Source organism: Stenella coeruleoalba (assembly GCF_951394435.1).
Source record: "Stenella coeruleoalba genome assembly, chromosome: 12".
Taxonomy (NCBI): Eukaryota; Metazoa; Chordata; class Mammalia; order Artiodactyla; family Delphinidae; genus Stenella; species Stenella coeruleoalba.
Window position 1 is genome coordinate 67,910,121 of NC_137158.1, and position 272,530 is coordinate 68,182,650.

The 272,530-nt window shown below is 35.6% G+C and overlaps 1 protein-coding gene and 2 long non-coding RNA genes across 3 annotated transcripts; all 3 read right to left on the reverse strand.

The window, feature by feature from the left end:
- Window positions 1–54,631: 54,631 nt before the first annotated feature.
- LOC307195206 lies at window positions 54,632–65,946 on the reverse strand. Its single transcript, XR_013830754.1, has 3 exons — window positions 65,371–65,946; window positions 57,042–57,109; window positions 54,632–55,457 (listed from the first exon to the last, which is right to left on the reverse strand). It is a non-coding gene; the product is annotated as an uncharacterized lncRNA (long non-coding RNA).
- Window positions 65,947–93,325: 27,379 nt separating this feature from the next.
- LOC307195325 lies at window positions 93,326–242,893 on the reverse strand. Its single transcript, XR_013830803.1, has 4 exons — window positions 242,585–242,893; window positions 156,281–156,350; window positions 150,948–151,058; window positions 93,326–93,405 (listed from the first exon to the last, which is right to left on the reverse strand). It is a non-coding gene; the product is annotated as an uncharacterized lncRNA (long non-coding RNA).
- Window positions 242,894–255,069: 12,176 nt separating this feature from the next.
- On the reverse strand, window positions 255,070–260,866 carry NMBR (neuromedin B receptor; the record flags this gene model as incomplete). The annotated part of the gene is given in 7 exon segments (XM_079939747.1): window positions 255,070–255,456; window positions 257,891–257,902; window positions 257,904–257,947; window positions 257,950–258,239; window positions 259,673–259,800; window positions 260,233–260,299; window positions 260,301–260,866. Coding segments are annotated over 7 exon segments (1,185 nt in total). The 5' UTR covers window positions 260,558–260,866.
- Window positions 260,867–272,530: the final 11,664 nt, after the last annotated feature.

Genomic DNA, 272,530 nt, shown 5'->3' on the forward strand with positions numbered 1-272,530 from the left:
TTTCTAGTTTAGGTAAATCAACACAATATACAGGCATTACATTTACTTTTTATTAGAGGCACTATGGTCAGTTTTTTACATGCAAAACATTGATACATCTCAAATTAATTTTTGTGTATGGTGTGAATCATGAGTTATGATGCTAGGCTAAGATTCATTTTCTTTGCCTGGACAACCATTTCCAGTCCCGTTTCATCACTGGGATTACATTGGTGTTTTTCTCTAGGATCACTTGACCATATATGTGTATCTATTTCTAGATGTTTTATTCTGTTTCATTAATCAGTATGTCTATCCTTGGGCCAATGACATATTGTCATGATTTACTTTTTAGCACTGTGATAAGTCCTGCACTCAAAGTAAGATCTCTAACTTGCGTTTCCTTTTGCAAAACTGTTATAGCTGTTCTAGGTCTTCTATTTTCCATATATATTTTAGAATAAGTGTGTCGACTTTTATTTTAAAAACACTGCTTTAATTTTAATATAGATGGCATTAGATCTAAAGATCAACTTGGGAAGAATTTCCACCATGATATTTAATCATTAAAACCATGAATAAAATGTATCTTTTCACTCATTTAGTCTTAAATTTCTCTCAAAAATGAGTTGTCAGTATAGAATTCTTACATGTGTTATATATTTAACCACAGTTTGTTTATTTATTTATTTATTTATTTATTTATTTATTTATTTATTTATATTTGGCTGTGTTGGGTTTTCATTGCTGTGCGGGGCTTTCTCTAGTTGCAGCGAGCAGGGGATACTCTTCCTTGCGGTGCGCAGGCTTCTCATTGCAGTGGCTTCTCTTGTTGTGAAGCACGGGCTCTAGGCATGCGGGCTTCAGTAGTTGTGGCACACGGGCTTAGTTGCTCTGCAGCATGTGGATCTTCCTGGACCAGGGCTGGAACCCGTGTCCCCTGCATTGGCAGGCAGATTCTTAACCACTGCACCACCAGGGAAGCCCCTACAGTTATTTTTATGGTCCTTATTTCCCAACTTCAATAACTGATTTGTCTGTGTGTCTGCTATAACTGGTTTTTTTTCACCCTTATCAATGTCAGTTTTCTGCCTTTTTATGTCTAGCAAATTTATACTGTGCCCTAGGCACTGTGTATGAAAGAAATGAGTGAGTGTCCACCAGTGAGTGTCCCCTTTTCCATCCAAATGTTAGAAAGATCTCATACCTAAATAAAATCATGTTTTGAGCAGGGGAAGAACTTGCTCTCCACTAGTTTGTCTTATTCCTCAAGCATGATTTTCCTTGGGTTTTTGATTGCGAGCTTAGAGAGTCTATATCCTCAGCACTGAAAATTCTGTCACATGGATATTTTGAGATTGGCTCTTCAGCCTCTCTCTCTCTCACATAGGTTAAAATTTCCCTCTGTTTTTTACAGGTCTTCTCCCTCTAGCAGGACTTTGTCCACTAAGTACCTAGTGATGGAGGAGACCCTCTCTGCCTTACCAACTCTGTATCACTCATTGTCCTTTAAAACCTAGAATTCACCAAATAGCCTATGGGGAAAACTGACCTTATATTTGGTATTCCTATGGTTACTCAGTTGTATCAGCCAAACATGGCTGTCAGCACCTGTTTCATTTTACTTAGCAGTGGAAGTCTACCTGTTTACACTTAATATAAATTATTTCAGATTAAATCTGCCATATTATTATTTATTTTCTATCTGTCCAATATTTCTATATACCCTTCCCTTAGCTGTACTGTTTTTTTTAGTTCAAAGGTACTTAAATGGGGGTGATTTTGCCCCCCAGTGAACATATGGCAATATCTAGAGACTTTTTATCTTACCTTGTGGGGGAAGATGGTACTGGCAACTATTAAGTAGAGGTCAGGGATGCTATTAAACATCTTACAATGCACAGAACAATTAAGAATTATCTGGCTCAAAATGTCAATACAGTGGGCTTCCCTGGTGGCGCAGTGGTTGGGAGTCTGCCTGCCGATGCAGGGGACACGGGTTCGTGCCCCGGCCTGGGAGGATCCCAAATGCCGTGGAGCGGCTGGGCTTGTGAGCCATGGCCGCTGAGCCTGCGCATCCGGAGCCTGTGCTCTGCAATGGGAGAGGCCACAACAGTGAGAGGCCTGCGTACTGGGGGGAAAAAAAAAAATGTCAATACAGTGAAGACTGAAGAACTCTGTTTCAGTTTAATTACTTCTACTATTTTGTTTTCCCTTGTAAATTCCCTTGAATTTTTACTATTCTTTTATAGATAATTCTAAGCATAACTATATGCATTATTCACTGATCAAATTCTAATATACATTTACACCTTTATCTCATTCTAGACAATAAAAGGACTTTGAAATAATTTAGTTTCATTTACCCCTTATCACATTGGGGTAATTACTGTGTTTAATCTTAATCCTCATTACTGAACTCCATGAGGTATTAATATTTTTCATTTATATTGTAAGTATTGTCTTTTTTACAATGTATTTACCCTTTTTATTGTTCTTCATCACCTTCTACACCTCTATCTTTCCATCTGGATCATCTCTCTTCTGAGTGAAGAATCCCTTTTAGTATTTCCTTTATCAATATGCCTTGCTGAAGACTGCTTAAAGTTTTTTCTTTGAAAACTTCTTAACCTGCCTTAATTACTGAACATTTTTGTTTGGTAAAAAAATATATATATCTTAGCATTTTGTTTTTTTAATTAATTTAAAGATATAATTCCATACTTTTCTAGCTTCCATTTTTCTTTTGACAGTTCCATTGCATCGTATCAGTATTAGAGCTGCTCATGTAAAGACAACATTTTTCTCTATCTCTGGTTTTACATAGTTTTACTATGTTGTTCTTAGGCATGGTTTTTTTTTTTATTTAACCTTATGAGCTTTCTTAGAGTATCTTCAATCTGTGGTTTTTCTCTCTTTCATCAATTTTGGAAAACTGTCACTTGTTATCTCTTCAAATATATGTTTCAGTCACTCTCTCCTCTCTTTCTGAAACTAGTTAAAAATACGTTCAAACTCTGTGTATTGTATGTCTCTTACACCTTTTCTTTTTATACTTTTATATTTGTTCTTAACCTGGACATTATTATACTATGATCTCAGTTCTAGTTCTCTGATTCTCTCATCACCAGTAGAATCTTCTGCAGAACCCAGCTATTGACTTCAGTTTCAGCTACTGTATTTTTATGTGTACAGTGATAAAATTGTCACTTAATTGTACTTTTTAAAAAATTACATGTCATTTAATCTCTTGAACATCTTAATCACAGTTATTTTTAAAGCCATGTTTAAAAACTCCTGCATCAGCTTCATCCACCAGAACACAGGCACTAGTCCCCTCCACCAGGAAGCATATACAACCCACTGAAACAACGGGAACTACGAACCTGCAGCCGGAAAAAGGAGACCCTAAACACAGTAAGAGAAGCAAAATGAGAAGACAGAAAAACACACAGCAGATGAAGGAGCAAGGAAAAAACCCACCAGACCTAAAAAATGAAGAGGAAATAGGCAGTCTACCTGAAAAACAATTGAGAATAATGATAGTAAAGATGATCCAAAATCTTGGAAATAGAATGGAGAAAATACAAGAAATGTTTAACAAGGACCTAGAAGATCTAAACAGCAAACAAACAGTGATGAACAACACAATAAATGAAATTACAAATTCTCTAGAAGGGATCAATAGCAGAATAACTGAGGCAGAAGAACGGATAAGGGACCTGGAAGATAAAATAGTGGAAATAACTGCTGCAGAGCAGAATAAAGGAAAAAGAATGAAAAGAATTGAGAACAGTCTCAGAGACCTCTGGGACAACATTAAATGCACCAACATTCGAATTATAGGGGTCCCAGAATAAGAAGATAAAAAGAAAGGGACTGAGAAAATATTTGAAGAGATTATAATTGAAAAGTTTCCTAATATGGGAAAGGAAATAGTTAATCAAGTCCAGGAAGCACAGAGAGTCCCATACAGGATAAATCCAAGGAGAAACATGCTAAGACACATATTAATCAAATTATCAAAACTTAAATACAAGGGAAAAATGTTAACAGCAGCAAGGGAAAAACAACAAACAACAGACAAGGGAATCCCCATAAGGTTAACAACTGATCTTTCAGCAGAAACTCTGCAAGCCAGAAGGGAGTGGCAGGACATATTTAAAGTGATGAAGGAGAAAAACCTAAAATCAAGATTACTCTATCCAGCAAGTATCACATTCAGATTTGATGGAGAAATTAAAACCTTTACAGACAAGCAAAAGCTAAGAGAATTCAGCACCACCAAACCAGCTTTACAACAAATACTAAAGGAACTTCTCTAGGCAGGGAACACAAGAGAAGGAAAAGACCTACAATAACAAACCCCCCAAAATTAAGAAAATGGTAATAGGAACATACATATTGATAATTACCTTAAATGTAAATGGATTAAATGCTCCAACCAAAAGACATAGACTGGCTGAAGGGATACAAAAACAAGACCTGTATATATGCTGTCTACAAGAGACCCACTTCAGACCTAGGGACACATGCAGACTGGAAGTGAGGGGATGGAAAAAGATATTCCATGCAAATGGAAACCAAAAGAAAGCTGGAGTAGCAATTCTCATATCAGACAATATGGACTTTAAAACAAAGACTATTACAAGAGACAAAGAAGGACACTACATAATGATCAAGGGATCAAGAAGAAGATACAACAATTGTAAATATTTATACACCCAACATAGGAGCACCTCAATACATAAGCCAAATACTAGCAGCCATAAAACAGGAAATCAATAGTAACACAATCATAGGAGGGGACTTTAACACCCCACTTTCACCAATGGACAGATCATCAAAATGAAAATAAATAAGGAAACACAAGCTTTAAATGATACATTAAACAAGATGGACTTAATTGATATTTATAGGACATTCCATCCAAAAACAACAGAATACACTTTCTTCTGAAGTGCTCATGGAACATTCTCCATAATAGATCATATCTTCTGTCACAAATCAAGCCTTGGTAAATTTAAGAAAACTGAAATTGCATCAAGTATCTTTTCCGACCACAACGCTATGAGACTAGATATCAACTGCAGGAAAAAATCTGTAAAAAATACAAACACATGGAAGATAAACAGTACACTACTTAACAACAGGAGATCACTGAAGAAATCAAAGAGGAAATCAAAAAATACCTAGAAACAAATGACAATGAAAACACGACGACCCAAAACCTATGGGATACAGCAAAAGCAGTTCTAAGAGGGAAGATTATAGCAATAAAATCCTACCTTAAGAAACAAGAAAAATCTCAAATAAACAACCTAACCTCACACCTAAAGCAATGAGAGAAAGAAGAACAAAACCCCAAGGTTAGCAGAAGGAAAGAAATCATAAAGATCAGATCAGAAATAAATGAAAAAGAAATGAAGGAGACGATAGTAAAGATCAATAAAACTCAAAGCTGGTTCCTTGAGAAGATAAAAAAACTTGATCAACCATTAGCCAGACTCATCAAGAAAAAAAGGGAGAAGACTCAAATCAATAGAATTAGAAATGAAAACGGAGAAGTAACAACTGACACTGCAGAAACAAAGGATCATGAGAGATTAATACAAGCAACTATAGGCCAATAAAATGGACAACCTGGAAGAAATGGACAAATTCTTAGAAATGCACAACTTCTGATATGGAACCAGGAAGAAACAGAAAAGATGAGCAGACCAATCACAAGCATTGAAATTGAAACTGTGATTAAAAATCTTCCAACAAACAAAAGCCCAGGACCAGAGGGCTTCACAGGCGAATTCTATCAAACATTTAGAGAAGAGCTAAATCCTTCTCAAACTCTTCCAAAATATAGCAGAGGAAGGAACACTCACAAACTCATTCTATGAGGCCACCATCACCCTGATACTGAAACCAGACAAAGATGTTGCAAAGAAAGAAAACTAGAGTCCATATTACTGATGAACATACACGCAGAAATCCTCAACAAAATACTAGCAAACAGAATCCAACAGTACATTAAAAGGATCATACACCATGATCAAGTGGGGTTTATCCCTGGAATGCAAGGATTCTTCAATATATGCAAATCAATCAATGTGATACACCATATTAACAAACTGAAGGAGAAAAACCATATGGTCATCTCAGTAGATGCAGAGAAAGCTTTCAACAAAATTCAACACCCATTTATGATAAAAACCCTGCAGAAAGTAGGCATAGAGGGAACTTTCCTCAACATAATAAAGGCCATATATAACAAACCCACAGCCAACATCATTCTCAATGGTGAAAAACTAAAAACCATTTCCACAAAGATCAGGAAAAAGACAAGGTTGCCCACTCTCACCACTATTATTCAACACAGTTTTGGAAGTTTTAGCCACAGCAATCAGAGAAGAAAAAGAAATAAAAGGAATCCAAATAGGAAAAGAAGATGCAAAGCTGTCACTGTTGGCAGATGACATGATACTATACATAGAGAATCCTAAAGATGCTACCAGAAAACTACTAGAGCTTATCAATGAATTTGGTAAAGTAGCAGGATACAAAATTAATGCACAGAAATCTCCGGCATTCCTATACACTAATGATGAAAAATCTGAAAGTCAAATTAAGAAAACACTCCCATTTACAATTGCAAGAAAAAGAATAAAATACCTAGGAATAAATCTACCTAAGGAGACAAAAAACCTGTATGCAGAACATTATAAGACATTGATGAAAGAAATTAAAGATGATACAAATAGATGGAGAGATATACCATCTTCTTGGATTGGAAGAAGCAACATTGTGAAAATGACTATACTACCCAAAGCAATCTACTGATTCAATGCAATCCCTATCAAACTACCACTGGCATTTTTTGCAGAACTAGAACAAAAAAAATTCACAATTTGGAAACACAAAAGACCCCAAATAGCCAAAGTCATCTTGAGAAAGGAAAACAGAGCTGGAGGAATCAGGCTCCCTGACTTCAGACTATACTATAAAGCTACAGTAATCAAGACAGTATGATACTGGCACAAAAACAGAAATATAGATCAATGGAACAGGATAGAAAGCCCAGAGATAACCCCATGCACATATGGTCACCTTATCTTTGATAAAGGAGGCAAGAATATACAGTGGAGAAAAGACAGCCTCTTCAATAAGTGGTGCTGGGAAAACTGGACAGCTACATGTAAAAGAATGAAATTAGAACACTCCCTAACACCATACACAAAAATAAACTCAAAATGGATTAAATATCTAAATGTAAGGCTAGACACTATCAAACTCTTAGAGGAAAACATAGGCAGAACACACTATGACATAAATCACAGCAAGATCCTTTTTGACCCACCTCCTAGAGAAATGGAAATAAAAACAAAAATAAACAAATGGGATCCAATGAAACTTAAAAGCTTTTGCACAGCAAAGGAAACCATAAACAAGACGAAAAGACAATTCTCAGAATGGGAGAAAATATTTGCAAATGAAGCAACTGACAAAGGATTAATCTCCAAAATTTACAAGCAGCTCATGCAGCTCAATATCAAAAAAAAAAAAAAAAAAAACAAACGACCCAATCCAAAAATGGGCAGAAGACCTAAATAGACATTTCTCCAAAGAAGATATACAGGTTGTCAACAAACACATGAAAGAATGCTCAACATCATTAATCATTAGAGAAATCCAAATCAAAACTACAATGAGATATCATCTCACACCGGTCAGAATGGCCATCATCAAAAAATCTACAAAAAATAAATGCTGGAGAGGGTGTGGAGAAAAGGGAACCCTCTTTCACTGTAGGTGGGAATGTAAATTGGTACAGCCACTATGGAGAACAGTATGTAGGTGCCTTAAAAAACTAAAAGTAGAACTACCATACGACCCAGCAATCCCACTACTGGGCATATACCCTGAGAAAACCATAATTCAAAAAGAGTTATGTACCAAAATGTTCATTGCAGCTCTATTTACAATAGCCAGGACACAGAAGCAACCTAAGTGTCCATCGACAGATGAATGGTTAAAGAAGATGTGGCACCTATATAAAATAGAATATTACTCAGCCATAGAAAGAAATGAAATTGAGTTATTTGTAGTGAGGTGGATGGGCCTACAGTCTGTCCTACAGAGTGAAGTAAGTCAGAAAGAGAAAAATAAATACCGTATGCTAACACATATATATGGAATCTAAAAAAAAGAGGAAAAAAAAAGGTCATGAAGAACGTAAGGGCAAGACGGGAATAAAGACACAGACCTACTAGAGAATGGACTTGAGGATACCAGGAGGGGGAAGGGTAACCTGGGACAAAGTGAGAGAGTGGCATGGACATATATACACTACGAAACGTAAAATAGATAGCTAGTGGAAAGTAGCCGCATAGCACAGGGAGATCAGGTCGGAACTTTGTGACCACCTAGAGGGGTGGGATAGGGAGGGTGGGAGGGAGGGAGACGCAAGAGGGAAGAGATATGGGGACATATGTATATATACATAACTGATTCACTCTGTTATAAAGCAGAAACTAACACACCATTGTAAAGCAATTATACTCCCATAAAAGATGTTAAAAAAAAAAACTACTGCATCACGTCCATGTTTCACGTGAGTCAGTTTCTAACATCATTTTCCTTGTGTCAATGTTTTTTGTCTCTTTGCATGCCCAGTAATTTTTTAATGATTATAAATAGCTCTGTATAAAAACTCTGTAGAGATAACTTAAGGTTCTTATTGATTTTACTCTCTTCTAGAAACTTATTTTTTTCAATTTCAGCAGAAACTATGGTAGGAAAAGATAACTCTAATCTAATAGGAATTAAACTGATTTGAAACTGGCCTTCCGTCTCTGTGGGAGATGGCATAATTTGAATCAACATTGTTCCTTGCATTTATCTCTATGCGTGTTCCAACTGAAACCTTGGGATGTATGTATAGAAACCTCTTACTTGGTAGGCCACACACTCCATTTAATCTCTGAATTCCATGAGATAGTCAGCAGCTCAGTCTCACAGACTGAGTTTTAAATTAAGTAAATGCTTTAAGTGATAAGTCAAAAGAAAATGCTTGGGTCATAATCTTGGATTCCTCTTTTTTTGCAGGATCATGGACCTTAATTCATCATTGTCTTGCTATTTGAAAAGAGATTTCCAAAAAAGAAACAAACAAAAACTGTCTTAATCTTACATTGCTGGAACCATAAATATCTAATTTCAACATTTTCAAATCTAGACATACAGCATTGCTACTCTCCTAGTTTTTGATAATTCTCTCATTCAATTATCATTTTTTCTGCCAGCCTAAAATCAGCTTTCTCTTTCTCACTCTCTTTTTCTCTCATCACAGATTATTGTCTATCTCATTTTGCACTTCTTTCACAAACAAAATTTTCTCATTTTTTTCTGAAAATATAAAATAGTTAACTTCAAATGTACTTATCTTTACCATTGCAACAATTATTTCAGAATATGCATCTTGCATGCTATTATCTGTACTCTATTTTAAGTATGCTTTTATAGGTCCTAGTTTTTTTTTCTTCTTCAGCCCTTTTATCCTTTCAGAATGAACTTTATTATAAGGGTATTTTATTTAAAGCACTGTGTGAAAGCTCTGAATTATCAGTAGATCCCCTTTTCATCTTAATTCATCTATTCACATTGTTAATATCTGGATAAAATGCTTCAATATTTTTGAATAGGTAACACCATTTCCTCTTTTATGCACTAAATAAAACTTTTATACACTAAATAAAAGCCCAATTTGTATGACTGTTCAGTTTATTCAAGGCCTGACATAAAAGAGGAGTTCAAAATCTGTGTTCAATGCAAAATAATCTCATACAGAGGAATGCATGAGATTTCCAAGGGTAAAAGCAGGAGTAATCCCAGAAAATCCTATTTGATGTCTGGCCTGTTCTTTCATGAAGATCTTTTGTTGATTTTTATAAGTTAATTTTCATTGCGTGTGGCTCAACACATTCATTCTGGGCACCATCTTGAAAAGAGATTTTAGAAATCTACACCCCGTTGTAGGAAAATGAGCTGACAGCAATATTTTGTTTTTTCTCCTGGACACCTCTATTTCTTATATCTTTTCTTACAAACATTTCACATTATATGTGTTTTCAGATTTGGTTGGTAGAGTTATAAACATCCTTATGATGGCTAACTTTATGTGTTACCTTGGCTAGGCCACAGTGCCCGGTTGTTTGATGAAACACCTGTGTAGATGATGCTATGAAGGTATTTTTCTTATGTGATTAACATTTAAATCAGCACACTTCAAGTAAAGCAGATTACCCTCTATAGTGTAGGTAGAGTTCATCCAATCAGTTGAAGAGCTTAAGAGTAAAGACAGGTTTTCTGAAGAAGGAATTATCCTCAAAACTGTAACACAGATATCTTACCTGAGTTTCCAGCTTGTTTTCATGTGGAATTCAGAGTCAAGACTGAAATGTCAACTTTTATAGAATTTCCAGTTTGCTAGCCTGGTCTACAAATACCCCAACTCTCACAACCTCATGAGCCAAGCCAATTCCTTAAAAAGAAATATTTATCTCTATCTCTAGCTCTATCTATAATTGGTTCTGTTTCTCTGAAGAACCGTGACTAATATAGTCCTGGAATAAAAGAAGAAGTAAATATAGTTTAGTTCCTTTTTCAGAAAAGAGAAATAGTTACATCTCTAAGGTTTAGTGCAGATTACATGGTGAAAAGAAAACAGGCTTCTTAGACAAAGGAAAGACTTTTGAAGACCCTCCTGGTTCCAATTCTAGGAAAACAACCAGGTCGTGCCTTAGAGAAAAGAAGTTATAGACCTTAACAGGTAAATTCTGGCTGCTAAGACAGCAAGGGCATTCTAGACCTTAGCCGATGGATTCCTTGGAAAGAAATATTTGTTCTAAGAACTCAAATATATCAGAATTAATTGAAACAGCCCAATTTTATTGACAGTTCATAGTCTGAGAGATTGTCAGAAGACTCTGAGACTTACTCAAGGATTCCCCAGATTCCCTGATAAGAAGGCCAGGCTAAAGTGGAGCTGGATTGAGCCAAGACAAGCAAAAACTGCTTTTCCGCTATTCAGAGAACTCAAGTATTTTAGACCAAGGTAGCCTAAAACATCCCGGTAAGGTGTTGTCAAACATAATTGTTACTACTCATGGCTAAAGCTTTAAAATTGAAGTGCATTTAAAAGAACATTCACACGTGGTGGCAGAGTGAATTATTTATTTCTGCGCCTAAGCTAAGACTATTAGAAATACTAAATAAAACAAAATAGAAGGGATACAAACACTTCCTTAAGTTGAGGACACTGAAATATCGACATTATATATGTATATGTTTTAAAGTGGTACTCTCACAACATGTCCAGTAAAAGATACTTGTTTGAAAATCACCAAAATCTTCCTCCAACATGCCTCTCTTCTCTTCAAGTTTTAAAATACTATTAATCAGTAGCATTCCTTAAAAGAAAAAAAATCTGCAGTCTGCAGATTAAGGAGGTACTGCAGTTAAAATCTCTAAGACATAGAAAAAAGCTGTCTTCGCAGTAGTAAACTCAAGCTGAATGTTAAATATATATATGAAGGACTCCCTAGGGAAGATGAGCTTTTTAATCACAGTGTTTGACTTTCCATGTCTGATTTGTTGCCCCTTCTGTGGCAGGAGGATGGACTTGGTAACACATTTTTCTCTAATTTCTTGATAAGCACTACTATCGACCTGAGAGCCTGGACTGATTAAATATCCCTATTCACATGAAGATATAACCACTGCCTTTAAGAACCTCTAGGCTAAAATTAAATGTAAATTAACAAGGGCCTTCTTCAGCTTCTTTCCTCTCAGGCAATTATTAAATACTATTCTGTGGGAAAAGAATGTACTTACAAATCGACTTATTTGTTTTTATTTTATCAATCCAGTAGAGGTCGGATGAGATCCAGCCAAGGGAAAAATAGTAAAATAGCATAGTTAAAGCACGATAAAATCAAATTTAGAAAAAGGAATGTATTAAATAGAGAATCCAATAGATATGTAAGTTGAAACAGGAAGTTCAGAGTTTAAGGAAATATGAAAAAAGCAAGCATGTCTCCTATGACTAGTTTAGCAAATACTAAATGATTACAGAAGGTGGAATACAAAACAGAATATCCAGGTTACAGCCCTGGGCACAAAAATATCAAGCAGCTATTATGGACAATGTGGGGCTAAATAAAGACAAACAGTTGACACAATAAAAATATGCGTTATTTTGACGGCGAGTTTTGATCATCAAAGGAGAAAATGGAGCTTTACAGGTTTGTGAGCAATTTGAAGGTTCTGTGAGCTAGGGCTCTCGGGAACCATCAGTTTAGAGTCAAAGTTATTCTGAGGCCCCAGGAGACCTGAAATCAGAGGGAGAGGAAAACTGGTACAGCTGTGTCAAATTGGTTATTCAGAAAGAAGAATGGAGTGTAGAATCAGGCCATTGACAAGATCTTTTCCTACAGTCTTTCTTCTGCTATTATGTTACTGATATAATCTTGAGTTTTCACGCATGTAGATGACACTGACTATGATTCCATATTAACACTGTCTGACAATCTTAGTGCATTTTGGTAATCAATTTGCTCCCCCAAGCACTGGAAAGTATACTTCTCTTTCCATTCTTCTCAAACTTCCAGACTTATCTCCTCACTTTTCCACATCTAATTTTCAGAGTAATAGAAATTATCCCACCTACATCTTCCCAACAAAACAAATTACAAACTTCTCTTTTCTTTCCCTCCCATAAAAGGTGGTGTGTTTCACCATTCTCTGGAGTCATTCATGGTATTGAAAGCAGGAAAGGTCACACGGCCTTAAACCAACTCCACAAGGAAGTCCAGAGTTTAATTACATTTCAGAGTTGGTCCCACTTTGGTTATGTACTTTCACTCTGGACAGCCATCGGCTATGATATGCCTAGATCTCTCCACCAGGAAGTGGAACAGTCCTCTAAAAAGTCTCAGAGGTGAGCCCATAGAAGCCAAACATGCATAAGCCCAGGGCTGGGCACACAAACTGGTAAATGAAACTGAGGTATCTAGGCATAGCAAAAGAGGTGTCTGCTCTAATGTGAGGAATATCTAATTAGAAAACTGAAGGCAGGTATAAGTGGCATTTACAATAGCCTACCAGTTACAAATTATCAGTAGATAACCTAACGGAAATGCAAAATACCTTTTTAGAAACTCAGAGTAAGCAAAGAAAACCTTGGAGAGGTAAATGATGTTAATGGATTAGAAATGCTAGCAATGTTACACTGGAAACATGTCATTTTCCCAAAACTGATTTATAAATTCAATAAAAATTCTGATTAAATTACAGTTGGATTGGGGGCATAAAAACTCACAAAATTAGTCTAAACTTTACACAAAAGAATATAATAATATAAATAAATAATACAATTCTGGGCCTCCCTAGTGGCGTAGTGGTTAAGAATCCGCCTGCCAGGGCTGCCCTGGTGGCACAGTGGTTGAGAGTCCACCTACCGATGCAGGGGACACGGGTTCGTGCCCCGGTCCGGGAAGATCCCACATGCCGCGGAGTGGCTAGTCCCGTGAGCCATGGCCGCTGAGCCTGTGCGTCCGGAGCCTGTGCTCCGCAACGGGAGAGGCCACAACAGTGAGAGGCACGCGTACCACAAAAAAAAAAAAAAAAAGAAAAGAATCCGCCTGCCAATGCAGGGGACACGGGTTTGAGCCCTGGTCAGGGAAGATCCCACATGCTGCGGAGCAACTAAGCCCGTGCACCACAACTACTGAGCCTGCACTCTAGAGCCCATGAGCCACAACTATGGAGCCTGCGTGCTGCAACTACTGAAGCCTGCGTGCCTAAAGCCTGTGCTCCACAACAAGAGAAGACACCACAATGGGAAGCCCGCACACCACAATGAAGAGTAGCCCCCACTTGCCCCAACTATAGAAAGCCTGTGTGCAGCAACACAGACCCAAAAAATATTTATTTTTGCAGCCAAAAATAAATAAATAAAAATAAATAAAATAAAATTTTAAAAGTAAATAAATAATACATTTCTGAGAAGGAAGACATAAAAGGAAGAGCTTCCTACCAAATTCAAACACATTTTACACAATAATAATTAAATCAGTGTGATACTGGTCTAGAAAGACAAAAGGATCAAATCTTGACCAGGGATAGTCTTTAGCATGATTTATCTATGGAGTGTGTGAGATATTAGAGAAAGTCCTGGACGTATAATATTGAGGACAAGAATCAGAAAAAGGGTGGAATGAAAAGGTATAAGATAAACTAGGTAGAACAATAATGTTACCAGTTATTCATAAAATGGGATCTTATTTGCCCATAAAAAGAAATGAAGTATTGATTTAATCTACAACATGAGTGAACTTTGAAAATATTGTGCTGAATGAAAGAATCCAGATACAAAAGGCCTCATATTGTACGATTCCATTTAATATAAAATGTCCATAGTAGGCAAATCTATAGAGGCAGAAAGTAGATTAATAGTTGCTAGGGCTGGGAGGAGGAAGAAATGGGGAGTGACTGCAAATAAGTATAGGGCTTTTGGGGGTGGATGATGAAATGTTCTGAAATTAGATTGTGGTGACTGATGCATAACCTTGTGAATCTACTAAAAACCACTGAATTGTATACTGTAAAAGGGTGAACTTTATGGTATACGAATTATATCTCGATAAAACTGTCAGTACAAATATTTATATTTTGAACTCTTCCTATAATATCTCCTAGAGTAAAAAACTAAGTTTTTAAATAATAGGGAATCAGAGGAATTTATCATGGATTTCAAAGGGACACAACATGTTTCCTATGGAGAAAAGAACGGGTAAAAATTAAGAACTGTGGATTATGATACAGAGAGTACTTTCCCTCACTTTTCTTCGTTTTCCAAACACACTTCAATACTGTAGTACCAATAAAAAGTATATATATTTTTCTACATATTTTTCTAACACTGATGAATTTTAACTGAAATAAACAGACTTTGATTTTTTTCTTAAATTGTTGGACATCAATTTCATCTATTGATGTATTTCTATTATGAAATACAGATTCTTATACCAATTGTCTTTCAAAATTTTTTTTATTGTTTATAATGTATAATTAATTCATTCTCATTTTATATATCCTGGAGGAGGAAATGGGAGCATGTTATTTTCAGAGAGTGATTACAAACTGATCCTTAGAACACTCTTCAATTTAACTAGTTTGATTTAAACAATTATCTGAAAATCCCCCAAAGCAGCCTTTTCCCAGGTACCTTTTTTGTGGCTCTAAACTCAGGCCATTGACCTGACTCCCAGTTGCTGTTTTTCATAACATAGTTAGAGTGAATTCACCAGATGCTTTTGGGTATAATTTGAAGACTATGACTGACATTTTAATAACTATTGTACTTACATCAATAAATGTTATTTAGTAAATTTTCTAGGGCAATATTAAAGTTAAAAATGCATTTAGTTGGCTTGGTTATTAAATCTGAAAATGCCTTCAAAATGAGAGAAGCCAGAATATTTATTGTAACATATTCAATGTCCTATAATTTTTTAAATGCTGAGTAATGAAATTTAGAGTCTAGAAAATTGTACTCATAGTGAAAATCACATACATACAAGCATAACCTATATTTTACACAGGTACATGCACATACATTCCATCTTTTACACTATTACTTATAACAAGCAATTCTTCATTTCATTGGATTTCAAAAAGAGAACATAAATAGCTGCTCTCAGAAAATATATCATAAAATAACCCACTTTTATATATGATTTTATTATTTGGAATAACTTATAAAAGGGAAATACAGCAATTGTTGCTATGTAATTTGGGTCAAGTGTCTTAGTTGCTCACAGCCGGTACATAGTTATAGTCATTATCTCTGAAACTCTTTCAATCTACAGTAGTCAGAATTTTTGAAATTACATGTATGGAAACAAGAAGGGATATGGATGCTTCTCAGGCAAGTGGTGGCATAGTGTGGACATCTGTTGGAGTTTGCCAAGAATCTCTTCACCCTTTGTTCACACATACATTGGCGCAAGAGAGTAACCTACTCTAGCCATATTAATCAGAAAGGAATTTAGATGCTTACAAGTTATTGAATTTACTAAAGTGGATCCTAGGCTGGGCCTCCCAGAGTGACTCGCAGAAAAATACAGAATTAAGAACTAAACCAGATACTCTCTCCGAGGCCACTACTGGATCTATGTTAGAAGAAAGATGGCAGGACAACTGCTTCTGAGGAAGCTGCAGAGTGGATAGTGGAAAGATGCTTCAGAGTAAAAAAAAAAAGTCTCACATTTTCATGACATTGACAGCAGAAACATCCCTAAACTGCAGGAAGTTGCCTTCCTTCTTATTTAATCCTTACTTTGGTGAATCTCATGTGAGAATCTAATTTATACCCAATACTCTCACTGTAGTGGACTCTTGGAGGTGTAATTTTAGTTTTTCAACTTCGACAAATAGGAAACTGGAGTGAAGTTTGAGGGAACCAATCCAGAGTATCAATTTTACTCTCCTTTGGGAACAAGAACCTCTCTTCCTGAGCCATCTAGTCCATTACATTTTAGTGTGTTTAGCTCTCCACCATCACCCTGGTAGGTATATACCAAGCATGTCCAATCAATGGATCTAATCACTCTGTCATGCTTGTCACAGCTGCAGACAGTTTTCTAACAAAGCAATGGAGGGAAGGCTATCAATCCACTCTAATTCCTAAATTACTGGTATATAAATAACAGGCTGCTAGTGGTCATTATGTGTCCATATATGGACTTAATCTCTCACAGAAACAGAAAAATGGAGACCAGATTACCTCATTTGAGTCTCTTAATTCATCTCTACTCTGCTCCAATGACATACGGCTAGTTCTCTGCATATCATACAATTTTTATTATATTTCAATACCTGAAATGACAAATGCTCACTATTTTCCCTTTGTATGAATTACTTGCTAAGTCTTAGATTTTTATGTTTCCATATGAAAACTGATTCCAAATCAAAAAGTGCTGGAATTTTAATTAGAATTACAGAAAATGAATATATTATTTCTTGGAAAATTGGCTTTTTATCCAGAATTCCTCTTCAGGAATATTACAAGCCTTTCCATTGTTCAGCAATTGCTTTAAGTCTTTCAACAAAATTTTCTTCATTTACGTCTTAAATATTATTGTTAAACTTATTCTTAAGAATGATAAATTTATATCTAATCTGAATGGAACATTAATAATTAATTTTTGCAGAGTTGGTCTGTAAATATTTTTAGTCTTTTGAAAACTAACTTTTCTGTTACTGCTGACCATCTCTACTGTTAATTTGTTTTCTAGATCTTTTCATTTTAATTTTCTTTTTATTACTTCCTTCCTCTTTAGTTTACTCTGTGCTTACTTAGTTTTTTGACTATCTAGCTCATTAATTTTACATTCTTTTAAAACTATGTTTAAAATATACATGTCTCTGTAATCACTTTAGTCATTTTCCAAAAATTTTTGTTTTGATTTTCAATATATAAACTCCAATTATTTTAAAATTTCCATTATTGTTTCCTCTTAATCATGAATTTAGAACTGAATTTATATAATTCTAAATGATTAATTCATCTACTATATTGTAATTGATTTCTGATTTTATGAACTAATGGGGAAGAGTATGTGACCTGTAAGATAGAAATTCTTTTGAATTTGTTGAGACTTCCTTTTCTGGCCTGGGACATGTTCAGCTACAAATGAATATACCTCTGTTTTGAGTACAGGATTTTATACGTGTCAATTATATCATATTCTGCTGTTTAAATATTCCATTTCATACCATTTCTTGATTTATCTGTTTCTGACAGAGATCTAATAAAATACAAAGCATATGACTTTTTCTAATTCTCTTTGTACCTGTCATTTCCTTTGCTCTATATATGTTGATGCTCTATCGTTAGGTGAATATAGTTTCATGAATACAGACTCATGATTTGCATGCCTTCTTGGTTGATTTTATGTTTTTTCTTTACAAACTTACAAATAATACCTATTGTTTTCATTTCTCTCTTCTCTATAGATATCCAGTGTAATGTAGTTAATATTTTTAATTGGACATGTATACATCATTTAAAAATATATAATGATTTGTACGGGTGTATGTGTGCGTGTGTGAACTTCAGTGTGTATATTTAATTACATAATTGCAATGTCCTATATAACTTATTTTGTATTCTCTTATCATTTAGTGCAGTGTTTGAAAATCAATCCATTTATGTGCATGTATCTCTAGTTTATCACTCTAAAAAGGCATAGTAATACATGGTATGCTTCCATCACATTTATCCATTCCCTAATGATGGACATTTAAATTGATTCCATCTCCCTGTTACCATAAACAATAGAGGGATAAGCATTCTCATACATTTTGCCATTCATTCTCAGTGTTTCACAGACTCCCCTTGCTCTAGCCATATTTAAAATTCTGATTATTATCATGAAGGCATTCATTCTTCTAGTTAATCTACTATTCTCACTTTGAAGACTATCACCAGTCATTCTAATATCCTCCAATAGTTTTCACTAGTAGTAGTAGTTCCAGTGTGCTAAGAGATGACAAATCTCTGTACCCAAAAGACATATTCCCAGATCCTCACTTAGATATGCCCACACTGTCCAAAGCTGAACTTCTGATTTGCCTCCTAAAAAGTAATTGCCCTATTTTTTATTTTTCCTATGTTGTTAGTGGCAGCAGGATCTGTTACCCAAGCCAGAATCTAGGAAATCTTCCTTACTCCTCCCCCTTCCTCATCTCCAACATCCAATAAAAAGTTGAATCCAATAGATTCCACTCCTGAACACCTGTACAACTGCCTTCATTTCCACTGCAGCTACTCTGGTTTAAAACACTATCACCTCTCATCTGGATCACTGTACTACTGGGTAGCTTTCCATATTGCCTACTTATCTTCTCTCTTGCTTGCTTTTAATCCATTCTTTGCACTGCATTCAGATATACAAAATGTAAATCCAATCAGTCAGTTAACTGTTTAAGACTTTGCTTCCCACTGTCTTAAAAGAAAATCCAAACATCTTAACATGAACCACAAGGTCCTTTCCAACAGAATTCCCGGTTGCCTTCATAGACTCCCTTCCACAGCTTTTCCCTTCTACCTAGAGTTTCCAGTTATATTGGAATTTCAGTCCATCGACTCTATTACAGTCTCATTGGTTAGACTTAACAATCTGGTTCCCCAATCTCTAGTAAAATTCTTCCCAATTTATCTTGATAAGTTCTACCAGTCCTTCAGGTCTTGAGTAGACCTCAAGGATTTTTTTTTTAATCAGATGTTTTTAGCTAATGCAGTCAAAATTATGTATGTCTCATGTTAAACCCTGTCAGAGTACTTTGTGTTTTTCTACACAGTTTTTGTCAGTTTTTGAAACCTAGACACTTATTTCTGAGATGATTCATTTAATATCTATTTCATCTCCTCTCCTGACCTGAGAAAAGCTGTAACTTTTTGCTGATCTACTACATTATCTGGCACATGATAGGAGATCAAATATTAACTGAGTACCTGTTGGGTTCCAGACACCATTCTTGGCACCAGAGATGTAGTAGTGAACTAAACAGATAAGAATGTATGCTCTCCAAGGAGAGATAAACAGTAAGTACAATAAATTTTAAAAGGAGCATTGGGCTTTTAGAGCATGGCCTCTGGAGGCATACTGCATAGATTCAAATCATAGTTCAATCACTAGCTCTGTGATTTCTGATTTAGTTAACTCTCTGTACTTATTTCCTTATTTATTAAACAGCAACAATAATACCTACTTTGATATGTTTGATATGAAAATTAAATGAGCTAATATTTATAAGGAACTGAAAACAGTACCCAGCATGTAGTAAAGCATAAGTGTTAAATATGTACTTTATATGTTATGCTGAAAAGAAGTATATTTTATGATTTAAAAATCAGGGTAAAGGGGACTTGGAATAGAAAATGAGGAAGGCAAGTAGCAATTTCCAAATGGTGCTCAGATATGCCTAGTGAAAAGGCAACATTTGAGCAATAAATTAAATAAGGTTCAAAATACATATTTTTAAATAAATTAAAGAGTGATTTATAGCATTTTAAGAGTTTGGGTAGGTTGATGAAAACAGTGAGCTAGTAGCAAAAATTAATAAATGTATGGGTCTTGGTAGTTGGTAAATGAAAACAACAGGTAATCTTAATGGAAAAAGAGTAAGATTCTGCATAAATATAAAGTATAATGCTTCCTTCCTCCCCACTCTGCCAACTGACCCAATGGAACACAGTGCATGAGAAGAAGAAAAACACCCCAGGATGAGGGGGTTGTAATCCATCCAGTACTCTCACAAAGGGAGAAACTAGCTTTAGTTAAGATATTCTGAGAGAAAAGGTGACCTGGTCAGGAGAGCTGCTAAAACAAAATTCCCTTTTTTCCTAATGCTACATGTTTATTATTATTATTATTTGTGGAAAATAAAAGCATTTGCCTTCCTTGATATTCCTGCTATAAAATTGCTATTTAAGTTTATATTTAATTTAGATTACATAAATTATTAATCACTATTTTACATTTTTCCTATGTGGGTTGGTACCTTAAAAGAAGTATAATGATGATGATGATTATGGTAATGATGGAAATGATAAAAGGGAAAATACAAAGGAAGATATAGACTTTAAAGAGCAGAAGAAAGAGGAGGAGAGGGAGGAGAAATCAGCTTGAGAATCCCAGGTGCCATTGAATTCCTTGCCAGTATGTTGCTGTTTTTCTTTGTCAAATGTTACACTAGTGAATCCTCAGAAATCGTCTCTGTAAATCACTGTATACTATACAACTTGATGTGGAAGAATAGGCAATTTCTGTTCTCCAGTGGTTGTTTGAAAGATGCTACAGGTATTAAAACTTATATTACCTTTCATCTCTTTGGGCAAAAACCATGTCTTTTCTATTGTCTACTCAGTACTGAGTGATAAAAAATAGTCTTACAATATGTGAAGAATAGATTCTTCTCAGTTCAAATCCTTTGCTCATTAAACAAGCCTCTCTGGCACAATTCTTTTCAATAAACATTTAATAAAATATATCTAGTTTTATAAAAATTATTGACACCTTTTATTGTCTATAAAAATTATTAGACAATAGAATCAAAGTCTTTCTCAAACATTTTATTTACTACATGTAGAAGACTTACAGGTAGAAAGTATAGGCTAGACAATTTATTTTTATAATCCATGTGAAACAATAAATAAATTCAGAAAGCAAAAATTAAAATTTGAAATCTCACCAGTCATTGCGAAAATAACAAACCTCCATTTAACCCCCTGTACTTTTTTGAAATCATATTTTAAATGCAACTCACCAGTCCAGGCTGAAGGGAAAAGTGATTTTTAAATGCTATTTTTAACTCCTCAGAGATTACTTTTCAGGAAGAATATTAATGTTTTGTCAAGAATAAGTGAAAGAAATATTTCATTCCCTTGGAATGGCATTACTTTGAAAATCTGCAAAAATAAAGTCTAATTCCATAAAGAAAGAAGCATGCAGGTTTGTTGAGACAGCAAATAATGAGAAATCTTCTGAGGCCTATGAAGATAATGTACTAAGGATAGAGAGGAAATACTTCTCTTTCTCCTTTTTCTCCCTCCAGCAGTTTTTCCGACTACTTCAAATGGCATCTTGAGGTTGAGAGATATAAATTTTGTAAAACATGTCTTTTCATATAATTAATTTTTAATATAGTAAACATTGTTTTTACTTTTCTCTTGCTTTGGATAAGCTAAAAGATACATGAGGGAATTCCCTGGTGGTCCAGTGGTTAGGACTTGGCGCTTTCACTGTCATGGGCCTGGGTTCAATCCGTGGTCGGGGAACTAAGATCCCACAAGCCGTGCAGTGCAGCCCCCCCCAAAAAAAAAAAAAAGATACATGAACTTAACTTCCTATATGGCATACACTTCAAAAAGAACTCCTTTTTTACCTGGAAATATCTTGATATTATAATTATCAGAGGGAAAAATCCTATTATAGGCATTATGTAGGAAACAAATAAATTTCCCCCTTTAATGCAAGACTTGGATATCTGATGACTATATTGTCAAGATGTTAAAGTCTACCAAGACTAATTAGTTTGAAACTTAGGAGATGGTTAGGACCATGATTCATCCTCAAATGATAAGACTATTTGCACAGAAGTCACTACCAGCAAATCTGTCCTTCAGACATGCTCCTTAGTACCATATTTCTCTGAAGTCTCCCACATTTATGAAGTGGACTGGCCACACGGACCCCTAAGGACAGCATTTGGCCCTTTTAGCTTTAGGCCTGAATTAGAGTCAAGCCAATCAATCTTCGTGAAATGGGAAAATGACACTTGTCAAAGTATATGAATTTATTAATTAAAGGATTTCATAGATGAAAGAAATGTTGAGTTTATAGCTGTTAGAATAGAAATATTAACAAAAACAATATGGTGATCTCCATATTTTCAAATGCTTTCCTTCTGAAAAAAGACACAAGATCTACAAAATTTATGACTTTTCATACATTGTTGAGCCCACATAAAAAGTAGGAGAGGGCTTCCCTGGTGGCACAGTGGTTGGGAGTCCGCCCGCCAAGGCAGGGGACACGGGTTCGGCCCCTGGTCGGGGAGGATCTCACATGCTGCGGACCAGCTGGGCCCGTGCACCACAGCTACTGAAGCCCGCACGCCTGGAGCCCGTGCTCCGCAGCGAGAGGAGCCACAGCAATGAGAAGCCCGTGCACTGCAGCGGGGAGTGGCCCCCGCTCGCCGAAGCTGGAGAGAGCCCATGCGCAGCAGGGAAGACCCAACGCAGCCAAAAATAAATAATAAATAAATTTATTAAAAAAAAAAAAGTAGGAGGATTCCATGAAGGCCAAAGTACAAATAGCTATCTGAATATAAGGGGCAAGTGAACATGAAGTCATAGTTGTTCTGGGAAAAATGCCAATAATAGGACCCCAGGGCTTAGCTGGTTAACAATCAAAAATAGGGGAATAAGAGAATAAGATGAGAGCTATGCAAAATGGAAAGCTAAATATGTGACTCTATCATAAAACCAGAAATCTCTGTGTGAAGACTGCATTGTTATTGAAAAGGCAGGCTGGGAAAAGTCAATCAGTTAGAAAAGGAACTCATAAGGGAAGCCGATTTTTTGCGGTCAGCTGAAGGTGGAAAAAAGATAATGATAGTAGGAATACTTTCCACAGAGAATGTGTAGCCAGAGAACTACTCTCATGAGAGCCTGGGCTTGAATTTACATGGACAATTACCATGAGAAACCATGAAAAAATTATACAAAATTACCATAGAATTAAAATAGAACAAAAAAATTTCCAGACAAATGAGAGACAGGGTTGACAAGATTTCATGAAAACATAAGAAATGGGAAAGATTTTTTTAATTATTTAAAAATAGGAACAAATGAAATATACAAAAAAAGATGGGAGGGGAAAGTCCTAACATATCAGTAATCATAATAGATAAAGAGGAATAAACTTATCAGCTAAAAGGTCAAAATTATTGTCAGATCTGAGATTTGATTTTATCCCACTTATAAGCTGTTAAGTTAGCCTGTTACTCTTTTGTGGGTGCTGGCAGAAGACCTGGCACTACTGAGTCAGAAACAGAGGACTTATCAAACACTGCACATCCAAAAGTATGTGTCACTATGTTTGTGTCAATTTCCCTTGCTCCCAAAGGAGCAACATGATATGATCCAGATGAATGCTGTGCAAGACTACTCTTTGTACCAAGGGAGATATTACCGCATTTCAAGGTTGCTTCCCACAAACCCTGAGAAATGGCCCAGATACAGAGCAATCAGGGCCTTGCATTCTTGGCACTTGGACAAGAATATGCAGGGATGCTCAGGCTCCCTGGTGGGTTGCATCTCCCAACAGTCCATCCCTTGTTCCTAAACGTTCTTGACTGTACTCAAATTTCCACATGAGTAAGACACTCTGATTAATCTTACTGGCAAAGGACAGGACCAAATTGAGTCAATTTTTATCAAATATTAATTTAAGGCTGCCAGAATCCAGGGGTCAGGAGGAGGCCAATCCACCTTAGTGGCTTAAAGTAGACCTCCTATAGTCACACACTGAACCAACTGTGAACAAGCCCTAGAAGGGACCAGTATAGGTCTTATCTCAAACAGCTAAGATGTAGTCGAAGTCCAGCCCTTTATCTATTTCACTTCACAGTGAAAAGGAACGTTCTGATCTCTGGTGTTATTGCCAATAATTATAGGGAACCATATATGGGCCAAAAAGCAACCCCACCTCTAATGAAAAGATATTTCCATAGCTCAATCCCTTCTACCTACAAACATATCCTGAAGGAGCACAGGTCATTCCAGTTCAGGGTTTATTGTTAAACTTGACTTGGGTCACAATTACATTGATTTGGTTAAGCTACATGGGCCATGGCACTGAATGGTTGCAGCCTTTCTTGCCATCGTGACACAACCCAAAGCCACTCAGGTATCAGAAAAAAGCATATATTTGTATCCACTGAACTGAAACAAAATTATGCCAGCTGTGTGTTTGCACATGTACAGTGTGGCAGGGGTGGTGAGGACTCTATATTCAGAAACTACCACTGATAGCATCTGATATATCAGAATATTCCAGGAGTGGTCATGTCTACATGACTTTTTTCTGTTTTTATAGCACATGAATGGAGATGACAAACCCAGCAGCAGGTCAGTTACAGCTGCTGTTAAATGATTGCTTTATCATGCTGTGTTTTGGGATCTAGAAGACAAAGAACATTAATTGTTTCCCACTTCCTGAACCTCAGTACCTAAGGTGTTTCCTTCTCAGGCACTGGGATTGTTCCTCTCACTTCATGGCTGTGAAATAATAAGTGCCTCATCCTAGTAGCTTTATCTCCAAATTTTCTCAAATCATCTCCTACTGACACCTAGACCTCTCATCTGGAGGGAGGCAGGTGTTCAAGTACAAGAGGCACAAGGGCATTTTTATAAAATTTACAGAGATGCATTATGTAACCTACCTTGGCCCACTTGAGTCATTATGCGGCACTGGGTTAGCAGTGTACTGAACCAATTTGCAATTATCTTTATAATCTAGAATTATGTCAATCCAACAAGAGAATACAGGTGGCTAAACCAGAAATAGGTCTGTATCCACCATTAGCCTCCCTTTTAACTGGGCTGCCACCAAGAGGGTATACAAACCAAGTTGACCTGGACTTGCTGTCAGGAGAGAGATGTACCATGCCTAGGAATGGTCAAGGTGCCAGGCAAAATTTTCCAAATAAGTCTACATAATTCCCCACCCCTTTCACCTTGATCATTAACCAGGAGGTGATGAATCATAAAAGATGAACCTTGTCTAAGGATGGCTGCATTCAGTGATCAAACTGCCTTATTAAGGCTACGGACCATAAACAGGGTGAGCCAGAAATCCTTTTGAATTGAATTCTAGGGCTAACTTTGATAGTTAATTCTAGGGCTCAAAAATGCCACATGTCTGCAGCTGATAGAGAATATGAATGTCCCTCAAATACACTGACTATCAGCCCATTGTAGAGTGGCCTTTTCAACAAAAGGGATAGAAATATCAGACTATAAGTGGTCCAGAAAGCTGAAAACATGGCACATTTTAGTTTGATGAGCCATAATGGTGTGACCAGAGAAGGCTCATAAGATACAAATAACAACATCATAACCTACCTATGTGTCAACAGCAGTGAGTCACCACTGGTAGTCTCAGCAAGGGTCAAAGGTCCAATGCAGTCAATTTTCCAGGATTATGTAGAGTCAATGTCTCATGCAATTCGGCCCTCTTCACTGCAAGACAAAGGGGCCAACTTCTAGCAGATGTTACAACTCTAATATGCAGTGTAGCTTCTTAATCAGAAGTACATAGTCCTTTATTGCATGGCCAGTCTATGATGATAGATGTGTTGCCATGCCTGCTGCAATAATAAATCCAAGTGGCAATGGTGATTCTGGACAGTGTAGGCGTGATTACCAGCTTATTCCAGTAAGACTTAGAGAACAGGCTCTTACTATGGGCATGGACATGAGTGACTCAGACTGTTTGACAGCAGTTAGAATGTGTTTCTACAGTTCACAAGTTCCAAAGGGGATCTTCAGTCTGGTGGTCTGTAATCTCTCAAGGCAGTGGCAGACCAGATGACTGGGCCATTGAGTACAAGGTAACCCACTTCAAAAAATGGAGGTGTCAGCCCAGAGAGTCACAAAGCCTCCATGGATTAGGCTTTCAGTTTAAAAAAGCACTTAGTAGCAAATTATTAGCTGCATTAAAAGAAAAAGAGGTATAACTGGTGGCTCTGTTAGAAGGTATTTCTATTGTCTTTCGTCTCACAGCCAATACAGCACTTCCCTGGCTTGATTATGGTAAGACTTAAACTTCGTTATTGGCCTCAGGGCCATGAGAATTGGTGGGGATAGATCCTGAGGAAGTCAGTGTTGCCTTGCCAGGAGTCCTCAGCAAGAATAAAGGAGAGAGAAATGCTTTCCTTATCACAGAGAAGAGAGCTAGCTACAGTTTTAGAAGGAAGGGTCTGTCTAATGTACCTAAAACAAACATTCAGAGAAACCGTGCTTCTACTAGTAATCCTCCCAGCTGGTTTTACTCCACTCCCTATAATGTTACTCAATTTTATTCGTCTTTGGTTTATCATTCCAGTGTTTTTTTTTTTTAATTAAGCAAGCATGTGCATAGTCTTATTAGATATTTTTGTTTTCTCTACTGTTCTCCACTTAAAACAATATTCTGGAGAGCTTTCTCATTTTTTAAACCTCTATAATCATAGTTACTTTTTCACAATGCGTGAGACTTCATTATTATTCACACATATCCCCTCCAGGTGACAGTATTTTTCAAATTTTTAGCTGTTACAAATAATGCATGGTGAATATTCTTGCACATATGTTGTTCTGCATTTATAGAGTCGTATCTTCAGGGTAGGTTCCTGAGGTTGGGGTGCTGGCTAAAAATTAAATGTATAGGTAGCTTTGTTATTGCTAATTCCATCCACAGGGATGGTAATATTTTACATTCCCACTAGCATTGTGTGAAATTCTTACTTCTCCATAGCTTTCACCCATAGAGCCTGCTGTCCAACTTCTGTATTATTGCCAATCTGACACTTGAATTTTAGTTTTAATTTGTATTTTGCTATTATAAGTTAGAGCAAATTTTCATGTTTCAGGGCTACTTGTATTTCTTTTCTGTGAACTGTTTATATCTATTGGCCAATATTTATTGAGCTTTGTATCTTTTTCCACTCAATTTTTAAATTATCTTTATATATAAGAAAGTTTAATTTTTTGTAATAAATATGCCAATACATATGCAAATATATATGCATATATACCTAATTCTTACTTTTTTTGCCTTTGTTTATGGTAAATTTGTAATGCAAATATATTTTATTTTATATTGTCAAATCTATCAATATTTTCCTTTACTACTTCTAGATTCTGAATCACAATAAGAAAGGTTTTTATCCATCCCAAGGTTATACAGAAATTCACCCATTTTTTTCTAGTATTTATATGCTTTCTTTTTTCAGAGTTATATATCAGATTTATTTGATGCTTATCCTGCTATATGTTGAGGAATACAGCTTCAATGTTATGATTTTGAAATGGCTATCAAGAATTCCCAACATGATATATGACAATGTCCATCACTTCCCCAGTGATTTAAGATGATTTCTTTATTATACAGTATAGTTTTATACCTACTTTGTCTTTGGGGGGATTTTTACTCTATTTTATTGGTTTGTCCATTCACATGCTAATACTATCCTCTTTTAATTATAGATGCTGATTTAATTAATTATAATTGCTGATTTGATTAACCCCTCTTCCAACACTGCTGTCTAAAGAAATTTCATTACTAGTGATAATTAATTTTTCCATATGAACTTTAGAATCAACTTACCTCTATACCAAAAAAAGCTGATATTTTTATTGAGATTGCATTAAATCTTACTGACCTAAGGCAAACTAACGTCTCTGTGATGTTATATCATCTTGTCCTTTCTTTTTGTTTAAGTCTACTTCTGTGTCCTTCAGGAGTGTTTTAGTTTTTCCTCATTCATGTTTTGTACCTTTCTTGATAAGTATATTCATAGGACTGATAGGGACAGAGTAAAGGGACAAAGTAGGTGATTAAATAGTTAATCCCACTAGAGGATTTTAAGTAAAGAAAAAGTATGGGAGACCCCTGCAAATTAATGATCACTCAGGAAAGTAGGTTTCCTTAGCCACAAAACCAAGCAGGCTTGCTTAGCAACAAAACCATGCAACAGAAGTACAAGACATGCCTCAAAACAATAAAACAAGGGTGTCATGCGACCCACATCCTGCCCAGTGAGCTCAGTAAGTTAATGATTCCTAGGACATGCTCTTCTGCACACACTAAACACAAAAATATAAGGAAAAGGTGACATTAAACTAAAACCTGAGATGATTTACTGTATTTTAGTATACGTTACTGCCTTTATGCTCATTTCCATTGTGCCATGACAGTCCCAGTTTGACCATGTAGGGACAGGAAAACTCACCCGCCGGACAGAGGAGGAACTGATAGTGAAAGTTTGATGTCTACTAAAGAATGAGGAAGAAGGTGGTCTTCTTTCCCTCCCCACCTTTCCTTTGATTATAAAACTGTAGTCCACTAATTCTCGCAGTGCAGCACACCCTGGCTTGCCCACTTGTAAACCTCACAAGTGTCCTATTCTAATAAATCACTTCTTATCTATCACTTTGCCTCTCGCTGAATTCTTTCTATCCTGAGACATAAAGAACTGGAGCTCCTCGGAGCCCCCCCAAGACACATTTCTGCAGTTTCACTACTACCTAGGGATATTACCTTTTGATCATAATGGGTGCTTCCATAAATTATACCTTCTAATTGGGTATTATTTTTATATATGAGGACTATGTTAGTCAGGGTTCTCCAGAGAAAGAGAACGAACAGGATACGTGTACAGAGAGAGAGATTTTAAGGAACTGACATCCATGATTATGGAAGCTGACAAATCCAAAACATGCCAGATATACTGGAAGACTGAAGACCCCAGGAAGAGTTAATGTTGCAGCTTGAATGAGAAGACAGTCTGCTGGCAGAATTCCCTCCTCCTCAGGGGAGGTCAGACTTTTTTCTATTGAGCCTTCAAACAATGGGGTGAGACCCATCTACATTACCTTACTCAAAATCTACTGATTTGAATATTATCCTCATCTAAAAAATACCTTCACAAAAACATCTAGAATGATGTTAGACCAAATATCTGGGTAGCATGGCCTATCCAAGTTAACACATACAATTAACCACCACAAGGACCTTTGACTTTAAAATATTAGTTTTATATTGGTACTTACTCAATTTCATCTCTCTCTCTCTCTCTCTCTCTACCACTCTCCTTTAATTCTCTGTAGTAGTTTTCCAGATAAACTATCACATCATCTAAAAATAGAGATAGTTTTACCTTTTTTTTTCTAACTCTTATGCCTCTAATCGTTTCCTTTTATCGGATTTTATTTTTTAATATCTTCAATACAAAATAAAAACTGCAGCAATAATGAGCCTCATTTCCCTTTTCTCTGAAGTTAACAGAAATTGGTCCAACATTTCTCATTATTTAAGTTACGGCTTATTCACATTTGGAGAGCACTGAATCAATTACTCTTCTTTGAGTGCTTTTATTAGAAAAAGGTATTTAATTTTGTGTAGAAATTTTCATGGAAGTGATATAATTTTTTCTCCTTATATCTACTTAAAACATTAATTATATTAATGGATTTTATAATTTTGTTCCATCATTGGATTACTAAAATTAATCTTAGTCATTATTTATTAATTTTAATGTATTTTTTCTCTAATAGCTAATATTATTTCAAGCATCAGTATTTGCATAAATAAGGATGGGCTGTAGCTATCCTTTCTATGAAAGCATATTGGGATTTAAGTATTAATGTTTTACCAGCACATCTGTTATAATCTATTTGAAATCAGAAACCATTTTATATATTTCAAACAGAGGAATTTGATGCATAATTAGATATACAATTTGGAAGGATTAGTGGAGCAAAGTTAACATTTTTGAACATTAGTCACTGCTGCAAACCAGTAAATAATAATAAGCCCAGGACCTTTGTGTCACAATCCTAACAGCTTTGTTGAAGTCAAATTGCCTGATACGGAATCCATGAGCATGCATGTCTAGGCCACTGCTGCTTTTGCTGGGAACTATACAGCCTGAGCAGGAAATAAAGAGCCAGCATTTCCAGGCTCCTGTTACTGTTTGCAGCTGTATAAGCCACTCGAACCATCATGAACACTGTTGTTGTTGCTACTGTTCTTGAAGCCAGAAACACCATGAAAAAAGAAGAGGGATGACAGAATCACTTCTCCACTTCCCACTCCAACAAAATTTCCACTAGTGCACCCCATTTGTAGAACGTAATTGGAGATCATTTGGCTTGGGCATTTGGGAACTGTGGTTTGTGAGGCCCCAGACCTTGCACTACAGAATATATCAGGAAGAGCAGAAACAGAGCTGAAAATATGCAGAGAAAGAGCTGGGAAAGTTGACTGCAAGAAAGGAACTTGGAAGATTTCTTCTCCCCCACCCCACCCCCTTGTTCACTAGGGAGGTTTAAGTAACACTGTTATCTGATCCTTGAAGCATCACCTAGGTCAAGTGCTTATTTGGGGGTGGCTCTTTGATAATATTCTCTATTTCTTGTATAAAAACTGAGTTGTTTAAAACTCCTTCCTGGAGGTTAGTTTTGGGAAATTATAGTTTTCCTAGAAAATTATACATTTCAAAATTTTTGGTATGAAATTTGGAAAGTGGCCTCATGATTTTTTAAAAATTTTCACTGTTTTGAGAGTTATTTTCTTCTTGCCATGTCTTATTTTAGGTATTTATTTTTTCACAGTTTTTCTTTCCCTTCATTTGTTAGTTATTAGATTGTCTATTTTGTTCATTTTTTAAAAACAACTTTGATTTGCTTTACTATTTTTTTCTGTTTCTAGTTCATTGATTTTCAGGTTTTTTGTTTTTTTTACTATTTCCTTCATTTTACTGTCCTTTGGTTTCTTTGTTGATCTTTTCTTAATTTTATGAGTTGCATATTTAGTGCATTTACTTTCTTTCTTCTAGATTTTTCATAAAGATGCTGATGTAAAGAGTTTCTATAAAAGTTTTATTTTAGAAATTCTGTAATTTTGGTTTGTTATTTTTCCATGGACTCAAGAATTATTTTAAAAATAATTCTTATTTCCAATCAGGTATTCTTTTGTCATTTGTTTCTAGTTGTACTGCATTTTCACATTGGCAAATGTTATTTGCAAAATTTCTAATTTGTGGAATTTAATAATGATTTTCAGAGCAATCAGAAGAATACCACTTTACATCCTCTTACCTTGGCTTTGGGAAGACACATAAGCAGAAACTGCTCATTTGCAAATCCTAAAGCCATAGGTATTAGTTTGCCAGGACTGTCATAATAAAATATCACAGACCAGTTGCTTAAACAGCAAATTAATTTTCTCACAATTCTGGTGGATAAAAGTCTGAGATCAAAGTGTCAGCAGGGTCGGTTTCTTCTCAGGTCTGTCTCCTTGGTTTGTAGATGGCCCTTCATCTCTGTGTCATATTGTCTTCCCACCGTACATGGCTATGTCCAAATGTCCTTTTCTCATGTTGGACAACACTCATATTGGATTGGGGCTCAAAGTAATTGCTTTATTTTAACTTAACTCTTTAAAGATTGTATGTCTAAATACAGTCACTTTCCAAGGTACTAGGAGTTAGGACTTAGGAATCTGTCATATGAATTTGGAGAGGACACAAGTTAGCCCATAGCACGCATTCTTTACATCATGGTGCTGCAGAGCATTCATGTATCATTCTTACTTCTAGGAGGTGTTGATCAGGAAAAACAAATTTAGAAATGTGAATTATCCAAATCAATTCTTTATTGCTAATACAGATGAGCAATGAGGTCATCAGAAAAAGATAAGAAAAATTACCATATGAAAGAAGCTAAAATAAAAGAACATGAAACCTGACTGCAGGAGATAAAAGAATGATTCAACAAACTAGTGAGGATTAAAAAACACACAGTTAGCAGATTTGGTGTGACTTATATTTATATTGCAACCAGAAAACAAATAGCATGACACTGGCTAATTAATCTGGATGATAAATTCATAGAAATTATCAATATGCTGTTTAAAAAGTCACAAGAAGAAAATGTGAGAAACAACGAAAGCAAAAATACATAAAATAAAGCAGTCTAATATCCACAAAGTGTATATTTTTAAATGGAAAAAAGGAAACCATTAGAAATGTTCAAGAAATATAATTCTTCATATTGAAAAATGTTCTCTGAGTATTGAGAAGAATATATATATACACATATATGCATATATATATATAATATTAAAAGAGACAGCCACATCATGAATTTTAAACAGCAAATAAAAATGAATAAATAAGTCTTGATCCTTAAAAATAAGAACCAGATAATCATCATATTTCTTATAAGTAATCAAGAAATTACTTATTTAAAAGCAAATGTTAAAAGCAAATAGAGCAAATTCTTCATATTTTCAAGAAAAATGAAATTTAGAATTCTATATAAAACCAAACTACCAATCTAGTGTGAGGCAAAAATTTATATAGTTTTCAACAAGGAAAGATTCAGAAAATGTATTTGCCGAGCACTAAGTTAAAATATTGGTAACTTAATTTAAAACACACAAGCATAGGCAGTGGGACATATATATTATATTCTATAAAAGATATACAATTTAGGAAGCCAGTTTTTATTTATCAAGAGTTTATACCTAACCAAGATGTCCTTAACATTCCCTCAACTTGACTAAACTTTAGGCAGGTTTCTTCCTCACTAGAAGTCCCTGATGTCCCTTTTCTTAAAGTACTTGTTTTACAAAACTTACAATTATAAATTCTTTTTCTGCCCGTTTGAAATGTAAATCTTTGCCCAGCCTCTTGTCAGTTTTACTACCCAGGAATTCTTTCTCAAGGACCCGGGATCCATCCCTTTGAAATGTAATCATCAAGCAAGATAGTGCCCCAAAGTCCAAGTCTTCTGGGGAGGATAGGAGCCTGACTTCAGTAAAACTCCCATTAGCAAACACAGATGGCTTAATCACATTGACCAACCTCCCCACTAACTCCTCTAGCACTTTTCCACTAGATAGATCACACCAGGCATTAAAAACTCTCCCAACTTTTGTTGCAATGGAGTTGAGTTCAATTTCTCTCTTCTATGGCAATAGTCCTGACCTCTATTGCAATAGTCTTCAATAAAATCTTCCTTGACTGTTTAACTCTGTCCAGTACAATTTTTCTTTGACAACCCCAGGCTTGGTTGTGTGGCATTTAATGAGAAATGCCACAACCAAGTCTGATTACTTCCAGTATTTTAGTTCTCCATATCTCAGTCAATATTAGAGGATTCTCTAATTATTATAGTAAAAGTCAGAAACAGATTTTCTGGTGTGAATTTAGTTGTATTTCATTTATATAAAGTATGTTAACAAGGAATTTTCACAAGAGAACTAAACTAGAAATCAATAACAGAAAGAGAACTGGGAAATCCTTAAATACTTAGAGATTTAAAAAACACACTTTTAAATAACATATGAATCGAAGAAATCTCAAGATAAATTTTAAAACATTTTAAATTGAATTGAAATAATAATACAATTTACCAACATTTATGGGATACAGCAAAATCAGTGTTTAGATGTAAATTTATACCTTTAAATGCATCTATTAAAAATAAATAAAGATCTAAAAACAATATTCTAAGCTTCCACCTTAGAAAACTAGAAAAAAAAGAGCAAATTAAATCCGAAGTAAGCAGAAGAAAAGAAATAATAAAAATTAGAGCAGAAATTGATGATATTGAACACAGAAAATAGAGAAAAGCAATAAAACTAAAAAACAGTGCTTTGAAGAGACCATAAAATGATAAGCCTCTAGCCAGGCTAACTGAAGAAACAAAAAAGAGAGAGGAAACAAATCACCAATATCAGAAATGAAAGAGGGTACATCACTACAGGTCTCAAAGATATAAAAATGATAAAGAATACTATGAACAACTCTATGGCTACAAATTTGATAACCCAGATGAAATGCACAAATTCTTTGAAAGATACAATGTACCAAAACGCACATAAGAAGAAACAGACAATCTGAGTAAGTCTGTATCTGTTGAAGAAATTGAATCAACAATTTTCTAATTCAGAAAGCACCAGGTCCAGATGGGTTCACTGAATTCTACCAAACATTTAAGGAAGAAATTACACCAATTCTCTACACTCTCTTACAGAAGATTAAAGCAGAGGGAATACTTCCTAACTAAGTCTCTGAGGCCAGTATTATACTAATACCAAAACCAGACAAAGACATTACAAGAAAAGTTCAGACATGTATCTTCAATGAATATAAAAACAAAATCATCAACAAAAAATTAGCAAATCAAATCCAACAACGTATAAAAAGAGTCATACACTGTGATCAACTGGTATTTATCCCACTTCGGATAAGTGAAGCAAGGCTGTTGATCAAGGCTAGCTCAACATTCAATAAGTAATTAATATAATCATTCGTATCAACAGACTAAAGAAGAAAAATCACATGATCATATCAATGATCCAGAAAAAGCATTTGACAAAATTCAACACTCACTCATGATAACAATTCTCAGTAATTTAGGAATAGAGGGAAATTTCCTCAACTTGATAAAGGGTATCTAAGAAAAACATAGAGCTAACATCTTACTTAAGGCTGAGAAACTTGAAGCTTTTCCACTAAGATCAGATACAAAGCAAGGATGTCCCTGTTCACCACTCCTTTTCAACACTGTATTGGAAGTTCTAGCTAATGCAGTTAAGACCAGAAAAGAAAGAAAGAAAAGGTATATGTATGTATAGGTATATACATACATACATATATACATAGGTATATGTACATATACATAGATATATACATGTATATATCTATGTATATGTATAGATACATATACATGTATACATACATATACATGTATATATACATGTACATACATGTATATACATAGGTATATAAAGGTATAGGTATATGTATGGGGAAGTAAAAAATAAACCTGTTTTGTTTGCAGATGACATGATACTCTTTGTAGAAATTCCAAATAATAGACAAAAAAATTCCTGAACTTACAAGTGATTATAATACCAAGGTTGCAGGGTACAACGTTAACATATAAAAGTCAATCACTTTCCTATATACCAGCAATGAGCAGGCAAAATTTCAAATTAAAAACACAATACTATTCACATTAACACTCTCAAATACGAAGTACTTAGATATAAATCTAGAAAAAATGTACAAGAACAATATAAAAAACCTACAAAAACTCTGATGAAAGAAATCGAACAAAATAAATGAAGAGATAGTCCATGTTTATGCATTAAAGAGTAAATATTGTCAATCTGTCAGTTCATCCTTAATCTATAGATTCAATGTAATCCCAAACAAAATCCTAGCAAGTCATTTTTTTGGATGTTGACAAACCGATTTTAAAATTTGTATGTAGAAGCAAAGTACCCAGACTAGCCAACAAAACTGAAGGAGAAGGACAAAATCAGACTACAAACACAACCTGACTTCAAGACTGACTATAGGACTACAGTAATCAAGACAGTGTGGCATTGGCAAAAGACAAGATATATCAATGGAAATGAATAGACAGCCCAGAAATAGACCAAAATAAATACAATTGATTTTCGGCAAATGAGAAAAAGTCTTTTCAACAAATGATGTTGAAGCAGCTGGACATTCCCATGCAAAAAAATGAACCTGGACACAGGCCTTACAACACTTCACAAAATTAACTCAAAATGGATCATAGAGATAACCTGTTATGCAACATAAACAAAGAACTTTTTAAATTCAACAATAAGATACAAGCAACCCAAATAATAAATGAGCAAAGGTTTTAACAGACACCTCACCAAAGAAGATATTCAGATGGCAAACAAGCATGAAAAGATGCTTCACATCATACATTATCAGGGAATTGCAAACTGGAACTGAAATATCACTACACACCTGTTATGCTGGCCAAAATCCAAAACACTAATAATACTAAATGCTGATGAAGATGTAGAGCAACAAGAATTCTCATTTATTGCTGGTGGAAATGCAAACTGATACAACTACTTTGGAAGACAGTTTGGAGATTTCTTACAAAACTAAATATTCTCTAACTGTACAATACAGGAATTGTACTCATTGGTAGTTACCCCAAGGAATTGAAAACACATGTCTACACAAAAAAACAGATGTTTACAGAAGCTTTATTCATAATTGCCAAAACTTGGGAGCAACCAAGATGACCTTCGCTAGGTGAATGGATAAACTTTGGTATGTCCAGACAATGGAATATTATTCAGCACTAAAAGAAATGTGCTACCAAGCCATGAAAAGACATGAAGGAACCTTAAATGCACATTACGAAGTGAAAGAAGCCATTGTGATAAGGCTAGCTGCTGTATGATTCCAACTATAGGACATTTTGGAAAAGACAAAACTATGGAGACAGTAAAAATATCAGTGGTTGCCAGGGATTAGGAGGCAGGGAAGGATAAACAGGCAGAGTGTGGAAGATATTTCTGGCAGTGAAATTATTATTTATGATACTATAAATGTAGATACGTGTCATATTACATTTGTCAAAACCTACAGAAAGGACAACACCAGAATTTAATCCTAATGTAAACTATGAACTTTAGGTGATAATGATGTGTCAATGTAGGTTAATCTACTTAAACAAATGTACTACCCTACGCAGGAAGTTATAATGGGAGAGGCTGTGCTTTTGTGGAGACAAGGGGTATGTGGAACGTCTCTGCACTTTTTGCTTAACTTTGCTGTGAATCTAAAACTGCTCTAAAAAATGAAATTGTATTTAAAAATGGGTTTTCATTGATGAAAGTAGTATATTCACAATATGTGCCTTGGGTAGTTACATCAGAGACTGTGACACCTGTAGTCTCTAATCTTAAAAATAGTGACCCAAGTTTGATTTCTGAATAAATCTCACTCTGAAGGATTTCTGGTTACCTAATGTCAATTATAAGGACAGGAGCATATTGCCTCTGGAGTGTTGTCAGATATCCCTTGACTTCAAGTTAGTGGTCATTGCACTTAAAAGAAGAGAGAACAGAGACTTATACCAAACTTAAAAGAGGTTTTACAAACTGTTCTGTGCCATCTTGTTAATAAGTACTTCTTTAATAAATGATTTTATTTTCAATATAATCTGATATAATATTGTGAGAGAATCACTAAAGAGCAATTGGCTTAAGTTAGTTTCCAACACAACTATTTAGGGAAGTATGTTTAATTATGTTAGTGATAACATACTTAAAAGGGGGATGGTATTAATAAAGAGGAACATTTAAATTTCCCAGAAATCCCATTACAAAAATGGGCAACTGGTCTAAAATTCAACAGGTTTGAATTAAACCAGAAATTCACTGACAGTTTCAAGATGAATGCCTTCAAGGGGAATGATACACATTTTATTGAATAGATAAAATGACGAAGCTGCAATATATGAGTAGTAATGTTTCTTCTTTCTGCAAAACTAATGAGATCAATTCATCACCACAGGAAAAACAAACAAACCAAACAGTGTTAATGACAATGCTTCAAATAGAAAGCAAACTCAACTGTGTCATGCAAATGATAGAATATAAAAAGTAAAGTGAGAAATTGTTAAATTCTGAATTAATAAACACATTACTTTGAGTGGTGTAGAGATCAAGACACTGAATCCATAAATGAAGAAATATTATCTCAGCATAATATCTGGAGTTGATACAAGTTGGGAAGGGGATAGGGAAAGCAGAGGGAAAGGAAAATCTCAATACTATTAAAAAATTAAAAATCAGGAGAAATATTCAGTCGATAAAATAATAAGGGGAAAGTAGCCCTCCCTATATTTAAATACAATATATAATATAACGCTATAATTATTCAGGCAGTGTACGTATACAGAGAAATGAGACAGAATAGAGAACTGGTAATAATTTCAAATATATTGGAATTTAATTCATTATAAAGACCATATCAGGGCTTCCCTGGTGGCCCAGTGGTTGAGAGTCGGCCTGCTGATGCAGAAGACACGGGTTCGTGCCCCGGTCCAGGAAGATCCCACATGCCGCGGAGCGGCTAGGCCCGTGAGCCATGGCCGCTGAGCCTGCGCGTCCGGAGCCTGTGCTCCGCAACGGGATAGGCCACAGCAGTGAAAGGCCCACATACCGCAAAACAAACAAACAAACAAAAAGAACAAATAAAAAAAGACCATATCAAATTTCAATTATAAAAACAGATTATTCAATTAACAGTGTTCAGTGAAGTGGAAAGACGTATGGAAAAAAATTGGATAGATCCCACTTTTTTTTTTTTTGGCCTCACTTGCCTGGAATTTATTTATTTATTTTTAACATCTTTATTGGAGTATAATTGCTTTACAATGGTGTGTTTGTTTCTGCTTTACAACAAAGTGAATCAGCTATACATATACAACGTCCCCGTATCTCCTCCCTCTTGCACCTCCCTCCCACCCTCCCTATCCCACCCCTCTAGGTGGTCACAAAGCACTGAGCTGATCTCCCTGTGCTATGCGGCTGCTTCCCACTAGCTATCTATTTTACATCTGGTAGTATATATATGTCCATGTCACCTTCTCACTTCGTCCTAGCTTACCCTTCCCCCTCCCTGGGTCCTCACGTCCATTCTCTATGACTGTGTCTTTATTTCTGTCCTACCCCTAGGTTCTTCAGAACCATTTTTTTTTTTTAGATTCCATATATATGTGTTAGCATACAGTATTTGTTTTTCTCTTTCTGACTTAACTTCACTCTGTATGACAGACTCTAGGTCCATCCACCTCACTACAAATAACTCAATTTTGTTTCTTTTTATGGCTGAGTAATATTCCATTGTATATATGTGCCACATCTTCTTTATCTATTCATCTGTCGATGGACACTTAGGTTGCTTCCATGTCCTGGCTATTTTAAATAGAGCTGCAATGAACATTGTGGTACATGACTCTTCTTGAATGATGGTTTTCTCAGGGTATATGCTCAGTAGTGGGATTGCTGGGTCATATGGTAGTTCTATTTTTAGTTTTTTAAGGAACCTCCATACTGTTCTCCATAGTGGCTGTATCAATTTACATTCCCACCAACAGTGCAAGAGGGTTCCCTTTTCTCCACACCGTCTCCAGCATTTATTGTTTGTACATTTTTTGATGATGGCCATTCTGACTGGTATGAGGTGATATCTCATTGTAGTTTTGATTTGCATTTCTCTAATGATTAATGATGTTGAGCATCCTTTCATGTGTTTGTTGGCAATCTGTATATCTTCTTTGGAGAAATGTCTATTTAGGTCTTCTGCCCATTTTTGGATTGTGTTGTTTGTTTTTTTGATATTGAGCTGCATGAGCTGCTTGTAAAATTTGGAGATTAATCCTTTGACAGTTGCTTCATTTGTGATCCCACATTCTTTAATCAAAAAATAAATTCCAGGGCTTCCCTGGTGGCGCAGTGGTTGATAGACCACCTGCCGATGCAGGGGACATGGGTTTGTTCCCCGGTCCGGGAGGTTCCCACATGCCGTGGAGCGGCTGGGCCCGTGAGCCATGGCCGCTGAGCCTGCACGTCTGGAGCCTATGCTCCGCAACGGGAGAGGCCACAACAGTGAGAGGCCCGCATACTACAAAAAATAAATAAATAAAAATAAAAAATAAAATAAAAAATAAATTCCAAGAGGATCAACAATTTAAATTTTTTAATTGTATATAAACGTTAGACAAATATGAGAACTTTTAACATATAAATTCAGAATGTGAAATATGACATGAAACTCTGAAATATAAAAGATTCATAAATTTTGTTATATTAAAATATTATATATTTCAAAACACCCATAAACAAAGATAAACACAAAATAAATGGTACAAGTTTATAATTAATATCACAAAGGAATAATTCCCTAAATTTATAAGAAGCTAAGGTAAAGCACCATTAAAAGACCAATAAGGAGCCAAATAAAAAATGGGCAAGACAAAAACATACAATTTATAAAAAAGAGACAAATAAAATTCCACTGGCTCCTAAAAATACTGAAAAGATACTAAATAATATCCAAAATGAGAGAAATGGAAACAGGTATCACTGTATCTATCAGAATTTTAAAGTTTGATAATATGCTTGCCAAGCATACTCAGATGTCAGTGAAAAATTACATTTGTATAGCCTCTACAGAGTGCAAATCATCAGTAATCTACCAAAATTAAAAATAGCATATAACTGTGATCTGACAATTCCATTTCTACTCCACTTCGACCCTAAAGATACATCTGAAATAACAAATGTCATTGTTTATTATCACTAAATCTTAGCAACTACCTAAATTACTATAAAAGGGAAATGGTTAAAAAGTTAACACAAATTTGGGCTCATCCTTCAGAGTACTATTAAACCAAATTGTCTAAGCACACCTGGAGTTAACCTAGATGTCCCTACATCATGTTCTTGCATGCAAAAGTTACTTAAGCAATTTATTCTACCCACTGCCCTCAGATATCTGGAGAAGCAGTGTGATGATATCTGGGGGATATATGGATTTTCCCTATTTAAGTTTTCAAATAAATAATAACTTTATACACAGAAAAACAAAAATGAAGCCAATTTCATTTTGAGGGAAAGAACGAGTAGCAAAGAAAAGCAACAATTAACAATGATTTTGTGGTGATTAGCTAGTAATTTGCTCATGGGAGGAGTAGGAGGGAGAAAAATCTAGTTAAGACTGCACCTTGTACCTCAGCCAAATAAATTTTAGATGAATATAAAGGTAATATGTAAAAAGAGACAGAAAAAGAGAGAAAGAGCAAGAGAATGTATGTGTTTTGTCCCACTGAGCAAAATGTATGCAAATATCTTCAACCCATTTAATTAGAGAGAATTAAATTACTCTATATTTAAAAATATGCAGGTTTTCCTTTTACAATGTAAGAGGGGAAAAGCATCTTTGAAGACAGAAATAAGAGGGGTTGTTTGCTGCAAAGTGTTCTGAGAGCTGGTTAAGTAGGGGAAAAGAGAAATAGCACCATGTTATAAGGAGAATTAAATACTTTTGCACAAAGAGAATTGAGAACTGCAGGACTTTATCTACTGGGTCTTAGTTTGTGTTTTTGGAAAGCATAACCTGTCAAAGATGCCTGTAATATCGCTAGGCTGTCCTTGTGATGGAAACTTCTATGCTTCCAGGCTTGATTAAAAAGTTTAAATTATATAAGGAGGTGAGGGAACTTAGAAATTATTCTCTTGCAATTATATTTTTAAGATTTACTTGTTTACTGAGTAAACAAATTGTTGATTTTTACTCAGTAAACCAAAATATTGCAAACTTTACAATAGTAATTTTGAAACATAACAAACCATAGAAAATTTCCATACTATTTACTCTAGTAATCTAATTTTTAGAATGTATTCTAAGAGAATAATTCAAATGGTAAAATAATGCATGCATCGTAATTGGCTTAGAGTAGATAGCTTGCAAAAAGGCATAAAATAAAAATAAAAATTAAATAGAAGCACTCATAAGAAGGGATATACTTGATAAGTTATATAAGTACCACATCTTTTTTTTTTTTTTTTTTTTTTTTTTTTGCGGTACGCGGGCCTCTCACTTTTGTGGCCTCTCCCATTGCAGAGCACAGGCTCCGGATGCGCAGGCTCAGCGGCCATGGCTCACAGGCCCAGCCACTCTGCGGCATGTGGGATCTTCCCGGACCGGGGCACAAACCCATGTCCTCTGCATCGGCAGGCGGACTCTCAACCACTGCACCACCAGGGAAGCCCAGTACCACATATTTTAGTACTTATGTTGGTAAAATAATATTTAAAAGAATATAAAATTTCAAAGATAAATAAAACCAATGAAGTATAAATGAAATATAGCTGACAAATATGAATTTTAAATGAATATGTCGTATTTAATTAAGGTTATTTGCTCTTAGGCCAGCTGGCATTTAGATTAACTTAATTGCTTCCTATTTATTAAAAAATTCCCATTTTATAATAAGATATATTATTCTGTGATGAATATGCTGATTTTTTTCCAGAAAACATTTTACATTAGGTGGTATTCCATTGTCAGATCCTTCTTTTCTCTACCAGTTTCCAGAACAAAACCTGGAATGAGAGGTCACTTCTCTTGAGGCAGGTTTTTCTTTGTCAGACTCCAATTGTTGATCTTTGCACAATGTCCAGGTTTTTTCCCTTTACTAAATTATAAAAGTGTAAAATGGAAAAAAAAAGTAGACCAGAAGAAAAATAAGGGATATAAGGGACAAAAGGGTCTAGGAAGGGCATCAGGCAGCCAACCACAAGTCTTACCAACTTTTTAGTTTTGACATGGATGGTCCTAATCCTTCTGAAAAATTGTTAAATATCAAGTATTTTATCCACATCAGAGGCACTGTTATCCCATGAATTTGCAACTGGAAGCATCAGAGATGAGAAAAGATTTAAAAATAGATATTGCCTATTTAAATATATTTTTAATTCAAATGAAGCTTTCTACACTCATCACAATGTGAGAACGTGATACTTTTTCTTCAGATACATATCATGATTTACCTTGAAAAAGCTGTGCCCTCAAGTCTGGCAGAGGAAAGACACACTTGTAGAGAATATGACAGCCACAGATGGGACTGGTGATGCAGAGAAATGGAATAAATGATTTTACTCGTTATTTTTATTCTATGATTCTTTTCTTAGAATATTGGGCCTATTTTCATAAAAAGAAATTAAATGTGTGAAGAGCTTATAGCTTAGTTCAACCTATTTTACCATTATGGTTCAATTACAATCTCTTCAACATTTTTCCTCTAAATTTAAATTTCAAGAATCCAGATTCCATTGTTTCATTAAACACCTTTTTTTCCACTGGCAATTTCAAAAATACTACCCAGATAAACATTCATGGGAGTGTTTCCGTAAATATAAGCTGGACAGATGTTCACAGAACATATAAAAGTATTCCCCAGCTGTGTAAGATTTTAGTCAGTTTAGGTATTATAAAGTGAATCACTGAAACATTGAGTTGGCCAAAAAGTTCATTTGGGTTTTTCCGTAAGATCTTACAGTAAAACCCAAATGAACTTTTTGGCCAACCTAATAGTATATAAAGGGACTAGTAACAGAGGAACCTAAAAATATTCTTAGATTTCTAATGCTACAGTATTTTTCTAGAATATAATTTGTATGTGGAGACATTAAAACTAAATGCAAATAAAATACCAGTGACTTGATGCTTTGTATATTAATTTGTATGTATTCAATAAAGTTTATCATAAGGAATCACACTGTTTTTATTTTACACAAGTGGCTTTTATGAAAACCCGAGATTTAAAAACTCATTTGTGTGTGTTCGACTAGTGGTTTTTGATCTCCAATGTATGGCAAGCACTGTTAGTGGTGTTGGAAATGCATCATGAATGAGTCACTTCCTCCTTGTTGGGTGATGAAAATACAAGAATGCTAGTGTTTCTATCAACAAAATCACTGCTGTCAACACAGCTCTGCTCTTCTTTTGCATAGTGGAATTTTGCAGAATGTTTTATGTGGAAAAGAGATTCCACCTTTTCACAGAGTTTGAAAAACATCCACCTAAGACTTCCAAGGGGAACCTCAAAAAGGTTTTCAAAGTAGAAACAGTTGGTAGTGTGAAAACAAACATTTAAACATCTATACCTACCACAGTTACTGCCAAATTTTAAGCGTGGGGGCTCATGGAGGGAAGTTGAAATCATGTTTTATTGGGGAATCAAACTTTCTATCAATCTCATCACCTCACAAATACTCATGGGGTATGTGAAAAGGTGGGACATGGAGAAGAAAGCCGATGGTTTGGCAAACGTAATAGCAAGGTTGGAAGGGAGGTTGCAGGTGAGTTTGGGGTTAGTCACTAGAATCGCACTGCATGATTAAGAGAGGGAATGTTTTTGCAATTGCTAGCAAGTAGCAGGAGCAAGTCAAAGTGCCAAGCAACAAATCAACAGACTGAAGCTCTGCTGCATAAGAGATGAAAAGATTTTTTGAAGGACAGAAGTCTTAATGTGTATAAAAGTGTGTGTGTGCGTGTGTGAAAAAGAAACTGGACACTCACTGTCTCTTGCTATTAGTATACTCATATACTGCCCGACTTTGATACTCCACTTACCAAGTAAATGAGTAGATTTAATCACCCAATCAAATGTTATTTAGTTTACAGGAACCTGGACATATGCATTAATTTAAGTTTCACAAATTTTTCATTTGGGAACTGTATAAATAATCCACTGTTGTAGAGTGCACTGAAAATTATTTTACCATACTTTAAGTAATGCAGGTTTTAGAAGAGTACAACCTCTCGGCAGTCGACCGAAGTTTTTTTGTTGTTTGTTTGCTTTTTCTTGCTGTTTAATCCAATCTGTGCCATTTTTAAGTGAAAATCCTGGAATCTGCCCAGTGAAGATTTTCTAGGGCATTCTAGTATTCATTTCTCAATTATGCTGTTGTTGCACAAGTTCTTTAACTTCCTGATGATAATTAAACCACAGATGCATAATTAAATGTATTCAAGATGGCACAAATTAAGTCAAATAAAATCCTACTGTTCTCATTTGAAAAAATATAAATAAACAGGCTTATATAGAAATTTGAATCCTTGCTTGGTAAAGAATTGTATTTTATCATGCAGTTATGCTTTCAAATAGACAAAAGTAATAATTTATTATTTGTCACAGAGTCCATCCTATCAATGCTTTCATTTTAAAACGTTCTCAATGTTCAGTTAAAACAGTAGGGGATAAGTGTGCATAAAAACACTATGACCAGAAAGACCTCTTAGAAGGTGACAATGAGCTGTCATATGCCCCATATGAATAAGTAAGCGAAAAAGAAGAAAATATTGAGAAAGAAAATAAATTATCAAAAAAATCTACCAATAGATAATTCAATTAAACATACATTTGTTGAGAGTAGGATTCATTCACTGGGGACACGTACCAACAAGATATAATCCTCATCAAGTTTATAATATAATGAGGGAAAGAGAAGTTGAGAATTTACATCAAAATGCTAATCATATTAATAAAGGTATGCACAAGATATACTGGGAGCATCAAAGAAAAGCCTCTAGCCTCTTTGTAGGAAAGAAAAGATTTCACATGAATAGGGAAGAGCCTGGTAAAGTAATGGGGGAAGGAAATTTTAGGGCGTCAGAACACTGTTTCAGAAAACATTCATAAGGCATTTTACTATTTGATACTAAAGATAAAGTACATCTCTTGTTTGTCCAAATATGATAAAACCCTGTTTTTATGTAGTTGATATTTTTATTATTATTTATCTCAAGGTACAAGTTTTCTTTTTTTTTTTTTTTTTACTTTTGACAGGGGGATGTTATAGCCATGCTTACCAATTATGGTGACAAGGCATGGTGTCAATTTGCTGTATACCTCCTTGAAAGTTAAGTTCTGCCTCTAAAGCATGATTTGATCACCTAACTGTATTTAGCAATTTTCTGTTTCAATGTCATTCATTTTATGCTTTGTGTTTCTGGCTCTTTTTTTTTTCCCAAGGATGCCATGAGATACAATGATTAATACATAAAAACCCTGTGTCTTGGTTAACAAAAGTAGAAGAGCATGACACTTGACAATACTAGGGCTTGACAGTTAACATCTGTCTCGGGATACCCTAAAGCTATGTTGATTGAATCACATCTCAATCACATTTATATGCCAGAAATCATTTTTATAGCCTTCATAAACTTGTATTAACTACTTCAAGGTTACAGACAGAATGAGATGATTTATTTATACTGAGTTTGCCTACAGGAACTAACCATCTATGATAGGATATCCTTTTATTTACTTACTTTTTAAATCAACACGTTTTTGAGTGTACTTGACCTGTGAGGAGGAAATATTCATTATGACCTGCAAGCATAGGTTTTCATTAGCTATAGAACATATACTATGCTAGTTTTCTGAAAGGACATTTAGGCACCAAAGACACAAATAAAGTACAGCTCTTTTCTGAAACATGGATTCTTAATGAATTTAGTAAATAACCACATGGTCATGAATAATAAGGGTACCAGTAAAAGTACTTTGTTTCACTTTTAACTATAGATCCCAGTAATTTTGTAGGTAAGGCAAATTTAACTATATATTTCCACTCTTCAGAGTCACTATTCTTAAGTTTTCCTATTGATTCATTAATTCAGACTTAAGTATTTCTATATGTTGTATTTTCTGAATTGTACAGGGTCAATTTGAACAAGAAACTATTTAGACAGTATTTCATTACAGTTTATACAAATATAGTCTGTGAAATTGATGTTTAGATATAGCTAAAGAAGAAAAGAAAGGGGTGTTAGTTATCAGCTACTAGACTGAGTCTTGGAAATCCTGACTTGGTTCCATAGAATGAAAAGGATCCCTTTATAGAGACAATATCAGCTCAAACTTGAGAAACCTGCCCATGCATCTATTCCCTGAAATATGACTAGTCAAAAGTAGCTGGTAATGCTCTTTACTGAGACTATTATTCTTTCGAAACTTCTCCCAAAATAATTATTCAGGGCCCTGTAGACAAGTGTAAGGGAAAAGCAGAAATCAACTGTCAATAATGAGACTGAAAGTTTCTGGTTAACTTATTATAATATATGGAAATTTCAGAAAGGAGAAGACTGGAATCTTCTATAGAGGTAACAATCCATTTTTAATAATGAAGTCAATGATAATCCTGAGAGTAAGAAAGTATTGTGAACAATGAGATATTGACAAATCTCTAGGGACTTCTAATTCATCTCATAAAGTATTTGTTGAGCTTGTCATGAATTGACAAGATTACAAAATAAATTTATAAATCAATTTGATGACAACTACTGACAGTCATTATACATGAACATGATTGTGCTTTTATCCATCCTGAAAGGGGCATAACTGCTGAAATATTTTTAAAGTACCACTGGTAATCTACTTATCCTAGGGACCCTGTTTTGAGTTCCTCCTTTTGATTCACCAATAGTCTACAGAGTGAAGGCTTCGTAAGTAGCACAGCTCTCTGTATATTTTAAACGAATTAAAAATACAGAGACCACCAAGCATACATAAATTTTTTATCTCTTCTTTTATAAAGAGAAAAAAATATTTGGTGTCAACCAGCTGTCTGGAAAATCTCAAAGGCAGTATGAGTGTGAAAAAATCTAACAGTTTTATTATTCTGAATTTGAGTTCTTAAATTTGCACTTAAGAAAGCCAGTATCAAAAAGACTTATTAGAGGATATAAGACAGGGTCATACCCTTAAGTATCTAGAAGAAGAAATGGTTTCAGTTTTGGATTAAATTGACAATATTTTAAGTGAAGAGAACAGATAATAATTATTAGGAATTCTAGCTTTTACAAAAGGGAAGAAATTTTGTTAGTGATTGACAAGAATGAAAACAAAGGCACATATAGTAATAGGCTTTCCAGTGAGAACATTTTGGTGGTATAAGGAACTTCATCTACCTGACTATGGTATATCTATTTTTTCTGCATTTTCATGTAATGAACAGGATATATTATTAAAGACATATCTGTCATTTTAACAGAAAGAAAACAATTCTTATTTCACTCTGCATATAACCCATGTAGCAGTTTGCATTAAAGGAGTAACAAACTTTTTCCCATAGTATAGATTAACCTGTAAAACGTGACCCAACCACCTAACTTTGTCAACACCCAATACATTTCTTTTTTTAAAATATATTACAAACTTGTTACTAGCAAATGAATTTCCTTCAGGCTTTCACAACAAACTGTATACCCTCTCATATTTTTTAAATGATTATACTTAATATCATTAACCAAAGTAACCAACTTTTGTTCCCGTAAAGACAGTGAAGAACTAAAACTGCAGAAGTAAACAGAGAAGTATCATCCACTAGCACCCTAGCAAATCAGCATATCTCCAGTAAGGCAATCCTTCCATAGCCATATATGTTCTTTTTTTTAAGATTTTAAAAAATAGACTTTAATTTTATAATTAAAAATCATAATTAAATTATAAAAATTTATAATTAAAAACTCAGATCCCCTGACTTTCTAAGTGATGTAAAAACATACATACATTAAGGTTCACTCTGTGCTATAAAGCTCTGAGGTTTAACAAATGTGTAATGCCATATATCCACCATTACAGCATCATACAAAATAGTTTTACTGCCTAAAAAATCCTCTGTTCTCTACCTATCTATCCTTCCCAACTCTCCCCAAGACGCTGGTAACCACTATTTTATTGTCTCAATAGTTTTGCCTTTTCATAACTTCATATAATTGTAAGCATAGAGGATGTAGTCTTTTCAGACTGCTGTCTTCAACTCAGCAATATTCATTTAAGACTCCTCCATGTCTTTCTGTGGCTTGGCAACTCATTTATTTCTATTACTGAATAAAATTCAACTGTATAGATGTACCACAATCCTTATTAAAGGACACATGATGGTTTCCAGTTTTTGGTGGTTATAAATAAGACTGCTATAAACATTCACATGCAGGATTTTGTGTGGATTTTTCAATTAGAAAAACTGAAACTCAATTACCTTATAAATGGCTCTACTACTTTGTATTCCTATCAACAATGAATGAGAGGTCCTGTCCCTCCACATTCTTGCTAGCATTTCACATTGTCATTTGGGATGGGGGTGGGGGGTGGGGGTGGGGGTGAGTAGCCATTCTAAAATGTTTGCAATAAGTAGTATCTCATTTTTTTCATCTGCAATTCCCTAATGACAAATGGTGAACATCTTTCATATGCTTATGTGCCATCTGTGTATCTTTAGTGGGGTGTATGTTCTCATCTTTGCCCACTCTCAACTTTTTAATTTAACTGTTTCATTTTAAGAGTTATTTTTATGTTTTGGAAACATGTCCTTTATCTGATATGATTTGCAAATATTTTCTTCCAGTCTTTTGCCTCTCAGAAGTATCTTTAGCAGAGCACAAATTGTAATTTTAATAAAGTCTATTTAAACATATTTTATCATTTTTCTCTTTCTGGATCATGCTTCCAGTGTTGTAGTTAAAAACACATTGCCAAACTCAAGACCACCTAGATTTTCTCCTAAGTATTTTTCTAGAAATTTAATCTAAGTTAATCTGGTTCCTATCACCAAAAAAAAATGTTACTAATATTATGAGTTTGTCAGAAATAATCTGATTAGATTGATTAGCTATTTTAAGTGGAAAAACTAACTTTACATAATGTTCAGCAATACCTGAAGCCCATAAAAGCATACTGTTTCAGAATACATCAGTTAATGTCATTTAATTGCACACATACTTTTTACATTTCCCTGCCTTTAAACCACATGTGAAAACATACACTACCATCAACAAAACTTGACTAAAAAGTCAACTTGGGAAATTTAGAAAATTTAAGTTAACTAGATTTTCCATAAGAAAATAAATGACTCTTTTGTAAATTATACCATTATGCTAACAATATTTTTCACACTTTTACCCAATCAGAACACATATAACTGATTTTAAAAGAAAACAATTAGATGCATTAAACTTTTTCAAGGAATCACATAGATCTATATATAAACACATATATATATATATAGAGAGAGAGAGAGAGAGAGAGAGAAAGATGTATATACACATAGACACATGTAGTTCACCAAGTCTTAAATAACTGTCATTATTGCATTGGATTGACAATCATCATTTGCATTTCCACCTACCATTTATTAGCCTAATATTACTTCACATTCTCTTTATCTTATAGCTTAATGACCACGGTCATTAAGCTAATTCACAGCTAAATTGGTTTTTGTTATTTGAGTTACTACGTCAGCAAGTATCTGAAGCTTTCATAAAAGTCCAGACTACGTAAAGCAAAAGGTTTTTTTCTTTCCTTGAAATTACTGAATTCTTATTTTAAATTTATACGTGCACTTTATTTTCTAGAAGCTAATCAAAACATTTTTGTTTTACATATGAAAGACTTCGTTATCTAATTATTAGGTTTTTTTGTAAAAGTATAGATTAAAATGGTCAAGAATCCTGTTACTCAATTTTCTCTTACCTTGAATCTGGCCAAAAGGTTTCAATGACAGCACTGATGCATGAAATCTGAGAAAAAGTCACGGAATGTTCTTCAGCTTCCATCTGAACCTCTTAAATATCCATCCCTTCCTTGTGCCACTTCTCACAGTTAGGTTTCGGGGTTTTTCGGTGGGGAGGGTGAAGCGGTGTTGGTGTTTTTGTTTTTAACCTCGACAGCTTCATGGAGATGATTCATGGGGCCAGTGGGCACTGAAGTTGGCAGACAAGCCAACCAACACTGGAGCCAAGCAGCCAGGTGGCATCCAGCGAGTTCCCCTTGATTCCCGTGCAAAGTCCTTCCGAAAGAACGGAACTCCAAGTCCCCGGTGTCCACCAGCCACCGCCTGGAGCTGAAGGCCTCATCCTTTAGGACACCAGGCAGGCCAAACGCGGGCGGAAAATGCCTTCTCCGGCTAATCTCTGAGGCACCGCCTGGTGGCGCAGTGGTGGGGAGTCCGCCTGCCAATGCAGGGCGCACGGGTTCCAACTGCTCCCCCGAGCCCCGCATTGTTAGGTGAAGCAAGGGAAGAAATTCAGAAATCCAGTCGATAATAAAACACACAAGCGGGCTTCCCTGGTGGCGCAGTGGTTGAGAGTCCGCCTGTCGATGCAGGGGACTCGGGTTTGTGCCCCGGTCCGGGAGGATCCCACGTGCCGCGGAGCAGCTGGGCCCGTGAGCCGTGGCCGCTGAGCCTGTGCGTCCGAAGCCTGTGCTCCGCGACAGGAGAAGCCACAACAGTGAGAGGCCCGCGTACCGCAAAAAAACAAAACAAACAAACAAAAAACACCCAAGCGGCTCTTGCATAGAGTTTCACCTTCCCGCGTACCTGATGGGAGGGCCACAAAGCTCACAAACGCCCATGGCAGCTGCGGGTTTGGAGCGTTGCCTCCTGGGTGTCCTGAGGCCTGTACTGCGCGCGCAGCTCCTTTGTCGGGGGTGCCGGCCTGACAGTTTGTTCCTGAGGAAGGGGAGCCTCGTGGAGCCACGCCACCTCCCCAGGGCCTGTGAGAAAGCCCCAGGGCCCCGCCGGGCTTCCAGGAAGGGGACGAGGTGCCCAGCCATCCTGACGAAGGCCTTTATCTGTCTGGTCCCCTTCAGCATATATGCCGTGCATTTCCATCTCTTTGGCCTTAAGGAGTGAGATGTTTTCCTCCAAGATCTGCAAAGAATCGCTCCTGGTCATGTCAGTCAGGATGAAAAACCCTTCCAGCCTAGGGAGCAATCCACCCACGGTCTCTTCCACCTCCTCCACCTCACCTCAGGACTCGAGGTCAGGAAGAAGGAGAGTTTGCGCGCTCGGCGTCTGAACAGCATTAGGCGCACGGTGGGCCCAGCGCCTGAGGCTGCGGGAGCCAATCATCAAAGCCGCAGCCTCGAAGCCCCGCCCTTGGCCAGCTGCGTGCCTCGCGGCCTCGTAATAAATGAGACTACCCTTAGCCAACAAAGTTGTGAGAAGTTTTTTACAGGGAAAATATCAAACATAAGGGGCTACCAGTAAAATGTTTAGTATGAATTCCTGACCCGAGGTGTGGCTATTAACACCTTTTCTTAAGACCTAAGAAAGGTTTACGGCAGAGCCTCTTACACTATGGAAATAAGATGGAAAGGTTTCTAAGCATCTTGTGTGCCCCCAGATCCCCTTATCCAGATGAAAGGTCTCCTAAAGATATTAACTGTGTGCCTCCTTAACTTTTTGCATAGACAGAGTTTCTCTAAAACACTTAAGGATATTTTTCTATAGCACCCTAGCTCCCAAGACAGAAATATGTCTGAGACTTAGGGCAGGGGCTTTTAACTAGGAGAATGAATCCCAGTAATATCCCTGGGAAACTCAAAACCGTTTTAAGAGTCTTGTATTGGCAGAAGCACTATCTAGCAGCTTAAACTAAAAAGATCAGAGGTAGCTCAAAATGAATAGAAGCTTCTGGTCCCTCAACTTTCTATAAACAGGAAGCATGCTGAAAAGCTACTCAACTACAAAAACAAGACATTTCTCATAAAAAGAAAGGATGACTCAGGGATAATCTGGCTCAGGGATCTACACCTGAGGAACTCCACTTGTACAGTGCATCTACCTCAGTGTTTGAGAGGATGAGCTCCTCCAGAAGTTCAAGCCTGTTCGTGATGCTGAAACGCATGGAGTGTTTAAGGGCCCTGAGGGGAGATGAGTATCTGTTCCATGTGTGAGGAATATAAAGAGTTTGCGCAGTGTGGTTAATTAAATATGACCACAGTTGATTGCAACACCCCCATTGGGAGGTGGAGTCTTTTTCACCTCATCCTGAATCTGGGCTGGGCCTGTGAATTGCTCTGACCAGCAGAATACTGTGGGAGAGACCCTGTGTAACTTCCAAGTCTGAGGCATAAGAAGTCTGGGTCTCTCGGAACGCTTGCTCTTGGGACGTTTCCTCGCAGAACTCAACTGAAAAATCATGAAGAACCCAAGCCACGTGGATAAGCCAAGTGTGTTTGATCCTGCTAACACCCCAGCTGAACCTGCAGATGACGGGAAGCATCAGCTGCCAGCCATGAGAATGAACAATCCAGTGGAGCCTTCAGTCGTCTACAGATCCAGCCACTAACTGAGGTAGGTGCCTCAAATGCAAATGACCCACCAAGTCTAGTGGACACAGATCCAACAGAAATAATAAATTGATGTTTTCAGCCACAAAGTTATGGAGTGGTTTGCTAAGTAGCAGTAGGTAAGCAAAGTAACAGGCGAAGTTATAGTAATCCGTTCAGAAAATATATTCATACATGGGAAGGATCTTAAAATCAAGAGCAACCTGTGGAAATCTGGAGATTATGACTGAGTTCTATATTATATATTGTTCTCTTTAGTAACTGTAAGGTTGTAGGTTAAGATAAAAGTTCAAATTTAAAGTTTATTAACATCTTGTTTTCAGCACATACAGCATCTTCTCACATATTGACTTGGTTTATTTATGTATTTCTATAGGGATTTTCTATTTTCTTTTGAGATGATAGGGAGGAAATATTGTGCATTATGAGCCCTTCAGATGTCTCAAGAGGAGATGAAGCTCTCCTCAGGCCAGAAGCAATCAATCCTGTATCATTTATATTCCCATTTCAGAACACCCTCAGGCTGAGCCATAAAAATTGTTATTTTAACCAGGCAAAGTTCTTAGCAAGAGTCAAAGCTCTGCATTTTCTAAGCTGCCTTTTTTATGTGTATTTTTTCAAGTAACAATAGATGTCTTTGAATTAGACATGCTTGAAGGTAGACAACATATTAAAAATTTTGACCAAGTAAGAAATACAAGTTTCAAAAAACGGGAAGAGGTAAAAAGGAGTTAAAGGATTAAGCAAGCTACAAGACACAGAAAGAGCTATAAACAGATCATTGTAAGAGGCAAATTACCTTCTTTTTTCGAGAACAAAATCTTTATTTCTTTTCCCCATTTAAGCAAACACACACACATGCGCACACACACACACACACACACACAGAGAGATTGGTAGTCTCAGTGTTACAATTTCAGACATGGGTCAAATATATTTGGAATACAAATTGTTGTATCTCCATAAAATTGACTGGTTGGTTGCATCAGTTCCAGAACAGAAGGTCAGAGTGACACAGACAGTCTCAAAGGCATACTTATCCTAATGTTTCCTGATCTAGTGGCTGCTTTTTATTCTAGTGAACATAAATTGCTTTTTCTTTTTTTTCTTGCTCTGACTTATTTGAGCTTACAGTGGAACATAAGAAAATGAATAACAGGATTTTATCGACAATTGGCAGCCAACTAGGCAGCACTTTAGGCAGTGACAGAAACTTTACTTTCATCATTACTAAACCACCATTTTGGGACATGATGAAACAGCAGTAGGTGTCTCAGAGGCCAGGAGAAATAAGAATTCTCAAAACAAGTAGAAAAGACAAACAAAAAAACCCCTCAAACATTACAAAGGTAAAGATGGTTGGACCAGGTAATCAGAACCACTGAAACCAAAAGTAGGAGAAAAGTGGTAGCCAAATAAAAGTCAAACCAGATTTGGAACCAGATACAGTCTTGGGAAAGAACTGATGCTAATCCAGAAAGAGAGTAAATGAGTGACACAGCACCTGATTCAGAAAATGGAACTGAATCAGGAATAGAGTGAAAGTTCTCTAGAAGAATAATGAAATCCACCCTGCGAGCTAAAGAATGTGCACCTGGCTGCAAGAGGCCCAGGGGTGTTGCCTTCAGAAGAAGCTCAGTATCATCAGGGCTGGTGACTAGATCCACTGAGGCATCTCAGTGAAAATGGTATTTGTGAAATAAACACTAGAAAAAATGATTAAGGAAAAAAAATACTTTTAAATGTTTTTGCAAGAAGTGCAGACTTTAGAAGAATCTTTTTAATCACAATTTTTTTTTTTAAAAAAGCATGTACTTTAAATAAATGAGGTTACTAAGGTTACAAATAGTCTGTTCATAGTGGATAAGTAGCCATTTTCTACAATTATATCTGGCAATGATGGTCACAGTTTTACAAAAATCAAGAATAAAGTTGTTTCCTTTAGTGAACATACAGAAAATGACTCAACATTCCATCTGTTTGGTTATCATGATTTGGATATCTCAGGATGAAATGAAAACAGCTTTTTTTTTTCTTTTAACTCTCTGATTGTAGTACCTATAAACAAATCAAGTGGTATCAGGGCATGTGTCAATTTGCTTTCTCGACATTCTTGACCCTTGTTTCTAAATCATGTCACTTTGTCAGAGTCGCTAGAGTTCCAGCTTTAACATAAGGTGTGCCCAGATCAGCAAGTTCAAGCCAATCCTTGTTTTTGTGTTGAGGTCAGTATACCTGTTCATACCTTTCTTCCATATGGTTGTGTTCTTGTTGGGATCATTGATGTTCATTTTCCCCCTTTTATTCCAATTAACCTTATCCAGGGCCACCTTTAACTTTCCACCATGAGGCATTGAGTGCCCGGTTTTGATCATTTCTTTCACAGTAAGTCCCTTGTCTTCTTATGCAACATGTTCTATCCTCTTCCCTTGGGGTATGACAGCAGAAAGTTGTCACTGAACGTCAGAACAGGTCCTAATATAACACTTCTGCAAGGCAAGAATGTTGTATTTGCCTTGCATTTGCATGACGAGGTTCATTAAAGTTGTTCCCTTCTCTGTCAAGAAGATATGTTCTGGTATAACTTTATTCCATGGAATTTGGAGAATTGAATAAATAGTGACAAATGAAGTTACAAAGTTAGGCAGAAGCAGTGTCATAAAAATTATGCAGTGGTAACAACAATAACAATTATAAGAGTAGGCAATCAAATAATTATAATAAATCTATATTAATGGTTACTAACATTAGCTACATACAATATGCCAAAATTTTACATGCATAATCACATTTTTCCTTACCATGATCTCATTAATTAGAAATTATTTTTATGGTTTTAAGTTATCATTTATTGCTAATATAAAAGCCTCCAATATTTGATTCAACAAGTGACCAAGTTACTGAAGATCCAATTATCTAATGATCAATTTGCAGATTCTCAATTTTCCAAATTTGCCAAATTAAAACATTTATCAGTATATCAAAAATGGTTTCAATCGAATTAACAGGAGATATAATAGCATTAGCAAGAATGTGAAATGTGATTATAATTGAGGTATTTTTGAATACTGAAATATTAAATTTAAGAATATTATTTATAATAAATATCACATTTCATCATTTCAAAATAAATAATTATTTCTTATGGGAATTCTTAGTCAATAGTGATTTTTAATCCTCTGTATTATTTAGTCTTGCCAAAATTTTTCATCTTATCATTTTTAGGAATTTAATTCATTTTTAAATTCTTTATTTTTTCCTTATAATTAAATTATATCAAAATTTAAGTATGAAACATACAGATCATTACATTCATATTATCATTCTTTCCTTTTCCTACATTCAGCAGTTTCTATTTTACCTGCAAACTGCTTCTAGTTGTCATATCCAAACTACTCCTAGAGGCATGAAATTTTAATATCTGATTTAGCCCAGATATTTTAAAATTCAAATTTAATTGTAATGTATGTTTTATTTCTGATAAAAATTGAGAATGATACTAAATGCTTTAAATTTGAAAATTATAAAGTGACATCAATCCCTTAAAATTAATGAGAAATAGATAATCCTATTGCACTTGTTAAATTATCTATTCTTTGAATTGTGTTTTTGCAAATTGACTTTTCCTAAATTGATTTTAGCAATTTGATTCTTCAGAAAATTGCATTTTCAAAAATTGGCTTTTAGCAAATTCCTTTCATGAATGATTTTGCTTGCTGTGTTATACCCACTCTATAGAAGTGAAAGCTGAATTTTAAAGAGTTTTGGTAGCTTGCCCAAGGTAAGTCAGGTAGTAAGAGGCAAATCTGGTTTTCAAGTTCTTAGAATCTGTACCTTTACTCTGTGCTGCTTCTCAGATTATTAAAATTCTGATTTTTTAAAATTAATTCATTTCAGTTTTCATTGTTTAAAATTCTACTTTACATGGCGTCATGAAGTTAAAGAGTGTGTGGCTTCCTAATGAGAAATTATTCTAAGCCACGCTAAGGGCCTTCACTAAGTAGGCAGTCAGGATATGTACTGTCAACTTGGGGAGAATTGCTTAATTGACTAGGAATAACTTAAATGACTAATGGTATTAGCTTTTATTCTAAAAGTGAAAAAGAAGCGTTGAAATATGTATATAAACATAACAGCATAAATACATATATACTTTAGAAATACTCACCTGGCAGCATTGTAGAGAAGAGAAGTAAGGCTGGAGACAGGAAGATCAGATAGGAGACGTTGATATACCTTACAGTTAATGACAAGGGCCAACATGAAGATATTAGAAACAGTGACGGAAACTAGAAATAAACAGGATTTGGTAATTTATTGTAGCTAGATTGCAGGAAGAGGGGAGAAGTTTAGGTAAATAGCCCTAGTTTCTATCAAGATAGTAAATTGAGATGGAACGACTTTTTTGGTAGAGGAGATGATGAGATAGATTTCATATCTGTTAAATTTGAATGATTGTGACTCATTAAATGGAAAAGTGCACTAGGTAATACCAGTAGGTATGTGTGTGTGTGTGTGTGTGCGTGTGTGTGAGCGAGCTCAGACAGAGACTGGTGCAGTCTCTATAAATAAATGTTTTTGAATTGTCAGCACATATGTGGTCATTGAAACCATGGATATGGATGAGACTGCAAAACGAGAATGTCAGAAAGAGGAGCAGGCCAAAATAGAACTTTGGGAAACTCAAATCCTTAAAGCATGGAAGGAATAAAAAGATCCTGGAACACTGAAAATGAGCAATCAGAGGAACAGAAAGAAGTCTATGATAAAATGGTGACTTAAATGCCAGGCAATAAGAGTTATTTCTTAGGACTTAACTGACGAAATAAGCACATGCCCAATAGGTACTGAATAATTCTATCGAATGCTTGGGGAAAGTCAAGTAAGAGAGATATGGGCAAATGTTCAATGTGTTCCTAAATAGATCATTGGTAATATTGTTGAGAGTAATCACCATGGTATGGTGGGACTAGCTGTGGACTTCCAAGGAAATCTTAAGATTTTTCTTGTATCCCCTGCCTATAAAGAAACAGATTTCCAATGCATTTCTTTGAGAGAAATTATGATTTTTAAAAAATTACTTATGAACAGGATGATACAAAGTGGACCAGATAAATACTGGATAATTCAAAGTTACTACATAGTCCTTCTTTATCCAAGACTCTGAAGTTTCAATGCCATATATTCCTAAGAAATATAATAGTGAACCAAGAAAAATGCCAACTAAAACTCAGGAAATTTTAAATATGTAACAAGGAATTGTTGCACTTTAGTAAATATATCTGATGGAGATTAAAACAGATATATTTACTATCAATTGATTCTTCATAATAATAAGTATTTATATAGCTCTTGTCATTAAAACACTTGATTATTAATTTTGAATTATCACTTACAGAAGATAAAAATTCACGTGTATATTTTCAACTTAAGGAATCTATCTTTTTTAAAAAAAGCATTGGGAAATATGTATTCAACAAAGAACTGCAATTGTCTCATGTAATATTTTAAACTTTGTAGCAGAACAAGTATGTATTTAAAATACACTGCAAAAAAACTATCAATTTCACAATAACAAAAGTTTCTTGTGTTGAAAGTTTAAATCTTGAGACAAAACAAGTATCCTTCCATTTAGACAGTAAGATACCTTATTTTGTAATAGGCATCGTACCAGTGGTTAACAATATAAAAAGACGCTGTGTCTCTCTTCTTTGTAAAACTCACTACTAAGTTAAGGAGAAGGTAGAGAGACATACAAATAAATAAGTACAGTTGAGTGTGACCAGTGCTATATTAATTTGCAGTCATAAATTAGATATTTACTTCACATTTGATTATCAAAATAAATCTATGGTAGACAAATATTATATCTATTTTACTAATGAGGAAACTGAAGCTCAAGAGGGGTTAATTTTATGCTGCTAAAAAGTCGTCATTTTCTGTATCTTATGCAAGATTATCTGACGCCAAAACCAATGCTCCCAACCACTAACCTATGTTGCAAACTGGGGAGAAGAGTATTCGTGGCAGGTTGGTTTATAACTTACAAGCCCAAAGGAGGCCTAGATGAATAAATAAATGACCTGAACCCATTCCTCTCTGCCAAAAAAGGAACTGTAAACATGCTAATGCTATAGATAACAGAGAATTCCTACATATAGAAGGGTTTGAGCAGGATATACCAAGTTTGGACAGATCACTTATTGTAAATCAGTCTGAAATATGAATAAATGGGGTAGAGCAGTCTGAATAAAGAAGTTAGTCATATAAACAATCTTCTGTCTATGTAGTTGACAGTAAAAACACTGAAACAGCAGAATAATAATTCCATTACACAAATTCTCAACTTGTCTGTTATTCAAAAACCAAAATGTGGGCTTCCCTGGTTGCGCAGTGGTTGAGAGTCTGCCTGCCGATGCAGGGGAGGTGGGTTCGTGCCCCGGTCCAGGAAGATCCCACATGCCGCGGAGTGGCTGGGCCCGTGAGCCATGGCCGCTGAGCCTACGCGTCCGGAGCCTGTGCTCCGCAACGGGAGAGGCCACAACAGTGAAAGGCCCGCATACCGCAAAAAAAAACCCCAAAAAAACAAAAAAAACAAAATGTGCCTAATGCATAACAGAAAGGATATTTCTAGAGAGCTGTGTATGACCGCTTTACACTCTTCAAAGGAAAGAATGCTTCATTCGTGACTAATGTTAACCTATATCCTTTCAATCATTAGCAGTTTTGTTATTGGCAAGATCTAGGATTTCTGTGGTCTCATTTGATTAATCAGGTAGTCTTGGGAGCACAGAGAACAGAACATCAACTTTGCCTGAAGCAGAGTTACAAATAAGTTCACAGAGGAGGTGACTACCAGGATAGTTCAGTGAAGCATGAGTACAGTTTGCCAATTAAGGGAGTGGGTATGGAGCACAGATGGCTGAGGGAAATCATGGCAAACAATCCTTTATTATTTGCAATGAAATAATATAACACAACCTCTAATAACAACAAGTTTAAAAGTGTTTTTCCTTCAAAATAAAAAAGATGTTTGTAATTGACAAAGGTGGGCTATTTCCTCAGATTGAGATATTCATCCATGAAAACATCCTGTGCAAATGATCAAAGGCTAAATTTAAAAAAAATCAAATTAATGGATGATCTCAAGAGCAATTATCATTCACCACCATTGCAATTACTACAATTATTATAACTAATATTAATTACTAGGCATTATCCTAAGTACTTAACATTGATCACCTTACGTAATCATGGGAATACCTCTGTACATTTGTGCTACTTTTATATTTCATTTCATAGATGAAATAAAAAGTCATTTAATAGAATCAAATATCCATCAAAGATAAAAACTCTAATCAAACTAACAACAGAAAACAATTTTTTCAAACAGATAAACTCTAGCTACAAAACAAAGCCTATAGCTAACATCTCAATAGTGAACCATAAAAGCAATTTCCTTTAAAATTACAAATAGGAAAAATATACTGCTCTCACTAATCCTATTTAGCTTTTCCAAGATGTTCTAGGCAGCTACATTAAGTAAACATATATTTTATAAATCATAAATAAAACAAAATTGCAAATATAAGAAATAAAGCTCTCATTGTTTATAGATAATATGATTGACCACATAAAAACCTGTAAGTATTCCAAAGAAAAATTATTAAAAACAAGTATTTAGCAATGTTGCAAGATTTAAGATCAATTTACTAGACAGTTGCCAGATATAAGATCAACTGCATTTCTATATATGAACATACAGTTAGATATTATAACTTTAGAAAAAGATGATTCAAATAGGATCACAAATTATATAGGTACCTAGGAATAAAAGCAAAAATATTATATATAATTAAGACCTGTATATAGATAATGAGAAATGTCACTGATAGCACATTAAAGGCCATGAAAGTAAATGGAACAATATATAATTTGTACAGACAGTCTCAAAATTAAAAGATTCCTGCAGTAGGTCATTAAAAAATAGTTTCCAGTAGATTAAGGCAAGGTTTCTTAATAGCAGCACTGTTGACCTTTTCGGTCAAATATTTCTTTGTTGTGGAGGGCTGCTTTGTGCATTTTAGAATGTTTAGCAACATCCCTGGCCTCCATCCAATAGATGCCAGTAGAACTATTATAACCAAACTGTCCCCAGACATTTGCAAGTGTCTCCTGGGGGGAGAAATGACCCCCCAGTTGAGAACCACTGGGTTAAGGATATAAATATGAATGATATAAATATAAAGGATATAAATATGAATGACAATTTTTTAAAAATATTAATACAGAAGATTACTTCTAATATCTTGAGATAGGAAAAGATTTCTTGGAAAAAAATAAAAGCATGTAACATAAAAAATAGTTGATAAATTAAGAAAGTAACTTTGTTAACATACCATAAAGAAATTGTACAAGCTAAAAACCAGGTGAAGATTATATATTTGCAACATATCTGAAAAAAAATATTATTATCTTGAATGCATAAAAGAGTTAATAAAAAAGTCAATAAAGAAAAAAACTAATAAGCTAATAGGAAAATACAATTTAAAACCATGATTAGATCAAAATTTATACCCTTCGCATCCTCACTCTGATCTGCAAAAGTGGAAAAAGCCTGCCAATACTAACAATTGGTAGAAAAGTTCAACACTCAACTTTGCTAATGATGGTGTAAATTGGGGCAACTTTTATAGTAATATTTTGTAGTAATATTGAATACTTGAAAACTCTATAACCTAAAATTTCATTTCCAGCTCTATACTACTGAGAAATACTTTCATCCCAGGATGGACATATGAGCAGTTTATAATATATAAAATTACAAATAACACAAATATTACCACTCAACAGAAATTGAATTAAAAATCTGTAGCAGATTCAGGCCCCCCAAAAAAAAATATTCTACGTGAGAGTGAAAATTAATGAATTAAAGCTACACATAACAATCTGAACATATTTCATAAACAGAATAGAAAAAAGTAAATCACAAAAGATTAGCATGTATAGATCAATAGATCGCGAGACATAGAGATAAGATGGTTCTTTTCATGTGAAGTCCAAAATGCATAATTAAATCATATGATTAAACTATATAATAAAAGTGCAGGGGCTTCCCTGGTGGCACAGTGGTTAAGAATCCTCCTGCCAAGGCAGGGCACACGGGTTCAAGCCCTGGTCCAGGAAGGTCCCACGTGCCGCGGAGCAACTAAGCCTGTGAGCCACAACTACTGAGCCTGCGCTCTACAGCCCGCAAGCTACAACTGCCGAAGCCCACGTGCCTACAGCCCATGCTCTGCAACAAGAGTAGCCCCTGCTCGCTGCAGCTAAAGAAAGCCCACGTGCAGCAACAAAGACCCAACACAGCCAAAAATAAATAAATTTATAAAAAGAAAAAAGAGCATACATAAGTGGTAATACTACAAAGGAAGGATAAGCACAAAATTTAGGCTTCCATTTACCTCAGGGAAGAGAATATTTATATTGGGATTATTCTATTTCTTAAACCAGAATTTAGTAAATATGTGTTTGCTTTGTAGTAATTTTTTAGCCCATACATGTAAGTTATAGATAACTTTTTATAATATGACTATTCCATCATAAAAAAATAACACTAAAAAAATCCTAAACCTTAAAGTGGTTAAATATATTTTTCAAAACAGATGTGCAGCAAGTAATATATCGTATCTGTCACACTCCATAAATTGTGTTTTCACCCACTAGGCAAAGATAAATATTTATTACAGTTCTCCTTCTGTGTTACCTTGATGCATACATTCAATATAAAGTACTGAGAACATCATTAAATTACTCATAGTTCTCAAGTGCCAGCCAAATTAGATATAAATTCTTTAGTTAAGCATTTAAGCCAGCTCTTTTATTTGACAATCCCAATCTGTTGCTAATGACAGCAAGGGTTGAGTGTCTATACTAACAACAAAGCAGATTTCAAATGAAGAATATTATTAGGGGCGACAAGAGATATGTAATAAAGACAAAAGGAACAATTCACCAAGGACATAAAAATTCCAAGTGTTTTACGCTTAATAACAAAGCTTCATTTTACTCAAAGCAAAACATGACAGAACTAAAAGGAGAAAAAGACAAATCCACAATCATAACTGGTGATGTCAACATTCCTTTCTGATAGAAAGATGGAACTGCATGATATTAGTAGACAAAAAATCTAAGAATATGGGAGAATTGAACAATAATATGAACTAACTTGACCTAACTGATATTTATAGAACACTCCAACAAACAATAGAAAAATCCACATTTTTTTCCAAGTATAAAAGGGAATGTTCACCAAGAAAGACTATATATGGGGCAATGAAACAAGTTTTGATAAGAATAAAATGACTAAAATGATATGGAATATGTTTAATCTTCACAATAGTTAAACAAGTGAAAGATATCAGAGAAATCTCCAAATATTTAGAAAATAAGCTATACAAACTTCTAAATTGCTTTTCAATCAAAACTGAGACCACAAGAGACATTAGAATATCTTTTCCTCAAATGGCAATAAAAATACTTTATGTAAAAATTTGTGGATTGCAGCTAAAGCATAGTGTAGAAGAAAACCTATAGTGTTAAATGTATATGCCAGAAAATAAGAAATATCTAAAAGTAAGCCTGAAGCTATCACTTTAAGAAACTATAAAAAAAGAACCGCTAAACCCAAAGTAAGTAGAGAAGGGAAGTAAAAAGATGCAGCATAAGTAAATGAAGTAGAAAATGGAACTGTATACTTAAAACTGGTCCATATATGCATGTAATCTTTACCTCAAAGAATTTGATTTACTAAAAAAAGCTATGAACAGGTAAGGTACGTAATTTATTGGAAAATAATTCTGGCTATCCTAGGCATGGAGTGTTTGGCCCTAAGGGAAAAAGTTGCATATACAGAAGTAATTTTATTACTTTTTTAGCATATCAATCATTGTTTAACAGAAAAGAAATGAACACTAGGACGACAACAGGATCTCTCTTAACAATTCCCATTTTATATGTGTTGCCATCAGCTGACCTTGATCTAGCTCTCTGCTTTTACCTTGGCTTTTATGGTGGAACATTTAAGAGGTCTCCAGATAAAAATGCCATACTGATACATGGATATATCTATATATGATTACAAGGTTTAATTCTCGTGGTACAATTTCTACCTAAAGTTTAATGTAGGTTAGGAAAAAATAAAAATTTCAAAATCCTACAACATACCAAACAACTTTAATACATACTTTGGTTCAATCCTCATAGCATCCTTCTTTAGTTTGACTCTACTTTTCAAGATAAGGAGAGAAATATAATCAAACAAGACATTTACCCAAGTCATATAGCAGACTCTGTATGTTCTCAAACACAGCAATTTGTCTGCTATATCACATTGCCTTTTTCTTAACCTATGTATTCCATTTACTCTGTCTTATAAAACAGAGAAACATATGGTAATTAAACCATAGTAACAATCTTATATATACATCTAGTCCAATAGATTTCTTTAAAACATCATTATCAGAGGAAGATTTAGGAAAAATTAATTATGTAATTTATTTTTGCACTCAAAGCAGCTTTAAATCCAAGTTGAGGTTCTTTTTTCTAAACTTGTTTCAATTGGGAGAAATTTTAAACCTCTTAGTTGATTGAGAGAAAATAGTTTTACATATAATCTCACATTGATAGGTATAACATGTACTTTTTAATTCAGCTAATCCTGAAAGAGCTGAGTGCCAGATACTGGAATTTTTAAACTAATGAATCAGTTATGGGAAACAAAATTGGGGATATCATTTTTCTTTGACACATGATTTTGGTCATTTATTTGAAGACATTTGACTTTCCAATTATGGGCCTATGTAGTAAGGATACAAAAATGATCAAAATAGACTCAAGAGCTTACAGCATATTAAGGGAGAAAAACATAGAAACAGTCAATTTGGAATATGATAGGAATTACACTAAAATATCAACAATGCATAATGTTGATGCCAAAGAGGAAGGGATTGATTGTATATTTGAGCTTTAGGGAAAAAGGGTCTGAAAACTTTATAGTCAATCTGGTTAAATAGATAGACATTTTAATCCAAAAACATAAAACCCACTTGTTCAATATAACCTAGCTTCCAAATCAAGAAGTTAATTTGTATTTTAAAATTTAGGTATTAGTGTTCAAATATGTTTCATATTATTAGTAAATTCATCAATGAGATTGATTTTAAAGGTATCTCTCTTCTTTAAATATTTTCTCCTATTAAAACTGCCCTGAAACTGACATTGACCATAGCAAATTTGCTTTCAGCCCTGTCATTCCACTTACTTTGACCCTTTTGTAGGATTCCCTGCTGATTATTTAAAGACTACACACTGGCCTTGAAAGTCTCACATCTGAATAATGCTAAAAATTTTCTGACATCGAACACCCAGATACAGAGCATATATCATTAAATATTGTCTATTTGATATCATTATTTCATCCCTTTTATTTTTATTTGCACCTTTAAGAAGAAGGTATAGGGCTTCGCTGGTGGCGCAGTGGTTGGGAGTCCGCCTGCCGATTCAGGGGACGTGGGTTCGTGCCCCGGTCTGGGAAGATCCCACATGCTGTGGAGCGGCTGGGCCCGTAAGCCATGGCCGCTGAGCCTGCGCGTCCAGAGCACGGGAGAGGCCACAACAGTGAGAGGCCCCCGTACCGCAAAAAAAAAAAAAACAACAAAGGTATAAACATTCATTCAAGGAGTACACACCACATTCCAGGTCCTATGCAAGGTACATTTTGTGCCTTCAGAACAACTTTACAGGATAAATTTTATTATAACTATGGCACATATATTTACCCTTAAGGGTTTCATGATTGTCTTCTGTTCAGTATCTCATTTTGCAATACTGGTCACAGTCTCCAGAGTATACCTCAAGACCTGGATAATGTAGACTTTAAAAATTCTAAGAACTGATGTTTTAGAGAACTGGCTCATGTCTGCCTTATCCCTTGACACCCCACTTTCTTCACACTCTCCTTTATTTCTCTGTCAGCTTACTATGGAAGCATCTCTCACCCTAACACTGATATTTTTTATGTGTATGGAATTAATTCTTTTTAAGATATATTTTTATTTTAAAAAAGCTTTTAACATCTCATTTCTAATTTTGTTAAAAGGAAGACCATTCTTCAGCAGCAAAACACACATACACCGAGCCAGCTGCCCTGTTTCAAAAACAGAAAATATGATGCACAATCTGTAACTTCTGGAAAAATGCGATTCCGATTTTTGAAATGACTCTTTATTTTGAAATGATTGTTAAATGGTCTTGAAGGTGACAATCCTCTGAGAATAATTCTGAAAAAAATAACCAAAGATGAAGACACTGTCACTTGACATAGGGAAGAAATTAGTAATCATATATATGAGCTGTTTTTTCTCACAGGAGTGATAATACTTTATTGTAGTCTAAAGAGGGAAATGTGTGAAAAAGTATAATTGGCCACTTTATTATGAAACAAGTATAAATGGACAAATCATAACAAAACACTCACAGTTAACCATTATAATTCTGATTCACTCTATGGCATTTCAGTTTACCAATAGCCTTGGGAGACTATAAACAGATATTAGATAGAATAAAAAAAAGATGATTTAGGTTTAATTTTAGGCAAGAAGACTTATTCCAGCAAGAATATATCTAAACTATATTCTTACAGGAACTTTTCTTTGTGCCACATTTGCTTGAGAGAGCCCTGTTCTGTTTAGCTGAGCAGCAGTCAGAGATGGTCCTAGTATATTTCAGTGACCTCCTATGTAGTACATTTCCTTCACTGTTAGTGGTTGCTTGAAACTTGGAGATTGTTTCATCAACTATATTTTTTTGTCATATCTGGAATGGAAACAAGACACTGAAGATAATTCTAAAGGCAAAGTTTTGTGATCTTCTGGATTCTGGTTAGGTGGTTATTCCCATCTACATGATTTTATGCTTTAAAAACCCCACTTACTCTAGCTTACAAGGGGATTTGAGATGGAACTTAAATACACGTAAGTGTTCAATCCTCTATATACACCCAAATATACGTTAATCTTTGTCAAATTGCTCTAAAAAAATTTTCATTTGGGGGCTTCACTGGTGGCACAGTGGTTGAGAGTCCATCTGCCGATGCAGGGGACACGGGTTCGTGCCCCAGTCCGGGAAGATCCCACGTGCCGCAGAGCGGCTGGGCCCGTGAGCCATGGCCACTGAGCCTGCGTGTCCGGAGCCTGTGCTCCGCAACGGGAGAGGCCACAACAGTGAGAAGCCCGCGTACTGCAAAAAAAAAAAAAAAAAAATCATTTGGACAAAATGCATCTTCTGGTTGTTTGTTCTCTTGGCTTTCTCAGCTTTGGATATCTGCTAATGGCTATTTATGTACTGGGATTTCATTTGCAGATTCATTTTTAGGAAGCTTTTGCTTTGTTTTGTTTTATTATATATTTTCTCTCTCCTCACTTTGTACCTTCTTGTGCTTCCCCTGTGTGTGTGTGTGTGTGTGTGTGTGTGTGTGTGTGTGTGTGTATGTTTATTTTATTTTCTATTTTTGGTTGTCTCCAGGTGGCAGTCTGTGCCCCAGTTTCCTCACTGAAAACCAGATCTTAAAATATTTCTTTGGAGTTATGGCCCTGTGGTTTTATTGGTAGATGGCAGATTCAGTTACAGAATTGGTGGACAACTTGGCCCATCCCTGATAGAAAGGCTGTGCCTATTTCTTTTCACCTCTCTAGGCCTACAGGTTGATGCAAACTCCAAGCGGTATTTGGTAGGAGTTTATGTGTGTGTGTGTTTCCTTGTTTTGTTTAGCTGCACTCCAGAATGAAATTAGGGATGGATCACTCATTTTGAGAGAACTCAGCTGCCAAATGGTTAGGGACACCTAAAGAGTCAGATTAAGAGTTCCATGCGGTGAGGAAATTAGGCCTCTCATCAATAGCCAGCATGAACTTGACCAAATCTGAGAGAAACACATCTTGGATGTGGAAACTCCACCCAGTCAAAGACTTCAGATGACTGCAGGCCTGGCCAATATCTTCAGTACAACCTCATGAGAGATACTTAGACAGAACCACCAGCCAAGCTGCTTCAAATTTCCTGACCTATAGAAACTGTGAGACAACACTTGTTTTAAGCTACTAAGTTTTGGGGTTATTCGTCACACAGCAATAGATAACTAATATTCATCTATGTTCATGTATTTGTCTATGTCTCCATCTCCATCTCCATTATTGTCTATGTCTATGTGTATATATTTCTTTGGAAAATTGCACTAAAGAAACATTATTAATTGTGTTAAAATATAAAAATCGGTAGAAAATCATTTTCTATTTAAATATTACTTAATGCCTTATTCTTTGACAAGATTACTTGAAAATAGCTCTGAAATTTGTATAAACTAAAAATTACAATCACATAATGCTGATTTCTTAGATAATATCACTAAGTTTTAGCTGCCTATTTGCATAAGATATTAATGGGATATAAATTATAAAAAGTAACACTGAAATCCAGAGCTGTGACAAGGTGCTATCACCAGATATCTGAATTATATTCCATCTTTTATAAATGGTTTACCAAAGAAATTATATTTATTTACTAATTAAATATCATTTAAAGCTCTGCTACTATTAACAGGCTCTCAGAGACACCACTCATGGACTTCATAGTCTAAGTGGCCTCCAAAACATTGAGAGACAATTTAAAATATACCCTTATTGAGAAAGGACGAGATTTGAGACATTCCGACTGCAAATACAGATCTGGAGCTATTGGAAATGTTTCAACAAAATCCAGTCCTCTTCTTGGTTTATGGATATGCAGTCTCTTACGCCTCATAGCTGAAGCTACATGATGAGAGTGTTCTGGTCTCCCTGGGCTCAGAGTCAATGCCTATTCCTGGCAAAGTGAGGGGAAAAAAGAGCGAGCCTCACCCACTTCAAAAGCACATTGACTGAGAACACTCACTAAGGAATGGGAGACTTTCTGTCTCTCCAGGGGAAGGAGGCTGAATAGACAAAACCTTATGCACTGCATTTGCTATCTGAATTACTGGCTAGTTTTTAGTGCCAAAGTTGATATTTTAATTATCTGCCTAAGACAAGAGTGTTTTTCAAAATTTGTTGTCAGTCTGTACTAGCATTATCTTAGGTGTTTATTCATTTATTCAATAAATACATATTATAAAGTTACTGTATGCCAGGAACGGCTCTAGGTCTTGAGGATATAACACTGAGGAAAAAACGTGCACACCGTTTTTTTGTTGTTGTTCTCATAGAGATTACATTCTATGGGTCTAACATTCTAGTGTTAAAAGTGTGCAGATCTCTAGATACCACCATGGACCTAATAAATTAGAAAATCTGTTAAAGAAGAAGATAGCAGAGGAGGAAGATGTGAAGATCACCTTCCTCCCCACAAATACATCAAAAACACATCTACACGTGGAACAACTCCTACAGAACACCTACTGAATGCTGGCAGAAAACCTCAGACCTCCCAAAAGGCAACAAACTCCACACATACCTGGGCAGGGCAAAAGAAAAAAGAAAAGACAGAGGCAAAAGAATAGGGACGGGACCTGCACCTCTGGGAGGGAGCTGTGAAGGAGGAAAGGTTTCCACACTAGGAAGCCCCTTCACGGGCGGAGAGTGGGGGTGGGCAGGGGAAAACTTCAGAGCCACAGAGGAGAGCACAGCAACAGGGGTGCAGAGGGCAAAGCAGAGAGATTCCTGCGCAGAGGATTGGTGCTGACCAGCACTCACCAGCCCGAGAGGCTTGTCTGCTCACCCGCTGGGGCGGGTGAGGGCTGGGAGCTGAGACTCTGGCTTCGGAGTTCAGATCCCAGGGAGAGGACTGGGGTTGGCGGCGTGAGCACAGCCTGAAGGGGGCTAGTGCACTACAGCTAGCTGGGAGGGAGTCTGGGAAAAAGTCTGGAACTGCCTAAGAGGCAAGAAACCATTGTTTCAGGGTGTGCGAGGAGAGGGGATTCAGAGCACCGCCTAAACGAGCTCCAGAGATGGGCGCGAGCTGCGGCTATCAGCATGGACCCCAGAGACGGGCATGAGATGCTAAGGCTGCTGCTGCAGACACCAAGAAGCCTGTGTGCAAACACAGGTCACTATCCACACCGCCCCTCCTGGGAGCCTGTGCAGCCCGCCACTGCCAGGGTCCCGTGATCCAGGGACAACTTCCCTGGGAGAACACATGCTGCGCCTCATGCTGTTGCAACGTTACGTCGGCCTCTGCTGCCTCAGATTCACCCCACATCCCAATTATAACTACCGTACCTCTTCCTGTCCTCTGCCTGAGCGAGCCAGAGCCCCCTAATTAGCTACTGCTTTAACCCAATCCTATCTAGGTGGGAACAAAAGCCTGAGGGCGACCTACATAGAGCGCAGGGGCCAAAATTAAAGCTGAAAACCAGGAGCTGTGCAAAAAAGAAGAGAAACGGAAATTTCTCCCAGCAGCCTCAGGAGCAGAAGATTAAATCCCAACAATCAACTGAGGTATCCTGCATCTGTAGAACACCTGAATAGGCAATGAATCAACCAAAAATTGAGGCGGTGGACTTTGGGAGCAACTGTAGACGTGGTATTTGCTGTCTGTGACTGACTTATTTCTGATTTTTATGTTTATCTTAGTTTAGTGTTTAACGCTTGTTATCATTAGTGTTTTTTTTATTGGTTTGGTTGCTATCTTCATTTTTTATTACTTTTTAATTTTTTACTTTAATAATTATTTTACTTTTTTTTTTTTCTCTCTCTCTCTTTTCTTCTCCCTTTTCTTCTGAGCCATGTGTCTGACAGGATCGTGGTGCTCCGGCCTGGTGTCAGACCTGAGCCTCTGAGGTGGGAGAGCTGAGTTCAGGACATTGGACCACCCGAGACTTCCTGGCCCCATGTAATATCAATCGGGGAAGGCTATCCCAGAGATCTCTGTCTCAGCACTAAGACCCAGCTCCACGCAATGGCCTGCAAGTCAGGTACTGGACGCCCCAAGCCAAACAACTAGCAAGATAGGAACACAACCGCACCCATCATCAGAGGGGCTACCTAAAATCATAATAAGTTCACAGACACCCCCAATACACACCATCGGACATGGCCGTGCCCAACAGAAAGAAAAGACCCAGCCCCACCCACTGGAACACAGGCACGAGTCCCCTCTACCAGGAAGCCTACACAAGCCACTGAATCAATCTTATCCACTGGGGGAAGACACCAAAAACAACAGGAACTATGAACCTGCAGGCTGCGAGAAAGAGACCCCAAACACAGTAAGTTGAGCAAAATGAGAAGACAGAGAAACAAACAGCAGATTAAGGAGCAAGGTAAAAACCCACCAGACCAAACAAATGAAGAGGAAATAGGCAGTCTACCTGAAAAATAATTAAGAGTAATGATAGTAAAGATGATCCAAAATCTTGAAAATAGAATGGAGAATATGCAAGAAATGTTTAACAAGGACCTAGAAGAACTAAAGAGAAACAAACAATGATGAACAACACAATTAATGAAATTAAAAATTCTCTAGAAGGAATCAACACCAGAATAACTGAGGCAGAAGAACAGATAAGTGACCTGGAAGATAAAATAGTGGAAATAACTACTGCAGGGCAGAATAAAGAAGAAAGAATGAAAAGAATTGAGCACAGTCTTAAAGACCTCTGGGACAAAATTAAACGCACCAACATACAAATTATAGGGGTCCCAGAAGAAGAAGAGAACAAGTAAGGGTCTGAGAAAATATTTGAAGAGATTATAGTTGAAAATTTCCCTAACATGGGAAAGGAAATAGTTAATCAAGTCCAGGAACCGCAGAGAGTCTCATACTGGACAAAGCCAAAGAAAAACATGCTCAGACACATATTAATCAACCTATCAAAAATTAAATACAAAGAAAAAATCTTAAAAGCAGCAAGGGAAAAGAAACAAATAACATACAAGGGAATCTCCATAAGGTTAACAGCTGATCTTTCAGCAGAAACTTTGCAAGCCAGAAGGTAGTGGCAGGACATATTTAAAGTGATGAAAGGGAAAAACCTACAACCAAGATTACTCTAACCACCAAGGATCTCATTCAGATTCTACAGAGAAATTAAAACCTTTACAAACAAGCAAAAGTTAAGAGAATTCAGCACCACCAAACCAGCTTTACAACAAATGCTAATGGAACTTCTCTAGGCAGGAAACACAAGAGAAGGAAAAGACTTACAGAAACAAACCAAAACAATTAAGAAAATGGTAATAGGAACATACATATCGATAATTACCTTAAAGGTAAATAGATTAAATGCTCCAGTCAAAAGACATCAACTAGATGAATGGATACAAAAACAAGACCCATATATATGCTGTCTACAAGAGACCCACTTTAGACCTAGGGACACATACAGACTGGAAGTGATGGGATGGAAAAAGATATTCCATGCAAATGGATATCAAAAGAAAGCTGGAGTAGCAATTCTCATATAAGACAAAATAGACTTTAAAATAAAGACTCTTACAAGAGACAAAGAAGGACACTACATAATGTCCAAGGGGTCAATCCAAGAAGAAGATATAACAATTGTAAATATTTATGCACCCAACATAGGAGCACCTAAGGTATATGCTAACAGCCATAAAAGGGGAAATCAACAGAAACACAATAATAGTAGGGGACTTTAACACCCCACTTTTACCAATGGACAGATCATCCAAAATGAAAATAAATAAAGAAACACAGCTTTAAATGATACATTAAACAAGATGGACTTAATTGACATTTATGGGACATTCCATCCAAAAACAACAGAATACACTTTATTTTCAAGTGCTCATGGAACATTCTCCAGGATAAATCATATCTTGGGTCACAAATCAAGCCTCAGTAAATTTAAGAAAACTGAAATCATATCAAGTATCATTTCTGACCACAAGCTATGAGAGTAGATATCAATTACAGGAAAAAAACTGTAATCGTAATAAATATATGGAGGCTAAACAATATGCTACTAAATAACCAAGAGATCACCAAAGAAATCAAAGAGGAAATCAAAAAATACCCAGACAAATGACACTGAAAACACAACAACCCAAAACCTATGGGATGCAGCAAAAGCATTTCTAAAAGGGTAGTTTATAGCACTATATTCCTACCTCAAGAAACAAGAAAAATCTCAAATAAACAACCTAACCTTACACCTAAAGCATTTAGAGAAAAAAGAACAAAAAACCCCGAAGTCAGCAGCTGGAAAGAAATCATAAATATCAGATCAGAAATAAGGTTAAAAGAAATGAAGGAAACAATAGCAAAGATCAATAAAACTAAAAGCTGGTTCTTTGAGAAGTTAAACAAAATTGATAAACCATTAGCCAGACTCATCAAGAAAAAAAGGAAGAAGACTCAATTCAATGGAATTAGAAATGAAAAAGGAGAAACAACAACTGACACCACAGAGATTGCTACAAGGAGCTCTATGCCAATAAAATGGACAACCTGGAAGAAATGGACAAATTCTTAGAAAAGCACACCCTTCCAAGACTGAACCAGAAAGAAATAGAAAATATAAACAGAGCAATCAGAAACACTGACATTGAAACTGTGATTAAAAATCTTGCAACAAACAAAAGCCCAGGACCTGGTGGCTTCACAGGCGAATTCTATCAAACAACTAGAGAAGAGCTAACACCTATCCTTCTCAAACTCTTGCAAAATACAGCAGAGGGAGGAACACTCCCAAACTCCTTCTACAAAGCCACCATCACACTGATACTCAAACCAGACAAAGATGCCACAAAAAAAGAAAACTACAGGCCAATATCACTAATGAACATAGATGCAAAAATCCTCAACAAAATACTAGCAAACAGAATCCAACAGCACATTAAAAGGATCATACAAATCATCAAATGTGGTTTTCCCAAGAATGTAAAGATTCTTCAATATATGCAAATCAATCAATGTGATAAACCATATTAACAAATTGAAGGCTAAAAACTATACGATAATCTCAACAGATGCAGAAAAAGCTTTCAACAAAATTCAACACCCATTTATGATAAAAATTCTCCAGACAGTAGGCATAGAGGGAACCTACCTCAGCATAATAAATGCCATATATGACAAACACATGCCAACATCATTCTCAACGCTGAAAAACAGAAACCATTTCCTCTAAGATCAGGAACAAGACAAAGTTGCCCACTCTCACTGCTATTATTCAACATAGTTTTGGAAGTTTAGCCACAGCAATCAGAAAAGAAAAAGAAATAAAAGGAATCCAAATCAGACAAGGGTGAAACTGTCACTGTTTAAAGATGACATGATACTATACATAGAGAATCCTAAAGATGCTACCAGAAAACTACTAGAGCTAATCAATGAATTCAGAAATGTTGCAGGATATAAAATTAATGCACAGAAATCTCTTGCATTCCTATACACTAATGATGAAAAATCTGAAATAGATATTAAGGAAACAATCCCACTTACCATTTCAACAAAAAGAATAAAATACCTAGGAATAAACCTACCTAAGGAGACAAAAAACTTGTATGCAGAAAACTGTAAGACACTGATGAAAGAAATTAAAGACCATACAAACACATGGGGAGATATTCCATGTTTCTGGATTGGAAGAATCAACATTGTGAAAATGACTATACTACCCAAAGCAATCTACAGATTCAATGCAAACCCTATGAAACTACCAATGTCATTTTTCACAGAACTAGAACAAAAAATTTCACAATTTGAATGGAAACACAAAAGACCCTGAATAGCCAAAGCAATCCTGAAAAAGAAAAACGGAGCTGGAGGAATCAGGCTCCCTGACTTCAGACTATACCACAAAGCTACAGTAATCAAGACAATATGGTACTGGCACAAAAACAGAAATATAGATCAATGGACCAGGATAGAAAGCCCAGAGATATACCCACTCACGTATGTTCACCTTATCTTTGATAAAGGAGGCAAGAATATACAGTGGAGAAAAGACAGCTTCAGTAAGTGGTGCTGGGAAAACTTGACAGCTACATGTAAAAGAATGAAATTAGAACAATTCCTAACACCATACACAAAAGTAAATGCAAAATGGATTAAAGACCTAAATGTAAGGCCAGAAACTATCAAACTCTTAGAGGAAAACATAGGCAGAACACTCTATGACATAAATCACAGCAAGATCCTTTTTGACCCACCTCCTAGAGAAATGGAAAGAAAAACAAAAATAAACAAGTGGGACCTAATGAAACTTAAAAGCTTTTGTACAGCAAAGGAATCCATAAATAAGATGAAAAGACAATCTTCAGAATGTCAGAAAATATTTGTAAACAAAGCAACTGACAAAGGATTAATCTCCAAAATATACAAGCAGCTCATGCAGCTCAATATCAAAAAAACAATCAACCCGATCAAAACATGGGCAGAAGACCTAAATAGACATTTCTCCAAAGAAGATATACAGTTTGCCCACAAACACATGAAAGGATGCTCAACATCACTAATCATTAGAGGAATGCAAATCAAATCTACAGTGAGGTATCACCTCACACCAGTCAGAATGGCCATCATCAAAAACTCTACAAACAGTAAATACTGGAGAGGGTGTGGAGAAAAGGGAACCCTCTTGCACTGTTGGTGGGAATGTAAATTGATACAGCCACTATGGAGAACAGTATGGAGGTTCTTTAAAAAACTAAAAATAGAACTACCATACGACCCAGCAATTCCACTACTGGGCATATACCCTGAGAAAACCATAATTCGAAAAGAGTCATGTACCATAATGTTCATTTCAGCACTATTTACAATAGCCAGGGCATGGAAACAACCTAAGTGTCCACTGACAGATGAATAGATAAAGAAGATGTGGCATATATATATACAATGGAATATTACTCATCCATAAAAAGAGACAAAATTGAGTCATTTGCAGTGAGGTGGGTGGACCTAGAGACTGTCATACAGAGTGAAGTAAGTCAGAAAGAGAAAAACAAATACCGTATGCTAACACATATATATCGAATCTTAAAAAAAAAAAATGTTTCTGATAAACCTAGGGGCAGGACAGGAATAATGATGCAGATGTAGAGAATGGACTTGAGGATATGGGGAGGGGGAAGGGTGGGCTGGGACCAAGTGAGAGAATAGCATTGACATAGGTGCACTACCAAATGTAAAATAGATAGCTAGTGGGAAGCAGCTGCATAGCACAGGGAGATCAGCTTAGTGTTTTGTGACCACCTAGAGGGGTGGGATAAGGAGGGTGGGAGGGAGACACAACAGGGTGGGGATATGGGGATATATGTATACATACAGCTGATTCACTTTGTTATACAGCAGAAACTCACAAAACATTGTAGAACAATTATACTCCAATACAGATGTTTAAAAAAAAAGAATATCTATCATAAAGAAGAAATATGCATATTTAATGAGTTGCTCATATATGCCCCCAGGCATACTAACATTTCAGATCTAGACTACCTTTCTTTTGCCATTTTCTTTTTTTGCTCTGGAATTCTAATATTTACTATGAGATTTTCCTAAAACCACCTGATGGGATGTCACTTAAACTTGGATTGCATAGTCTGATATTCAAAACATCTATTGGGTTATCCTACTGCCTTTGTGTTACACTTTTGATTTCACTTATAATATTATGTTAAAACATGTCTTTCAAAATACTCTGTAGTTACCATATTTTATCTTCCTTTCACCTCCCAACACAAGAACATGGTTCTTCAAAATCTCTACCTACAAGTTTGACATATAAAAAGCACCAAAATGGTTACTATCATCATTGTGGTGTGTATAGTATCCTGGACAGAAAAGTAATTATGTGCAATTAATAAAATAATATTATAATGAATCTAAAAAGATTGATTACTTTTGGTCTTTTTAGTTAAGATTATTGAAGTACCATATCAGTAGGATGTATAAATGTCCTGTATCTTATACTTTTCTTATAGTGAGGTAATTAGAAATTATAGGGAAAACCATAGCAAAATGTTATGTACTTTTTCCTTGCATATTATATAGGAAATATTATTACATTTGCATATATATAGGAAAATCTTCAGGCATGTTCTATGATAAATAATTAGAGTTAAAAAAAAGAAAAAAACAGGGCTTCCCTGGTGGCGCAGTGGTAGAGAGTCCGCCTGCCGATGCAGGGGACACGGGTTCGTGCCCCGGTCCGGGAGGATCCCGCATGCCGCGGAGCGGCTGGGCCCGTGAGCCATGGCCGCTGAGCCTGTGCGTCCGGAGCCTGTGCTCCGCAACGGGAGAGGCCACAGCAGTGAGAGGCCCGCGTACTGCAAAAAAAAAAAAAAAAAAAAAGAAAGAAAAAAACAAACAAAAATGGAAGCAAAAGTGAATACCAATGAAACCCAACAATTGAAGCATACTAGCAACTTGAAAAGACCAGCCATGTTTCATTTGTTTCTCCATTTATCTTCTCTTCTCTCTTGAGTACACTTTGAACAGTCTGTCTACCAAGTTCACAGATATTTCATATCTAAAGTAATAGTTACCATTTAACAGGATAATAGCCAACCCCATGTTAGAACTTTATCCAAATTCTTGATTAAAATTTCATATTCAATCAGGATATAGTGAAAGGATATGGCTTATTTTACTCTGAACTTATATAGTAGATACTCTCTTAAGTGGCATTCATTTATTGGTTTTATCAGAGAAACTTTCCCTATGTATTTTACAGTGAACACCAAACTAGGTTTCCCATGGGACACTGAACTCTGGGATCATGATGTCTACTCTCCCATAAATCCTTGTTCTTCTCCTTTGACTAGTTCCATCTCTTTATGTCAAGTTGTTATTGAGACTACATTATTTCATTAAATATGATGTAAATTGATTAAATATAAATAGAAAAAGGCTAGTAGTTTGCAGAAATCTAAATTGAATGTTTCAGACTTGATAATGCCCTATCCTGTCAGCATTGGAATATATAGTTTGAAATGCAATCAAATTAAGACAAACGTAAAGAAAATGAGGGTGATATTTTAAATTAGAGAACAATTCTACAAGTGACTGCTTTGCAACTCTCTTTGTAACTTCACTCTAAATAAAAATTACACCGGAAATGACATATAGGATATTATGGATATGGTTATTTAAGGAATATCCAGAGGACATCCAGATGGACTCATTAAAAGTAGGTTTTGCTTTACATCAATTTATTGGTCAAAGATGCACATGTATACGATTCCACTTATCTTTTAGGTCTGAATCCAGAGTTCAGTTACTGTTGGTTTACAAAGTAGTACTCAATGACTAGTATCCTGTGTCCCCATTTCTCCGGAGATGTGTTTCCTGTTTGTTTGTGGGGTTTTTTCCCCTACAAAATTAGATAGTTTCTAAAAATAACTGAATAAAAATGATAAGACAACACAGGAGGTGATGATTAACTTCGTAAAAGCTATGTAGTTAGTACTAATAGACATAATCCTGTTCTAAATTACTAGAAATCCATTGAGAATAACAATTCATCCAGTGGTCAAATTAATTGTTTTAGTGCCTCATAGAGTAAACTGAGAACTTCAGAGGTTATTTCCTAGATGGTGTCATGCAAAGCATTTTATTTTTTGTAGACTTTAATATCAAGCCACGTTTGGTCCCCCTTAATCACTGTAAATTGAACTGAATCTGTTATTCATGTGTCAATGTGAAAAGTAATGACTTAAGAAATTATGATATTTTTCAAGGAGAAGTAAACATATTTTGAAAAAGCTTGAATTCATGATAAGATACAATGGTTTATAACATGGCCTTTCTCTCCAGATTTTTGGGGTCCTCCTCTTCTTTTTTTTTTTTTCAATGTTGCAATGGAGAGTATTTGATTTTTTAAAAAGGTTTTTATTAATACATGTTTTTATCATGTTTGGAAGTTGAAAAGTGCCTAATATTATCATCATACTGACTTCACAGATTCTATTTGCCAGAGGTAGATGCAAATGACAACTCTTCTAAAAGCAAGCAGGTGTAGGCCAGGCTCCTGAACTGCTCAAAAGGAAGCTGACATTTCAACATTAAAGTTCAAGGCACTGGATCATTGTTCTAGTCATAACAAACTGTCTACACTACAAAACCCTAGCAACACATTCTAGGCATTATGCTGTATATCCCTCTATTTTCAGTCTGAAAAGCTTTTATTAATTCATAAAAGGATTTTCTCAGCCAAGAGAAATTGGAAGCTGGCAGAACAAACAACAAAAACAGAACCACTCATTTCCCAGCTGAAAGATCTGGTCAGATTCATTAGCATTTGAATTGCTTCTGAAAAATTCCACCCATCACTGATTACCATATATATTTTTAATGTATTACTGCAGACTTATATTTCTATGCCTTTTCATCCAATTATGTTTTATAGAATATTTTTCATTTATAATGTTCTAAGCATAGATTATTACACATTACTCCAGTGTTATCATTTTCTTCTCTTTTGGAAAGGCTACAAATAGAGTCATAGTATAAGTGTTACCCAGAACAACAAATTATATCCTTTAGACTTGAAGTTGTTCAGGGTTTGCCCACTAAGCCTTTTTTCTGCCACAGTCTCATCAAGGTCATGACAAGAAAAAGAAGACATTGTACCATTTGCAGTTAACAATTACTAATAAGTTCATAAGTGATAATTGATAAAGTAAAGAAAGTAATTCTACCATAACCACTGGAGTTTTCCAAAATATGAATTTTTTAATATAATTCCCTAGAAAGTTTCACAATATAACAAACAGTGCTTACTTTCTTTGTAAAGATTTAATACATGCAATCATTTGCATGAAATGCACTAATCCTTAGTGTGTCTCAGAGATATTTACTTATATATACACTTAAATAATCACAAACAGGTGAGATGCAGAATATTTCACTAAGATACACTAAAATGCCCCTTTTCCCCTATACCACCTTCCAGAATACATACATTTATCCTGACTTCTAACTGAATATTCTGACTTCTGATTCTGACTTCTGATGATTCTGTCATCAGCAATGTATGTTGCCTCTTCTTGAATTAATAAAAATGGAGTAAAACTGTGTACTCTTGTTTCTGGTTCCTTCAATTAGTAAAATATTTTTAAGATTCATCCATCTTGTGGTATTAGTAGTTCATTCTCTTTAATTGCATTGTTGTAATCCATCTTATTATTTTAACACAGTTTATTTTTTAATAGCTTTACTGAAGTAAAATTCAGGTACCATGAAATTTACTCTCTTAAGTCAGTAAATTCAGTGGTATTTAGCATATTTTCAGAGTTGGTCAGCTATCACCACTGTATAATTTTAGAACATCACTCCAAGAAGAAACCCCCTACACTTTAGTAGTCAGTCCCAATAACCTCTCGCCGTAGCCCCTGGAAACCATTCATTTAGTTTCTGTCTTGTAAGTTTGTCTATTCTGGACTTTCAAATAAATGGAATCGTACACTATATACCACTGTTTGTTTATCCATCGATCTGTTGATGGACATTCAGTTTTTTCCAGTTTGGGGCCATTATGAATAATGCTGCTATGAAAATTTTTGCTTAAGTTTTTTTATCATTTACATTAATTTCTGGGTTTTATAAATTATAAATTTAGATGACCAGAAACTGTTGAACATTTTTCTAAAGTGGTTGTGCAATTTTCTAATTCTAATTCTCCAGGAATGTACGAGAGTTCTGATTACACCAAACTTCTCCAACACTTAGTATTACTAGTGTTGTTTATAGTATCCATTAGAGAATTTATATAGTAGAATCCCATTGTAGTTTTCATATATATATCCATGATAATTACTGATGTTAAACTGTTGCCTAGATGTCCATCTTCTTTTGTGAAGAGTGGGTTTGAATATTTGATTATTTTTATTGGGTTCTTTGTTTTCGCATATTGAGTTGTCAGGGTTTTTTATACATTCTTGATGTAAGACTTTGGTACATAGATGTGTTAATTTTATTTGATCCCAATGTATTTAGCAGGACTTCATATTTTCTTAATGATATCTTTTGAAGACAAGACAATTTTAATTCTGAAGAAGTTTTTTCTATAGTTAGAGCTTTTAATGTGTTCTAGCTGATAAATCTTTGCTTATACCAAGTGTGTGTTTTTTCTCCTAAATTTTTACCATTTACTTTCTTCATTTAAGTTTATTTTTTAATTTGTTGTGCGGAAAAAGATGAGGTTCATTTTTTAATGGCTATCCAATTGTTTCAGCACTATTTGATGAAAATACTGTCCTTTCCAAGTTGATACCATTTTTGAAAATCTATTGACCATATATGTTATGGATGGTCTTGTAAATCCCCGATTCTGGAGAAGTTCATTGAGCTATGTGTGTTTGCGTATGCCACCACCACACTGTCTTGAATGCAATAGCTTTATAGTAAGACATGAAATCAGATAGTGAAATCCCCCAACTTTTTTTCTCTTTCAAAATTGTTTTTGGGTATGTATTTTTCTTCGCATCTCCAAATGTAAATGAGCAATTTCTAAGAAAAAAAAAGATGCCAGGAATTTGATTGGTATTGTTTTGAATTTTGAATCAATTCGAGGAGAATGATATATTTAGCAATATTGAGTCATCCAATTCATGATTAGGATAAATGTTTCCATTTACGTCTGTTTAGTTTCTGTAAATATGGTTTATGCTTTTCAGTATACAAGTGTTGTACATAATTTGTTAAGTATATTCTCTTCGTTTGAGGAGAAGCCACCAAGAGAAAATATTTTAAAATCACATATTAAACAGAGGACTGAATCTTGAGTATATAAAGAACTCTAAAATATATAAGGAAGCTTAGGAGAGAAATTGCTCTGTATCCTGTTTGTGGTCATGGTTACATGAATCTATCCAAATTTTAAAACCCATAGGACTACACACCAAAATAGTGTGTTATTAATCACTATTACTAAGTCTAACTTTTTTTAAAAAATTAAAATCTATAAGACAGTATTACTATTGTTCCTTAAATAATCATTGTCATTATTTATATAAACCTGCATGATTTCCACTCGGGGTTTTCTTTATTCCTTTCTTAAGTTTTCTGCTCCCACCTGAGATCACTACTTTTCAGCTCAAAGATCTTTAGTATTGATATTTATAGTATTGCAGTTTTGTTGGTGACACGTTCTCTCAATGTCTGTTATTTAAAACATCTATACGGCATTTTAGTTGTTCAAGGATATTTTTGCTGGTTATGGAATTCTAGGGAGAAAAATCTTTCTTTTATCACATCAAAGATATCATTTTATTGATTTCTGGCTTCCATGATTCTGTGGGAGAGTCTTTCATCAAGTTTAGTGTTGCCCTTTCAACAATAATTTGTCTTTTTTCTCCTCAACTATTTTTTAGATTTTCTCTTTATCTTCCATTTTCAGCAATTTGATTCTGATATGCCTAAATAATTAATTCTACTCCCCCAGTTAATTCAAAGTGCTTCTTGGAATTTAATGAAATTCCTTAATGTATTGTTGATCTCGTTCATCAGTTTTTGAAATTTTTTCACAACTTTTTCTTAAAACACAATTTCTTGCTATGTTCTTTCTCTCCTTTCCTTTCCTTCAGGAACTCCAAAGTTTATGTCAGAATCTGACAGTGTCCCTTCATGTATCTCATGTTTTGTTGTGTTTTATTTTGTTACTTTTTAAACTATTTTTCTCTGAGCTTCAGGTTTGGTAGTTTCCATTGATTTCCTCTTCAAGTTTCTGATCTTGTCTTCTGCTGTTTTCTTCTTATATAAACACATTCAATGAATTCTTAATTTCAGTTACTAATTTTTCAGTTTTAGTTTGCATATTTGATTCTTTTTAAATAAATATAATTTCTCTATTGAAATTATCAGTTTTTTTATCCAAAAGACTTAACCCGTTTCTCCATTTTTTCTTAACATGTTTATAGGAGTAATACTAAGACTTTTTCTGCTAATTTTAACATATGAATTATATAAATGCATGGTTGTATTGCCTCTATTTTCCTTGGACCGCATTTTCTTGCTTTGGATCACATATCTTGCTTCTAAATATACCTCTCAATTTTTACTAAATGTCAGACATTGTTTCTAAAATGACAAAGAGGCTGAACTTGAGGTGCATTTCCCCTGAGGCAACATACATTTATCTATTTTAGGTAGCCAATGATGGACTGATCACATTGATCCAATCAAGAATTAAGCATGACCAGGGATTGGTAGAAGCTTGCATTACTCTAATTTTCATGCTGGTTTCAAAGATCTTGAGAATATGACCTGTCATGTGTTTGCTGAACACCTGTCCCTCTGCCAGGACTTTGACTTTTAAGCACTGTTCAACTGTATGAATTTCATTCCACGTTTCCATCCTAACTCCAAGCTGCCTAGCACTTAGCTACAGTCCACTGGGAGAAAATTGGCAGCTCTGCATTTAGGCTCTCCAGATTTCAAACTGTCACATCAGCCAATGCAGCAATCAAAAGCTCCTCTGGCTTATCTTTACCCCAGCAGAGTCTTTCTGCTTAAGGCAAGCTTGATCCTCAGTCCATGCCCAGATCTGCAAATGCCCTTGGAGAAAAAATTGGGGTTAGGGGGTGCGGAGTGGACATCCACTTAACTGGAAAGGTCTCTTTTCTGTCTAATGTCTTCTAAATAATATGTTTTTGTAATAACTTTTTCCCTAGTTTAAATAGTGGAAATGATTTATTATGTAGAAGCTGCCATAGCTTCTACATAATACTTGGAAGCAGAAATACGCCTCATGAATGTTTAAGTGGGTTTTGGTAGATATTTTAGGGATATGCTGCATGATTGAAGACGACATATCACAGAACCTACCTTTAAAGTGAAACTTATTAATAGACTAAGATCAAGGAATACCACCCAGAAGGACGCAGAATTTTCTAAATGCAATTACGTATTCTGTAAAGGACATAAAGAATATCAATTCAGAAATAATTTAATCTGTCCACTATGAAATAAGTACTTACAAACTATTGAAATGACTGGATGCTGAGTGGTATTTATAAAAATGTGAAGTGTATAACTTCATATTTTCCCTTGATCACTAATTTAAATAACTTTTTCATTTATTTTTCATGGTCCTTTAATTGCTTGTCTTCCTCAAACATTTATTAATGATCTACATAAAAGAAAAATAACAGAATCAACACAGCCAGTGAGATCCCAAAGTTAAGAATAACTCAAGTAGACTCAGTAAAAAAACAAACAAACACAAAAAAATAAACAAACTGTTTAGCTCAGGTCACCCAGTTAATAGATTCAAAACTATCAACTATTAATAGTTTTTTAATGCTTCCCTAGTAAACTCACAATAATAAGCTCTGCCATGACTGCTTCCTTCTTCCTTCTCTTTCACTTTTAATCTTTTTTTTACTTTTAAAATTGACTTTTGAACTCCACTGTTTAAAACACAAGGAAGGAGCATAGTGAAGCAAGCGGCATCCTCACCTTGCTTAGCTCAGAGGTTTCACTTTATCATTCCCTCATCCTTAGGTCAAATCAAAGCAAGTCTAGTACATAGTACCTATTCAATAAATATTTCTTGAATAATTTATGAATCTCATTCAAGGAATACAGGAATAAATTATTGAATGAGTAAAAAAGAATATCACTTTAAGATTAGGAACCCCTGAGAAAATTATTTTATTTCAGATAACATAATATTCTCAAGTCAATTTATTCCTTTCTTTTTTTCATTTGAGAATGGAATATTTCTCACCCATGCTTACTTAATATTCCTTGTGTATCCTTGCTGTCTTTTTCTGTAAACTGAATATCAATTGTCCTTTAATAGTTGATCTTTGGTTGTCTAAGTTACATTTCACAGTAAGTAACATTTGTAATGCTGTTATAGTAGATGGATTTAATTTGCCATCTCAATGCTTTTGTACTTGAATAAGCACCTGTGCTATTTCTACTAGTCTTATGAAAAGATTCTCATCAAAAAAATATACTTTGCTGCCAGCATATTATTTTACTTACTATTTTACCTACTTTATATTAAATTATGAGATAATAGAAAAATAGATTAAATATAAAAGAAAAAATGGCAAATTAACTCCAGCAAAATTAAAACTTTTGTTCATCAAAAGGCACCATTAAGGGTTTTCCCTGGTGGTGCAGTGGTTGAGAGTCCGCCTGCCAATGCAGGGGACACGGGTTCGTGCCCCGGTCCGGGAAGATCCCACATGCCGCGGAGCGGCTGGGCCCGTGAGCCATGGCCGCTGAGCCTGCGCGGCGGAGCCTGTGCTCCGCAACGGGAGAAGCCACAGCTGTGAGAGGCCCGCGTACCGCAAAAAAAAAAAAAAAAAAAAAAGACACCATTAAGAAAGTAAGTCAGTAAGCCATAGGCTGAGGAAAAATATACACAATCAATACACCACGTAATGAGGACAGATAAGAATTTTAAAAGTCAATAATAAAAAAATAAATCAATAAAAATGGGAAAATTATTGAACAAATGTTTCACAAAATTAGACAAAGTACCTAATAAGCACATAAAATATGCTCAACATTATTAGATGTCAGGGAAATATAAAATCAAAATGAGTTTTCACTATATACTCCTGGAATGGCTGAAAGTTTAAAAGCTCAATAACACCAAAGGTTGGTATGGATATAGAGCAACTGGAACTCTATTAATTACTAGTGGGAGAGAAACATGGTGAAGTAACTTTGGAAAACTGGCAGTTTCTTTTAAGGATAAAAATTCACCTACCTTATAATCTAGTGATTCTGTTTCTATATATTTATACAAGATACATGAAAATATACCCATTATACTATATGTACAAGAATATTCATAATATCTTAATTCACTATAGCCAAACCCCAGAATGCTCAAGAACAGGAAATGAATAAAAAGCTAGTATGCCCATACTATGTAGTACTACTCAGTAATAATAGTATTTGTAGATGAATCTCAAAATTATTATGGCTACTGTAAGAAACCAGAGACAAACGAGTATATTACATGTGATTCCACTTACAGGAACTTCTATAGGTGAAAGTAAGCTATGGTGATGAGTTCAAACAATAGTTGCCTCAAGAGGTAGGGGTGGGGATTGACTGGGAGGAAGGGATGCAATGGCACTTTATGGGCTGATGGAAATGTTCCTATCATGATAGTGCTGTGAATTACCCAGGTGTATGCATTTGTCAGTTCATTAAACTATAAACATAAGATATACACATTTCCCTATATAATTTCTCTAAATATAAAATATGCCTCAGTTTATAATAAATAACTAAAATAAAAATATAAAACAAAAAGAAACCAATATTTTAAGTGTAGATTTTCAAGATCTGTCTGTCAGAATTTCATCCAATGCTATTTTACAATATGAAGTTGAACTCTTCTGAAGAATTATCAAGAACAACCTGAGAGCATCAATTATCTCCATTTTATACAGTGAAAAATTAAGACTCAGGAAGAATATGTAATTTAGTCAAAGCTACACAACTCTTAAAGCAATATATTCAGGATTTTAAATATGGTTACACTGTGATGACAGCCTGAACTCCTTCCCCATACTATGCTGCTTTTACATACGCTATTTTAACTCTGATCTCTCCTACATAATAAGCTTATTTTAGTGAAAAACAAAATTGGTATTATGACTTTTGGGTAGCAAAAAATTAGGAACAGCTTATGGTGTATATTAATAAAATAAGACTGTATGATTATGAATTGATTTAATACTGGAATGTAAAATTGACCTAAGAACTTTATGTTGATTGGGAAAAGACAGATAAACCAATGGATGCATGCATCCTAGTTTGGAAAAACATTGGGAATGAAAGAGAGATACATTGACCATGACAGATTATACTTCTCTATAAGGAGAGGTGAAAAATTATACACATGCCGGAGAATACACAATGATAGTACTAGGAATCACATAGAAGCTATATTATTTTTGTTCTAAGTTTTCAAAATAAATTGTCAGACTTATAAAGGTATAATTTACATACAGTAAAGTGAAAACTTTCTAGATGTCCCCTCGTTCTGTGAGTTTGTAAAAACTCATGCAATTGAATAACAACCACCACAACCGAGATATAAAATACTGTCATCACCTGAAAGTTCCCTAATTAGAGTCTGTTCCTGTCCATCACCCCCAGTCTATAGAAACTACTGATTGTATTTTTGCCCTCTAGTTTTGTAATTTTCCAGAATTCAGATAAATGAAGTAATATAGTATGCAGTGTTTTGACAACCACCTTCTTCTACTAGACATCATTATTTTGAGATTACTCATGTTGTAACATGTAACATTAGTTCATTCCTTTTTGTTGCTGAGTAGTATGCATTGCATAAATATTCCACAGTTTGCTAATCAATTCACCAGTTCATGGATATTTGTGTTGTTAACATCTTGAGGGATTATCAGTAGAGCAGCCCTAAATATTGGCAAACAAGTTCTGTGCAAACATGTGTCTTCCTTAATCTTGGTTAAGTACCTAGGAATGGGATTTCTGGATAGTATGGTAAATGTATGTTTAACATTATAAGACTCTGTCGGGCTTCCCTGGTGGTGCAGTGGTTGAGAGTCCACCTGCCGATGCAGGGAACACAGGTTCGTGCCCCGGTCCGGGAAGATCCCACATGCCGCAGAGCGGCTGGGCCCGTGAGCCATGGCCGCTGAGCCTGCGCGGCCGGAGCCTGTGCTCCGCAACGGGAGAAGCCACAGCAGTGAGAGGCCCGCGTACCGCAAAAAAAAAAAAAAAAAAAAAAAAAAAGACTCTGTCAAACTGTTTTGCAATGTGGATGTAACATTTTGTGTTCCCACCAGCAATTATGAGAGGCCAGTTGCTTACATCAGTTTTTATTTATTTGCTCCATGCTAATAAGTGTGTAGTATTATCTGTATGTAGTTTTAATTTGCATTTTCTTAATGATTTATGACATTCAGGTACTTATTTGCCAGTTGTATATCTTCTTCATATAAAGTGCTGTTCAAAACTTCTATGCATTTTAATTAGGTTGTTTCCTTTCTAATGAAATTTGAGTTCTTTATATATCTTGGTTATCAATACTTTATCACCAATATGCTTTACAAATTTTTTCTTTCTGAATATGACTTGTAATTTTATTTTCTTTTGAAGAAATAATGTTTTTTGAAGAACAAAATTTTTTAATGTTTATAACTTCCAGTTTATCAAAGTTTTCCTTAATGAACAGTGCTTTTTATGGCTCATCTTCCTAACAAAAGTTCACAAATACTTCTCCCATATTTTCTAGAAGTTTTATAGCTTTAGTTTTAAACTTAGGTTTATGATTCATTTCAAGTTAATTTTTTGTATAATGCAAGGTGTGAGTTGACTTTTTTTGCATGCAGATATCCAATTATTTCAGCACCATTTGTTGAAAACAGTACTTTTTTCTCCATTTAATTCCCTTGATAAATACGTCAAAATTGACCTTATGCCAGTGGTTATATTTCTGGCCTCTTCTCTTTTATTCTATATATCAATTGTTCCTCCTTTCACTAATATCACATTGCCTTGATTACAGTAGATTTATATTAATCTTGAAATCAAGTAGTTTAAAACATATATATGTATATATCATCTCCTTTTATTATGTAGTATCTAAAATTTCTGAATACACCTGAATTTTTTCCAGAAATTTTTTCTTCTCAATTATTTCATCTGCTCTATATTTAGTCTAAAATATGAAATATTACCAAATCATGTTTTTAAATCACAATTTAGCACTTTTATAATCCAACATATCCCCAAGATCATTACATCATCATCATTAACAAATAAGGCCTCTATCTTTCTCTAATTTGAAAATATTTCTCTGTATAATTCAATTTGCTTAATATGAATGGTAAGTTATATAACATACTTAGACTATTTTCAAGAAGACTTGAAATGGATTATGAGAAAGAAGATATGCATATAATAAGACTAATAAAATAGATATTACTAAGTTTTTCCCAGGTCTCTTTGCCTTTTAGGTAAAAATGTGTTCACGGTAGTAGTCATCACTCCTTCAAAGAAAAAAAAAATGGTCCCTAACCCTACTTACTCATATAAGAACTTCTAGTCACGTTCAAAGTCATTCCCTGTCATTTCTGAGAGTCCCCATGCAGTTGCTAACACTTAATTAAGAACTAGCATGTCAGCCAAAGTTATCCTTCAATACCTGTCATATTTTCCATTTTGCTCTGATCCTTAGTCTATGTCAATCTCAGTTTCCCTCAAAACCACTTGACAAAATCTTACCATTGTACCTTTGTCATATGTTCAATATAAGAGTCAAAAACCCAATAAGACTTTTATAGTTAAAAGAAAGGTCAATTATATGACTCAATGTTGTAAAGTCAAATGTATAACATTACAATAGTTTTCACTGAAAGCTCTCTTGTAGAGGGTTCCGTAACATGGTTCAAAGATGTATAATTCTGCCAGTCTAATTGAATCCAATTCAGTATATACAGAGAATCAAGGAACTGGAATAAATATCTACCTCTGAGACCATACATAAATTATTCTTATTCCTTTCCATCAATTTTGAACATACTCAGTGTGCAATTTTTTTAACTATATTATCCTGCTGATATAGTGTTGCCATTTCTACCTATTTGGGACATTGTCAGCCAAAACAAGTATAACTTGAAATTATTAAGTGAGTTATAGTTTGAGTAAACAGAGAATGCCATACTATACTGGGCCTCTAATATACTGCAGGAATCAAATTCAAAGGATTGAGTATTATCAAGTCAATCAATCACTACACTTTTTATACAGATAACCCATCAACTTTATGGAATCTGGCCACTCTCTGCCACACTAATGAAACTGCCTTTTTTAAAGATCATATGTGATCCCATGAATATCAAATCTAATCATCTATTCCTAGTCTTCAATATCTCTCTGCAGCACTTTATATAATTGACCAGATGATACTTCTTAAATACTTATTCTTCCTTGGCTTACAAAACACAATCTGCAACTAATTCTCTCAAAAATTTCCCCTCATTTCCTTAAACCAGATTTTTTATGATCTGTCATCTGGACAGGTGGCAAACTTCCTACCTTATTTCTGAATCACCTATCTGTTGACCTTCTAGCTTCTCCCACTGCCAAAAAAAAGTATATTTTCTAAAAAATAAATTTTTTTGTATCAATTAACTCATAAATTGTCAGATTTCCGATTAAACAAGGCATATTGAACAAATAAGCTTAATATAGCCCTCTCATGAATTATAAAAAAAATAACAAATAGATTTTAAAAATGGCTAAACTGGTCAGATAGGTTCACTGGTGAATCATACCAAACATTTAAGGAAAAAAGTATACCAAGTGTCTACAATCTCTTCCACAAGATTAAAGCAGAAGGAATATTTTCTAACTCATTTTGTGAGGCCAAATCCAGGCAAAGACTTTACAAGAAAGTATAGACTAATATCTCTCATGAATATAGATTTAAAAATTCTCAACAAAATATTAGCAACTCAAATCCAACAATGTATAAAAAGAATTATACACAATTATACACTACAACCAAGTAGGATTTATCCCAGATATGTAAGACTGGTTCAACATTCAAATATTAATTAATGCAATTTATCACATCAATAGGCTAAAAAAGAAAAATCACATGATCGTATCAATAAATGCAGAAAAAACATTTGACAAAAGCAAACACCCATTTATGATAAAAATAGTCTTATTTAAGAAATGGTGCTGGAACAACTAGACATTCACATGCAAAAAAATGAATCTAGACACATATCTTACACCCTTCAAAAAATTAACTCAAAATGGATCATAGACCTAAATGTAAAGCACAAAACTGTAAAATTCCTAGAAGATAACAAAGGAGAAAATCTAGTTGACTTTGGACATGGCAATGACATTTTAGATACAACACCAAAGGTACAATCCATGAAGGAGATAATTGATATATTAGATTTCTCAAGAGCAACATTAATTTAGAAGAAAATTATGTTTTTCCTTCAAATTTCTGAGGGAAAATAACTTTACACCTGGAATTTCTATATCCAGCAATATTTTCAATTAAGTAGAGGCTAAAATAAAAGCATTTCTGACAGGCAAGTTCTCAAAATTTTGATCTCCCATGCACTCTTTTGCAGGAAACTACTGGAGGATGTGCTCCACCAAAAAGAGAGAGTAAACCAAAACAGAATGTGGTAGATGCTCTGAGGAGCTGTCCAGATTCCTCCTTATTAAGGTCATATTTCTTCAGCTGTTGGCAGACAGCCTTCATCTTTTGATCACTTTAGGAACTGCCTCAGGTGCAGAGACCTGCCCTACCCAAGATAATAGCATTTACCTGGGTGGGTCATAGCAAAGACATGACCAAAGTGTAGTTATAAAGACTTGCACTTTTTTTTTTTTTTTTTTTTTTTTTTGCGGTGCGTGGGCCTCTCACTGTTGTGGCCTCTCCCATTGCAGAGCACAGGCTCCGGATGTGCAGCCTCAGCGGCCATGGCTCACGGGCCCAGCCGCTCCGCGGCACGTGGGATCTTCCCAGACCGGGGCACGAACCCGTGTCCCCCGCATCAGCAGGTGGACTCTCAACCACTGCGCCACCAGGGAAGCCCCAAGACTTGCACATTTTGACTTATGCTGGGACAACTCCTGAAGAGCCATTCTAACTCTAGGACTTCTTGTAGGATCAGCCAAGTTTCATTGAACCCATACTGCAAATCAACCTTCCCCTCTGACAAGGCTTGCTTCTTCCCCTCTCTTCCCATTGGTTGATCCCAAGGTACATCTTAATGAACATTCTACACCCAGATCAACCTCAGAGCCTAGAGAACCCAGCCTGTCTCACAAATAATGGAATGAGATTCAAAAACAAGGAGTTTAATGAAGAGCAAGATGAAGATAATCACTCAGATAATGGTGAAGGGAAATCCTAGGTCAACATCCATACAGTGGACTCAGAGAGCAAACAGTTCTGGCTAGAGCAGAAAGTCAAAGCATTCCAGGAAAAAAATATCCGATAAAAAGATGAAATTTATAGCATTCTGAATATTTTGATCATATTGTGAAGAGATTTATTTTTTTGTGATAAATGCTGAGGATGAAATAATTATGACCATAGAAAACAAAGCACGATCAGAGACAACTTGTAATATGTGGGGAAAATGAATGTTGTTCCAGAAAGTAAATGTAATCAATAATACCTTTCACAATTTAAATAAGAATAATATGCATGGTCATAATAATGCAAAATTGGATATTAAGCTCACCAAAGTTTATTACCTAACTGTTCTGTGGAGGAAGTATATTAGATATCAATTATTCACTTTTGGAATAATCAAGTATTTCATTTTGAGATATCAATAGATAATGCTGAAAACTGAAGAGCCATGTATACAAATTTTGCAAGATATTTAGTGATGTAGATAAAAGCCACAAGAAGTTCAAGATGAGAAATGGAGGGAAGGGATGAGAAGTTCATAGTTTTAAACTTAGAAACTATTAAAAATATACATTTATAATTTTGTTAAAATATTCTCAGGAACATTTTGTCTTATTAACTTCCAATAGTTTCCAGTATATTTGTCTCCAAAATGCTAATTCCCCTTTGTTGCGGTCTGAATATGTGTGTTTCCCAAAATTCATCCAATGTGATGGTATTTGAAGATGGGGCCTTTGGGAAGTAATCAAATTTGGATGAAGTTATGAGAGTGTGGCTTCCATGATGGGATCAGTGCCCTTATAAAAAGAGACACCCAAGATCTCTCTCTCTGAACGTGCACAATGAAAAGGTCATGTGAGCACACAGAGAGATGGTGGCTAGCTATAAGCCAGGAAGAGAGCTCTTGACAGAAACTGATAATGCTGGCACCCTGATCTCAGATTTCCAGCCTCCAGAACCGTGAAAAAGTCCATTTCTGTTGTTTAAGCCACCAGTCTATGGCATTTGGTTATGGCAGCCCAAGCTGATGAATACACCCATAATAGCATTTCAAATTTTTTCGTATGCATCTTATATTCCAGGCACACAGTTCTCCAACCATGCCATACCTTTCATTCCTCTATACCTTATTAGCTTTCAACTTGTTTTCCCTTTTGCTATAATGATTTTGCTCACTTAATACATTTGGCAAACTCCTCATTCTTTTCTTTTCAAGTCCCAAATCAATCAACTGTACCACTTCCAGGAAGATTTACCCAACTCATCTGAACAGAATTAAGCACTCTTCTTACTAGTACTTAATCGTACTCAACATATTTCTATTATAGAATTATCATGTAGTGTTATGTTTTAATTATGTTTGCTTGCATATTTTTCCAATTGACTACAGATTCTAAAAGTAGGAATATTATTTATTAATCTCTGAATGAATTGTTGTCTAACACAGTGATTGTTTTACATAGAAAATCTTGCTAACTTCAATCAACACACAAAAAAATAATGTTTTGATAACTTTGCTTCAACTTCACTCTATGTACCTGCAATTTGTCTTTTCCTCTTGGCTGTTTCCCTCTACACATCATTTGTTTATCTGTAGTATTTGGAAAATTTCTGCGACCTTGTAAAAAAATAATCCAAGAATTCAACTCATAGAACACACATAAAAATCTGTTTTAACATCCAAAGGTATATTTACTTTTGATTTTTAAATTGAAATAAGTGGACTTATATAAAATTGAAAGAACTTTTAAAATAAAATTATGTTTTCTTAAAGTGGAAGAATTATAAAATTCCTCACATGTTTTTGATAACAAAGACTAAATATCAATATTATTGGTGTACAAAACTTCTAAGACAATTCTCTTTAAAACAAATTTTGATGAAGTTTTACAATCTCATCTGGTTACTGTGGTGATGAGTTAATCTGCAATGTAATTTTGTGTATTAGCACTATTGCCTGTTTCTTACATTTGCTAATAGAACTATAATTGAAGTATCAGGAAGAATATAGAAATCTGATATTATACAATGATTTGTAAATGTGTTGTTGAAATACTAAGCAAGTTAAAACTTTATATACATTTATAATATATATATATATATATATATATATACACACAATGATGTATACACAATGATGTTTACCCAACAACTTCAAATATTTCTTTTCTAAAGGATTTCAAAAATATCAGTCTCAATCTCTTATCCTGCTCCACTGGGATCATTACAGGACATATTTCCAAGTACAAGAAACATGAAAATAAGAATATTCAGTCAGCATTTTCTATGAAAAAGCCAATTTAGCAATAGCCAACACTCTACTGACAGACTTAGGTTGGGTATGCCCTGTGAGGTAGAGGTACCTAAAGCAGTTGCTTCCAACTACCTAACACAATTGTTACTGAGACCACTGACATTACCCCTGCCTCCCACCTCTTTATTTAGGTATAATCTACATGTAATAAAATTCACCCATAGAAGTTCTGAGTTTGATAAACTTTGAGATCTGTATTCAGTCATGTAACCACTGCCTCAATCAAGATATAGAATATCACTATCACCCCAAAGGTTTCCTTTTGCCTTTTATATCTCCTGAAACCAGTTAAATATTTTTGTTTACCATTTCACCCATTCTTTCCTCTTTATGATATATTATATCCAGTTCATTTACAGCACGACTCTGGAACAAACTGCTATTTTCTTAGATGAATCAACTCTTTCTCAAGTCACCTTCTGGGTTCTGGCTTCCAGAGTTATTCTGGATGACACAACTCATATATGACCCATCACATTCTTTCATACTGAACTCAGGAAGGGTTTACATAACTAATCCATCTACTGCAGAGTTTATTTTTAAATGAAGACTCATATCGCATATGTAATTTTTAATTTTGGGTCCCATACAAATTATTAAGCTCAGAGTCATTTCAAAATTGCTGACAGCCACTGCCCTCAGTTCAAATCTTCAATTCACTTGCCAAGTGCCATACAAGTCATTAGAAATGAAAAGATAACTCAGAAAAAAGTATACATTAAAATACATGAACTTAAAATATATAAACAATTGAATTTATCACTTACAGAGACAATTTTAAATATTTATATAGAGAAAACAACACTAATTTCTACATTGATATATTAATCTTATTATTTAAAGTCTCCAAAAATAAAATTATCAAAATCTAAAATACTTTTGATAAAAATACTAGATTAAATGTCATAAGATTAGCAATAAAAATAAAATTAATGTAACATTTTTTGCAGATATAGAATTAAAATATTCCAGTGACAGGAAACAGGTGTCCAACAATTACTTCAGTTTTCAGTTCCGTAGTTAATAATGATCACAGACAATCTAAGAGCCTAAACAGGAGGGAAAGCAAGAAATTGAAAGGTATGGAGACATGTTCCCTTAAAAAAGTTAAAGAAATAAATTTATGTTTGGCCCTAAAAGGAGGCAAGACTAAGGGCATTCTTGATAGATATCTTGAAATGGTTCGTGGGTTCCCGTTAAAATGAATGAGAAGACAGGATGTATGTTTCTCTAGAAGGCTGAACTTGATTGACTAAATGATGATAGAAGCAGAATTTACAAAAAAGGAAAATTTGTCCATATAATAGGCAAGAATATCTGTCTAAATTAGTGGTCTCAGCCTGGCGTGATTTTATGCCAAATGGGACATTTGGTAAAGTCTGGAGACATTTTGTCACAAGTCTGAATGGGCGAGGGAGAGTGTCCCTGGCATTTAGTTTGCTGATGCTCAAGATGCTGACAAACATCCTACAGTGCATAGGTCAGCACCTACAACAGAGAATCACCCAGTCCAAAATGGCAACAGCACCAAGATTGAGAAACCCTGGTCTAAATTATGGAGATGTACAGGAGGGAGGTCAGCTGCCCAACAGATTCTGGGACGTCCCTTTACTGACATTACTCATGAAAAATCTCAGCAGTTTCTTTAAGTATTGTTATATGATCCTTCTCTGGGTCCTTATACTCAGGAAACTTGCATTCTACTTTGTAAAGTAAGACATACATGTACGAGAAGATAAGCACCAAATAAAACAGGGTACCTATTTAACTTACACATTCTAAGACTTCAAAGGAAAAGAGGGAATCTAAACATGAGGATTAAGTGTACAGATTCTGGATACTCTCTTTGAATTCCGACCCCAACTGTAATATTTTCTAATTAGCAGGCTTAGAGCAAAATATCTGTCTTCTGAGAGCTTCCACATTCTCATCTGTAAAATAAAGACCTAAAGGTTAGGGTATGTGTAGGAAAAAGTAACAATATCTGAAAAGTGCTTATAAGGATGTCTGGCATGTAATACTAGCTATGATGATGATGATGGTGGCACCAAGAGATTCAGAGAAATTTTATGGAGAAGATGAGATTTGAGTTGAAATTATAGAATAGATAGACTTTAGACGGTTTATAAAAGAAAAAAAAAACTGGTATTTTGTAGGAGGAGAGCATCAGGCCATAAAGAATGAAATACACTGCCCTCCTCACCCCATCTCTTTTCATTGCTTCCCTCAGGGCTACCTCCTTCTCTCCTCTCCAGAAGTTCTTATGTGGTCATTTCCAACCTGAACCAAGATGCTACATAGTGTAGCTTAAGTAGGGTAGGAGAGGGTAATGCAAAAATTAACATTTTTATGTCATAAAAATTTTTTTTCTGCATTTTATATGTCAATGTATTTCAGCTGCTAAAAATAAACTATTTTTGATGTTTATAAAGTATTGTTTAAATTGACAGGTATCAATTATGCCATATGAATTAAAGGATTAAGCTAGTATAAAAAGTATTTCATTTTCCAAGTGCATTATACTTTTATGCCAGAAGCAAACAAACAGAAAAGCTGCACAGTTCTCAGTGTCATGGTGAGTTGCTTATGTCCCTCTCTCCTGTGTGGGTTTGAGTATATATTTTAGAAGGGGGCTAATTCATCTGTTAAACTAAAATACAGAATAAATCTGCCTGTGTCTCATTCAAACATCACAGAAACATCATAATACATCTTTATCTGGAAAAGAGAAAGAATTCTATACATATCCTAAATTGAGGCAGTATAATAAATAACAAAATGAAATACCAAGTGCATTCATCTACATATACAGGCAATTTTTAAAATAATTTAGTCTCAATAACAAATATTGTTTTTCTAGAAAATAAGTAAGACTGGAGAACATAAGCAATTTCTTCCAAGGTCATCCAGCACAATGTTTTTAAGGGTAGAATCAGAAATGCAACCTCAATTTGCAACAAGATTTTCAAACTTGTCGGTTCTATAAATCTTATGGATTGCTTTCAGGGTCAGGGACCAAAATCCCTGGTATAAGGTGGTAACACAGATAAATCATTGCCTGTCATAGCCACACTTTATTTTTTAGAATTTTTGCTTTCAAAAGTCTACACTCCCAGAGCATATTACTTTTGTTCTTCTGTACAGTTTTCATTACCTATTACCCACATGAATGAAAAACTGAAAAATCTTTAAAATCTTGTTAATACCTGACAACTTTAAACATTTTCAAAAATTTTTTTGACAAAGAAAAACGTAGAATCTAAATAACAAAATCCCTGGAATGAACATAAAGCCAATAAATATCGTACAAATGGAAAGCTTTATGAGCCAAACAATTTTTTTTTTACATCTTTATTGGAGTATAATTGCTTTACAATGGTGTGTTAGTTTCTGCTTTATAACAAAGTGAATCAGTTATACATATACATATGTTCCCATATCTCCACCCTCTTGCGTCTCCCTCCCTCCCACCCTCCTGAGCCAAATAATTTTGAATAGCGATTTAAGAGAGCGCAGAAAGGAGAGCATTATACTATACATGTTTATATACCTATATGCATCTTTTATGTATTAACTTTGTGGGAATCTGCCGATATTTCCTCTTTTAGCTCTACAGAAGAGCTCAATCACAAGTGTCTTTCTACTTTAAATGGTCTCAGGATATTTTGAGAGAAAATTTTAAATTGCTTTTATGTTCTGCCAACATAGTTATAGTTGAGAAATAGAGTAGAAAATGCATATAAATTAGGTTATTTTGCAAATTGGTAACATCTTCAATATTATCTTCCTCTTTTTAACGGATTTAAATTAGAAACACTAATGACTATGTTAGCATATTTTGTGCTCAGTGGGAGACACCATGGAAGGGATCTTTGGGTATATTTGGGGAGTGATAAACAGTTGAATATCATTAGCACCAAAATCAAAATAATATTACACTGAAAATATAGAGTTTTAAAGAAATGTCAACTGCATCTTAGTGAATTTTAAACAAACGTATGGGGTAGTTGTAAACCATTCTAAAATGAAGAACTTATTGAAAAGTATGATTTTCCTCTACTAACTTAAAGTTAAAAAAAAATCTATTCCTCTCTGAATCATTCTCAAATGAGCTCTGTCCTGTGTTAGAAAAATATTATCCTAGACATATTTATTTGCCAGGTCAAGAAATCTTTTGCTTATATTCATTCCTTTGCTTTCTTTTAGATGATTCTTTTTATATTTGAAAACTGGAATATGAACTGCTGGAGTCAAAGCATGTATGGTTACTCAAACAGAATTATTCTCCACTGGGATTTCATGACATGCACAAACGGGAACTTCACAGAATGTAAATGAGGCAAACACAGCTAAGGGGACTAGAGCTGGGAATAAAAAATCAGAAACAAGCTTCTCCTTTCTCAAGCACCACATGATCTCCATTTCTGCTTCTCTTGGCAGGACTGTTGTATTTTTCTTTCTTTTTTTCCTACAGGTTAGTATTCTCTGTCTGAACATTATAGACTTTAGCCATTCAGGCATGTAACCGATGTGTTTTATAAATTCAGCTTAATGCTAACTGCCCAGCTGCCCTGAGTTCGGCTAGACCACAGGTTCTGACTACCTAGGATGGAAAACATTAATCCAGATCAGCTCTTTGTCCTCCTCTGGTTAGTATCCCTAAACCTGATGCATTCAACTAAAGTGACCACAAATATGGTCATGAAGCAAAATCATTGATTCATCCAAGAAATATTTATATTTACTAGGTGATGAACACTGTGCCTAATGAAGATAAAAAGGCAGTCTTTGATCCAATGAAATACAGTTTAGTGGAACAGAGTCTTTTTTTCAAATAATCACATTAATTAAAGCATAATTGCCTGAGAAAAACTCAAAAGGAAACTGAGTGTTCTGGGAGAAAAGTCTGCATTTCTGTGAAAGTCCATGAAAAAGGAAATTCATTGATTTGGAAGGTCAGGGAAAGTTTTTCTGAGGAAGTGAAGTTAGAAATGTGTTTAGAATAATGAACAGGAGTTCACCAAGTTAAGGAAGAAAGAGAAGGTGAGAAAAGCATTCCTGAAAAAGAAAAACATGTGCAAAGGCCCTGTGGTAGAAGACAGAAGAGTGCACCCAACATATTGTGAGAAGGGTTCAGTAGCTGTTGAAGAGAGAAGAATGTGACTGGATTCAGTAGAGCCTGAAGTGGTAAGCAGGGACCACTTCACTTGATCTTACTAATCTTTATTTGTCTTTATTCTTCATCCTTAGAACAATGAGAGCCTTAGAAGAATTTTAAACACGTCGGTAACTTACTGAGATTTTTGTTCGAAAGATGTCCCTAATTGCAGTGAAGAGACTGTATGGAGGAAAAAGTAGATGTAAGACAAATTGGTAGGCAAGTTAATAGTGCAAATAAGAGATGATAGAAGTTTGGCTTAAAGACATGGTAGTAGGAATAAAGGAGTGTTTAGAATTGAGAGATATTAAAGAACAAAATGGATATGACAAGCCTTATCTTCCACCCTAGGAATGGGAGACCATGATAGAAAAGGGGAAAGGGACAGAGCATGTAAACTTACTGATAGGTCTGTAGTACCCAAATAGCAAGGATTAAAGATGCCCATATTATAGGTTCAATTGTTTCCCCCCCATAAAGGATGTGTTGAAGTCTTAACCCCCAATGCTTCAGGATGTGGCCTTATTTGGAAGTAAGGTCTTTACAGGGTAACCAAGTTAAAATGAGGTCACTAAGGTAGGTACTAATCCTGTATGACTGGTGTCCTTACAAAAGGGGAAATTTGAACACAGAGGCAGAATGCACAGAGGGAAGGTAACGTGAAGACACACGGGGAAGAGATGGCCATGTTACTGGTGTGTTACATCTACAAGCCAAGCACTGCCAAAAATTGTCAGTAAACCACCAGAAGCTTTGAAGAGGCAAGAAACGACATTTTCCCTACAGGTTTCACAGGGAATGTGGCTGTGCTGAAATCCTGATTTTGGACTTCTATCCTCCAGAACTGTGAGATAATATATGTCTGTTGTTCTGAGCCACATAGTTTGTGGCACTTTGTAACAGCAACCCTAGGAAACTAATACAAGCTATAATCCTGGAAAGAATTTACCTGACCCCTATAAAGATTTACCTTATAAATTTGATATTATTGTTAGTGTTCTTAAAATGCCTGAAGCAATAATGACACATCAGAGTTTATACTGTAGAATGTATAAATTTCATACCTTCAATGAGTCACTGATTTTACATAACTACTTATGCCTTTATTTAAGATATCAGGTTATAGAAGGTCTAGTTTTCAGATATGTCACCATTTTTTTTATGTCATCATTTTTATTTAATGGTAAATGTGCTCATTTGAAATCAGCTTGAAAGACATGCAAAAGATGTTTAGGCCAAATAGAACTCACTAGACTTCTAGTTAAACATGGTCTGGTAGGCAGAATTCTACAATGGTTCCCAAAATCTCTACTCCCTGATATACATCCCTATATAATCCTCTCTTCTCAATGGGACTTGTGAATATAACAGAATTTTAGTCCTGTGACTAGGTTACATTATAGGGCAAATGTAAAAGGGATTTTGCAGATGTAATTAAGATCCCTATTTAGTGGATTTGAGTTCATGGAAAGAGAGACTGTCTTGAGTGGGCTCAGCTGATTTGGTGAGCATTAGAAAGGGGGTCCAGACCTTCCCTTGAAGGAGAGATCTGAAGTGTTTTTGCTTCTCCGAAAGTTCTTTTCACTCCTCCAACACATCCATGGGTAATGTCCATTAACGAAAATTCTAGATTATGAATTTATAACAATTTTCAGAAGTTATCGCCTGTTGCATACAGCTCACCTTGTACCCCGTATCATATCATGACAGACACCCAATATTTTAACTTCCCATTTACCAAGGGCCCCAGAAGAATGTAATGGGAATAGTATGGAGCTTATCAAATGAGACCATAGACCAATTCCACTCACTCTTATGTGTCACTTTATTTCTTTATACTATTGCTAGTTATTACCTGCACTTTTGTGACATGAACTGGCTTATCCAAAACCACTGGAACTTCAGTTTTCCTGTCCCGGAAAAAATGTATAGCAATGAAAAGATGCTCAACATTATATGTTATATAGCAACAATAAGAAAAATAAAACCTGATTAAAACATAGGCTGATGACCTTAATAGACACCTCACCAAAGGTATACAGATGGCAAATAAGCATATAGAAAGATGTTGTACCTCTTATGTAATCAAGGAAATGTAAGTTAAAACAAAATGGCACACCACTACACACCTATTATAATGGCTAAAATCCAGAACACTGACAGCGCCAAATTCTGACAAGGATATGGAGCAACAAGAACTCTCATATATTTCTGGTAAGAATGCAAAAGGGTTCAGCCACTTTGGAAGACAGTTCAACTGCTTCTTACAAAACCAAACATACTCTTACCACACCATCCTGCAATTGTGTCCCTTGGCATTTACTAAAATGCCAAAACTACAAATTCTTATAGGGACTAGAAAGGTAAAATAGTGTGAGCAGATTAGGTATGAAGTAATAGGAAATAGTGAAGCCTGTGCTGTCACACTGTGTCTGTTCACCTAAAAGCACTTATGAATAATTTTAAAGATAATCCCACTGTCCTGACCAAACAAAACTCATGTGCTGGCCTGAAATTAGGTCTCTAGTTTGTAACAACTACTTTATATGTTTATACGTTAATTAAATGTCATGAGATTTTTAAGGGAAACTGGCAAAAAGAGTAAGTTACTATCAGGTAGTAGAGGAGTGAAAGACGTTTCATTCAATTTATAGGTGAGATTAATCTGGAGTGAAAGTGGTATCCCCTAAACAGAATTGGATTTTTAAGTTAACTAAAGTATGTAGAAGAAATTATACAGATGAAACTGTTTTTAAAATGAAGTGAAAATCTTGTCCTGGAAATTAGGAACAACTGGAATCAGGGTGGTTGGTGGGCAAAGAGTTTGAAGAGGACAAAGAATTCAACTTCTATTGGCTAAAACACAAATATAAAACAACACTTTTAGCTGTTTTTCTGATATCCCAGTGGCTCTTACTCACAAACAAAAGAAAACAACTCTCTGCTCAAGGAAAGATATCACCTTCTATATTGCATTTTAAAAAACCACATAAACTAATACGCTTAATAATATAATCTAAAGTGTAATTATATAGTATGTGTTGCTCTATTATTCTTCTGCCATTACATCCTGCATCACTTGATAGGAAAACATGTCCTCACTGTCCTTACCTGATTCTGAAGGAACCACTTGAAATAATTTGGAGATAGATAAGAACGCTGAACCTTAAAGAAAAATAAACTTTAAGTCCAGACATGAAACAGAGAAAATTGGGAAATAGGTGCTAATATGAAGAAATGAAAAGTAGGGTCAGATAAGAAAAAATGTTTTATGGCTCAAACTCCAATTCAATTAGTTCCATGTGGAAACAAACTATTTTGTAATTTGCTCGAGTCTACTTTTTTGACCTTATTAATATTTTTAAATACCTTCTTCATTTCCTGAGAATCACATTGTGGTGATTGCAGGAATGATTTTTCCAAGAAGCATCAAGGAAAAACTAAGGACAAAAAAGCAATATTTCACCTTCCTTATCTATATCTACCATAATTACCTGGTTTTGCTGTAAAACATATTCATTCTCAAAATTCATAAACCCTTATTACTCCTTTAATTTTTGTATAACTGATATTCTGAGGAATTTCTCTAATTCACTCATTTCCTTTCACCAGTGCCTCTGAAATTTATAAAGAACAGAGAGATGGAGAAATGACTGGACAGGTTTTATGCACCAAGACCCTTCACCACAGATGTGGTAGTGAGTCATTCTGGGTCACTTACTCTTAGAAATAGAGGTTTTTGTTTCAGCACAGGTCAAGGGATATAACTGAACAGAGCCCTTCATGGTGAGGACTATCTCTGACTCCTCTTGACTATCTCTAGCTCCACGGACCTACGTGACAAAGCCTTGAAAACCATCATTCTTCCTCCCTACAGGACAGTATGCCAGTCTTAACTCTGTTGCCTAAAGCTGATATGGGCTTGAGTTAGAGAGCAGGGTAGTCACTACACCCTGCAGCTTCTTATTCTAGCTCCTTTGCCTCTGTCCATGTTGGAGCCTAGTGTCAGGCCTCTGATTCTTCCTTTCTCTCATATTTGCTGAGAAAGTGTAGGTATGGATATGAAGTCACTGATCTAAGATGACAAGAGAACATGTAGGAAGCTAGGGTGCAAATATCTCTATTCTGGCAGTGTGCTTGTTAGCTTTGTTATTGCTATGACTCTTGTCTTAAACTCTTGTGTCTATACTTGTCACTATAAAACCTACTTGATTTCATGGATACTATTCTTCACTACTGTCAGTTTAAAATATCTGAAAAACCTTCAGAAATAGTATGCTCACTCGTGACTCAGCTCTTTTCTAGGTTCTGATAACTGTAGCTTGCTTTTGAACAATGAAATTGGCAAAAGTCTTAGTTGTTATTCTAACTTCCTGGTCTTCATAACCTAGACTTTCCTACTCTTGGTCATCACTGGAGTTAAATTGTTAAGGGTAAATATTGGGTTAGCCAAAAAGTTCGTTCAGGTTTTTCTGTAACATCTTACGGAAAATCCAAGTGAACTTTTTGGCCAACCCATATAATAGAAATTGAGAACACTTCTGGAGTCTGCAAAAGCTTCAGGGCATAAAGCCAAAGCTTTGTATTTTTTTATTCTAAATAAACAGGTTTAAGGTAATTCTCTCTAATTCTTTATTTCATTATGAATGTAATAGAAAAACCCAGTAGCAAACTATTTTCCCCTGGAGGTATATTTAATTTATGTAATAATGCATGTATTCATTCACCCAGAGACTACACTATGTAATGGTGACAAAGAATGAACTAAAAGAAATGGTTCTTGACCATAAGAAGACTCTTTGAGCTTAAAGACTGTGCTGCCTCACTCTCTCCTCCTCTCCCTCCCTCTCCTTCCTTTCCTTCTCCTTTGCAGGCAATTGTGCATGTGCGCTCTCGCTCTCTCTCTCTCTCTCTCTCTCTCTCTCTCTCTCTTAATATCCTAATGTAGCTACTTTGTTTCTTTATATAGTGTCTGCTCAAGAGTGAATCAAAAGAACATGTCCCAATGTATACATGCTTATCAAGTGCCTGTTTGCATTATGCCTTCTAATGTTAAAATTGGATAAATCCTAAGTCAGTGTGGGAGAGAACTATATCAGGGCATGAATACCATCAGGCTTGAGGGAGTCACATCACCAAAAAAAAGAGTTTACCACAGCCTCTTTAAAAAGAAAAAAATTATCTATGTTTCTTGGAAGATCTTTATGCTGACACAACAGTTTCATTCAAATTAGTAAATGTTAGAAATTAATCTTTTCAATTAATAGACAAAACACTGTCAAATGGAATTCCATATTTCAGTTCAACTGGACATTACTCTTTATCTAGATACAGTCATTTCTATGCATTAAATCTTTCTTTTACCCCGCCTACATTATGAATATATATTTTTGGATAATGTTTTCTTCTTTCAGATAATTTACATTTTCTATATGTTGTTAGCTATTTTTATATTTTTATTTGCTAAATTGATAAATATTAGTGATGCAGCAAGCTAGCATATGTTGAAAAAGGTAAAGTATAGCTATGTTTGTGTCTGTTTCTTCTCAAAGAAAATATAACCAATATATTTGTGTCATGATTTTCCATACATTTCTACTACAACTTGTTGAGTTTTAATTTCTTATAAAGTTTCATAAAACTTTCCATGACACAATTTTATGCCTACAACATAGAAGCTCCTTTGAGCAGAGAAATGATCTACCTGAATGTCAAAATTGCTATTCACAAGCCGCACATCATTCTAAATTAATGCTATATCTAGCTGCAAGATAAAAATTTTAAAAAGACAAGTTTGAGACACATTTTAAGTGAGGCATGATAATGGTGTTGAGAAGCAATGCAATTTCATATCTGAGTAAAATAACATTTTTATAGCACACGGGTGTAAGGACAAATTCCAGCATAAGCTCACAAAGGAGTGAGAAAATTCCAAACGGTTTTAAAATATTACCTGACTTCTAATTATGATTGCAATAGGTTTATTTTTTGCCAGAAAATATATTCTTTGTTTCAAAGAAATCATTGGAAGTCTGTTTTTTTAATTAAAGCTTTATGTTACTAAAAACGTACTAACATTAATTAGCGATACCATAACATTTGTCAAACTGTAATGGATAATCAGTAAATCATCTATAAAATAAATTTGTCATTGAATTAATTGAATGGCTCTCTTCTCTATTATTTGCAGTGTCAAATTACCCTATGTGCTTTATTTTTCTCTCTTTTTTAAGGTAAACTGTTAAAACAAAAAGGATGGAAAAAGGTAAAATCTTAAGTGTACTTTGATGAATTTACACAAGGTAAACATACCCTTGTAAAAATCACCCACATCAAGAAACAGAATATTTGTAGAAACAAAAGGTTCACGCTCATTTCCCCACTCATTCTTTACTGTATATTGATAAAGTTAAGCACTTTCCTAATTTCTATCACAACAGATTTGGTTTTGTCTACTGCAGAAAATCATGTGAAGAGAGTACATACAAGTACATAGAGTACTCTATGAATACATAGAGCACACAATAGAAACTATGTTGTTTCTATTGTGACTGACTTCTTTTACTCTAAATTACGCTTGTGATATTCATTCATGTAGTTGTATGTACTAGTAGTACATCTGTTTTCATGTCTATGTAGTCTTACATTCTATAAAAATACTCTGAGAGAGAAAAATACTGTATGTTTTCACTTGTATGTGGAATCTAAAAGTTAAAACAAATGAACAACTATAACAAAACAGAAACAGACTCACAGATACAGAAAACAGATGTTTGGGTTTGTGACTACAAAATGTCATTAATTTTGCTGTTGCCACAAAATGGATTGCAATTTTTCTTCCCTTTAAACTTTTTACCTTTCATTGGAATCAACAAATTTTGTGTAATATAACTCTTTATATTAATATATAATATATTATATATAAATATAATTATATATTAATATAATTAATATATATTAATATAATGCATATTATACATTATTTAGTAAAATTTCAAAACAAGGATTTTAGTAATATTCAATATTAAGTTCAAATAATCTACAAATGCCAAATCATAGAACCAACCAAACTTCCCTTTTTTCTGAGCTTCTTCAAAACTTCATAACCTGAAAAAGCGATAAGAATCACAACAGAAGCTGGGGAACCTTAACTATCTACTAGAAATGAAAAATAAACATCCTGAGCAACACTCTTTCACAGGTTATTCCAAATAGAGTCTAGAAAAAGACAAGTCTCTTTGTTTTACATCATTAATAAAATTCTATTTTTCAAATAGATCTTTTTTTAGAGCAGTTTTAGATTCACAGGGAAATTGAGAAGGTACAGAGATTTTCCATTTTTCTCCCTGTCCCACAAATGCACAGCTTCACCCCACATCAACACCCCCCACCACAGAGGTACATTTGTTACAACTGATAAACCCATATTGATAAATCCTTATCACCCACCCAAAGCCCATTGTTTAAATTAGGGTCCACTTTGGTGTTGTATATTCCATGTCTTTGGACAAATGTATAATGATGTGTGCCCACATTTATAGTGTCATGCAGAATAGTTTTATGGCTCTAAAAAATCCTCTGTGCACCATTTATTCACTCCTCCTTCCCCTAACTCCTGGCAACTTTTTATTATCTCCACAGTTGTGTCTTTTCCAGAATGTCACAGAGTTAGAATCGTATAGTATGTGGCCCTTTTCAGTTTGGCTTCTGTCACTCAATAATATACATTTTAAGTTTACTCCATGTCTTTTCATGGGTTGATAACTCATTTTTTTTTTTTTAGCACTGGATAATACTCCTTGGTCTGAATGTATCATAGTTTGTGTATTCACCTTCTAAAGGACATCTTGGTTACTTTTAAGTTTTGTCAATCATGAATAAGCTACTATAAACCTCTGGGTGCTGGTTATTGTGTTGATATAACTTTTCAACTCCTTTAAGTAAATACCAAGGAGTGTGATCATTGGATTGTACGATAAGACAATGTTAACTTTTGTAAGAAATTCCTACCTGTCTTTGAAAGTGTCTGTGCCATTTTGCATTCCCGTTAACAAGGGAGAGGTCCTTTTACTCCACTTCTTCACCAGCATTTGCTGTTGTCAGGGTTCCAGATTTTCGCCATTCTAACAGCTGTGTAGTAGTATCTCATTGTTGTTTTAATTTGCATTTCCCTGATGACATATGAGGTGGAACGTTTTTTCATAGGCTTATTGGCCATCTGCATATCATCTTTGGTGAGATATCTGTTAAGGTCTTTGGACAATTTTTTAATCCAGTTATTCATTTTCATATGGTTGAGTTTCAAGAGTTCTTTGTATATTTTGGATAATAGTCCTTTATCAGATATGTCTTTTGCAAATACTTTCTCCAATTCTGTTGGGGTCTGTTTGTTTGCCATTACTACTAAATTTCTATGTTGTTTTGTAAGGATTTCCCAGTACAGTAAAGCAGGATTAAAAACATAAGACTTTTGGGGGCTTCCCTGGTGGCGCAGTGGTTGAGAGACCGCCTGCCAACGCAGGGGACACGGGTTCATGCCCCGGTCCGGGAAGATCCCACATGCCGCGGAGTGGCTGGGCCCGTGAGCCATGGCCACTAAGCCTGCGCGTCCAGAGCCTGGGCTCCGCAACGGGAGAGGCCACAACAGTGAGAGGCCCACGTATGGCAAAAAAAAAAAAAAAAAAAAAGGACTTTAAAATATTGGAAAAGAATAAATAATCATTATAGTTGGTAATTTATACAACAGTCTACAGAGAAACACAAGATACTAGTTGAAAAGATATTAGATATTGAAAAATTATTAGATAATACAAGATATTTCAATATATATAACCCACTAGTTTTTTTTATTCATCAGTACTGAAAGAAAAATGTAAAGAATAAGAGGACAGAAGGGAAGGAGGAGGAGGATGTTTACAAACACAATACAAGCCTATAAAAGATTTGGTAATAACCTGTTTTGAAATGTCCAAACCCAGGGTGAGGAACAATTCATAATGAAGAACATATTAGAAGGCCGAATAATAGAAATATATGCCAGATTAATGCATTGAAGCATTTAATGTAATAAATGTTTCTTTTCACATTTAAATTTTTTTCTCAAATATTTCAAACAAGGCCTTTGAAGTAAACTTCTAACTCTAAAAGAGTATCTGGAAGAGAAAATGTACAAGGAGAAATAAGGAAACATTTTTCAAAGACTAGTGAAGTTCTTAATTTACCAAGTCTCAAGGTTAAGGAAAGGCACAAGTCTTCAAAAGGAAAGACCCTGCAAAGTGCTAACCAAATAAAAAGAAAACACTCTCACTTAGATATCAAAATATGCTAACAGCAATGTTAAATAAAGCCATATGATATTGGTGCTAAAAGAAGATACCAAAAAATTTAAAAGAATGAAGTAACCATAGCAGAATTAAGATATACGTTTTATATACACATGCTTGCGCACACGCATACACACAAATATACACATACCTATACAGATAGAGAGGTTTAGTATAGGAGCAGTGTAGTATTTCAAATAACATACAAATGTTCAGAAACTGGCCTTGGGAAAATTACTATACATATGGAGAAGAACTGAGTTAAATATCGAATTCATACCACACACAAAAACACATTTCAGTTGGTTAAGAATCAAAATGTATAACACAAAATTGTAAAAGTACTAAATGGCATTAAAGAAAGAAAATGTAGGATAAAACTACAATAATCTGGAGTTAAATAAAATGTTCTAAAAATATATGAAACCAAAAATTACAAAGGAAAGTTTACTTAATCATATTAAAAAATCTCTGCAGCAAAAGACACAATAAAAGGGTTAAAAGATAAACAAGAAAAATATAAAATTATTCTAAAATCTCTAACAAAATTAAATATGAGACACTTTGGCAATGTAAATAAATAATCAAAAGAAGAAAAATACAAATGCCAAATTAACATGCATGAACACATTTGGCCTCACTAGTAACAAGGAAATGTAAATTAAAGCCACAATGAGATAACACCTCACTCCTGTTACACTGGCAATAATTATAAAACATTGTAATATTCCCTGATGGCAAGTATGTGACGAAATCATCATTCTGTACACATTAATGTTGAGAGACTAAATTATACAATTATTTGGAGAAGTTAGCAGTTTCCCTCAACAATTAAAAAATACACGCAGCCAGTTTTAGTTCACGATGGCGAATAGCCCTTATGCTTCCCTTCCTTTATTGCTAAAAAGTCACTGTTATCAAAAGAGGGAAATGTCTTAAAAAGTGATAAATTTACTAAGGCACTGAAATAATAAAAGATACTTCAACAAATCAAATATGAACTGTAGGTGGGAAAAATGTATTAAAAGTATTAGTGGGAACTTCCCTGGTGGCACAGTGGTTAAGAAACCACCTGCCAATGCAGGGGACAGGGGTTCGAGCCCTGGTCCGGGAGGATCCCACATGCCACGGAGCAACTAAGCCCGTGCACCACAACTACAGAGCCTGTGCTCTAGAGCCCGCGAGCCACAACTACTAAGCCCGCGTGCTGCAACTACTGAACCCCTGAGCCTTGGGCCTCTGCTCCACAACAAGAGAAGCCGCCGCAATGAGAAGCCTGCACACTGCAGCGAAAGTAGCCCCTGCTCACCGCAACTAGAGAAAGCCTGCAGCAACAATGAAAACCCAATGCAGCCAAAAATAAATTTAAAAAAAAAAAGTGTTAGTGGAACAAAACTGATCCTTAACTCAAAGCTTAAGAGGATGGAGCATGGTACATGCAAATGGAAAAGCAGAAGAAGCAGCAGTACCCCCTACATGGAGTATGAGGGGACTGGCCACTAAAGTAATTTGATTGGTGAACTGGCTATAGAATCAATGTGGAATTTACCCCTCACTGGCCTTCAACACACAGTTACTACTCAGAGTCCTGTACTTCCACTATTAGCATTCACCCTCTGGTTAAAGTCAGAGAAATAACTTCTAAAGAAATGAAGCCGCATGTCAAGAGTGGAAGTGGGGGTGGGTGGAGGCTGGCATCACAGAGTCAGGGTTGACATCCCATCCAAACTTGACATTTGGGGCTGAAAGCCCATCCTCTCTGATTTCCTGCAGTTTGCTCAAGTAACGTATAACCTGTCAAAAGATAAGCAGACACACACAGGGAAAGCTCCTCTTTCAAAAATGATGCAGGTGATTGTATAGAAAATCAATTCTTAATTGTTACTTAATTAAGTCTAACATTCATAAGTATGATCTGGCATCACCAAGCAATGGAGGAAAACCAACAGCAGAAGAGTAAATTATCAATGTAAACAATAGAAAAATTGTCCCAGGAATAAACATTAAAAATTTACTGAAAAGAAGGAAATAAGAACAACAACAAAAATCTAATTAGAATTCTCAGAAAGATTTTTAAATACCGCAGTCAAAGTAGAAATCAGGGTAATATGAAAAGGAGGCAATCAGAGGAAAAGAAAGAAGGCAAAGATGTGTGCCAGCCCTATTACAGGCTCAGAATAGGTCTGTAATTCTCGAATGAGCCTGTTGGGCACTCTTTCCGGTCTGTTTTCCACCCCACTAATGCCAGGCTTGGCCTTCTTTTGTGACTTGCTTTGGGCAATAAAATCCAAGCATACTGATAAATACCACATCTAAGAAGAAACTTTAAGAGATATTGCATGACTCCACCATTGTTCTTACACCACCAAGAAAATAGCAGGTACCAGATAACTGTATTTTCATCTAGGTCTCAAAGAGAAGAAGATACTTGGAGCAGGGCCACAGCCAAAACTTAACACTGGCCCAAAACAACTGTTAGAATAAGCCACTAATATTTTAGAGTTATTTGTTACTACAATATTATGTAGAGAAAGTTTGCCAACATAAACATCTAAATAAAGATTGAGAGAAAAGGCCAAGCAAATCACCCAAAAAGTAGGGCCAAAAGATGAAGAGAGAGAATGCATGAGAAAAAAAGCTGGCTGAAGATCAGTTCAGAAAGCCAACATCACCTAATGGGGCACCAGAGCAAGGCATCAAAGAAAGTAAAGGGGTGGGGAATGATGGCAGAAAGAACATTTGCTAAGGCTAGAGAAAGATACAAGTTTTCAGATAATAAAAATCACAAAGTAGCAAGTAGGATTTTTTTAAAGTACTCATTTTCATAAAATTTCAAAGAAAAATTGAGGAGCATAAAATCTTACAGATAAGAAAAACCAGAATAATTAGAGAGCAAAAATAAGACTGAAAAGAGCTTTTTAATATTAGATGCTGGAAATTAATGAGCTAAGTCTTTAAGTTTCTAGGAAAACTATTTTAACACAGAATTCCATGCCGAAGCACACAACAACAAAACTTGGGGAAATAATTCAGAAAAAAAAAATATAGTGACACATGGGATCCTTGATATAGTGGACCTAAATCTGAGAGTATAATAGAATTTGTAGTATGACAGTTGTAAAGTAGGCCTAGAAATAATTCTGTATATGCTAAATCATTTAACAAATAAGTTGACTAAATATCTGAAAGCTATTAATGGTATGAGGAAAATATTGTTTGTTTGTTTGTTTTTTACTTGCCATCTGTCAACAAGAAAGGGAAGATAATTGTGCAAGAAAAGCGTGGTCAAAATACAAGAGTTAAAATTGTATGGTTTGAAAAATGTATTGGAATATATGAAAAAATTCATTCATTGTGATACTTAAAACAGCTCTGGCATGAGATTAGTTACTACATTATGTTTTGTTCTCTATGAATCCATTGAAACTACCTTGTTCTAATGTGAATATTTATACAAATGTATTAAAACTGTCCCTTGCCTTTATGTATTTTCATTTTTAAAGTTATAATTCAGACAAAACAAAATTTTAAAATAATTATATAACACTTCTACACCCATTATTTACTAAGAAACATTTCTGATGTGATTTAGATCTCCTATGTACATGCTTTTTCAAGTTACTTCCTCTTTGATATATTCTCAGGAGGAATCAATACCATTATTTAGTGTTTATCATTTTTACATGCTTTTACAGCGTATCACAAGTGTATCATAAGGTTAAGCAAATATTAAACTTCATATAAGTTATTCTATGCCATAATATCAATGTATAAGCTATTTTTTATTCTGTATTGTTTTGAGAGTTATGTATTTGATACTTGTAACTTAGAATCATTCATTTTAATAGCTGCATAGTGTTTCTGGTATTGAGACCAAAAATCCTCTATTTTCCTGTGAAGAGATATGTATGATATTTCCAAATTTTAGTCTTATTACAATGAACATTCATGATTATTCCTTGTGTACATTGTAAAAATTCCTATATGACAGTGGTGTTCAATTCAGTCAAATTCATCACCCCACTTTTCATAGCAACTATTTTGTCACATGCCATTTACTCTCTCTTAAAAGTATTCATAGATAATATACCTATGTATTATCTATTAAAAAATAAATAGCTATATAAAACAAAAAATAAAGTAATTTAAAATAAACAATATGTATTTTTAATAGGTAAGTACTCAGGGACAGCTGCACTTGAAGTCATAATGAAGTAGGGAGATTTACTTGCCCCCATATATGGAATCATTCTGAAAGCAACATGATGTTGGAAATAGATATTGTTTTATGTTATAAATAGACATCGATACAGGAAGATTGTATCGGTGACTTAAATACTATGAGCTGTTCTATTGGGGGTAGTTTCCAAATGGTGAACAACACATGGTAAATTTCCAGACAAAAGAAAATTTACTCCCAGAAAGTTCAGTATATACTGCTTCATTTTTTAATATAAAATGATGTTATATGCTAAGCTCAGGTTATTTAAAACAGATATTTCACTTAGGCAAGTGCCCAGGAAGACATTTGAAAGAAAAAATAGCTGTGGACAAAACAATTCTTTGTTGTATGGGATTGTCCTGTGTATTCCCTAATATTTGGCTTTTGTGGACCTGCCCACTACCCACAAGCAGCATCCTCCAATAGTTGTGGTAATTATCAATACCCCATACATTTCCAAAACACTTACTAGCGTTGAGAACTACTCAGATACTGTCTTAGGAGAACTTCTAAGGATACACAGGAATTGCTATGTATTTAGAAATGAATTGCTACATCATAGGCATATACACCTTCAATTTACCAAGTAACCCTTACTATTTCTCCAGAAAAGTTATCCTAATTTACACATCAACAACCAGTATACATGAGTATCCATTGCTCCACATCTTCATGCACTTTTTTTTTTTTTTTTTTTTTGCGGTACGCGGGCCTCTCACTGTTGTGGCCTCTCCCGTTGCAGAGCACAGGCTCCGGACGCGCAGGCTCAGTGGCCATGGCTCATGGGCCCAGCCGCTCCGCGGCATGTGGGATCTTCCCGGACCGGGGCACAAACCCATGTCCCCTGCATCGGCAGGCGGACTGTCAACCACTGCGCCACCAGGGAAGCCCTTCATGCACATTTAATGTGGGTAAAATTTTTCATTTTTGTCATTGTGAAGTATGTGAAACAATATATTTTTAAATTTATTACTTCCATTATTGGTCATGTTGAGCATTTATCTTATATTTATCAGCCATGGAAGTTTTCCCTTCTTTGAACATTAAAACAATTTATAATAGTGAAAATTTGTTAACAACATAGAAGTTTACTAATAGAGAGAAAATTAAATAAATTATAACTATTATAAAATAGGATGCAATTGCTAAAAAGAATGAGATAGAACTATCTGTACTGGCATGAACAAATTGATTAGACATAATGATGCTAGGAAATAAAGACCTAGAATATTATGGAGCATATGAACTCATTTGGGTACACATACCTATACCTATACCTACACCTATACCTAAACCTATACATATAACTATACAAATGTTAGTAAAAGTCTCAGAGGGACATATTCCAAATGTAAGCAGTATGCAAGAGAAATACAATTGGATAGAGCAAAATGGCCTTTCAATCTTTTCTCTGTACCAGCAGTTCCCAACCTTTTTGGCATCAGGGACCGGTTTTGTGGAAGACAAGTTTCCTACGGCGGTGGGGGTGGGGTGTGGGGGATGAATGGCTCAGGCGGTAATGCGAGCGATGCGGAGCCCAGATGAAGCTTTGCTCGCTCGCTGCTCACCTCCTGCTGTGCGACCCGGTTCTTAACAGGCCGCCCACCGGTACCAGTCCACTGCCCGGGGGTTGGGGACACCAGCTGTATACCATTTTATTTGAAATTTTATATAGATGATATAATTATTACATTTAATATTTAAATAATAAGTAATTAGAATAAAAGGAGATAAACATTTTTTGTTAGGGTAGCAGCAGGGTAAGAGAAGGGAAAACTTCAGTTTTTCTTTTTAGTTGCTATATATTTCACATTCTTATATACATAAATGCTAGAAATTAATTCTAAGTTGACCATGTTGCTGAATGGTAGACAATAGGATAAGGAATAGATGTGAGGAAGCCCTCCCTAGTGGGTACTAGTTCAAGTCACATTTCTCAGTAACAGAGACTCAAATATAAAAACATGATGGTAAAACACAAACAAACACCCAGGTAAGCTTTCATAACATAATAAAAATGTTCTCAACATTTCCTGTTAGAATTTCTCTCATTTATCCAAGTAAAATTATTGATCTGCTCAATGTTCTTGGATACTGCTACTATATTTGTATATCTTGTCTTCCAAATTCCAGAGGATATGTTTACATACTAAATATGTATCTTCAATGATAGAAACATTAAAAAAAACAGGAATTAGCATAGTTTCATCATTTACTTCCATAATCGTTGCTATCATGTTGTTGGCATCCGTCTTAATTGAAACTGTCTCCAAGCCTTGCTTGAACAACCCAGTAGGAGGAGTGCTATTTTATGAGATATCCTGATCAGCTTAACTAAAATAGGCAATACGTAATTTGTATTTCTGAATAGGAGTTTGTGGATAAGACAATTTATGAAAATAAAATGTTGTAGCTCTTCTAACCACTCAAAAGGAAACTTGCTCCATTTCCCTCCCCCATTCCCTGCTCCCTAGAAAGTAAACATTATCTGAAAAGCTGACCTTTTTCTAACTTAAAACTTAGCTAAACACTCTAGCCAATTCTGTGTCAACATTCCCCTCATAACATTTTCAGGAAGAATTCCACTTCAATCCTTACCAGTGTTTTCGAATAATATGATGTAGGAGTCAGCTGATGGCTACAGCCCTATGCTTCAGCCAACATTCATATTGTACAAATATTATGATTTTAGAATTTATAATCTACCCGCTCCACTCATCATTTAAAGCAGAAAGATTTCTGTGGAAAGAAGAGAAATTGAGTACACATGGTAATCTTAGGTTTTTTAGCATTCACTAATATTGGCCAAAGTTATATTTGTACTTTATCAGAAAGTAATTGTATTTCATCACAGTGGGAAAGCTGAGAAAAAAATGTTTTTCTTCATGGCAAAGCCCATTATTATAAAGCAACAAAACTGTCCTATAGAGAATTATTAGAAAGCAGATGTGAATGCACACCCACATTTATTTCTTTGTCTATAAGATTATCATTTTCTGCTCGAACTGAGATGTCAAATAGAAAATATTTCCATTAAAACAGAGTGAGTCTTGTAGGCATTTCTCTCCTAATAGGATCTGCTACCTTTATTTTATAATTTTCTTAATGAACTCATCTTTCTTAACCAGGAATCTTAAACAAATAAGTTGATTTAAACTCAAGATACACAGACAATTGATTTGTTCCACAGGGAATGACTGTGCACTAATACATAGAGATTCAGATGGCTGTCAATGCCATGTACAAGCAATTTCCGTTAGTGTGGCCAGGGATGCAATATGATTATATAAAGACCCACTACCTTTTAAATTTAACTGAAAGAATGAGAGAATAAAGGGAATATTCTGTTGGGTTGTTTAGCAATAATAATTTCATTATTTTATGAGAGGTCCAGGGGGTTCATCACCTCTTGAAACAATCTGAGTTCAGCTGACACAGAGTAGGTATTGCCAGTGTCCAATATCCTGAAGAAGTTGTTTTAACTACTTAGGTTACTGAAATATTATTTAGGGCAATGTATCATTAATTTAGTTGGGAAACAAATAATAAACCCACATTCATCAATTCCTGCCATACCAGCAATCCACATGTAATGTAATATAACTCTGAAGTTAGAATGATGGAAAGAGGGTTAGAGAGTAACAATGGCTTTTGCAGTGATACAAGAAAATGTAACAAGATAACAGCATGGAAAATCAGAAAGGAATAGAGGATGGTTCAGAAGTAGAATAAGCAGGTTTGGGTAGCTTGATTTGGGAAATGCAAGAAGAATAATTTATTAATGATACCCTAATATAAGTTGTTACATCATAATCAGTCCAAAGTCATGTTGTACTATCTATGCAGCATGAGATTTGTCTTAAATAACGGGTGGAATTGCTGAGAAAGTCCCCAGGCCTTAAATCACACTGGAAACAGCCAAGGATTCAGAATATGATGACTGGTGTATTCTTCAAGTTATTCAGAATTCTTCACTAAAACAGACACATGATTTTTCTGTATTTGGAACAGTAGAAAGGCATTTCATTTTGACATCCTTGTAAGTCATCTTCTGAACTTTATCCTAATGACCTTTGAGTTTGTTTTATAAGATAAAGATCTCTATTTTTAAAGTTCATTTTGAAATGAAATACTAAAAACTTGACATCTTAAAAGTGACTTGCCAATATTAATTACAGAACCAGATCTGTATTTAGATTTTTGGAAGACAACTCATAATTTCACAATTCCTGGATAGTTATTTTCCAATAGATCTTCAAGTCTATGGTTTCTTTCCTTAATCTTTTTATATGGTCCTTTTATTTCCCCTTTCATCTGAATTTTCTGTTACCTCTCTTATACTACCCAATTCTCCCCAACATGAAGGCCAAGTTTATTAAGAACTTACGTATGAATTAAAAGGTACTGGTTTAAAACAACACTCTGTGGTCCCCCGTGCAAAAACAAAAGGTGCAATTGTGAGGCTATTACATATTAGGGCCAGGAAATCCAGAATTTTCTGAATATTGTTCTTCACACTGCAGTCATACCTCCCCATTTGGTCTTCAATCAAACACATATTATTTTTCAGAAGTTGCAACTGCTATCAAATGAGAGGCAAAAGGATCCCAGGCTGGAGTCATATAACTCAACCCACAGAATATTTGTGAACCGCACTGTACTATGCAACTTTGTCCTAAAATGTTTTAGGCCTAATAGTTTCAAGCTCAAAAAGGCCATGAAGATGGCTCAATCTTTTAAAGATGAACATTCACCCAGTATTGGCGGTATGGAACCAGAGCTATAGAGCAAAGGATGACAAGTTGGCACGTGGTGCCAATATTACCACCACTACCTAACTCCAAGTAGGACAACGGGGTGAGATTGTGAGAGCTTTCAACCTCTTTCCTGCAGAGACAATCCCTAGCCCTTATTACTCCATCCTGTAGAAGGCAGAAAAGGAAGAGAAGCCACACCCATGCACCCTGCCCTTTAATGCATAGTGATTCCACCCATTACAGATGTGGACCAAATGGTGTCCTATAATATAACCAAACAGAGCAGCACCCTTCCTACTCTGTGAGAAAACAGGATGCCCGTGGGAGGATGAGTAAAGGCACTTCAGATGCAGATCTTCTGACACTACATCCCTACTGTCTTTGTTGTTTCTCACCCAAACCAGCTCCTACATTTCATTTAATTATCTGTTGAAAACATTACCATTTTTACTAAACTCATTTAAATGAGTTGTGGGAATAAGAAGGAAATCTGCAAGAAGATACTGTGGAGTTGAATGTGTCAATTACGTTAATATTATAGCCCTGAGAGACTGAAAAGATTACTTTTTAAAATTTATTTATTTATTTTATTTTTTTGCGGTACGCGGGCCTCTCACTGCTGTGGCCTCTCCCGTTGCGAAGCACAGGCTCCGGACGCGCAGGCTCAGCGGCCATGGCTCACTGGCCCAGCCACTCCGCGGCATGTGGGATCCTCCCGGACCGGGGAACGCACCCGTGTCCCCCACGTCGGCAGGCGGACTCTCAACAACTGCGCCACCAGGGAAGCCCAGAGATTACTTTTTATTCTGTCCCTTCCTCAATTTTTACATTGTTTGAGTCAAGGTCCTCCTTTAGGGAGAAATAGTTTAAAACAAATGGCTTTATATTTACTTAATTATTTACTTAATATTTACTTAATAATTACCTAATTATTTTGCTTCCTTCCAAAAATTTGCTTCATTATGCATATGTTATGTCTAAATTTACTGTAGATCAATTTATCTTGCTTTTTGATAGAAATCTAATTGTCCCCTCTGATATATAAGATGGAAAGAATTAAGAACCTTTGAAACACCTATCAGAAACTGAATATTTCAGAAGTAGGACTTAATTGGTGGTGGTAAACCACAACTGTTAAAAAGGAAATTATATTGCCTATGAAGACAGCTCTGCTTGTTCTTTTTTTTCTGTTTATTATCAGTTGTGGATTATTCTGGTGACCAGATGGGGTAAATCTGAGAGAAGTCAGAGAAGATATTTTGCTATTGGAGTCTGCAAGTTATTTCTAAGGGTTTCCTTCTTTCACACCTATTTAAGTAAGACGAATCTTACATCAGTATTTACTTACAGTTCCATGATGTTGACAAAATCTCCTGATATCCGATGGCACAATAATAGTGACAAAATTTTCTTTCAAGAAACATCTGGGGAACAGATAAGACTTCTCTTTCAAAACACTTTTAATGGCAACACCACCACTAACAAAGCAAAGCAAAACCTAATATCTATTTTATGAAAGGAGTATGTGTTAACCCCACTAAAGTTTTCAATACAGTAGAATAAGGATCACACATTTAACATTGCACTTTATACACCTAGAATAAACCCAGTTTTTATGGGTATCATTTTGTTACTGGGGAATATTTTAGGTATATTGGGGCATTACATGGGCATGTTTTGTTAGTAAAAGAAAATACTAATGTATAAGACTCAATGAAGATAGATTACACATTTTATTCTTCTTCCCAAACCATTGCTCATGTATTTCTCTCTCCGTTTATTCTATTTACCAGCTGTAAAAACTAGAACTCTTGGGAAATATGTCTACCTATTTTATAAAATCCTTAGAACAATAAATGTTTTACTGAAGCACAGAAATGCTATTTATATCATAAAATATAGCAAATAAAACTACTCACTCTTATTCTTTTTTAGCTCATCAACACAATTATGTGATGCAAAAGTCCCAAATCTAAGAAAGTTGAAAACAGACTATAATTGGTTTTGTTGATTTGTGACCAATGTTCTCACTCAAGAGCTTCACAATCTCAATTTTGTCATGAAAAGTACAAGATAGCAATGTCTACTTGGTAAGTTAATACATCCCTGCCTTATAAAATCTAACAATTTTACTTCCACTTTATTTCAAATCCCTACAAAGAGGATGAAGTTAATTACCTTTGCTGATCCCGCATGATTTCAGCACTTTATTTTCTTTGAGGTATTGTTATAAAATCTCTGAAGAGAGACTATGTTGTGTATTTTTTAGTAATAAACACAATGAAAATTGTATTAGTTCTTAAGCCATACTCCCTTAATCCATTTCTCTGTTTTAAAAAATGAAAGAATAAACTCTTCTATCCACAAAAGGATAAGGTCTAATAAACTTATAGATTTACCTATTTTGACAGAACATTTTGAAAAAAGAAATATGGGTCTCATTGCAAAGTGATAAAATAACAAACATCTTCAGTTATTCTGCTATAGGTACTATTATCTACTCAGTGTTCCAGCTTTGAATTACCTGGGTTGATTTTTTTCTGTGTTCATTCTATAACCTTTTAAATTATGTATTTAAAAAACACCCTTAGCCAGATAAAAGTAGTTCAAATTAGTAGTTCCCAATTGAGTTATTTCTGGATAACATTTTATGTTTATTTTATTTATTTATTTACTTTTTAAATTGAAGTATAGTTGATTTTCCTAATTGAAATTAAGCCAGGAGATATTCTTTACAGAAAAAGAAAAGTTCTGTCTTAAGTCTTAGGACATATTCCTGACAGAAAAAAAAAAAAACAAAGCACAAAGGTATGATTCTTTTTTTCTTTATATACTGGAGTAAAGTTGATTTACAATGTTGTGTTAGTTTCAGGTGTACAGCAAAGTGATTCATTTATACATATACATATATCTATTCTTTTTCTGATTCTTTTCCCATATAGGTTATGATTCTTGGCATGATTCTTAGTGAAAAACTATCCACTAAGCAAAAATATACTATTGCTCTTTTCACACATTTCCACCAGACAAAACTCTTCTCATTTGATTGGGACAGCTGGAGATTTCGAGTACACCCTCTAAAATGGGTATGATAGATTACCTTTTCAATACCTGTTCCTACATTGGTGTACAGATGCTGGAAAGCTAAACAAATGAGGTGCACCTCTTGGAAACTTAAGCTGAATGATTTGGGTAGGAAAAGAAGGTATTGTATACACGACATTCATTCTGTTGACATAGAACTGGAATAAATATGCATGGCAGACTTCCGATCCAGAAATCAAAGTTAAGTTGGTACAATGCAGTGAGCAGCAGTTGGACAGCAGCTATTTTATTTCTCAATTTTGTGAATGTGGTAGAAGTCGCAGCTCCTTTGCTGAGTGATTCTGTAGTGTTTTCTGGGAATCGGTATTGGAGGCTAAACTTAGAGCCTCTACTCCAGCCATGCAAAAAAGTTTGTACCAGCATTCACTTGTACTAAATAACATTGTGCTTAATACTGAATAAATATTTTCGGTTATGAATTGAAATATGAGTTGAAATAGATTTAGAATAGATGAGAATGGGCAAGGAACTGGAGTTGGCAGAATTTGATGCCTCTATTAGGAGAGTATTTAAGAATCTATCCTGGAGAATAGTCTGAGAGTCTCCTGAGCCCAGAACTCATTGTTCCCTGTAGTATTATGTGGTTCTCTCCTCCGTTTGAGAAATCCAACTTCTGAAAATATTTGGGACATATATACATGGGATATATATTTGAAATATATATTTGGGACATATATATAGTGTATATGAAAATACTGGGGATATGTATAATGTATTGGTTTTATTTTATTATTATTGCTAAAATAACAGAGAAAGATCAAGTTATCTCAAAATTTTTGAAAAAAATTCAATACCCACTTATGTTGCAGACTGTGTGCAAACTAGAAATACGAGGGAAATTTTTAATAAAAGGCATTTGAGAAAATCCACATGTCTTATATTTAAGTTTTCATCATACATAATGGGAAAAACTTGAATATTTTCCATTTAAATTCAGGAAGAAGGTAGGGATGTCCCATTTCATCATGCCCTGTCAAGAGCATACTGACATTTGAAGTGCACTAAAAACAATTAAAAGAAATAAAAGGCATGGATATCAAAAGCAGAAGTAAAATTCTATTTGCAGATGACATAATTATTTACATAGAAAATTTTTAAAAATACCCAAGAAAAAGACTAAATCTGAAAATCAATTTATCAAGGACATAGGATAAAAAATCAACATACAAAGCCATATGTATCTCTATTTTCTAGCCCCAAAGAATTGGAAACAAAATGTCAACAATTACTGTAGAGTAATATTAGAAATAAAATACTTAATAAGAAGGTTAACAAAAGATGTAGAAAACTCTACCTTAAAACTAAAAAACATTGCTGAGAGAAGTTAAAGACCTAAATAAATAGAGAAATATGCCATGTTGATGGATTAGAAGCCTTAATATTATTAAGATGTCAAGCCAATCTATATGCTTAATGTAATCTCAAACAAAATTCCAATTCCTTTTTCTTTTCATTGACATATTGACAAAAGTTACATAGAAATGCCAAAAACATAAAATAATTTAGGAATGCAACTGAAACTGACTTCTCATAGACTTACAGTAATCAAGAGTGTAGTATCAAAATATGAAGAGACAAATAGATCGATAGTACAGAATAGAGTCCACAAATAGACTCACACACAAAAAGTCAATTGATTTTCAACAAAAGTCCTAAGACAACTTGATAAGGAAAAGAATGCTATTTCAACATATGATGCTACAATAATTGCATAGATGCATGAAAAATATGAACCTTGAACCCTAACGCTCAACGTAAAACAACTCTAAAGTTTTACAAGAAAATGTAGGAGAAAGTCTTCACGAGCTTGGGGATAAGAAAGATTTCTCAGAAAGGACACATGAAAATTAGCCATAAAAGAAAAAATTGATAAGTTGGACCTCATTAAAATTTAAAGCATCTGTTTACCATTAAGAAAAAAATCATTCATAATACATATAGACATAACAAAGCAATTGTTTCCAGAATATCTTTTAAAAAACTACAAAACAATAATAAAAAGGGGAATTCAATGATGTGAAAGGCTTGTTCCATAAAAGAAATAATTGATAAGCTGGACTTCATAAAAATTAAGAACTTCTTCTCTGTGAAAGACAATGTCAGGAGAATTAGAAGGCAAGCCACAGACAGGGAGAAAATATTTTCAAAAAACACGTATGATAAATAACTCTTATCCAAAAATATACAAAGAACTCTTAAAATTCAACCATAATAAAACAATCTTATTTTAAAATAGATCAAAGACCTTTACAGACATCTCACCAAAGAAAATATACAGATGGCAAATAAGCATATAAAAATAAGTTCTACATCATATCTCATCAGAGAAATGTAAATTAAAATAACAATGAGATACCACTACACACCCAATAGAATGGCCAAAATCCAAAACACTGAAAGCACCAAATGTTGAAAGGAATGTGGAGCAACAAGAACTCTCATACCTTGCTGGTGGCAATGCAAAATGATACAGCCACTTTGGAAGACAGTCTAGTGATTTTTACAAAACTAAATATACTCTTACCATACTATCCAACAATCACACTCCTTGGTATTTACCGAAAGAAGTTGAAAACTTATGTCCATCCACACAAAAACCTGCACGTGGATGTTTATAGCAGTGTCATTATAATTTCCAAAACTTTGAAGCAACCAACTATGGCACATCCAGAGAATGGAATGTTATTCAGCACTAAAAAGGTGTGTTACCAAGCCATGGAAGACATAGGAGAAACTTAAATTTACATTAATATGTGAAAGAAGCCAATCTGAAAAGGCTACATACTATATACTTCAACTATATGACATTTTAAAATAGCCAAAAACTATGGAGACAGAAAAAAAAAAAAAACAGTGGTTGTCAAGGGTTGGGGTTGGAGATGAACAGGTGGAGCACAGAGGACTTTCAGGACATTGAAAATAGTTCCTATGATATTATAAGGATGGCTACATGTCATTATACATTTGTCAAAACCCACAGACAGCACAACACCAAGAGTGAACCACAATGTAAACTATGGACTTCGGGTGAGTATGATATAAAAGTGTAAGCTCATCAGTCGTAACAAGAGTCCCCCTCTGGTGAGTGACGTAGATAATGGGGGAAGCTATGCATATGCCTGAGCAGGTGTTATACGGGAAATCTCTGTACTTTTCTCTCAATTTTGCCTTAAACCAAAAATTGATCTTAAAAAAATATGAATGTAAGTATGGATATTGACTAGAAAGAGTCCTGAAGACACCTTCTGAAAGACTGAAATTTTCTGTATCTTCATGCTACAACAAAACTCAGTGAACTGTACATTTAAGATCTATGCATTTCTCTATATATAATTTTATCCTCAGACAAATGTGGAAAACAGGAAAGTAAACTAGAAAGAGAAAAAAAAATTTCTAATCATAGTAAGTGACACTTAAAGGTCCCAAAAAGAATTGCAGATATAATCTTATACACAATCTCCTTATCATTTAGGTTTTTCTTTTTTTTAATATCAGTGGTGAAGTTCTTCTTTGGGGCAGAGCCTGTGGTATGTAGATTCAGTGAAATATTTGAACCTTATATTTCAAGAAGATAAGTAGGAAGGAGCCAAACAATAACCTCCAAAGATCTCTTTCATATTTTGACCATTAGTCTTTTGCATAAATGAGGAAACTTTTGGTTCAAACCCCAATCAGTCATGGGAAATTTGTGCCAATAGAGCGCTAGAATTTCTTCCATCATCGGAGACAGTGGTGAACTCAGCTGCCTTTGTGAAAAAATGCTGATTTTCACCTAAATCATGTAAACAGAATGTATGAGGGCACTCACTTTAGATGGATTTGTGGCAGTGCACATCAATCCTGAGTAAAGAGAAATGGTGCCAATAGATCATTTTGAGTAAGTGTATATGCAGAGACAAAGATTAAAGCAGAGGGGAAAATAAAGAACCACCACAGAAGAAGAACACTTTAGTTAAGACATTATGCCCAGAATTCTGGCTATCAGTGATGGAAAAGTAGCTCCTGTTGCACAAACCCTATTGCAGATTGCACCTGAAAAACTTAGCACTTCCAACAATCTAGGTCCCTGAAAGAGAATACAGAAGAGAACTTTCCACCAAGGTTTTCATGCTCCCAGTGCTATTATGTGGTCAAGAAATAAACTTATAATATGTTTGAGCCAGTATTCACTTTGGGGTTTCTTTTTTATAGTATTTATCCAACAAAGAAAGAGGAAGTGATGAGATACCAAAAAGAAGGTGGTGGGGAATGAATATAAAGCAATTACTAAAAGACCAGAAAGAGGTCTATGTCAATAAAGCAACTTGACTGGGATTCAATTATGAAGGTGGAAGGTCCTAGGAGAGTAACCTCCTATAACAAAATGTATTAAATATAATAAAAGATATGAGTAAGGAATGAAAAATATAAATGCATGATACATGCATTTTTTAAAATAAAAATAAAACTAAGAAACCATGACACCACAGTTTAATTGAAAGTAAGCTAAAAATGCTGATGGTTGGTCAAGGAAGTCTGCTCTAGGAGGATGATACATTACCTATGACCTGAATAACCATGGAGATTTCAGGAATGTGTATTTCAGGGGTGGGTTACAGCAAATTTATTAAACACTAGTACAATAACAAGCTTGCCATAACATGTGGAAGGAAGTAAACTTATAAAATGTATAAGACTAGTGAGGATGGAAGACAGTAAATACGGGCTGGAGTGGCATGAGATGATGTAAAAAAGGTAGGAAAGAATAGATTATGTAGATCTTGCAGAACATGGTAGAGAATTTCATTGTTATTCTATGTGCAATGAGCAACCATTTGAAAGCTTTAAACAGGGATATATATATATATATATATATATATATATATGAGATGAATTTTTAGTAACTATTGATCACAAGAGATACTCTCTTGATATCACTATAATTCTTACTGTCAATTAGGCTCCAAATATTAGTCATCTTTAATGCAATTCTGCCCCATATCTAGTGAGTCACCGTGTCTTCAAGTCGACTCTAAAATATTCCAGACTCTCCCTTTTCTCATCCTTATTATTATCTTATTGGATGAGGTCCCCATTCCCTTTTTCCTAGGTCATTATGCAAACCTTTTCTTGATACTCAGTATCTGCCCGGTCCAGTTTATTCTCTTAATGCAACATTCTCTCTTCAAAATCTCCTTATTCTCAAAAAAATTGGCTGTCCATGGTTTATAGAAAGCCCAGAGACTGTAAACCTGGGCCCTCTGCAGGTCATACCCTGCCATTAACAAGCCTTTACTTGTTAAATGCAATGCCTTAATTCTGCTTAAGTGTTGGCCTGGGATTTTGATCAGAAAGTGATGTGTTGTTTTATAGTAAAGAATGGGACCCAAAAGGTGAAACGTACATGTAGACAGATTTCAGCTCAATATTAAAAAGGTATTTTAGGGAAGTAGAAGTATTTAACACTGGTAGAGATTGTCTCCCAACATAAGGGAATTTAAGTACAACTGAGCGACACTGTATGGAATAAAGTAAAAGGTAATCTTGCTGTAGGAGAGAGGTTGAATTAGATTAATTGGATTCTTTTTCTAATTAAATGTCTCTGTAACTTTTGATTAAAGTTACGAATTCAAATATCCTATTTTAGAGCTTAAGAAAATAATGAACTAAGCTCTTCATAATGCTTCCAATATGAAGTGTTTTCGTTTTCAACACCCTATTCTGGGATTATTTAATTCAAACAAAAAGAAAAGAAAAGAAAGCATCAAAATTCACAAGAATGCTATGATGTGTGTGATAACATGTTATCTACAGCCTTTGAGCTCTTTGAAGATAAGCTGTTGAATAATGTCACTACATTATTATTATAGTTAGAATATAAATACAGGTTTAGCGTCTTGCCAAGATGATACAACTTTCAAAAGAGTACAGAGTGAGAAATTCACATCTGCAATTTTAAAAAGAAGCAAGCAAGATTCAAAAGCTCATATCAAACAAAAAATATTGTATTTTATCAATATGTACCCTTTTCATGGAAATAAATTACAGAAACATACATTATTAGATAAATTTCAGTTTGGTTATTTTATGTGAAAGTATTTTGAGGATTTCTGATGACCTTAATTGAAATGAATTGTAGAACTGACTTATTTACATTTAATTAACACTGGTATTTAAACTGGACATTTTTATAACATTTATTTTTAAAGTAAAACTTGGTCATAATTAAGAAAGCCCTAATTATTTAACAAAGTAAATATCATGCTTAAGGTAAAAAACACAATGAAATTTTAGCATTTCTGCATTGTTGCCTTTAAAGCAAAGCACGATTTCCCAGGGTATAGTACTCTAATGTAAGCCATTTGGGTTAATCCTTAAAAACAAACAAGTGCTTAATTACCCCAAGGCACAGAACCCACACTACAATTTAAAACATCAAAATGGGAAAAATAATTAGTCTCTTGTGTATAATTAATCAGTCTTCTAAGAACTGGGCCAAACTGTAGTTTAGTTCTTTCTACAATTCAGAAGGCAATTTTAATTATATTGAAACATTTATGCATCTAGTTTGTGGATATAGGTTCTAAAAGTAAGTTAAATCTTTGTGTTTACTGTGGACTTAGGTAATGGAAAGCAAGGCTATACTCAGAATTAGATATCCACTGCAAAACTTCAAAGTTGTTTATACTTCTTTTACAAACTGCAATGGCTTAGGAGCCATAGAGTGCTTGATAGACATTTCATAAAGCAAATATAGTTTATACTGCAATTTGATTTAGAAATATCAAGCACAGAGTTACTGAATACCAATATAGGGCAAAGACATAAAAATTAAGGATTTTTACAATAAGCTTTAGAACAAAGAGTATATTATTAGGAACAGAAATGAATCAAACATTTGAAACACCATTTCAAAAATGAAACACCACATGATCAACAAAAAAAATTTTCACTACCTTTGCTTAATTTAGTAAAGCAATGTTTCTTTTAGGAACTTATAAATTTCACGTGAATTCATATTTTAAATAGTTTTTTAAAGTTTCTGCAAAGTTTTTAATTTGTCTTTACAGTAGCAGTTTAGGAAATGTTCCATTTGTCAAAAGCTAAGGGCTGTAGGTAAATTTAAACTTCCTGTCAATATATTTGATATTCATAAAAGCCTTTTATTTTTCACCTGTAGTCTAAATTTAAGTATCACTTTGTAGAAACTTAAATTTTTGCTAGTCTATTTTGAATCACTTGCAATATAATTTCCTGTTCTGTGAGCCATGAATCATGATCAGGATATTTTCTCCAATTTTTTCAAGTAATATGTCAATCTTAGATTTTTATGTATACCTTTCAGAAGTGAAAATTTGTTACATTTACTTTGTTTTTAACATATGAACTATATTTTGAATTTTTAAAGAATTCCTAAACAATGCTTTTCTTCACTATTTTGCATGTATGGCTAGTGTACATAAAATCTGAAGTTTAGATTATGTTGACAATTTAGTCAATACAGTAATATTTCTAGGAAAATCACAATGAGTAAAGTGGTAGGAGATGTATAGAAAACAAACAGACAAACATTTACTGAGGCATGTGGAAAATATGTAAACAAATGCAGGTCATATTCCTTTCCTGACTGGAAAGATGAAATACAAAAATCACATTACTTTTTCTTGTATTAATCAGGACACTTAATGTGAAAATTAACATAAAATCAAATCAAACTGGCCTTATGGATGAGGGTATTTATTGGCTCATGTAACTGGAAGCCCAGGAGAAAACTGAAATTCAAAGTTGTCTTAATTTATTGACTTACATCCAAAGTCTCAGTCTATTTTTCGATCTTTATGTTCTGCCATGCATGTTGTTAGCTTTATTCTAAGGTTTGCCTTTTTTCCTGATTGCGAGTTAGTTACCCAAAGCTCCCTGGATTATAGGATTTCTTGTCCACGTTGAGGGTGAAGGGATGGGAGATCTATGTCTTTCACAAACTTCAAATAAAAATCCTGAACTACATTCTACTGGGTCAAACTTTAAGTTATGTGTTCAACTCTTAACTAATCACTATGGTGAGGAAAATGTCAGGATCTGATTAACTTAAGCCAATAAAGAGTTACCTTTGCAATCTGAATTATACCCCATAGCTAAACTCAAGAATTATAAAATAAGTGACATTGGGAATGAAAACAAAAATCTCACTTGTCAAATCACTTATAATTCAATATATATCCATTGAAAAATGCAATGGGATTTGAGGAACTTGACAAACTTATTCTAATGTTCATCTAGAAAAATATCCCTAAATTCAAATGCTTACAGGTTCCAAGTAGTTAACCTAAATAACAAAATTAAGGGCTTCCCTGGTGGCTCAGTGGTTGAGAGTCTGCCTGCCGATGCAGGGGACACGGGTTCGTGCCCCAGTCCGGGAAGATCCCACATGCCGCGGAGCAGCTGGGCCCGTGAGCCATGGCCACTGAGCCTGCGCAACCGGAGCCTGCGCGTCCGGAGCCTGTGCTCCGCAGTGGGAGAGGCCACAACAGTGAGAAGCCCGCATACCGCAAAAAAAACCAAAAAAAAACAAAAAAAACAAAATTAAGACAAATGAAGGGGCATTTACAAATATGCAAAGGTAGGGTAAATCTATAATTTGTTTTCCTACCCAGTACACATAAGCGTAAAAAAGAGGCACCATTAATTATTATTCCAGGGAGGAGTTATAATCCAGACTATCCCAGAAAAACCAGAACATGCATGTTATCATCCTCTCTCAAGAGGGCAGTCCCCTAGTTCCTGCCAGTTGTTGAAATATAAGAAATAGTATTATTGGATCTTCTGACATTTCTGGACAAATAAATAATCCAATTTTTATGTAAAATACCCTTAGTTGAAAACGTTGGCTTAGTTAAAAATATCTAGAAAAATATTTTGTCTTATAACTTCTGTTCTAGGAAGTAAATGGTAAAAATTGTTTTTGATTTGAGGAAAAAGACAAAAAAATGAGTAAGTATATTGCCAAATATTAAAACACGTACGAAAACTGCACTAACTAAAGTAGTATGGTATTTATGCAAGAATAAGCTCTAATCAACAGATTAGAATACACAAAGCAGAAGCAGAGTTATACGTAAGCATTCAGTATGTTTAGTATATAAAAGTCATTTCTCAAGTACAGTTCTTTCTCTCCATCTCTACTGCCAAATACTCTCATCTCAGCTACTATCATCTCTCATCCAGATTATTGATAATTTCTGAGATGCATTTTTATATACTCATGTACCTTGTCAATCTATTCTACATACATACATACACGGCTAGGGTTTTCAAAGTGGAAATTTGAAGTTATTATTCCTTTCTTATATCAATAATTTGTCATTGTTTTTAGAACAAAGACAAAATTTCATAATGTCTGTAATGAAATTCAGTCTGTTCCTTACCTGCTCTTACACTTCAACTTGCCCATGCTCCAGCTCACCAGTATTTGGACTTTGTTTTCCAAGATGGTAAGTTTCAGATCCTTAATATGCATATAAGTTGGAGAAACTTAATAGTGACACATGAACATCATGTTCAAGAAAGAGCACTAACCTATATTTATAAACTTGAAAGTCTTGAAGTTCTTATGTGCTTACAGCAGCAAGAATAAATGAGTTTACCTGAGGAATATAGATACAATGGAAAGGAAATCAAAGTCTGATTACTGGCGCATCCAGCATTTACAGGCTGGAAAAATAAAGAAGGAGAGAATAAGATGCCAGAAAAGCAGAGAGGAAACCAGGAGAGCATATCATTTCAAGTAAAGAAGTAAAGAAGGTGAAGCAGTCTAGTCAGTATATATATCAAGAGAAAGATATAATGTCATAGAGATTATAAATGAAGAAGCAGAACTGTCATGTTTAGAAAGTACTGGCTATATAGAAAACCCAATGAAATCTAAAATCTTTATAATTAATGAGAGAATTTAGCAACTTTGGTAAATATATAATCAATATACAAAAATCATTGTTTTTCTATCTGAAACAACAAAGTTAGAAAACCTAATTTTGAAAGGTTTGCATTTTCCATAGCAACTCTTTGTCTCTTTTAATCTCAATTCAACTAAATCTCTCAACTCAATCACTTTCTCTCTCTCCATATGTGTGTTCGTGTATGTGCGTGTGTGTGTGATGTGTGTGTATGTATCATAGGCATACCTCTAATAAAAGATGAGCATGATGCTTATGGAACAAATTACAAAATTTTATCAAATTATAGTACACACATAGAAATATGTATCTAAATATCATATTGATATATAGGAAATTTTAATATCTTAAGATACTCTAAAATTTGTGACACTGTTTTTAGTGAAAGTATTAAACAAGTATAGTATTAGAATAGATATAAAACACAGAAATGTGAATAAGGAATTTTAATATATGATGAAAATGGCATTTCAGATCAGAAAAGGATGGAATATTCTAAATAATTGTACTGTGATAATTATCAATGGTAGGGTTGGGAGTATGTCCATATATGAAATGATATCAAAAATCAGTTCCATGTGCATTAAGCACAAGTATGTAAAAAGAAACTTCTTGGCAGATGGACCTTTTGCTTTTATGCTTCCAAAATTGTGATCAAGTTTTTGTAAGGCTGCTTCTGATGCCACATCAGAAAGTGGTAAAGGACAGAGAGTGCTTAGCAAGTCTACCTGGACATATCTTTTGGAAATAACATTCAGTGTGTTTACTAAAACTTAAATGCATTTGCAAGGCAGATTGTTTCATAGCCATTCCTTTTCATATATCTTTACATACTTCAGAGATGAATCTGTTTGTGTGTTTTAATACTATTTTACAACCTAGCAATTTCACCCCTGGGTATTTATTCCAGCAAAAATGAAAATTTATGTCCACACAAAAACCTATACCCAAATGTTCATTGTCACTTTATTTGTAATAGCTAAATTTAGAAACAATTCAAATGTCCTTCTTAAAAAAAAACAAAAAAAACAAACAAAAAACCATGAATTAAAAAAAAAGAATGTTCATGCTATGGAATACTAGTCAGCAATGAAAGAAAATAACTAGTGATATATTCAACTTCCTGGATGGATCTCAAGGGCATTATGCTGAGTTGGAAAAGCAAACCATAAAATGTTACATACTACATGATTTTATTTATATAACTTTCTCAAAATGACAGAATTGTAGTGAGGGAATCAGTGATTAGAGATTTTCTCTTCCTTGATGGAACAGTCTGTACCTTGATTTTGGTGGTGGTTATATGGACTTGTACGTATGATAAAACTTTTATCATGTTGCATGTCAGAAGACAAAACAAAAGCAAGTGCATGAAAAAACTGGTAAAATCAGAATAAGTTTTGTAGTTCAGTTAATAGCATTGTATGAACATCAGTTTCCTAGCTTTGAAAATGCACTGTATTCACCTAAGATGTTATTATTGAGGAAGCTGAGTGGAAGGAGAACTGATTACAGGGTATGCTCTATATTGCAAATTATTATGAGTTAAACTATTGCAAAATATAAACAACAACTTCATACTCTACTACTTATTCATTTCATCTTGCAAAAAAGGCCTAACCAAGTTTACCAGAAACCGTTTTTCCTTCTAAAGAAACTTTAGGTTCTTTTCACAAAAAAACACATTTAAACACTATCTACATCAATATATAGTACTTAGTACAGGCATGCAGCAGTCTTTAGCTTTTCTGAATGGCCACTAATAGAAAGTTATTATCAGTATGACTTTGTCTCCTGAAGGAACTTGAACTCACACACACACACTCACAGCAGGAATAGACATGCTTGCTGGGCTTTCAAGCCTGGTAATATAGTGAAGAGGGAGAACAGCAGCACGAAGGAGATAGGGAAGTTATAGAGGGATGTAGGGAGCCTCACCCAAATACATCAAGGGTTTAATTCTGTTCTCCCATTATGGCATATCTGGCCTCCTGGAAACTCAAGAGATTTTTAATAATGGTAAATCTATGCAAACCAGGATGCATCTGTTATCTGAAAAAAACCCTAATAAAATATACACACTCCTTATATATATTGATTCATATGCACTGAAAACTCTGAACACCCTTCCATTCACTAGCTGTCCTGTTGTCTTCAGAAAAAAAATCATGAAGAGAAAACCCTTAATTAGTATTTCACCTTAAGTGAATAGATTGAACAAAAAAACCAATTAGTATTTACATAATAAAAAGTCTAATTACCAACAAGCATTCAACAGAAAATCTTCATTATTTTCCTTTCTGTAACTGAAGCAGGAGGTACAGAAGCATCTCAGGAGTGTCTGTTCTAATCTCTCTCCTGCCACTAATTTATTGCTAAAGGCACAAACAAGTAACTTACAGGAAATTAAGGCATTTGGCAAATATACTTGAGGCTGGTTCTGCCTTGGATGAGTGGAATGTGTTTGGGAAGACTCTAGAAAACAAACTTACTTCTACATAAGCTAAAAAATATTTATATTCTGAAGAAAAGGAAGAGAAGAAGCAAACACTAAAAGCATTCCACTAAACCTGAAAAAAGCGTGTGTGTGTGTGTGTGTGTGTGTATTCCACCAGGGCAGAGTCAGCCTTAAGGACAGAAATAGGGAACATAACCATTCACTAAACTTAGAGCATTCTAAAAGTGACAGTTTGAGCTAACAGAAAGAGAAATTAAGAAAGCAATCCCATTTATAATCACAACAAAAAAGAATAAAATACCGAGCAATAAATTTAATCAAGAATGTGAGGGCTTCCCTGGTGGCGCAGTGGTTGAGAGTCCGCCTGCTGATGCAGGGGACACGGGTTCGTGCCCCACTCCGGGAAGATCCCACATTCCGCGGAGCAGCTGGGCCCGTGAGCCATGGCCGCTGGGCCTGCGCGTCCGGAGCCTGTGCTCCGCAACGGGAGAGGCCACAACAGTGAGAGGCCCACATACCGCAAAACAAAGCAAAACAAAACAAAACAAAAGAATGTGAGAGACCTGTACCTGAAAACCATAAGACACTGCTGAAAAAAAAAAATTGAAGAAGACACAAAGAAATGGAAATATATTCCATGCTCGTGTATTAAAAGAATTAACACTAATAAAATGTCCATACTACCTAAAGCAATCTACAGATTCAGTGCCGTCCCTGTCAAAATCCCAATGACATTTTTCACAGAAATAGAAAAAAATCCTAAAATGTATATGGAACGGCCTCCCTAGTGTCACAGTGGTTGAGAGTCCGCCTGCCGATGCAGGGGATGTGGGTTCATGCCCGGTCCGGGAGGATTCCACATGCCGCGGAGCGGCTGGGCCTGTGAGCCATGGCCGCTGAAGCTACGCGTCCGGAGCCTGTGCTCCGCAACGGGAAAGGCCACAACAGTGAGAGGCCAGCATACCGCAAAAAAAAAAAAAAAAAAAAAAAAAGTATATGGAACAACAAAAGACCCCATATAGCCAAAGCAATCCTGAGAAATTATCACAGTCCTCTTAAGTGTTTTGTTTACATTATCTGCAAAAAAAAAAAAAAAAATTAACAGGCATAAAGAAAATTTCAAGAAAAGTAAAAAGAAATAAATGTACTCCTCAATTCTTTTATATGCATATCATATATGTATATATATATACACATATATCATACACACATACATATTTTAGTGGAAAAGCATGACTACAAAACCCTGTAGCTAAACTCAATTCACCAATTTGACACATTTGTCATACAGCATGCCACATTTAGACAGTCCTTGATTTCCAGGGATGACACTTTAAATGCTTGGCCAGTTATTACTACCTTATCAATTCATGACACTCACAGCACAACTAACATGAATTTATAAACTTACTTTATTCTGCTTTTGACAAGCAATGCATAAAGCTTCCACTTTTTTTCCTCAGATGTCTTAGTCTGTTTGGGTTGTTATAAAATAGTATAAACTGTGTAGTTTATAAACAGAAATTTATTTCTCATAGTTCTGGAGGCTGGGAAGTCCTTCATCTTGGACTTCACATGGTGAAAAGGCAAAGGGGCTCTCTCCGAGCCTCTTTTATAGGGACACTAATCCCATTCATGAGAGCACTACCCTCATGACCTAATCACCTCCCAAAGGTCCCACCTAAAAGTACCATCACATTGGGTATTAGGATTGATCATATGAATTTTGAGGGAACACAAGCTTTCAGACCATTGCAGATGTATTTTCTTACAAAGTACCCACTTCTACATGTTCCATAGACCCACTCTATCTGAGTGACTGGAAACCTTTCAACATAACGAAATTGTAGGGGGAAAGAAAGACTTTGCTGTTGGGTACATACAACAGGAAAGGTGTGGTGCTTGTAAAGTGAGGCTACAGAGAAAGATACCATCTCAGTCGTGTCTTCCAGGAATTTTCACATTACTGGGAAGAAAGATGGATGAGCAATTCAACCACTACAACATTGTGAATGCTACAAAACCTGTAAATTCAGTACAGAATGCTGAGGAAAACCCCAATATTATTACTATTTTCAGCCTAAGCAGAGGTGAAGAGTAAGATACCTCAGAGCTGGTCCTTGTGCAAAGTCGGAAAGAATGAGTAGATCTCCACAGTGAAATCTTCTTACTCAGTCAGGAAAAATGGTTTATTCGAAGTGTGAGGCAAAAGCAAACACGACATTGTCTAGGAGTCGCAGGTTTACCCCCTGTAGCTGGCTTATATTGGAGAATAGTGAAAAACTAGGCTGGAAAGGTAGAAAGTGGTCAGCTCTCAATAAAGACTCTTGTTCAGATGCAGCAGTTGGACTGATTAAGAGACATTGCAGAATAATGATCATATATGCATTTTAGATAAATCCTGCCAGTGCCTGTGGATGACACATTAAACGAGAAGTTTAAATGGAGGTTACAGAGGATATTCCAATGGAAGTAGAATAGATACCATGTGTCTCAAACTTCAGGAGTGAGAAGGAAGAAATTAGGAAATGAAGAAAAAAGGAAAAAAAGAAAAAACCTTTGTGTTCAGAATTAGAGAAGAAACCAATGATCGTAAGTTCATGAGTGCAGTTTCTTAATGTCTGGTAAACCGTCTCTAGAAAATAATTCTATGTTGTAAAACCTTACAGAAAGAATATATCCATCCTCTCACCAGAGGATTACTTGAAAGCACAATAACTTTCTAGATGTAAAAGATTCCATATAGTTGCTTTAAAATTAACTTAATTCCTGGTTTTTTGAATGCATATTTTCTTCAGTCACTGAAATCATTTTAAAAAACTGATATAAAAAGTGGTATTGCATAAAAATTGCAATCCATTTCTCTAAAGCAAGGGTCAGCAAAGTTTTTCTGCAAAGGGCCAGTTATTAAATATTTAGGCTTTGCTGGCCAAGAGAAAAAAATCAAAGATATGATGTGGAACTTATATACAAAGAAAGAATGTCCACAAACATTTAATTTTTAAAATTCAAAATTTTATTTATAGTTATGCTTTTAAATTTCATATTATTTTCATGTTTCATAAAGTATTAGCCTTTTTAATTTCTTTCAACCATTTAAAAATATAAAAATAATTTTTAGTTCACAGCTGTACAAAAAGAGAAAGTGGGTTGGATTTGGCCATCAGGCTGTAGTTTGCTCACTCCTGCTCTAAAAGCAAAATCAAGCACCCCTTTTGAGACAGCCTACTTACTATTCAAGAGAAATTGAGATTTTGATAGTGAAATGTAGCCATAGGGAAAAGAAGAGCATGTGCAAAGAAGAGTTGCCATACCCATTTTTAAGAACAGGTATGCACTGTGCCATCAATTGAAAAAATGAAACTATTAATGTGAATAAGAGGGCAATTCAAGAAAGGAAAACAGTCCTTAGTTAAAAGCAGAAGAATGGCTTAATCCTTAATTCCATTACTGTTTGGAAATATATATAGTGAGAGAAAGCAGGAAACCAGAATAAATTCTCAAAGTATAATGAGATGTCTTATAAAAAAGAAAAACAATGCCTGTGAAAAATCACCAAAGAAGCTCTTTAAAATTTCATACAACTCCCACAATTTGTTGCATTCATTATGAAATTTGGACTGAAATTGTAAAGAAGAAAAATTCAAGTAATATACATCATGGTAAGGCATTGTATCTTATGACATTCAATTTAATATCATTGGTTACTGTGTTAGTTTGCTTAAGCTACTTATATATGACCTAAGTACTTTATAATAGATGCTATAAAAGTTATTATGTCTTTAAAATGAATGATATTTTGTTTCATTTCTATAGTAGGTTGGGCTTTAAGCCTTTGGTTAATAAGAGAATCCCTTATTAGACCATTTTTAATGTTAAATTTTAGATTGTTTTTATTTATTTCTATTTACAAAATAGAAAATTTCCAGAATAAAATTCAAAAATGGAAAGACTGCTCAAACTTAAATTTATCTATTCCAGGCCCCTCCAAATATGAGAATTAAGACAGTTCATTATTCACATTTAATGATCTCAAAAAGTATAACAGAGTTCAAGTGAAGCGAACTAATTCAAATTAGTACATTTGCTGTCAGCTCACTTCAGAACGTTTCTTCTGTTTTGCTTCAAAATAAATATGCCCTATATGATGTTTATTAGCTTTCTAAATTAATCCTTACCATGCAGAGAAGCATCTAGTGAATCAAGTCCATTAAATAATCACGGAGAGGCATATTTGGCTTATATCACAGCAGTAGTGTTTCCCTCTAGTTTTTCTAATCAAATATCACACAAAATTAAAACCATAAAAGGATAAAGTTTTACAAAATAAAAATTGCTTAATGAAATGTTATCGAACACCAGAATAAGTGTCAACAATAAAATATTCACTGTCCTAAGATTAATGTATAGCTACCTTTAACTTAATGCTTACCACATACTAGCCATATGCTAGACACCTGCTATGCAAAATCTTCTTTAATCCTTATAACCATGGCCAGTAGCTATTACGACTTCAATTTTATAGGTAAAGAATTTAAGGAAACTTTAAACAATTTTTTCAAGGTCATACAGATGATTATGTGATAGATCTGAATTTGAATCCAGGATTTACTCTCTCCAGAAATCCTTGTTCTTATCCCGTACGTTATAATGTATTTGGCATGGAAAATCCCTCAAATCACTAAATCATAAGTACCATCCATCACTTTTTGCAGAAAATTACCACCTAACACAATGATGAAAAAATAAAGGAGAAGGAGATTTCAAGGAATAAAGACCAAAAAAATGTCTTTAGTTAGAAAAATGGTGACAAAAGAATAAATTGATAGCCTTTGCTCAGAAATTGAATGCTATAGGACTGAGGCCTTTTTTTTTCCCCCATAGAATTTTGGCATCTAGAACTTCTATTAACATCAAACATCATGTATTAATTAAATCCAAAGAAAGAAAAGAATAAACATGAAGACAGAAATTAATAAAATATGAAACGAACCTACAAAGTAGAGGATCAATAACTTCAGAAATTGGTTCTTTTAAAAAATTATTACAGACTGCTTGTACCAGCCAAGCTGCAGTAAAATGACTACATTTTACTTCTTCCACTCACTACAACTTAAATCTCTAGACAGAATTCAAAGAACAACTACTTGAGGACTCTGAAAAGTAAATAAGAGGCAGATTGAGGAACAGTCAAAACCCCAACAAGGGCCTGGTGAATTTAATATATATATATTTTTTCTTACTTACATCATGACTCTTACTGGAGGAGAGGTGGTATTAATCATTCAATTATATTTTGCTTTTTCAAGTTCTTTTGGCTCCCTTTGAATTTCTATATGAGTTTTAGAGTCAGCTTGTCAATTTCTACAAACACCTGGTGAGATTTTTGTTGGGGTTGTGTTAAATCTACAGATCATTTGAGGGCAAATTGAATGAATCTTCTGACCCATAAACAACCTTGCCAAGCCCACTTATTAATTCTAGCAGCTTTTTTTGTATATGTCATCGGATTTTCTACATAGACAGTCATGTCATCTGTGAATGAAGCGGTTTTATCTCTTCCTTTCCTGTCTGAATGTCTTTTATTTCTTTTTCTTTCCTGATTGCACTGGCTAGAATCTCCAGCACAATGCTGACTAGAAGGAGTGAGATGGGATATCCTTTACTTTTCCTGATTTTAAGAGGAAAGCTTTAAGCCTTTCACCATTAAATATGATGTTATCTGTAGGTTTTCCATAGACATCCTTAATCAAGTCAAGTTTTCCATAGATAATTTTAAGTCAATTCTATTCATAATTTGCTAAGAGTTTTTATCAGAAATATATTTTGGATCCAGTCAAATGTTTTTTCTGTGTCTTTTAAGATGATCATATAGTTTTGCTTTATTTTTATGACTAATTATATAAATAAATTTCATGTTTAACTAACATTGTATTCTAGGAAAACTGGTCATAATTATTATCCTTTTCATATGTTGTTTGATCTGACTTGATATATATTTTTTAGAATTTTTGCATCTATGTTCATAAGTGATATTGGTCTATACTTTTTAAAATGTCTGTTTGATATCAGAGTAATTCTGTACTCATAGGGTGAGTTGGGAAGCATTCCTGTCTCTTCAGTTACTGGAAGAGTTTATGTAGAATTGGTATTATTTTGTCCTTAAATGTTTCGTAGAATTCGCCATTGAAGTCATCTCAGACTGAAATTTTCTTTGTGAGAAGATTTTTAACTATGATTTAATTTCTTCATATATTGTTTTATTTAGGTTATCTCTTTCTTCTTGAGGGAACCACAATAGACTATGCCTTTCAAAGATTTGTCAGTTCCATTCAAGCTGTCAAATTCATTGTCAAAGTTATTCATTCCTTTGTAATAATTGTAATATCTATTGAATCTGTAGTGATGTTAACTCTCATTCTTGATAATTGTAATTTATGTCTTCTTTTTTTGTTCTGTTCAGTCTAGGTAGAGGCTTATCAATTTCATTGATCTCAAGAAATCAGCTTTTGCTTTCTTTGATTTTCTCTTTTATTTTTCTGCTTTCTACTTCTTTGATTGCTACTCCTATCTTTATCCTTTTATTAATGCTTCACATACTTTCATTTTAATTAGGTTTTTTCCTCCTATTTTTTAAGGTGGAAGCTGCGTCTTTGGTTTATTTTTTAAGGTGGAAGCTGCGTCTTTGGTTTAAGATAGTTTTTATTTTCTTATATAGGTATTTACCACTATTATTTTTCCGATAAATGCTCTTTTAGTGGCATTCCACAAATTTTGATAGTTGTGCTTTCATTTTTATTCATTCAAAATAACTTCTAATTTACTGTTTGATTTCTTCTTTGACCCTCAGGAAATTTTAAAGTATTTTTCTTTTAAGTTTGAAAATATTTTATTAGTTTCAAATGCTTTTTTTATTGAAATGTAGTTGATTTACAATGTCATATTAGTTTCAGGTGTACAGCAAAGTGATTCAGTTATACATATTTTTTTTCAGATTCTTTTCCCTTATAGGTTATTATAAAATATTAAGTATAGTTCCCTGTGTTGGTTATCTATTTTATATATAGTAGTGTGTATATGTTAATCCCAAACTCCTAATTTATTCCTCCCCCCTTTCCCCTTTGGTAACCATAAGTTTGTTTTCTATGTCTGTGGGTCTCTTCCTGTTTTGTAGATAAGTTCATTTGTATCATTTTTTAGACTCCACATATAAGTGATAGCATATGATATTTATCTTTCTCTGACTAACTTCTCTTAGTTATAAGTGAATAATCTCTAGGTCCATCCTTGTTGCCACAAATGGCATTATTTCATTCTTTTTTTATGGCTGAGTAGTATTTCATTTTATATATATATATATATATATATATATATATATATATATATATACCACATCTTCTTTATCCATTCATCATTTAGGTTGCTTCCATGTCTCAGCTATTGATTATTGTAATATGATTTTGATGTGCTTGTGAGACATGAGTTCAAGCTCCTTCTACTCCACCATCTTATCTACCATCTTAAAGTACTCTTTAATCAAAAGTTTTGAGGTTTTATAATCTGAATTTTTGTCCCAAACTTGGACTATTTCTTAAATTTTACTACATTCAAACAACAAAAAGAACAATGTTGCTCATTGTTTTGTTTTTTTTAAATAATGTACTTATTGAAGGAAAAAATCAAATTTAAAAAGCTTATATTTTCACTACACAATGTATATACACTTCTACAGTAAATTTTTATTCCACAATTTTTTTGTTAGAGCTATTTCCCTGAACATTATATGTGTGCTCAGAAGCTAGAAAAAAATGAGACTCTCTTAATAATATTTGAATAAAAAAATAAAGAGCCATAGCAATAACAAAAACTTCTATCATTTTAATATTCATGCAAAATTATGTTTTCTTTTTTATTCAAACTGAAAGGGAGCCAAAATCATTACTAGTTGTCAGAGATGAAAGAGAATCTTCAGTTAATAATCAGACACCAAGTCTAACAGAAGATGTAGATATTTCAGTGCTTTTAAGATGTAGAAAAATGCATATAAGGGCACTCACTTTTGAAAATTATGACTGCAATATGCATTTCTCCCAAGTATAAACCTGAAGTAACAGGAAACATAAAAAACACTGAAAATGTTAATGATGTATTAAGGTACTGTAAAATAGAAAATAAGTGTTGAACTACATGACTTAAATATCCTTATTGTAAAGATACTTCAAAGTAGTGAAAACTAGATATAGAAAGAAAGTTTGATTAGAATTAAAAACTAAGACCCAAAGGGCACTTTTTTTTAGTTGTTTGTATAAACAATTCAGATTAATATAAAATATTCAAGGGGTAATTAAATTTTCAAGTATAGAAACTCAATCGTTTTCCAATGGGATTGGTATACGTTTTTCAATATTAATTTTGATAATGGTTTTTAAGGTCTACTTTGCATGTCTTGTATTTTGCATGTCTTGCATGTCTTATATTTTCTAAATGATGTATTTTTTAGTGCATGAATTGCATTAGGATTGATTTAGTTTAATTTGTATTATATATTGCTATGGCAATATCATACATATTAATTTTAATTGTGGTAGAATTTTAAAGCATAAATTTAAAAGTTTATACAAAAGCATATGTCTATGATTTCCAGTATATTAATGTAAAAGAAATATGGATAAAGTAACTTTGTATATTTCATTGAACCAGATTTTCTTTAACAAGTAATACATTGTCATGTGATATTAAATCCTAGAGATAAGAAAAGAAACATTAAATGGCAAACTAATAAATTAGCAAAGGGCTTCCCTGGTGGTGCAGTGGTTAAGAATCCACCTGCCAGGGGCTTCCCTGGTGGCGCAGCGGTTGAGAATCTGCCTGCTAATGCAGGGGATACGGGTTCGAGCCCTGGTCTGGGAGGATCCCACATGCTGTGGAGCAACTAGGCCCGTGAGCCACAACTACTGAGCCTGCGCGTCTGGAGCCTGTGCTCCGCAACAAGAGAGGCCGCGATAGTGAGAGGCCCGCACACTGCGATGAAGAGTGGCCCCCGCTTGCCACAACTAGAGAAAGCCCTCGCACAGAAACGAAGACCCAACACAGCAAAACTAAATAAATTAATTAATAAACTCCTATCCCCAACATCTTCTTTAAAAAAAAAAAAAAGAATCCACCTGCCAATGCAGGGGACACGGGTTTGAGCCCTGGTCTGGGAAGATCCCACATGCCACAGAGCAATTAAGCCTGTGTGCCACACTACTGAGCCTGTGCTCTAGAGCCCACAAGCCACAACTACTGAGCCCGTGTGCCACAACTACTGAAGCCCATGGCCCTTGAGCCCATGCTCTACAACAAGAGAAGACACCACAATGAGAAGCCCGTGCACCGCAACGAAGAGTAGCCCTCACTCGCCACTAGAGAAAGCTCGCACGCAGCAACAAAGACCCAATGCAGCCAAAAATAAATTAATTAATAATAAAAAGAAATGAATTAGCAAAGCATAAATCTGGCTCTCTGTCTTATTTATTATAGGTAGATTATTATAGATCATTTGAAGATAGATAATCAATTATCTTTCAATTTCTTTTGTTGTTGTTTGTTTTTGTTTTTGATTTTTTTTTTTGGCCACACTGTGTGGCTTGTGGGATCTTAGTTCCCTGACCAGGGATCGAACCCAGACCCTTGGCAGTGAAAGCCCAGAATCTGAACCACTGGACTATGAGGGAATTCCCATATTATCTTTCAATTTCTTGATCAAAATAATATTCTTAGTAAATAAATTTTTTCTTCTACACACCCTTCATTACAACAAATAAGTGAGAAATACAAGAATATCTTTTAAATGTAAATAGATGAATAATTTGGGGATTAAAATATGAACTTGTATTACTTTTCTCAGAAAGACTGAGGTCACATGATTGAGAATCCGTCTGAGGATGAGAAAATGTGATGCTTAGGGGACTGTATCACTACAGCACATTAGGGGTAAGACAGTCTAGCCAGAATGCAAAGCTCTCAAATATGGGAGAGTTCTTAAATGAGGGCTGAATGCTAAGGGAAGGTCTTAATGGGAATTCTAGGCCACAGGACTGTGAAATGCAGAAAGCTAGGCAATCTCATAGACATGGCTACAGTGAAACTCCAAGTTCAACTGAAGATAAAAACGTAAAGAAAGCATTTCATCAATAAATTGATGATGTAGGGTATCTATTTACCAGGGAATGGGATTCCATAGTCCAAACAAAGTGAATTGGGAGACTTTTTTACTTGGTGAAGTATTAATATTTTTAAATTAATGAGTAAATAAGCATATTAATAATATATAGATTATCTCATTTAATTGTTAAACATCACTCTGAAGAAAATACTATTAAATCATCCCGATTTCAAAGATGAGAACACTGGGTCTTAGAGATGTTATTAACTAACCCATCTAAGTTTGCATAACTAGTATATAATAAGAGCCAAAACTCATAACCTAAGTAATGTGACTTCAAAGTATGTCCCTTAAAGTCTGTGCTGTGTGGCTCCAGAACTGTGGTATGGGATAACCAATACCCCTTTGGCTTTCTCTGAACACTGTTTCTACAAGTGTAACCTAAGATCATATGAACATTATTGGCAACACCATCACACTGTTAATAAAAATGGAGCATACAATAAATCAAATATTCCTAAATATTTTTCTTTCCCATATGCCATAAGTTATATTTTTCTGAGTTTGTATTTTTTAAGCTCTCAACACAGGATGTCCATTTGTCTCTTTTTTACACTTTATTTTATTAGACCTCAGACATCATTCCAGACTGTCCTAAAAAATATTCTGTAAACAAATGCATCACTCCTTCCCAGGCAAATTTAAAACAGAATTTAAGTAAACCTAGCAGAGTGTGAGACACTTTATAAAAACTTAAGAATGTAACACCATTTAAAGAGGTATTACAAAAGACGATGACACCATAACTAGTTATATCAAAAGGAAAGAATTATCAATTCATTGAGGCTCTTTCTTAATTAAACAGTTATACATGTATCTTCTGAGTCACATATTGAATGGAGAGGGGGTAAATGCACAAGAAAAGGACCACGGGTTGTATGTGGGCTTGTATCTATGGATTATAAATGAGAAATAAGTAATAACAGGGAAATGATTATTTCTTTAAAACCAGAAATGGCAAAAGGTCTTTCTTTGCCAATTGTTCATGGTAATATTAAAGTAAAGGAGGAGGTATATGTATCGAGTCATGTGCTATATAAATGTAAAACTGTATTATTATATTAAGGAGTGCCTGCTCTAGTCATTAAAAGGATTAAACTGAATATGAGATAAAGGAGTTTCCATAATATTAGCTCTGTTATTAGAACTAGTCTACTTTTGGCAGAAAATGAATCATCACTTCCAGTGTTAAACTATATAATTTTCATGAACAGTGGTAAATTAAACAGGATTTTATTTTTATGTTATAAAATTTACTAGCATCTTCATGCCCTGACTAATCCACTTGTGTCTTTTTGGCCCTTCTGGCATCACCAAATAAATAAAGGAATAAATGTAAATAAATAAATAAATAATCCTAACTTTATGTATAGTTTAAATTCTTTTGACAAATATTTATTCTCAATATCTACTGTGACCCCACTCATCCATGTTTAAGGTACTTGGATAATTTAAAAAATAATTGGATACTTCATAATAAATTGTTTGCAACTGTCCACAAGTCAGTTACTGAATATATTTCTGAAACCTCTCCAACCAATTAGAGCATTCCATTGCATCCAAAAGGGCGCTAAGCCCGCAACTCAAAACAGAATTAAGGTATTCATTGTTGCTACTGTTACTATATAATTCAAGCAAAAAGTCTTGAAATATATTTGCCCGACCAGGAAACATGTGAAAGTTATTTTGACTCTCTTCCCCCAGCAATATGCAAATTTAAAGAGAAATGTATTTATCTTTTATGTCATATTGATTGTTTTAGGCTTTCACTGACTCAAACAGGGTCAGTCAATGTGGGATTTTACACTTTGCTAGAAACAGCTTCAGCAAAACATGTTATTATTAGCTTCATTTGAAATTATAATTTCAAAGCCACACTTCGCTGGAGCAGGAAGAGAGGCCAAGCAAAATAGAAACCATAAATGAGAGACAGCCCGGTCATGGGTTCAGGTGCCAGCAATTTCCTCAGTTCATTGCATTCAGGTAGCCTGACCCCATTTTTGTGGATAATTTGATTTCCCTCACATACTCTTCATGAAGGAATGAGGTGATTATTTTAAAGGAATTTTAAATTGGGGAAATTCCTTTTTTTAACAGCTTATATACGAGTCCTAGACATATTCATCACTGTTGAAAAAAATTTAGAATGTTCTTATTTGTATTCTAAGCCCCTCTATGAACATATAATCACTGTTATTATCCCTTATTATAATACTGAGAAGTCCCCTAATTTCTTTGTGCCTAGTGACCCTTGGTCAGTTGGTAATGAATGAATTTAGTCCATCTATATGATACCTCTATCAAACACTTGGGACCCAAGGACACTGCGCCTTTATCCCATACCCCTGCTCTTTCCTCCAGGTTGATTCAGGATCTGGGGTTTGTAAGACAACTTCTAGAAGTTATTATTTATGAAACATAGAGATACAAGTAAATTCTCAAAATTTTAATTCTGATCTTTTTTTTTGTCCTGCGAGTACAAAATATACATATAACATAGTTAAAGTATGTGTATTTTATCTCAGTAAGGTAATAAGGGACACCCTTAAAGGAGAATTTACTTTGGACTTTTTTTCCTTCCAATGATTACTGGATAACTAAACACTCACCACCACATAGCTCTGCTGTGAGAGAGATAATGATTGCAATCTGCGTAGCATTAAAAATGGGGATGTTAACAGCTTTAGTAACAGTAATAGTGATGATAACAGCTTTTTTGTTATTGTAGTTGTGTTGTGATTGCTACATTTTTTGAACATGTATCAAAGATTTTATTTAATTTATTGATTAATGAAGAAACTGGTAAGAAATTACAACTTGTTTCTGTTCCCATTATTTTTAATGGGCATCTGTCTCAACTTCTCACTACCTTTCTATTTCCCCCACTGGATTTGGAGCCTTGGCTGATTCTCAAACCTACTTATCAATCTTTCTAAACGTGACATCATCTTCTCTTTGGGAGAAAACTAAAGTTCTTGCCCACTCAATTTTAAATGCTGCCTCCCTGAGAAATCTGGCTACTCTATCTCACCCATCAGATAGAGACATTTTATATTTCAGCTACTGTCAATAGACCAAGGTGCTTTTAATTTCAGCTACTGTTAATAGACCAGTGTCCTATTCTTCGGTGGCCCCCTAATTTAGACTCCCACTAGGCACCTCATTCAGGTAAGAGCCATTTACCCATACAAATTCTTCTAGGTCCAATCTTAAGTTCTACTTCCCTCTGCTTTCCCATAAGTGTTTTGTGGACAGTCTGGTGTCCTCATGGTAGATTAAACACGAGGCTCAACAAGAAAGAGCACAGTGATAAAGAAGGTTCATCAGGCAGGCTCGCTTTTCTGAGTTACATGTTCTTCTGAGGATTCAATAGGTATATACCTCTAGTATGTGGCTAATCGAAAAGATATAGCCAAGCTTATCAATGAACATAGATAACAAAAATCATTGTCATATTTACCCAAGCAACCCACAGGAATTGAATGTAACCTCTGGTTTAGGTTAACTAAAAATTGGGCAGTAAATTTTGTTCTCCTATTTAAAAATTGGACTTATTAAGTTGGCATAAAAGAAAGAAAACAACATGTGACCATTGTGTTTCCACCAACAGAAAAGGAGGGCAGTGGGAACCTTGGGGGGTGGGGGGGAGCATTTATCTTCCTTGCTCGTGTACCTGCGTACAAGACGCTCCCTCTAGCGTGGTTATTAATGTGAGGTCAGGGACAATACAAAAACGAAAGACACCATTAAACTTACAAAATTTTATGATATTTGATTGAATTCATGATTCCTCCAATATTTTAAATGTCCTGTAGTATCTGGCCATTGCCTATATGCTTAGCCTCATTTCATACCAATTTCCTATTTCCCTGCTTGCTCTTTACCCTTGATCGTCATGCTGTTTCTCTGAGTTCCTCAAAAGTACCAACAAATTTACCCCTGGACCTTGCCAAGGAATATCCTTTTCCTGACTCTTTACCTAGTAAAATTATACTTTGGGTCTCAGCCTGAACAAGATCTCTTCAAAGATGCCTTCTCTGACCCCTAAACTAAATTCTCTATCACACCTAGTTTGTTTGTTTTTCATAATCTTTCTCAGTTTTTTTTTTACCATTCATATATTTGTGTGACAATGTGTTTAATGCCTTCAGTGTTTGTCTCACTGAACTGGACTTGCTTAACAGTAAGGAATGCATTAGCTCATACAAAAGCAAGTCCAGAGGCAGGTCAGACTTCAAGGTTGTTTGACCCAGTAAAAACTCAGATTGTAGAATGACTGCTAGTACTTAACATTCCCTTGCTCACATTTTGCAAGAGAAAGAGAACCAGTTTGCAGAGACTTTTAGGACCAAGGAAAAATTTCCCTAACCTCACATTTTACTGGACAACATTGGATCACAAGCTTACTCTTTTTTTTTTTTTTTTTTGCGGTACGCAGGCCTCTCACTGTTGTGGCCTCTCCCGTTGCAGAGCACAGGCTCCAGACGCGCAGGCTCAGCGGCCATGACTCACGGGCCCAGCCGCTCAGCGGCATGTGGGATCTTCCCGGACCGGGGCACGAACCCGTGTCCCCTGCATCGGCAAGCGGACTCTCAACCACTGCGCCACCAGGGAAGCCCTCAAGCTTATTCTTGAGCTGATCATTGAGAAGAGAGATGGGATTTATTCTTGTCCAATCTGACCCATCCTTGGAATTGAGGTTAGGATCAAATTTCCCTGAGGTATACACGGTGTAGGAGAGAAATACATACATAAACTAAGTTAGCATTCTGTTATGAAAAAGGAAGAGGAAATCAATACTGGATAAACAACTAGCAATATCCACCCCGTTACTGTATACAAAGAATTTGTTTGTCTTGTTTAAACTGTATAATGTTGTCATCATGTTTGTCTGTAAAGTTTTAAAATGCCATGGTTCCCAATATTTACTCTTCAAGTTCAACAAATTTCATTTCAACTACCTGGCAGGATGAGAATTTAGATGCATTTAGACATACTTTTATACATAGCCAGAAGCATATTTCCCATTAACTATTAAAAACTTGTTTTCAAAATCTGTGTCCTGCACACGAACGTTGAACATAAATTATGCCTGGAAAAGCTGTTTCAATTCCTCACTCTGAAAAATTACAGTTTACCAAAGAATTAAGAGAATTGGAAATTACTTCTAGAAGAGGGAATTGGAAAATATATGTCAAATCATGTAATAGTACAATTAAAACTTCATTAATTCTGCACAGGAGTTAGGTAGCCACATTGTGTCTAAGATAGTTAACTATAAAGCAGTAAGAACACAAGAATTTAGGGTAGAGAGGCTCAGTAGAAAAAAGTGCATATCTATGCCTTGCCTGGTGTATCCCAAGGTCACAGAAGCATAAGAGTCAAAACTCCATCCGAAGATCCATTCACTAGGATCAGTGGGGTAGCACACAGAGATCAGCAGGAGGTTGGGGTATAATGCAACATTAGAGGCTCAAATTCTGCCCTCAGGTCAGCCAGCTCCAGGAGCCTGAGCTATCTTTGCAGCTGAGATTGTAGCGAGAGAGGAGAACCTATCCCAGAATGATAAAGTAAAATAAAATACCCTCTCTAAAACAAGCAAGTCTATTAAACTCACCAATTTAGAACGCATTTGTATTTGAAATAATTAGTAGAGATGAGTCGAATTTCCTATGATACATGCATTTGACATCAGCAACTTCAAAGAAATACAATAACTAACTTTGTAAGCAGAGGACCTATGCATGCATGGATACACACACATACACAAGCACACACACACACTTGAATTTAGATCTATTGTAGAAAAAAATGAAAATCCTTTACCTTCAGCATATCAGCTCTAATTTCCAGAAACACGCAGGGTCATGGTTTAATGTAATCCAGAGTAATTTGCATCACTACCATATTTTGCGTGCCTACTATATATCAGGTATTTACATTACCCAAGGGCTGCTATGCTAAATGGGTGCAGTTTGTGCAATGGCCACAGAGGCAAGGGAATCTGCACACCCTGGTGGGGACTGTACCTTCTAAAGAAGGATGCAGCCAGCCAAAATTGGCACTTTTTCTAATTCATCCACCAGGAGTATGTTTCTTATTCTAATTTTCACAACAGTGCTGTATGTGCTAACAGCTGCACTGGTATTATCTTATTTGTTCCTGGCAACGAATTCTGCGGTGGTAGATGGTTATGAACGTCTTGTAACCTAAAGTATTCTGAGGAGATCATTCTTTAAATAGTCAAATATATATAAAATAATATAAGCCAACCCTATCCCTCCTAACTGTGAGATCTCAAGTAGCCTCCCCAATATGTATTTGGATTCTAATATTTAGTTGGTGTGATAATCTCTTGATTAGAATTTTGTGCAATACTTCTGGCTGCTTCTCTACCAATCCTGTGGCTACCATCTTCTCATGACATCACTTTACTCCACAGAAAATCCTGGCTTTTTCGCATGAATTCCCTAGGGCAGCAAAACGCATACAAGCTGTTAGTAACAGTATCTAGGTTCTCTGAATGTGAAAGAGGAATGACAAAAAACAACAGCAATAATTCAAAATTGAATATCAGGTATCAGTTACTACTTCTCTCCCATAAGTCACTACTCATCACTGTCATAGAAAATTCATAACTGGCTATGAGGCTCCAGAGCCCTCGCCTGACACTATCATTTCAGTGATACATTTCTTCCAGCCAAAATCTTTTATCGAATTTCCTTTCTGATCTTCCCGCAAAAAAACTCTATTGGGGTCTACTAGGTTGCTCACCGTTTCTTAATTCTTTATTATACGGAATAATTCAATTCTTGCTTTTCTCAATCTATTTCACTAAAACTAGATAGGGCCTACCCTTTCACAATCACTTTCCCCTGGGTTGAATTCCCCTGCTTTCCTGAAATGTAGAAGTGGCTTCAATTTTTTTATTTTGGGTAGCCACCTTTTCTTCTCTGACGCATACTCTCTACAAATGAGAAAACTGAGACTCTGAGAACTTGTGTAATTTATATGACATCACTTAGGCTTCAAAACCTACTGTCTTTTCGTTAATCACAGATTTGAAACCAATTTAGGAGACAAGAAGAGACCCTGTACATGAACAGATCCTCATGCTAATATTCAGAGGAAAATTATTACACGGACTCTATACATTCAACACGATAAATATTACTGAGCGCCAGCAGAGCTCAACTGAACAGTCAAAAACCTACAGTTACAAGTTTATCATACTAGAAGACACAGACATTGAACAAATAAACACACGAATAAATAAACATTGTAATTAATGCTAAGTGCTATGAAAGGAAAGAACAAGATGCTATAAAGCAACAATAGATAAGACCTATTTTAGAGTGCAATCAACTAATTTTTTCTATGTTCTTTGAAACGCAATCTGAAATTCTTTCCTAGACATTTTTAATGCCCTAGATACTTTAAGAAAATCTCAGGAACTACATGAGTCCAATAGATATATTTACCCACTACTCTAGTCTCCTAATTTTGTTCTTCTCATTCCTGTCTCAAAACAAAATATAGGCATATAAAAATAAGCAAGCAAAAACAACAGTCATTCTGAATGAACCATCTGTATTTCTCTTGTCTCTACTCACCACGAGGGGTACTACAAGAATAAATCACCTAACAAGGCATCAAACAGGGACCATGCTTAGTGCACACTCACCAGGCCCCTGGACGCAGTTGTCATAGACTCCAGTGCATCTCCCTGGTTAATCCCTTCTCTCACCGCTGAACAACTGACCACTTGATCCTTGGCATAGGCCCAGGCCTTCTCCTTTGTAAAGAAAATTGGAACCATCAGATGGGAATTCTTCATCTTTCCACCCCGAAACCTCATTGCAGCTGCACCCAATTGCTCCTGCCCTTTAACTGTTACAAAGCACAGATCTTCCAATCTAAAGCCAAGCACTCCATCTGTGCTCTGGATTTCATCCCCTTCAGGCTCATGAGAAAACATATGCTATTGATTGTCCCTGCGCTCTCCTCCTATTTTTATCTCTTGCTTCCTACCTCATCTTTCCTTGTGTCCTTTTCATATAAAACAAATTTTTAAGACCTGTTTTCAATGTTTGGAATATCTCCTAACAGTTACTTTATCTCACCCTACAACTTCTTAGCCAAACTTCTCACAAGGAAAGTTGTTAATTCCATTATCTTTTTTTATTCGATAAAGTTGACATGTTACATGTTGTAACATATAAAGTATAAACTTCGTCTTATTCCATACAGAGAGTTCAAAAGTAGACAAGGAAAATCCATGCTATTATAAAATCAAGATAGAGGTTCCCATTGGATGAGGTGGTAGTGACTAGAAGGGGATAATGAAGAATTTCTTAGGTTGTAGTAATATTGTTATTTGTTTTGGGTACAGGTTTTATGAGTTTGTTCACTTCAGGACATCCATTTGGCTGAAAATTTATGTTCTGTGACTCTGCTGTATGTATGTTCTAACTTAAAAAATTATTTAAAAAACATATAGTATGTCAGGTGTTACATGGAAAAAAATGAAGCAAAAGATGAAAATAGACATGCCATAGGAGGAACATGGTTTGCCAATATTGGTAGCTATTTAAAATAGGGTTATCAGAAAACATCTCACGGAGAAGGTGACTTTTCAGCATAAATATAAAAGTGAGGGAAAAAGTCATGTGAACATCTGGAAAAGTGTGTTCCAGAAAGAGGAAATCACAGTATAAAATTCCTCGTGATGGTTGTCAACACAGCATTTTCAATGAACATTGAATAGGCCAGGAAAGCTGAATGAAATGACCAAGGGAGGAAGAATCATACATGGAAGTGTTACCGAGTCCCAGCTCTCTCTGCTCGCCACACAACAGGCCAATAAATCGGGAGACAAGGTGTTGAGGCAAGGAATAGCGACTTTATTCGGAAAACTGGACCGAGGAGATGGCGGACTAATGTCTCCAAAAAACCATCTCATGGGGGTCTGGATGCCAGTTTCTTTTATAGAACAGAGAGGGGGAGGAGGTGAGGAAGTAAACTAAAAAGGCCACTAGTTTTGCAAAATATCTCCTGGCTTGGCCAGCATCAAGAAGGGGGTGTGTTAATTTCTTCTTTTCTGCAGCCATCCACAGGTGGGCAGGGTCAGAATGTCTCCCTGTGAGCTGAACAAAAGCACTTTAGTTTAACATTCAGCCAGAGGGTCAGGGTTCCCTGAGGCAGGCCATTATGTGTTATTATAATAACAAAAGCAACGAAAAGGAAAGGTTAAAGTAAAAGAGATCGATCCAGCATGGAGTCTGATTTTGCTCTTCCCTGTTACAGAAGTAATAAGGAAGTGAGGCCAGATATTTCAAGGCCTTGAAAAGGATATTTTAAGGGCTTTAAACTTGTGAGACTTAGTCTCCAAAGGGAACCAGGATTCCCAGTAATCACACTGTTGTAAAGCCCCTTTCCACACTGAACCCAAAGCCAAATCCGGCCTCTGTACCCCAACACCAAATTAAATCTCAGAGACAGTTTTGGGTGAAGTAGAAAAGAATAGCGTTATTGACTTGCCAGGCAAAGGGAGCCACAGCGGGCTAATGCCCTCAAAACTGTGTGTCCCAACTGGGAGGGGGTAATGAGAAGTTTTATAGAAATGGTTCAGAGAGGGCATGATCAGCTCGTGGACATTCTTCTGATTGGTTGATGGTGAGGTAAGTGGGAGTCAGCATCTTTAACCTTTTGTTTTTATCTGGTCTGGGGTCTACATACTTGTGGGCAGCATACTGTTAATTTCTCCCACCTGGTAGGGGTTTCAGTATCTGCAAAACAGCTCAAAGGTATTGTTATATATGTTCCTTGAGGGGGGGACCAGGACCATTCCCCAAGGCTGCACTGTTGTATCTTTTGACTATTCCTCCCTTGTCTCCACATCCCCTCCCTCCCCTAATGAGCAACTGTTTGAACCTGCTGTTGGAACTCAGGGAAGGTCATGGAGGCTGAATAAAGCCTCTTTCCTGGAATCAAAAAATGGGGGACACAGAAAGGCTTTTGTGCCCAGGAGCCCCACAGGGTCCTGCTGGGTATCAAACCCAGACTGGCCCTGTGTAAGCAATAGTGTGGCATTCATTATGTAATCATAAAAAAATCTTGCTTCTATTTGTGTCTCTTGGAACGCTCACTCTTGGGAAAGCTAACCATGATAAGGAGTTGACCTTGAGACTTCCATATTCTAAGGAAGCCAAAGCTAACCAATGGGGAAGCTGCACATTCAGAGAGATCCTGACCAGCCAGTAGCTGCTCCAGCCATTCATAAATAATACCTGTGAGTGAAGAAGTTACCCTAGGTGTCCAGTTCCATGAAGTCTTATATGAATTTAGCCCTGCTGCATTTGACTGCAACCACAGGAAAGACCTCGAGAACCACCCTTCTGAACACAGTCAATCCCAAACATAAGATAATCAATTGTTATTTTAAGCCGTTAAGTTTTGGGGTGGTTTGTTACTCTGCAACAAGTAATCAAAAAAGGATTTTTCTGTGAGATAGAAACCCATTGGAAGATTCTGAGCAGAGGAATGACTTATGTCTTTGAAGGAGCACTCATTTATGCTATGTTGTGAGAAGACTATAGGAGTTGTTGGAAGGCAACTGCAGAAGTAGGAAGGCTGCTTAAAAGGCTCTTGCACTTCTTATAAGATTATTCACAGTTTTAATTAAATAATTTATTTTGTAACCTTTTAATATATTTCTTTCTGCTAGATTATAGCTTTATGGAAGCAGGGAATATTTAGATCTTGTTCATGTATCAATCCTCAGAGTCTGGTAGATACGTGATAAGAAATTTATCGAAGAAAAGTATAATTGTATGAATGAATGAGAGAATGAATGAATGAATACTTTCAATGCTTAACTAAATAAAGCCTTTATTTCTGGATGTTTTCTATGTTTTTGGTTCCTCCTTTCCTTTTCTTCTTGTAATTTCCAGTTCTGTTTCTTTCAACCTAATGCATATTTTTAATATGCAGGAGTAATGCATGAAAATGAGAATCTAATCATCATGGACTGAATAATTTGAATACAGAATAATTTTAGTGTTTTTAAATCCAAATCCAGATATGATAGGAAATGAGACAAAAATGTGACTGCACTGAAATACCTATCATTTTCTCATGAACAAATTTAAAGCCTACAGAATATTAACACGTTTTCTTCACTGCTTTGTAGAGTGAAACAGATATTGAGTGAAATATTCTGCAAAATCAAAGGGATCATCTCTTTTGAAAATTGCATCAGAATAAAAATCATCTTATTCTCATATTGCAGATAAAGGAAATAGAAAGTAATATTCAAAAGAAGGAGGAAATTAAGTGTCCATATACCCAACTCCATCAGTTTCAAGAATTATCCATTAATGATGATTTATTTACTTTTGTCTGATTTTAGCTTATTTGAAAATAATTTATTTTACTATGTATGATTTTGTATTTCAGCATCTCTACATCATTGTTATGGGCCATTGTTCTACCCAAGCCTCAAGAAATGATCCCAGCACTGTATTAGGACCAGCTCCAGGTATCAGTGACAGAAAATTAAATCATGAGATGTGAGAAAGTGGCTTTATAGTACAAAAGTTCCTTGTATCCACTTTTATTTTCTGTCCTCCCTGTTTCCATACCCCCAAATATGTTCCAAGACATGTTCTCTTATTTTCTGCCAGAAAATATTTGCAAGGTCCCACATATTTTTTAGTTAATGATCTCTTTCCTCTCACAGAAGGTACTATACTTCCCTAGTTGGGCCATGTGACATTCTTTATAACATCACACTGGCCCATTATACTGATGACATCATAGTATTGAGATGTCAGCAGAAACCGTCCAGTATTCTGGACATGACGGTAAGTCACATGTGAGCAAGAGAGTAGGAAATAAACCCTAAAATCATTTATGGCACCTGCCATATTAATGAAGTATTTAGCAGTCCTGTGCTGTGGGCCATAATGGGATATTCTCTCTGTTCCAATTACCCATTGCTCCAAAAAAATACAACAATCCAACACTTTGTGACTTAGAAAACGAACAATGATTTATTTTGTTCATGTATCTGCAGTTCAAGCAGGAAGCGGCAGGAACAACTCACCTCTGCTCTATGCGGCCCCAACCAGCTGGGGCCAGAGGCTCACTCACTTGGTAGCAAGTTAAGGCTGGCTATAGACTGTGAACTCAACTGGAACTGCTGAGGGACCTTGGTTCCTTTGCACATGGACCCTCCTCAGGACTTCCTCAAGTTTCTTAAAACATGGTAACTAGATTCAGAGAGTGAGTTCCTCAAGAGTCCTGGACAGAAGCTGCAAGGCTGCTTATCACTCTACCTCAAAAGCTTCAGAGGGTTAGTTTTGCCGCATTATATCGATAGAGTTAAGTAACTGAGACCAGACCAAATTCAGAGGAAAGGAAATTGGATTCAACCTCTCAATGGAAGTAGTAGCAAAACATCTGCAGCTATTTTTCAGCTGCCTGTCATCCACAGAAAATGAGACATTGTTACACTTTGAAAATCCTACAACTAAAAAAGCAACAGAGCATTTAGTAGATATACTAGAACCCACTTTAATGGCCTCATTTTAACTGAATCACCTCTATAAAGACCCTATGTCCAAAACAAATCACATTGGTACCTGTGGTTCAGACTTCAACAATATTTTTTCGGGGAACACAATTCAGCCCATAACAACTCAGAGGTCCCCAGAAACCCTTTTCTAACTTATTGGTCAACTCCTCCCATTCCTAAAATAATTTTCCAACATACTCAACCTCCAAAAACTAGCAGAGGACAATTTGACTATTAGAAGTTAACTTTCTAATATCCCTACCTACAAATTTACCTAAACCTGAATCTACTCTCCCTTATTTCTCCCATTCTCAAAAGCATCGCCTCCTCTTGGAAGGCTCATTCCTCCTCCTGAGCTCATTATCTGACCTTTCACTGTCTCATGTGGAAATAGTTCCTTTCCCGTGTTTGCAACTTTTTGCCCCTTACTGGAGCCTCACCTCTCTTCTTGGTGCACAGCGCCCAGACTCCTCCACTCTGTGATCCTTTCCTCTGTTCAAAGCAAAGCTCCTGAAAAAAACAGTCCACAATTATGACTATACAACAGCCTACACTTCTGACTACATCCCCTCTTCCCAGCCCACAATCACTTTTCAGTGTGCTGTGGAACTTCTACCACAATTCTCTAATGACATCTCTCTGGCAAAGTTAACCAAGGACACCTAATCACCAAGTTCAGTGAGTTGTTCAGTGACCTCATCTTACTTTACCAACCTATGACACCTGATAATACTGATAACTGTCTTTTCCTCCACACTGTTTTTCAGTAACTCCTTTCCACTTAAAAAAATTTTCAATTTTGATATCCCCAAAGGTTTTGACCTTGGGCCTCTTCTTTCCCCATAGTATAAAATATACCTGAAACCGTAAATCATAAATAAGTAAACCATAAATCATTCTGGGGGGGATTTGACCCTCTAATCTATTTATTCAATCTATACATTTTTCATAGTTTCCAGAATCATATATCCAACTGCCTAGTTGATTTTGAAAATTATATATTTCATAGATACTTTCATGTGTAAATCTGCTCATTCTTTAATCCTTATTATGGTAAATCCAACTCAATCCACCTCGTTCAACAAGCCAGATATGAAGTATGCTGATGTTTTCCCTAGCAAAACTTTAAATTCTACTGACTCATTAACGCTTCTCATATTTGCCCCATCTTTCTGTCCTCACCACTACCGCTTTAAGTCAAAACCTCATTAAAACACATTAGGACTGATGCAATACTTACCTAACTACTGTCCAAGCTTTGGTTTCTACTGTAACCTCCATGTAATTGACAGAGATGCTTTCCAAAATAAAAATCTGTTCACATGCAGCCTTATTTAAAGTGTTTTATTGGCTCCCAAAGTTTGTAGGATGAAATATAAGATGTAAGTCTTTGATGATGTTGTTCTTACTTGTCTGTCTAGTTGTATCCCTGTCTTCTCTACATTTCTATGACCTCTGTGTGAGTGTTGGGGATATTAGTTTCATATTTCTGAGCTTCCATTAATGCTACTCCTTATACCTGGAGTATCTTCTCCAAGACCCCCACTGCTTTCTTGCATTCTTCAAGATTCCTAAGTGTTATATCTTTTATGAAGAATTTCTACCATACACACAGCTTAACTCCATCCCCAGGAAAGACTAACTACACCTATTCTTCCTCACCATCTTTATCTTTTCAAAATACAACCTCTAACTCTGGCATAAATGTCGTTGATCTACTAAACTGTGCAATCTTTGAGGCTAGGGATCATGCATTACTTATTAATTATGACTTTGTCTTATGGTACTTGTCACATAATAGTTACTCAATGAATATTTGTTGAAGGTGTTGAATTAAAAAACCTTTGTGGTTATTAATTCCAAACATATATATAATGAAGGAGTCCCTTCTACAATATTCCATTGAGATGTTCATTCATCCAGTTCTTGAAGACTTATTTATGTTTCTCATTTCTTTCCATTTGATTTCAATAGGTTAGATGACTTCAAAAAAATAAAATTTATTAAGCACTGATCTACTGGTGTGCATTTTGGTTATAAATTGCACAAGCAATCAGTTTATCAATTCCTAATTAAATAGAAATTCCTGTTTAAAAACATTTATTAGAGATTTTAGTTCAATATAATTTAACCAATATGATGATAATGTAATTGTCAGTAGTATTAAGTGCATTATTGTTTTAAGTTTAAGGAAATATTACTCCCACTATATTGTACAGAGAGTTCACAACTGAGGTATCATGTCCAAGTATAAATATCTTGTAAAAGATGAAATAGAGTTCCAGGAAGAAGACTTGAGAGGAGAGTAGAAACCATATATGGTAGAAATATAACATATACATATTTAACTTATGTGTTAATTCACCTTCCCAAAGACATGACTTCACTCATTCATTTAATCGTTGCAAGAAGAAACAAACATAAATGTATTAAGCTTAAAGAAGCTTGATATTAAAACAGAATAGTATGAACCTACAGGCAATTAGGAACACTTTAGAATTTTTCACTTGTTCCTCATTCACCACTATGGATTTGTTAGTTATATATAAGATAAAATGGTTTGTTTTCCCAGACAGCTACGTGAAGCTTTTTCTTTGTTGCTTCTGTCATGGCTCTCCAATGTGATATTGCATGCACTAACAATGTGTACATGTTATTTGGATGATTTAAAGGGTTTCAAATGTAATTTTATTTTAACTATGCTCATTTCCACCAATCTTATTAACTTTAGAATCGAAACCACCAGGTAAGTCTTCTTGAGAAGACTGGAAGAGTTAAAAGTGGGTTAGAGGGCTTCCCTGGTGGCGCAGTGGTTGAGAGTCTGCCTGCCGATGCAGGGGACACGGGTTCGTGCCCCGGTCCGGGAAGATCCCACATGCCGCGGAGCGGCTGGGCCCGTGAGCCATGGCCGCTGAGCCTGCGCGTCCGGAGCCTGTGCTCCACAACGGAAGAGGCCACAACAGTGAGAGGCCCGCGTACCGCAAAAAAAAAAAAAAAAAAAAAAGTGGGTTAGAAATGAATTAGAAGGAAAATGATAAAAGTATTCAAATACTTAAGGGATATCAAATCATGCCCTGAAGAATTAAGAATAAGGATTTGAACAAATGTGTGAAAATTACAAGTGGACATATTTCAACTTTGCAGGAGGAAGAGATAACAGGGCAAGACAAACATGCTTTATTGGTGGAACTGAGCTAAATATATACAGTGCATTACTGATATACTATAAATATATATATATATATATATAGTATATATAATATATAACCTCTAGATCCCTTTCCTAGCCTTCTCTATTTTTCTCAATGCCCTTAGAGATTGCTCTGCATGGCCTACATCACTGGATTCCTGGGCTCCACCAGTTAGGGTCTGAATAGGAAAACAGAAAGTAAAATGAGAATGAGATCAGGGTCTTTATCCTCTGACTCTCACCCATGGGGGAGGAGGCGAGATCACCATGGGATGGCATCATCTCTCAACTGAAGATGAGAGTTAATGTCAGACAGCCCTGTCTGCACAAGCCTCTGTGCCTCTTCTTCCAGTTACTTGCCACTTCAGGCCTTGGAGGTTCCTGTCCTGAGTGGTACAAGCCCAAGGATACTGTGTTATTCAGCATGATTTCCTTATAAATAGTCCCCTATTTAAATTTCCTCAAATGATCTCAATTTGTTTATGCCATCTGTTTCCTGCTGTAAAAATGATTGCTATAGGAACCCTTTGAAAATTTTATGAATGCTAAGACCTTCACTTCAAAAGTTTAAAAAAAAAACCCAAATATAATTACAATTTCCTATTTCTTTATTCATGAACTCAACCAAAATTATGCGTTCATAAATATAAAAAAGACTTAGGTAGCATTTTGCAGCATTAAACAGAGATCTCTCTTTGTCCAGTCAATTTCAACAAACAAGGAAATTGATATCAACTCACAGACTATATCAACTAATCTAAGAGCCATACAAAATACAGCTTCCTTCTGAGTATCTGATGGGTGAATCACTGTTCACATGAAAAGCAAAAGATAAAATGTAATTCTCCCAATTCTTTTGACTTTGGCTGATATTTCTGACCTGTCAGCCACCCAATGACTTCTGTTATAGTTGGAAAGCTCTTTTGCCATGGTTTTTCAAAGACCATTTACAATCTTTTGACAAGTGTAAATTTGATTCAATAGATTCTACTATAATAAAATGTCAACTTTACTTTTTTGGCCTGTATTTTCAGAATACATATTCATTCTTTGATATTATCTCTTTATATCCATGCAACAGATATAATATTAATAGCAACACAATGTGTGAACAGAGGCTTCAGATTAACCTGGAGCTGGAAGAATGCGGGAGAACATTTTCCAGATGGCATCAGCCTGGAAGGCGTCCTTGCCTTGCCACTCACAGTGATTGCTAAAGGAATGCGCTATTGTTAACACAGCTCCCAGGAGAGGAAAATCAGCTTTAGTGCCATTATAAGATATGGTTTCTTCCCAAGTACTGAGAATAAAGGCTAAGAAAGGAAAGCCAATGGCAAATGAAATGCTCACCCTTATCCAGGGCAGACCTACAGTAAAATCTCAAAGTAAGTGAACTTGGTCTTTCTAATTCTCCCTTTCAACAAATATTTACTTTGCTGGTGCTTCACTTTCAAAGCCTATTTCTTTAGCATTTAAAGGTAGCTTTGAGTATCAGCTGATAAAAGATTAATGAGTATATTTACATTTTGATAAAGATTTTTAAGGTAAACTATGTCTTTGACATGATAAAAAGTTCTTTATTGCTAAAATATTAGCATTTCAAAGAAATGACATCAGATCGAACACTAGCTACAGCAGGCTTTGTACTTCTCATTGCATAGCCATGCATTTCTTCATGAAGAACTCTGTTTCTATAATTCTCTGGGACAGTAGGAAGCCTCCCTGAAACCCCGCACTTCTTCACACAGCTCCGGTTAACTCGAATGGTGGTCCACAAAACATATTTGAAAAGCTGTAAGGAAGATTTAAAATAAAAACTTGACTAACAATATCTAAACTTCAGAAAGTAAAAACTATATTTCAGAAAAGCAGGGAAAACTAATTGGCAAGCTGTCTCCATCTTGCAGACGGATGTTAGGTCGCAACACTTGCCTGTAGAATCTATCCTGCAATCCTGCAAAATTTATACTGATTGTGCTGGCGAACAGAGAATCTCTGTTCCTAGAGAATCTTCCTAGGGAATCCTAAGAAGACAAGGTTTCGAAGGCAGAAATTTAGAAAAAGCTTTTATTAATCATGATTGTGATTAATTTGTTCAATATTCATATGTTTTTAGCCAGACACTGAGCAAGGTGTTACAGGAAAAACAGTAATATCCAGCATGTGCCCAACCTGGAGAAAAGTACCTGTACTCAGCGAGACTTTAGAAAGATCTATAAATTACTGTAATGTAATTTGTTACAAGTACCTCAAGATTGCACAAAGTGCTATTAGATTTCAAAGGAGGAAATGAGGGATCATTCAGAGGAAAGAGATCAATATACAACCACATTTTTCTCTTCATTAAAAACCCTCTAATTGGGGCTTCCCTGGTGGCACAGTGGTTGAGAATCTTCCTGCTAATGCAGGGGATACGGGTTCAAGCCCTGGTCTGGGAGGATCCCACATGCCGCGGAGCAACTAGGTCCGTGAGCCACAACTACTGAGCCTGCGCGTCTGGAGCCTGTGCTCTGCAACAAGAGAAGCCGCGATAGTGAGAGGCCCGTGCACCGTGATGAAGAGTGGCCCCCGCTTGCCACAACTAGAGAAAGCCCTCGCACAGAAATGAAGACCCAACACAGCAAAAATAAATAAATTAATAAACTCCTACCCCCAACATCTTCTTTAAAAAAAAAAAACCCTCTAATTATATACACTTCAAAACAAGACACAAATGTTATGTTCTAACAAAATTAGCCATTTTAATTCTTCTTGCAATTTTCACAGGTCTGATTTTTTTCTCACATTATCACTTAGATTTAACTAGTAAAAATGATTGACTGCTGTCTGCTAAGCATGAACCAGCAAACTCACTTATTTCATAGGATTCATAAGAATCCCTAAAGTGAGGGTGCACTACTCAGTAAATTGCTAAATACACATGAACACTAAAATGTTACTAGTTGGATAAATACTGATTTGAGAGATAAAATGAAAACAGTATTTTATTCTGTTTCTTTCAGATTAATATTATTTTCTCATTTCAATCTAGATGAAGTTTCTTCAGCATTTTCTATGAAGATAAAACATGACTCTGGGAATCATAATAAAGTCATAGACTGCTTTGAATATTAATTTCCAAGATGCTTTCACAGTGCTTCATGTTTGTTTCTTGATTAGTTTCATTCACTTTCTTTGCAGAGGGTGAAGGCCAGGGAGTCTGCTCGCTTCTGCTATAGTTCATGGTGAGGTCGGGGGAAGGGGACTGAGCTTCTGAGGATTCAGTCATGTTCAGGCTATCTGTCAAAGTTGACAGTAAAAACTGAAAGATTCGTGGGCAGAATACCAGGAGAGCTAAGTTATTGACTTAGTCCTTCTCCTCATACATATCCTGCCTATCAGGACCAATGCTTGGCCATCTCTGCATATCACTTCCAGCATTTGTATGTAGGAGTGGAAATACCATCTCCATGTACTTCATCAGCTTGTTTTAAGAATAATGCGATAATGGGAAAATGCTATATAAAAAGTAGACATGAAACCACATCGAGAAGGATGTGTGAGAGATGTTATTATTGCTTTCCAGATGTTATTTTTGCTTCATTTAGAAGTTCAAAATAAGCTATGTTCAGTATAAATATGAAAACAAAATTTTTAAAAAATGGCATGACTTGAAATCAGCTTCTAAGGCAGTCCTAGAAAATTAGCTTGGTTCGTTACAAAATTTGCTATTTTGTATGAATTTAGATACCTAAGAGGACATAAATCAATGTTTGGCAAATGAAATTAATCACAATCCAACCACTATAGATTGAAAAGTTGTGATTCAGTAATTCTTTTCCTCGTTGTGGATTTTAGAGACAGAGCAGCCAATCTAAAATCAGACACAGCTGAAACTAAGTCAACTATCACAGATACAAATTCAACAAGGAGGAATTACCATTAGAGATCAGAAAATCATGTTGTGCTCTATTTACAATAGCCAGGAGATGGAAACAACCTAAGAGTCCATCATGGCATGAATGGATAAAGAAGATGTGGCACATACATACAATGAAATATTGCTCAGCCATAAAAAGAAACGAAATTGAGTTATTTGTAGTAAGGTGGATGGACCTAGAGTCTGCCATACAGAGTGAAGTAAGTCAGAAAGAGAAAGACAAATACCATATGCTAACACATATATATGGAATTTAAGAAAAAAAATGTCATAAAGAACCCAGGGGTAAGACAGGAATAAAGACACAGACCTACTAGAGACCTACTAGAGAATGGACTTGAGGATATGGGGAGGAGGAAGGATAAGCTGTGACAAAGCGAGAGAGTGGCATGGACATATATACACTACCAAACGTAAAATAGATAGCTAGTGGGAAGCAGCCGCATAGCACAGGGAGATCAGCTCAGTGCTTTGTGACCACCTAGAGGGGTGGGATAGGGAGGGTGGGAGGGAGGGAGACACGAGGGGGAAGGGATATGGGAACATATGCGTGTGTGTGACTGATTCACTTTGTTATGAAGCAGAAACTAGCACACCATTGTAAAGCAATTATACTCCAATAAAGATGTAAAAAAAAAAAGAAAAAAGAAAATCATGTTGCAAGAAAACAGATATAAAATTAATGAATTGGCTTTATATAATAAATACAATAAAATATGCTCTTTGCTTACTAATACTTTGGGTTTGGACAGCTTTGGTTCAAATCCTAGCATGGTTCCAGGTGTGTATAATCTTAGACTACTTTCTTAGCATCAATTATGTCACTCCTTTTCATTTTTGGAAGATGTAGAGACTTGGTTTATCTGTATAAATGACTCATCAGACAAGGCTCCTGAAAACTTCTTACTTCTTAGGTTCTAGGGGCCTGCACTTCTACTACACTTGAGCCACCCACTGGGTCACGAGTTCTGTGACCCTAAATGAGCTACTTACTCTGAGAAAAAAATATCCAGTGAGATTTCTGAAAAGCCAGTGAGATTCCAGTGAGAATCAAATGGTGTAATATATACAATGCCCTTTGCAGGCTAATACATATATGGTGCTGAAACTAATAATTCTACTTCAGTAAATTACCAAGTCAGAAAACAGTTCTTATTCTCTTGCATACTTCGTCTCTGGTACACACTGGGCAAGGATACTGAATGACTTCTACAAGACAAACATGCCCAAACTTGGGCAGTTTCTAGAATAAAGAAGAATTTGGTGGTGAGTATGTTCCAGGCTCCCCTAGGTTCTTCAGTCTAGCACTGCCTCGTCTGGACACTACAGAACAAGCCCACCCAGAGCCCTATTGTTCTCAGTACTACTGAGCAGGGGCAAAAAAAAAATTTAAATAATAAATTCTCATGCTTGTGGAACTTACTCTGCAGTGAGAAATAGACATATTAGTGAGCTCAGTACTAGCAATAAAAATAGAATTGTGACTTCCATAAGGACAAACTGCTATGAAAATTGTACTTTTACTGTAAACACGTAGAAAACTCAATATTTTTATATATTTAAGTATATAATTAATATAAATAATTTATAATTAATATACAATATAAATATTTTTATATTTAATATTTTCATAAGTTGGACAACTGGCAGTGCAGGCCTGTAATGCTTGAGAGCAAGGAAACAAATGAGGTGAGCTTCATGGAGACTCTAAGTGATTGCCTGGAGTCAGATTCTAAACTGCAGCACAAGGACAGGAAACTCAAAACAGAGGTTGGCAGTCTCCATAGGTTGAGGGGAAAGAGATTGGAGTTACAAATTTGAGGACATTGAGGTGCTAGAATTTGTGTACTGGAGAGGAAGGGGCAGCAAGGAGGGAACATTTCAGAGTTCCGCAGGGTAATCCCCTCAAGTCTACGGCTGAGTACTGATCTCTGTATGCATAGGTGCTTATTTCTTACCCTACAGGGCCCAAACAAATCCCTTCCCCAAACACACAGCTGTATCCTATGCTTTAACTAACAGGAAATATTTGACATATTTTAATTCTGAGCAATATCTTTTTCCTCCTTTGAGGCAGAGCTTTTAGAAAGCCATGTTTTTTACTCATTGTTACCCAAGTAGTAAGTCTGAAATGATTATCTGAAACATTATTTCCTCAGATGGTCTCCCATCTCTTTGAAAATTAAAACCAAACTCCTTCAGCAAAATAAATCTTTCATGATCGACCCCACATTATCTTCACGAGCATCGTTTCTTCTCACTTCTTCCCTGTGCTATAAAACCTAGCTGTAAGGGCCTCCTTGTATTTCATTGAATGTAACTGTATTCATTTTATTAACAGGAGCCAAAAACTGAAAACAACTGATGCTCGTCAACAGGTGAATGGATAAACAAATCGAGACAGATTCATACAAATGGAATATTACTCAGAAACAAAAAGAAACAAACTACTGACATAAACAACAACGTAGATGCGCTCAAAAATACTCTTGAGTGAAAGAAGCCAGAAACAAGAGTACAAACTACAGAATTCCACTCTATGAAGTTTGGGAACAAGCACAATTTATCTAAACTAATAGAGGTCAGAAAAGAAGTTGCCTCTACTCAGATCTGCTGGAAAGGAGCACGAAAGACCTTTTCTAGGACGATCAAAATATTCTGTATCTTGACTGAGTGCAGGTTATGTGGATGTAATTATTTATCAAGACTCATTGAATTGTACATTCAGAATGTGTACTTGTGTGCCTCACCATACATAAATTAAATCTCAGTTTAGGAACAAAGTTAGAAATCTCAGGGCTTCCCTGGTGGCGCAGTGGTTGAGAGTCCGCCTGCCGATGCAGGGGACACGGGTTCGTGCCCCGGTCCGGGAAGTTAGAAATCTCAGTTTAGAAAGAAAGCAATGCTCTAAGATAAATAATAAGAATAACTGATTTTTACTGAGCACTTGTTCCATGTTAAAACCATTACTATTCTCTTATTGGGCAGAATCCTCTTCTGCTAATACAATTATCTTGGTAGTATCTCATATTAAGTGCTTAGCTGATATTAGCTATTATTATAAATGTGCAAAATATATGGAGATATTTAGTGAATAAGTGTGTTATAGTATGAACTTCAGGGTAGTAACAAAATAAAACTTTTTTCACTCTTTTATATCCAAACAGGGATAAAATAATTGCAATGATACTATAATATCTTTTATAGGATTTGTTTTCATATCATGTTGGGGTTTTTTGTTTTCAGTTTTTATCTTTGATACTTCAACTTCTGATAGCTACTAAAAACTTGAGATGCACTTTTATGTGAAACAGTGGAATGGAAAACTGACTAAAACTGAAAGGGTCAGGACAGTTAAACCAATTTTACTAGCTTTTATAAAACGCTTAAAGAAACAATCTTCCGAGGCTGGGAATATCTTTTTCCCTAGAAATGGAAAAAGGCATCATAAAAAGACATTTACTGGGTTCATAAAATTCAAATGAATCTATTATTACCAGGTTTCACAATATTAAAAGACAGATGATGAAGGGAGAAATGAAATACATGAAAGCAAATTGAAATTGATCATTAAAAATGTTAGAAATAAGAAACCTAAAAAATTCACTGGTAAACCAATTAGAATTTTATTACAGCTCAAATGATTACCATAAAATCTGGTATAATTTAATATAAGATTTCATTTTTCTATTTTCCCAAGTAAATGACAGATCTTAGCCAAGTACACTTAAAATTCTTGTTGTTTATCAAGTGTCTGGTAACCTAAAATAAATCAAACTGTGAAATGGTTATATGATATAGTTATTTAATAAGATTCTGGTTAATTTGGCTAAATTTATGCACCCTTTATTCATTTTTATCTAGTAACTAACATGAACAAAAAGCTATCTTCCTTATCTTTAATGCTAATTATCATTTGTTCTGTCATTACATCTGTTTTGTAATCACTTCAGTTCTGCAAAATGGAAGTAGAATCCAAATGAAGCTTCCATTGCTTATCTGACTGATATAAACTATGAAATATTCTAAGAAACTACACCTATCTATAAAACCAGGCCTTCTAGTAGGCTACCAACCTGCAGCAAAATAATTCCTTCTCTTCCACAGCAGCAGCTCTTTGTCATTTATGTGCAGTTGGAGGAACAATCATGTGCTTAAAAAAATGATTGCTTCTCTATCACGATCTGATATTTTTTTAAGCAACCCAATAACAGTGCTATTTCTATAATTAATTCTTTTCATGAAACTAAAGCTTATTCAAAATAACAACAAGAATTAAAGATGATCTTTTTAAATTTAATTGACTATTTTCAGAGCAGTTTTAGTGCTACAAATGCAGGAAGTACAGAGCTCCAATGTCGCCCCCACATTATTCCCCTATTGTTAACAGCTTGTATTAGTGTGATACATTTGTTATAATTGATGAACCAATATTTCTATGTTATTATTAACTAAGTTCGTAGTTTGCTTTCACTCTGTGTTTTAAAGCTCTATGAATTTTTTTTTTTTTTTTTTTTTTTTGCGGTACGCGGGTCTCTCACTGTTGTGGCCTCTTCCGTTGTGGAGCACAGGCTCCGGACGCACAGGCTCAGCGGCCATGGCTCACGGGCCCAGCCACTCCGCGGCATGTGGGATCTTCCCGGACCGGAGCACGAACCCGTGTCCCCTGCTTCGGCAGGCGGACTCTCAACCACTGTGCCACGAGGGAAGCCCAAGCTCTATGAATTTTAACAAAGGCATGATGTCACATATTCATCGTTACAGTATTATATAGTTTCACTGCTCTAAAAATCTCCTGGGCTTCACCTATTCATCCTTTTCCCTAACCCCTGGCAACCACAGATCTTTTTACTCTCTATATAGTTTTGCCTTTTCCATAAAGTCATACAGTTGGAATCCTAGGTATGTAGCCTTTTCAGACTGGCATCTTTCCCTTAGTAATACGCATTTAAAGTTCTTCCATGTTTGACAGCTAATTTTTTTATTGTTAAAGAAAATTCCATTATATGGATGTACCACAGTTTATTCATCCATCTATTGAAGGATATCTTGGTTGGTCACAAGTTTTGCTAATTACGAACAAAGTACTATCAACATTTTTGTGCAAGTTTCTGTGTGGACACAAGTTACCAACTCACTCGGGTAAATACCAAGGAACACAATTTCTGGGTCATATGGTACGATTATGTTAGTTTTGTAGGAAACTTCCAACCTGTCTTCTAAAGTGGCTGTACAATGGTGTATTCCCATCAAAAATGAATGAGAGTTCTTGTTACTCCGGATCCTCACAAGCATTTGACGCAATCAGTGTTTTGGAGTTTTGCTGCTGTAATGATTATAATGGTATCTCACTTATATTTTCAATTGTCTAATGACGTATGATGTTAAGCAGCATTTTACATGCTTATTTGCACCAGGACCAGATAGATGGGTTCATTTGTGAACTCTACCAAATATTTAAGGTAGAAAACATACCAACTCTCTGCAATCTGTTTCAGAAAACAGAAGTAGAGGAAACACTCCCCAGTTCTTTCTATGAGGCCAGTATTATCCTCATACAAAAACCAGACAAAAACATCACAAGAAAGGAATGTTGCAGACCACGATCTCTAATAAACATAAATAGAAAAATCCTCAAGAGAGTATTAACAAGTTGAATTCAATCATGTATAAAAAGAATTATGCACCACAAGGAAGTAAAATTTATTTCAAGTATGCAAGTAGGCTGGTTCAACATTCGAAAAACAACTAATGCTATCTATCACATCTGCAGGTTAAACAATGCACACCCAGTCATAGTATAAACTGTCAGCAAACAAGGCCATGTCTAGTGTACTGAGTCCATTGAAGGCATTTCTATTAGTGTTTTCTATTTCTAGAATTTTGTTTGGATTTTTCCTCTGAGCTACAGCTCTCTCTTTACATTGCCCATCTGTTCTTGCATGTTGTCCACTTTTCCCATCAAAGCCCTTAGCATATTAATCATAGTTACTTTAAATTCCCAATCTGAAAATTCAAAATCTCTACCACATCTGAGTCTGGTTTTGATGTTTGTTTTGGTTTATTTTTTTTTGTTTTTTGGGTTTTTTTTTTTAGTATGCTTTGTAAATTTTTGTGGAAAGCCAGGCATGATGTATCTGGTAAAAGGAACCAAGGTAAATAAAGCCTTTAATATAAGGCGCTATGTTTATCTTGCTAAGACTTAGGCTGTGATTACTGCTTGTTGTAGCTATGATGTTAGAGGCTAAATTTCCTCTACTGTCCTTGTTTTTGTTTCCTCTATTATCTTTGGGTCTCTGTACAAACTCCTTCTTAAATAAGGTCTGAGTCTTACAGTTCTTTCAGCTGTAATCCCTTTTTATTAGAGGAACCCATATTGCTGTGGTGGTGAGCATTCTGTAATCCTATGTTAGCCCTTAATCCTATAGGCTCAGTCCTTAGGGAGCCTATGTCCTTGGGTTGTGACCTTCACACGTGCTTCCCAGTTCTGTTTCCCCCACTTAGGTGTGACAGGAAGGCTAGAGGGGCCAGTGTTGGTATTTCCTTTCCTCAGATTGGTTAAGGTCTGGTAAAACCCAAATCAGTTAAGTTTCTGGTAAAATAGTTTCCCTTGAGGGGAAGCCTTTGTTCAGGGAGCAGGGGCCTCTGGGCTTACTTCAGACTGGATGCTTTTCCTCTCCTCCCACCAGAATCATGAGGAGATTTTTCTCTGATATTCACCCTGAGAACCTGGCGGGGTTTCTGGAGGGAAAACGTACGAAAGCATGGGCCTCCTCACCACCCCTGCAATAAAAAAGGCCAAGGGCTTCCCTGGTGGCGCAGTGGTTGAGAGTCCGCCTGCCGATGCAGAGGACACGGGTTCGTGCCCCGGTCCGGGAAGATCCCACATGCCGCGGAGCGTCTGGGCCCGTGAGCCATGGCCGCTGAGCCTGTGCGTCCGGAGCCTGTGCTCCGCAACGGGAGAGACCACAACAGTGAGAGGCCCGTGTACCGGAAAAAAAAAAAAAAAAAAAAAAGGCCAAGACCCCAGGAGTTTTTCTCTCTTTAGTTCACACTCAGTCTCCAACAATTAGTCCTTTACCCTTTAGCATTCCTACCAGGCTCCAGCCGAGCCTTCTGCCGCCCACAAGAGCACTCCATCATAAAAATATGTATAATATTATATTTTAAAATTATCCAGGTAAATAATTACATAGAGATAGACTTTTGACCTTCAGTATTATTTTAATGCTATGATAATTTCAAAATACTGTGATCACATATTAGAGATGATTACGGCCATAGTTATATGGTCATTAGTAATCTAGTAGTTTTATTTAATGCTATGAAGTAAGTAATTATCTAGACAGAAAATACAAATGCGTGGAAAAGATAAATACTGTTCAGTGGGCAAGGATTTTTTATTATGGTAGCATCAGAAAAAATTGCTTTATTCATGCAAAGAAATTATACAAAAATCTTAATTATTGATGTCATTTACCAGGCTTTAATTCCTAGCATCTCCTGACAAGTAAAAGAGAAAAGAAAACCCTGAGAGTATTTACCATTCTTTGTGGCTCTGTATTTTCAACTAGTTTAGCATCCACCCAATTTCCAAGGGAAAACCTTTTTCCCAATTATTGCTATATTCACTGGGGCTGTTCAGGTCTAGAGCAGCCTGAAACCAATCTGGTTCAAAACAAAAGAACAACAACGAACAAACAAACAAGTAAAACCACACACATTAAGTCATATGTGAAAGAGAAAAAAGTTATTAACATGAGGATATTCTCTGATTTCCCCTCATGGTTACCTACTGCTCACGCCTGACCCCAGCACTCACTTTCTAGAGAAGTTCTTGATGGTAGGTTTCTGAATCTCTTGTGATGTAGGTTCTACAGCAGAGAGAGAGAGATCTAGGCTGTTAGAGAGAGTGAGGGTTCTCAGGTAAAGTTTTGAGGAGATGGGAGAGGATAGGCTGGACCAGGGAGGGGATGGGGTGGAACAGTTTGGAATGGAGGAGGCATCTGGGGAGATTGATTAGCAAATAGATTCTAGAAGCTATTGCAGCAGGAAAGTGAATCAAGGGCTAGAAGAGGCACATTTTGAAAAAATATTGCTGAAGTTATCACTTTCATTTTTATTGTTTTTAAAAGTTCTAAAAAGTGTAATTTCTTTTAACATTTTAATTGCTGGATCATTTCTTTAAGCATATAAGCATTTTATTACTTCTCTTATGATATTTTTTTTCTCTTGATCTCATTTTCCCCACTTGATATCACCCAATCGCACTACGCTCCTTGGCAGCAAAACTTTTAGAAAGAAATTGTTTAAACTAACTTTACCCATTTCTTCTCTTCCCATTCTCTCTTTCTTTTGGCCACACCACACAGCATATGGGATCCTAGTTCCCCAACCAGGGATCGAGCCCACACCCCTGCAATGGAAGCACGGAGTCTTAACCACTGGACCACCAGGGAGGTCCCTTCCCATTCTCTCTTAAACCCATACCTCTCAGGCTTTCATCCCCACACTCCACCAAAACTGCTCATGTCAAAAATGCCATGACTTCCATATTGCTAAGTCCTATGCTCATTTAACAGTTATCATCTTACTTGACCTGTCAGCATCATTTATACAAAGGATTATGGCATCCTCCTTGATACAGTTTTGTGTTGCTTCCAGCACTTTCCACATACTGGTTTTCCTCCTTAATAGATGATTGTACATTTTCTGGTATGTTTGCTGGTTCCTCCTCTTTTCCCCAATTTCCCAATGTTGAAATTCTACAAGGAACAATCTTTGATCCTGCTCTATTCTCCATCCAAACACCCTCTCTTGGTGACCCCATCCACTCTCATGCCTTTAAATACTTTATGTAAAGTGACGACCTCTCTTCAGCTTTCTTCCTTAACATCTCAAACTGAACATGCTCTAAACTGAACTCTTGATATTCTTCCCCAAATTTGCTCTACCCACAGCTGTCTCCATTTAATTGATGCAGACTCCATCTTTTCTGTTGTTCCAGCAAAAAATATTGAAGCCATCCTTTTTTCTTTTCTTTCTCTCAAATATCACATCCAATCAGTCATGAAATCTTGTTCATTTTTTTTTAAAATATCCAAAATACAACCACTTCTATCGCCCCTGCTGTCACCACTCTGATGTGAAGAGTCAGTATCTTTCTTATTACTTCAGTAACCTCTTAACTGGTAAATGTGATTGTATCATTGCTATGCTCCTCTCCTGCCTCCCTCAAACCATTATAGGGTCCATTTTCAACACACTAGTCAACACAGGTTCATAGATAAAAACATTTGATATGATAAAAATGGCAGTTCTTCACAATTTCATCTATCCAAATGAGAAGGAGGAGAAGAAGAAGAAGAAGGGGAAGAAGAAGAAGGAGAAGAAGAAGAAGAAGGAGGAGGAGGAGGAGGGGGAGGAGGAGGAGGAGGGGGAGGAGGAGGAGGAGGGGGAGGAGGAGGAGGAGGGGGAGGAGGAGGAGAAGAAGAAGAAGAAGAAAGGGAGGGGAGGAGGAGGAGAAGAGAAAGAGGAAGGTAAAAAAAGAAAAAAGAGGAGGAAGAGCAGGAGGAAGAAGCAATAATGAAGGAGATGAAAGGGAAGAGGAAAGAAGAAAGGAAAGGAGGGAGGGAGGGAGGTAAGGAGGAAGGGAGGGAAGGAGGAAGGGAGGGAGGAAGGAAAAAGAGAGAGGATAGGCAGGGAAGGAAAAGAAAGCTTGTATTAATCAAAATTTACCATTCCAGCTTGGTAAATAAAATAGTGTACTGTTGATGCAGGTGTAAATTAACTAAGAAATACTAGGAAAAGGCTGTAGATTGCTTTTTATATTTTAGTTATGGAATTGAAAATCAATAAGGAAAGAACAGACTATTAATAAACTGGAATGGTACAACAGTCTATCCATGTGCAAAAAGATAAAACTTCCTACCTTATGCTGGATACAAAAGTAAATGCCAGGTAGCTTAAAGCCTCAAATAAAAGATACAAATTAAAATTTTTAAAGAACAGAGATTATCTTTATGCCTTGTCATGGGAAAGAATTAGTTAAATAGGCTATAAAAGTATACACCATATTGTGGGACTGCAGAGACATTATTTTTGTGTTTCTGCGTGATTAGAGCTTCTGGATTAAAGCACAAGGCATGGAAGTGAAATTATGACTGAATAGACAGTGAGAACTCCAGAGAGATTTACCTCCCTGGAGGCAAATGCTCACATTTCAATGAAGGGATGACACCCAGCACCAAGGAGACAACCTATGGGCTGTAAACTCAGAGACACTATTCTTAGCTTCTCCCTGGATAAGGTTACTTACATTACAAAGGGTAAGAATCAAGGATTCTCCCTTTTGGCTTCTAAGGAATATTTGTTTCCACTACAGAGATGAAGTTTCTCTTCATTTCTCAGGAGGGGAGGAGAGATGCAGCTGTCCCTCTTCTATATAAACTCATAGATTCTTAGTGCAGACCTTGGTTTAGGTAGGTTTACATCTGGCTGTCATCAAGTCACTATAGAAAGGGGATGTTGGGAGATGTCCCAATCTGCAGTTTTTACTATATGTAAGCAATAATTAATCTGACCTTCACCCAGGAACCTCCTATCTACTTTCAGGATAATAAGAATAACTATTAACTTTTAAAATTTGATGACACAGAGGAAATGATTGATAAACTTGACAACATTAAAATAAGAATATTTTGTAGAATGAAAGACATTATAAATATATTTGAAAAAATCAGAAACACTCAATTATGGGTAAAAATATTGCTTATTGAGTGAAAAAGAGGAAGACATTAACAAGTTTAGCCACATAAGAGAAACTTCTAAACTGTAAAAGATAATATCTATAAAGCTAAAAAATTAAAGCTGAACCAGTGATACTCATCTATTTTAATGCATGTTAAAATCATCTTGGAAGTTTTTAAAAATTACCAGAAATGACCAATGCCAAGGTCCCACCCTAGACCAGTTAATTCAGAATATTTAGGGATGAACTGACCTCTGATATAGAAGAAAAAATACATAAAATATTCCTGTGAATAAATAGGCTCAATATAACAACCTAATAATAAAAATGTACAGACTAGTAGTTCAAAGAAAAAGATGCAGAAATATCTTCAATCTTACTAAAAATCACAGAAATGCAGATTAAACAAAGTATAATTTTCATCCATTACACAGAGAAGATTGATAACACCCAGTATTTATAAATCTGTGGGTAATAGAAACCCATATAGTTTTGATAGAGCCACAAATGGTTTGAAGAAAAATTTGGGGACCCATGAAAACCTTAAATTGTCAAACTCTTTAAATCCATAATTCAACTTTTGTCATTCAGAGGAAGCATATGTAAATGTACAGTAGAAGCTCTCCTAACCAACCTTGATTTAGCTAATATAACAGGTTAGCTGACATTCTTTTTCATTGATAAGCTACTTGAACAGGTATGCATGGCTTGTCACATCCTGACAAGCCAGCTACTTTCTTAGAACACTCAGACACTCCTGCTCTCACCAATGAAATTAATGCTTACCAAGCCAATTATGTTTGTTCCCAAACCCACATCACTACTGAATTTGTAATTGTAATTATGTAATTTTATTATTATACACACCAGAGAAAAGAGAGACGGTTGTCATTTCTATTAAAAACAAAATTCAAACTTCCAAAATTTTCTGAAAGTTTTGGGAAGACCTGAAAAAAATCAAGGCACTAAAATACACTTGTCCAACTGCATGCAAAAGATAATTTTTTAAAAATCTAAAATTATTCTGCAATTAAATACTTTCAAAATGTGTTTAAATTCTCAAGGAACTTTTTACAAAAGTAAAACTGGATGCAAAAGAACAATGGCTTATGCAAAAGAAGATGGCATAGGAACATAACTAGTATTGGCTCAATATACAGAATGGCAAAAAGCTGTACATTCATATGCATTCACATTTAAAAATTAATATCCATATGCCATTTCTTATGTCTTCATTTAAGTATCTTTCAATTTTCCAATCTTAAGTCCCTAGTGCACTGGTTATGAGTATGTACTTCAATTATGTGCACAAGTATTTATTGTACCTCTCCTTTAACAAAGGAAGCTAGAAATAAAATTAATGAAATACACCATAACATATAAAGAATCAGAGGTATATGAAGTACGAGGAAAAGCTATAGAAAATAAATTGCTAATGAGGAATCTAAAAATCAATTTGTAGACTATTATACAGAACATGTTCCCAATTTTCTGTTTTGAGAAAATGATGTCCCAATATAGATAAATACCTACATAGCTAAACAGAACAATAGGCTGAAAAAATATTCATCTAACTATAAATAATGATTTCTCTTGTTTTTAATTTTCTTTTTTCTTGATGTACTTTATTATTTAAATAAATGATTTGTGGAAAAATTATTAGTATTTGTTCTCAAATAATCGATAGCAGCGTTCAAATTGTACTTTTTTCTAAAAATGCTTTATATAACAAATATTGTATTTGTGTCGAACTAATAAAATATATTTCAAATAAATGACTGTTACTTTCTCCACTACCTTTTGCTTTTGGCGACTAATGCTTGAGCATATAAAGGATGTGTGGCAGGACCTTAGAATTTTAGCAACATGTCAGTCACTTAAATTGCTGATTAATTTTGGCTTGACACCACTTATGATTTTAGATCAAGTGCTTGATGAAATAATCAGTCATCTGTGTCTGCTTTGAGAAATTAGCATGCGTTTTAATTTGTCAAAATTTCTGAGTCTTTAACCCATAAGTACTGTCCTGGGTAGTATATGTCAACATTTCTCAACATTAAGAGAGAAATACTCTCAAAATGAGGAGAATCATGATTCTTATAGCTAGACCACCTCTGTAAACCTTCTTCATGTATTTTTCATTAGAAACTAAGTACAGCTAGAGCTATAGACTCAGGTGATGAGCTCCTCGAGTGTTTTATCAGAAACCATACTAAAGCTAAACAGTGCTTTTTTAATCTATTAGTATTCTTTTATTATATTTAATAGTTATTAAATATAAGACAAATTGCTACTCTAGATGTTGAGAGAATGAGCTAGAAATTATCCCCCTCACTGGGGGTAGGGAGTGGAGTGCTGAGCGTAGAGTAAGCACTTTGAAATCAAACCAAATCAATAACTATGTATTCACTTGATTGAGCTAATTGTATTTATATAATTTTATCTCTGAAATTAAAAAGAAAGCCAATAATAAAATTATTCTGAATTGGCAAGCACAAATTATAATCAATCAAAGTCAAATATCAATATATTATGACTTGGAAAAAGGAGTGCTGTCATTAACCCACAGATAGTAGGATGAGGATTTCAAATACTTTCCCAGTAGTAGATGGAATGTATATGGATGCAATGTACTGTTCTTTCCAAGAATAATTCTGTCATGAAAACATATCTTTACTTAGTTGTCTGCAGTAAACTAGTAAAAATTTTACCCCTCACTAAATTGTATTATCTGCCTTAAATATCTTTCTCATACAATGTATGTAGATAAGATGAAAATGAAGCTAAACAGAAATTTTTGTTAATAATTATCTGAAAGTAGGTTAATATGCTTCTATAGAGGAAAGAAAATTAAATACACTTGAAAAGAAATCGCTGCTATCATGATTGGGAAATATAAAATCAGTCCCAGAATTGAGAGATAGTTGTGTTGCAGTTTCTAACTTCTACATATTTTATAAATGAGATAAACCAGAGTTGAATAAGAGAGAATATAGAAAGTTTAAAAAATGTCAGAAAGAAGTGATACATAAGGACGTTGATATCATAAATAAATATTTATTAAGTACTTACTATGTTACTGTGTTGCAGACCCCTGGATGCCCAGTAAACATATTTACTTTCATGGAGTTTACTAACATAGGCATTAAAAATTACAAATATCCCTCTATGTGCTGCTTTAGCTGCATCCCACAATTTGATGTGTTATATTTTCAATCATTCAGTTCAAATACTTTTTAACTTCCCATGTAACTTATTCTTTTATCTATGGGTTATTCAGAAGTTTGCTGTTTAATTTCCAAATATTTAGGGTTTCTCCAAATATCTTACTGTAATTTGATTGATTGAACATCAATCAAATGTAATTGATTTCTAATTCAATTTCATAGTGGTCAGAAAAGATACCCTGCAAGATTTTAATCCCTTTAAATGTACTGAGATTTGTTTTATGGCCCATCATTGGGTCTACCTATACTTATCATTAACGGACCCATCCCTTTGAACTACAGTTGTTAAGTGACAGGATTTGATGGTTAATTTGATTGAGGGGTAATGAGGATGAAGTAGAGTGAAAAAATGATATCTCACATCTTTCTCTGGATGGCATTGCCTCTCACTGAAATGAGAAATGGAAGTCAACTAAGAGGTATGGGATGTGAGTGTTAATGAATTGTGGTGCATACACAATCATGCTGTAGAAGAAGAAGGTGGTGCACAGAGATGATACATATCTTAGACATGTTGAATTTGTTTTTTTTATTTTTATTTTTTATTAAAGTATAGTTGATTTACAAGGTTGCGTTAGTTTCTGGTGTACAGCACAGTGATTCAGTTGCACATATATATACATATTCTTTTTCATATTCTTTTCCATTACAGGTTATTATAAGGTATTGAATATAATTCCCTGTGCTGTACAGTAAACCCGTGTTGTTTATTTTATATACAGTAGTTTGTATCTGCTAATCCCAAACTCCTTATTTATCCCCTCACTTTTCCTCTTTGGTAACCATGAGTTTGTTTTCTATGTCTGTGAGTCTGTTTCTGTTTTGTAAATAAGTTCATTTGTATCATATTTTAGATTCCACATATGTGATCATATGATATTTGTCTGATTTACTTCACTTAGTATGATAATCTCTAGGTTCATCCATGTTGCTGCAAATGGCAAAACTTCATTCTTTTTTATGGCTAAGTAGTATTTCCCTTGTGTGCATATGTGTGTGTGTGTGTGTGTGTGTGTGTGTGTGCATGTGTGTATGTGTATATATACATCTTCTTTATCCATTCAGCTGTCGATGGACATTTAGGTTGTTTCCATGTCTTCACTATTGTAAATAGTGCTGCTATGAACATAGGGGTACATGCATCTTTTTGAGTTAGAGTTTTGTCCAGGTGTGTGCCCAGGAGTGGGATTGCTGGATCATACGGTAGTTCTATTTTTAGTTTTCTGAGGAACCTCCATACTGTTTTCCATAGTGGCTGCACCAACTTACATTCCCACCAACAGTGTAGGAGGGTTCCATTTTGTCCACACCCTCTCCAGCATTTTTCATTTGTAGACTTTTTAATGATGGCCATTCTGAACAGTGTGAGGTACATCACTGTAATTTTGATTTGTGTTTCTCTAATAATTAGTGATGTTGAGCATCTTTTCACGTGTCTACTGGCCATCTGAATGTCTTCTGTGGAGAAATGTCTATTAAGGTCTTCTGCCCATTTTTCGATTGGGTTGGTTTTTTTTGGTGTTGAGTTGTGTTAGCTGTTTGCATATTTTGGAGATTAAGCCCTTGCCAGTCGCGTCATTTGCAAATAATTTCTCCCATTACATAGGTTGTCTTTTTGGGTTTTTAATCGTTTCCTTTGCTGTGCAAAAGATTTTACGTTTGATTAGCTCCCATTTGTTTATTTTTGTTTTTATTTCTATTGCCTTGGGAGACTGATCTACGAAAATATTGCTACAATTTATATCAGAGTGATTTGCCTATGCTCTCCTCTAGGAGTTTTATGGTGTCATGTCTTTTGTTTAAGTTTTTAAACAGCCTTTGTTTTAAAGTCTGTTTTGTCTGATATGAGTATTGCTACCCCTGCTTTCTTGTCATTTCCATTTGAATGAAATATCTTTTTTCATCACCTCACTTTCTTTTTTTTCTTTTGCCTTTTCTTTTTAACATCTTTATTGGGGATAATTGCTTTACAATGGTGTGTTAGTTTCTGCTTAGTAACAAAGGGAATCAGTTACACATACACATATATCCCCATATCTCTTCCATCTTGCATCTCCCTCCCTCCCACCCTCCCTATCCCACCCCTCTAGGTGGTAACAAAGCACCGAGCTGATCTCCCTGTACTATGCGGCTCCTTCCCACTAGCTATCTATTTTACATTTGGTAGTGTATATATGTCCATGACACTCTCACTTTGTCCCAGCTTACCCTTCCCCCAGCCCCATATCCTCAAGTCCATTCTCTTGTACGTCTGTGTCTTTATTCCGGTCTTGCCCCTAGGTTCTCCATGACCATTATTTTTGTTTGTTTTTTAGATTCCATATATATGTGTTAGCATACGGTATATGTTTTTCTCTTTCTGACTTACTTCACACTGTATGACAGACTCTAGGTCCATCCACCACACCTCAAATATCTCAGTTTCGTTTCTTTTTATGGCTGAGTATTATTCCATTGTATATATGTGCCACATCTTCGTTATCCATTCATCTGTTGATGGACACTTAGGTTGCTTCCATGTCCTGGCTATTTATTGTAAATAGAGCTACAATGAACATTGTGGTACATGACTCTTTTTGAATTATGGTTTTCTCAGGGTATATGCCCAGTAGTGGGATTGCTGGGTCATATAGTAGTTCTATTTTTAGTTTTTTAAGGAACCTCCATACTGTTCTCCATAGTGGCTGTATCAATTTACATTCCCACCAACAGTGCAAGAGAGTCCCCTTTTCTCCAAACCCTCTACAGCATTTATTGTTTGTAGATTTTTTGATGATGGCCATTCTGACCAGTGTGAGGTAATAACTCTTTGTAGTTTTGATTTGCATTTCTCTAATGATTAATGATGTTGAGCATTCTTTCATGTGTTTCTTTGCAATCTGTATATCTTCTTTGGAGAAATGTCTGTTTAGGTCTTCTGTCCATTTTTGGATTGGGTTTTTGATATTGAGTTGCATGAGCTGCTTGTAAATTTTGGAGATTAATCCTTTGTCAATTGCTTCATTTGCAAATATTTTCTCCCACCCAGAGGGTTGTCTTTCTCTCTTCTTTATGGTTTCCTTTGCTGTGCAAAAGCTTTTAAGTTTCATTAGGTCCCATTTGTTTGTTTTTGTTTCCATTTCTCTAGGAGGTGGGTCAAAAAGGATCTTGCTGTGATTTATGTCATAGTGTGTTCTGCCTATGTTTTCCTCTAAGAGTTTTATAGTATCTGGCCTTACATTTAGGTCTTTAATCCATTTTGAGTTTATTTTTGTGTATGGTGTTAGGGAGTGTTCTAATTTCATTCTTTTACATGTACCTGTCCAGTTTTCCTAGCACCACTTATTGAAGAGGCTGTCTTTTCTCCACTGTATATTCTTGCCTCCTTTATCAAAGATAAGGTGACCATATGTGCGTGGGTTTACCTCCGGGCTTTCTATCCTGTTCAGTTGATCTATTTTTCTGTTTTTGTGTCAGTACAATACTGTCTTGATCACTGTAGCTTTGTAGTATAGTCTGAAGTCAGAGAGCCTGATTCCTCCAGCTCCGTTTTTCTTTCTCATGATGACTTTGGCTATTCGGGGTCTTTTGTGTTTCCAAATTGTGAATTTTTTTGTTCTAGTTCTGTGGAAAATGCCAGTGGTAGTTTGATAGGGATTGCATTGAATCTGTAGATTGCTTTGGGTAGTGTCATTTTCACAATGTTGATTCTTCCAATCCAAGAACATGGTATATCTCTCCATCTGTTTGTATCATCTTTAATTTCTTTCATTAGTGTCTTATAATTTTCTGCATACAGGTCTTTTTTCTCCTTAGGTAGGTTTATTCCTAGATATTTTATTCTTTTTGTTGCCATGGTAAATGGGAGTGTTTTCTTGATTTCACTTTCAGATTTTTTATCATTAGTGTATAGGAATGCAAGAGATTTCTGTGCATTAATTTTGTATCCTGCTACTTTACCAAATTCATTGATTAGCTCTAGCAGTTTTCTGGTAGCATCTTTAGGATTCTCTATGTATAGTATCATATCATCTGCAAACAGTGACAGCTTTACTTATTCTTTTCCGATTTGGATTCCTTTTATTTCTTTTTCTTCTCTGATTGCTGTGGCTAAAACTTCCAAAGCTATCTTGAATAATAGTGGTGAGAGTGGGCAACCTTGTCTTGTTCCTGATCTTAGTGGAAATGGTTTCAGTTTTTCTCCATTGAGAATGATGTTGGCTGTGGCCATATATGGCCTTTATTATGTTGAGGTAAGTTTCCTCTATGCCTACTTTCTGGAGCGATTTTAATCATAAATGGGTGTTGAAAGCTTTCTCTGAATCTATTGAGATGATCATATGGCTTTTCTCCTTCAATTTGTTAATATGGTGTATCACATTGATTGATTTGTGTATATTGAAGAATCCTTGCATTCCTGGAATAAACCCCATTTGATCATGGTCTATGATCCTTTTAATGTGCTGTTGGATTCTGTTTGCTAGTATTTTGTTGAGGATTTTTGCATCTATGTTCATCAGTGATATTGGCCTGTAGTTTTCTTTCTTTGTGACATCTTTGTCTGCTTTTGGTATCAGGGTGATGGTGGCCTTGTAGAATGAGTTTGGGAGTGTTCCTCCTTCTGCTATATTTTGGAAGGGTTTGAGAAGGATAGGTGTTAGCTCTTCTCTAAATGTTTGATAGAATTCGCTGTGAAGCCATCTGGTCCTCGGCTTTTGTTTGTTGGAAGATTTTTCATCACAGTGTCAATTTCAGTGCTTGTGATTGGTCTGTTCATATTTTCTATTTCTTCCTGGTTCAGTCTCGGGAGGTTGTGCATTTCTAACAATTTTTCCATTTCTTCCACGTTGTCCATTTTATTGGCATGGAGGTGCTTGTAGTAATCTCTCATGATCCTTTGTATTTCTGCAGTGTCAGTTGTTACTTCTCCTTTTTCATTTCTAATTGTATTGATTTGAGTCTTCTCCCTTTTTTTCTTGATGAGTCTGACTGATGTTTTATCAATTTTGTTTATCTTCTCAAAGAACCAGCTTTTAGTTTGATTGATCTTTGCTATCATTTCCTTCATTTCTTTTTTTATTTCTGATCTTTATGATTTCTTTCCTTCTGCTAACTTTGGGGTTTTTTTTGTTCTTCTTTCTCTAACTGCTTTAGGTGTAAGGTTAGGTTGTTTATTTGAGATGTTTCTTGTTTCTTGAGGTAGGATCGTATTGCTATAAACTTCCCTCTTAGAGCTGCTTTCGCTGTATCCCATAGGTTTTGTGTCATAGTGTTTTCATTGTCATTTGTTTCTAGGTATTTTTTGATTTCCTCTTTGATTTCTTCAGTAATCTTTTGTTTATTAAGTAGTGTATTGTTTATCCTCCATGTGTTTGTATTTTTTACAGATTTTTTTTTCCTGTAATTGATATCTAGTCTCATAGCGTTTTGGTCGGAAAAGATACTTGATACAATTTCAGTTTTCTTAAATTTACCAAGGATTGATTTGTGACCCAAGATATGATCTATCGTGGAAAATGTTCCATGAGCACTTGAGAAGAAAGTGTATTCTGTTGTTTTTGGATGGAATGTCCTATATTATCAACAAGTCCATCTTGTTTAATGTATCATTTAAATCTTGTGTTTCCTTATTTATTTTCACTTTGGATGATCTGTCCATTGGTGGAAGTGGGGTTTTAAAGTCCCCTACTATGATTGTGTTACTGTCGATTTCCCCTTTTATGGCTGTTACTATTTGCCTTGACATGCTGAATTTTAACCAGTGACAAACCGTAGTGCAGATATCTAGTGACAGTTTGCTATGCAGATATGTTACTCAGGTGAGAGGCTTAGGACAGAAATATTACGAAAAGAAAAGTAAAGCAAATCCTGATGACAACATATATGTGTTGGGAAAAAAAACAGAAAAAATAAAGCAAAGGACAAAGTTATGTTTGCTGGCTCAAATTTTGAATTTTTACTTTAATAAATCATTATTTAAATACTTATACATGTATGATAGTGAGCCATTCTATCCATTTTTCTGATCTTTGTTAGTATTGGTATTTAGTAGTAAACAACTTAGGGAAAATAATTGATGGGCTAATAAATTCACTATTGGGACAATATCTGATCTTTAAAATACACACACATATAATTAAATATCTTTTGTAAAATTTTGTCATATAAATTAGAATTTGTAACTTCTTATCTTCTGATGAGAAAAGTTACTAGTCAGTTACAACAGTCACACAATATTTTAAAATTATTTCATGTAAGAAAATGTAATGGCATTTTCATAGCAAACTGTAAGAAAAAGATGGCAAATATGTTAGCCAGAGCACCACAGTTCCAAAGCTTTCCTTCCTAGGGATACCAAAAACCTGGGTTTCTCTATTGAGTAGGGTCTTTCTTAACAGAAGAAGGGAGTATGGGATTTAGTTAAGAAAGAGTATGTCAACTTAGCCACCTAGATCTGTCAATCAACATGGTGATCAGTAGAGGAAAAAGGCCACAGACACGTCTCTTCAGGTCTTTTATACATAGGTTACAGAAGCTTTATCTCTTTATTGAATCATGGCTATGAATAATTTTTCTGGGAAAATAAGAAGCATTAGTCATAGCCTCCTTAAACACACATGCTTTAAGTCCTTGAAATCACAAGGCAATTTTTCTAGGTTTGGAAGTAATGACATCTAATTAGAATGTTAAATTAAGTTCAGTAGTGATACTGTACTTGTTTATACATTCAAACTAATTTCAGTAAAGTAAATTTAGCCAACAGGGATTATTTTCTTTTTCACTACCCATTATAATAAAATTATGAAGGAAATTTAGAGGTTAGATGATCACAAGTTTCTCATCCAACTTCCCTTTGAGAGATTCACTGAGGAGAAGGATCAGAAGGAACAGAAGGATAAGAGGCAGAAGAAGAGAAAGAAGAGGAAAAAGACAAAGAAGGAGGAGGAGGAGCAGAGGAAGGAGAAGAGGTAAAGGAAGAAGATGAGAGAGAGAAACAGGAAAAAGAAGATGGAGGAGGTGGAGAAAAAGTACTTCAGGAGAGCAAGAGTTCTGACTTCCTTAAAAATCAGCAATATTAATCAATGCTTTGTCAAATCTCAAAGAATTTCCACTAATCAAATAATTTAGTTCTTGAAAATAAACTAGCAAAGCCCCACATATATTCCTACCACAGCGAAAGGGAACATGCACAGGTCAGTAAGCCCTGTAGGCAAACTTCGTCCACTTCACACGCTTTCCCAAAGAGTTTCTTTATTTTTTGTGTTTATAGTGAGAGAGGTCTATGCATGCACCACTTGAATGTATTAATTAGGAGTTACTTTGTGCTTTCATGGAAATAAATCAAGGCTCACCTTGATCTTTTACAAAGAAAATCACTCAGGTGTAAATCAGAGAAAGAAGAAATTAAAAACAAAGCAAAACTCAGTAGATTTTAATGGGAGATTAAGTATTTAGTAGGAATATGAAATGAGCTTTGAGATTGGCATATTATGTAGAGAGAACTCAAGAGGGTCGATGCAGATAACTCTCCAACATAGAGACAACTAAAACCAGGGAGGGACTTTATGCCAAATTCTCCTCAACCAGTAGCCACGAGCCCAGGCAAATAGTACTGCTTATTCCTAAAGGAAATCAGAGAACCCTAGCACAGTAGCAAAGTCAATTCCCTTGAGAGTTTTATTTTAGATGAGCTAAGAGTCTAAGACCTCTGATGCACTGATTGAAAAGAAACTGCACGTGGCCAGTTGTCTGTAATGAATTGGCACGTTGAGTTGAAGACTATACCTTCAAGGTATAGTCTTCCCAATATTTCCCTACCCATTGCCTTAGAGTCTTTATTTCTATGAAAACTACTAACTCAGGAGGCCTTCTACCACTATGCATCTTACTACACTATCCCCTCTTAAAAGTATGGCTTCTTAGATGTGGCAGCTGGACTCAGGGCATGAAAATTCCTGACAGCAATTTTAGTCTTCTTCAATGCTCAAATTTGGGGGAATCCCATTTTCCCTCTAAGCAAAAGAAGGACATTTTTAGAGTTTGATTAAGGCAGTTCACTCACCAATTTTCTTGCCTTATTTTATTATGATTCTCTGATTGGTCAGTGGAAGAAAGGTAGTTCTTTAAAGCATATTCCAAATAAACACATACTCAGTGGAAGATGACTTCTGGGTCTCTGAATATCACTGTTTTCCTTAACCAGCATTACTCTGTACCAGAATTGGATAACTTATTCAAGTTCACAAAGTTTGTAAGTGGCAGAAATGGCATACCAACTCTGACTTAAAAGCCCAAATTTTCAATTACAACTTCAATTATCTTCCCTACCATAGGACTTGGAATTAGAATTAATTTTAATATATTTGTTTATTTTAAACATTTCTAGAGAAATTACAATTTTACCTCTTTTCCTACTTATGCTTTCCTGATCTTAAGGAAAAGTGTGATAAGAGCTTTTTTGATATTTCCCCCTTTTCTACTACCATCTTAAAAATCTCCACATAGAATACTAAGACTGAGAGACATTTCAAGTGATACTATTTATAATTATATCCTAAAATATAAGAATTTGTTTTATTTCTTTTAAAAGATTCAAATATAGATACTGAATCTTTTCCTGTTCAACAGAAAGCCCTATTTTTATTATGTGAGTAAATTATATTTGTAAATTTCCTTTTATGCCAATATCAATGCAAAATACCTGGTCAATGCCAAGGTGATCTCAACAATATTATAATCATATGGAAGGCCAACCTTAAGTAAACTTGTGCAGTTTGTTTTATGTTACCAAGTTCCTTCATTTTACACAACTGTCATAAATTTTCCTAGCAAGTTTCAACTCTCTTTTCTAATCCAACTGAAATTTACTTGTTCAGGCCGTCCTGAACTTCCAGCCTTACAGAGGAGTCAATTGTCAAGCCTGAAATGACTTCATGGGAAGGTACTAAATGTGCATCATGCCTTGTTGCGTATAGTCTTAGAGACTCATCTTAAGGGATGATTTCAGGTAGACACAAAAGAGTATTGCCATCATGGACATAGGGAATGTTTAGGAGGCAGAGTGAAATGTTGAATGGGTAAATTTTGATAGAGAAATAAAATGAAAAAAGTCCAAAAGGTGAATCACTACTAGAAGTACAAACATTGGAAGGCCTCAATTTCAAAGACAGAGCTTGGGGGAAATCACAAGCAGTAAGAAAATGAAGCAATATGTCATTGAAAAAGAAGCTTAGGAAAATAAATAGTTATAAATGTGCTTAAATTGTGATATGGTGGTAAACAGATAGGCTGATGTTTTACTATTACTTGGCAAAGCAAATTATTCTCATCTTACTTCGTTGGGTCTTTTTCCCCCCTCCCTAACTATCTTGTCTTGAACTGCATGCACTGCATTTGATTGTGCTGATTTCTAATCACTGGTTTGATTGCACAAAGAGAGTCATACTTTTTCTTTCTTCTCTCTCTTTTATCATACTTTGCATCAGGAAAAGTGATTAGCTCTCAGGCAAGTACAGAAGCCATACTTCAAAGGCAAGATGAAAGTACTCTTTTTCTGGATTTTTTTTTTTTTTTTTTTTTTGCTCTAGTTCCCTTTATGTGCTCAAAAACCCCAAATCAAGTTGTATTATTAATTAATAAATTTTCATCTCTCACCTGAGGCTTCTGTACTTCTTATTATAAAAACCTGTTCTTAATTATTTTTAATAAAACAAAAGCTTACTGTTGGGTTAAAAAGGTTATTGCCTCTTATTACCAATGAAAATGATATTGGAGGAGGAACCAATTAGCACAGTTTTATAGAAATAGCTCCTACATTTTATTCTCTTGTAAGTTAGAAAACAATTGTCACACAGAATTTTTTTCTAGTAAACAAAAATGTCTCGACTTGGACAAACTCATTAAGGGTCTGTGAATCATTCAAATAAATTATGTCTCTGTGCTAGAACATCAATAGCAAATGGCTATTCATTGATTCTTTTCCAGTTTGGATCCTACCCAAGCTCTCTATGAAATCTGAAATTATTTCCAGTTTAGCTTTCATGATACTGGATTTTCTTTACTTTTCTTTTTCTTTTTTCATTAATGACAAATGATTATATCTTTGACCCATACATATGATTGTATATGCATTATAAATGTATCTTTTATTGTAAACACAACTGTGTTTGCTCAGACACGGTTGCAGGCTTGAAGGAAGAAGAGACAGATGAAGAGCAAGAAAAGTTAGAAAAAAACTCATTAGCCAGGAATGCCTTATAGCCAATTCTTCAGTTTAACTTTTTTACACTTTACTCTTAGCAGTTCAGCCTTTATGCTCACTGATGTGACCATATTTTAGCATCTTATTTATTCATTTCTCAATACAAAAGACATCCCTAAGTGGATTCCCTGATGGAATTGTCTCAGGCCTCTCCCTTTGGATTTGTAAACCACTGCCAAACCAACATTCCTCAAAATTATCGCTGCATTAAGCCATTTCTCTTGCTTGGGAATCCCCGGTTCCTTGATATTAAGATTTTACACTTTCTTTTGATACCTTTGGATATAATTGTTCCACTAGTACAGAAACCTCCATCTCAAACAAAGATTTGTATTCTAAGTGTTGATTTGCAAAATAAGAAATCGGAATTCAGGACACCTTTCCCCTTAAGGTTAAATTTCTAACTGGCAGAACTGTAGCACTAGAATTTATACTTATTTCTAAGGAAATATATTGTCCAGTGGCTGTGTTTTCAGTGGGTTTGAGCACAGCACTGTAGTTTCCCTTGTTAGTGTGAGAGAAACATTTCCTGGACCAAACTTTGAGGCAGGCTGGAGAAGAGGAAGAGGTGAATCAAGGTCCCTCTGGTGGATTTTCCCACAGAGGGTAACAGGATGAACTGGGGTGAGAAATGAGTGAATATGGTCAGGGACAGTCCTGGTGCAGTAGCTTGGTGGGGAGGTGAGGGGGGAAGAAGGTTAGGCTCCTGGTATAGCACCAGTACTAGAAACAAAGCTATGAATGAAGCTGTGTTTTAATAATATCAAGTAAGAAAGGAAAGTAAATCTATGTGCCAAAGAAAATTTCCTAAAGCCACAGCAAGGATTGACACACATGTAGGGATAGCCCACCCTGGGCATGTTTTACTGGGGAACTACCTCGATTTCACTGCTATCTGGGGCACCCACTTCTATCCCCCAAGCAATATTCTAAGCTCCCTGAACATCAGCGGATTATATGAGTCTCCTGTTGCTGACCTTTTGCTCCTCTGGTACAAATAAGTTTATTCTGTCTGTCTCTCTTCCATCTTTCTATATTTAAGCCTTAAATAGCTCTCCCAGGATGAAGATCTCAGCTATTAAATTGAAAAGTGTCTTGAACTAGAGGGAAGCTTTAAAAAAAAAAAAAGGTTACAGATGTGAACCATCTGGGTAAAGAAAGAGAATTGGAGAACTAAAACAAGAAAAACAGAGTATGAAGTTGTATAGATGCCATTCATACACCTTCCCTAATGGTTTCAGGAGGTGATGGTGGCAAAAGAGAATCACTCTTTCAGGTCTGAGAGTGTGCCAGTAACCTGCTTCTTGTTTATGATTTTAAAATCACTTTATCAATTCCTGCTGTAATTTTTATTAGAATTCCAGTGTAAAGCAATGTATTTAATTGTTTTAAGCCACTTGAGTGGAATCGTTAGTTTATTTCAACTCAATAAACCAAAAACCCTTTGTTTTAAAATATATCAGTTTTTTCCCCTAACCATTAGTTAGCCGAAGTAAAACATATACTTGAAAGAGTCAGTGGGTCTCCAGCTCAATGGTTAGAACTTCATCCTTTCTAATTTCTCCCTCATGTTGAAAAAAGGAAGGACTACTGATGCGTCTGTTCACCATCTTCTTTCTTACAGTTTGAAAGTTTAAATCTACACCATCCCCATTCTTTACTTTAAGACAGTAATCATCTGTGGTAACTATATTAATGACCATCTAGTATGTTAAAATGAGAAGCCAATTCATTCACTCTTACAAAAAATATGTACTGAACTCTCACTGTGTTTTAGACACTGTGCCAATAAGAAGCACTAAATGTTGAAAATACCTTTGTCTTTAATTATGCAAAAACTATGTACCTTTCACGTCAATATTGTAGGATGACAGAGATTTAACTATGTGTTGTTACCTATATTTAATATAAGGTTTGTTAAAATAGGTTAAAATGTGCAGGCATATCAGTTGCTTGGGACAGTCATACATTACTGTCTCTGGTTTGAGATAATTTAGTCAATAATTAATGTATTTATTGTGCATATTCATGTATAATTTGAAGCTGATTTTTTTCTGGGAAAATAGAAGACTTTATCAGTTAATTTAATGAAATATCTGTATTTTAAAAGGAAGTAAATATGAATTCTAGGATAAGTTAATCTATATTTTAAAATATACTCACAAGGATTACTTTAATATAATTTTATTATCATCTCCAATATCTAGGGGTTTTTTCTTTTAAAAGTAACAAATTAGATATTTGCCCTCTGGTCTTTGGAATTTTTGGTATCATAAAAAATAACAAAACATCATCTTATCTCTGTAAATTAGTATCCCTTATTTTTCTGTGCAGAGATGAAGGGAAGATAATTAAAGCATGAGAGTGATCACCATTTAAAAGTGAAAAAGAAAATGTCCTATAGTGTTTTCCCTTCCTTTCCAGCTAATCTCTTAAGCTGAATTCCTTGGCTCCAGTTTGGGGAAACTTTTTATTATTGTCTCCTAAGGGTCAGTCACAGAAGCTATCCCATACCACCCCTCACATCTTTATTCACCTGAATTATGAGCCACACTTAATTTAAAGTAAAATTCTGGAAATTAAAAGAAAACAGTGTTTATTTTTTATTACCCACCACTAAAAATTTAATAGCTTCTAGTTGGAAGGCATCGCGTGTTACTTTGTAGATGGATAATTACAAAAATTATCACTTTGCTTCTGCCCAGAGCTTCCTGATACCTTAATACACTGTGAAGTGAAAATTTTGTAATTGTCACTATTTTAAAAAGGTGGTAATTTAAGTAGTTACCCAGAAGGATCACATGGTCCCGTCAACTGGCAAGATGTGATGCCACTGAACACCTGAGGATGAATACAGAGGTTGTCATGGCAACACTGAAATTTGGCGAACTGCTCAAAAAAGCAGAAGTGTTCCTGTGAATCTCAGGAATGCATGATTAATGGTTTCTGCTTGCAGGCCTAACTTATCACTTGGTCAGATTATTGCAACCAAGTGCAGTCAGTTCTTTGCTATACCCTTGGTTCTCCCGGCATACGGTTTTCAGAGAAACTCTGCTCCTTTTAACCAACTGAAGTTTGCTTCACTCCCTTCATCAGTGTCACTCTGAGTATTTGAAAAATATGTATTGAATACTACCCACTCAATATCAAGATGGGTTTTAGACTTATAATTTGAAGAAAAAGCAATGTGAAAAAATATCTGTAACAGTGTTAACCACAAACAGTGACATCTGGAATGTATTAGGAACATAGGAAGCAATTCCAAAAGTTACTCTAATTGAAAAACAGCTTGCTTGTTTTCCAGTTTTTTTCTCTTTTCTGGGGGATGGGGAAATATAGATGAAACAAAGAATTTTATAGGCTCATAACACTTTAGAGCTGTAACCAAAAGATATCTGTTGCTGAACTACATCTAAGCGAATACATACTTATAAATGAATGTGAAAGGCCTTGAAAAGCAAATATCTAACTTCCTTTCCTCCAAAACAGAAGAGTAAAATGTTTTGTAGAAATCCAATTACCATGGCGACACAGTCTATGCACCTTATTCAATAATTTACACCTGTTTCTCAAGTGAAATTTAGAATTCTTTTCTAGAGCTTTTGAGATGTAAATCATGTTGTACTTTCTCATTAAGCTGTTTTTCAAAATCTCTCCAAGTCACCAAGCCTTGAGTGTTAACAGTGAGCTTGGTACTTCTTGATCTGTCCTCAAAAAACATAAACTTGAACAGGATAGTCAGACACATTAATTCCAATAACTTTCATAGTGTACAGGTACTATAGTAAACTGTAAGTATTTTACTTTATTAGAGTTGATGATTTTTTTGGAGAAGGGAAGAGGCAAGATGCAGGCAAAGAGGGAAATGGGAACATACAGACAAAAACTGAGGCAGTGCCGGAAGCATAAGGTTCACAAAAAAGCCTGGTATAAAGTAAAATTAGGAATTGGAGATTAACAGATACACACTACTAAATACAAAATAAACAACAAGGACCTACTATATAGCACAGGGAACTATATTCAATATCTTGTAATAACCTATAATGAAAAGAATCTGAAAAAGAATATATATATATATATATATATATATATATATATAAACTGAATAACTTCGCTGTACACCTGAAACATTGTAAATCAACTATACGTCAATTAAAAAAAAAAAAAATGGTTAAAGGCAGCTGAAGTATAAGACCTGGAAGGGAACTTTCAGAAAATAAGTTTAGGGAGATAGGCTTGAGTTATGTTGTAAAAAGCACTGAATGTTTCAAGAAAGGGTGTGATATAATCATATCTCTAACTCTTGGATCAGTGTGGAAATGGATTGATTCAGAGAAGACCAGAGCTGGGGAAACCAAGCTGAAGAAAGTGAATAGGACAGAACCAAATAGAGATGGAAAGAAGGAACCTTGACTATTACAGTATCAACAAACACTAATATTTTCCAAGGATTTACCACGCATTTTCAAGCCAACTGCTTTTCAAAACGTAGTGTCATTTCATCTGCCCTAGACTCTCCTCAGGCACTATTATAATCCCCTACTGGTAGATGAGGAAACTGAGGCACTGGAAAATTAAAGAACTTCCCATGGTTACACAACTGATCAAGAGATTTTCAATCAAATCTGTCTGATTCCAAAGGCACATCTACTGAGACGGAGAAGATAATGAGTTAATAGGGGTTTTTTTTTGCAGCAAATCATTTCTCTCCATCTCTGCTTTCCACAAACAGTAGCCCTTTCATTAAATACTTTCATTAAGGTAGAAAAAGTAATGAGTCCTTTGCAATGCTTCTAATTAATTTCACAGGCTAGTACAGAAACTGTGGTGCAGCTTAATGCAGATTCATTAACAAATATTATGATATTGTATTGATACTATTTTAGAGTCTGAGAAAGATTCCTAGAGTATAATGGGTTTTTTTCTAATTTTATCTTTTCATCTTCAGTACCTAGCACGGTAGGGCAGGGAGACTCACAATAATTTGTTCAATAGAGAGGCTTGGATGTCAACTAGACTAACCTCCTTGTTTTGCAAATGAGGAAACTGAGACCCACTTAATCCTATGACTTGACAAGGCTGGGCACAAAACATCTTCTGACTTCAATGAGCCCAGGATAATTTTTATAAAGAATGAATTTATTTTAATAGAATACCTACAGGAATAGCACAGAACCAACATTACAAATATGTATTTGCACGTATAAGAAGTCAACTAGAAAAGTGTAGTCAACAGATGGAATGTGCTATGAAATAAAAAGTCCACAGAAATCATTTAGTTGCCACCAATAAGAAATTTCTTGGTTTTAAAATATCCAAAAGCTGGCATTATGCAGAAAAATTTAATAAATTTATTTATACTTGTTACAACGTGGAATTTTTTTTATTGGAGTATAATTGCTTTACAATGGTGTGTTAGTTTCTGCTTTATAGCAAAGTGAACCAGTTGTACATATATATATGTTCCCATATCTCTTCCCTCTTGCATCTCCCTCCCTCCCACCCTCCCTGTCCCACCCCTCCAGGCGGTCACAAAGCACTGAGCTTATCTCCCTGTGCTATGCGGCTGCTTCCCACTAGCTATCTACCTTACGTTTGGTAGTGTATATATGTCCATGCCTCTCTCTCGCTTTGTCACAGCTTACCCTTCCCCCTCCCCATATCATCAAGTCCATTCTCTAGTAGGTCTGTGTCTTTATTCCTGTCTTACCCCTAGGTTCTTCATGACATTTTTTTTCTTCAATTCCATATATATGTGTTAGCATACGGTATTTGTCTTTCTGACTTACTTCACTCTGTATAACAGACTCTAGGTCTATCCACCTCATTACAAATAGCTCAATTTCGTTTCTTTTTATGGTTGAGTATTACATTGTATATATGTGCCACATCTTCTTTATCCATTCATCCGATGATGGACACTTAGGTTGCTTCCATCTCCAGTCTATTGTAAATAGAGCTGCAATGAACATTTTGGTACATGACTCTTTTTGAATTATGGTTTTCTCAGGGTATATGCCCAGTAGTGGGATTGCTGGGTCATATGGTAGTTCTATTTGTAGTTTTTTAAGGAACCTCCATACTGTTCTCCATAGTGGCTGTACCAATTCACATTCCCACCAGCAGTGCAAGAGTGTACAACGTGGAATTTCTGAAATTTATTTACTGGAACAGTTTGACTAGCCTTGGTTCTTTATGTCCACATATTTATATTAAAATTCACACACAAGTGAAAATGGAAAAATAAAATAACTTTCTGATATATGATTCTGTGGCCTGTGTTTGCATTAATTATCATACACGTAGGTACCTTCTGGCTCCATTGGGCCACACTGGAAACTACCAATAGGTTTTCGCACCAGGACCCAGAAGGGAAGTCTATCAAACAGCGGACTTCTTACCAGATTTCACGGAGTGCCGTTACCAAACAAGTAATAATAAAATTTCTTCACCCGGGCTTCCCTGGTGGCGCAGTGGTTGAGAGTCCGCCTGCCAATGCAGGGGACACGGTTTCGTGCCCCAGTCTGGGAAGATCCCACATGCCGCGGAGCGGCTGGGCCCGTGAGCCATGGCCGCTGAGCCTGCGCGTCCGGAGCCTATGCTCCGCAACGGGAGAGGCCACAACAGTGAGAGGCCCGCATACTGCAAAAAAAAAAAAAAAAAATTCTTCACCCTTCCAGCAGAGGGCGCACGCTCATCGACAGCTTTTGTAAGCTGGTTGCTTCTTGATGTTTCACCACCAGTTGATCTGTGGGCAACAAGACATTGTAGCAATGCTAGCAAAGTATGGACTACCAAACTGGCTGTGACTGCACACTGTCTATTAAAAGACTGATAATACATAAGGAACTGAAGCCATGATATAAATCAACTATGTCATCAAACACACTATTTAGTTCAGCTGCATTGCACATGTTGGGAAGGGGCAACACTTTCTCAATGAGGGACCAGTGCATTGATTTTTCATTCTGGAGCAAGCCATCTCATCCTCATCTCTGACTAGGAATTTAGAGAACTCCTTACATTGTCCCTCTTCACCTTCTGATGGAGGTCTGCAAGCTAGATGCAGTATCAACACTAGAAAGCAAAATTAAAGCCCAAGGAGAAATTTTAAATGACTCATTTTCTTGACTGAATTATGTGTTGTATTATAGTTGGACTAACATAAGTAAGCATTGCATACTATGGTCTTGGGAATAAAAAATATACACCTTTAGTTTTCCTTTGATTGAAGATGACATTTGAGACTTTAAAGTCTAGTAAGTTGCTTTCTATTGGCCTTTTATAATTTATTATTTCATCAATATTCATATAGAGAAGAATTGAAAATTAGAGGTGTTCCACAGTTCCTAGAAGCTACCATTAGGTGTGCATGCTAAGATGTTTGGAGGGATTAATTATTATTGAGTGGATATTCATGATTTCCATGCTTAGAATCAGCCCTTAAATTGTATGAGTAAGGGAAAGGAAATTTTGTTGTCAGTTTTCTATGGATTTCACCCTTGATGAAAAATAGATTTTTCTTTCTTAATATGGGAAAATGGTATTTTTTAAATATTAAAAATGTTCTACAATGTTCTAGATTGTCACCCTAATGCAAGCCAGTTATAATACAACAGAGATGCAAGGCTTTAATGACCCCTGCAAAATAAATTAGATGTATTTGGGCACTTCTTGAGTCTCAAACATATTTGTTTTAGTTTTTGCCTTTCTTGTCAAAAAGCAATTTAAAAAGTGGAGTCAACGTAGTATAAATATTTTGCTTTCACATCAATTTCAAAGATAAAAGGGGTAGTTTAATGGAGTGTGAGAAACAGCATCAGTTTTATAAAGACTTTTATTATCACTGTGGAAGCTTTTAAGGACATTCCCTTTTAAAAAGAACGCAATATAAGAATAAATTTTAGACTCTAATTCTTCTATTGTTTTAAGACTATTGTGCTGCCATGTTTGCACTCTGTTCTAGATTAATCAATTGTCTCATAGGACTATAAAATTAAACCAGAATACCAGCACCATTTCAGGGCTAAGCAAGAGCATCATGGAGTGCCAGCATATTACACTTTGTGGTTGTTCAGGTAAAACCAGATCTCCCTAACAAGACATGGGGTTACAAATTCATTAGAATGTTTCTCATGGGTTTTCTCATCCTTTCAATCAAATGTTAAATGATTTCAAAGCCTGAGTGATATTAATTAGAGATATATATTGTATGCCATCTCCTAAAAATACAACCTTATTTGAAATAGTGTTTCATACAGTTGGTTGCAGACTTCCCAGTAAATGAGTTACACAGATTCTATCAGATCTTTAAGATCAACTACAATAATTAAATACACATTTGAGCACATTTGAGCACAAGGACTATGCACACCACTGTAGAAAACATTAGTCAAAACATCTGTTAATGATGAAAATCAGCAATCTTATCTGTCTACAGATAATAAAGTTTGTGAAAAATTCCTCCAATTAACAGCTGTTGCAAATTATTTTATCTTTCGCATGTTGCACCGTTTTGAAATTTTAAAAAATTAAGATGAGCTTTTAATTGAGAAAAATAACAGTTTTAATAATGTCACACATAGGTAGATGTTGGTGATACTGCTTACAAAAAATAGAAAGGATCAGCATTTCAAGAGACATTTTTTACTGTTTTATTTCACTTTAATGAGGTTTTAGTTACAAAATTTTTTTTTATAAGTTTTGCTTTTCTTGTCAAGTCTAAGAACACTGCCTAGTCCTAGATTCTGGATATTTCGGTCAATGTGTTTTCCTAAAAATTTTATAGTTTTACATTTTACATTTAAGTCTATGATCCATTTTGAGTTTTTTTTTTTTAAATAAGCTGTGAGATTTTAGTCGAGGTTGGTTTTTTGCCTATGGTTTTCCTATAGTCATTCCAGTGCTATTTCTTCAACTGGCTGTCTCTCCTCCACTGAATTGCTTTTGCACCTTTGTCAAAAATCATTTGAATCAATGTGGGCCTTTTTTATGTGTTCTCCATTTTGTACCATCTATCTATGTGTTTATCTCTTCACCAATATCACAATGTCTTGATTACTGTAGATACTTGGTGAGACTTAATAGAGGGAAGAATTATTCCCTGAGCTTTCTTCTTTGTCAAGATTGTTTCAGCTATTCCATGACCTAAGCATTTTGGTATAAATTTCAGAATAAGTTTGTCTACATGAACAAAAAGATTTTGTGGGAATTTTGATAGGAATTGCATTAAACCTATAAAAAATTTGAGAGAATTGACATCTTTACTACACTGAATGTTCTACTTCATGAACACAGTGTGTCACTCCATTCATTTAAGTCTTCAGTTTCTTTCAACAACCTGGTAATTTTCATCTTACAGACCCTGTATAATGTTTTATAAAACGTATGTCTCAATCCAAGTTACCAGCTAACAGGGACTAATTCTATAATTACATCAATCATATAGATTGTTCTTACATTTGCACTTGTGTATCTCTTCTTTTAATTGAAATACAGTTGATGACAATACTGTGTTCATTTCAGGTATACTACATAATGATTTGACATTTGCATACGTTATGAAATGATCACCATAATAAGTCTAGTAATCATCTGTCCCCAAAGTTATTACAGTATTATTGACCAGATTCCTTATGCTGTATATTTCATCCCTGTGACATTTATTATGTAACTGGAGGTTTGTACCTCTTAATCTCCTTCACCTACTTTCCCCAACCCCCCACGCTCTCCCCTCTGGCAACCACCCATTTGTTCTCTGTATCTATGAGCGTGTTTTCATTTTGCTTGTTTGCATTTTTTTAGATTAAGCACCACTTTATAATCTATTTGGAAATCTAAAACTCTATTTGTTTCTGAGATACTCTCTCTTTTTTGTACTGACAAATTCATTCTATATGGTATATTATTCTCAAAAGCTTTACATATGCTAGGTTCAACTGTAAGAGATGTTTTCTAAATTCATCTTTTTTTTTTTTTTTTTGCGGTACGCGGGCCTCTCACCGCTGTGGCCTCTCCCGCTGCAGAGCACAGGCTCCGGACGCGCAGGCCCAGCGGCCATGGCTCACGGGCCCAGTCGCTCCGCAGGATGTGGGATCCTCCCGGACCGGGGCACAAACCCGTGTCCCCTGCATCGGCAGGCGGACTCTCAACCACTGCGCCACCAGGGAAGCCCCTAAATTCATCTTTTGATAACCTGAGTTACCTTAAAAAGATGAGGTTGCCAAGCATGATTGTCTAGCATTGAGTGTTTAAAGAATTAGCCAAATGACGTACTATGGCTTTAACAAGATGTCATAAATTTATAAAAATCATAACTCACAGAGTATAAACACAAAAGAGTCATTTCTTATAGATCTGATATTTACTTATTTAATCAATAAATTAATGGAGAATGGTATAGTCTGCAGATTGCTTCTACATACTACCAATGTCAGCTAAGCCCCTCTAAAAGGCATATATTAGTATACACATGCTCAGTTTTTGTATTAATATTATGAACACTACTTTTTGCTTCCCATTTTAAGTCTCATCAGCACATGAATTTGACATTTCAGACTCTCTAGTTTCTTCCACTGATGTTTACTTCCTTTCATTTCAGTGAGCAGCAAGAAATACTTGAATTATCTTTATTTTTGAACTACACTATATGCTCTAAGCCTGATTATTCCTAATTTTTCTGGTGACATTTTCAAAGTCTTCTTTTCTTTCTATAAACATTTTGTCGATAAATGACCTACTTCACTTGCTTCCTGAGTTTAAGCCTCTTTCATTTCCACTTAACTCAAATTAAATAAATTAATTGAATATTAGTGTTCAAACATTTATTTGACTCTTCTATTATGATCTCATTGGAACAGGGAGGGATAAATTGAGATTGGGATTGACACATACACACTACTGCATATAAAATAGATAACTAGTAAAGACCTACTGCATAGCACAAGGAACTCTATTCAATACTCTATAAAGGCCTATATGGGAAAAGAATATAAAAAAGAGTGGATATATATATACATATAACAGATGCACTATGCTGTACACCTGAAACTAACACAATGTTGTAAATCAACTATACCCCAATAAAAGTTAAAAAGAAAAAGAGAGAGGGAAAAAAAGCAGTAGATTCTATAAACTATATTGGTCCTTGTCACAGGCAACAAACATTTGTCAATATATGATTAAAGATATATGTACCCCCCTAAAAAATAATAATATGACTTCATTTCCTGTAGGAGTTTTAATACAAATATTACTTATTCATTGATGACCCACTATGGGTTCTATAAGTATACAAAGAAGTGCATAATCATACCCCTAATTTTTAAAATTTTTTATTTGTTATACTCCTCAGAAATAACATTAATCTTATACTTCATATAAGATTATGCATTTACATATAATCTTATACTTCTGTCTTAGAATCATATCATTGGGCAGGGAAAAGTCCAATAACGTTTAGAGACCGGATGTAATCAGAATAAAATACATGTCACCAGTTGTGCCCTGTACAATGACAGTTGGCCAAAAGGCTGCTAGAAGCTGAAATTCGGCTCATGTACCTGCCACACCATATGTTTTAGTTGCATCTGCCAAAAGGAGCACTGTTTTCACAAAGGTTTAATATAGGCAAATAGTTGCCCTGTGTGGCATATGAGAGGTGATGGTGGTCTCTAAGTTTCCTTCCAGCTTTAAAATTCTAAAGAAGTTCCAAGGAGGCAGACATGATCAGGCACTAAGGTGTTGGAACAAGCTTCATGCGCCACATAGAACTTAAACTGGGTCTTGAAGAATTGGTAGAATTTGACTGAAAAGATCAGGCAGAAAATTGCTAGTGAAAGAAAAATAAACTTTTAATACACAAAGGTGAGAATGTATGTACTGTATTTTAGGAAAAGTATTACTGCTAGGAATCTGTAAATCCATAATCAGACAACTATTTTCTCAATAAATAAATTCTAAATGTAGGGGTGAAACAGACTTTGAAGAATAAATTGGACTCTCATATGTGTAGATTAGGAGACAGGAAAGTAAACAGAAAAATCTTAGAAATTACTGAAAAGCTGGACCATGCCCAAACGGCAGCAAGCAATGCAGCTGAGGCGACTAACACAGCAGACAATTAACATAAAGACTTTTTGAAATTCTGAATCAATAGAAACACTATTTCTTTCACAGGTCTTCAGCAGTTCAATGCTTCTGTTGTGTAAAAAGAAATATATAGATCTTCCCGTGGCTAAGCCTCCACGGTTGATGAAATGTTTTCATCACTGATATTATGAAGAAATGCTCACACACACGCACACACACACACACACACACACACAAATCAGCTATTATGGCATTTCTTTCTCAAACACAGTCGATCATTTCCAAAAAAAAATTATGAGCATATTGCCTACCGTGTTTGGCAACAATCCACAAGACTAATACCATTTTATGCCTCAGGGTGTTTGCTAATATAAAACATTTTTCAGGGTAGGAACAATTTGAGAAACCACAGTGTTCCTTAGCTCATCACTGGAAATGGTAATTAGCACATCAGTAAATTACCTGTAGAATTTTATTTCCATGAACAAGAAAATAATGTTATCTCACTCAGTGCAGCAGGCTGATGTGAATTATGACTTTCAGAAAAATGAAGCCTTATGATTATCCACCAAAGGTGCAAATTCTTGATGGTGATGTTGCTGTTCCAGCAGCTCGTTATTCTGAAGTACAGAATAATGTTCATAGAATATTCTCAAGTCCCTAAAATGGCTTGAACACAAGTACGTCCTGCTCCATTTCCTTCCCTCTGAGATCAGAGTGCTGAATATTTCACTATTTCCTTTTGTTTAGTTGGTATTCTTAAATTCTCCAAGAAAGTCTCTTCAAATGTATTTATGGAAGATTGCTGTTGTACAATAAATTAATTTTACCAATTAAAATTTCAAGAAGAAAGCTAGTCAAAATGTTCATGAAATGATATGGGAATATATATATATAATATACATATACACATATACCTATAATTGCCATTTGCACGGTATTTACACATCACTTTAAATCTCAAAGTAGCTTTTAAAATTAAAAAAATCTACCTGTTCTTTTACTTTTCAGTAATAATTTTTTTTTTTTATTATTAAGCAGTTTACAGAAAAGAGATGTATTTTTTTTTGTTTTTCTGCTGAAAATTACTAAAGAGAGAATATATCTTATCAGAGTGCTTTAAGTTACCCATTTAGGAATCTAAAAATCATGTAACTAATTGCTTTGCAAAAAAAAAAAAGAAAGAAAACATGAAATAATAGGATTAAAGTACTGAGTTGGGACCTTAGAAGTAATCTAATTTTTAAAAACTACCATGTTTAAATCCATTCTACATGGATCCCAGCAAGTTCTTTACCCTATATTTCAATAACTCCATTCACAGAAAACTGACTACCTTCAATACAATATGTTCTGTCTTTACAGATTCTTTACATCCTCCAAAGGCTTAATTTACTGCTCCATGGATGGGACTTAGCCTCTAGCTTGCAGATCTTTAACATTTACCTCTGGACAAGGTTTAGGAAAGCAAGACTGTCTTTAGCAAGACTTCTAGAGACTGAGTCCTGTCACTGAGACTCAGTCCACATAATTGAAATCCAACCTTCTACTGTAGAAGGACATGTCTGCTACCTCCTGTGGATATAACCGATCTTCTACTGAGAAGAGAGAATCCTATTCTACCTTTTAGTTGCTGAATGATCTTGGACAAGGTATTTCATATAACTAAGCCTCTATTTCCCCATCTATAAAATGGGGCTTGGAATAACTGTTTCATAAGGTTATTATGAGGATTAAATGAGACAATGCCTTTAAGTTTTTAATGCATTTCCTAGAATATAATATATACCCATAAGCATTAGTTAATATTAATTCACCATCTCAGACAAATTTCTTTCCTTCTATAATATTTTCATACATAAATATGTGTATAATGGCCAAGAATAAATAACCATGTATTCAGGATATAATACACAAAATTTTGTAAACAATGTCTGTCTGTAAATGTTAGCACATAAATGCAAATAAACACTTATCTGGCTTCAACAGCAGATGGATTTAGGTAAGCAGAATACAGCTAAATGACTGGGATTGTGTCCATTTTACCAATACATTTTATAATATGCTGTCTATATTTTAATTGCAACACCTGCTACTAATTTCTGAAAAGAAAATTTTTGTCTTATACTTTAATTAGGTTAGCTGGATAAATATTGCTATGTCACTACCCATTACATATTCTACAGTTATTTAGTTTTTCTGCAAAATATTTTCATTTTAAGTTCAGTAGTGAAATTTAACTCATAAATTCTATCAAGCATCCTACTAGATGTGTGGTTAGTTAGTCTGTGTGACAATATTAAGATAAGAAGTCATTACCCTGCCCTAAAACTCAAGAGATATTGAGGCAAAGGAGACTAATTAGAAAGGTTTTGCAATAATTACTAAAAGAATAGGGATGAACTAAGGAAAGATGAGCTGAAGGGAAAAGAGAGATACTAATGAGAAAATGTTGCTAAGATAAGCCAAGAGCATTTGCAAATCAACTGGGTGTGGAGAATGAGGAAGAAAGAGGAATGAAAATGTTTTCCTTCTTTTCTAATCCAAAACCACTGAGCTAGCAAACCTTGTCAAGTCTATCCCCACAACTCTGAAATTAGAGATAAAATAAGAATGTAATCCTTTTAGGTTAGACAAACCTGAGCTTGAGTCTCAGTTCTACCATTTGTGATCAACATGACTGTGGGAAAACTTGTTACTTTCCTTGACATTTGATTTTGTTGATGGTGAAATAGTGATGATAACTGTATTTGGTTATCTCTATTACTCAATTCATTTGAAGCTCAAATGAAAATATGCAAAAAGACCCCTTGGGTTTTATAGGAAGATGGTAATGTCATTGACCACTGTAGTTATTCAGAGGTAGAAAAGCAGATTCCTGGCAAACTTTGAGGAAGGTGGGGAGTTCAGATCATAACATGTTATATTTAAGAAAGTAGCAGGATATAAAGGTGTAAATATCTAAAAGCCCATGTGGAGATAGCCTTGGGACTCAGGAAAACAGTCATGGTTAAACACAGAAACAAAAAAACAAGCAAACAAAATGATTTAAGAATCATCTATGTACCACTGACAATTGAAAGTATGAGAGTATATGAGGTCAAAAAGTTTAAAGGATTTGTCTCATATTTAAAAAGGAGAATACATAGGTCTAGACAGAATATGTAAAAAAATAAAAAATAAGAATAAAAAGGAGAATAATGCAGACTATTTCTTCACTCATACACTTTTTCATTCATTCATCAATTTAAAAAAAACTATTGAACATCTACTATTTGCTAAATAGAGATTTAAGCCCTGCCTTCACAAACATGATTGAGACACATTCTTCATCCTCAAGAAGCTCATCGTTTTTTTTAAAAAAAGGAAAAAAATGTTTATTAAAGTTTATTGCACACAAGAAAATAAAAGTGTGTAAAAATGTACCAATCCTTACCCCAGATTTTTTTAAATTGAAGTACAGTTGATTTATAATGATGTGTTAATTTCTGCTGTACAGCAAAGTGATTCAGTTATACATATGTATACATTCTTTTTTTTAAATATTCTTTTCCATTATGGTTTATCATAGGATACTGAATATGGTTCTCTGTGCTATGCAGTAGGACCTTGTAGTTTATCCAAGAAGTTCATCTTTTAAAGGTAGAATCACACTAGAGCACAAATAATTTTTATTCCATAACAGATAATAAGGCATTGAGGCTCTGCTCCTGAAGAGTTCTTAGGGCAAGGGAGCTCATCAAGAAAGTTTCATAGAGTTAAGCTGATGCTTGGGGAATTGAGGAATAATTAGGCAGATAAAGAGGTAAAAGGCATTCACAGAAGGTGGATTAATTCCTGCACACACACACACACCCACACACTCACATACCCACATACCCATACAAGCCCATGAGGTGTTCATGAAACAACAAACCATGCGACATGGCTGGAGAGTCCAGGGCTGGTGAGGGAGGAAACTAGAGGCAGGGGAAGCACAGATCATGAATGGCAGATTCTCAAGGAATTGGTTGCTTTTTTTCTGTACCTGATGAGAAGCCATTAGAGAAAGGTGGATGCAGATAAATTAAATTCTATATTTTTAACCAAACAATTAACTTCACCAGAATTCACCACGGCAACAAATAATCCATGTCATGAAAAAGATGAGCTGAAATGATTTTGACAACTAATGGAATATTTTGTGTCAAAGAAAAGAACCCTATGAGTCTGCGGCAGATTGCAAAAATGGCAAATCAGTGACTCCCATCAGAAAGTGAAGCCTATCCTCCACCCCTGGAATCTGGAATGCCCTTGTTACTCTTACATTGGCCATTGAATGTGGAGGAGACAGTTTCATGTGAATACCAAACCGGTCCCTTTTGCATACTTCCACCGTCTCTAGGAAGTCTGCTACCACCATGTGAGCAAGCCCTGGTTGGCCTGCTGGAGGGTAAGAGACATGTGGAGCAGACATGAGCCGAAGCCACCTTAGACAATTAGCCTCCAGTTGACCTAGCCACTGACCACAGTGAGTCACATGAAGGAGTCCAGCCAAGACCAGACTACACAGCTACACCCAGCCCAAATTGCTGATGCACAGAATCATTGACAAAATAAAGGATGTTACTTTAAGCCACTAAATCTTAAAAGTAATTTGTCACACAACAAAGAAAACTGAGACACAGTTAGCAAATGCAATGCTTTCATAAAAAATTTCTTCATTTATTGGTCTTTCTGTAACAAAGTTGAGCCACACCACTTGGTAGTTGATCATTCATGTTCAGTTAGCTATCCATATACACAATGTAATAAAAGTAATTAAGTTAGGTTCCAGTCATTCGAAATGATATCATTCAAACAAGGACTGGGGCTTTTTTGATTTGGTCTAAGAAAAAGGTTTGCTACAGCCAATGAATAATATAAATAGGACTTGAGAGGGAGAATTTATCCTACTTACTAAAATAAATTGTTTTCAAGTACTTAGAACTTTTATTAACATAAAATAACAGAAAAACTAATGGACCAAGTCAAATCATTTTTAACTTCATGCCAGTTCATTAGCTTAGAATGTTACAATGTGTACAATAAAGCAGAAGTGCAGTTGAAAAGAATATTGTTTTTCTTATTTTGTTGATTCAAGTGGATTTTCCTCTCATCTGGTGTTACATTAGTGAAATGTTTCTGATATTTGCCAATCAATAATTCTCCACTGATAGGTAGTCATCTACATATTTTATACTTATGATAATCTATCTCTCTATATACCCAAAAATCTGTCTGTCTCCTTATTTGTGTCTTAGCCCCGTGCATTTTTTAGACTAAATATTCTAATGCTTGTCTCCCAACATCAAATCCATGATTTGAGTTCACATTTCTGTGACCATATTCTTTCATCTAACCTATTAAAAAGGAAAGTATTCTGGTCAAATTATGGACAGTAAAATCTAGATAAAGAGGAAAGTAAATATGGAAGGGAGATTTTTTGAATACATGAACTTTGAACAGGACACTTTATAATATAAAGACTGAGTTGTATTGTTTTAAATCATTCATACCTTCTTATAGCATACACTCCATAGCAATGTCTGAAAACTATTTTGCTGCACCTTCTACTACACCACAAATCATCATTGTTAAAAGTATTGCCAATTCCTTAAGTAAAGTCTGGTACTATATTATTTTTTTAATTTGCACTTATTTTATTATCAGTGAGGTTGAATATATTTTCATGTTTATTTGAATTTTTCTTGTCAATTTCCTAGTCACACCCTTTTTTTACATTAAAAAAATAATTTATTGCTAAAAATGCTAACCATCACTTGAACCTTTAGTGATTTGAAATCTTTTTGCTGATGGAAGGGCTTGCCTCAATGGTAATGGCTGCTGACAGAGCAGGGTGATGGTTTCTGAAGGCTGGGGTGGACATGACAATTTTTTAAAGATTTTTATTGGATTATAGTTGATTTACAATGTTGTGTTAGTTTCAGGTGTACAGCAAAGTGAATGCCAAAAATCACATTAAAGATGCTAAGCATCACTAATTATTAGAGAAATGCAAATCAAAATTACAATGAGGTATCACCTCACACCAGTCAGAATGTCTGTCATCAAAAAATCTACAAACAATAAATGCGAGAGAGAATGTGGAGAAAAGGGAGCCCTCCTACACCGTTGGTGGGAATGTAAATTGGTACAACCATTGTGGAGAATAGTATGGAGTTTCCTTAAAAAACTAAATATAGAACTACCATATGACCCAGCAATCCCATTACTGGGCATATACCCTGAGAAAACCATAATTCAAAAAGATACATGCACCCCAATATTCATTGTAGCACTATTTATAATAGCCAGGACATGGAAGCAACCTAAATGTCCATTGACAGAGGAGTGGATAAAGATGTGTTGCATATATACAATGGAATATTACTCAGGCATAAAAAAGAACGAAATAATGCTATTTCCAGCAACATGGTTGGACCTAGAGATTGTGATACTGAGACCTAGTCACACCCTTTGATAATATCTCAAATAAGTAGGTATTACTTTGCTTCCAACCTCCCCACCTCCTCTCTCTCCTTTATCTTCTTATTCCTAACTTACATTTTCCTTTAAAAATGGGTTTTATAATACAAAGTAAAAACCATAACTCATAGAAGGTAGTAGTGGAGAGAAAATCTACACCAGGAAAAGAGAAATTTGGAAACTGTCTTGCCCCAACCTTTCCCTTCAGTAGACACTCATGTTTTTGCCAAGCCCCAAGAATGGATCACTGATCCCTCTTAAGGAACACTTTTCAAGAATCCTCACTCCAGGAGACTTCAGAGAACAATGAGAAATGGCTATAATTCTATCTGGATAGATGACTCACTTGGCTTATTGAAATGTTACTTACTGAATTCTTTTTTTTTTTTTTAACATCTTTAAGAGCTGAGTGTTTTAAAATCCTGGACTGCTATATATATATGCCAGGAATCAAGATTTTAAAGGAAATGGTAGGAGGGAGGCCAGGCAGAAAACGGCAGAGGAAGCAGTTAGTCAATTTCCCAATGAAAGTTCACAGAAGAGGCATGGCAAAGCCATGGTTCTCAAAGTATGGGTGCCTAGACCAACAGGAGCAGTGGTATTCCCTGAGAACTTGTTAGGAATGCAAATCCTCTGGCCCTACCTCGGAGCTACTGAATCAAAAGTTCTGGAGTGGGCCTGAAATCTGTGTTCAACACACCCTCCTGGTGACTCTGAAGTACACTCAAGTTTAAGGATTATTAGTATTGAGAACCATGTCCCACCTGCATAAAGAAATAAATAACATATTATTCCCAAGTTGTTTCAATTTGTCTCATCTCTCTTGGTATGCAACTCTTTCATGCTCACCATCACTATGTGACAGTTAATTTAAATTACCTTATAAAATAGAAATACTTACACTCCTGCTTAGAAGCACTACTGGGCATATACCCTGAGAAAACCATAATTCAAAAAGTCATGTACCACAATGTTCACTGCAGCTCTTTTTACAATAGCCAGGACATGGAAGCAACCTAAGTGTCCATCAACAGATGAATGGATAAACAAGATGTGGTGCATATATACAATGGAATATTACTCAGCCATAAAAAGAAATGAAATTGAGTTATTTGTAGTGAGGTGGATGGACCTACAGACTGTCATACAGAGTGGAGTAAGTCAGAAAGAGAAAAACAAATACCATATGCTAACACATATATATGGAATCTTAAAAAAAATTGTTCTGACGAACCTAGTGGCAGGACAGGAATAAAGACACAGATGTAGAGAATGGACTTCAGGACACGGGGAGGGGGAAGGGTATTCTGGGACAAAGTGAGAGAGTGTCATGGACATATATACACTACCAAATGTAAAACAGATAGCTAGTGGGAAGCAGCTGCATAGCACAGGGAGATCAGCTCGGTGCTTTGTGTCCACCTAGAGGGGTGGGATAGGGAGGGTGGGAGGGAGACGCAAGAGGGAGTGGATGGGTATATATATATACGTATAGCTGACTCACTTTGTTATACAGCAGAAACTAACACAACAATGTAAAGCAATTTTACTCCAATAAAAATGTTAAAAAATTAAATAAATAAGGAGAAATAAAAATTCCACAATAATAGTTGGAGGTTTTAATACCCCTCTTAGTAATTGATAGGACAAGTAAACAAGAAAAAAATCAAAGAATGAAAAAGGAAGTCAGAGAATGAGAGGAAACATTTGCAATATGTGTGTCCCACAAAAACTTGTATCCAGAATATATAAAGAACTCTTCCAAATCTCAAGACCACCATGCAGTGAAAAGTAAGCAAATGACTTAACAGACATTTCAAATAAGAAGTTATACAAGGACCAAAAAGCACATGAAAATGGTGGTGACACAGTTGTATCCATTTTTTCCAAGCTCACACTTAAAATGCATATTTCAGACCTGTGTGTGTCACTGTATATAAATATTACCTTAATAAAAAGAGTATAGGAGGATCAGGAAGAGAAGGGTCTACATTTAAACCCCGCTTAGCCACTTGATCTTGGTGGCCTTGGGCAAGTTACTTAACCTCTCAGAGCCCCAGTTTCTTTATCTGTAAAATGGGGAGGAGAATGAGCTCTTCACTGGGCTGCTGTGAAGATTCCATACAACCACACAAGGCATGCAGCACTTAGCATGTATGAGGCACTCTATTAAATAGCTTAATGCTCGCTCTTTACTCCCCACCCTCCTTCTTCCTCTTGCCTCCCAGCTCCTCAAACTTCTCTCTCCATGTATTCCTTCAGGACAAGCAAGAAAGTAGGGGGGAGAATGTCCTAACTTGCGCAGCATGGGGTCCACGTGGCTGGGAGAGGAAACCCTGCTGCACTGGTTTGATTAGTAAATCCTTGTAATACACTTTAAAACTTTTAGGTCTTCTCTACCCTCATTGCTCTTCTTTTTCAAAGTTTTCCTGTTTATTCTTATTTCCCCACATTAGATTTAGAGTTGGTTTGTATAATTCCTCTCTCCTTCAAAAAAGATGTTGATGCCACTCTCATACACTGCTGGTGGGAACAAAAAATATGGAAGTGAAGTTGGTAGTATCTAGTAAAATTTGCCCTTTGAACAAGCAATCCTAATTCTAGGTGTCTGTCCCAGACATTCATTAGAAATGCACAAGAGAATTCATGGAAGCACTATTTGTAATAGCAAAACAAAAAACAAAAAACCCCAACAATAACAACAAAATAAAAAAAAATTGGGAAATCCTAAATTATTGTCAATAGGAAGCTAGTTGAATAAAATATGTATACCCATACAATGAAGTAACGTGCAGCTGTAAAAATGCTTAAGGACCATCTCTATGGTGTGATCTGAGTAAATTGGTATTTAATGGGTTTTTTTTAACTTACTTTTTTCCTCTGAGTTTTTAACCTCTTGTGATTTCTTTTATGGTGAATTTTCTGTTTCTCTTTCAATAGGTAAGATAGCGATTTGTCAATTTTTTTTTCCCAAAAAACCAGCTTTGGTATTTAATAATTCTATATTTTTTCTGATTTCTAACACACTTTGTTGTTCTTTTCATAAACTTCAGATTCAGATGCTTATTTGTTTTCAATTTTTTCTTTTGGTTATGCAAATATTTACGTCTGTGAATTTCTTCTGTGCTTTCCTATACTGACTCTCATAAATTATTATATGTAATGTTCTCATTATTTTCTAGAAATTCTGCAATTCCAGTTTGCACTCTACGTTGATTTCAGAAATGTTTGAAGTCATTGCTTTGTTGGTTTGTATGTTTGTTTTCATTTCCAAGTGGAAGTATCTTTAGTTTTCTGGTTTTGTTATTATTTTCTATTTTTATCACATTTCAATCAGAAAAATATTCTTTACTACTTACGTTTTTGGAATGTATTGAGGTTGCTTTGTGACCTCTTATATGATCAATATCATGAATGTAGCAAGGACACCTAAAAAGAGTGGGTATTCTCTATTTTCAGGGTTCAAAGTTTGATATATACCAATCAGATGCACTTTTAAAATTATGTTATTTAGGTCATCTATAATCTTAATTTTGTCCAATTTGAACTATCATAGACTGAGAGAGGTATTAAATTAATATGAAATCAAATTCATCTACTTCTTGTAAGTGGATATTTTTCTCCTTTTATCCCCTGTACTTTTTATAGTTACTCTTATTTGAGGCCTAGCTATACATGTTTATCTCCATTATAAACTCTTCATATTGCCATTACAAAGGGGCCTTCTCTTTCTCCTTGAATAACTGTTGACCTAAATTGCATTTTGTTTAATTTCTTAAAAGTCAAAATCCCTATATTTTGTTTGCATTGCATGAGAATACATTTGCCCATTTTTTCCCAAAATTTTCTGACTTATTTTACTCACTGACTTTGGTTTCATTCTGGAATTAGGTTTTCTTTCATTTGTTCCTATATGAAAACGTATTTCTATTAGTCAGTGGATTATTTATGGACATGCAGATGTCCATAAACATTGCCATGACAGAAATATCTATCTGCTGCACCACTTGGATGAGTGCCCTTAGAGAATCTGCCTTTTAGGTTTGCAATATTACCTTTCACCTCTCTTTCCTGAGCATCTCTGCCCCACTCTCTACATAGTTCTTCCTCAAAGATAACATCACATTCAGTAATCAGCTGGATAGCAATACTTCTGAAATCTATGTAATGTGTACATCAATCAGGTAATGAAGTAGAGTTTTGTGTGGCGTATAAAACCATATTTGGTGCCACATGGTCCCTTTACCTTTCTAATCCTGGCCTCAAGGCTACAGTCTAAGGTTTCTACTTACCTTGGATATAGATTGAACCTCCTGCTTTCCAATACAGCCAAAATAAAATTCAAAAACTTCTGCCAAGTCACAATTCCCCAATACAAACCCTATCTTATTCTCAGAAAAGAATCCAGCAAATTGACAGACCACTGTCCCTTTACTTATTTCATTCCCTTTGCCCAGAATGCTACCTTCTTGTTAGGGAGCTTACTCTTCCTGTAAGATGCATCTTCAATTTGAAACTTTTTCTTGCCCTCCCTCCAGTCAAGTATGTTCTCATTCGCCAGAACAAAATTCGTCTAGGACATACCACTGATTTTTGCACTTAGAAAATTCCTCCCTGCGTTGTGAATCACTTCCATATGTGAACATATATTTTTCCATGTTTTTTCTCAGGAAAATGGAATTTTCTTAAATTCCTGTAGACACAGACCTGCCAGCACTATTTAAAGAGAGTAGACCTCATTAAAACTTTTTTAATGGTTTTTAGCACCTTAGTGTAAATTGCCTTTTCAGTTAACTGGTTTTAGTGCAGAAAGGAAATGAAAAGCAAGAGCTGGAGGAAGAGTAATTTTGAAATAAACCTTAATGGAGAGAGTTAGTGGTGAACAGAAATCCCATGGTACCTGGTGCAGGGAGGAGGCAGAATGGGAAACAGAGGACCAAATAAAGAATCGTAGAAGAGGGAAGACAACGACACCGTTTAATTCATGTTTTTACTGAGGCAATCCCCTTCTCCACGTTCAAAACTGTAAGCTCTAACACACTTGATAAACCTGTGCACTATTTTTCCTAACATCTCATTATAAAAATCTTCAAATAGGCAGCAAAGTTGAAAGAATTTTAACATAAAAACCAGTATATTCACTTCCTAGATTGTGCCATTAACATTTTACTTATGTTTTGTCAACCACATCTGCTCATCTATCCATCCAACAATCTCTCCCAGTTTTTCATGCATTTTAAAGTAAATTGCAGAATCTCTATGTTCCCGCTTAAGCACTTCAAAATGCATATTATAAACAAGAGTTCAACTTTTTAATATTCTCTTTCCTTTAAATGTAAAATGTATTGTGTAATATACCATTATCTGATAGCTAAACCAGGACAGCTCCATGCTTATCTCCAGAGATGCCTAGATGTCTGGTACCAAGAAAGAAACAAGTGAGCTAACCAAAGATTTATAATGTGTTCTTTAAATCTCAAACTTTAAGCTTTACACCCAGGACCAGCTTGTTTAAAGATCACTTACACTTGGGGTAATGGGTTAACCACCTTGGCTTGGCAATGTGACTAGAGAGGCATAAAAGATTCTACTGGAGATTTTTCCTCATGGTCTCCTGAAACTAAGATTCCTCACTCACATATCAGTGGTTAATAATCCACAGATCAAGTACACTCTGTGAGAAAAAAAAGACCCCTGGGGAGCAGTGGCTGCTGCATTTTACAATATATTCCTATCAGTAACATATGGACGTTTTAGTTAACTCCACATCCTTGTCAACATTTGATGTTGTGTCTTTTTAATTTTAGCCACTCAAGTAGATGTATACTGGTGTATTATTATGTTTTTAATTTTTATTTCCTGATGACATGATATTGAGCAGTTTTACATATGCTTAAAGAACATTTGAATGTTTTCTCTTGGGAAGTGTCTGTTAAAATATTTTGCCCATTTTTTTTTTTTTTTTTTTTTTTTGCGTTACGCGGGCCTCCCACTGCCGTGGCCTCTCCCGTCGCGGAGCACAGGCTCCGGACGTGCAGGCCCAGCGGCCATGGCTCACGGGCCCAGCCGCTCCGCGGCACGTGGGATCCTCCCGGACCGGGGCACGAACCCGCGTCCCCTGCACTGGCAGGCAGCTCCCAACCACTGCGCCACCAGGGAAGCCCTTGGCCATTTTTTAAATTGGATTATTTGTCTTTTCATTAGTGAGTTGTGGGCATTCATTGTATATTCTGGGTACCAATTCCTTCACAGTTACATGTTTTGCAAATATTATCACTGAGGTTGTGGTTTGCCTAGTCATTTCTCTTATTAGTGATGTCTTTTGATGAACAGAGGTGATCAGTTTTTTAAAAGTCTAGTTTTTTCAATCCAATCTTCAGAAACAAGAACAATAATAAATCGTTGTTTTAAACCATTATAGATTTGGTGGTAGTTTGATATCAATAATAGATAATACTAGCTCATGTCCACAGGTTAAAAGTGAAAAAAGAGTTTTAAGGAAAAGAGCCCTGAACTCTGTCTCAGGCACGCCCTAAACATGTTCTGGACAGCTATAAAACTAACCATTTTTACTAGAATAAATGAGGATTATAACTTTCTGATATATTTCCCTATCCATGCATGAATACTGAAGAAACAAAATCCTCCATGCATTATGCAAAGACTGACACAGAAACTCCTAAAACCTCACGAGAGTGGAACTCCACTTTATAATTTTGATTAGTACTTTTTTTTCAGTGCTGGTTCTTGGTAATTTGCTTCACAGAGTGAACAACACCTCTTCAATGTGAAAAATCAGTTGACTAAAATTACGTGAATGACAGAAAAATTGAGGCTAGAGTTCTATAATTATGGTTGTCCTGGCTATAATGTAAAACAATCAATTAAAAAGATTGTAAGAGTATCTTTTCTCATTCACACCAGGGGATAATACTTAATGATATGATAGACTCTTACTGAAGGTATTAACTAACGTGAATGAGGGCTGTGATTTTTTTTTTCTGAGAAGACAATTACAAACTATAATGCTGTGTTTGACTCACTTATATTTTAATACAGAGAGATGAACATAATGAAAAACATTTTGTATATAAATTATATTATTTTTTCAGAGCTCTGTGTCTTTTATTTTTTTTGAATTTATTTTTTTTATACAGTAGGTTCTTATTAGTTATCCATTTTGTACATATCAGTGTATACATGTCAATCCCAATCTCCCAGTTCATCCCACCACCACCGCCCCCCTGCTACTTTCCCCCCTGGTGTCCACACGTCTGTTCTCTACATCTGTGTCTCTACTTCCGCCCTACAAACCAGTTCACTTGTACCATTTTTCTAAGTTCCACATATATGTGTTAATATACGGTATTTGTTTTTCTCTTCCTGACTTACTTCACTCCGTATGACAGTCTCTAGGTCTGTCCACATCTCTACAAATGACAGCTCTGTGTCTTTTAGAAAAAATGCAAATCAAAACTGCAATGAGATATCATCTCACACCAGTCAGAATGGCCATCATCAAAAAATCTAGAAACAAATGCTGGAGAGGGTGTGGAGAAAAGGGAACACTCTTGCACTGCTGGTGGGAATGTGAATTGGTACAGCCACTATGGAGAACAGTATGGAGGTTCCTTAAAAAAGTACAAATAGAACTACCATACGACCCAGCAATCCCACTACTGGGCATATACCCTGAGAAAACCATCATTCAAAAAGAGTCATGTACCACAATGTTCACTGCAGCTCTATTTACAATAAATAGCCAGGACGTGGAAGCAACTTAAGTGTCCATCATCGGATGAATCGATAAAGAAGATGTGGCACATATATACAATGGAATATTACTCAGCCATAAAAAGAAACGAAATTGAGCTCTTTGTAATGAGGTGGATAGACCTAGAGTCTGTCATACATAGTGAAGAAAGTCAGTAAGAGAGAGACAAATACCGTATGCTAACACATATATATGGAATTTAAGAAAAAAATGTCATGAAGAATCTAGGGGTAAGACAGGAATAAAGACACAGACCTACTAGAGAATGGACTTGAGGATATGGGGAGGGGGAAGGGTAAGCTGTGACAAAGCGAGAGAGAGGCATGGACATATATACACTACCAAACGTAAGGTAGATAGCTAGTGGGAAGCAGTCGCATAGCACAGGGAGATCAGCTCGGTGCTTTTTGACCGCCTGGAGGGGTGGGATAGGGAGGGTGGGAGGGAGGGAGAGGGAAGAGATATGGGAACATATGTATATGTATAACTGATTCACTTTGTTATAAAGCAGAAACTAACACACCATTGTAAAGTAATTATACTCCAATAAAGATGTAAAAAAAGAAAATCTTAGAACGGCAATCTAAATTTTTGAGGAGAGAAGGAAAAGGTTTAATATTTTTCTCTCAAATTCAGAAATCACAAAAGTATACAGTCTAAGTATGAAATGATTATATTATTATGGGGATAAGTTTTTAAAGAGTATTCTTGTATTCAAGCTACATTAGGTCCTTTAAGGCTTGGTTTTTATCCTGAAAAGTTATGCTAGGATCTACATCCATTCATTCATTCCACAAATATTTAGTAGTTATTGACTACTATATTGCCAGGTATTGTTGAAAACTCTAAAACTTCCCTACTCTGATGGAGGGACCATACAACATAAGGATACTTAAGCCTCAAAAGTGGATGAAGTCACTTTCTAAATATGTGTGGAAAGAGAAGAAAGAGTTGAGGAAGACAGAGAAAGAATTATTTAAGAAACTAAGAAGAAAAACCAGAGAGGTTATAGGTAAACCAGAAAAATGTGATGTTCCACAAAGCAAGTGAAGCAAGTGTGTCAGGAAGGAAAGAGAGTAACTAACTGTGTCAAATGCTGCTGATCGTTTAAGGAAGATGAGGACTGAGAAATGACCACTGGATGTGGCAATGTGAAAGTCACTGGTGACAGGAACAATTTTGATGGCATGGTGCGGTGAACGCACAGAGGATAGGATTGGAGTCAACAAAGACAGACAGTTCTTTCTTGGACTTTGTTGTAAAAGGAAACTGACCAACGGCAATGGCATCTGTACAGCAAAAATGGGTCAAGAGAGGGAATTTTTATGTAAAAAATTACAGCATGTTTGTAAGCAGATGGGAATGACACAATGGAAAGAAAGAAAAATTGATGATGTATCTAAGAAGAACCCAATAATAAAAAACATCCTGAATCATTTCTCTAAACACACCCGCATTTGCTTCCTTGTGTCCTATCTTCAGAGCTAATCCTTGCTTTTCATTCTGCTTCACCCTTTGGGAAACCACTTCTGAGGCCTAGTTAGTTACTTCTAGCTCCCGATCTCTGGCTTTATAACTCAGTCCTGCTCTCTTGCCTCAGTAAAGCATGCCCCCATCCATCATTAGACAATTCTAGAATATTTTCTCTTTACTTTCTGAGTGTGTTCTACCCCTATTTGTGAGTCCAAATAGTCTCAAGTAGGATATTTAATAAGAGACATTTAATTTAACTATGGACACACACTTTTGCATTATTTATAGGAAAACATTGAGCTATATTCCTCCTAAATTTGAGCCAAGAAAAGAACATTTATTTCTTTGTTAGAAAATTCTGAAATACAGTGGGCCATCTTTGGGAATACACGCTAGATTGCCCGCGTTTCCTAGACACAGTTTCTCCAATAAGAAGTAATCATCCCAACAAATGAACTTATTTACAAAACAGAAACAGACTTACAGATATCGAAAACAAACTTATGGTTACCAAAGGGGAAACATGGGGTGGGGGGAGGGATAAATCATAAGCTTGGGATGAACACACACACACAACTATATATAAGATAAATAACCAAGGACCTATGGTACAGCACAGGGAACTCCACTCAATATTCTGTGATAAGCTATATGAGAAAAGAATCTAAAAAAGAATGAATATATGTATATGTATAACTGAATCACTTTGCTGTACACCTGAAACTAACACAACATTGTAAATCAACTATACTCCAGGGGGGATGATCTCTCCATATTATCACCACTCCACCCTTTATTTTCTAACTTATTTTTCTCTTTTTAAAAACAAATGAAAAAAAACTAAAAACTCTTCTGAGTGCAAAAGTAATAGTCCTTCACTGCGAAAAAGAGATACAAGAGAAATGTAGAAGGAAGTAAAGAAAAAATTACTCAAATTTTTACCACACAACATTTTGGATTAATTTCTCTAACACTTCTTGGCCTTTTGGCTAAGATCATGTGTGGATTCATTTCTCTATTACTATGCAAACTGTTTAGCAAACAAGAAATCACACATAATATTTGCACTTAAAATGATGCAATCACTATTTTTTTCCTTAGCTTTGATGTCTTCCTTTCTTTTTTAATTTTTATTTTATATTGGAGTACAGTTGATTTACAATGTTGCATTAGTTTCAGGTGTACAGCGAATTGATTTAGTTATACATATACATTTATCTGTTCTTTTTGAGATTTTTTCTCATATAGGTTATTACAGAGTACTGAGTAGAGTTCCCTGTGCTATACAGTAGGTCCTTGTAGACTATCTATTTTATATATAGTAGTGTGTATATGTTAATCCCAACCTGCTAATTTACCTGCTCTTAAGGTGTATATTCACAAGTTTAAAAGAATTTCTGGGTCAAAGTCTGTGTGAACATAGACTCTTGACAGTTTCTAAAATACTTATTTTGGGAGAGAGGGGGAAGATGGCAGAAGAGTAAGACGCGGAGATCACCTCCCTTCCCACAAATACACCAGAAATACATCTACACGTGGAACAACTCCTACAGAACACCCACTGAACGCTGGCAGAAGACTTCAGACCTCCCAAAAGGCAAGAAACCCCCCACGTACCTGGGTAGGGCAAAAGAAAAAAGAATAAACAGAGACAAAAGGACAGGGATGGGACCTGCACCAGTGGGAGGGAGCTGTGAAGGAGGAAAGGTGTCCACACACTAGGAAGCCCCTTCGCGGACGGAGACTGCAGGTGGTGCTGGGGAAGGTTCGAAGCTGCGGAGGAGAGCGCAGCAACAGGGGTGCGGAGGGCAAAGCGGAGAGATTCCCGCACAGAGCATCGGTGCCGACCGGCACTCACCAGCCAGAGAGGCTTGTCTGCTCACCCTCCGGGGCGGGCGGGGGCTGGGAGCTGAGGCTCGAGCTTGGGTCGGGGCGCCGGGAGAGGCCTCGCAGCGTGAACACAGCCTGCATGGGGTTAGTGCGCCACGCACAGCCGGGAGGGAGTCCGGGGGAAAGTCTGGACCTGCCGAAGAGGCAAGAGACTTTTTCTTCCCTCTTTGTTTCCTGGTGCGCGAGGAGAGGGGATTAAGAGCGCTGCTTAAAGGAGCTCCAGAGACGGGCGCGAGCCGCGGCTATCAGCGCGGACCCCAGAGACGGGCATGAGACGCTAAGGCCGCTGCTACCGCCACCAAGAAGCCTGTGTGCGAGCACAGGTCACTATCCACACCCCCCTTCCGGGGAGCCTGTGAAGCCCACCACTGCCAGGGTCCCGGGATCCAGGGACAACTTACCCAGGAGAACGCACGGCGTGCAGCAGGCTGGTGCAACGTCACGGCGGCCTCTGCCGCCGCAGGCTCGCCCCGCATCCGTGCCCCTCCCTCGCACCGGCCTGAGTGAGGCAGAGCTCCCGTATCAGCTGCTCCTTTAACCCCGTCCTGTCTGAGCAAAGAACAGACGCCCGCTGGCGACCTACACGCAGAGTCGGGGCCAAATCCAAAGCTGAGCGCCAGGAGCTGTACGAACACAGAAGAGAAAGGGAAATCCCTCCCAGCAGCCTCAGAAGCAGCGGATTAAAGCTCCACAGTCAACTTGATGTACCTGCATCTGCGGAATACCTGAACAGACAACGAATCATCCCAAATTGAGGAGGTGGGCTTTCAGAGCCAGATATATTATTTTTTCCCCTTTTCCTCTCTTTGTGAGTGTGTATGTTTATGCTTCTGTGTGAGATTTTGTCTGTATAGCTTTGCTTCCACCATTTGTCCTAGGGTTCTGTCCATCCATTTTTTTTTTTTACTTAAAACATTTTTTTCTTAATAATTATTTCTATTTTAATAAGTTTATTTTATCTTACTTTATTTTATTTTATTTTATCCTCTTTCTTTCTACTTTCTCTCCCTTTTATTCTGAGCCGTGTGGATAAAGGCTCTTGGTGCTGCAGCCAGGAGTCAGTGCTGTGCCTCTGACGTGGGAGAGCCAACTTCAGGACACAGGTCCACAAGAGACCTCCCAGCTCCACATAATATCAAACGGCAAAAAACTCCCAGAGATCTCCATCTCAACACCAACACCCAGCTTCACTCAACGACCAGCAAGCTGCAATGCTGGACACCCTATGCCAAACAACTAGCAAGACAGGAACACAGCCCCACCCATTAGCAGAGAGGCTGCTTAAAATCATAATAAGGCCCCAGACACCCCAAAACACACCACCAGATGTGGACCTGCCCACCAGAAAGAAAAGATCTAAACTCATCCACCGGAACACAGGCACTAGTTCCCTCCACCAGGAAGCCTACACAACCCACTGAACCAACCTTAGCCACTGGGGACAGACACCAAAAACAACGGGAACTACGAACCTGCAGCCTGCAAAAAGGAGACCCCAAACACAGTAAGATAAGCAAAATGAGAAGACAGAAAAACACACAGCAGATGAAGGAGCAAGATAAAAACCCACCAGACCTAACAAATGAAGAGGAAATAGGCAGTCTACCTGAAAAAGAATTCAGAATAATGATATTAAAGATGATCCAAAATCTTGGAAATAGAATAGAGAAAATGCAAGAAACATTTAACAAGGACCTAGAAAAACTAAAGAGGAAACAAGCAAAGATGAACAACAAAATAAATGAAATTAAAAATACTCTAGAAGGGATCAATAGCAGAATAACTGAGGCAGAAGAACGGATAAGTGACCTGGAAGATAAAATAGTGGAAATAACTACTGCAGAGCAAAATAAAGAAAAAAGAATGAAAAGAACTGGGGACAGTCTCAGAGACCTCTGGGACAACATCAAATGCACCAACATTCGAATTATAGGGGTTCCAGAAGAAGAAGAGAAAAAGAAAGGGACAGAGAAAATATTTGAAGAGATTATAGTTGAAAACTTCCCTAATATGGGAAAGGAAATAGTTAATCAAGTCCAGGAAGCACAGAGAGTCCCATACAGGATAAATCCAAGGAGAAATACGCCAAGACACATATTAATCAAACTGTCAAAAATTAAATACAAAGAAAACATATTAAAAGCAGCAAGGGAAAAACAACAAATAACACACAAGGGAATCCCCATAAGGTTAACCGCTGATCTTTCAGCAGAAACTCTGCAAGCCAGAAGGGACTTGCAGGACATATTTAAAGTGATGAAGGAGAAAAACCTGCAACCAAGATTACTCTGCCCAGCAAGGATCTCATTCAGATTTGATGGAGAAATTAAAACCTTTACAGACAAGCAAAAGCTGAGAGAGTTCAGCACTACCAAACCAGCTTTACAACAACTGCTAAAGGAACTTCTCTAGGCAAGAAACACAAGAGAAGGAAAAGACCTACAATAATGAACCCCAAGCAATTAAGAAAATGGGAATGGGAACATACATATCGATAATTACCTTAAATGTAAATGGACTAAATGCTCCCACCAAAAGGCACAGATTGGCTGAATGGATACAAAAACAAGACCCATATATATGCAGTCTAAAAGAGACCCACTTCAGACCTAGGGACACATACAGACTGAAAGTGAGAGGATGGAAAAAAATATTCCATGCAAATGGAAATCAAAAGAAAACTGGAGTAGCAATTCTCATATCAGACAAAATAGGCTTTAAAACAAACACTATTACAAGAGACAAAGAAGGACACTACATAATGATCAAGGGATCGATCCAAGAAGGAGATATAACAATTGTAAATATTTATGCACCCAACATAGGAGCACCTCAATACATAAGGCAAATACTAACAGACATAAAAGGGGAAATCGACAGTAACACATTCATAGTAGGGGGCTTTAACACCCCACTTTCCCCAATGGACAGATCATCCAAAGTGAAAATAAATAAGGAAACAAGCTTTAAATGATACATTAAACAAGATGCACTTAATTGATATTTATAGGACATTCCATCCAAAAACAACAGAATACACATTTTTCTCAAGTGCTCATGGAACATTCTCCAGGATAGATCATATCTTGGGTCACAAATCAAGCCTTGGTAAATTTAAGAAAATTGAAATTGTATCAAGTGTCTTTTCCGACCACAACGCTGTGAGACTACATATCAATTTAAGGAAAAGATCTGTAAAACATACAAACACATGGAGGCTAAACAATACACTACTTAATAACGAAGTGATCAGAAGAAATCAAAGAGGAAATCAAAAAATACCTAGAAACAAATGACAATGGAGACACGACGACCCAAAACCTATGGGATGCAGCAAAAGCAGTTCTAAGAAGGAAGTTTATACCAATACAATCCTACTTTAAGAAACAGGAAACATCTCAAATAAACAACCTAATCTTGCACTGAAAGTAATTAGAGAAAGTAGAACAAAAAAACCCCAAAGTTAGCAGAAGGAAAGAAATCATAAAAATCAGATCAGAAATAAATGAAAAAGAAATGAAGGAAACGATAGCAAAGATCAATAAAACTAAAAGCTGGTTCTTTGAGAAGATAAACAAAATAGATAAACCATTAGCCAGACTCATCAAGAAAAAAAAGGGAGAAGACTCAAATCAACAGAATTAGAAATGAAAAAGGAGAAGTAACATCTGACACTGCAGAAATACAAAGGATCATGAGAGATTACTACAAGCACCTCTATGCCAATAAAATGGAGAACCTGGAAGAAATGGACAAATTCTTAGAAATGCACAACCTGCCAAGACAGAACCAGGAAGAAATAGAAAATATGAACAGACCAATCTCAAGCACTGAAATTGAGACTGTGATCAAAAATCTTCCAACAAACAAAAGCCCAGGATCAGATGGCTTCACAGGCGAATTCTATCAAACATTTAGAGAAGAGCTAACATCTATCCTTCTCAAACTCTTCCAAAATATAGCAGAGGGAGGAACACTCGCAAACTCATTCTACGAGGCCCATCACCCTGATACCAAAAGCAGACAAAGATGTCACAAAGAAAGAAAACTACAGGCCAATATCACTGATGAACATAGATGCAAAAATCCTCAACAAAATACTAGCAAACAGAATCCAACAGCACATTAAAAGAATCATACACCATGATCAAGTGGGGTTTATTCCAGGAATGCAAGGATTCTTCAACATACGCAAATCAATCAACGTGATACACCATATTAAAAAATTGAAGGAGAAAAACCATATGCTCATCTCAATAGATGCAGAGAAAGCTTTCAACAAAATTCAACACCCATTTATGATAAAAACCCTGCAGAAAGTAGGCATAGAGGGAACTTTCCTCAACATAATAAAGGCCATACACGACAAACCCACAGCCAACATCATCCTCAGTGTGAAAAACTGAAACCATTTCCACTAAGATCAGGAACAAGACAGGGTTGCCCACTCTCACCACTCTTATTCAACATAGTTTTGGAAGTTTTATCCACAGCAATCAGAGAAGAAAAAGAAATAAAAGGAATCCAAATCGGAAAAGAAGAAGTAAGGCTGTCACTGTTTGTAGATGACATGATACTATACATAGAGAATCCCAAAGATGCTACCACAAAACTACTAGAGCTAATCAATGAATTTGGTAAAGTAGCAGGATACAAAATTAATGCACAGAAATCTCTGGCATTCCTATACACTAAGGATGAAAAATCTGAAAGTGAAATCAAGAAAACACTCCCATTTACCATTGCAACAAAAAGAATAAAATATCTAGGAATAAACCTACCTAAGGAGACAAAAGACCTGTATGAAGAACATTATAAGACATTGATGAAAGAAATTAAAGATGATACAAATAGATGGAGAGATATACCATCTTCTTGGATTGGAAGAAGCAACATTGTGAAAATGACTCTACTACCCAAAGCAATCTACAGATTCAATGCAATCCCTATCAAACTACCACTGCCATTTTTCACAGAACTAGAACAAAAAAATTCACAATTTGTATGGAAACACAAAAGACCCTGAATAGCCAAAGCAATCTTGAGAACGAAAAATGGAGCTGGAGGAATCAGGCTCCCTGACTTCAGACTGTACTACAAAGCTACAGTAATCAAGACAGTATGGTACTGGCACTAAAACAGAAATATAGATCAATGGAACAGGATAGAAAGCCCTGAGATAAACCCACACACATATGGTCACCTTATCCTTGATAAAGGAGGCAAGAATATACACTGGACAAAATACAGCCTCTTCAATAAGTGGTGCTGGGAAAACTGGACAGGTACATGTAAAAGAATGAAATTAGAACAATCCCTAACACCATACACAAAAATAAGCTCAAAATGGATTAAAGACCTAAATGTAAGGCCAGAAACTATCAAACTCTTAGAGGAAAACATAGGCAGAACACTCTATGACATAAATCACAGCAAGATCCTTTTTGACCCACCTCCTAGAGAAATGGAAATAAAAAGAAAAATAAACAAATGGGATGTAATGAAACTTAAAAGCTTTTGCATAGCAAAGGAAACCATAAACAAGACCAAAAGACAACCCTCAGAATGGGAGAAAATATTTGCAAATGAAGCAACTGACAAAGATTAATCTCCAAAATTTACAAGCAGCTCATGCAGCTAAATAACAAAAAAGCAAACAACCCAATAGACATTTCTCCAAAGAAGATATACAGATTGCCAACAAACACATGAAAGAATGCTCAACATCATTAATCATTAGAGAAATGCAAATCACAACTACAATGAGATATCATCTCACACCAGTCAGAATGTACCAAAATGTTCATTGCAGCTCTATTTACAATCACCAGGAGACGGAAGTGACCTAAGTGTCCATCATCAGATGAATGGATAAAGAAGATGTGGCACATATATACAATGGAATATTACCCAGCCATAAAAAGAAACGAAATTGAGTTATTTGTAGTGAGGTGGATGGACCTAGAGTCTGTCATACAGGGTGAAGTAAGTCAGAAAGAGAAAAATACTATATGCTAACACATATATATATGGAATCTAAGGGAGAAAAAAAAAAGGTCATGAAGAACCTAGGGGTAAGATGGGAATAAAGACACAGACCTACTAGAGAATGGACTTGAGGATATGGGGAGGGGGAAGGGTAAGCTGTGACAAAGCGAGAGAGTGGCATGGACATATATACACTACCAGCATAAAATAGATAGCTAGTGAGAAGCAGCCGCATAGCACAGGGAGATCAACTCGGTGCTTTGTGACCACCTAGAGGGGTGGGATAGGGAGGGTGGGAGGGAGGGAGACGCAAGAGGGAAGAGATATGGGAACATATGTATATGTATAACTGATTCACTTTGTTATAAAGCAGAAACTAGCACACCATTGTAAAGCACTTATACTCCAATAAAGATGTTAAAATAAGTAAATAAATAAATTAAATAAGTCACTTAAAATACTTGTTTTGCAATTTGTACCTCCACTAGTGCTAACAGTTGTAGGGTAAATGTTAATGTTCCATATAGTTTGTAATTTTCAGAAAATAACACATAATACTTATGATTTACCTACTGGTTATTAGTAAGAGTAATCTCTTTCAAATATTAATTAATCATTTGCCTTACTATTTTTTGAATAGTTCCTGTGTCTCATCCAGTTATCCACATCTTACTTTAGGGTATTTTCCCCTCTATCAAGTGGTTTAATGTCTTTATAAATTAATAAAGCTAACAATCTGTCACATTTTATTTCAAATACATTTTCATATTTTTTTTCATTTAACTCAGTTTTTTGCTTGTTTGTTTTCTGTTTTTTACTTTTGACTTGAAGGCATTGACATACAGTAAGATGCATTGGTCATTTGTAGGTGTTTGATTTTCTTCAGATTCATAAAGCTTGTCTTCATTCACAAATTTGATAAACATTCACCTATAGTTCCTGTTTTTTTTAATTTTCATTTTCCATTTAGCTCTTTCATCCTTTTATTTAAATTTTTTATCCTTTTATAATTTATTTTGATGAGCTAGGATAACATAAAATCAAAATGGATTTTTTAAACTAGTTCATCAATACTCTAAGGAGTGCATTTTGAATGATCCATCTCTTTCACCTGAATCATCAGGATTCATTTTTCATGTGTTTACATTCATTACAGGCACTGGTTCCATGAGAGCTATTCTATTCTATTGATCTTCCAGTCTATTTTTCACCCACTAATTACTATAGTTTAATCATTTAAATTACACATTTAATTATTCTACTCTTATAGAAAGTTTTATTATCTGGTAGGACTGGTCCCTACATATTATTCTTTGTTTGCAAAAGTTTCAAGACATTTCACATCTGCTTGTTCTTTAAGGTAAGAATGATGTCCCCATTTTTGTTGCAGTTTTGTAGTGACTAGGAACATTGACTCCAAATCCGGTCTGTATAGGTTAAAAACTCCACATCCATCACATCTAGCTCCATAACCTTGGGAGTTATGCCTCAGTTTTACATATGCAACATGGGTATAATAGTAGAACCTCCCTCTCAGAGCTGTTGTGATGATAGCTTAAATGATTAAATTTATGTAAGGCACTTAAAATAGTACCTAGCAACATAATATAGAATATTATATAGAAATGTCTTCCTATTATTATTTGGCAACAAGCACTTTGCTAAGCTTTACATGCCTTCTATCATTGAATCCTTGCTTGGACCTGTCTCTCGGGATTCTCTCCTTCTGTATTAATGATCTTGTGAAAACTGATCAAGTTAGAATAATTTCATGTTTAGGGGAAAAAATCTAAGACATTTTTCCATTTCTATTTATTTTCAATAGTATTGTCTCACCTCAAGGTTACTGATTCTCTTGACTTTCTAATCAACAGGATGGAGAGAAAATAGATAAATGCTACTGTGAATATGTACATTTAAAATCATTCCTAATTCATTTTTATTAACACATTGCATTATCATATGTTTTTGTTATGATTTTATCCAATCTATAAGATAGAATTTAAATGACTCTTTGTAGCTTATAGCTTGGCATATATTTATATATGTCTATATATAAATATATGCCTATATATACATGATATGATCTTAGTTTGTCTTTTATGATGCAGGCCCAGATGTACTACATAAAGCAGGGGAGAGAGAGAGAACAGGTTTACCAAGAGAACAACATTGAAGATTCTAGAGATTCTCACTTGATAGGTTTGCACATTTCATAAGACCCTCCCCAACACCCTCCCCATGACAGAATACAGATGGTTCCAAGGAGCATTTTGAGAAAAAATTCCCAAAGAAAAATTTCACACAAGTGGAAGCATCTGGTAGTCTAACATGCCTATAATTGTGGCTGGTTCCTTATGAAAAAAAGAAGACCACTTCTCGGATTAAGAGAGGCGTTATCCGATTGCAGTGTGGAATATAATGAGTGAAGAATGGAAAGAATATATAGACACACTTAGATATGCTGCTGGTGTTGTAACAACGCTGTTTCAAATCAACAGCTGCATCATCCAGCAGTGACCCCTCTAGGGTCTAGAGGTCACTTTTCTTTCCCTGAGATGCAGAATCCCTGCTGCAGGGACCAGGTCCCCTTCCTCAATGCCACTTCTCTGGTTTTCACTTCCTTACAAAAAGAAAAAAAATCTGAGACAGTTGCCTAGTAGGAAAAATTCATACAAAGTCTCAGAACATTCCCTGTTTGAATCATGTCTTTCCATAATTGTCTTTCTTTAATGACTTCAAAATTCGGGATGTAGTTTCTGTGTGTCCACATTTCATGGCTGAATCCTTATTTAAATATGGTCAGTTTAAGAGGAAGTAGCAGGAGAAATCATTAAATTTTCCATACTTAAACATACAAATGTGACATAAGAATGTCTTTCAAAGTGCCTCGAATACCTGTCTAGGATCATACATTCAACAATTCTACACTAATTGAGATTTTAACTCTATAAGTATCATCACTATATTACGTAACATGAATTAAACTGCCCACTTTTCCAGTTGGCCAGCAGAGATGTCTTCTCTTGCATCTAGTACCTCCCTCTCTCCAATCACTTCTCTTACCATCAGCAGTTTATTGTAATGAATACCACATGTCAGTGAGATCCATGGTATTTTGAGAACCATTCTAGAGATTAATGTTTCAGAAAGTTCAGAAAAAGTGCAAAATTTGAGTAAGAACTAGAAGAGAAATGGGTTCCCAGAGAAGTAGTCATCATGTTTAACTTGCAACAAATTAATATCCTCACGGTCTAACGTGCTTCAAGTGTACAATAAACTTTTCTAGACAGAAAATTATGCTGAGATTTTTTGTCCAAAAATTGATGATCATTTATTGAGCTTCTCTTACTGGTGTAATATTTGCTTAGAATTTTACAGACCTTTCACTGGGTTCTGTTAGAAATAGTCGACTTTAAATGATGCTTAAGAATGGTAGTTTTTAATACAGTCAGTTATCTGGGCAGCAATAAAATAGTCAGGTAATAACATCCATCATCCTCAACTCACTGAAGGCAGGTGGTTTTAGTGAATGAGTTGTACATTTCACTGACCAATTTGCTTCACTTAGGGAACAGCCCCAGTAGTGACATAAAGTCTATGGAGCAAGATTTCAAAGAAATACAGAACAGGCAAAAAGAATCACATGAAAGACAGCGAACCAATGTCTAAGAACGAAAAAGTGGGATTCAGTGAACATTGAAAATCTGAGGTATGAAAATAATTGGCTCCTAATAAGAATGAAATAGAAACAGACTCTTTTTCTTAAGCCATTTTAAAGACATTTTTGTGATATTAACTATACCTGAGAATAATTTCCACCATGTCAAGTAAACAATTAGCAACAACTGGCAACATTTAAGATGACTGGAGTACCATTTAGGGAGCTTAATTTAACATTTTAATATCCTGAAAACTGTTCTGATAAGGAGGAACCTTCCCCCTGAAACTTGCCATAGCCTAGTCATTCATATATACAATCATCTTTTACTCTCAGTAACTGTGGCTTTCCTCACCCCCATCCGCATCTCACAGACTGGTTTAATGCCAACAGATACCATGAGACTAGAAGACCACCATCCTAGAACTTCAGGGCAACTTTGGAGCCGAAAGAGAAAACAGCCCAGGAGCACCACTTCGTGACAAGGTCAACTTCCAGCTGAGTAAGGATAACCCCAGATATGGGGTCAGAAGGCCCAGTTTCAAATTCAGGTGCTTTGTTCTCTAGGTATGCAATCCTGAGCAAATCACACCACCCTCTAAGCCTCAGTTTTCTCACTGTGGAGCAGTGATAGTTACACCTAACTCATAGGATTAAGTGTGGCCCTGCATGTGAAATGGTCTTGTTCAGCTTTACATGTAGAAAGCACTTGGAATTGAACCTACATCCGAATGTTGAGATGATTCCATAGCCCCTTATTTAACTTCGACTCTCAAACCTAACAGTTCATGTCCACACCAAAATGGAGGGCGTGTCCTCTCCAGTGCACACGTGGAGTACATACATGGAGTGCACACACAGTGTCAGTAATCGTCCTGTCTATTACACATGAGGGGTCTGCATTGCCCTGTACCTATTTCATGTGCAGTTCACTTAGTGGCAGGAGAAGCAATTTAATAAATATTCCTGACTTGTATAAAAATAATAACAAACGCGATGTGCCAGGCACTATTCTAAGGGTATTACCAGTATTAATTTATTTAACCCCAACAATAAGGTAAAAAAAAATGTTAATTTATTTTTGTGTGCCTGAAAAGCATAGGCAACAAAGAGACTAGAATCCCTTGTGTCTTAGAAATATTTCTAAATAATGAGAAGCTTGATTTTGTGCAGCTGCTCTTTGCATCCCCTAAGGTCCAGTTTATTTTAATAATACAGGGAATCACTCCAAATCCAGGGTATAGGATTCCATAGAAATTGTCCAGGTGGCTGGCTGTTTAAGAGAGGTGCACAACAGCTAGAACTATAAGCTTTTGCAGCTAAAGAAGAGGAAAGGTCAGCCTAATTCAATCACAATACCATTAATCAAAACAACTTTTCTGTAAATCACTGAGGATTATAATATATAAAGAGGAAGTTTCTTCCTTTCACTTTTTACTTTTTCGTGAGTTTTTTGTGTGCTCCAAATCAAGAACTTTTGTTTTTACATTGATGGCTAGTATAGTCTTCTCTTGGATTCTATCAGATGGTTGGAAGTATTGAAAAGATCTCATTTTAAGATGTCAGAGAAAAAGACAGAATAAAGACAGGCTCCTGTTGAGAGCATTCAAGGGCATTTGGTGACATTTTCACCTTTCAAATAGCAGTGCTTCTTATTGTTCTTTTTCTTTCCTACCATACTGGCAGTTATATAAGTGTTTGCTGGGATTCAACACTTTTTGCTTTAAAGTTTGAATTTTTTAAATTATTGAATCCTCTTCCAGCAAGAAGCAGCATTTATTATATTTGTACATTTTGAGGCAATGAAACAAGTACTTCAAAACAGACATAAGACATTCAAAAGCATTCACCAGAATGTACAATGATTTTAAAAATCAAATTTTGAAAGCCTTGTACATATTAAATTTTCCAATATGATAAGGAGACAGTGCTTCCTTCTCTGTTATAATATGTCTTGTTTCTTCATATCAAATTCTATTTTTTACAGTACACTATTGCTAACTATAGTAATCATTCTGTAAGTTATATCCCCAGAACTTATTTATAATTTGAAGTTGTACCTTTAGACCACCTTCACCCATTTCTTCCATCCCCGCTCCAAATTCTTCAGTATGTGATTTTTCTATTTTTAAACGTATGAATCTCAGCTAATGTTTTCCTTTTCTTGTCATACCTTAATACAAATCCCAAAACTATGTTACTATGTTGCCAATGCTTACATTTCCACATAAATTGGATTCTCATTCGTTATATAATTATTTTTTAAAAGGAAAATTGTGGTCTTGCATCTCTACGTTGAGGGGTAGTGATGTTCTGATAATTGCTTGACACCTGTTCTCCTGGGGATGTGTTGCCGGGAAGCCCTAGTTTATATTGCTTGCCAATTTACATGGGGTAAATACTCCCACTGTAGCTCATTTCGAGCTACCAAGGTAAAGTCACAGAATAGGGAAGAGATATGTAGTAACATTCATTTTGTAGCATTTCCAACATAGAGATACAAAGCCAAATTCTGGAACTAAGTTGTGTGCACAATTTAGCAGTATATTAAATTGCAAGGACAGCTGTAGGTTTCCATCAGATGCAAAATAGACGCAAGGATCTATTTGTGACACCAGACCACAGTCTAGATGAGCCCATGGGTGACCATGGCATAGTGGCATGGGTCTCAAGAGATGTGGAGGAGAGGTGTGGAAAGACAGGCAGAGTCACAATGGGTGTAGCAGGGGCCAACGATCAGTTAACAGGCTCTTAACAGAAATCCAGCTGTGGTTCAGGGCCTTGGGTCATGCTAGCCCATAAGGTCTATGACATTTAAGAGAGGATTATACATCCCAGGTGAAGCAAAAGGAGGGTTTTAGAGTATGGGAACCACACAGGGTATAAAAGTGTTCAGTTTATTTGCACTAGCCCCTCTCCATTATCCTGAAGATCATCTCTTCCTCATGAATGGTCACTGCCCATGGGTATATAATTATTTACTCCCAGGATAGAGAATAAAGGCACTTTCTTAAAATGCAGGGTTTTTTTAATGTATTGTTTATGCTCACTAGTTAGATTCCATGCAAAATTAAAATGCAGTAAAACAGGCCCCATCAAATACTATATATGAGGAGAGAGGTTGAGTGCCCGAATGTTAAATGTGCTAATTGGAGTAGTCAAAAATGATCATTGTATCTGGTAGCTCATATAGTAAATCAGTTCAAGGGAAAAGCAGCTGCAAAGTGTCTGCATTAGTAACACCTTGAGGAGGAGGAGAAAGCAAGACAATTTTGTTTTCTAAATCTAGCACTGTTTTAGACCATTTCTGCTTTGAAATCCTTTATAGTCAACGAAAAAGCATGAAAAGTACCCTGATCTATTTCTTGTACTGAAATAAATCCTTTCAGTTTCCTCCTTGTATGTTTATTGTACTTAACAACAATACAAATTATGTTAATTTGTTTTAAAGCAATAGATCTCAAAAGCCAACTTCACTATATTTCTGTTTTAAAAAAAAAGAAAAGGAGCAAAAGAATTTTAAAGGCTCAAGAGTTTCTCAGTGCTGCTATAAGGGGGGAAAAATAAGTGTTTTGTTTTCTCTAGCACATTTTCTTTCCTAGTACTCTGATTTTTTAGACTGTTTCTTTAAAAACATTTCACTCATTCCATCGGGTTTCTATAGTAACAAAACTTAATTTCTGGGTTTTCTTCATGAGCTATGATCATGTTGAAACCAAAGAGGACTCACGGGTCTTACAAAATTCATAAAGTCCTGAACAAATAGGACTGCCATCTTCTGGCATTTGTCGGAAATGACAGATGTTGTACCAATTCTGCATCTTAACCGTCAGATTTTCCCCCTCATATTTCCTCCTGCTGTTGCCAACCCAGCACAATAACGTGGAACATTCAGATGATTCTTGGGTGACCTCATCAAGTTGCAAATAAGCCTTCTGCCCCATAGGGAACATGAAGAAGAGAGGATATCTTAATACAAATATTTGTTCCAGAAAGTTGGACAATAAATGCACTGTTACTGAAAGGATCAGAATTTTCTCCCTTCTTTCAAGAGGTTATTTAATTGTTTCAGATTCAGAACAATTCAAAGAATAAACCATGCGGTTCAAAAGGAAATTCTACCAGTGATTACTATGACAGACCTTTTCTCTTCTAGGAGAGAAAGGAAGGAGGACAAATGGACGAGGGCATATAGGATGTGCGGACTTCCTCCCACCCTTTTCAGCTGACAGCAGTGAGTTATGAGGTGTTACAGAGTAAAACAGAGTTACCGTAAGAGCTGTCCAAATAACTTATGACATTGAATCACAACACAATCTTCAGGAGATAATTCATGTCACCAGTGAATGTTCAGTAATATGGATTTTCTCCAAAACACCATATTTAACAGGCAACACCACTGAGAGGTGAATTTAATGGCAAAGTGAATTATTTAATAGAATTGAACTATACTCCAACATGGAACAAGAGCTGATTAAAATGTACGCATAGTTGATAAAGTCATTTAAACTAAATACAGGTTGTGAGTGAGAAATAATAATCAGTCCAAAATGTTAAGAGGCAAGCCAAATCAAAGATTAAAGAGAGTAAAAAGTAATCTATTTAGGATTTGTGCATATTTCAACAACATCTTTTTATTATTACTGATGTAATAGTAAATTAAGCTTTAAATGCAAAGGCAGATATTTATTCTATCAGAATAGTTTATTGTTGCAATATCGGTTCTTTATAATATTAGTCACAATAAATAATTACTTGAATAAATGATTTACTTATCCTAATATTGATAGACACTACCACTCTTAAAAGAATATATTTCTCCATGATTAAGTCCTGTGCAGTTGTGGAGTTCGAGTCACAAAGTAAAAATGGCTCCATGAAGCGTTTCATTTATAAATTGAAAGATTATCTGGAGACTGTCCCAAATGTAAGCTAGAGTCTGCTCATCAATAATAGATTAACTGAGATATCTATGTAACATTATAATATGCAATGATAGTAGTAAAATATTGTTATTCCATTTGAACAATATTACTACCACTTGCCTCAAGTAAAACTGACTCAAAAAGACCAAAATGGGGGTTTAAAGCACTTACCCCCGGATCATACCTCTGTGAAAAGAGTTGCAATATTATAATTAGTCATTGATTTTTGGCTCTATAATCAGTGTGACATTCTGTCCCAGTAGTAAGCCCCAACTTTGATCCATTTCTAACTGTAACTGGTCAGTTCACCCTGCACAACTACAAACATTTCTCTGGAATTGCTAATGCTAGTGAATTTCTCTGTGATGTGTAGACTTTAAGTTTCTCTCTGAAATTTGAGTCTTGGTCAGAGTGCCTTGTTCTCTTTCCAGATCAAGTAATTTTCCACTTCACAGGTTCCCTCAATAAAAGAGCTAATAGTACCAGTAAAAGTCTCATGTACGGACAATTATTAAAGTGCAGAATAAATACCTAGTACAACTCCATGTACCCTGTTGAATACTCTGCGAGCGCGATTTACCTTTAAATTGTCTTTTACACCCACTATCTTCTTCCTATTCCCAAAACTCTAGTTCAGGTCTTCACAATTTTTCATCTGCACTATTCCAGGCAATAATCTCCAACTTGTTTCTAACAATTTCTCCCCTGCACAAACCATCCTCCATGCTACTTTCATATAAGTTACCTGAAGAAGCAACTGTGTTAAAACGTCTCTTTGCTCAAAGTCAGTGATTGCCCTTAGCTTGCAATACAGAATCCAGTTTTGGCATGTCTTTCCAACCATGCACCGTCTGACATCAATTTACCTTCCTAACTCTTGCTTCAACAATTTCATCTGGCAAGTTTATGCTCTAGCCAAAATAGACCTACTACTATTTTTAAGACTTACCTATTATACGCTATTCCTTCCTCCTGATACTATCTCATCCCAGATCTCCACTTATTAAATCCTAACTATCTTTCAAGGCCCCGCTTAAGTACTACCAGCTCTTCAAGGCTTTTCTGATAACCAGCATCTAGAAACTCTCAACCCCTGAACTCTCATCATTTGTACATTTCCTACACTATCTAATACATTTCTCAAGATATTATAATTATCTGTTCTTATTTTTAGGTCCACACTAAAGATGAATTCTTTAAGTCAGATATAAAATTAATTTGCCTTCACTCTTTTATTCATAACATCAATAAACATTTGTTGAGGACCTACTAAATCCCAGTCTTCATGACAAGCACTGGGTATAGAGTTATGCGCATGCTGAAAAGATTTCTGCCACAAGGAACTCACATTCCAATAGGAAAACAGAATGTACACAAGCTAATAAGTAAATAAATAAGTAGCCTAGATATTGGGACAAATTCTATAAGGGAAATAAATATGGTGATATGAATGTGAGAGATAATTTTGCCTAGGGTAGTAGAGAAGACTACACTGAGAAGAAAATTAGGCTAAGACTTGAAGAATGAGAAGAAACGGACTTACGAAGCATTCAGGATGGTCATTCCAGCTGAAGAAACTACAAGAGCAAAGTCCTGGATATTAATGGTTTGGTACATTTTTTTAAAGTCCAGATGGAGGGTATAGCGGGGTATAAGATCAACTTGGAGAGTTCGTTAGATCATGCCAACTATGAAGGTCATGGATAGAGTTTGGATTTTGTTTTAGGAGCAATGTGAAGAGACTAAAGTTTATTTATAAGTGTATCCTTTCATTCTTTCAACAAACACTTATTAAGTACCCACTTTATGTCACAAATAATGATAGTTTTTGAGAACTTACAGTTGAATAATAAATTCCCTCCCTCAAGAAAGATACAGACTTTCATAAAAATCATTCAGTCTTTGTAGAGTTTAGGCATAGCTGGCTGCTAAAAGAATACAGAAGAAGCAATAATTTCAACAGAGACCATATTGAAGTTGTTCATCCCATTTCCAAGCAGCAAAAAAAATGTTTTTCTTTATTTACACTATATCTTCAACCTGCTTTAATGGCCAGGAGATAGTCACAAGCAAAGATGATTTTTTTTTCTGTACTTTGGCCAATCTGGGGCTGGTACAGTCCTAGAGAAAAATCTGGAGAAAACCATGAATGATTAAAATCAGAGGAAGCCAAAGGAAGCTTGATGGTATCATGTTAGCTTGATGGCTAAAGTGAAGCACCACGGCTTCCTCATTCATCAAAGAACCAGGACAGGCTTTGTGTTACAGTGGAGTCAGTTAGTGCATGTAGAACATGAGGAGTGATATGATATCCCATAAAAGTTCAAGTGCATCACTGTGATAACAATGTCGTGGTCATTACTTGTCTCTAAACTCCTCACTATTGCAGTCTTTTTATTAATCCCCAAAATGAAAATATGAGGGAGAAAGAGAGACTGCCAGGCAAGGTCGAATGACGTTTACAGGTTGCAACTTAAACTTGAATGAATTTTTTGTTGTTGTTATTGTTGTTCATTTTGTTTTTATTAATGATAAAAACACTGATGTCAATGCCCTCCAGCCAAAGACCACCAGGAATGACCCTATAGTTGAACAAGTTGATTTTTCGCTTGTGCTGTGAGGATGAAGACACATCATGGGACCCACAGGCTAGCTCAGTGACAGGGTGCTAGAGAAGACTTACGATAGGATGTGAGCTTGCGTTAGATGATTGTGGGGAGGATTTAAGGAAGCAGGACCTGGCTGTGGATTGGACGCCTCAGGGATTGAGGATAATTCTATGATTGGGCATTGTAATAAGCTAAACCCAGTCTAACACCATAACTGGTAAAGAAGAGGTAGTTACTCATATTTAGCCAGGATAAGGGGCTGTCAGGTAATTTTTGTGGCTTGGACAAGGCACATATTTTTCTTGGTCCATCATAGTTACCACATGGCCTTATCTGATTTTAATGTTCTGCAAAATTGCTTATGTTCAACAGGAGAACACTAAGGTCTTGCTTGAGCCAGGGCCAGCTTCTGGATGTCAGGGACTGTTTTTGTCTTTCTCACAGGTTATTCTATATAGCTGTAGTAGATTATCATGGTTTCATTTATTTGTTTGTTTGTGTAGGCTCAGTAAACTTTCCCCAACACTTCCATAGGGTAATAGCCCCCTTGGAAATAGACATGCGCACCAGGCCTTAGACAAATGCTTAGTCACTGCTGCATGAGACACCCAAGAAGAGCTCATCAGAATCCTTCTCAGAGACTCAATATGTGGCTGGTGGAAGAAGACATTTCTCTGATTCCTCTGATGTTTTTAATTTACAGCTGCCTGAGATAATGTGCCCTGAGCCTTGAAAAAACAAGAGAAACACTTTTTTCGTGCACAGAAACAGAGATAAAAGGTCCATACAAAGTTCAGGAATATCCATGGGCTTGGACACAGTTTTGCCTAACGTCCCAATCCACCACTAGATTCCTCAATCATATGAGCCAATACATTCTATTTTTCTTAATCTAATTTTAATTCAATTTCTGTCATTTGCAGTCAAAAGCATCTAGAATAATATATAAATATCACACACATAAGTAAACTTCTCCATTCAAGAACTGAAAATCCTTCTATTAAAATTCGTACATAATCCAGCAACAACTCTTTGCATGTATACTCCCGTTTATATCTTATTTTTGACCACTTCTCCCCAATATACATTGCCACTATGCTGATACAAGACATCAGTGACTACACATCTTTGTCCTGTGTACTACTGCGGTACACTCCTTACTCATCTCCCAACTTCTCTCTATTCTCCACAAAGCAGCCAAAATAATCTTCAGTAAGTAGAAATAAGTATACATCGGCTTGGTTAAAATTCTTTTAAACTTCCAATTTCCCCTCAAACAGATTCCAAAGTCTGGAGTTAGGACCACTGCCGAACTCCCAAACCTCATCTCCTTTTTCCCTCCCCCTCACCCACTCTACTTCAGTCACACTGGCCTCCTTTAAGCCCATCAAAAATATCCTGGTTTCTTTCTGCCATCAAGACTTTACATCTATTTCCTTTGCCTGGAACACTCCTCTAATCACCGCTGCCCAACAAACCCACCCTTTAACCTCCGAGGTATCAGTCAGATCTCTTTCAGGTACATGTAATAAAACAATATTAATAGTAAAATAATTTTGAAAACAAGCCTACTATAAGGTGTCTTTCCATCCTTCCTTTCAGCTTAAGGTCATTTCTCATCCCCACCCACACACTGTTGTTCTCTGTCTCAGCCCTCTATTTCTCTAACAGCACCAGCATCATATTATAACCATATATTGATTTTTTTTGTTTTGTTTTCTTTGCTCTTGTGTCTTTCCCACACTTACCTATAAGACTCAACAATACCCATAAGGCCCACTTTAGCTACCTGACCATCCCGCATAAATATTTGCTTTTGCTAATGTTTCTTGCCTAACTTTCCAGTTTCCCTGAATTTGGGGAATTCTTAATATTCTTCCCCAAGATTTTCCTTCTGTTCGAGTTAGCTAGTGTCCGTTCCTGACAATTAAGATTTCTCTGACCATGTCTGCTTTATTTACACTGTATACCCAGGATCTAACAGGGCACCCATTACATAGTGATGCTACATAAACATTTGTTCAAATAAAATTTTATGCTGTTTTATGAAGAAAAAACAGGTCTAAGAACTGTAATCCAATCAATATAGTTGAAGGTGGGACTTCCCTTGTGGTCCAGTGGTTAAGACTCTGTGCTCCCAATGCAGGGGGCCCAGGTTCGATCCCTGGTCAGGGAACTAAGTCCTGCATGCTGCAACTAAGATCCCACATGCTGCAACTAAAAAGATCCCGCATGCCACAATTAAGGCCTGGCACAGCCAAATAAATAAATATTAAAAAAACAATATATATATGGTTTATACACATCTTCTTTACTATTTGGGTCTGCTGAGTAGTTATCACAATAAAGTGCAAAAATGCTGTGTTGGGAAACTTAAACTTGAGGATGCCAAAAAAGTTATTTCATCTCTAATTGAACCATAACAAAAGAAAAGGAAGGGTAGACTACTGAGAAAAATATTCTGACACTGAAGTTGTACACTTCTATACATTACCAAGAAAGCTGTGCAGTGTTTCTCATGGAGATTTTAAAGATGAGATATCACAGTTCTCTTACTAGTGGTTTTGAAGTCATCTTACAGCAGATAAAGCTTTGGCACAGATTATGATTCTAGTGATCTACGGTTGTTCAGAAGTTAATGCAATAAACCTGTAAGAAACCACCATACTTGAAATTGCTCATCAAAGTTACAGTTTAAATGCCATTTTACCATGCAAAAGTTAGAGATAAGAATAGGATTAGAACCTACATTGGACCAGCAAAGTATAGTACCTGGTCATCCTGATGTGTTAGACTTCACATTTGTCCCAAGTTTGATTATTTTTCCCGCTTACTAGTGTTTCACCAATGTAAAATACATCCTGGGCAACTTTATTTTCATTTTTGTTACTAACCATAGAGTGAAAAAAAAAAGACCAGCCATGTTTATCCACACCTATATTTTCAATGAAAATATAAGTCAATGAAACAGTCTCTCTCAATCAAGAAAACATCTGGCACCCAGCTGGAGAAAAAAAACAAGAATTATAAGTCTAGCCTTTCTCAGTGCTTTTACTACATTACACCTCAGCCTTTTTAGGCAACTTGCATCCCAATGGATAAGAGAACCAAATCTGGAGGGGCGAGAGGGTGGTAAATCATACAAAGTATGGAATTTATAGCATTCAGGAGTTCAGAATTTTCAATACAAGAACTAGATCAGAAAAGCAGACACTCACAACAGCAAATGCCCACAGCTCACCCAAAGTCTCTGGCTTTTTCATCCTAACCAGTCAATTATATCCAACCATAATCATTTAAATTGGAAAATATTTGACAGATATTTCATGAATTTTACACGTTGTATTAGAAAACCATTTATCTGTACTACTTATAGTATTAAGAATACTATCTAAGATTATATTATACAATGACCCTTTCTTTCATTTTTTTCACTTAGTGGAACCTTCAAAAAGAACAGAATGCAGTCAGGTTTTAGTTATAAATCCCTAAAAACGGAAGTAAATTTTCATGCAGATAATAATGGAAGTCAGTGGATTACCTCCCAGCTATAGTAGAATCATGATCCCACAGCCATAAAGTGGCTGCTTTAACCTGTAAGAGTTCTCAGGGTACCCTAAAAGTTGTTTCCTGATGACCAACTGTGAGCTTTCTTCTCATTTCAAACTACTGGACATTTTAAAATAAGGCAAATCTAAAGGTATGAGTATCTCATGAAGCTTTCAGAAAAAAGGGTTCAATTATGCTTTATGCCCTTGGCATTTCCCCTGAAAGGTATCATCCAAATGATACTTTGTCAGACACTCCAAGCTTTGCCTGACGTGAGGAAAGCCATGTTTATGGCTGCATAGTAGTGCAGAGGATATAGAGTATAACATTATGATGAACCCAATACTTCATAGAGTTGGATCAATTGTCTTCGAATTCCTGTTTGAAAGAAGGTTTCCATTTAGTTCAGTAAGAAAGAGAACTACAGGATGATCCCTTGAGGCGTTGTACAAAATGCTTCCATTCTTTATTTCCAGGGACCCTCTTTATCTCCCAGCCCAGCACCATTCAACTCTTCATTTATTCAGTCTGTAGTTACTTGGTGAGCACCAACTACATTAAACTATATTCCAGGAACTGTTTTAAGCCCTGAGGATATGGTACACATTAACACAGACAAGTGCCTGCTCTTATAGGACTTTTATTTAAGATGAAGGAAAAGGACCATACAAGTGAGTAAAAAAAGAAACAAGATAAATACCGTAGGAAAATAAATCAGGACAAGGTAATGGAATGAAATGATCTGATAGTGGCCTCTATGAATTGTTTGGTGACAGACAACCTCTCTGGCAAGAGTCAGCCATGCGAATATCTGAGAAAAGAGACTTCTAGTCAAAAGGCACAAGTGCAAAGACATTGAAGTGGGAAGCTGCCTGTGTGCTAGAGGAACAAAAAAGAGAGCCAGTGAGGCTGAAGTTCAGTGAGCTAAGCGGGAGGTGAATTTGAAATGGTAGTCAGCGACCAGATTATGGGGTCTAAGCAAGTACTTTTTATTTTATTCTAAGTCTATTGGGAAACAAAGGTGTGACATGGCCTAATTTAAGTTTACCATGATTTCTGTTTGCAGCGTGGAGAATGCCTTTAATGTGAACTAGAGTGAAACACGGAGATTAGTTAAGCATTTACTGCATTAATCTAGGCAAAAGAGGAGGGTAGCTTAGAGCATGTGGTAACAATTGAAATGGAGAGATAGTGAAAGACTCAAGATATATTTTGGAAGTAGAATCAACAGGTTTTGCTGATGTGGAGGGGCAAAGAAAGAATTAAGACACTCCTGGGTTTATCTCCCTTCAGTAAAGTGTGGAAGTCATGATATTTGCTGAAATGCAGAAGAAGGAGGGATCAAGTTTAGGAATGATGAATTAGATGCAGACATATTCATTTGAGATGACTTTGAAATATTCATGCAGACAGTGTGATCTGCAGGTCTCGACCATAGCTGTTGCCCTCTTTAAGGCCCGTCCAGAACCTATGTCCCTTGCTCTTGGACAAATCAGTCTCCGAGCTAAAACTTGAAAATGAGCCTTACAGTGATTCAAAAAGCCCTCCCCTTTTCTTCTCTTTTATTTTTCTCATCCTTTTTGGAACTCTTCCTTTTCTTACACCCAAGAGTTAAACTGTTTATCCCAGGACACTGTACCACACTTCAGCATAGCTTTGGGACTTTAAACGATTCTGTATTTGATCTTAAACATACCCACTCTACCAAAAGAATTTATTCCTATCTCTGCTCTCTTACTAATGACTGATGGTGAGTCCTCATTAATCAGAATCCCCTTAATGCACCAACTGTTGACAGCCACTTCCAAATCAAACCCTTACCCACCGCATCTCTAGTTTAGTGGGCCGATTCAACTGAAGTCTAGGTTCCTCTTCAAAGTCTTCTACAAAGTAATAAACAATGTCCCCTTGATTTGTTTCACAAGTTCTGGGGCATCCTATGAAATAATTTATTGACTGCAACATTAAAGAGCAGTTTTTAAAGTTTTCTGGAACCTTCATAAAAGAATGCATTGAAGATGTCTAAATAGTCCATATCGACACAGAGAATGCTCTCTGAAATACATAAAAGCTATCATGAAACATTTTGACTCTGTTTCTCTGATAAATGCCCAGTAAAATAAGCTCCCATTAATTATATTTCTGATTTTTGTCTTACTCTAGAATATTTTTGGCTAAAAAAAGCCAATATCTACCTTTTCATAAGAAATTATATGTAAGAAGGCAAATCTTTTGCTACACCTGACCTAGTTATTGTCTCCTACTTTCTATATCTAATAAGCAAATCCACAGAGGCTTTCACTGAATATTTGCAGTGGTTATTATTGTTGCTAAGAGCTCAGGACAAAATTCTCATTTGTTTAGATAAAGAAACTATGAAAGAATAATTTTTCTTTCATCATGACTAAAAAGTAGGTGGAAACATTAAGAAAAATATTGATTTCATACACTTTGAGGTAACTGACTCAATTTAAGAAAAACATAAGAAACTTATACTAACGAAATAATTTATTTATAGTTAACCTAGCCACTAAGATCTACTACAAGAGTTTAAGCTGTAACAACACTAAAATATTGCAACAAGATGAAAGATTGACATAATCATATAGATATTTCATCTAAACACCAAATAATAAGAAACAGTAAGGTGATTGTGTGGAAGTTTCATTTTCCATCCAGATGTTTGGCACTCTGTTGAAATACCATTGGTTTGTATGTTTCTAGTGGACAAGAATGCTATCCAACCGTAAAATACATGTGCAAAAAGGAATGAAAAATACCCTTTAAAGATTAATCAAGTGCAGCAATTTTTGCTTCAAGATTCCAGACCCATCTCTCACTTTGCAATGCATTACTTTATGAAAATTTGAGTTAAGACCCTCTCATTTGTCACCACTTTTGCAGTCTTTCTATTAGGAGGGGTTGAGATACTAATATGCATTAAATCTTATAATACAGTTCTGAAGAGTATGTGCCCAGAAACACTTCCTCTAATGGTGGTTTCAATCGGTACAAAACTCAATTACTGCAACAGAAAACCATGCAAGTAATTTAAATACCAGACATCATGATGCACCAACCAATTAAACTGTTAAAGCCAAAAAGACTTCTCACATCTTGAACTTTGAAGCAAAAACTCTCAACAAGTATACTGAGAGGGCAAGATTTTCTCTTTTCTTAGAATACACAGTTGAAATTAAACCCAAGTTTTTTACAAAGTATTTTTGTCTGAAATAACAACTTCAACTTTTTTTAATTTCTCTGTAACCCTTATAGATTTCAAGTTTCTGACATATGACATCCTCCTCTTTGTAAGCAGCTATATATTTTATACTTTTTTTAATGTGTTTTCTCTTGGACAATACTGCTCACAATTGAGTTTTATGAACAAATGCTATTATAATAAAAATAAATTTATTCATGAGGCACTGACTTCTTTTGTTTATTAAGTCAAAGAATATAAAAAGTAATCACACATACTTAAAGAGATACAATAATTGCAATCAATAATCTCTGGCCAGTCCCTCAGTGAAAATTCACTCACTAAAAGCACAAGGTTCAAAATAAATCCAAGATTATTTATTCAATTATGTCATTGACTGAGATAGAAAGGAAAAAAAACACTCGCGTTAGAACTGATTCTAATTTAACTTGCATTAAATTTATTATCCCTTTAAAATAACAGTGAACAGTCATACTAATATATCAAATGGAATTATTAATTCCCCAATTCTGCACATTCCCACAATCTGTATGTTGCCAAATCATAACTCAAAATTTAAAGAAAATTACCATAATATCCTTTATCATGACATCTAATTCTTTAAAGTTTCAAACAATAGAATGAATATCAACTAATAGTAACAGCAAACATCTTAAAATCAGGTGTTTAAAATTCTAACGATCACTATATGAGTTTTTTACTTATAGTATTATTTTTCCGAACGAATACTTCAAGTTGGCATTCATCTACCCCCATCAATATGAAAAACATAACACAGAAGAAAAGAATAGCTTCCTACTTTGAGCCAAGGGCTCAAAATCATAGGCAAATTGTCCTAATATGCACCTTAGAAATCTAAACAGCAGATTCTGATTGAAACAATCACACTAATGCCCTAAATAATTCTGGGATAGGATGGTATGTCATTAAAATGGAATAAATACCACTTTGTAAACTTCAAAAACTTCATTCTTTTCTAACAAAAGAAAAATGTACTTTATATTTGAAGCTGAGAGGCAGGTGGACTTGAGGGTAGTGAAACTGGTTCATCTGTGACTTGATTGCTAGTTTGGTATTTTGAATTATTTCAGAGAGGAAATAAAATATTCCTCAAAAATATTTAGCAGCAGGCTTCCAGGAAGATGGCGGAAGAGTAAGACGCGGAGATCACCTTCCTCCCCACAGATACACCAGAAATACATCTACACGTGGAACAACTCCTACAGAACACCTACTGAACGCTGGCAGAAGACCTCAGACCTCCCAAAAGGCAAGAAACCCCCCATGTACCTGGGTAGGGCAAAAGAATAAACAGAGACAAAAGGATAGGGACGGGACCTGCCCCAGTGGGAGGGAGCTGTGAAGGAGGAAAGGTTTCCATTCACTAGGAAGCCCCTTCACCGGCGGAGACTGCGGGTGGCAGAGGGGGAAAGCTTCGGAGCTGCAGCGGAGAGCGCAGCCACAGGGGTGTGGAGGGCAAAGCGGAGAGATTCCCGCACAGAGAATCAGGGCCGACCGGCACTCACCAGCCCGAGAGGCTTGTCTGCTCACCCGCCGGGGCAGGCGGGGCTGGGAGCTGAGGCCCGGGCTTCGGTCGGAGCGCCGGGAGAGGACTGGGGTTGGCGGCGGGAACACATCCTGCATGGGGTTAGTGCGCCACGGCCAGCCAGGAAGGAGTCCGGGGAAAAGTCTGGACCTGCCGAAGAGGCAAGAGACTTTTTCTTACCTCTTTGTTTCCTGGTGCGCGAGGAGAGGGGATTAAGAGCGCTGCTTAAAGGAACTCCAGAGACAGGCGCGAGCCGCGGCTAAAAGCACGGACCCCAGAGACGAGCATGAGACGCTAAGGCTGCTGCTGCCGCCACCAAGAAGCCTGTGTGCGAGCACAGGTCACTCTCCACACCCCCCTTCCGGGGAGTCTGTCCAGCCCGCCACTGCCAGGGTCACTGGATCCAGGGACAACTCCTCCGGGAGAACGCACGGCGCGCCTCAGGCTGGTGCAACGTCATGCCGGCCTCTGCCTCCGCAGGCTGCCCCGCACTCCGTGCCCCTCCCTCCCCCCCCCCCCCCCCCCGGCCTGAGTGAGGCGGAGCCCCCGAATCAGCGGCTCCTTTAACGCCATCCTGTCTGAGGGAAGAACAGACGCCCTCCGGCGACCTACACGCAGAGGCGGGGCCAAATCCACAGCTGAGCCCCTGGGAGCTGTGAGAACAAAGAAAAGAAAGGGAAATCCCTCCCAGCAGCCTCAGAAGCAGCAGATTAAAGCTCCACAATCAACTTGATGTACCCTGCATCTGTGGAATACATGAACAGACAACGAATCATCCCAAATTGAGGAGGTGGACTTTGGGAACAACGATATATATTTTTTGTTCCCTTTTCCTCTTTTTGTGAGTGTGTATGTGTATGCTTCTGTGTGAGATTTTGTCTGTTAGCTTTGCTTCCACCATTTGTTCTAGGGTTCTATCCGTCCGTTTTTTTTTTGTTGTTGTTTTTTAATTTCTTTTCTTTTTTTCTCTTAATAATTATTTTTTTATTTTAATAACTTTATTATATTTTATCCTTATTTTATTTTACTTTATCTCGTTTCTATTTTTCCTTCCTTCCCTCCTTCCTTCCTTCCTTCCTCCCTCCCTCCTTTCTTTCCTTCTTTCTCTCTTTCTACTTCTACTAATTCTTTCTTTCTACTTTTTCTTCCTTTTATTCTGAGCCGTGTGGATTCAAGGCTCTTGGTGCAGCAGCCAGTAGTCTGTGCTGTGCCTCTGAGGAGGGAGAGCCAACTTCAGGACACTGGTCCACAAGAGACCTCCCAGCTCCACATAATATCAAATGGCGAAAATCTCCCAGAGATCTCCATCTCAACACCAGCATCCAGCTTCACTCAGCGACCAGCAAGCTACAGTGCTGGACATCCTATGCCAAGCAACTAGCAAGACAGGAACACAGCCCCACCCATTAGCAGAGAGGCTGCCTAAAATCATAATAAGTCCACAGACACTCCAAAACACACCACCAGACGTGGACCTGCCCACCAGAAAGACAAGATCCAGCCTCATCCACCAAAACACAGGCACTACTCCCCTACACCAGGAAGCCTACACAACCCACTGAACCAACCTTAGCCACTGAGGACAGACACCAAAAACAACGGGAACTACGAACCTGCAGCCTGCAAAAAGGAGACCCCAAACACAGTAAGATAAGGAAAATGAGAAGACAGAAAAACACACAGCAGATGAAGGAGCAAGATAAAAACCCACCAGACCTAACAAATGAAGAGGAAATAGGCAGTCTACCTGAAAAACAATTCAGAATAATGATAGTAAAGATGATCCAAAATCTTGCAAGAAACATTTAATGAGGACCTAGAAAGACTAAAGAGGAAACAAGCAAAGATGAACAACAAAATAAATGAAATTAAAAATACTCTAGAAGGGATCAGTAGCAGAATAACTGAGGCAGAAGAACGGATAAGTGACCTGGAAGACAAAATAGTGGAAATAACTACTGCAGAGCAGAATAAAGAAAAAAGAATGAAAAGAACTGAGGACAGTCTCAGAAACCTCTGGGACAACATCAAATGCACCAACATTCGAATTATAGGGGTTCCAGAAGAAGAAGAGAAAAAGAAAGGGACAGAGAAAATATTTGAAGAGATTATAGTTGAAAACTTCCCTAATATGGGAAAGGAAATAGTTAATCAAGTCCAGGAAGCACAGAGAGTCCCATACAGGATAAATCCAAGGAGAAATATGCCAAGACACATATTAATCAAACTGTCAAAAATTAAATACAAAGAAAACATATTAAAAGCAGCAAGGGAAAAACAACAAATAACACACAAGGGAATCCCCATAAGGTTAACCGCTGATCTTTCAGCAGAAACTCTGCAAGCCAGAAGGGACTTGCAGGACATATTTAAAGTGATGAAGGAGAAAAACCTGCAACCAAGATTACTCTGCCCAGCAAGGATCTCATTCAGATTTGATGGAGAAATTAAAACCTTTACAGACAAGCAAAAGCTGAGAGAGTTCAGCACTACCAAACCAGCTTTACAAAACTGCTAAAGGAACTTCTCTAGGCAAGAAACACAAGAGAAGGAAAAGACCTACAATAATGAACCCCAAGCAATTAAGAAAATGGGAATGGGAACATACATATCGATAATTACCTTAAATGTAAATGGACTAAATGCTCCCACCAAAAGGCACAGATTGGCTGAATGGATACAAAAACAAGACCCATATATTTGCTGTCTACAAGAGACCCACTTCAGATCTAGAGACACATACAGACTGAAAATGAGGGGATGGAAAAAGATATTTCATGCAAATGGAAACCAAAAGAAAGCTGGAGTAGCAATTCTCATATCACACAAAATAGACTTTAAAATAAAGACTATTAGAAGAGACAAAGAAGGACACTACATATTTATCAAGGGACCAATCCAAGAAGAAGATATAACAATTGTAAATATTTGTGCACCCAACGTAGGAGCACCTCAATACATAAGGCAAATACTAAGAGCCATAAAGGGGAAATCAACAGTAACACATTCATAGTAAGGAACTTTAACACTCCACTTTCACCAATGGACAGATCATCCAAAATGAAAATAAACAAGGAGACACAAGCTTTAAATGATACATTAAACAAGATGCACTTAATTGATATTTATAGGACATTCCATCCAAAAACAACAGAATACACATTTTTCTCAAGTGCTCATGGAACATTCTCCAGGGTAGATCATATCTTGGGTCACAAATCAAGCCTTGGTAAATTCAAGGAAATTGAAATTGTATCAAGTATCTTTTCCGACCACAACGCTGTGAGACTAGATATCAATTTAAGGAAGATCTCTAAAAAATACAAACACATGGAGGCTAAACAATACACTACTTAATAACGAAGTGATCAGAAGAAATCAAAGAGGAAATCAAAAAATACCTAGAAACAAATGACAATAGAGACACGACGACCCAAAATCTATGGGATGCAGCAAAAGCAGTTCTAAGAGGGAAGTTTATAGCAGTTCAATCCTACCTTAAGAAACAGGAAACATCTCAAATAAACAACCTAACCCTGCACCTAAAGCAATTAGAGAAAGAACAAAAAACCCCCAAGGTTAGCAGAAGGAAAGAAATCATAAAAATCAGATCAGAAATAAATGAAAAAGAAATGAAGGACATGATAGCAAAGATCAATAAAACTAAAAGCTGGTTCTTTGAGAAGATAAACAAAATTGATAAACCGTTAGCCAGACTCATCAAGAAAAAAAGGGAAAATACTCAAATCAATAGAATTAGAAATGAAAAAGGAGAAGTAACTACTGACACTGCAGAAATACAAAAGATCATGAGAGATTACTATAAGCAACTCTATGCCAATAAAATGGACAACCTGGAAGAAATGGACAAATTCTTAGAAATGCACAACTGCCAAGACTGAATCAGGAAGAAATAGAAAATATGAACAGACCAATCTCAAGCACTGAAATTGAGACTGTGATCAAAAATCTTCCAACCAACAAAAGCCCAGGACCAGATGGCTTCACAGGCGAATTCTATCAAACATTTAGAGAATAGCTAACACCTATCCTTCTCAAACTCTTCCAAAATATAGCAGAAGGAGGAACACTCCCAAACTCATTCTACGAGGCCACCATCACCCTGTTACCAAAACCAGCCAAGGATGTCACAAAGAAAGAAAACTACAGGCCAATATCACTGATGAACATAGATGCAAAAATCCTCAACAAAATACTAGCAAACAGAATCCAACAGCACATTAAAAGAATCATACACCATGATCAAGTGGAGTTTATTCCAGGAATGCAAGGATTCTTCAATATACGCAAATCAATCAACGTGATACACCATATTAACAAATTAAAGGAGAAAAACCATATGCTCATCTCAATAGATGCAGAGAAAGCTTTCAACAAAATTCAACACCCATTTATGATAAAAACCCTGCAGAATGTAGGCATAGAGGGAACTTTCCTCAACATAATAAAGGCCATATATGACAAACCCACAGCCAACATCGTCCTCAATGGTTAAAAAGTGAAAGCATTTCCACTAAGGTCAGGAAAAGGACAAGGTTGCCCACTCTCCTCACTCTTATTCAACATAGTTTTGGAAGCTTTAGCCACAGCAATCAGAGAAGAAAAGGAAATAAAAGGAATCCAAATCAGAAAAGAAGTAAAGCTGTCACTGTTTGCAGATGACATGATACTATACATACAGAATCCTAAAGATGCTAACAGAAAACTACTAGAGCTAATCAATGAATTTGGTAAAGTAGCAGGATACAAAATTAATGCACAGAAATTTCTTGCATTCCTATACACTAAGGATGAAAAATCTGAAAATGAATTCAAGAACACACTCCCATTTACCATTGCAAGAAAAAGAATAAAATATCTAGGAATAAACCTACCTAAGGAGACAAAAGACCTGTATGCAGAAAATTATAAGACACTGATGAAAGAAATTAAAGATGATATAAATAGATGGAGAGATATACCATGTTCTTGGATTGGAAGAATCAACATTGTGAAAATGACTCTGCTACCCAAAGCAATCTGCAGATTCAATGCAATCCCTATCAAACTACCACTGGCATTTTTCACAGAACTAGAACAAAAACTTTCACAATTTGTATAGAAACACAAAAGACCCTGAATAGCCAAAGCAATCTTGAGAACGAAAAATGGAGCTGGAGGAATCAGGCTCCCTGACTTCAGACTATGCTACATAGCTACAGTAATCAAGACAGTATGGTACTGGCACAAAAACAGAAATATAGATCAATGGAACAGGATAGAAAGCTCAGAGATAAACCCAAGCACATATGGTCACCTTATCTTTGATAAAGGAGGCAGGAATGTACAGTGGAGAAAGGGCAGCTTCTTCAATAAGTGTTGCTGCGAAAACTGGACAGGTACATGTAAAAGTGTGAGATTAGATCACTCCCTAACACCATACACAAAAATAAGCTCAAAGTGGATTAAAGACCTAAATGTAAGGCCAGAAACTGTCAAACTCTTAGAGGAAAACATAGACAGAACACTCTATGACATAAATCACAGCAAGATCCTTTTTGACCCACCTCCTAGAGAAATGGAAGTAAAAATAAACAAATGAGACGTAATGAAACTTCAAAGCTTTTGCACAGCAACAGAAACCATAAACAAGACCAAAAGACAACACTTAGAATGGGAGAAAATATTTGCAAATGAAGCAACTGACAAAGGATTAATCTCCAAAATTTATAAGCAGCTCATGCAGCTCAATAACAAAAAACCAAACAACCCAATCCAAAAATGGGCAGAACACCTAAATAGACATTTTTCCAAAGAAGATATACAGATTGCAAAGAAACACATGAAAGAATGCTCAATATCATCATTAACCATTAGAGAAATGCAAATCAAAACTACAATGAGATATCATCTCACACCAGTCAGAATGGCCATCATCAAAAAATCTAGAAACAATAAATGCTGGATAGGGTGTGGAGAAGAGGGAACCCTCTTGCACTGCTGGTGGTAATGTAAATTGATATAGCCACTGTGGAGAACAGTATGGAGGTTCCTTAAAAAACTACAAATAGAACTACCATATGATCCAGCAATCCCACTACTGGGCATATACCCTGAGAAAACCGTCATTCAAAAAGAGTCATGTACCAAAATGTTCATTGCAGCTCTATTTGCAGTCGCCTGGAGATGGAAACAACCTAAGTGTCCATCATCGGATGAATGGATAAAGAAGATGTGGCACATATATACAATGGAATATTACTCAGCCATATAAAGAAACGAAATTGAGCTATTTGTAATGAGGTGAATAGATCTAGAGTCTGTCATACAGAGTGAAGTAAGTCAGAAAGAGAGAGACAAATACCGTATGCTAACACATATATATGGAATTTAAGGGGAAAAAATGTCATGAAGAACCTAGGGGTAAGACAGGAATATAGACACAGACCTACTAGAGAACCGACTTGAGGATATGGGGAGGGGGAAGGGTAAGCTGTGACAAAGCAAGAGAGAGGCATGGACCTATATACACTACCAAACGTAAGGTAGATAGCTAGTGGGAAGCCGTCGCATAGCACAGGGAGATCAGCTCAGTGTTTTGTGACCACCTAGAGGGGTGGGATAGGGAGGGTGGGAGGGAGACGCAAGAGGGAAGAGATATGGGAACATATGTATATGTATAACTGATTCACTTTGTTATAAAGCAGAAATTAACACACCATTGTAAAGCAATTATACTCCAATAAAGATGTAAAATATATATATATATTTAGCAGGATTTTAGTTTTAACTGAAAAATTATACAATTACCTTAACAGAAAATTGTATATATAGTGATATTTAGATTTTGAATGATTTAAGGAAATATTAATAAAGGAAAGAATATAGTTATTAGATAATTTAAATAGAAATTTCCCTACTTGACACCAGAACAGTGTTCTAAGAAGACTGTAGAACTTGACTCCAGAACTTTGTGATTTTTGTCTTCATATGTGTAACTTCGCACCCTGAGTTTATTAAGTAATATTTTATTAATTAAAGAGAAGTCAATATGGTATTCTAAATCTGAGGTCAATATAAAATGAACTAAAAAGCATTAGAAGTGTTCAAACATTTATCTTTATTTTCTATGTCTTGATTTCGTTCACTTATAATAAATTATCCTAAAGAAAATGTATTCTCTTGTCCTGTGCAGTGAGGTATTCCAAATCATTCTATTTAAAACACGATACATTTCATTAATATGCTTCTTGGCAAATTGCCTGGAGAGGAGAAACAAGTTCTAATTTTTAAATACTCTAGACAGCTTATTATAGCCTAGGCTGAAATACAAAACAAATGCAGGGAGATCAAGTACTCCTGAAATTCAGCATGCACTTTTACATGGTCCTTACTGATTCCAAGAGATTTATTTGATTAAACACATAAGCAGAAATAACACTGCTCTTCGTAACTGGCTATTTGGGTAAATTTATGTTTTTAAAGTAAGTTAGAAGTCTACACTAAATTCAATTTCCTATTGAATTTTATTTAGTATCTGCAATATACCACATATTTGTTTGACAAAATTCTTCCTGCTTTGAGGTGGAGAAGTTTTAGCCATTGAAAACCATGAACTTATGTGGATGAGTAAGTCTAATGGAGAAAGCAGTAATACTAAAATAATTTGTGGGTTTTTTCCTCCTACTTCTTCACTCTCATAACACCATGCTTTTTTATACTCTCCTTTCTTTCACACACGCACGTAAAGAAACATGCAAAATGGGGAAAAAAAGGATCATACTGATGAGGGCTTACACTTCTTGGTTTGAAGAATGCAGCAGAATACCACACACTCAAAGCAAATAGATAAAATTCATAAGAAAATTAGAAATTTTAAGCCTAGACTCATGTTTACCATTAAATTTTTGCAACATATGCAAACAACAATTTGAACATTTAAGTGCTTGATTTTCAGATTTGATTATCTACAATGCCAAAATACCTCAAATGATTACAGGTTTCCCATTTCAACTAATTCTGTTAAGTACCACTAAATATTTTGTAAAATACTTTTTGGGTCCCTAAGTGGGTTACATTTATATTATTCTTCTACAATGAGTAATAATGGATAATTATTATCTGTTTATTGCCCAAGAGGAGAATTAGTTCCCAGAAATAAAATCCTGGTTAAATTTTGCTGTACACTACTTCAAGTACAAATTACCCACAACAGATTAAGACTTGGCTTTGTGTATAAGAAAATTTCCTGCTTGAAATTTTAGGAAGACACAACATATGGAAAAAAATAGAGCTCTTAAAGTAACTTGGTAAAATAATTTAGAAAATGAAATGGTGTAAAATGCTGTACCCACAGTATATAAGTAAGGTTTCCTCCAATAACCATTAAAGATACAGTTATAATCGGACTTTCTTTAGCACTCTTATTTTATTCTGTTATAACATTACAAAAATGGCTTTCTGCACTATAACTGGGCACACCTTGCTCATATCTATTCACTCACACCTTGCTCCTTGTTCAAAAAAGTCTAAGGAAAACATGCATACATGCTAATTTATTTGAAGTTGAAATGCACATGCATTTCATTTCTCAGAAACTTAGTGGAAATAGTTCCTCAGTGTGCAATGAAGACAGTAATAAAATATGAGTAAGTGGAAAATTGTACTTGTTCAAAATCCACTAACTATTTTACACCTCTATAGAATTATAAACATTTAAGATATATTCTAACAAGCAAATAGTCCAATAAAATATATGTTTTGGTATCAAAAGGTGTTCCATTAATTTTTATTATTTCTCTTCTCCCTTTTTTGTATAACATGCACAAAACGGAGAAAGAAATGCGGGGGCAGAAACTATGTTCCCACGTTGTTATATATGAAATTTATTTCTGTAAAAGTATTCACATGGGCGACCAGAATTTAAGCTATTATCCTTACCCCAGAATGAGAAAGGTAAGCTCAGAGAACTATTCTTTTTTGTCCTTTATTGTCAGGGAAGCTCTACGTTCCAGGGAGGAAAATTTGCATGCTTATTTCTTCTTCCGGTGAATTATCTGATTTCCAGTTTCCTGACAGTATTGACTATAGATAAATTACACAAATTTAAAGTTAGATAGATGAGAGTTCAACACCAAGCTCTTCCATCCTTTACTTATCTGCTTACTAATCCTCAGTTCCTTCACCCATAGAATGGGAACCAGAATCATGCCTTCCTTATGAGCTGACATGAGGCATTCCTGCAAAGGATATACTACAAGATCTGCCACATAGTAAATGTTTAACAAATTTTATTATTATTTTACTACATGCGGAAAGATGACTTTAAAACATGATGATAGAAACTATATTTCCTGAACATGTACTGTTATGCCAGGCACCATGTGAGTACTTTACATGCATTATCTAAATTGACCCTTACAACGTTGTTAACCCATTTTACAGACAAAACAATTAAGGGGAGACATTCTCTAGTCCCAAGCATTTCAAAGATACTATATATTTTTTTATCTCTTTTGAACTACTCTAGGCTTAAAGAGGAGATTCAGAGAAAAAGACGTAGGCTATATCTACGTTAAAAATAATAATTTGGTGAGAAATTTCCCTCCATTATGGCAGATATTACCACATTAGACATAGCTTTTTTCCTAATACTTCCATGAATTACAATACTACTAGATGAAATTATATAAATCAATTCATTGATTGTGTTTTTTAAAGATCTATTTCACCCTACATTTTTAAACAGATTTGGAATCTGGCATTTTTGTTCCATTTCTGGCTAATAATCGGTTTGATTTGTTTCTGTTGTATGATTTCATAGATAATAAATTTGAAGCTTATGTCCTCTAACTTCATTCCTTAATAATAATAACAATAAAAAATTTAAATGTCCAGAAATAAATAGAAATATTTCACAATATATGTACAATAACTATAAATAAGCTAAGTATACATAAGATCTGATCAAGGCCAAAGTTAAAACTCTAATTTTAATATGAACCAAATCTCACGTGTGTGAGTACATGTATGTGTGTATAAGGCATGAAGTTTTGTTTGACTTGGAAAATATATGATAAAAGTAAACATTAAATATTTACTTCATCATGCTATATATAGTATGATCATATATCATAGAATATATACTAATATAGTAACTCTCAGGTTTCTATTCCAAAGAAAGGAAATATTTGAAAAAATTGTGCGATTCACAGAACTCCTTGAAAATGAGAAATCATAAAAGTTTAGTGAGTGAATTAAAATTAGAACCCAGTTGTAGAATGCAACAGTCAGATTCACAAAAATGTCTGTACAGATAATCCTCAAACTGCTTAATTCATGAAGAGAGCTCTAAGTATTGAGCATGTCTCCAAAGAGCAGGGCTCAACATTAAGAGACAGTCTGATTTTCAGCATTAATATAAATAGTAACCAGAAAGAAAATTCTAAAATGCAGTCAAAAGTTTGATAATATTGATAACATTATGTAATCAGATATGTGGCTATTGTTAAAATTCTTTTTTTAAAAAAAAGGAAAATTGAAATTTGTGGTGCCATTATTACTCCATTAGTATCATTACAGAAAAACATTTTTAACAAAAATTTTTAATGTTTTTTAATAAAATAAAAATTTTCTAAGATATTTTATAAATAAATATTTTTTCATTCTTAAAAAACAAATCAGATATCAGAGTATATGTCAATGTTATTCTCTTAAACTTTAAATTATTGTATCCTTATAGTTAAGATGTATGTATGTCCTTTTAGTTTCTCATATATATAGCATATGTGAAACTAAATACATATGCAATGTATTGTGTATGTATTCATATATACAGTCTAATATAGTATATATTTATACATATAGTGAATATATACTGTATAATATGTATTCCATATATCTGAAACTAAAGGGATATAGGCACATCTTAACTATAAGGTCCTGGTAATTTAGAGCTTGAAAGAATAATATTGTTATGTAATCTGATATGCATGTATCTTGTAGTTTTTCATATATACCTATTTCTACCATCACAGTATTAACAAGGAGAATGGTTCTGCATTGACCAAGGATTCTCACCCAGAAACCCATGGTTCTTTAGATTTTAATGGATGAGACTTGAAAGATTTATAAAATACCCAGAGTCAATATAAAATTTGTGTGCGATATTTTACACCTCTCTGATGAGTGGCTTTCCAACTTTCCTAAAGGTTAAGAACAACTATCAGAGTTAGAAGAAAGTCAATAGAGAAAGAAAGAAATTGAGAGATGATGGAATAATGGGTGCATGCATCATGGTATGGTGTCTGGTTTTTAAATCCTACCTCTCCCACATGGCTGTGGAATCCTCTTTAGGTTTCTTTATTTTTTGTTTAATTTTAATAAAAATTGATGTTTATTAAAATGGAAAATGTTTTGTTAATTATTTGGATTCCAAATCTTGCAATATTGCAAATAAGGACTCATTAATGTAATATTAAATATTGACAATATATTAATAAACTATAACTTATTCATCAAATTACAGGTGACATGAAAACATTAGGGATTCATGTTTTGTTTAAGTCTTTCCTTCCATGTAATTGTTAGGTGAGTAATAGTGGATGAACTAGGACTACTACTAATGTTTGACAAATGCTACTAATGTTACACTGTATAAGTGCAACATATTACCTTGTGTATTTTTTGAAAGACCATCGTAAATATTTTAAATGTTCCTTTTTTAAAAATTTTAATCCAAAATTATTCAGAGATGACTGTGATACTACGCAGAGTAAACTTCCCAAGTAGATTTTATATACACTTGTCAGGTGCTATTGCAAAAAAAGGATGGTTGAACTCATTAAATGGTTGGACTCAGCAGCATTACATATATCTCATCACAGCTACACAGAATGACCCAAATATCCAGGGATTTAGCAATGTATACAAAGATGATCATGACAATTTCTGAGTCATAGTTTTACAGTTTACGACATATGATACCTATTTTACATTCAGATCATATTCAGATGATATCTATTTCACTATGCATAATACAAATGTCATCATACATTTTAATCACATACTGAGAAGTTACAGATATAAACTATTTCTATAAATTATGATTAATCATAAAACGATTTGCTCCACCTTTTGAATTTTCTATTAGTTTATTCAAACAAAGGAGATATATACAGGCACTAGTTATGAATAAAATTCACCAGGAAAATATGACTTGTATTTCAGATATTTGGAGTTTGAATATTATACTCATTGAATCACTGAGTCAATAAAGAAATTTATTTCATGCTCCCAAATAGAACAAATTTAAGATAAACGTGCTAGGTTGGCTCTAGGAACAACTTCAATATTGAAGCAATATTGACTTATATGCATATAGCAATACACATATATTGCTTTTTGAATCACTTTTAATGTGAGTAATACATATATTTTTAATGTCATTTAAAGTCTTGTTCAGTGAAAAATGGTAACTCTGTTTGACTTGCCTTTTCTGAGTCAATCATGAAACTGTTTAATGAATTAGCTGAGATATAGTAAGAAAGAAAACGTTGTTTAGTTTTGCTTTACTCAGTAGAGATACGAGAGTAAGTTCTTTTCAGGTAGTGAGTTGAATGGCCAAAATCACTAATGTGATGGCACAAAATCACATGTGCCATTTCCTACTTCACATTGTGCCCACTAAGTAATACAGATTTGGTCACCATGTTCTTAGCATTTTTTTTCAGGGATGTCACACGCACTGCGGAGGAGCTGAGTAGGTAGATGCTTGATCTCTCTCGATAGGACTTCCTTCCACAACACAGCTGGCTATTGAAGTGCCTCCTGAAGCTTTCACTGAGCAGATGAAGAGTAAATGGATTGACACAAGAACTGCAAAAGCTCAGAACCCGGGCCACTAAGGTGACAATCATGTGGCCTAGAGATGGGTCAATCTCATTATAGTTGAAAGACCTATACATGTAAAGGATGTGATTTGGAAACCAGCAGAAGACAAAGCAACACACAAAGACCAGCACAATTTTGGCCAGGACTTTCTGTGTTTCCATCTGCAAATATAAGGAAATAGTCCCACTGATTAAAATGAAAACGGAGGCAGCCACATTCTAAAACACATCATGGTACAAAAGATGTAAAACTTAACATGCAAGTGCATCCAAAAGCACAAAAAGGATTTTCCTAGTCAAAGTAATGATTTTAACAATTTGATGAAGCCTATTTTGGTCACTATACTAATTTCACTTTAAAACATTTGACAGTTTATAAATGGGTATGTCTTCATGTTAAAACTGTGATCTTGAAAATTTTCTTATTTTTAACTCTTTTTCCTTTGTTTAACATCTTATTGTGATCACTATAAATATAAATCATTTGTTTGTATTAAATCCATTGAATTAATAAACCACAGAATAGATTCAAGTTTAGAAAATTTTTAAATCAGACTATTTTAAATAAGAAATACTGATCTATTGAAAAAGGGCATGACCCTTACCCACAAAAAAAAAAACCAAAAACCTTGAGATTTAATTTAAACTCCTGACTCCCATAAATCAAAATAACCTGACATAATTGTCATTTCTATAAACATTACTATGTTCAGCTGCCTAACCTTAAAATAAAAATAAAAACATTTTCTATCTTTTCATAAAATTCACCTCCTATGTTTACTGTTTTATAAGAAGGTCTTCAGGACTGTGATAAATAGACAAAATTCAAATATGGGACATTAATCGTTTTAAATCTAAAAATCATTTTCTAACATCTAGAGTCCAAAGTTTAGCTCAGATATGTCTAATTTGTTTGAATATTTAAATAAGGCAGCATGAAAGTGAAAACATAATTTATTAAGATATTTATAGTAGACAACATATTTTCTGAGCTAAAGCTATTGGTAGTTAACTAGAATATACCAGAGAAGTCTGGAAAGGTTTAGGATTGAAACAGATCTGACACTGGGGAGTAAGTAGTAGTGAATGGTGACGGTAAACAAAGGTGCAAGTGAAAAGGAATCTAGTTCAAGAAGCAGAATGTGGTACTCCAGATGTATCCCAGTGGCATAAATTAGGCAACTTGGCCTTATAAATGAGGTGGATGTGAAATTTACATTACTAAGCACAGTCCTCCCTAGCAGGTGGAGCATAGGTGCAAGAATTTCGCAGCAGTCTATACTTGGAGATTCAAATGTATAGGTAGGCTGTTAGCATTGAGATTACTTCTTGGCAGATGTCAAGCCCAGTTACCCAGCCAGAGTTTATAAGTCCCAGTAGGGAAATTCACATACATACACACACACAAAAGTCAGAACTAAGACCACTGAAAAACAAAAAAGTGGAGGTGGGGAAGGTCAGAGGAGCTCAACTCTAGAAACCAAAGCAAAAACTCAGATACCCAAACTGAGATACAAATTGGATCACAGGGCTCTGAATAAAAGGATTGTATATAAAGGGAAAAGTACAGTGAGCCTGTGACCCAGACATTTTTGCTTCAATGATGCCAGGTATTGAGGTAATAAATATATTACTTTTTCTAATAATTACTTTAATGACTGGTATTTTTTAAGCCTTTAAAGCAGATGTGGATCACTGATGTTTATGGACATCAATAAATAGAGGTCACCATCTGCACAGGAAAACCTTAACCAGATTTAGTGCCCAAAGCCCCAGCCTGTGCCTCCAGCTACAGCCCATCAAATTTTAATCATCTGTGATTCAACTCCGCGTACCTACAGAGCCCTTTGGAAGAAGTTCCTCACTAGGAATGCACAAATGTACAACTTGAAACTGTCCCATAACTGCAGTATTTCCATCTTAACGCAACTGGTTTTACCTTACATTAGTACTATGTATTCTTTAGAGAAGAAAAAGTACATAAGGTGCAGGTCATAGTTTTAAAATTAGTATGTAATATTTATTTATCAGAAAAGCTATAAAGTTGAATTAGACCAAGTCCTATTTCAGCACCAGCCCACCTTCTGATCACTCTCACTATTGCTCTGCTGCCCTCTGTTCCCAGTCTCTCATTTTGGCATCTTAGCCAAACCTCATCCCCGGACCCCAGCAGTGTCCTACAGTCCTTTCCTGATGCGTCCTTCCCCCAGACTTTCTGTCATCTTTAGTGAGCTAATGGGAGAAGAAAAAATAATTGAATAAATGTATACTTATAATGTGAAATTCTTTTCTGGTTTGTTATGTGTTTCTTTGCATAAACATTTGCACATAAAGAAAAGCCACCAGAGACATTAATTTCAAATGAGCCTAGGCCCAGATGTCAGATAAGCTGGACCTCAGTGGGCTTTTAGAGCTAACACATGGCCACATATTAGAGAACCCCCAACATCCCTTCCAGTTCAGGCTAGTGCGTGTTCCAGTGCCCTTCTGACTGTTCTAATCATTTCTGATAGTGAAAGCCCATGAAATAGAACTCAAAATAGCACCTAATGCTTCTGCCCAGCTTGCCCCCAACACACACACCTACCAAGCTTACCTGTTTTTTGGTAATGTTCATTGTATTCTCCCAGAAGATTATGTGCACTTTTAATTAAGTCCTTGCAATATGATAATAATAAATACTAATAATAACAAGTGGTATAAGGAAGTAGACCGAGAAGAGGAGCACTGAATGAATCTTTGGATGTAATTCATCAGTCTGAGGATAGGGTATACACGCCGTGAAGCTGCCATTATCCAAGCCACCGATGTGCGCCACTTGGGAAAACACGGCTTCTGGAACAGCCAACAGCACCGAGACCACCCAGATACCCACGGCCTTCACACAGGTCCACAGCACTGCCCCTGATGTCTGGATACCCATGGGGTTTACAGTGGCTCTGTACCTGGGCAGATAATACATTTCAAATTACTCTCTTAAGAAAGAAAAATTAAAAAGAGAAAGGAAAAGAGAGAGAGAGATCTTACTAAAAGAGTGGTGCCAACACCCCATTATTCCCAGGCTGTTACGTACTGTGTGGAATAACTAAGATCCTTGGTGTCTCTCTGTCTACAAGTTATTCTACTGCTTATTAGCACAGAAGACATGAAGAGAAAAGCAAATATTTTACATTGTCATTTCCCAAATTGCAGTAATTTGCTTACCTCCTTCACAAGTATTTTCTAAATCTACACGTACTACAAGTATCATTGTATACTGAATATTTTTATTTAAATACTTTTATTCCCAAAAAATCTATTACTACTGAAATTGATATAATATACAATAACCATAAAATATAAAATGCTCACAAAATAGTATTATTAAAATTTACCTGGATACTCTTCTAGAGCTTCTGAGGCTGGGTCTCCTACTTTTTTTCTTAAGGACATTAAGAAATCTTAGAGGCTAATCCAGACTGGGATTTTCTCCCTAATTCAGTCATAAGGACGAAAAGAACTGAAAATGGAATAACATTCTGTCTTTACAGTTCAAATTTCTTTAATGTCAAGACCTCATGCAGTCTTCTCTCCTCCCACCTAACACCATCGTAGTGGTAAATGAACCACACTCCAGGATGCAATGGCTTAAACAATCCAAGCCTCTATACCTCATTCAATTACACATGACTATTAAGCAAGGTAATAAAAATACAAACTGAGCAAAATTGTACATAAACCTCAAATTACTTATATCTGTCTTTAAAAGTATTTCAGGTTACAGTATACCTAGGAGGTTAACAAGATACAGCAGAAAGCAATTTTAGTCAGACAAGTCTGCACTGTTATCCCATCTCTGATATCCTTTGGAAAATCACTTAAGATCTTTTTCTTCATCTGTAAGGTGGGGATAAAAACACCACCCTCAAAGTTTTGTGATTAGAAAAACTGTATAGAACACCTATTACAATGCCTGGTACCTAGCAGATATTAACCATGCCATGACCCTGTACCTTCTCCTTATTTACATTTGAATTAGTCTGATATTCTAAAAATTCATAATATTTCAAGCTACATAACAAGCAGATAAAGTCTCCTTCTGAGGTTCTCTAAAGATGTGTCTCATTGCCCACGGGAGAGGAGCAGCCCCCAGCCTCAATACCTTTCCGAGGGGAGCCTCTAATGCAATTTTAATTATTTTTAAAATAATGATTTTCTTATATTTTTTTCAAGCGTCACATCAGTCAATTTTAACTCCTTTTACTCTGATTCCCAGATACAGTCTCTCTCCTTCTCCCCTCCTCCTCTCAGCCCTTCCTTTCTCCCTCCTCTCCCCAGGTACACTCCCTGCCCCTCTTCACTGCTTTTCTAGACCACCCACAGTTACCTATGCCCTTACCTGTGGGTGCTGAGGGCAGTGAGAGTGAACACGGACACCCCCACGGAGGTGAGCTGGATCACCCGGATGAGTTTGCAGCCCACCTTTCTGAACATCCACTCGTCAAAGAAGTAGCGGGATTTGTTACCGTATACTAACACATATATATGGAATCTAAGGGAAAAAAAAAAAAAAAAAGGTCATGAAAAACCTAGGGGTAAGACGGGAATAAAGACAGACCTACTAGAGAATGGACTTAAGGATATGGGGAGGGGGAAGGGTAAGCTGTGACAAAGTGAGAGAGTGGCATGGACATATATACACTACCAAACGTAAAATAGCTAGTGGGAACCAGCCGCATAGCACAGGGAGATCAGCTCGGTGGTTTGTGACCACCTAGAGGGGTGGGATAGGGAGGGTGGGAGGGAGGGAGACGCAAGAGGGAAGGGATATGGGGACATAATGTATATGAATAACTGATTCACTTTATTATAAAGCAGAAACTAACACACCATTGTAGAGCAATTATACTCCAATAACGATGTTAAAAAAAAAAAAAAGAAGTAGCAGGAAGCATCCACAGGGACGCAGGTGATCAGCAGCAGCACGTCCCCAACGGCCAGGTTAGAGACGAAGATGCTGGGGACTCATGGCGCTGTTGGTGATGAAGATCTTCACCAGCATGATGTTACCCAGCAAGCCCACTGTGATGATGAGCAGGTAGAGGGACGGGATCACACAGCGGATCACGAACTCCGCAGTGGTCCCGTCCGGGGCGGGTAGGAAATCCCTTTCCAAGACCTCTGGAACGAAACCTCTCTGATTCACGCCCGCGGTCCAGGAGAGGTTGGAAAGAGACTCGGGGGGCATGGTCTCTTTCCCAGGAGAGTCCGCTGGAGTTTTCATGCACCCAGGTGCCTTGAAAAGTGCAACGCACTCTTGGGCTTAATGGATTTCCCTCTTGCTAAGTTTACCTCCCGCGGGGATCGCGTCACACCGCCTTGTCCCGAGGAGGACCGGGCCGGGTGAGAAGACTGGCCACAGGCTCCAGCCTTTCACTTTTAGAAGGGGCACGCACATTGGCTCCTGCTGGCTCCGAATTTAAAAAAAAAAAAAAAAAGGAAGAAGTTGAGTCTTTGTTCCAGTCCTCAATGGTTTGTTCTCGCTTATAGATAGCGGAGAACAGCCTTTTTGTGAACAAAGATTTATCCCTCTGGAATTAATTAAAATACCTGCCAGGGCTTCCCTGGTGGCGCAGTGGTTGAGAGTCTGTCTGCCGATGCAGGGGACACGGGTTCGTGCCCCGGTCCGGGAAGATCCCACGTGCCGCGGAGCGGCTGGGCACCCCCGTGAGCCATGGCCGCTGAGCCTGTGCGTCCGGAGCCTGTGCTCCGCAACGTCCCACAGCTTTGCTCTTGTTTCTGCAGTTCCTGCTGTATTTTGTGGGATTGGAGGGGCTGAGTCCTCTCTCGCACACTGCCTCCCTATATAGATCTATCCTTACTCACCTCCGAGTAGGAGACGCCCCAGACAGAAGTCTGTGAACCTCTGAAGATTTGGGAGCTGAGCTGGTGAGTCCCTGAGGCTCTCGCACTGAATTTAGGAAAGAAAAGGAGTGACAAAAGAGGAAGTAAATGAATGGAATTCCCTCCCTACTTTTCTTCCTTGATCCACTTTTCTCACCCCAAATATAGAAACTTTCCTACTGCTGGCATATTATTTTTTAACTTACAGTTTATTGAAATATAGCATGCATAAGGTACACAATTCTTAAAAGTAAGTTTAGTCTAACCACCATTCAGAAATCTACAGTCTAACCACTATCCCCTAATGTCATCACTATTCATTCTGCCTTTTATCATCTAAAGTTAGTTTGCCTGCTTTTGAGAATCATATAAATGAAATTATAAAATGTTTAATCTTGTGTCCAGCTTCTTTTACTCAACATTATAGTTGTGAGATCCACCCATATTTTTGTGTGTAGTATTTTTCATTGCTGTATACTATTCCAGTATAAATATACCACTGTTCGGGTATCCCTTCTAATGTTGATTGACATTTGGATTCTTTATAGCTTTAGCTAATTTGAGTAATGTTTCTGTAAATATCCATGTGCCTGTCTTCTGGTGCACATTGGAATTCCAGACGTGGATTTACTAGGTCACAATGATTATGTTAAACTTGAGCAGAAATTAACAATTTTTCAAAGTGAATTCCAAGTTTTTTTCTTTTGGAAACTTGCTTGACAATACCTATTAAGGCTGAACATATGCACGTCTATGACTGAGCAATGCCATCCCTAAGTATATTCTCAATATATATCTGATACATTGTTTTAAATAGAATGTCCCTAAGAATGAAATAACTCTCCAAATTAACACCATTTGAGTCTAATATAAACCTCTCAGGAGTGGTACAGTTCTGAAGTTAGCCAAATAACACTTTTTACATTAGGAAAAAACATCTGGCTAATTCTTGGTTAAAGGATAAAATTGTATGATAACAAGAAAATTGGTCAAGGACTGCCTACAATGATCTAGTCATAAGCTGATGAAAAGCGCCAGGCCATTTGTAAAATTTAAGTAATTTTTTCAGATGCTGCTGACCAAGAACAGCATTTAATTATCATAGTTTAATTAGACAAGGTAAACATTTGCATTGTAATCAATTTTACGTTTTTCTAACACAATGACAAGTGCTAATTATACTCTTCTTGGATTTCATTACTTAAAATAGTCTGTTATTGAGGTTGGCTAAATAGAATGCTTATATAATACATTTGAATATGTGTTAATGAACTTTATATATCATAGATATCAAGGCAATTAATATTACATATAAGTTGAAAATGTCTCTAGGAATTTTATCTTCAAAGTTATTTAAGTTTTCACTTTTAGCATCCTATCTCATTATGCAAGCTAAATTAACTACAAAGCAATCTTCTAAATTCTGAAATCTCTCAGCCTTTCAAACTGCAACTATACATTTTAACCTATTTTATATGAAAACATATTTTAATCTAAATTGCTGTATGCATAGCTGTATTCTCTTCTGATTGTGTCTGGATGATGCTAAGGACTTAGATAAGAAAAATGTCTCATGTAAAACTGGATTAATAAATATCCAATTGCCTAGCGTTGTAGAAATAGGGCACCTGAATTATTGATTTTTTTCCATTTCAAGTGAATCCATATGCATTTACTGAAGGGCTTGGGCTCGTAGGAGTGGAGAGTATAATAAATGTGTTAATAGTGATGGCCTTCCTGATATTTTATTAAAATATGTTATAAAGTTATTGGCACTATGTATGTGTTATTTAGACACATCACCAAGTTACATATAGGTACACGAGTGTTGTCACATTTGTATAGGAGCAATATACATCAGAGATAAATATCTGTTGAAGGAACAAACCTTTTTTTTTAAATCAATGTGTCATACACTACATTAGATTCCTTAGCATCATGTCTAATTTAACATTTATAAATATTCTATGAAGTAGGTATTTGAATCTTAATTTTACATATGAGACAATCAAAACTCATAGAGACAAGATAACTTTCTTAATTTTATAAAGACATCAGAAAAACTGCATTTTAAAGCTTATTATATTTGACTGCAAAGTCTATTGTATCTCACTGTTCCCAGAGAATAAAAGTGCCTGGGAAAATGTGATTTCTATATAATTGAAGGATATATTTTTAGTACTAAGGCATTCAATGTTTATAAAATATACATTATACATTTCATGGCCTTAAACTGAACAAATGCTTTTCAGAACTATATATAAACATTTCTTGCTGTTTCAAATTCATGCAAATAAGTTGGAAACCACAACCAAAAATAAGGACAAAATCAGTCAATTTAAAGTAAGCCAATAATGGCACAGATGATATAATAAGTAGATAAAGATATTAAAAATGTTAGCAAAACATTATTTCATGATTTTGAGGCGTAAGAGGAAAACATTAACATGTAAGGAGAGACATGGAGCATATAAAAATAAATATATTGAATTTATATTGAGATAAAAACAATGTCTGTGATGAAAAATAAACTTTACAGGATTAACAGCAGATCAAACACTGCAGAAGAAAAGGTAGAGAATTTGATAATATAGTAAGACGAGCTATCTGAAATGAAATACAGAGAGAAAAAGACTGAAAATAATGAACAGAGTATCAGCGCACAATGTCTGTAACTAGGTCCCTGAAGGACAGGAAAGAAAGGAAGAGGTTTTTAAATATTTGAAGAAAAAATGGCCCCCAATTTTTCAAATTTGATGAAAGCAAATCCCAGGCAGAAGAAACAAGAAGAAAACTCTACCAAGATTGAAAACTAGCAGCTTTCCCACTAAGGTCAGGAAAAAGGAAAGGGTGTCCTCCTTCACCACTTATATCCAACATTGTACTGCAAGTTCTAGGATTGCAATAGGGAAAAAAAAAGAAAATGAAAGGTATATTGATTAGGAAGGAAGAAATAAAACACTCCTTGTTAGGGAATGACATGATTGTCTATGTAGAAAATCCAAAAAAATCAACAACAACAAAAGAGCTCCTGTAACTAATAAGCAATTACAGCAAGGTTGCAGAATATAAGGTTAATTTATAAAAGTCGATTGCTTTCTTATATACCGACAATAAGCAAGTGGAATTTGAAATTAAAAACACAGTACCATTTACACTAGCACCCACCAAAATAAAATACTTAGGTATAAATCTGACAAGGTATGTACTAGATCTGAGATTATTAATGCAGATGAATCCATGGAGAACATAACTGGGCTCAGATACTGGAGATCACATTACTTTCAATCAAGGTGGCCTATGGGAGATCCACATAGGTATATTGGGTATATAAAGGTATATTTAGGGGTAACCACTCCCACATGAGTTTGTCTTGGGAAATGGAAAAACTTTCTGTGCAAATGTGTTTCCTAATTTCACTCAGGCAGTTACAATACAATGGACACAACATATATGGTAGATAAAACAAAACTGGACTACCAGGTCAAAGAGACCATCAGGGGAAATGAGACTAGACATAGGTAAATCAACACAAACAGAATTCACCTTTAATGCAAAGAAACATTCAGAGGATAAAACCTTCTTGCAAGAGTATGGTGCCCCATGACATCTTATTCTAGGGAGAAGGCAAATGAGAGTAAGCTTCTTAGTCTGGTAAAGAAGCTTTAACTAAATTTCTTCCAAAGGGAAGAAATGAACAAAATGGTAGGAAGGAGCTTGTACTCTGAATCGAAAAGAGCTGTTAGATATATTACTACAGATAGAAGCAGAAGTAGCCCAGGATGGGAGGACAATGTCTAGAATGGCAGTGCAAAGAGTCCACATACAGTCTCCCTAGTGAAACAACCATAATTGGTGAAAATTATAAGTAAACATAAATAATCATTTAATGTCTCTAGAAATTGTCCAAAGTACATACAGCAACTGAAGAAATATTATTCAATATTATCTACTAAATCTAAGTGAAAACATCCAAAGTCTGACATTTGAGACTTGATCTTCTTTTTCTATCCCCCACACTGCTAGCTCTGCATGACAAAATCTCCTCTCTGTGTGGGTGCAACAACGAACACAAGACTCCTTCTGCACCCATCAGAGAAACCAATCATTAAGCACCATGAAGAACCATGGTAATGTGATATCACAGATACACGAAAAAGACAATTCTCCAGAAACCAAACTTAAAGTCATGGAATATTATGATCTAACTGATAAAGAATTCAAGATATAATAAAATAAAATAATTTTATTCAGGAATAAAATTAATGAACAGAAGGAATACTTTATCAAAGAGATTGAAATTCTAAAAACAAACCAAACAGAAATTCTGGAGTTGAAGAACTCAATAAATGAGATGAAGAACACATTAGAAAGCACTGGAAATAGAGAAGACCATATGATAGAGAGCATTAGCGAGCTCGAAGATATAAATATAGAAATGAAACAAGTAGAAGAGGAGACACAATTAAGATGTTAAAAAATGAAGAAATTCTATGACAGTTATCTGACTCCATTAGGAAGGGCAATGTTAGAATAATGGGTATCCCAGAAGGAGAAAAGAGGGAGAAAAGAGCAGAGAGTTTATGTAAAGATATAAAATCAGAGAACTTCCCAAACCTGGGGAAGGAAGTGAATATACAAGTCCATGGAACTAAGAGAACATCAAATTACCTAAAAGCAAAAAGGACTTCTCCAAGACATATTATATTAAAGCTGTCAAAAGTTAGTGACAAAGAAAGAATTTTAAAAGCACCCAAGGAAAAAAGAATGGTAATCTACAGAGGAACCTCCATCAGGCTATCAGCAGATTTTTTTCAGCAGAAACTCTACAGGCCAGGAGAGAGTGGAATGACACACTCAAAGTATTGAAAGTATTGAAAGATAAAAACTCTCAGCCAGGAATACTCCACACAGCAAAATTATACTTAAGATATGAAGGAGAAATAAAGGATTTCCTAGACAAACAAAAGCTGAGGGAGTTCATCAACACTAGACTTGCCTTACAGGAAATAATGAAAGAAGCTCTTCTATCTGAAATGAAAAGGGAAAAGCACACAAAACTTTGAGTAAGATGATAAATAGACATCCAGGAAAAATGCAACTCTGTTGGGATAGTTTGTTAAAAACTTAATTGTAGCACAAAGGTTAAAGGGAAAAAAGCAGCGATAGTACTATAACTACTTCAATCTGGTAACAAATTCACAACAAGAAAAGGGATAATTTGAGACAAAAAAATCAAAAATGGGAAAGAGGAAAAGCATGGAACCCATATAAGCAAATGAAGATAAGATGCCATTAGCAGAAAAAGGACTATTTTATCTATGAGACAGTTTACACAAACCCCATGGTAACCTCATGTCTTTCAAAAATAGGCAGGATTATAGTTTCTTGGGAGATAGTAGCTCCCAAGAATTTCATTTGAATTCTGAATTTTGTGCTTAAAGGAATCACCACACTGTGATTCAACATTTTCCCCTCTTGCAGCATATGACTGGAAAGTAGTTCATAGAGGCAAACAACTTGACTTAGTTTTCAGTAGAAGGTGCTTTATGTTTTTCAAATATTATGAAGTAAACATGAAAGAATAAATAGTATCTTCAAACTCAATATAAAGTAAGAATTGAATAAATCTCGAAAATCATTGGATGTGGCATCAGCACTCCTCAAATAAGAGACAGGATGACTAGCATGTCTTTACCCCCTTAATTCTTATTACTAAACTATAACGTATCTTCATGGGCAATAGGAGTTGACAATTCAATATTTTGTGTCTCATTAGCTCCACCTACCGAGTGCTGGTCACATTTCAGAAATAGTTACAAGTAAATGCAAAAGGAACCAAATCAAAGTAACAGAAGGATGACAATAGAATGATTGTGTCTCAGCATTTCTTTTAATCCATGCTATTTGAGTAGACATGCAGTAGCCAGAGCAGTGACCGTCAGGTCAAAAAAAATAAGAATTATCTTTAAATTTCATTTATATAAGTATGACACTTAATTTGATTAAAATATTTGACAAAAGCAAATATTAAGCCATACCAGCCTTACTCATCAGAATTATAATAAAAATTATATAAAAAATCCATGTGAAAAATCTTTGCAAACCACAAAACACTAAAAAATTTAAAACATTCTATACAATTTAACCCATAATGGAATGCCATTTTCAGTTTTAATTTTTTTCAAAAAACTTTAAAATGCTACAACTGAACTTATGATCTAAGCTAGGCTGTTACTTTAACTTTGGTTAATCAAAAATTTGGGAAAGCTGAAATATTTTATTTCACTGGAAAGAGATTTTCCATATTTGATGTTTAAACCCCTTTCTTAGTATTTTCTCATATCTAAAAATAAAGGGGGGGTATTTTTATAGCATAAAGTCATATTTTATTTTTCAGTTTTGAAAATGCATTGAATCATACACACGGAACATGGTGTATTAAGACTCAATTGATGAAAATGGAGTGGTAATTCAAACTTCTGACTTCTCTGAAACAACTGAAAGAGTCAGGAAGCACATGAAGAACTTAAAGTGGTTAAGTATCAAGTTTATTGATATTCAACAGTTTTGTCTGAACATTTCCTTTTCACGTAGAGCCTTTGATGTTTTGAAAATATAAACATAGCCAAAATATTGAAGTCACTAGTAGTCTCCAAATGCAAATACATGAATATTTAGCAGAAATCTTCCTTTGGTTCAATTCCTTCCTACATTCACATTTTCCTGGCTGTAAACCTCTGGTGATGCCCCAGAGGTTTCTCAGCATGAAGAGCCCAATTATGAAATGGGAAAAGCTCACTCAAAGCCTATACATGCAGTTACAAAGTGCTCTGGAGAGGTTAAAAAACTGATAAGAATTTGGTCCACTGAATATAACCTGCAGTGATATTGCTAGAGAAGACAAGAATTTGAATGCACATAGGTTGGAAAAATAAATTACCTCGTTGCCTTGAAGGCAATCTCCTTGGGTCAAGGCTAAGACCTTTTTCTTTGGTGTTGTGTGGAGAATTATCTTTATCACTTTTTTTTCTCCACATAACTAAGTGGTTTGTGGTCAGTAATCTGCTACTTTTTCACAAATTGTCTTTCAAAAAATGGAAAGGGTTCTTGTTGGTTAAATGGAAATGATTGATCATGATAACAAATGTCTTTCTCAAAATCCATCATGACTTTAAATTAAGGTCAGGGTATGAATAGGACTTCTACCTTCCTCATATTTATTTTCTCTCTCTAGGTTTTATGTCAGTCTGTGTCTAGCTAATGTCAACAGCAGAAGAAAATAACATCATGCTTCAAGAAATGCAGTCTTGTTAATATTTATTTAAGAGGTACTGACTTGATCATCAGAAAACATTTCAGTCAAAAAAACCCAAAAATGTACTTGTGTCTACAAATACATTTAATTTCTATAGCAGAAACTTTAATTCAAGGAGAAAATAAACTAGTCCTGAGACTAAGGATGGTGGCACAAAACATAATATTTGTAAAGGTCAGTACAACTTACTGATTAGGGTTTCTATGCCAAATAACTTGCTAGACAGTTTACATTCATTATCTCATGTCGCATTCTTACCAACACTATGAACTCCATATTATTATGCTTGTTTTACCAGGAAGAAAACTAAATTTATAGAGGTAAACTAACATATCCAAGGTCATCCAGCTAGACAGTGACAGAAGAAACAACTGAAGTCTAGTGAATCTCCATTCACTAGGAAAAATGCATCCTGGCAAGGAGCTACATGTGATAGGATTAAGAAATACTTTTTTCTAATTCACTTAGAATCAGAGTCAGTTCACCCAGCTGTGCGCCTGTGGGACTGTCTGCCCAAATTAAGTGATTCTTTCTCATTTATACAAAAATGTCCAGGGATCTAGTACCAGCCCCGTGTGGTGACAAATGTTCTACAACTTCAGGGAGAAGTTTGCTTTTAGCTCAGTTGATCAGAAATAGGATCATACACATAAAATTTAAACTTAGCCTGACAAGAAGTATAGAATTTTAACTAGGAAGATGAAGAGTGGGAAGGTAAAGTAGGACATTTTTTTGGAAAATGCAAAGGATCCACCCATTGTTCTGTGTATTCTATTAATCTCACAAAAACATACACCTACCCAAACGCATACACCCACACCCACACAAAAACATATCTTCAGCCTACAATTACTATAGGAAGCTGTGCACAGAATATTTGGCTCAAAGGGAGTGTGTAGCATTATTAAAACCTTGTTTGAATGCAGATAAAGTTCTTCAGGGGGTTCTATTTTTAGAACCTTTTATGAAGAACTCATGCTCACTAACATGAGCATGAGGTACTTTCACTAACAGTCTTGAAATTCTAGAAGGTTGTTGATGCTTTTGAGTTGTGACATAGGAGGAATCAGGGGAAGGTCTCTCTATCATATCTGTGATACCACTTGATTCCAAATTACTCTGTCTACCAACTCCAGGGTCTTGCTTTTTCCAAGATCTCCTTTTGTCATTTGACAATTGATAAGCAATTTTCAGCCAGGTGTGACTTAGGCATTCTTTTATTTTCTTATCCATCAAATCCCCATTCATAACTGTTACATATCTCAATAGATTTAAGATCTATTGGCATAAAAACATTTTTCAGATTATTGTTATTGTAAATTTTATCCAGTGAGGCAAATAACCCCATAATTATTATCTTTGTAGTTAACATAATTGCTTTAAACAAATTAACTTATAACATCATCATTAGAAACCTGCCACCTCACCCAAAATAAGTTAAGTCTTACATATGTTTTTTTTCTTTTTTTTTGCGGTACGCGGGCCTCTCAATGTTGTGGCCTCTCCCGTTACGGAGCACAGGCTCCATAGGCGCAGGCTCAGAGGCCATGGCTCACGGGCCCAGCCGCTCCGTGGCATGTGGGATCTTCCCGGACCGGGGCACGAACACGTGTCCCCTGCATCAGCAGGTGGACTCTCAACCACTGCATCACCAGGGAAGCCCTTATGTACGTTTTATAGATAAAAAGTGTTATTAAGAACTTACAGCCCATAAACTCACCTTAAATTCTTTGTATCTCAAAAACATAAATGATGGGACTGGTTTCCATTCGTTGCAGTGTACAAGGATCTTGTGATGATAAGGTCACTAAAGGTCACTAGACATTCACAAAACCTTTCACTACATCTTGAAAAGTATGTACCCTGAACATATAAAGCTGGATAAATCATTCCTTCTAAAACTATCAGAGACTACGTGATGGTTTTAGTTCATCTGACTCATAAAACTCAAATAATTATAGTCAGTAGCATATTTATATAATCATCTCACATATGGTTTCATATTTTACCCGCTCCAGTACATTTGCATCCTGAGATCTATATTAACATTTTAAAGGTAAACTAGCATACCCTAATACTTAATAAGTAGGAATTCATAGAAAAATGGACGTTAAAATTTGCTTCTAAAAGGGAGAAAATATGGTTTATATATTAAGTGTTCATAGCAGGAAAGTCATTAATCAGCTTTCAAAAGCTAAATTTGTCTCAAGCTCATTATTATTCAAAGCAATGAATTTTCCCTGGTAACATGTCACAAAGGGAATAAAGAATGGAAGTTCTAATGATAGCCCAGCAATTTAGAACAGGGTTTTAATTCAGTAATCTGGAGTTTATGCACATAAGACTGATTATATGCACCAAAGTTTGATACTACAAGCATTTCATAAATTAAAGGAATGCTATGTATTTCAACAATGCAAAATATGATTCAGTATATACTGAAATTAAGAAACTGTTGGAGTATACTGCTTTGCCAAATATAAAAGAATCATACTTTTCTCCACACTAAAGCATGCAACAAAAGCACTTACAATTTCTCATTATGTCCAACATTGGAAAATTACAGCAAATTGATCATTTATAGAACCTATACTGATGAAAATTGGGGTGAAATCAAGGATAAGCACTGACAAATGAGTAATATTAAGATTGGGCTTCTGAGTTTGACTCTGTAGCAAATAATTTCACAAAAACCATTGACTGTCAGATGTTTAGTTCCCTGCAGATACTTGGTTCACAGAAAATAATTTAATAAAACTGAGCATGAATGAATTTTAAAATTTAGTATTTCTCAGGAAGATGAGTAAAGCCTCCAATCAATAAATCTACAGGGTCCCGTTACAGCGCCATAATGCTCACTAACTCCTTCGGTATTGAAGTAATTTGAAATAATATGAAAACTTGGGCATGTGAAAGGTATATGCTAATACACTCATATCTGTAGTCATCACTAAGTTATTACTAAGAATATTAATCCTGTGCACATAGCCAACCCTAATACCTAAGTTTCTCATTTGCTATTGGCAATTTATAATAACTTCAGATAAGAACCCTCCAAAGTCAGGTCTATTGATACAGATTGTCTCATGTTGGGAGAATCTGTTAATTGAAGAATTACACTAACACACCTTCAGGTTTATCTAGGAATCACTTTTAGGAGAAATGGCCATGTCTGAAAATCTTTTGGAATATGTGGACTATTCAAAAAGTGTCAGGAAGCATGGAAGTTTTGGGGAAGTTAATGTGAATCTGAGAGTTAAGAAATATTCCATTTTCCGGCACATCTGAAAGATAAACACCTCAGCTACCTAGAGCTATCTTTTTTTTTTTTTTCCAAAAGCGACTATTTTTTTTTTGCGGTACGCGGGCCTCTCACTGCTGTGGCCTCTCCCGTTGCGGAGCACAGGCTCCGGACGCGCAGGCTCAGAGGCCATGGCTCACGGGCGCAGCCGCTCCGCGGCATGTGGGATCTTCCCGGACCGGGGCACGAACCCGTGTCCCCTGCGTCGGCAGGCGGACTCTCAACCACTGCACCACCAGGGAAGCCCCTTCTTTCCTCTTTAAGATTGAATGTATTCAGGAACACATGTATTATAAAGGTTTCCAATTTAAAAAGAAAAAACATTCCCAGATTCACTTGGGCTGCTGAAGGTTGTGTTTAAGAACCACAGGGAAGGAAGGCATAGGAAACCATCTTAGCAGATGTTCAATAACTCTTGATCTCCATACTCCTGATTCAGAGGCCTATGTTTGGTCTCAGAGAGAGCCAGAGCAATGGGTCATCTGTATGCCAAATTACCATTCTCTCACTTGGGTATGTCTCATATTCATGCTCCCCAAGTGTCTTAGATTGGGTTCCACAAGAATGGACTTTGAGATGATGACATGTGTGCAGAAGGTTTATTGAAGAGTGCTCTCAGGAGTTGACACTGTAAGGAAATGAGGAAAGTAGGACTGAGCAGATGAAGAAACACTTGCAATGTGGCTGCAGCTGAAGTCTCCATCAATCCCAAGGGTTGCTCCAGAGCCGGAATG